The following is a 288358-nucleotide window of genomic DNA, read 5'->3' on the forward strand; positions in this document are numbered from 1 at the left end:
ACTCTTCGTTGCGGTGCGTGGGCTTCTCATTGCAGTGGCTTCTCTTGTTGTGGAGCACAGGCTCTAGGCGCGTGGGCTTCAGTAGCTGTGGCGCACGGGCTTCGTTGCTCCGCGGCATGTGGGATCTTCGCGGACCAGGGCTCGAACCCGCGTCCCCTGCACTGGCAGGCAGATTCTCAACCACTGCGCCACCAGGGAAGCCCAAGCTGTTTTTTTGTTTGTTTGTTTGTTTTTAGTGTAATGTTCAGTTTTTAATGTGATTAATACAAAAATTATTCATTTTCAGTTTTGTGCAACAAGGGAAGGCATACAACAGTCTGCTTCTGTTCTTGGGAAAGATGCTGTATTTCTTAAGACTGTAGAACAAAAACAGAAGTTTATATTTTTACTTTTTCTTGGAGGTAGAAGGACTTTCAGGGACCATCTAGACCAGATGAGAAAACTGGGTTCGTCCCTTAACCTTATCAAGTACTTTACCTCTCCAAGCCTCAATTTCCTCATGTCTTGGTTTTACTCCAGAGGATATTTACCATATATCACAGTCAGTCTTTTACTAGAAAGAGTAACCAGTTGAGTAGAATTTCCTTTGCGTATTCATGTATGTTCTGTTTTTGCTTCATTCCTTAGTTACTTAGGGAAAATTTCTCTCTCCTTCAACTCTCTTCTTTCTTCACTCTTTGACTCTCCTTATTTCTTTCTTTACCCCCTTTAAATTTGTTTACCAGTTTATTATAACGGATACAGATGAACAGCCAGGGCAAGGTCCGGAAGGGTCCTGAATGCAGGAGCTTCTGTCCCCAGGGGACCGGGGTGCCCCACCCTCCCCTCATGCGGATGTGTTCACCATCCTGGGAGCACCAAGATTGTTTTTAAGATCACTTGAAACTCTGGGTGATGGGAACCACGCTGGGGTAGGTTGTACTGGGCCCTACAACCTCACCTGGGCCCTCCTCTCAGCCCGGGAGGCCCCCAGCGCCCTTTGTTCAGGAAGCAGAAGTGCCGCAGTGATCTGCCGCGATGGAGTTTATCCTCTGCTGTGTAGGACGCTCTCAGAGAAGGGTCGATGGCAGCAGTGCTGCAGCACGAATGAAGTTTAGGAAGTGCTGAGCTGAAAAGGGCACGGATGGGGTAATTGAATCGGTGTCAGACACCTAATGGCTTCGAGAGACTTTTCTCCCTTATTTGGTAAGAAGAGCCCTTTCCCTCACATCCTCCGTAAAAGCTCACGGAGAAAAGGATGTTCAGCCAGCTATATATCAACCCTGTATATTGAGCAGGAGTTTTGTGAAACCATATGGAGGAGCACAGTTTTAAAGAAGGCTTTGGAGACTGTTAATAGCAGGCTGGGCAGGGCACAGGAAGAGGCAAATGAGTGTTTTCTACAAGATGCTGCCAGGTGATAAAATATTAAAACCAATACCAACACTCGCTCTTCAAGGAATGGTCTTAATGATACTGTCAGATATCTGGGCCCTGTGGTCAAATGGACAGTGAGCTTTGCGCTTGATCAAAAATAGCTTAATGGGCGCCATGAATGGTTGCCAAGAATGCTTAATGGAGGGCATCCCTGGTGGCGCAGTGGTTGAGAATCTGCCTGCCAATGCAGGGGACGTGGGTTCGAGCCCTGGTCTGGGAAGATCCCACATGCCGCGGAGCAACTAGGCCCGTGCGCCACAACTACTGAGCCTGCGCGTCTGGAGCCTGTGCTCCGCAACAAGAGAGGCCGCGATAGTGAGAGGCCTGCGCACCACGATGAAGAGTGGCCCCCGCTTGCCGCAGCTAGAGGAAGCCCTCGCACAGAAACGAAGACCCAACACAGCCAAAAATAAATAAATAAACATTAAAAATGCTAAAGATAAAACATTAAAAAAAAAGGAATGCTTAATGGGTGCCAGGCTCTGGGCTAAACTCTTACGTATGATCTCATTTAATCCTCACAACAATCCAGTGAGGGTGGCACTACTATTATCCACATTTTACAGATGAGGAAACTGAGCTTTGCCCAAGATCACACAGTTATGATGACGTGAAGCTCGGCTTGAAATCTAGCATTGGAATCCAAAGCCAGTGTTTCCTTTCTTTACTTCTTTGACAAAAAACTCTAGGGAAAACCAAATATATCCATATATGGTAAAAGATAGTACAAAAGAATTTACAATGAAAATTAATTCTGTCTCACCAGACCCCAGTCCACAGCAGCCACCATTACTGGTTTCTTGTGTTGCCTTCCAGCTGTATAGAATACACACACAGACGTGTACATGCTTGTGTGTCTAAATGTGTGTGTATACAAATGGTGGTGTGCTCTCCACACTACGTGCACCTGGCTTGATATGTCTTGGAAGTCTTTAGCGTCAGGACAGAGACACCTGCCTGGCTTTTAAATGGCTGAATAGTTCATAGTATGGATATATCGAAACTTAACCAGTCCACTCTTTAGGAACATTTAGGACTTCCTAGATTTTTCTTGGCCTTTCTAGATTTTTGCCATCAGTAACAATGTCTCAATAAGCATCCTCAGGCAAATGTCCCTGCACATATGTGAGAGCTTTTGATCACAAGAGCAAGATGACATCCAGGGACATTTGGGGTCACTCCCAGGTTGCTGAAGCAGAGATTGCACTTCTCTCATCTCCAGGGCGTTGGGGATGGCACCCAGGGGGCCATGCAGGCTCTTGGCTTTGGGACATCCCATCCATACTGCCCTCCAGTTTCGATAGTAACAGACTTCAGCACTGCCGGGTGCCCCAGTGACATTTCTGAATGAGAACAAGAATGCGGAGAGCAAAGGTTCCTCTCTCCAGCCACCATCTCATCCCATCCCCCTTGGGGCAGTAAAGGTCAATTGTTCTGCCTGCCACCCCAGGCAGGTGGAGACCTGTCACACCTAAGGAGGCATGGGCTGAAGTACAGAGAGGTGAAGAAGCTTACCCAAGGTCACACGGCATACATGTTGGGGAGGACCGTGGGATGGGGCCGTGTCTTCCATCTCCTCGTGCACTGCCCTCTCCACTGCCTCCTCATGTCTCAAGAAGGTCTGCTCGACAGAGGTTTGCCTCTTCTCTAGTTCGTACTAAGACTTGAGAAGATCCTGAAGCTCCTCCTGGGCTCAGGGGAGAGTGTGCAAGACTGATTAACAAGGGGGAAGGGGTCGTCTTCTCGTCACTTTTTGCCTTCCCTTCACTAGAATGAAGTTGGCTTTTTGTCTCATGTTGAAGTTTCTTATGTTAACTGCTGCTATATTTGTATCAGTCAGGACAGTCTTTGGTGGTAACAAACAAATCCAAAATTATATTGGCTGAATACCAAGATTTATTTTTTTCCTTATTCATTCACTTCCTGATCCAGGCCACTCCTCCATGTCAGCTGTTCATCTTGTAGTGACTCAGTGACCCCATCTGCTTTCACCTTGTAGCTTTCCACCTCAGTGGGTGGCCTCTATGATTGCCCTGGGGGGGATGTGTGCAGTGCTGGGGGGTTGTGTGGGGAGAATGCAGGAGGGTCACACTAAGAGATGACTCTTAAATGCCTCTCTAGGTCACTTCCGCTCAGCCCAATGGCCAGAAATAGGCACATGGCCACACCTAATTGCAAGAGACCAGGCAATAGTGGAGTGCCACATGGGTAACCCTGAGTACTATGCATCTCTGCCAAGGCCACAGGCTAGTGGGGCCAGGTGAATGTGGGCTGCATGAATAGGCCTGCGGTCATTATTGTTAATAATAGTAGACTTGGGGACCAATAGTAGCTTTTAGGTGCTACTCAATTGCTAGTTCTTCTGTAGAGGACTTTCATTTTTCTTAACCATCTTATTGCCAAATAAAACACACGTACAGAAAACCCCACACAACAAACGCAGAGCTGAACCTTAGAAAATTATTATTAGGCAAATATTCTTTTTTTTCTATATTAATTGAAATTTATTAGTATCAGGGTCAATTTTATGTCTTCAATATGGATTGTGTTTATTTCTGATTGTGGTACACTAGCACATTTTCAAGGCTTAATACAATTTCAGGTTGCTTTTTATATGACAATAAGCATAATGAAGATAATGTCATATTTTATGACACAAATACTTTTTTTAAGTCTTAATAATTTTTCAGTTGAAGTATAATTGATTTATAATGTGCTAATTTCTGCTGTAGTGACTCACACATATATATATTCTTTTTTTTTTAATATTCTTTTCCATTATGGTTTATCCCAGGAGATTGGATATAGTTCCCTGTGCTATAGAGTAGGACCTTGTTGTTTATCCATTCTAAATGTAATAGTTTGCATCTACTAACCTCAGTTTCCCAGTCCATCCCTCTCCCTCCCCCCAACCCCTTGGCAACCACAAGTCTGATCTGATCTCTATGTCTGTGAGTCTGTTTCTGTTTTGTAGATAGGTTCATTTGTGCCATATTTTAGATTCCACGTATTAGTGATATCGTATGGTATTTGTCTTTCCCTTTCTGACTCACTTCACTTAGTGTGATAATCTCTAGTTGCATCCATGTTGCTGCAAATGGCATTATTCCATTCTTTTTTTATGGCTGAGTAGTATTCCATTGTATGTATGTACCACATCTTCTTTTTTTTTATTTTAATTAATTAATTAATTAATTTGTTTTATTTTTGGCTGCATTGGATCTTCGTTGCTGCACGCGGGCTTTCTCTAGTTGTGGAGAGCGGGGGCTACTCTTTGTTGCGGTGTGCGGGCTTCTCATTGCAGAGGTTTCTCTTGTTGCAGAGCACAGGCTCTAGGCGCACGGGCTTCAGTAGTTGTGGCATGCAGGCTCAGTAGTTGTGGCTCGCGGGCTCTAGAGCACAAGCTCAGTAGTTGTGGCACACGTGCTTAGTTGCTCCGCGGCATGTGGGATCTTCCTGGACCAGGGCTTGAACCCGTGTCCCCTGCATTGGCAGGCGGATTCTCAACCACTGAGCCACCAAGGAAGCCCCACATCTTCTTTATCCATTCATCTATCTGTTAATGGACATTTAGGTTCCATGTTTTGGCTACTGTGAATAGTGCTGCTATGAACATAGGGGTGTAGGTATCTTTTTGAATTATAGTTTTGTCCAGGTATATGCCCAGGAGTGGGATTGCTGGATCATATGGCAGGTTCTATTTTCAGTTTTCTGAGGAACCTCCATATTGTTCTCCATAGTGGCTTTACCAACTTACATTCGCACCAACAGTGTAGGAGGGTTCCCTTTTCTCTACACCCGCTCTAGCATTTGTTATTTGTAGAATTTTTAATGATGGCCATTCTGACTGGTGTGAGGTGGTACCTCATTGTATTTTTGATTTGCATTTGTCTAATAATTAGTGATGTTGAGCATCTTTTCATGTGCCTACTGGCCATCTGTATGTCTTCTTTGGAGAAATGTCTATTAAGGTCTCTTGATAAGGCAAATACTCTTGAAACTGCCTCCCAACGCAAGAAACAGAACTTAACAATATAGCTAATTTAAAATTTTTTTAGACTAAGCACTCTGTTTCGCCAAACTTGAGTCTAACGCAGATTTGGAAAAGTGAAGTTTTGAATTTCAGAGGTACGATGCTCCGCTTTTACACTGAGGGCTGCCTAATCCTGACAATGAACTTGCAGTGAGCCTGTGACGGAGGGAGCAAGGAGGTCCTCCCTTCTCGTGGCGACTGTGAGGGCGGGGATGTGGGGTGCCTGGGCGTGCTGCTGCCAGACTCTCCCCGGGCGCCCTAACTGTGCCCTTGCTCCCGGGGCCAGCCTATTTCTTGTGGCCACAGTGCTCCCAGGCAGTGCATCCGTCCACAGAGGCCACCCCACCCACCGTGAGGCCCCTCCTCCAAACTGCAGCCTGGAGGCCAGCCTGACCTCGGGGACTCCCAGCTCTGGGCGGGAGTCCCAACGCCCCTGCCAAGGTATGTGTCAGCCTCAGAGCAGCACACCGTGTTTTGGTAACTCGCAAAGGCCGAATCCTAGAAAGACTGCGTGTTCCCGGCCACTGGCCGCCCAACCTTGGCGATGCTCGGCCCGCCTCCGGGGAGCCCATGCACCTGCCGAGAGGCAGCAAGGGCAGGGCGCCCCCATCTGGCCCTGTCAACATATATTTCTAGGCTCAAGTCAGACTCGGGAAAGTATGGCTTTCTCCCGTCCCCACACCCTGGCCCCCCTGCACCCATGAAGAAGCAGCTGACCCAGGTTTTGATAGAAAAAATGAGCATCTTCACAGTCAGATGAGAAGAGCAGAAGTAAACCTGTGCTGCCCTAATCTAGCTCAGACCCAACCCTCTTTCTGAGGAAGGGTCGAGCAACCTGCCTCCTCTCTCTTTTCAGAGCATTTGGAACAAACTTCCAAAATACCAGAGGCTGAGTGCAAACCTCCTTTGCTGTCATCAAGAGGAGTGATGAATCATGCAAAACACGCCGTTTCTCTCGTCCCAAAATGCTGCATATATACTTACATTTAGTGTCATTTTACATGTGCAAGGTAGTTTTTAAAAGAAATTCTTTTCTCTCTCTCTTTTTTCCAAACCAAAAACACCAGCTGTAAAACCCACTGCTTCCTTCCCCGCCAAGTCTGCAGCAGTAGGAGGTGGCGGAGGCAGACAGTCGGGGCCCCCTGTGCTCTGAGTCAGGCCTCCCTCTCGGTGACTCACTGCCTGCAGAACAAACTTAAAAGCTGGTGAATGGCACTTAGGGGCCCACAAGCATGCAGGGAGGCCTGAAATATTTGCAGAGGTGCACACTGCTCATAGGATGAAAGGCCACTATGTAAATATCTTGGCCCTATTGGGGCGAGGCATCTTCAAAGTGGCTTCTGCTTGTCGCATCAAGCCAGCAAGGAAGCAAAGACGTTCATTCAAAAGCAGCATGCAGGAACCACACCACAACTTCCTGGCCCCAGAGGGGAGACTCAGAAAAGGACCACAGCTGCGGGTCCCGTGTTTCTCCTCCACTGCACGCTGCACAGGATGATATTGTGATGGCCTACAATGTCAGCTTTCAGGCTGGGCAGACGTGATCAGTTTTGTCTCTTTTGGCAAGGAAAGGCTTTTTTGGAAGACGCTCAAAAGGCAACCATAGTTACTAATGGAGCATGGCGAGCTTGAGACAGAGGTAGTTATTACCCAGGCTTGACAAAAGAAGACAAAAACGCGAGATGGTTTTTGCATCAAGCCACAAATATTACTCCTAAAGACCCCCCCCAGGTGAGTGCAGAAGCAGACCAGACACACATGATACCCCTTGCAGCATCTCCCTAAGATTCCCAGAAAGTCCCACACAAATGTGAAACCTGGTAACAACCCTATGACCAAAGAGGAGGCTGGGAGCCAAACTCCAGGCAGATTTTTCACTAACCACGTTGTCCACTGGGATGCATTCAGAAGAACATTCTTGGATTTCACACCATTTGTGTTGCCCCCCTCTGAGCTAGAATGGGACAGACAGTCCCCAAGAAGGAAGGAAATAGTTTCGTTTTACTCAGTTCCTTCGTTGGCGACGATCTTCCACCTGGGCAGGCAGGAATTATCTTCGAGGTCAGACAGAGAGTAGTTTCATCCTCCTTTTCTGCCTCTCTCTAAATGACAAAGAGTACAGATCCCAGCATGCAACACAGTGTGTGAGAGAGAAGGATGGCTGAAGGTGTGCATCATCTTCAGAGGTTTAATTGCTAGAGAAAGCGCCATCAACAGTGGTAGAAAAGGGAAAGGTGCTGGGAGTGGCTGCTCAAAGGTCTGCAAACTACATTTGGTTTTCCAGCCTAATCAGAGATCCCAAGAGCTGAGCAGGGCAACCCCAGGCTGGCTCAGAGACACCCCAGACAATGCCCACCAGCATGAGCGTCTGAGCCAAGCAGGCTTCCATCCCCGAGAGGAAACAGCCAACACGCAAGTGGGAGGCTAAGGACCCTGCATTTACCTCATCTGATGGGCAAGACTGAGCCTGGGTAGAGGGGTACTTCTCCATGTGATGGAAAAGTATCAACAAGGGGCCAATGAAAAGACAGTAGAGCCTGAAGGAGAGAAAAGCTGTCCTCAAGACTTGGAAACAGCAGATCTCTCTGAACATGACTGTTCTTGATTTTTCTACAAGAAACAGAGGCTGATCTTAGATAACGGCTGTGCTGTGTCCTCTGAGAGATGCAAGAAGATATGGTCTCAATGGAACTGGCCGAAGAAGGAACTTAGAAGGAACAAAACAGTCTGAGATATAAGAAGAGATACAAAGAGAGCTGGCGAAAATAAGAAGATAATATAAAGTACCCAGAAGAGAAAAGCCAGAGTCAAAACTGCATTTGAAGAGAGAAAGGGCAGAACTGAGTAAGAAACAGCCTGTTGACCAAAGAGAGGAAGAGGTCACAAACTTTTTGTTCTCAGGATCCCTTTATACTCAAAAATTATTGAGGACCCCACAGAGCTTCAGTCTGAGTAGGGTACAGCTACTGATATGACTGCGTTAGAAACTAAAACTGAGAAATTTTTAAATGTTTATTAAAATTTTATTTTAAATAATAAGCCCTTTGCATGTTAACATAAATAACATTTTTAATGAAAAACAACTGCTTTCCAAATAAAAAAAATATTTTAGTGAGAAGAGAGTCACTGGCTTATATTTTGCACGTCTCTTTAATGTCTGACTAAATGAAAGAAAACTATATTCTCATAGCTTTTTAAAAATTGAGACATAATTGACATAACATTATACTAGTTTCAGGTGTACAACATGCTGATTCAGTATTTGTATGTACTGTGAAAGGATCACTACAGTAAGTCCATCACCACACAGTTAAATTTTTTTTTTTCTTGTGATGAGAACTTCTAACATTTACTTTCTTAGCAACTTTCAAATATACAATATAGATTATTAACTATAGTCACCAGGCTGTACATTATTCCCAGGACTTACTTTATTTTATAATTGGAAGTTTGTACCTTTTGACCCCCTTCACCCATTTCACCCACCCCACACTCCCTCCCTCTAGCAACCACCAATATGTTCTCTGTATTTATGAGTTCGTTTTTCTTCCTTTCAGAATCCACATAGAAGTGAAATTATACAGTATTCATCTTTCTCCGACTTATTTCACTTAGCATGATGCCCTCAACGTTCATCCATGTTGTCACAAATGGCAAGTTTTCTTTTTTATCATAATCGAGTAATATTCCAGTGTATGTGTGTGTGTCTTGGCTACTGTAAATAATGCTAGAATGAACATTGGGGTGCATTTGTCTTTTTGAGTTAGTGTTTTCATTTCCTTTGGATAAACACCCAGAAGTGGAATTGCTGGATCGTATGTTCTATTTTTAATTTTATGAGGAACCTCCACCATACTGTTTTCCATAGTGGCTGCGTCAATTTACATTTTCCCCAACAGTGCACGAGGGTTCCCTTTTCTCCATATCCTTGCCAACACTTGTTATTTCTTGTCTGATTGATAGTCATTCTAACGGGGGTTTGCAATCCCTGATGACTAGTTGATTTGCAATCCCTGATGACTAGTGATGTTGAGCACTTTTTCATGTACCTGTTGGCCATGTGTATGTCTTCTTTGGAAAAATGTCTATTCATTTCCTCTGCCCATTTTTTAATCAGATTGTTTGTGGTTTTGCTATTGAGTTGTATGAGTTCTTTATATATTTTGGATATTAACCCCTTATCAGATATATGCTTTGTAAGTATTTTCTCCCATTCCATAGATTTCCTGTTCATTTTGTTGATGGTTTCCTTTGCAGTGCAGAAGATTTTCAGTTTGATGTAGTCCCATTTATTTATTTTTGCTTTTGTTACCTTTGCTTTTGGTGTCAAATCCAAAAAGTCACCACCAAGACCAATGTCAAAGAACTTTTCACCGATGTTTTCTTCTAGGAGTTTTATGGTTTCATGACTCACATTCAAGTTTTTAGTCCATTTTGACGTTTGTGTATGGTGTGATAGTGGTCCAGCTTTTGCATGTGGCTATCCAGTTTTCCCACCACCATTTGTTAAAGAGACTGTTCTTTCCCCATTGTACACTCTTGGCTCCTTTTCAGTAAATACATTGACCATGTATGTGCAGGACTATTTTGGGGTTCTCTATTCTGTTCCATTGATCTATGTGTCTGACGTTATGCTGAAGCCATGCTGTTTTTATTACTGTAACATTGTAATACAGTTTGAAATCAGGGAGCCTCCAGTTTTGTTCTTCTTTCTCAAAATTGCTTTACCTATTCAGAGTCTTTTGTGGTTCTATACAAATTTCAGGATTGCTTGTTCCATTTCTGTGAAAAATGCCATTGGAATTTTGACAGGGATTTATTGGATCTGTAGATTGCTCTGGGTAGTATGGACATTTTAATAATATTAATTCTTCCAACCCATGAACACAGAATATCTTTCCATTTATTTGCATCTTCATCAATTTATTTCATCAATGTCTTATAGTTTTTAGTGTATAGGTCTTTCACCTACTTGGATAAATTTTATTCCTAGGCATTTTATTCTTTTTGGTGTGATTGTAAATGGGATTATTTTCTTGTCTTCCTAATAATTCATTATTAATGTCTAGAAATGCATCAGCCATTTGTATATTGATTTTGTATCCTGCAACTTTACTGAATTTATTAGTTTAACGGTTTTTTTTTTTTTTTTTGGTGGAGTCTTTATAAAGGGTTTTCTACATATATAATATCATGTCATCTGCAAGTAGAGACTGTCTTACTTCTTCCTTTCTGATTTGGATGCCTTTTATTTCTTTTTTCTCACCTAATTACTCTGCCTAGGGCTTCCAATACTATGTTGATTAAAACATACGGTGAGAGTGGGCATCCTTGTCTTGTTCCTGATCTTAGAGGAAAACCTCTCAGCTTCTCATCCTTGAGCATGATATTAGCTGTGGGCTTGTCATATATGGCCTTTATTATGTTGAGGTACTATCCTTTTAAACCCACCGTAATGAGATTTAAAAAAAAAATCTAAACGGATGTTGAATTGCGTCAAAAGCTTTTTCTGTATCATCCATAGAGATTATAATGATTTTTGTTCTTCATTTTGTTAATGTGCTGTATCACATTGATTGATTTGAAGATTTTGAACTGTTCTTCCATCTCTGGAATAAATCCCACTTGATCATGGTGTATGATTCTTGTAATTATTATTGAATTTGGTTTGCTAATATTTTGCAGAAAATTTTTGCACCTATGGTTATCAGGCTTATTGGCCTGGAATTTTCTTTTCTTGTGGTGTCCTTGTCTGGTTTTGTATTAGAGTACTGCTGGTCTTGTAAAATGAGTTTGTGTTTCCTCCTCTTTATTTATTTTTTGGAAGAACTGGAGAAGGATTGGTATTAATTTTTCTTTCTTTTTTTTTTTTTGCCACACAGCATGGCTTGTGGGATCTTAGTTCCCTGACTAGGGATTGAAGCCGGGCCATGGCACTGAAAGTGCCGAGTCCTAACCACTGGACCACCAGGGAATTCCTGATTCCATCTTGATAGGTTGTATGTTTCTAGAAATTTATCCATTTTTTCTAGGTTATCCAATTTTTTGGTGTATAATTGTTCACGGTAGTCTCTTAAGATCCTTCGTATTTCTGTGGTATCAGTTGTAATGTCTCCTCTTTCATTTCTTTTTCATCACCTTTTTTGACCAGGATTCTTTATTTATTTATTTATTTATTTATGGCTGTGTTGGGTCTTCATTTCTGTGCGAGGGCTTTCTCTAGATACAGCAAGTGGGGGCCACTCTTCATCGCGGTGCGCGGGCCTCTCATTATTGCAGCCTCTCTTGTTGTGGAGCACAGGCTCCAGACGCGCAGGCTCAGTAATTGTGGCTCACGGGCCTAGCTGCTCCGCGGCATGTGGGATCTTCCCAGACCAGGGCTCGAACCCGTGTCCCCTGCATTGGCAGGCAGATTCTCAACCACTGCGCCACCAGGGAAGCCCTTTCATTTCTGATTTTATTTATTTGAATCCTCTGTTTCTTGGTGAGTCTAGCTAAAGGTTTGGCAATTTTGTTTATCATTTTAAAGAACCAGATTTTAGTTTTCTTGATCTTGTCTATTGCCTTTTAAGTCTTTGTTTCATTTATTTCCACTCTGATCTTTGTTGTGTCCTTCCTTCTACTAACTTTGGGCTTCATTTGTTCTTCTCTTTGTAGTTTCTTGAAGTATAAAGTTAGGTTGTCTATTTGAGATATTTCTTGTTTCTTGAATTAAGCATTTATCACTATAAACTTCCCTCTTAGAACTGCTCTTTTTCCATTATTTCACTTTCAGTCTCTGTGTGTCCTTACATCAGAAGTGAGCTTCTTATAGGCAGTACATAAGATGGCTCTATAGAGACACATTATAAAAACAACTTGTTACATACAAGGGAACTACTATAAGACTATCGGCTGATTTTCAGCAGAAACTTTGCAGGCCAGAAGGCAATGGCATGATATATTCAAAGTGCTAAAAGAAAAAGACTTCCAACAAAGAATACTCTATGCCCAGAAAAGTTGTCCTTCAGAGTTGAAGGAGAGAGAAAGTTTTTCAGACAAGCAAAAGCTAAAGGAGTTCATCATCACTAAACCGGCACTACAAGAAATGTTAAAGGGACTGCTTTAAGTTGAAAAGAAAGGGCACTAATTAGTAACAGAAAAACATATGAAACTATAAATCTCAATGGTAAAGGTATATATGGTAAAATTTAGAATAATCGAATGTTGTAAAGGTGGTGGATTAATCACTTATAAAGCTAGTATGAAGGTTAAAAGACAAAAGTAGTAAAAATAACTATAACTACAATAATTAGTTAAGGGATACAGTAAAGTATGTAAAGATAAGGAGTAAAGTATGACAGGAAAAACATAAAATGAAGTGGGGGGAGATTAAAAATGTAGACCTTTAGAATGTGTTCAAACTTAAGTTGTAATCAACTTAAAACAGACTGTTATAAGTTGTTATATGTAAGCCTCATGGTAATCACAAAGCAAAACCCATGGTAGATATACAAAAGAGAAAGTAATCTAACCATACCACTAAAGAAAATTATCAAATCACAAAGGAAGAGAGCAAGAGAAGAAGAAAGGAACAGAGAAACTACAACACAGTCAGAAAATAATTAACAAAATGGCAATGTGTGTGTGTGTGTGTGTGTATAATTACTTTAAATGGAAATGGACTAAATGCTCCAATCGAAATGCATAGAATGGCTGAGGATGTATTTTCAAGTAAAAAACAAAAAAAAAAAAACCAGGTTTCAGAGCAGTATAGGTAGATGCATAGCTGTATTTTTGTTCCTCTCCAAAGAGAAAAGAAACACATGTACACATACACACACAAATGTATACACATACACACATCTGTGTATAAATGTATAGAAAAATCTGGAAGGACACACAGTGCTTACTTTGGGTGGGACAGAGGAGTGTTATGGGTTGAATTGTGTCTCTCCCAAATTCATACGGAGTCCTAATCTCTTTCCTCAGAATGTGAACTTATTTGGGGATAGGTCTTTACAGAGATCATCAAGTTAAAATTAGCCATTATAGTGGACCTTAATCCAGTATGACTGATATCCTTATAAACAGGGGAAATTTGGACACAGAGATACACAGAGAGAGAAGATGATGTGAACAGTCCTAGCAAACTAGTACAAGGAGACACTCCTTTTTATACTTCTGTGGTGTATGACATTTTTATGACTATGTATATTACTTTTATAATAATCAGAGCCCTCCCCCAAAACTGGGGAAAAAAAATAAGAGACAAGACACAATGAGAGGAAAAGGGTACAAGGCATGACTATCACGTAACTGGCTTTATTCCTCCTTTATAAATTTACAGAGCCTGTCTCCTTCTACTCTCCACCCTCTACCCCACCTCCGCCCTGGCCCCAACACTGCCCTTTAGGGGGTCAGCTTGCCTGGAAGGAACCGCTAACACTGGTGGCTGCTCTAGCTGAGGAGATGGCAGGGCCCTGATTTGCAAGGTCACAACTGGTATCTGGTGGTGCAAGATGTCACCAGGGTCCTCTCCCTTCATTCCACCCATCTGATTCGGGCCTAAACAAACAGACGAAGTGTGATATTTCTAACCAGCTAACCCCACAAATCAGAAAGCCCAACAGGCCTGCAATCAGAGTGCCTGCAAGCAGCCGGCACACTTTTACAAGCTCTGGCCCCTCGTTCACATGGATGGCACTGTGACAGCCTGTTTGAAAGTCACGCTCAAATAACAAACCACCCTGAATCCCTGGGAAACAGAACTCTTGTGACAACACTTTGTCCCCTGGGAAGATCTCCTGATTTTCTGGGGGGCGCCCACCGTTAAGGGTGAGTGGTAACTAGCAACGGGAGAGCAGCAGGGAGAAACAGAGGCCCAGGAGATGAGGCCACTGACTCACACCCCAAAGGCCACAGAAGCGGGGCTGGAGGTTGAGGAAGGCAGCTCTGCAAGGCAGGTTGTGTGCACTGGCTCCTGAGGAATCAGCCAGCCCTGTGCCCTTCTGCAGCCTCTCAAGGGCTGTGAAGGGATCTGGGAGGGCCAGCAAGGAAGCAAAACCTAATTTAGAATTGCGGAGAGGTTCAGAAAAAGAAATCTCAACACACATATTTTGTAGGTCTACATACTCACAAAATATCCACAATGGCTTCAGCCTCCTGTACTTCAAAAGATGCTGTCCTCTCCAGTTCTTGGTGTTTCCTAGGGTCCCAGAATAGAGGAGGAACTGAGGAAGGAAGGAGCATTTTGAAGCACCTCCTGAGTATTGCACTGTAACGATAGTGTGAATTGTAATCATTGAGCCTCACGACATGCTGAGGGTGGGTATTATCCCACTTGTTACACCCAGGGAAACTGAGGCGCAGAAGGGTGACATCACTTGCCCAAGGGCTAATGGCTAGTAACTATCTAGTAACGTGTTTCTCTACCCCTGCTTCCTCACCTGTGAAGTGGAAATGAACCCTCTACTCCGAAGAGGGTTGAAGGAGATGACGGATGTAGAGCCCAGCTCCTGGCTGAGCATGCAGGGCACCAGATGACAAATGAATCCTGTAGCAGCCCGATGGGCCAAGAGGGAGGACTGGGCAAGGCTCTTCCTGGTGCCCACTTTTCAAGCCCACAAACAGGGAGGGGGTGGACAGAGCTATCAGTGAGGCCCGGCAAGGACCTGGGCTCTGCAGTCAGTCATCTGGTTTGGTCCTTGCCTCATGTGACCACAGGTTACCTTAGTTACTTACCCCTTCTAAGCCTCAGTTCCTCAACTCCAAACAGGGATGACAGGAGGGACGTGCCTTGCGGGGTGGTGTGAGGGCAGATCTCGGGCCCCCTGAAGCTCTGGACGTGCCTTCGAAGTTCTCCTCTTTTTTTAAAAATCAGAGCAATTTATTCAGGATTGTCATAATCAGTAAATGAATATATACTGTCTCAGCAGATATTATTTTTCTACTTCACCAATTCTCCTTCAGAGCAATCCCTCTATTCCTTTACCATCAAACTTCTTGAAAACATGTTTTACATTTGATGTTTTGATTGACTCCATGTTGACTCTTCACCCCCTATTAACCTGGTTTGTGCCCCCCCCCTCGTCTAATGAAAGAGCTCTCATGGAGTTCTCTCATCATCTCTTAATTACCAATCTTCACGGCTTGTTTCTCTCCATTCACTTTCTAATTCCCAGCATCTCCTGTTGCTTTTCACCTTTGCCAGTGGTTTGGAAGAGTCACCCCTTCTGGGAAGAGTCAAGACTAATATGAAGGGACCCCTCTGCACATCTCTTTTTAAGGCCCCTACTTGGTTCTCTAAAGAAGCTGAAATTTTCTTTGTGACCCTTAAAGGACTCCACACTTTATTTCCTCCAAGGGATTGTCACTGTAACATTTGAGTATCCAAAGATCCCATTTGGAACTGAAAGTGGGCCAAATATCACTAAAATCCAACCGCTCTGAGGAGACCAAGGATCTTGCAGTTTTAACAATTGTGTTCTGTGAGAAACTATCTTCCAAACTCCACACACACACACACACACACACACACACACACAGGCATGGGGGAAGCCAGGCCGAGGAAGAGGGGGTGTTCCCTGGGCGGTGATACAGCATTCTTTTCACTTGAGGCATCCGAGCCCAAGGAGCTGCAGTCTCCCCTGGGGAATATGACATAACCAGAGGCGGGAAGGGCCTCAAAAACAGACCGGTGTCCACACATCCTCCTCGAAAGGAAACCCCTTTCCATCCTGTGTGCGAGAGCTCCCACGTCCGCAGAGGCTCGAACGCCACCCTGTCTCCAGACAAACATCCCAAAGCCAGCGATCTGATAGGATGTGTTTATATTTACATGGTACATTTTAAAGCAATGGCTACATTGGTCATACATATTAGAAACCATAAAAAAAAGTTAAGAACTAAAATGTACATCATACACTTGTATATATATTTTTTACACAGAGGTAAAAAGGCTTATTATAAAAAAATCAATACAACGGGGTTTTTAGTATACAGGTAAAGAATGAATTATGCTTCAGGCACTTTAATTTGTTAATGTGAGCAAATAGCTTGGTGGTTTTGGGGGGTGGGGGGCGAGGTTCGGGGAAAGCTTCCAAACAGAAAATCTTTTGGTTAATGTTTTGTTACCACAGATACAAAAATAAAATCTGAATAATTTCTCTTAGATGGTTGACATCAGTATGGCAAAGCTGACTGGGAAAATACTACACACCGTTCGGCTGCAGTGTGGCAAGTAGAGAGAGACGTATTTACATAAATGTCCCCATGGCTTTCCTTGTGCCTTCTTCACAAACCAAAAAGGATACGCGGAGTAAGATTCACTAGCGTTAACTCTTCAAAGGGGTGGAGAAGGACAAGGGGTAAAGGAAGATAGAAACAGATAATGACTAAACAGAGAGGGCAAACAAAAGCAGCTGGGAGAGGTGTATTCTTACTGCAATAAATAGGGACGCTTGAACTGAGGTCTAACAAAACATACATTAGTGTTGTGCTTTGTAGAGAGGAGACCTTGAGAAAGACCCTGAGAAAATGCCTCAGGACGGGGGAGAAGATGGTCTTTCGACAGCATTTGGAGGCTGGCTGAAGGTTTCTAGATGTTCTCCAGGCTGGGAAGTGGCTCTTTTCTTGCATTGCCAGATTAACAGCTCTCTGCTCCTTTCCCAAACTGGAAGACCCAAACCAGTCACTTCGACAAACGAAAACGTCTACCAACAAACTCATAAGCACACTGGGTATTTACATCGATGATCTGATAAAAGAAATGCAAAGGGCTCTCAGGTGAGCTGAAAACATTCCCAGGAAGGTAAGTGTGGCTAGCACTTTCTCAATATGATTGGCAGACTAGAAAAAAAGTCCCCTTCCTTGGAGACTGATGTCCTGTGTGCAACTGAGAAGGGATGGGGGGAGTGGGGAGAGAGGAATGAGGCCGTGTGCTCAGCTGGCAATAATCATAGGAAGATCACGGCGGGAAGAAGAGCCAGCGCTGACAAGCCTGTCCCCTATGGTCTCCACGGCGTTCTGATTGTACTATGCTAGGTACAGGTAACCACTCTTCACTTTTCTTCTTTCTGCAGTAACATTTGGCTATTCCTTGCAATATATTAGAAAAATACTCTTTTCCAGCTAATTAGAAGCCTCCTACGTGGCAAGGCGACAGGTGGACCCAGCCTGCTGACCTAACCATCCGTGCACCCAAAGTGGCAAGTTTGGGTTTGCAGGAGAAAGACACTTAGGCATCGGAAGGGTTTTTACATATGGCCTTGTTTTTTCCCAAGTGTAAACGAAGAATTTGGTGACGTGAAATTGAGTCCAAAATGAAAACAAAAACACAAACCCATGAACAAAATGCAACCCACCACTCTTCAAATTGATGACATTTAAAATTTCCCCCAGTTAATAGAAAATAGCCACTGGGGGGAAAAAAGCTCCCGTAAGTTTTATTTCCAACCTTTAGCGTTTCTCAACTGGACCGTGTTCGGGAGAACACTGGTTTGGTTTGAAGAGACTATTTGGTTTGCAAAAGAATGAGCAAAATTTCTTACTTCATTAGCGGTTTCTTCTGATATTGCTAAATTTTTACAAGTGGTGGTGACACAATTTTATAAAGTTCTCCTTTAGGGGTAACCAGGGAGGCTCGGAGAAACCTGGAATCCCCTTTCTAGCCCTGGTCTGAGAGGAGGCGATGCAGTTTAAAGAATTTTCCTGATTCTCGCAAGTTAATCTGAAGTTAAGGCTCAGCTCTCAGTCATTTTACGAGAGAATGTTTTGCATCAGTGAGTAACTGACCGACTTTTTTGGGGGGAGGGGTGTGGAGACAGAAGATGATGATGGGCTCAAGATAGAAACTGCAGCTTACATGGGAAGTTTGGCTTTAGAAAAGTTAAAGCGATCTCGTTTTGTGGTAGAAGTTTGTTAACTAGCTCACCTCCTATACATAATAACTGACTGCAGGTGAAAATACGTCTGGCAGGGTTTCATCATTCTGACGTTTCATTTCCACAGGAACCTGAGGAAGCAAGCTCGTTAGCCACAGGCAAGCTCAACCAAGAGAAAGATGGTCTTCGGAGCTCCTGGAAAAACCAACGACAAAACCCACCAAAGAATCAGCAGTTCCCACTGAAGGCGCCTTGGAACTGGAAGAGGTGGGCAGGAAGGACGTGAAATCAACACCTGTATGACGAGACAGTTAGCTTGAGTACAGATTGTTAATAATACATGAGCGTCTAGGCGGCGGTTCCTTGCCTTAGAACACTGTGTGTGCACGCGCCTGGGTGAGACTGATGCAGGGGCGCAGAGTTCACCAGGCAGGTTCCCCAGGCTGGAACGGCGCCTTGGGTACACCCGGGAGCGGGCAGAGATGAGAGGATGGAGAAGACAAGTCCCCCTGGGGCTGTGGATGGAGGGCGGTGGGGAGGGAAACCGAGTCACACAGCTGCTTTGTGCTTCCCGCCGCAGCACCTGCACATCACTCCGCAGTGGTAGCAGGCCCGCAGGGGCAGGTAACAGCACATACAGGGCGCCAAGAAAGACAAGGCGATAAGAGCCATCCACCGGAGGCAAAACTTCTCGTCGCTAGTATCGCACGAGCACGGGTCTGTATAGTCCCCCTCGGGGTCCGACATACAGTGATAGAGCATGCTGTCCGCACACCACATACAGCTCACGCGGCGGATGCAAGTTCTCACGGAGTCGGGCGCGTCCTGACAGTGGCCCCTCCGGTTCTCCTCGTGGTTGAACATGTCGCGGCAGTACTCGCACCGAGAGCGCTCCCCGTCCTCCTTCCGCCGCCGGGACTTGCCCCGGGAGGGCTGGGTCTTGATCACGCTGCCTCCGCGCCCTTTAGGGTCCTCGCCGAGGCCAAAGTCTGAGGAGTCCACGTAGGGGTAGTTGTAGTCGTGCTTGGGGACCTCGCCCTTGGCGAAGCGCACGTAGGAGTCCGCGTCCTCCGAGGGGTCCAGGTATTTGCCCCTCACCGGCGCGTGCCGGTAATCCTCGTAGCCCGTCATCCAGATCTTCTCCCGGGGGTTGATGCGCACGATCTCCTCGTCGTCGTCCGGGAAGCTCACCTGGCGGTAGGGCCTTGGCATCGGCTGCCCCAGGAAAAAGGAGGCGTTACTTCATAGCAGTGGCAAAACAAACCTCCAATATGCATCTTTCACCTTGGCAAAGGCATTGCTTTAAGGAACTGACCCATCCTGTAATGACTGAACAGCTTGTGGGTCAAAGATGTATTTCAAATTGCAAGTCCCAATCCCTTCCTGGGTCAGGAAGTCAATTTTATGGGTGGAGACCAGCATTTCCCCCCTTTTTGTTGCAGTATTACCATATAGGGGGGGAAGTATACACAGCGTAAGAATAAAGTGAATTTTCAGAAGCTGGACATGCCCAGATCAGAAAGCAGAACTTGAGGCCTCCCTAGAATATCCTCACCTCCCTTCTGTGACTCCCCCCCAACCCCTAAGGTAAGGAACAGTGACCCCTATCCTGATTTCTAACAGCTTAGATTAGTTTCACCTGTTTTTGTACGGCATGCTCTCTTTTCTAAGACTGGTTTCTTTTTTTTTCAGAGAAACAGAAGAACACTGGAGTGCACTGCATGTTACAAGGTAAGTACCCTTGTTATCTTTGTGTACATTACATGTGCCTACTGGGCCATGATATAAAACGCATGTCTCACTGTGGGTCATGTGCAAAACAGCAAACTATGAGGCTCACAAGTACCTTGTAATCTGTCTGGGAAGATAAGATGTTGAGATATGCAAAGGGTAAGAGTACAGGCTCCAGAGGCCAGCTGTGTTTGAATCCTGCCAGGATCTCACAGGTGGTGGAGCTGGAATCTGAGCCCGGGATGGCCCAACCCAGGGCCACACCCTCTAGCCTTCAAACCCAACCTGCATTCTCCCTTAGGGAGGAAGAGTCATCTCTGCAGGTTGTCCCGCTATAGTTTGCATCAGTGCCCTGTCCAGAGGAGCAGGTGCTGAATACATAGTTATTGAGTTGATGCAGGTAAGCCTGCCTTGCACAGGGCATCCCAGTTGTGGCAATGAGATTTTCCACCTTTGACGCCCTTTGAGCATGAAGGCTTTTTAAGGGATGAGGAGCATGGCTCTGAGCAAACCCACCGGAGTGGAATTCGGACCATGAAATTTACCAGCAAGTCGCTAAGCCTCAGACTTGGTTTCCCCTGACAATCAAACTGCATAGGGCTACTGAGAGAATGAAGAGAAAGAATCTATGCGGTGTCAGCACAGGGCCGGTCACACAGGATGTGCTTGGTACCTGTTGCCAATATTGTCATTATAATATTGTCCTAGAATTTATCACATGGCAATTAGCTTTACTCATCACTTCCCACCAGACTGTGAGCTCCTTGAGGGCAAGGGCCACATCTCACAGGCTTTGATTTGCCCTAATTCCTGCCAGATTCTTGATGTCAGAGTTTCCCCAACTTTGGAAAATCACAATCCTTCGTTATTTCAAAACAAATCTTGGGAGCTGACACAGACTTTGCTAACAATTTATTTTGCAAAGTAAGGAGAGTCAAAAAGTCAATTCCCATCTACTGCTACCATAATGTGATTTTAAAAAAGAACATTTTAATGACAAAAATATTAGGAAGCACACACCAGTAAAATGGATTTTGAAAAAAAGAGTCATATAAATCTATGTTATAAAACCTCAGTGCCTCGTGCTTTTTCTCTTTTCAAAGCAGACTGGTGGCCACATCACCCACATGGGCACCAGTCCACACCCCACAGTTTGAGAACCTGCTCTGAAAAACGGCCGCTTGGTAAATATTTGTTGAATTACTGAATTCCAGCTACAGCTCCCCAAGCAAGCCTGGGCCTGCAGCCCGCGATGCCAGGGTGCTCAAGCCAAGTGTACAGTATTCTGTGGTCCCAGTCGCAGTTCTGTGCTTTCACACAAAGCCAGGAGGCCCTTTGGACACAGGAACGCATAGTGTTAGCGTATGCTAACCCATAGTATGCTACCAGGAGGTAGCATAGTGTCCTACGTGAGCAGAGACCTGCATTTGAATCTTGTTCCAGCAGGGACTCTCTCTCCCTAAGCCTCAGCCTGCCCGTCCCTCAACTGGGGATGCGGAGGACCTGCCTGTGGGTGATTTGTGAGGATTAAAGGCGATAAAGCACATGAAGGGTTTGGCGAGGTGCCCGGCACACAGAAAACTCTGCGTTGAGGGCGAGTCGCCTGCACCACCTCCAATATGGGGGCGGAGGTACTAAGTAGGAGAAAAGAAGAGGCCTAGGCTCTGGCAGGTGGCTGAACGCCAGGGGAAGGAGGCCGTTCCAGGATCCGGAGCCGTCCACCCCACGACCTCCGAGGAACGAGACCGCCGCTCACCTGTTCGAGGTGATAGTGGTCCGTGGGGTATGGGTCGTGGAGGTGGCCCAGGGTGTAAATCCTCCGGTGCTCACAGGACGTGGGGGAGGAGACTGTGCGAGGAGGTTGCTCCCTCTTCTGAGACGAATTAGAAGAACTGTCCGTAGCTGTCTGTGTAGAAGGAGGCAGCCGTGAGTTAATTAAGAAAACAAAAACCAAACCCGCACAAAAACCTAACACACCGTCTACGCCCACTGGTGGCGTCCCGCTGGACTCCCCAGAATCTTGAGTTTATCCTGGCTATGGGAGGCCGGAGGACCCCTGAAGGGCCAGGTTGTTTAAACACGGCGGGCACAGAAACCCAGCCACAGACCCTGGAAAGCTGGGTTTGTTTTCTCAAACTGTGGGAGCAGTGACCGGCTTTGGCGAAGGGCTCACCGCACCAGGCCTCCTGCTGGTGCGCTCCAGCTGGGTCAAGAATGGTCACCTGTTTGTGGCCCTAGCTGCGAGGTCCTCGGGTAAGCAGAGGAGATGCAAACAAGCAACAATCAAACCCATGTGTTCCTTTGTGGGGCTAATCCCAGCCTGGGGACGTCTCAGAGATGAAGGATACCTCAGGGGTATCACGGGTACTGGCTTTCCAGGAAGAAATTTTGTAATCTTCGGCTCGGAGGCGAGCCTGGGGGTCACCATCTCTGGAGGGTGAGCGCAGAGCTGTTTTCCCGGTAGAGGCGACGAGTTCAGATTGGAGCCTCCATGATGGTGTCTTAGGAAGGTGATCAGCTATCAGAATGGCCTGTGGCTGTGGACAGAGCACAGGCCCTCTCGCCTCCCTGTATGCCCACCACCTAAGTGCTTCATGCTCCCCGGTGACCCCAGGTGATGGTCACTCTCCACACCCCTGGGGCCCAGGAGCCACATGCTCATAAAGGCTTTGTCAAGTACAGCTGGCAACTGCCTTTAAAACCAGGGCCCCTCAGAATTCTCACTACACCTTCTACTTCCTTAGAGTGATGGACACCCCCCCCTTTTTTTTTCTTTTTTTCGCAAATAAATGAAAAGATTTTCCTTGATATCTAGGTGTCATATTTCTGGTAAATATCTAGGAACTCCTCCTTGGCTGTTGCTTCTCACTCTTATATTCCCCTTATCATATTTGCTTATTTATCCCCTTTTATTTTCCTGTTTTTTGTTCGTGTCATAGATCCTCCAGAAAGCAAGGCAAAGTTAAAACAAATAGACTTATAAAAGTTATTCCCCCCCCCATTTATAAAGTAATAAATGCTCAGAAAAATGGGAGTACAAGTATCCAGGAAAAAGAAAAGACACCCATATTTCCATTATGCAGCACAACCGACGTTAATTTTTAAAACCTGGTGGACATGTGCAGCATGCCTTTGGAAACCCAACCCTCCTGGATTTTTCTTTGATTCTGTTTGTTTGGTTCATGTGATGCAGGGCTGATGCTGTTTCCAATCCCACAATCCAGTGACTAATTCAGATATGGACACACACACAGTCCTCCCTGAGGCAATACAGAGAGATTTCTGATGGAGAGGTCAGAAAAGATGCTGTCTGTCTCTATCTCTGAAGTTAAGAGCTAAGGGTCCTGTAAGCCTGGAATCCTGGTGAGGCGGCAGGGAAAGAAACTGTGTAAGGATGAAGTGAGGCAAAACCAAGGGAAGAAGGCCCCCGCAGACACCACTTGAGCTTCTGGATCCAGCCAAGCCTGAATCCTGATCCACCCTAAGATGTCCCAAAGATAAGAGCCAATTCCCTTTGATAATTTAACCCAGAATGCGTTGGGTTCGTCCCTTGGGTGCACCTTTCCCCCATTCCCGATTCCTTCTCTGTGGCAGCCTTCCACCTGCATCACATTCCTGGCCTCTCTCTCGCCTCACTCCTCTGCAGCAGGTGGAATGGAACAGGGTGTCCAGAGCCTGCTACTTCCCTCCTCTACCTCTTGGGAGCCACCCAACTGGCAAATTGCATGTGCTGGCAACCATTCTTGGGACTGTGCGGTCTACTTGGAGGTCGAGGGCCCACCCCACTGTGGGGAGGGTGTGGAGACCCAGCGCACGTGTGCCTGGTGGGGCAGGTCTGTCTAATCCTGGGGTCCATTCCTGGAATGTCCACTTCCCACAGGTGTAAGCCAGCACTAACATCATCACTAAAGAAAGGTCTCCTATCTTTTTTCCTCAGTTGGTTCAGAACTCAGATAGGAAAGAGTTGCTATTTACCCCTCAAATCCCAGTAACTGAAAGAGACCAGACTGATACACAAGAATTTTTACTTTCTTCCAAACTCTGGTCTGTCCTCCAACTCTCACCCACCCTTTCCTTATGTCTTTGGAGATCCTGCCTCCTCCTTTTAACACACCGGTGGCTGTAAGTTGACAGCACGACAAAGCAAACAACCCTTAACAGTCTCACATTATGTGAGGGCTTATGATGTGCCAGGCCCTGGCTACATGTGAACACCACTGCAGGCAAAATATCGTCTCCACATCACACACAGGAAAACAGAGACTCGGAGAAATTCGGGATCCTGCCGACCGGTGGCAGGCAACCACTGGCAGAGCTGGACTGAAATGCAGACCCTGCCTGCCAATCCCGGTGGGATCTCAACGCACCACGTCGCTGCTTTGCAAGCCCAGGAGAGCCCACGCCAGTGCCTGCTCTGTGTTAATCTTGGTGAGATTAATACGAGTACAACTTTTCCAAGTAAGACGGTGTGCCCTGACTCATACAAACCCAGGAGAAAAGGGGATGGCATCTCAGAATACAAAGGTTTCTACAGATCTCAATAAATACTTTCTGAATGAGTAGATAAGGGCCCTTCAGTATGATTCAAATCTCAAGGGTTAAACTCTTATCCAACACCCATGTGCCAGGCACGTCTTAGGTTAGAAGCTACCCTCGTATTAAACACTGTAATATGCACTCGCCATTTAGTTCTCGGAAACTCAGTCAACACATCCGTCACCTGTGTTAGTCACCTGAATCCACCCTGTTTTCTGTGACCTGTGTCCAGGTTAACAATGTAGGGAAAGTCATTCTGAGAAATGAGGCACACCTGGTATTTCCTAGTACTCCTCAGCCAATCAGACTCCCCCTCTGATGCTCCCATCTTTCCTCCCCAGCCCGGACCAGCCTATTCCCACTGTAAAGTGCAAAGTTTCCTGGACAATTTTCTGACAATTCAGAGAACGTGAGACTGAGAAAGGCCTTTCGAACTCTCCTAATCTGACGACAAATCTGTACAGAGGAGCGGGGGGCCGGAAGGCTGAGGTGTGCCCCCAGTTTACCGCCTCCTGCGGGGAGGTCCCAGCCCAGCCCACAGCCTCCCCGCACCCGCCTGCTCTGGGCTTAGAGCACGCAGGAGAGGTTCCATCAGAAGCTGAGGCTTCACATCTCTGCTATCAGATAAGTCTTATCAAGAGGCTCAAGTGACCTACCAACAGAAGGAATGTACTATCAGGGTATCTCCAAGAGAGGCGAGAGGAAAACCTTTCACTACACGTACCTCTGGGCTGGTGCCCCCTTCTCTGCTTGCGGAGAAAAGCAGCCACTAGGCCGTGCACATACGCACATCAACAAGCAAGATTCTAGAACATATCTCTGTTACTTGTGTGCACAAGCTAATGACACCCACCAACCTACCAATCCGAGAGCTTCACCTTCAACCTGGAAAGACTGGCTGCGTTTTCAACTCGCCTTGCTGGTGGGGCAAGGCAATCTCGGAAGTGCTGCAGGTTTGAGCTCAAGAAGAACAAAAGCAGAGGTCCTCTGTGCTTGGGGACCTCAGGCTCCTTAGCGGGGTGGCTTCAGCGGCAGGCTTCCTGAGTCAGAGAGAGCAGGCAGAGCCAGCCTTTGATGCCACCCACTGTGAACAAGGCCAGACACTGCCACTGTGGCACCGCCCACTTGTAGGAGGTCCCATGTGACGTGAAGCAGTGCACACAACCACTGTCGCCTGCAAATGTACCCACCAAAAAAACTTGCCTCTGGGTTTGGGTTCGACTCCAGCTCAATGTCAATGCCCCTGTTAACAAGACGTCCAATGGAGAAACCTGTAACCTAACACGAGGCACTGAACAACAGAAATGCGATGGAATGTTATAATGCTAAAAAACAGGGTCTCAGCCCAGGCAGACTGATTTGAATCAATTCTCTGCTAATTATAAGTTGTCTGATTTTGGTCAAGGTGACCTCTAACTCCAGTTTTCACATCTGCAAAATGGAGCAAATATTGTCCTCAGGGTTACTGCAAAAACGAAATGAGATTAAGCATTTCCATTTCCTAAACAGTTACTACTGATTATATAGAAAAGTTACTGATCCTGTGATCAGGTCCCCTTGCTTAACTCATAAAAATTTAAATGCTTTATCCAGTGATTCTCTGGACTTTTCTAAGCAAATCCTGTCACCCACAAAAGATAGTCTGGTCTCCTTTCCAATATTTGTACCTTCTTTTTCTTGCCTTACTACATTTTGCCAGGGTTTCCAGCATGATATGAAAAAACATAATGGCTCTGTTTGTCTTGAACCTAACTTTGGTGGGACTTCTAATGATTCTCTGTTATATATAATGTTTCCAGATAACTGGAGTGATTATAAAGTTCCCAAAGTTTTGGACTTTCCTGGTGGTGCAGTGGTTAAGAATCCCCCTGCCAATGCAGGGGACACGGGTTCAAGCCCTGGTCCAGGAAGATCCCACATGCCACAGAGCAACTAAGCCCGTGTGCCACAACTACTGAGCCTGCGCTCTAGAGCCTGCGAGCCACAACTACTGAGCCCTCATGCCACAACTACTGAAGCCCATGCGCCTAGAGCCCGTGCTCCGCAACAAGAGAAGCCACCACAATGAGAAGGACACGCTCCGCAACGAAGAGTAGCCCCTGCTCGCCACAACTAGAGAAAGCCTGCACGCAGCAACAAAGACCCAAAGCAGCCAAAAATAAATAAAATAAATAAATTTATAAAGTTCCAAAAAGTTTCCTTGTATTCTAGATTGCTAAGAGTTTTCACCAAAAGATGTTGGATGTAACCAGATGGTTTTTCTGTGTCTATTGAGATGATTACAGTCTTTCACCTTTGTTTCATTAATGTATGAATCAAACAGTTAAACTTTGCTAATCTAAACCATCTTTGCATGCCTGGGATATGGTCTACTCTACTGGTCTTTCATTACATTTGTTTTATAAATATTTGATGTGATTTGGTAATATTTTACTTTAAAACTTTACGTCTAGATTCATAAGTGAGTTTGGCCCCTGTTTTTCCTCTACTTGAGCTCTTCTTGCTTATTTTTGTAGCAGGGTTATGCTAGTCCTGTAAGCTGAGCTAGGCAGTGTTCTACCTTTTTCTATACTTGGAACAATATCTATAACATGGGAGTTCTTTTTAAAAAAAAATTGAAGTACAGTTGATTTACAATATTGTGTTAGTTTCAGGTGTACAGCAAAGTGACTCAGACACATACATTTTTTCAGATTCTTTTCCATTACAGGTTATTACGAGATATTGAATATGGTTCCTTGTGCTATATAGTACATCCTTGTTGCTTATCTATTTTATGTATGGGAGTTACGTTTTTTTTTTTGGGGAGTTACGTTTCTTAACCACCTAAATTTGGTCCCCCTTTTAAGGGGTATACCTTTGACTACATTTTCAAATTTTTCTGTGGTTATATTAAAACACGTATTTTGAGTAATAAGCTTTGCATGGCCTGGTCCTAAAGGCAGTAATCTGAGACAAGAGTTTAATAAGGAAGCACAGGAGGCTGAGAAAAGAAAGGGAAGGGAGGTGGAAGCAAGAGTCAGAGGGTACTAACATGAAAGAGTGGCCCCTCCAACCTTAATAAAATAGAGACACGACCAGCCTGATCGAGTCCACACTGGTAGGGAAAACACTGGAAGGCTGGCAACCAACCATTAATTTTCTTCTCCCTCTTGGGGATGGAGACAAATGGGACGGATGCCACCTCCAGAGAGGCAAGCAAACAAGTACAGCTGCTTGATCCTCTCTGTATCCCCAGGAGCACATGAGCTGATGTGAACATGCAGCTCGTACAGCCAAGCCTGATCCGAGCAGCCATTTCTGGAGAGTGATAGGCCTATGTGTTTTGAATAAGGCATAGAAAACAAAGTGAAGAAACTGTTTAAGGAGCTAACCTGCGCCATCCAGGAATCATACAGAAACGTTAAGCAAAAATAGCACTACTCGCAGGGAACTGGGAAACCTCGACTCCAGGCCAGGCTAGGCCACATGTCTTGGGCCAGTTGTTTAACCTCTGTGGGTCTCAGTGTCCTCAAGTGTAAAATAGGGAGTCGCCCTGGATGATCTCCAAGGTCTGTTTGAGTTCTAAAAGTTTTATGTGTAATCCTTCTGCCTTCCTCCTCAGAACATTACAGAGGAGTCTAAGGCTATTGCTTAGTTGATTCAAGAGCCACAGGATGTATGCCAACTATACCTCAATAAAAAATAAATAAGAAGTCATCACCATATAGGAAAAAAAGCTGCAGGATTAATTCAGGTTGATAAAAGTAGAATTCTGCCCTGTCTTGCGGATGCTGCGGAATATTTTTTTTCTTGGCTGCGCCCTGTGGCTTGCAGGATCTTAGTTCCCCGACCAGGGATCGAACCTGGGCCCCCTGCAGTGGCAGCGCGGAGGCCTAACCACTGGACCGCCAGGGAATTCCCGATGTTTTGAATTTTTAAAGACGGCTAGCTAGTAGTTATGACCCCAGTTTGTATTATTTTTACTGCAGTCTACCACCAAAATAGATTTCAGCCACTGATACAACCAAAGCAATATTCAATATTCTTCCTATTGCAGGGGCTTCCATTTTATTTTTTAAAAAAGCATGTATACACACGTGCATTTATATATAAGTATATAGCATTCTTCTCAGCCTCGGGCTGGGAGATGAGACTGATCTCATGGAAGTCTGGGCATCTTGTGCCTCTCAGAAGACAGTAAACTGTCCTGGGCGTCAGGAGACTACCGGCTCCGGTGGTTTGGCGCTGAACTGTTGTTTCTAACTCTTCGGCAAAGCAAGCCTTTCCCCTCAGTAGCTGTTAGACCGGCAGGCCTATGGCCAATCCTTTCCCCTTTGGTAAACAGGAACTTGTCCCCCATTCTGTCAACAGGTCACACTGGCTCACCTGTCCTCAGGGCCTACATTGGTTCCAGGTGTCCTCTTTCAAAGAGGCAAGCAGAGCAGGAAATCTTTTACAGCTCCAGCTAGCAGGCAGTGTGGGTCTAAGAGGCTGCTGGTTGGGGGAAAGGAGATGACTCTGTCCTAGACTCTAAGACATTATCCTGTCCAGGACCCGGAGGATAGATAAAGTGGGCGTTCTTCTACAGTGAAAAACAACAACAAAACCAAAATTCCCACACATTAAAAAAAAAACAAGTTTTGGGACTTCCCTGGTGGCGCAGTGGTTAAGAATCCGTCTGCCAATGCAGGCGACACGGGTTCGAGCCCTGGTCCGGGAAGATCCTACACGCCGCGGAGCAACTAAGCCCATGCGCCACAACTACTGAAGCCTGCGCACTCTATAGAGCCCGTGCTCCGCAACAAGAGAAGCCACCGCAATGAGAAGCCAGCACACTGCAACGACAAGTAGCCCCCGCTCACCACAACTAGAGGTAGCCCGCGTGCAGCAACAGACCCAACGCAGCCAAAAATAAAAATAAATAAATAAATTTATAGAAAAAAAAGTTTTATGTTTCTAAATTTTGAAATTAGGTGAAATTTTGACATGAAAGGAAAGGACTCTGATAAACCTGCAGCTTAGCTTCACTGGCAGGGCTGTGACCAGGAAGCGGGTTTCAGGTAACCTTGAACATGTACTCTGCATGAATTAATAAAATGGAAATAGTAGTATATTACTATCCACAGCTTAAAAAGATGAGATGATACATGTGTAAGTGAAGAAAGACACAAGTTGGTGGACTACCAAAATGCCTTTGGGCTTCCTGACATTGAGAGCATTTCAAAGCTTTTGTTTGAACCTCAGACATTTAATTGCTTTAATTTATCCACTGTAGGTATTACGTGTTGAATAAAAAGATCCTCCTCTTACTGTGCAATGTGAGCTTGATAATTACTGGCATTCAGAAGATAAAGCAGCTCCCACCCATCTTCTGAGAACTTCCATGCCACCCCATGCAGTGCTGGGTCTCAGCCAGCAGCATTTATGGGACGCTGCTCCCTGGTCTCATGCACAAAGCATAGCTGTCCTTCCCCCAAAACATTTTTGCTTGTCTTAACAAACCGCCATAGATTAGTTTCACTAGTCAAACTTTGTAGAGGTAATTTACATTTTCAACCTATTTTCTCTTTTACTTATTCTCTCCCTGCACCACTCTATCCCAATCCCTTAATTCCAAGGGTAAAGACCACAGAAACATTTTTGATCAACTGATCTTCTAAAATGAGACTGGGGCTCTCAGGCGGGCACAAGAGAACCCCATAGTGCCACTGAAGAAGTCAGTTGAGGTTTTAAGCCAATGTACTAGTTGAAAAGTCCATTATTTAGGCGGTTCTTTGGCAATGATGAGAATCTGGTATATTTCATATGCGAAATCTATTGAAACTTATTGAATAGATATTTCCTTTTCTTAAAGTTCTCTGAAAGGCAGCAAGCAGATTTGGGGTTTGCATTCGAGGCGAACAGTGTATGGAACGGAGCACAAGTTGCTTCACCTCTCTGAGCCTTGGGGACTTTATCTGCAGAAATGGAAGTGTCAATAAGTACCTCATGGTCAGTTGTGAGGACCAAATACAGTAACGTACATGAAAGTGCAGGGCACAGTGCCAGGGATAGCTCCACACCACAGTACCTTTCCTTCTCCTCCCCTTGGGCCAGCAAACAGAAACTCAAAGGAAATATTTCACCCTGGGAAGGTTCTGAGTCCAAAAGGATCTATGATCACAGCTAATTAATGGCAGAACCAAGTTCAGACTCCTGGCCTCTCCCCAACCTCCAAACTCTGCACAAACAGGAGTCACATGCCACTTTACCTTTTAAAAACATCCCCTTTCTTAGAAAATCAGTACACGAACCCCATTTATTACAAAACTGGTAGATTTGCCTTCAGTTTTAATGTGTGTTGGGGATGGATTAGGTGGAAAAAACTCTTCAAGAAAAGGAAAATGTTGTGGTATGCTGCAGTCTTCTGCTTCTATAAGTGAAAGCTTGATATTTACAGAATTCCACAAATTCATTTTTTTGTACTTAATCAAGAATGAAAATAACCACAACTTGCAAAAACTCAAAAGCTCACCTAGGACGAAACAAACTGCTGCTTCGTACTTTGGTTTCAACCACATATTCTAGCCACGCTTTAGAAAATATCTGAGGTGGATGGGAGGGGTTGGAGATGTCATTAGGAGCAACTGCTCTGAATAGCCAGAAAGTAATCAAATGCAGCTTGTGAGGAACAGGATATCAAGGGTTCAAGCATAGGGCACGAGGAAGAACCACGTTTTCCAGTCTGGACAAAAACATGGCTAAAATCTGACAATGCTGTAAAAGACATTTTTCCTACGTGAAGGAGGACTGCCTACCTAAACAATTAAAGGACGATGAAACACCACAACATAAACAAAAAAAGAAAAAAAAAAGAAAGGCTGGTTAACATCTTTATTGGAGTATAATTGCTTTACAATGGTGTGTTAGTTTCTGCTTTATAACAAAGTGAATCAGCTATACATATACATATATCCCAACCAACCTTTCTTAACTGGGTTCTAGGAGAGAATTCCGACCCACACAAAATGCTATGAATGACTCTTCTCGATTCTGCAAATGACGGTACACAGTTAGTGCTATTCTAGGTGCACAAGAGAGAAGTTAACTCGTTACATAGGATGGATGCTGTAAAGTGTGAGGGGTTCATTAGGAATCCCTATTGAGAAGTGCTGCCCAAATCCAGAAGCAATACTGAGGTGGGAGAATAAACCTTGGAGGTGGGAAAATAAATCAAAACCTTACAGGGACTTCCCTAGTGGTCCAGTGGCTAAGTCTATGCACTCCCAATGCAGGGGGCCCGGGTTCGATCCCTGGTCAGGGAACTAGATCCCACATGTCGCAACTAAGAGTTCACATGCCACAACTAAAGATCCCACGTGCTGCAACTAAGACCCAGCAGAGCCAAATAAATAAAAAAGAAAAAGAAAAAGAAAAAAAAACCTCATATAGGGCCGGCCTTCCTATTGCTATTCTGGGGACTTCTAGGCTGTAACACACACTCAGGCTCCAAGTCTGTCACATGAATGGGCCACATGGGGCACTGGTTACACATTTATCCTCTTATCTCTTCTCCCCTTTCCAACTTGGGTCCAGGAGAACCTAAAACATAACTCTTGCATAAGGTTGACATACAAAAAATAGAGCAGCTGAAATACCGTAAATATAATTATTCAACAAATGTAGAGCAAAACGGCAGTGGTGAATGGGATAAGCGAGGAGATGATGTTCATTGCTCCTCCACTATGAACTGGCTGTGTCATCTCAGGCAAGTCGCCCATCTGACTCCACGACTTGTGTCTATAAAATGAGGCAAGTCCTACTTTGTTTGCCAGAAGGAAGGAGGCTGGCTCAGCTGATGTGGAAAAAATCCCTTCCAATTCCAAGACCTAGAATTCTGAGGAGTTGGCACGTCTATAGCTATTCTCACCTCCTTGCAAGCCAAACATTTCCAGCTAACTCTTTTGTCAGGTCTCCTACCTTTAATGTGCCATTATTTCCACGGTAGACACACTGCTTCCTAACACTAGGCAGAAAAAAACAGCCGGAAGAAGAGCACGGAGAGCCACACAACTCAACGTCTGTTGCCTCTCTTCAATCTCTTTAAACCCCCAGATGGGGGAAATCAGGATTGCTGGATTCCTCCTCCTCCCTTGACCACCCCCCTCCCCGCCTTTTTGAGAAAACTCCCTCTCATTTTTTTCTTTCTTAAAAAAAAAAAAATCAATACATGTATATCATTTAATATCTCAAGTAGCGATCTCGCCCCTTCCCATCTCAGCTTCTCACTCCCCAGAGAAATAAACCTTCAATTCTTGTGGCTCTTTCTCCTTGTATTTCTCTCTCCATCTTTTTAATAGCATCTTGTTAATACTACTCTTTCCTGATTTGCAGCTTTGGATATTATTTAAGGCCTTCTTATTATGGAAGATGAAGACTTAGCTATTTTATACACCCCAAGTATCTTTCTATAAAGCAAATATTTCCCTAATCCCCCAGCTTTAGAGACAGAATCCAGCCACTCAGCACAATGACAGCTGAAGCACCGACAGCACTTGACCACAGATTCTCAACGAGCCTGCTCTGGAAGTACGTGTACCCTGCAGCTGCATTTTCCCAAGATCGTATTAAAATTCTCCTTGTCTAGCTACGAAGATGCTAATAACATCTGTAAATGATTTTAGAGCTCTGCAGCAGTAAATAAACCACCAGGTTTCAATGGATCTAATCCTACAAAATAGGAGCTTGGAAAATTGTTCATTAAATGACTATAAAACCCAGAGCCTCTCTAGTTCTATATAGTCCCTTTTACTCACTACCTCCCCATCCCCGATGACCCCCTTCCTTGTGGGCCCCAAACCCTCTGGGCCCAGAGTCTTCAACTGTAGGGCGCCAGGGGAATGTCAGTCCTAGGCTGGGGAGCAAAGCAGCTCGGCCTCTCCACGGAGCTATACTGTCCATCTCTCAAGTGCACGTGGGCCTCCTCCACAAGACACGCCAGAGCACGTGTCTCCCCCACAAGACAAAAGCACAACAGAGGGACAGACTCTCGAGGGTCCTTCCATTCTGTCCCTCTCAAGGCTCCCCGGCTCTGGGGAGAGAAATGATAAGCTGTCTGCCAGAGGCACGGATGAGAGTGGGCTGACTCTCAGCAGGGCCCCCAAATGCCCGCCACAGAACGCTAGCCTTTGTTGTCGTTGCTTTATACCCTCTGCATTACTCATCTTACAAATTTGTACCAAATGGCTCAGGCACTGGAATTCCCTCCCACATCCGTATTTAATGCCGGGCACGCCCTGGCCACCTAGGTACTTGCGTTCACCTGGACGGATCACGGTATCTGAGGTCTCCCAGGGAGCAGAGGAGACCGTGTGGGGTGGAAGGCAACAAGGAGCATGAACAGCCAAAGGCTTGGAGTGGGTGATGATGCTTGGAGCTCGTCTCCTAGTTGTAGAAGCGTCGGAAAACACAGCGAGAAAAATATGACATGAAGCTACGGAGATCCCTCAAAATCACCCACCTTTAGATGGTCCCCCAGGATAGCAATAAAGCCAATGAGTAAAATATGAAACCCTAGGATTGTTACATACTATATTGGGGTTCAGAGCACCCATTTATTGAGCACCTATACAGCAAAGCTTTATAAGGTTGTAGAGACTATAATGAGGACTGCTTCTAATTAGATGAAGAGTCATTCATTCAGCAGATAAAATAGGAAAACCAAAAAAAGCGGCAGGCTTTCAAGTAGCAAGAGAGAAATAAACAAGAGTCCTAGGAAAACCAAAAAAAGCGGCAGGCTTTCAAGTAGCAAGAGAGAAATAAACAAGAGTCCTATGGGATTTGAAAGAAGTAAGAACAATCATAATTGGTTCAGGGAGGAATACTAACACACATAGATGGATAAATAGCCCAAGACTCAGAAAATCAGAGCAGTGGCTAATCTGGAGTCTCTGATGGCGGCTCCATCAGAAAAGATGTGGACACGCACCAGGCTGGTGGCAGGAGAGGCGTGGCATGACTGCAGAGGCAATGGTGTTGGTGGCTGGCAAGATGCATGGGCAGAGTATGTGTGTAAGTGTCTGCACACGCGTGCACCCATGCTAAGCTGGATGCTAATTACCATCCTGAGAAGTCAGGGGGACAGGCTAGTTTAGGGGCTGAGAGTCAGGAAAGTATGAGACAGCCCATGCTTGGCGAGCACCCAAGCCTAACAACTTCTCCACGGTGGGTATGGGGGTGCCCCTTCCTCCACTTCATCCCCCAACGTGGAACGTGCATCCATATGTTGTCCAGTGTCCCATTTTCCTCCCGGTCCCAAGGAATCCCCTGAAACAGAGGGAAACCCCTGGTTCCAGCAGCAGAAACAAAAGATCTACTCCTGGTTCCTCAAGTTATGTCTCTAAAGGTTTTCTCCCACATACACTGTTCTCTTAGAAAATTCTCATTCTGGCTCGTCATAAGTTGTAAGAGGGTCTATCACCATTTATACTCTTTCTATAATAAATGAGTTCCAAGTTCTAAACATCTGTCTTACCAATAGAAGTTTTAGAACGCAACAAACCTTGGGAAGCTATAGGCTACACAGGAGTTAACGCAGCTGCTCTCTTCCATGGCTCCAGCTTTCAGAAATCTCCCTGATTTCTTAGGACAAAATGTCTCACGACAGGGAGCTCGTGAACAAACAGGAAACCTGGCGCATTAGCCCCTGACGACACTCCCATCCTTACATGGGATGTTGCTAATAGTCAATGGCTTAATGACTGGGCTTGTCTTGGGGAAGGGAGGTACTATTATTAATAGGTCCCTGTTTGTAAACAAGTGGAATGAAGGCAAGGATCATATACATCAGGGCCCACAGGGAATGCAATTAAGTCGCCCTCCTCCTGCAGTGAGTTTCCGAGTGTCTGGAAGCAGCGGGGCTGTTTCTATACTTCCTTCCAAGCATTCGGCCTTACCCTAGAGCAGCACATTGATTCCCTGTGGATTAAAGGACAAAACCAGGAGGGATGCTGGCTTCCATCATCAGCCTGTTCCCTCTTGCCCTCTCCTGCTTCCATAAATCACTTCTGGCAGGTAGCTGGGAAGCAGCTGCGAATGACAGTTTTGCTCTGGAGCACAGGAAGCCACCTTTTAACCCGCCTGCTGTTGTTTGTCTCTCAAAACGTGACAAAGGAACAGATGTAAGCAACATGCCAAATGTCGAGAGGATCTGCTTGGAGCGCTATAGGAAGCCTGCTCAGGGCCACATTACACCAGCCGCTCTGCGGAGGCACAACTGAGTTCATTTCCTGACATATCCCCCCCCCCGTTGCCCCCGTCCCAAGCACTCTCTACTCATGTCAGGTCGGGGTCTGCAATGCTCAGGCAACTCAGTACATGCATCCCTGCTGCCACCTTCGCTCCCCGCCTCGAAGCCCGTTCCCAACCCCTGTTCCAATGCCACCGAGGTCCGGTCCAGCCTCAGCTCCCAGGGGTCTTCTCTGACCCCCACACCGCTCCTTGTAAAAGGACCTTGGGCCAGAGCACCTTGGCTTCTAAGCTTCTCACAGGCCCATCTCATCGCTGTCCTGACCACCCAGTTACCTCCATGAGGGCTAGAGCTGGGTTCACACACCTCTGTCTTCCCAAAGTAGTGTTTTTCAAATTACTAGTTGCAGGATGAGTGGGTTGGGAATCAAGTTTAAAGGGTTGCAACTAATATTTAAAATATTAAATAAAAACACAGCTTATAAAAGATACTCTTGGGACAAATGAGGAATTATCGGGGAACTATCAGATGATATTATGAAATTCCCATTAATTTTCTTAGGCCCAGTAATGGTGTTGTATAGGAGAACGCCTTATTTTTACGCGATGCATGCTCAGGTATTTAGAGGCGACTTACTTTCAACTGGATCAGCAGAAAAATTATGTGTGCGCGCACGCGTGTGTAAGTTTACACACATGCACAGATAAAGTAAATGGGGCAAAATGTTACAACTGTTGACTCTAGGTGTTCACTGTACTATTCTTTAAATTTTCCTGTATGCTTGAAAAGTTTCATAATAAAAAGCAGAAGAAAATAAAAAGGAAGAGAAAAAAATCACAACGCAGGGCATGAAATACGATCTGGTTTGGGATGTCTATGGATGTGTGTCCTAGGTTACAATTTAAATGTATTTCTTCCTGTGGGTCAAGGCCGAGACTTTGAAATGCTGCCCTACAGCTCCTGACGGCACCAAGCCCACAGCAGGTGCACACTGAACTGTTTGTTTAATTAACTTCTAAAAGCACAGAATTTTAGTGAAGGGGCAAGCTGAGAAATCATTTTGTCTCCAGTTACATCCCATTAACTCAAGCTGTGTCAAAATATCCAAGCCGTTTCCTGCCTTAGCACACTTGGCCCTAACCTCAACTCGGCCTTCAGGACTCTCTTATCAGATGTTTAATTACTCATCAGGAAGGCTACTCCCCTGCCCCGCACCCACCACGCAAGGGAGGTTGGGGGAGCTGGTTATTAATGCAAGACTCTGAGAGTAGGGTGACCAGTTGTCCCAGTTCGCCTGGGATTGAAGTATGTATTTTGCTGGACTAGGGACTTCCGGTGCTAAAACTAGGACAGTCCCAGGCCAACCAGGACGGCTAGTCACCTTAAATATGAAGGAAGACTGGGAGAGCGCCCTGGGCAGCTCTAGGAGAGCTGATACTATGTGCCTTGTAGCATCACGGCAACATGAGGGACCAGGGAAAACCCGGGGCAGCAAAATTATGACAAGGCAGAGATCTCCCTGACAGCATCCCAACAGCAACAGCAAATACCAAATTGCCAAGTGTCTCTCACGCCCCTAAACAGAACCTCTCTCTGATTATTCACCAACTCCTCTGGAAAGCAAAGGAAGATGGGAACTTACTGTAAAAACGTCATCATCACCAAGCTCAGCCTCATTATGGATGGTGGAAGAAGATGTCGTTGAGCCTAAAAAGACACAAAAACCACAAAAAGGTGTTTCTAAAGAGGGTAAGTCAAAGCCAATCATTTAAAACAGTATATTTAAATAAACCACATCCTATGCCTTTCACATGTGAATCACCAGCAGAAATATGTTACCTGGGAATTAAATGCTTTTAATTTACCCTTCTTAATTGACTCTAGCCAGCATGTTCCCTAAATGAACTTTGCCTACTGTTGTTCCCAAATCAATCCCTCAAACTCCCTCACTGGCCACTGGAGAACAAGTACACAGAGAGGCACCACAGAGGCCATGCATCACGATAGGCCCCCACCAGTGACCCCCATGACCGCACTGTGTAGTGGGAAAAGCAATGGATGGAGAACTCCAGGTTGGACGGGCCACAATCTCACTGCATAACTGGACTTAGGGGTCAGGGCTTTTCATTTACTCACGAGGGGATTTGACTAAGTAGCTAGTATGGTTGCTTCCTGTGCTGAAATTCAGACACTGTACTCTAAACTCCAGATTGTGGGAGCCACCTTCTAAGCTGATACCTGGGCAAAGAGGTTTTCTCTTGCAATACTAGGGTATCAATGAGTTTTCTTCGTTTTTGCAGGCCAACATTTAGGCTCATGTCAGAAAACCCAGTTTATTCCATCAGGGAAAAAAATGGTCATTTAGGGTTCAATTGGTTTATTTGTTCAACAGTTTCTTCATTCTGGTAGGCAAATCACTATAACTTCCCCTTTTCCTTCCTAATACCACTCCGTAATGTGCGGATCAAATCAACTGACACTGTTAATGGCCAAAAGGAAAAACATACTTAAATTTGCATGTGATAGATCTACCAAAAGGGAAATTTAGTCTCTATCTTCTCCTTTTCTTCGTTACGTCTTACAAAATGTACATTTGGAAAATATTTTGCTATTACATGAAACTGAAATCAAAAGACTTGCTCAGAAAGGAATGAGAAACATTTACATTTCCAATGAGGGATCACAGGAGGAAAAACAAGTCCCACAATACCCTGTGTGCAATTCCTATTGATATCTGAGGATTTTTCTCTACTATTTGAATTACTCTAGTCAATCAACGTTTAAGGCAAGTTTGATAGAACAGAGCTAGGTAGAGTGTATACAGAGAAAAAAATTACAAGAGAATCAAATTTTGTGTGTAGCTTCAGTGACTAAGTACATGGACATACTGCTTCTGCCAATAATACAGGAGCTACTTTCTCTCCTAAACATTTAAAAGCTATGTTTAATAACAAGATTTTAAACATTTGCCACTTGTGTCAGATCTATGATGTGAACACTGGCTGTTACTCATTTTGGCCACCCTGGGATTGCAGTTCCCTGATTCGTGTTCCAGCCAGAATTGTCTCCCTGCTGATGTTAAGAGATTTTTCTTTTGAGATTTGCTTTTCTCTCTTCCCCCAAATCCGCAATGAAGAAAATGACTTCAGAACATATTTATTTCATATACAAATAAAACATATATTCTTTTGTGATTAATCTCCCCAAATTCTGAATTTGGCTTTACCATGCCTTGCTTAATATTCCTTTATTCACAGGGCCCTGGCTATGGAACCTTGAACCCTTTGATTTGAGAACTGAATGTGTCGAAGTGGAGAATTTGTGTGTTTGGACACTGTGGACTCTAGAAAAGCCCACGAGAACTCACTGCCCAAGAGCCTTCCAGGCCACGATTAAATGCAACACAGTGTTTACCAGCTGCTAACCCATGGACTAAGGAGTCACAGATCCCTTCGCCTTTTCAGTGGCAGACGTAAACCCTGGGCTCTCCTTACACAACAGTGGGAAGGCATGGAGATTTCTGGGCCCATTAGAATCTATTCTCCACCTCTGGACCAAATCTGACCAAAACAGTTTCTCAATAGTCAGGGAAAGGTAAAACACATCAAAAAGTCATTCACATGGAAGTCTAGAACTTGTCTTTTCAGAGCAGAGTCTAAAAACCAATTGGAATCACTCATTACTCTGAAACCCATCTCCTTTCCCCCTGCACTGTCACTTAAAGTTTTTTTCTCCTTGGATGTTCCTAAAGTTTCGGCCTCTACTGACCTGGCCCCCAACCCTCCTGCAAATAATCCACAAATATATGATGGCAGACAATTCAGATTAAAAAGAACCTGGAAACTTCCCATAGTCCCACTGAGAATGCAGCGATAAATTCAATACCTTCTATAAGGTCTTCGATTGCTTTCCTCACTCCCCTGTCAAAGGCTCGAGCATCAGCAGGGCTTTGGAAAGTAAGTCCAAACTTCCTATTGTCGACCTTCCAGTGATGAAAGGTTGGGTTGGCTTTGGTGTAGACCAAGTCCTTTCTCACATAGCATTCCAATACCACCTGAAGGATTGAAACACACAGGCGGGTTACTTGTTAAATCGTCATGATTGTGTCTGGTTACAAAAATCTAACTAGTAACCATCGTCCTTGGTGGCAACTAACGAAAACCCTCCCCTCTGCCTTCACGTATCTTTGAAGGCTTCTTGGAGGAAGGCTTTGTCTGCCTCTGTTGACCATCCACTCCTTGCTACCCCGCACCCTTGGTGGTCCTTGCTGTATTGCTGTACCCCTTAACCATGCTCTTCATGTCACTCATTTTCCTTCCTCCTGCCCCTGACTAGGGGGCACTAAGCTGAGGTCCAGTGTTGGGGCTTTGCTCTGTTCCAGGTTGACTGCTTCTGTATCAGGGGTCTCAATCTTCCTTCTCCTGTCCTAATGGGTGTCTCTCAGTGACCTCAATTCAACAAGCTGAGAAAATAACTAACTTGCTCTGAAAATTCTGCCCCTAGTAACTTCCCCTTATCTAGCAATGCCAACCCCTCTCTGTTCATTCTCTCTGGCTCAAATCTCCGTGGTTTTCTTTTGTCTCTTCGGCTTTCTTTATCCCCTGTATTATTATTCACCAAGTCCATTTCATTTTTCCTTCAACATCTTTTGTATCAACCCTGTTTCAATTGCTACTACCGTGATCTAGGTCTCTACCTAGATCTAGGTCTCTAACCTTTTATCTGGATTATTAGAACAATCTCCAAATTTCTAGCAATCTCGTCTCAGAACTGCCTTTTTACTAAGCTACGACTTTGAGCAGATTGTCTTAGACCTTTGACCTTTTTATCTCTAAAGCGGAAGTAACACCAACGTTATCAATGAACGTACACATGAACATGCTTTGAAAACACCAAACAGTAAGAAACCTAACAGGGTCATACACGCTTCCCAGTATATCGCATTATGTTTTACTCTTTTATTTACTTCAGTGTTTGTCACCTTCACAATTTAGTACTTGGTCTCATATTATTCTCTAACAGTTTCGTGTGCATTAGTCTTGTTCCCCTAACTAGACTGTAAAAGATCAAGATGTTTTATAAAATAACCCCCTCTGTGTGTAGAGTGCTATTGCTGGTAAAGATACCAGAGTTTAAGATTATAGAATAAAAGAGGTATTGCAATCATGTGAATGTAAACTCCAGTCTTTATTCATAGAAAGCTCCAAAATATTGACAATATTTATTTCTATGGTTTCATTATATATATATCAAAATGATTTTGCTAAGTTTTACTAGCTTTGATCTTGTTCTGGCAAAGTTCTACATTTAACAAAATGAGATCTTATTAATTTTTAACTAAGTGAAAGAATAAAGGCCTGCCTAAATTAATAAAAATTCCAATTAGAGAGAATATCTTTAAATGAGTACAACTTTCAAGAATACATCTAAGCAAACAGAAATCAAGCATTGCCTAATAAATGTTCCCTAACTTAATAGATGAGAATAATAGTCTAATTGGCATATCAAATAGCAGTCCCAAGCAGTTAACTTTATTCCACTGTATTGAAAGAAGACAACAGTCCCCTCGCACAGTTCTATTTATGATTAAATTGCTTACTATGGCCATTTTCCCCTAAGAATAGCACAATGATTAAATGTCAGCCCAGCCCCATTCCAAATTGGGGAAATCCAAATAACCAAGGCTTTAACTAACAAATGTTATCTATTTTAGAATTTAATAGTCTCAATGCAAAGTCTCAAAATAACCTTTTTTGTAAAAACAAAGACTTCTGGTTTTCTCCATATTTTTTGGGTGAAAAAAATTGTCTTTGGTTGACATTTTCTGAGTTTAAGATTATTCCAAAGGTACATCTTCCTAGAGAAGTGTAATAAGTTCTTAGAAAAGTAAAGTTCAGCCACCTAAATTATGTGAGGGGGAGGAGGCCAGATACCATTTCTTTGTTCTCGTAAACAAAATTACATCATTACCTATCTAAGTTTAATGACAAAAATGAAAACGTTCAAATGCTTTCATCTTCCTAACAGGTATAACCCCGCTAGTGAAGTTTTGGCATAATAGGTATCAATCTTCTAAAATGAAGTTTAGGCATTGACTTAAAAGTTGAGAAAGGCTTTTAAAAATAGCTTTTTAAATGAGATGCGTGGGGAGAAAAAACGTGATTATGTATTCTTGTTGGAGGTTTCAAAAAAATTGATACAAGAAATCCATATTGTAGAAGATTTAAGTAATTTAGGTGAGTCCATGAAGGTTCCATTCTTGCCCATCTCACCCTCCCTACCCTCAACACCTCTCCCTCTCCAGAACTGCCCACTGTAGGTATGGTAGACACAACTCCAGTTCCCTTCCTGCAGCTTCTTTACATACGCATGTAAGTTTGTGTGTGTGAGTCTGTTTAAATGTAGCCAAACCTATAAATTGGTCTTCAACTTGCCTTTTTCCCCAAAAACATGTCTCGGAGATATAGGAAGGTAAAAAGGATTCTGTTTAGTGGCTGCATAAATAATATTCCTCAGTATGGATATATTAAAATTATTCAGCCATTCTCCACACTAATGGGCATTTAAGTCATTTCTAATTGGTCACTTTTACATTGTCTAATGCTGGAATGAACATCCTTGAACATGTTCTCAAAGTTTGGTCTCTTGGGAGCCTTCCCTCTGCACCCCCAGGTCCTTTCAGGGGGTCCGGGATGGCAAAACTATTTTCATATATTAAGACATTTTTGCTTTTTCACTGTGTTGCCAGTTCTGCTAATGGTGCAAAAGGAACGGTGGGTAAAACTGCTGTGCTGAGGCATGAATCAAGGCCAGGCAGTGGCACCAAACAGTACCAAAGTCACCGGATTCACCACTGTCACATGGTCAAAGTAAAAAAAGGCCAGTCTTATGTAGGATTGTCCTTGATGAAGCAGTTAAAAATTATTATATCTTGACCTGTGAATACACATCTTTCATCTCGTGTGATGAAATGGGAAGTACACATAATTGGATTCTCATATCTGCTTCTGCATTTGATCTGCTGTAATACGTTGCTTTGGCTGAAGTATGGGAAGAAACTCTGGCTTTGCACAAATGCGTAGTTAGAAAAGGGAAGAGTATCCCTCACAGCCTTTTTACTTCTACTGCATGGGGAAGAATGACGATTGTCTCAAGTGAAAACGTGTGTAATTGCTGCAGTTGTGAGTTGAACTAACTACTTTCCTCATGGATCACCAGGTTTACTTGAAAGAACAGCCTACAGGTGAACTACGGTTATTCAGACTTGGGTACTTGGCAGACATTTTCTTGAAGATGAACACAGCGAGCCTGTCACCTCAAGGAAAACAAGGAGATATTTGTTGCCAATAATAAAATTTCAACTTTCAAGTGAAAATTAGAATTTTGGACAGCTTCCCAATACTTAAGACTTTTCTAATGAGATCAGTGGTGATATTAAGAAATGTGATTTTTGATATTGTAGAATTAAATGTATCAACATTTGGAAGATCTGTTTAACTCAGTAAACCATTATTTTCCAAATGACCAATGCATGACATTACAAAATCAGGAATGAGTAAAAGATCCATGCAAAGAGAAAGATAAACCAGTGGATTTTAATGTACTAGAGTGTAAAAAGGTCATTGATATGGTTTCAGAGTCCACATTTAAGAAACTACTACAAGCCAAGTTTTGGTGTAGCATCAAAGAAGTATATCTACGATGGTCTGAAAAGGCTATTAAAATATTTCTATGTTTTCCAACTACATATCTGTGTGAGGTTGGATTTTCTTCATATACTTCAATCAAAACATATGGCCACAGATTGAAAGCAAGAGTAGACATTAGAATCCAGCTATTTTCTATTAAGTCAGATATTAAAGAGATCTGCAAAAATGCAAAGCAATGCTATTCTTCTAATCATTTTTTTTCTGGAAAATAGTTATTTGCCTATTCTTGCCTGTAAAGAATGTCGTTTAAGCTAACACTACTGTTTAATTAAGATTTTTTAACAATTTCAGTTTTAATTTCTAGTATGGTAAATATTAGTAGCTATAAGCTACAAGATAAAAGCATTTTGGGGTCCTCAATACATTTTTAGAGTGTAAAGGGATTCTGAGACCAAAACTCTCCGATAACTGTAGCTATCCATAAAGCTCTGCAGTCTATTTCCATAGGATAGGGTTTAGATGTGGAACTGCCAAGTAAAAAGGAATACACATTTAAAATTAATATCCTGCCAAATTGCCTTTCAAAGAGCTTTGCCAGCTGTAACTCCCACCAAATGTGTGTGGGAGTGCTCACAGACTTGCACTGGAACGATCAACCTTTTAGATTTTGTGATTCACCTTCATAAGGTAGTTTCTCACAGGATTCATTTCAGAAGTAAAATCCTCTAATCCATCTAAAATAAGATTCAACTCAGAAATTTTTAGTTTACCTATAATTTCTCAGGAAAACTTGATTGTCTCCAACTCACAAAAAATTATCCAAATAACGACTTTGTGAATGGATATTTGGAACACAGACTTTTCCCGTAGAAACAATGGAAGTTAAGTTCACAGGCGTCAACACAGAAGTCAAGTAACAACAACAAAAACCAATGTGCTGAATTCTAGAACTGCACTCCATTGGAAAAACTACTGACAACAGTTTCTATCAGAAAAGGCTGGTTGTCCCGGCTGGAATACTGGGAACTCTGATACCATCCATTCTCTGTATTCCCCAAATGATCTCCACCCTCTCCTCCCCATTCCACCACTGAGGGGGAGGGGTGTCCTTCAACAACCCCACCGCATTTGCACAGCTTCCAGGAGGATTCATACCCTCCAGTGGCAGAAACGCTGCATTACGTAAGCTTGGAGGCCAAAGGAGGAGTCACCATATTGCCAAAAGTGTGTGTGGGGTGGTGTGTTAGGAGTCCAGGATTTACCAGAGTGTGAAACAGGCACAGTGAGGGATGGAAAGATGCAGAAGCACATCTGGGTGTATGGGTGTGTGATTTAACTACTAGTGGATATAATATATAAAAGTCCAGAAGTGTAGAGTCACAGAATGTAAGGGGGACAAGAGGAGGGAGAGGGTGATGGAGAAACATGACAGGGGAGGGGATGAGGCACACAATCCTTGTGCAATAGCAACACACAACAGAAGCTGGTCCACAGCCAGGACTGTCCTATTCCCATGCAGAGCTGGTATGAAGGGACCAGGTTTTGGCTTCACAATGAAATGGTTCCCAGGACTGGCTCTGCTAATGACTATGTGCCCCAGACTGAGGAAATGGATCACTTCTTGGAGAATTGAGGTTCCCCATCACAAAGTGTAGATAATATCAATAGTATCCTCCTCCTTCAGAATGTTGCAGGAATTTAACCGAGGTTATTTACATAAAGGGCATCAAACAAAATTGTAGAAGTTCACAATTACTATGGTCAAGTCGGTGGTACGATACAAGTTTATAAACGTATCTATAAAATGAAGGGGCTGAATTAGACAATCTAAAGGCTATTTCAGGTTGACATAGTCTATGACAAACCACAGAAATACCAGGAAAAAACAGACCTAAAAAGATGCAACCATTCAGGTACAATAATTTGCTAACACAAAAGTAGTAACAATAAAAATAAAAAGGGAAAAAGTGAAAAAAATTTTTCTAGCAAAATTTTTGTAGGAAAAGAACCCCAACTAAAATCAAAAAGGCAAGCAATAGATTATAAAAATATCTGCAAATATGCAGATGAAGATGAGTATCTTTATTATACTTGGAGGGCATACATATCAAGGAGAAAAATCAGGCCCCAAACGGTAAATATGCAAAGGACATTGACAGATAATTCACAGTTAAGACTGTTTAACAAACAGAAAAACATTTGATCTCGTTATTAATCAACAAGATACCACTGTTACTCTAATTAAATTGGTAAAGATTTAAAATATGTGACCCTCAGTGTGTTAAAGAAAATTCTCATATATGCTGGTAGCAGCTCTTTGTACAAGTATCAAAAGTCATAAAAATTTGACCCCTCAAATTATTCCAAGTAAATAATAAGTGTGGAAAATGCAGGTAGATAATACTGGGTGGGGGTAGTGGGAAGGGAAGGAATCTTAACATTGGACACTAAGGAGATCCTCAAATAAACAATGGAACGTCAACCTGATACCAGCAACATGGAAAATTTCTTATGAGAATATCTTATGAGATATAAAACTTTAGGGACTTCCCTGGTGGTCCAGTGGTTAAGACTCCGCGATTCCACTGCAGGGGGCAAGGGTTCGATCCCTGGTCGGGGAACTAAGATCCCACATGCCATGTGGCCCAAAAAAACATAACAAAACAAAACCACACCACACACACAGATATAAAACTGTTTACGAGCTCTGATTACAGCTAGGTAAAAATAAAAATACGCACAAAGGGGAAAAAAGCTATATCAAAGGGCTAGAGGTAGTTATGCACATGCGACTTTGGCTCAGTTTGGGGTCAGAGTGACAGGGTATCAAATACTGGTTCCCAGCCCCCAAGATGGGTCATCCAGAACAAGGAGTCTTTCTGAATCTTAGTTTCTTCAGTTATAGCTATACAGGCTACTGTAAGGATACAATGATACATCTTAATTAAAGGGCTAGCATTGTGCTCAGCCCTTAGGTAAACGCTGGATAAAAGGTAGTTATTTTACTTTTTCTTGTTAGTGTGGTTACATTGCCTTTATTGTGAATATCTTATAAACAAGAATGTTTTAATTATTTGACTATTATGTAAGGAATTTCTTGAATGGCCATGTTTCTTCAAATGAGCTATATTCTCCCTTTAAATTTTCATTCATTTCATTTTCAGAAATGAATCAAGTGGGAAGATACCATTTCTGTTAATCCATATATAACATTTAGAAGTTGTTCTGCCTTATTTTGTAACCTTTATAAACATTAAGAAGTGGTTGCAGAAGAAGATTAAGTTTGTATACTCAGCACATAAAACTCAACACATGCTGCTGTCAAGGGTCTCAAATGTACCACTGACTTATTCCTGTGGTGTCTTTGTATTCTCTCTGTTGAGATCCTGCATGATCCTGCACGTTTTGAATCAATGGTTGGCTCTGGAGTATACATTCCAGGATCGAATACAGATAGGAGCATGTTCTCCCAGATTCAAGGCCACCAATTAAAAATAGACAATTTTCCTTCGTATCATAGATTCCTTCATAACATAGAACTGGATATCCAGTCCCTCCATGAAACTACGTTATAAACTATCAACACCCCCATCTTTGTGAGATAATGATTACTCTCCAAAGTGCCTATTTTTAAGCATGTAGAATTATTACAGGAGTGTAATGCCGCTGCTTTTTGTTACTTTCTTTTCCCAAACATGTTTTATTCATTAGCTTATGAAATAGAAGCTGCAGTATTTTTGAGATAAACATTTATTTACAAGTAACAAGACGTCAGACGACACTTCCTCTTTGCATTCTATCTCTCACCATCCAAACCTTGATGGCATGCTCCATGAATAAACCCAATGTTTAAAAAAACTCTGACTTCACAGCTCACTACGATGTGATTCATAATAAAGAACATACTTTCGTTTCGAACATCTTGTTACAGTGACAGAAAGACAGCTTAATTAATCAAGACGCAAATAAGACAGCCAAATGCACGACTTCTAAGCATCTGAGTTATACGGTGTGTAGTAAAAAGTGACTTCACTGAAAAGCCAAGGTTAGGTTTTGCAATTTGGCGCCAGCCCCGTGAGTTCTAACTTTGGAAGCTTTTGCAAGAGTCTGAAGTCAGAGAAAGAAGGAAAAAAATACCTACAGGAAAAGGGCTATGATTTAATGTCAAGAAATCAGTCGTTGCTAATTTAACCCACGCGTTGCACGTCTGCCATTACCAGTTTGTCTTTCTGTCGTTCACCATGGATGAGAAAGCCGCTTCGTCCATTGCCTTCGGGGTGCATGACCTTACAGACCCCCACGCGACTGATCCCGCCTCCTTCCTGTGGGAACCATCCCCCGCTGGAGTCATCTCTGGTCATAACCACAGCCTTGACGCGCACAATATAGCTGTCACTAAAACGACAACAACAAGAAGAATGGGGCATGACAATGGTCTGGAGCTGGAGGACACGTTTCACAGTGCAAGGGGACCACAGCCAGCATTTTTGGGACTCATCAAAAGAAAATCTACGCCTGGCAGCGACCTTAAAAGATAGCCTGTATCAATGTTCAGGGAAAAACCCCAACTCTTAAACTCAGTATAAAAGTACGTTAAAAAAAAAAAAAAAAGACGCCCAGTCATTAAAAAATATTTGTGAATCTTTGAGGATGTATGCAAGCATAACATTCTCCAGTTTCTAGATGGACGTGTTAATAATAAAACGAATGAACTTCTATCTACAGTTTGGTATCTAGAAGTTCGGAAAGACGAATCTATTAACTTAAGAGGACATTATGGTTTCAACCATTAAAACTTGGTTTATAATGAATGACCAAGGCGTAACATTTTATAAGGCTAATAATCTTCTGATTTAGCGTTAAGTAGACGATAGTCCACTCCTAAATCACAAATTCACCGTGCGATCATTTATGTTTCAGTTCAAATACCCTTTACACATGTGTAGCCTTCTGTTTATGATTTTATTTTTTCCAGTCTAAACTTTGATTTCGCAATAAGTTCTTTTGCACATTGGCCAAAAATCCTCTTTCTCCTCCAGAGACCAACTCTAGCTTCTTTTCATTCTTCATCACTTTTCCGAAACTTATTTGGATTTTCGGCAAGGCCATTAAATTCTCACTTGCTGTTTTCTTTCTTGGAACAACATTGCTTTTTTTAATCCTTCAAACATACATCCCCATCTTCTACATGCCAGGCGCTGTACCAGATTCTAGGGAAACAAAGATGCAGAGTAACATAGAACCCTCTCTTTCTACGCACCCCAGGCCCAGTGCTCAGAGCCTAGCCGAGCAACCTGCGATCTGCCAAACACCACTCAGACTGTCCCTCTGCCCCACATCCTTCACCTCACTCACCCCCAAAGGCAAAGCCACCCAGGTTCCCTACCACCCCCTGCAGCTCACCCACTACTGTGACCCAGCTCCCCTCCCACTGTGCCCCTGGTACTCAAGGGCCAACATCCCCCTTTACTTCCTAAACCCTTCCTTTCACACTTGCTTTTATTGTGGTAAAATACACATAACGGAACATTTATTTTAGCCATTTTAAGTGTACCATTCCGTGGCATCAAGTACATTCACACTGTTCTGCGACCATCACCAGAACATCAACCATCCATTTCCAGAACTTTTTTCATCTTCCCAAACTGAAACGCTGTACCCTTCAACACTAACTCCCCACCCTACTCCTGGTCTCTATGAATTTGACTACTCCAGGTACCTCTTGTAAGTTCCGTTCACTTTCTTAACCTAAATGAAAACGCGCTCTGGCTGAGTCACGTGGCCCACCCGTGTGGCTGCCTTCTCTCTCCTACACCCCTCCCCCGCTCAGCCTAGATGGGGGGTAGGGTAGCCACCTCTACTGCAGGCTATCGGCACTCTTTCCAGTTCCTCTGAAGCTCACATGTCTGACCGTGCCCCCTTCCTCAGACCTCCGGTCACCTCTCCTCATTCCTTGAAGAGGTTAGCAAGTGCGCTTACTGTCCCTCCATCTCTTCACCATGACCCCTGGCATGATTCTTCGTAGTTTCATCATTCACCCAGAGGATCCTTCCAATTCTTTGACCTCTCAGTTTCTGGAACTCTTCTCCTTCAATGTCCTTGTCTCAGCCACCCAGGCCTAGGTCACTCTCTTGACCTTGTCAGTCTTAAGCATCCCGCTCTCCTGCCACCATCTCCCTATGGTGCAGCTCACACTCTCTAGATTCCAATAATTCTTCACCTCACCAGGGCCAACAGTCTATTGTGCCCTGTTCTCCACACCCTCATGGTCTCACTTCATTCTCTACCCAACTTAAGTTCCACGGTCTATCATGATACTCTTGCAGAAAACCTAAACATGTTTGCCTTCTCTTTCCTTACTGAAGTTGCCCGGTGAAACTCCAAACCCTGGTGAAATCCTACCATCTACTTAACTCCATGCCCTCACTCAGGCTGCTGCACATGGTCAGAGGGAAAGACCCCACTCTACTATGCTTGTAGGTCTACTTTTGAAGTCCTAACCACTAAACTCAAGTGGGTCTACCCAGCATCCTGCTACATTTCCCTGATCCATCCCCAAGAAGACTGTTTCATATGTCCTCCTGCCCCCTCCCTCTCAGATGATGGATGAGCATGCTTTAATTTCACTGAGAAAATAGACACACTCAGAAGAGACCCTGCACCGGCGCCCACTAGCACGCCTACTACTTGGTACCAGTATTTGCTGCCTCCCCTCCTTTAACTGTGCCTAAACGATCCATGATCTAAGCCAGGGCCAACGACTCCACTTAAATATTTTCCATGTGCTAACAGTGCCCCAATTCACATTTCCATACCCAGACCTCTTCCCTAAGCTTCAGATCAGTAAAACCAACTGCCTATGTGATTTCTCTGCTTTGGCATCTAGTAGGCACCTCAGTTAACATGTTTAAGACTGAACTCGTGATTCCCAACTGGCTCTTCCTTTGAAATATATCCAGAACACTTCTCTGACGATTGCAACAGCCTCCTAACTGGCCTCCTTACTTCCCATACCTGCCCAAATTTCTAAGAAAGTCGAAAGGTGAGTCAGACTAAGACATTCTATTCAAACTCTCCAAAAGCTTCTTATATTACTCCGAGTAAGAGTCAAAATCTAGTGCGTATCTTACTCTCCTCCTTGCTCATCCCACTTCAGTCCCATCATCCTTGATGGTCCTCCGCATTAAGCACCCTACCTCAGGGCCTTTGCACTCGCTATTGCCTTTGCTTCAAACCCCATTTCCCACTCTTCTTTCCACACACCAACTAGGCTCATTTCCTGAATTCATTCGGGTCTCTGTCCAGGGTTATTTCATTAGAGATTTCTCCATCCACTTTATATAAAGCAGCACCCTCCATCCCTCTTAAATCTTCTCACCGTGCTTTGTCTCTCTACATGCTACTAAATCAACATCTGCCCTGTTTGCCCACTTTTCCCAACCAGAATGTAAACTCCATGAGAGCAGGGACTTTGCCCTTTTTGTTTACTGCTATATCCTTAGAACCTAGAGTGATGTCTTTCATGTAGTAGGTCGTGGAATGAATGGGTTAAATAGACAATATTTGTAAACAGGTTTTAAAGCTAAGAAAATCTCTGAGAAAATATAAAGTGTTCAATACTCATTTGCTTATGAGCCACAACAGCTTAACTGGGATAGGCTAAAGATTTCCTTTTCATTAATAGGAAAATTGAATTTAAAAAGTCACATGGTTTCTATCATTAATCCATTCACCTCAGGATTCAACATGCATATTCCTTTAGATAAGAGCGATTAAGAACATTTTATAATATTTGTTTAGTTACATACACACAATTTGAGAATATACTCCCCCCACATTCCCCATTTATTCTAGAAAAACTAACGGTTCCCAGGATGTGTAATTCTCTAGTATGAAACACAGCTTTCTCAAATCGTTTGTGAATGTACTGTGGGTTCATCCCAACAGGAAATGGCCAAAGTGAATAACTGAAACTCAACACGCCTCTTGCTAAAACATGCTTTTACTTTTTTTTGTTGTGGCTGTGTGCTTTTCTCCTTTCCTTTGAAGGGATTAAGTAAACACGAAAAAAGGGAAGTTTGCATTACTTATGTTGGTGCCATAAACTTACTTCCAAAAAGTATTCATTTATTAGAGATTCAAACAAATACCCCAGCCCCTAGCTTCCAGACTACAGGGGCTGTTAACTTTGGCCTTTGCTTGTGGTCTGCAGCATCCTCTTTTCCTGCCCTGATTCCTTCAATGCCCGTTCCCGAGGGGAACTTCAACTGTTAAACTGGTGTAACTGATTAGGACCTGGTGTTGAGGGTGGGGAAAAGAAGCCCCCCATCTCCTCTGGCAGCAACCCCAATAGCCAGCATTAACTGAGGCAAGTGACTATTGAAAACAAGGCAGGGGGATAAAGTGTTGCACTAAAAGCTGCGAAGGGTGTCTGCATAATCCAGCTGCATGGCCGCAGGCCAACTGCTTCCTATCCGTGGTGTATTTACGTTATTCAGGCACTCACCCCGCCCAGAACAGAAAGGACGATGAACTCTACTACCAAAAAGGTATAAAGAAGGAAAAATCTCCCTTCCCACCTTCCCTCCCTCTTTCTGGAAAGAATGAAACAACATGCTTAAGCCAGATGCGGGGTTTGTCTGTGGGGTGCAGGATGAAGCAGGAAAGGCTAAAGCAGATGCGTTTCTTCATGTGCACAAGAAAAATGCTGCGGGTATGCTTTAGAAAATTCCCCCAAAACGCTATTGTCAACAACAACAATCACCTCATGCTTCTGAAAGTTTCAACTGTTAAACTGGTGTAACTGATTAGGACCTGGTGAAGTTCCAGGCGTGGGTCCAAACACAAACTGAATGGAGCCCTCCCTACTGTCTGAACCTGAGTTAAACTGACCCTAAGAATCAATGTCATTACAAATGGTGTTTGACCACCACCTGAACACCACTATATTCTTTATGTACATTTTGAGTAAAACTGGCTTTTTCAAATTGGGCTGGGGATCTGGCCAAACGTGGTTCCTTGAAGGACAAAGCTTTGCACTCCCCACATGGAGCCTTATTTGTAAAAACAGGACTTGCTGTCCTGCAATCACTCAACATGCAACAGAGGTCGGTGACGTCCCATGGCAGGATGGGGAGGGAAAGAACAATTTTAAAGCTAGATTTTTGTTTTGGGGTGCTGATTCCAAGGTGGCACAAGTAGTTTTGGATCTCAGGCCTTTATGTTCTAAGCTGTTCTCCCCAGATTCAAAGCAGGCCCTGTCTGGGCCACGTTACAGAAGTAAACAAAGGGATTGTAGGAAACAGTGATGAGGCAGCATTGTGTCTGTAAAGAATGTTCAAAGCCAGACAGGTCAGCACTGCCTTGACCTTCTCAGTAGCTGAAGAAGCCTCTTTTTGAGCTTCAGTTTCCTCATTTGCAAAAAACGAAGAAGAGTATACCGTGCTGGGATGTCCTGAGGGTTAAAAGCAGTAACTGAGGTCCAGTGCCTGATACAAAGAAGTCTGGTCAACTGTAGCCATCGTAATTATTTTTGCTGAAAGGCTGACTTTAATTACAAAAGCAGGTCCTTTAAAGACAAGCCTCCCTGGCCACTGAGGACTGAGTTTCCTGACTGCCTGCCTTTTTCAGCTGTCAGAGAACAGAGTGGCAGGGAGGCTCTTGTCGGGCCTTGGACAGCAGGAGAAAATCCAAAACGGACCTCCAGCAATGATTAATGCAAGGCAGATTTATAAAGAACAGGTCTGAGCCTACATTTCAGGCACACCTGTAGAGAAGCAGTCCATCTGCCATCTGGAAACTGGGGCTCTGCTCCTCCCCCTCCCCCACTGGCTTCAGAGACAGAGCCTGGAACTTTGACATCCCCCATAAATACTTCCCCCGCCCCCTCCTCAGCCAGCCCTTATCTGATTACAGGGCTCCTTTATCTCTCCATTATGCTAAACATTACATTCACTTCCTCCCAGCCCTCTTTTCCATCCTTCTCCACTTCACCAGACCTTGAGAGGGATTAGCCCAGATCGCCGCCTCTCAGGCTCCCTCTTGGTCCCAGCACAACCCGAGCCGCCAGCTGAGCCAAATATAACACCACGTCCTCCAGGGGGATGAGGGCCACTCTTCACTGTAATCACACCCCCGGCCCACCCCCAGTCTTCCTTGTGCCTATAGATTTAGAAAAGCTCTTTGATGTAATCGAATTGTTATGTATATATAAAGTATTACATGTATGTATAAAACATATGTGTGTGAAATATATGTGTCTTGTCATCTTTTTAAAAAGGATCAACAAAATATTTCAGCAGAATCAAATGAGTTGAGAAGCCAAAGAAATTGGTCATATTCTATTTAAAAGGGTGGTGGTTTCTTGAGTTTTATTAGGTATCAACTACTTAAGAACTTTCTTAAAGTAGGCTGCCCTGGTTTTAGAAATTTATATAATCCAAACTTTATAAAGTTTGGAAAGGAAAGCTGTACATAATGGAGTTTTTTTTAATGCATGGTGGAAACGTGGTTTTCAGCTCTGTACAAGCCCCTACAGGTAGAACACTAGCTCTGCCCGCTTATTGTCAAACAAAATTTGTATTGTTTGTATGGTTAGGCCATTACAGGCAACAGTGATAAGAAAAGCATCTAGAGATGCGAGACCCCGCAGGAGCCAATTCTGGGGAAGGCACCTGGCTCTCCTCTCAAATGCTAATGAGCAGCCACTACGAAGCAGAGAAGGACTTTTCTGAACATTAAGTGTTTGCTTCTTAAAGAGAACTGGCTTGCATGATATCAGAGTTGGGGGAGCTAAAAAGTGGGCTAAGATCACTCAAGAAAAAGGCTTCCCCACAGTTAACTTAACATCCATGAAATCAGCCATGAAGTACACTTGATGGAGAGTCGTCTTGGAAACCGCCCTACCCCCGTATCTGCTAGTAAGAGAATCCATGTACCTCGAACAGGTACTGACACCATAACTTTGAATGCATGGCACCAAGGCCCTCTGCCAGGGACCAGATTCACCCAGAGGAGAAAGCAGGCTCTTCATCCAATCTTCATAGTGTCCCTGCATTTCTGAGATGCTGCATCTTGCCCATGCAGAGTCATTCCCCCAGAGGATACAGCAGAGCTTTTATGTTTTTTATCTTTCTGATCAATTTATGCAGTTTTAAAATGGCATGTAATGAGTTTTCGGAATGGAACCCCAATATATAACATGGTACCTGGAAGGTGGTGTGTTCTTGCCTTGCAATGACTGGGGATGTAACCTTCATCCAGAAACCAACTGGGCGGAAAGCAGGGGTTCCTGCTTATATTGTGGAGTGTGAATAGGTTTTCCTCCTTTACTATGTACTGGGCTCGGAATCTGGGAGTGAAGATAACTAGAAAATGTTTTAGGAATCCCCACTTTATTATTATTTTTGGCCACGCCACACGGCTTGTGGGACCTTAGTTCCCCGACCAGGGACTGAACTCGGGCCCTTGGCAGTGAAAGCGCAGAGTCCTAATCACTGGACCGCCAGGGAATTCCCTAGGAATCCCCACTTTAATCCTGCATCACAGCTAGTAAGTTCTGCTGTCCTGCAAGGTCACTAGAGCCCTCCCTGTCCAAGTTCCACCCTGACCCAGAGGGGGAGGTATGGGGCGTGCTCATTCTCAACCTCACATGCCCCATATAAGCCCAGCATCTTTGTTGTTCATGCTACCTAGCTACCCTGAAGCATATAAATAGACCTACTCACCCACACACTATTTTATAGTGCATGTATTAAAAGGGGTTGTTTTCTCCATTACTACAAAGGACATTGCCAACATGACTGATATTTGAAATAGGAATGATTCTTAAATTTAATAACTTATAAATAATTCTTTAGAACCAATCCTAGGAAGTTGAAGTTTATTAGACATGGGCCTCTAGTACTTTTATTATCCTACTGAAACTTTAATACAAAAACTCTCCTTTAGAATAACCACTGCAAACTCGTTTTTATGAGCTAGTGTTTCCATGATTCAAAATAAATGCCCCTACCTTGTTTATAATATTATGTACAATACTTTCCTTTACATTACAATGTGCATTTTCCAATCTCCAAGTGCTACCTCACACTTTCAGGCCACAAGAGCCAGAGTAGCATGTACACCGAACATCATTCTCTGGCACGTGGGGCTGAAACACACACCCTGCAGACGTCCATGGGAATGGACACCCTGCCGGCTGTCCCAAGTGGAGGGTACTTGCTGTTCATGGGTCCTGTGACCCATAATGGCCAAGAAAAGGAAATGAAGTCAAGACACAAAGTAATAAAGATCAGGGCTGGAAGTTAAACATGTAAGCTTGACAGATGCTTAAGAGGCCTGTGAGGAAATAGTTGAGGAAATACCAGAGGCAATTAGGGGTCCTCTGACATCCCCACAGCCTGGAAACATTGACCAGCTAGCTCTCTGGTGAGCTAGAAAAACCTACAGCTGGCGAGGCAAGTCAGAGCTTCTCGTGGCCCCCGATCCCTCACCTCAGTGACAGTCCCAATTCCAAGGGCAAACCTTCACACGCTGAACGGGAGGTGGTGATACCCACAGCAGCGCCCAGGTACGCTGGAGGTTACCTTACAAAACACTGGTTTTGGGGTTTCCTTCTCAGCAAGGTTTACAAAGTTATATTAGAATCACTCCACTGTACTGTCTTTAAAACACAATTTAGGGCTTCCCTGGTGGCGCAGTGGTTAAGAATCCGCCTGCCAATGCAGGGGACACGGGTTCAAGCCCTGGTCCGGGAAGATCCCACGTGCCGCAGAGCAACTAAGCCCGTGCGCCACAACTACTGAGCCTGCACTCTAGAGCCCGCGAGCCACAACCACTGAGCCCACGTGCCACAACTACTGAAGCCCACACGCGTAGAGCCCATGCTCTGCCACAAGAGAAGCCACCGCAAAGAGAAGCCCGCGCACTGCAATGAAGAGTAGCCCCCGCTCGCCGCAGCTAGAGAAAGCCAGCTTGTAGCAACGAAGGCCTAATGCAGCGCCCCCCAAAAAATAATAATAAAAAAACCACAATTTAAAATTTAACCTCTAAGCTTTCCTCACCTGTAGTTTGAACAAGCATAAATCCTCCACAGGAAAAGAGTGATTCAGCTAGATTACACTTCTGTTGCTCTCGATTTTTTTTTTTTCCCTTTTGGAAAAGTCGTTTAACCAAAACCTTTTGATTTTACTTATTTAATATATCCAATGTCATAAGGATGGAGCTATAGTTCTTTTTTTTCTTCAACAAAAAAACCTTTCCTACCTACATTTAAGTTCAGAACTTAAATTCAGAAACCACAAGAATACTATTGATAAATATATAATATCCACAATGATGGATCACTTATAACTGGGGCACAATAAAGATAAAGGCATTAAGGCTGTTATGCTAATGTACAACCTAAAACCATAACACCGGGCAGTGTTAAACCTGGGCAATAAAGTGCTGGCTGAAGTAAATCTTAGCACCCGAAAAGCAATTTTAGAAGTTGTGTCTAAGATAGATTTTTTAATGACTCTTTGGCAACTCTCCCTGTGTCAATATAACTTTCCAGAGCAACTATCTCTTGAGGTGAGTAACGCACCCAGCTGGGAGAAGCAAGGCCCGGCTGAGGTCAAGCCTGGAGAGATGGGGCAGGACAGGCATGGTAGTTTATTGTACAGTTGGTGAAGAAAGGAATCATTTTTTCTTGAAATCTGAAGATTATTTGCTCTAATCTCTACTAATAGCAGAAATCCTAATTTCCCCATCCTGGGCATCCAGGGAACTGGAGATTCCTGGGCATATGGGCCCCTTAAATCCTAGGTGGGTTTCCTGGTTGACCGACCACTCCAGACCTCTGTATCCTTATTTGTCAAGTATCTCTACAGTGGATAATTACCTTAATAGCAGGCTCTGGAATGCATTTTAAATTATTTTTGAGTTTTAGGGGCTTCCCTGGTGGTGCAGTGGTTAAGAATCCGCCTGCCAATGCAGGGGACACGGGTTTGAGCCCTAGGCCGGGAAGATCCCACATGCCGTGGAGCAACTAAGCCCGTGCGCCACAACTACTGAGCCTGCGCTCTAGAGCCCGCGCGCCACAACTACTGAGCCCACGCGCCACAACAACTGAAGCCTGCGCGCCTAGAGCCCGTGCTCCGCAACAAGAGAAGCCACCGCAATAAGAAGCCTGTGTGCCACAAAGAAGAGTAGCCCCCGCTCAGCAACAAAAGACCCAACGCAGCCACACATAATAAATAAATAAATAAGTAAATAAATTTATTTTAAAAAATTATTTTTGAGTTTTAAAACACTGGCTCCAGGAAATTAACTCATACGACCCTCCACCACGAACAAAAATCCTTCGATTTGGAAGTAAATATAATACAATTAAAAACAAATTTTAATTTACAATCCCACTGAATTCAACAAAGTTAAAAAATTTTTTGGAAAAGATTTCTTTTTAAAAACCCAGCATCAAATGATTCTCTGCACTGCCTCAGATGAGGATTATGTTAGCACAAGGGGGATAATTCCATTTTAGACTCTTCCTTTCAAGGCAAATCTCCTTCACCAGGCAAGGCTGCCAGACCCACCTGGACGTGTCTGCATCCTGCCTCCACTCCTCGTTCCTTTTACCTGTACATGCAGGAACCATATCTGCTGCAGACAGTTACTGAAATAACAAATAAATATATCCATGTATCTGTGTTTTATTTTAATGTGAATTCTACCATAGCCTTATACACAGATTCTCTAACATGGTTAACATGGATACTTTAAGATCACCTAAAACATTTTAGGAAATCATAGTAAGATTTTATCACAACAGTTCATTAACATTAAAGGCAATCGACGGGAGATTTCTGAGTTATTCTCAAAAATCATCAAAACACGAACAACTTTGACATGAATAAGCCACTTCAAAAAATGAAATTTATCTTATTCAAACCAAAATAGAATGAATCTGCTTCTTACCAACTGAAATGTTTCTGTCCTAAAGGGTGAGTTTCAGGGTGAACACACAGTGCGAAGTGGGGACAGGAGTCCTGGTGGGCGAGAGGCCAAAGTCTGAATCTAGGTTTATGATTTTGCTTTTATTGTCTGCTGCTTTGCTGAGCCCAGAGTTCAGTGGGGTTCATAATTAATCAAGATCAAAGGATTACCAACTTGAAACAAACAAAATAACCCACTGCTAAAGAACCCTTTCTTCTCCTACATTTTTCTCCAAAAGCAATTAATTTTCTTTGACTTTCCCTCTGTTTTACACACCCTTCCAAAAATGGTATTTACGATCCACATTTAAACCCCCAAAGGCCAGCTAATGGAAATGTGAGATTACTAAACAAAATTAACTCTCACCACATTAAAGTACACATGTAATAGAAAAATTGGTGCTTCAAAACACAAATGGCAAAGGGAGTTGTTTAAAGTTAATAATCTCCAATTCAGGTCTTTAAATTGCAGCCCTTGAACTTCTGCGCCTGACTTTCTCAGAAATCTTCACTTTCTTAACAAATTAGAGAAAACAAAAAGAAAGAGGGTGCTTAATGATCACATGCTGAATTGATCCAGGAGAAGCACACCATATCTGCAACTTACTTTGAAATGCATAAAAAAAATAACAGGGTGTCTCGGATGGACCGAGGGATGGATGGATGGATAGATTATGTGGGTGATAAAGCAGTCAAAGTAAAATGCAAGTTTGCAGGCTAGAGCTGGTGGGTGTTGACTGTATACTTCTTTCAACTTTCCTGAACACTTGAAGATATAAAGAGAAAGAGAAAATTTATAGTGCTATATTCTAAATGGAGATCAACACTAAACCTAGAAGATGCTGATAAAGGTACTGAAAAGTCTGGTTACTTCTCCTCACGTGATCCAGGACACATATTCCATTTTTTACCTGTCACCTACCACCCTCCACTCCAAAGCAAACCATGGTCAAAAGGTTAGGAAACTACTTTATCAACCTATGTTAATACCAAATTCTAAAGCTATAAAATCCTTTACAAGCCAGTCTTTAATAAGACCTGTTCTCAAAAGGAGGTGATAATTTCACCCACAGGGAGGAAAGTCAGCATGTCCTGTTAGCGACAGGCTGACTGGATTATGATCCACTGGACACGGACACCCTTTCAGGAGGCAAGAATTACCAATTCATTTAATTCCTTTTCTTCTAGGATTCTGCCACCTCCCTCATCAGAGATGAAAAGCTTAACAAACAAATAAAGCACACGTGAAGCATCTGTTCTCCCTGAAGACTTCTGGACCTCTTCCTTTCCCAGGTAGAGACTAGAATAGAGGTAGGCCTGCACGGAGATCTTAGGTCTTCAATTATCACTAGTGAAGAGCCACACAAGTTAGTTACTCACTTTTTAAGCTAGAAAGAATCGTAGAAACTATCTACTCCAGACCCCTCACTCAGATGGAAGAATTAAAATCCAGACCGGAGAAGGGACTTGTTCAAGGTCACTGGCATTAGGGACAGATTAAGGACTAAGATCCAATCTCCAAACAACTCTCCCAGACTCCCCACACTTTGTTTTAAAGGGGTCCAGAAATGTGGCAAAGGTCTCATATCTCAGCTAGGTCATCCAGAGGATATAAGAGAGGTTATTTTCATGGGTCTCTTAAAATGTACCGGATGGACAACTGATTGCCAAAGGAATCAAAGAGCAACGAAGAAGTATCACTAACATAGCCGCGTGCAAAAATGGCAGAGCTGGGGGCGGGGCTGGGAAGTCCTCAGTTTGGCAAAGTTTCACACCAACGGAGGCAAATCCTCATTTTTGGATCCACAGGGTGTAGCTAGTGCCCTGCGTCAGCAGACTTGACCTCTGTGGCACAGTTCCTTCTCACTCCTGGCTGAGACACCCCAGACCCACTGAGCCCCAGTTTGTTCATGTATAAAATGAGGGAGAGGGGCCCAATGACCTTTGAGGTCCCTTTTCAACTTTGGCCTCTTTATAACTTTGTGTTAAAAAACACATGGCCATAAAGTCACGCCAGAGGACTTAGCAAAGATTCTACAAAAGCGTATCAGAAAACTTTCAGCAGTGAAATGCAACCGAAAACATCTTTCGAATTGAAGAAAAACTCTGAAACCACAAAGACCTGAAACCACGACAAACTAACAGATAGGCTCCCTCAGTGCAAGTGGTATTATGCAATTATAAAGCTCCCAGGAGCAAAGCTGGGCTATCAAAGTACTATGAAAAAGCAAGAAAATGATGAAAGTTGTGTTTTAATAAGATCCTTTGAACAAAATAGGTACAACCTAGCCATCCGGCTGGGATTACACACCCACAAATGCAAGATTCTCCTTAGCCACAATGGAGGAAAATGGCCAAGACATACTTATGGAGCAAATTCAGGCAAAGAAGAGAAGAGGAATTTGTCTCTTTTCTCCCAAACAGTTCATCCTATAAGCTTTATCATTTGACTCAAGACAGCCACTCCAGTACCAATCTTTACTACTTTCAGAGAGAAAGGGGGAAAATGTTAAGGAAAAGTAATGAAGCAATTGCTTAACTTAAAAATGGGGAGAGACATTTACTTGTAGACCTTTGATAAAGCAACTCTGTGTACTTCAGGTTTCCCATTGGGTCCAGGCTGCTTCAATGTCACAAATGAGCTCTGGTCAAAAAGTTTTCTTGTAAATCAGTTGTTTGAAACAAGAACGTAATTTCCCCACAGAACAACCTAAAATGGTGAGGAGCAGGACTCCCAGTTCAGTCCATGGAAGCCTAATCAATTCCTAAAATACTTGGATCACAGGTCTATTTCCAAATGGTTTTTACTGCCCGCTGACGATCTCCTTAACAGAAGCCTGCTTCCCTCCTCCGGTGGAACAGCTAGTTCCACTCGGCTCTGGCTGGGTTTTGCCACGAGTTTTCCTCCCTGGGTGTGGGGTGGAGGAGAAAGGGCAAGCAAGGAGAAGCTCTTAAACTCTTCACTTAGGCTGCATTTTGGGTCCCTGGAATCTGGCACTACTGGATCTTGAAGAGGGCAGAAAAGAGCCAGCCTGACGATCGCCTGCTAATAAGGTTGAGAAATCTTTACACCTACGCAAGCAAGCAGACAAACCAAACAGAAAGCACGTAAGGTACCCAAACTCACAATGACTGGTTTAAAGGCAGTGTGACAATGGTACCAGTACCAGCGCTTTAGGAATGCCAAACAAGTGTCCCTGGGGAAACTGTTCTTTTTTTTTTTTAAATAAATTTATTTATTTTATTTTTGGCTGCGTTGGGTCTTTGTTGCTGCACACGGGCTTTCTCTCTAGTTGTGGCGAGCGGGGGCTACTCTTCGTTGCGGTGCACGGGCTTCTCACTGCGGTGGCTTCTCTTGTTGTGGAGCACGGGCTCTAGGCGCGTGGGCTTCAGTAGTTGCAGTACATGGACTCAGTAGTTGTGGCTCGCGGGCTCTAGAGTGCGGGCTCAGTAGTTGTGGCGCATGGGCTTAGTTGCTCCGCAGCATGTGGGATCTTCCCGGACCAGGGCTCGAACCCGTGTCCCCTGCATTGGTAGGCAGATTCTTAACCACTGCGCCACCAGGGAAGCCCTGTTCTTTTCTTTTATGACGGCAATGACTGCTGGTGAGCAGTTAGAAAGGCAGCCACAAGGCAAGGCTCACAGGATCAACACACAGCAGCGACTCGACTAGTTCTTGATTTATACATAGAGGGACAGGACTTGACCTACGAGGGCAATTTCCTTCTGAGATATTACAAAACAGAGCCATTCTCTTGGTACACGTGCCTCCATTAACTTTCTTTCCTGCCATAAAAGAACTGGGGGGTAAGGAGAAAGTGTAGGCCAGCTAGCTACCAAGCTGGCTCACAGTTTCACACCATCTTCTTAAAATATTGTTTCATTTGTAGGAGAGTATTCTAGTTTGATCTCAGAAAGAACTTCCAAGGAACACGAGAGATAATTAGGAAGACTAATAGCCATTTGATTTTAAGACTCATGATCTTCACGGATAATTGAGAGCCTCGGAGGCTAATAAGCTGCTGAATATGGGCTTTCCTGGCTATCACCAACATGCTCGCTCCAGGGAGCCCGACCAAGCTTTTGGTCATGCATTCAGCGGTAGCTAAAGACCACTGCCTGAGGCAAGTCAATCCAGCAGCCAGGGCCAACTTCTCCTAGCAGAGAGCTTTATAGGCAAGGTGGCAGTCTGTGTGGCCCAAGAGATGCAATTGCACTACCATGAAGCCATGCTGTGGCTGCAGGCTGCCATCTAGTATCAGGAAGAAAGGATGAAAGGGCTTCTGTCTTAATGCCTGATCAAAAGGAACTACTCACAGCCCAGCTCATTCACCAGTGTGCTTCAGCAGCCTCTCAGGACTAAGCCCACCCCTAGGGAAGCCACAATCCCTGAAGGAAGCATCCTGGACTGAAAATTGCTCCATACCCAGCAAATTCCCACAGTGAGAAACTCGGTATATGAAAGCTCTTGTGTAAACTGAAAAGGCTAGATAAACACGGAGTGATTTGACATGATGGCACTTTTTCTTGCGTGTTTGCATATAGGGAATTAACCCTCACATTTATTGAAGGTCAACTCCTATTTCAAAAGGCAATTAATTTCACATCCACGTTCATTGAAGCATTACTCACAATAGCCAAGAGGTGGAAACTACCTAAATGTCCATCAGGGGATGATGAATAAAGAAAATACATACAACAGAATATTTTTCAGCTTTTAAAAAAGGAAGAAATCCTGTCATATGTTACAACATGGATGAACTTTAAGGACATTATGCTAAGTGAAATAAGCCAGTTACAAAAAGACAAACACTGCATGATTCCACTTTTAAATTCCATCATCTAAAGTAGTCAAACTCATAGAAACAGAAAGTAGAATGGTGGTTGTGAAGAGCTGGGGTAGGGGGATATGGGAGTTGTTTAATGGGTATAGTTTCAGTTTTTCAAGACGAAAAGGTTTCAGAGATGTGCTGTACAATAACGTACATATAGTTAACACTAATACACTGGACACTTAAAAATGGTTAAGATGGTAAATTTTATGCTATGTTTTTTGCTACACACACACAAAGTCAATTAATTTGAGAAATAAAAAGGGGCCACTTGAAATAGGTATACTCAAGAAGGACCCCAAATTCATAAATTTGGGACTTTGGCTAAAGAACATTTCTGTTGTCCTTAAGTAAACATTACCTCTATTTTAAAAAACCCACAAAACTCTCCTCTAATTATGAAAGTAGCATATGTCCATTGTGCAAACTACATACATTATAACCACGCTTTGATTTAAGAAATATTCTTCTATACTCTGAGGAACGATTAACAAACTGTAAGACCTTCTCACGGTAACTATAAAAGATTCTGTCACTTACAACTATAATTTATATAGTTATAAATGACAGAATCTCTAAAAATATTTTTTATGATTAGTACCTTTTTATTTCTTCTGTACCAACCTCAGTTTTTTAAATTATTTAAAACACACACACACACACACACTCACAAGGATTTTCTAATGGTTCCATTTCTTCAACATGGGGGCTAGCGATGTGTTTTTTTTAGTATTTTTCAAAGCAGAAAAAGGGGCTGTTTTATTTTTCTTTGGAATGAGTTCCTGCCAGATTTTGCACACTGCAGTTCTTTGGCAATGTGATGAGAACACATGCCCACCCACAGACACTAATTTTGCTCCTCACCCTTCCCAAGCAGCCTCTATGACACATGCTGTCTATACTCCATTTGATGGAATTCAAGAGGCCCAGTCAAACAGCAGGCCCCGCGGGGCCAGAGCAATGGCAGGCAACCCATCTCTTCCACTGGATGGGCACAAGGAATAAGTGTTTAAAAGAAAACCACAAAAGAGCCAAACCCAACTTGTACGCCTCCAATCTGAAAATCTTTACAACTCTATGAATTAACACTGAAAATGAAAAGTCATCTCTTGGGTTGAAATCTGGAAAGAGATAGTATCTTGCTGTGGTTCCTTGCACAGAGCTCTGTGAAGACAATGCAGCAAACTCCCCGAGCTGCACTCAAGAGGGTGCTCAAGGAAGGCAGCCTGTCCTGCAAGGCAGCAGCTTTCTAAGAGGGCTGAAGTGCCATCCTGGCACCAAGGCATTTGCTTCCTCTTTGGTGATTATCAGTCATGAAGAAATGCTGGTGATTAAGAATCCGCCTATGAATGGGCATGGCTTCCATAACTGTCCCTCATCTGTCCTAAGGCAATCTGGGCATAGATGACAATGCAAACAGGTTGTCAGCAAACTTATACCTGGAAGAATGCTCAGGACTAATAAGAGTCCATACTGGTTTGATAAGAGAGTGGTCATTCACCCCGTTCACATGTCCTTAAGAGCGGGGGTTGATGCCCTAAGGCTGTTCTGTACCTGTCTCTGGCTTTTCTGAGCCACATGAGAAAGTTGATATTCCCAGATAACAAGATTTATCTACAAGTGCTATTAATCCCACCCACTGTGTAGGCAGAGTGGCCATAAACCCCGGATGTGGGGAGGACAGTGTAACAGCAGAACAGTGGGCAAAGGACAACAGGCAACGGACAGGTCCAGCTCTCCCCCGGGGGCTACAGTTACAACCACGCATCCATAAATCATCCACCAAGTACAGAAGAACAGACTGCAAACTCACTGAACAGGTCTCTCTAAATACAAATAAGTATTTTTAAATGTTGATAGATAACCTACAGTATTTTGAAAGGATTACTGAATTCATTATAGCTTTGAGTCATTAGAATATAATTTTAGCCGATGCTAAAAAAGGGAGGGGTCTTCAAAACTCAAAGATTGGGAAAGACTGTCCTTGGTGTTTACTAATCTGTGCCACTAAAATATCCAGGACGCGCTAAGCTTTCAGAAGGCACCCTCCCTGACTGCCACTCCCCTCAAGGAAGAAGGGGAAAAAAAATCCTTTGTCCCAGGTTGTCGGTCTACTTGGCTCAGAAGACACGGCCACTGAAACTATCAAATGAATTTTTGAGTAGGGCAGTTCTTTCTTTGATATGAGAGCCATCCAAGAAAAGATAGATTCTGAAGAACCAGAAGGGAAGAGCTAAAAGTTGCTTCTACAAAGAACAATCAGTGGCTCCAGCTAATCCATGAATAAAAAGCCCAGGAGGAAACTGTTGCCTATAACGATGGATCCCCACTGAAGAGGGAATGAAAGCAAGGACAGGGCTGGGCCCGGATCACAGCATTTTAAAATTTGACACTACCCAGCGCAGAGCTCTGAACAAGGGCAGCGTCTCACTCAATATCTATCAATCGCTTCCAAGTTGAATGATGGGAGACCCACGGTACCGACTGCGCTCTGTATCCCCTCTCCCTCAAAAGGAAAAGAAAACCACGCGGTCACTCTGGACTGAGGCTCTTGGGGCTTAACATCCAAGGGGCTCCCAAAGGCTGCCACAACCCCAGCGGTGACTATCACCGCGGATGACAGAGATCAATATGCCCTGAGGGTGAAAAGTAACCAAAGCCGAAAGAAATCACGCTGCCCTGAAATAATGCGGACAGGACCTGAGTTAGTCTCGACTGCACCAATCACAGGAGACCAAGGCCTTTTCACAGACATAGAAAAACGCCAATAAATCAAGAACTTTATTTATTTATTTATTTATTTTTGGCTGTGTTGGGTCTTTGTTTCTGTGCGAGGGCTTTCTCTAGTCGTGGCAAGCGGGGGCCACTCTTCATCGTGGTGCGCGGGCCTCTCACTATCGCGGACTCTCTTGTTGCGGAGCACAGGCTGCAGACGCGCAGGCTCAGTAGTTGTGGCTCACGGGCCTAGCTGCTCCGCGGCATGTGGGATCCTCCCAGACCAGGGCTCGAACCCGTGTCCCCTGCATTGGCAGGCAGATTCTCAACCACTGCGCCACCAGGGAAGCCCAGAACTTTAAATGAAATGTTTTTATATACCTGCCTGTAATACTTTCTGTAGGCCTCAAGGAAAAAAAATATCAAAACCTAAGATTTTAGCGAAATCAGGGCAAATTAGCTCACCTCCCCTTAATTCACACTTATTTAGTCACATTATTTTTCTGATGACTTTTGACAAAACGAGCCCTGAGCCGAGTGTGGCATCCACCAAAGCTCCAAGAGAGCACTGTTCACTGTAAGATGGCAAAATTCAGGCTTTAGTTCAAGCTACATTTCTAAAGTAGCTTTTCTTCCATGACTTAAAAAAATAAATGTTAATGAGAAGGAATGAAAAGGACTCTCACTTTGAATCTGAAGTATTTATTTAATATCGCCAAGTGCTATTATTAAATATTCACTATATATGCATGTGTACACACACACATATAAAAATAAGCAGTACAGATGTGGGCAGGAAAATTCTTAGCAAAACTCCCACATATTTCAAATACTGTTCTTCCACATTATTGTCCTCTACCATAATTAGCATGTTACAGCCTAACAGGTGGCTTTCATTTATAGAATGCAAAATTAATGAAATTTGGAGATGGTCCTGTCTCCAAAAACAAATTGGCCATTCTAAAAATAGTGTACCCCTTAATCTACAAAACAAACAGAAACACACCAAACAAACTCATTTCATGCTGGCTCACCATATCATCGGAATTGCTGAATGCATTTTAATAAGTAAATTTAATACATTTACTGACAGTTTAGAATACACATACCTCAAGGAAAACAAGTCATTATTACGGGCTTTACAAGAAAGGGGAAGAGAAAAAAAGACTGCCTGTTTTTCCAGCTTGGTAGCCTCAGATCTGTTTAATGCTCTCTGAGTGACAACAAAATTTACCACCACAGACAGGGCCGCTCCACAAATGCTAAATCTTAGGCAAATTTGTGGGCAATTGTGTTACAGGTCCTGACCCAGCCATTTTGGACAGACAGACCAGAAAAGCATAAATAGCACTGCTATAAACTAACTATAGCATCTGTCCCTAACAAGTAGGATATAAAAAGTATTTTTAAAAAATATGAGGAGACGCTGAATGGACTGTCAACACTTGGAGGAATGTTTAATACACTCAAATAAACAAGATATGTGCCTTAACTAGCCAGGCATTGTTTAAATTTAGTGAGTGAAGAGAGGGTCAGACAGGCGACACAGCCTCCCAATTATGCAGAACAATCCTTCAGATCATGTGAAAGCTATAATTAAATGTTGTTACCAAATCTCCACCACCCCTTCTCCCACCTAGAAAAAGTTAATGCATGAATTCAGTATGAGCAAATTATGATTTGCAAAAAAATATTCACTTAGTAGGGGAATAAAGCTTTCCGGCATTAAGTCATCCATCTTGGAGGGGTAGGAAAAAGCACAATATTGAAAAAAAAAAATCCAACATAATAAATAAAATAGTTACCATTAGACCACCTCCTTAGTTCATCTCTGCTTATTCATTTTTTAAAAAAGTTTTAAGCTACCCCACTCCCCCCAAAAAGGTATACCACCTCTGCTGTTTCCTAGGCAGCATCTTTTAAACTCAGGGCTTAATAAAAGGGATGGGTTAACATCACTTCTATCTGAACATCTAAGGAGAAATCTGTTTCCAGAAAGGAACGTGAGTGGACAAGAGTTCTGCGTCAATCAAAAGACCAGTGGTTACCTATCTGTCCTCGCACGTGGGTGCACACATCCACACACACATGCTTCAGTTCTGCACAATCAGAATAATTTTTTCCCCTTCCCTTAAAAAATGTTAAAAGCAAACACCAGAAAGGTTAGGCAGAGGAGAACCACAAGGAAATGAAGTTCATATAAACAGTAAGCACATACCTGGCGGGCGATGCCATTTCCTCTACATTGTAGAGCCCAAGTGCTGGGTATTAGCATTATTACTACTATAGAGCTTCCGATAAAAATGGATCGGCTCTTGCGGGCCTGACAACCAGCTGGCTGCTTGAGAAGTGGTTTCCCCCATATATGATTCAGTCTCCTTGACAAATATACTGCATCGCACTGGATGAGTCATCTGAGGGTTAGTCCGCACTTTATAGGCCTGTTGTGTCATTACTCACATTCAACATCCTGCTTCTCAAAAGTGGAAGCTGGAAGTCTGACAGCTGACAGATGCTTTTTCCAATTAAAATGTTGTTTTAAAAAAAATTCCTGTAAGTTATGATGATCAGTCGTTGATGATACTGTGAAATGCACGGGGAGCAAATGGCATGGCTCAATACCCCAGATTACAGTCTATAGAACCACAAAGGCAAGTTGTTTACCCACCCCCATCCCCAAATAATTTTGTTCAGAGTTGAAAGCAAGGACCCTCCCTCCTCTTTTAAACTATCAGTGAAATCAGCATGTCGATTCTTATGTTGTAAGGTTACCTAGTTGCAGGAGCTTTGTTTAAAAAAAAAAAAATACACATCAAAATTTTGTCCCTGGAATAATTCTGTTAGGTGGGATAGTGGCATTGGGTTTATAAAATGTCTACTTTTAAGAAAAAGTACGCTAGGGATGACATGCTATAATATCTGGGATTTGTTATGAAATATTTTTGCCCCAACAAGGGGAAGTTTAAAGAAATGTGACAAAATCTTGATAACTGTTGCATCTGTGTAGTGATATATGGGAACTGGCTATATTATTCCCTCTTCGTTTGAGTAGCTTCGACAGTTTTCACAACAAAATATTTTTAAAAATTAAAAGAAAAAATTCAGTCCTATGGTCTAATCGTACCGACACAAGGCAATTTTCTAGTTAGGTGGGAACTCACCATAAGTGTGAATGGGGGCATCATTCACACAGGGCAACCAAGCGGCCCCGGGGGTGTGGGGGAGTGCCAGCTGGAAGGTACGATACATGTGTCCCGAGGCCACCGTGAGGGTGCACCCACCCCCTGGACCAATCAATGCCTGGTGCCCTATCCTCCCAAGACTGTCTGTTGGTTGTTCCACAGGCTTTCTTTGAGGACTTCGCTCGTGAGCTCAATGTTGACATCACGAGGGATGAGTGACTCTTTCCAGCTTCCTTATATGGTTTTGGAAAGGTTCCATGGGAGATTATAGAAGTCCCATCCAAGTCCTCTCACACCAACAAACCTCACGTTCGCACGACTTGCTTTATGCTCAAATTGGATTACTTAAACCACCTGAAGGAGGAAGACAGCTTTGATTTTATGGCCAAGAGAAACCCCATATATGGAAGCTCCAATGTATGTTAAAGGAAATCATTGTTGAAACTAGATGTTTAAAAAGCCATCTGTGTTGGTAGGTGTGTTCTCAAAGTGTGACAAGTCATCACAGGACACTGGAAATACAGAGGTCCTACGAAAGCCTAGGGCCTCGGGACTGCTCCCTTTAGGGCTGACACCGAAGGAAAGGAGGAAGGGTCAGGTTGAGACTCCCACCTCAGCCACCAGCCTCAAAGGACTGGGCAAAGAGGGCTGCAAACTGGCTGCAAACGGTTGTGATGGCCCTCACACCACATCAAGTGACCCTCACGAATCCAGATTGTTCAGGACTGTGTGGGCCGGAACTGAAGCCTTCCTTGGTTTTGACAGATTCTTTCCTCAATCGGACTGTAAGCTACAGGCTTATCAAAATGTCCCCTCGAAATTTAAAAATAACCTTCCACACACTTGCAAAGTTTAACTGACCTTAATGCAACAGGTAGAAATGGGAGGAATTAATGAACTTCTAGCCTAATTTGAGTTTCTGTATTTAAGAAATAAATCCATACTTCATTAAAGAACTGTATAACTCATATTTCACTAATTAAAAATACAAGAGTAGGGACTTCCCTGGTGGTGCAGTGGTTAAGACTCCGCACTCCCAATGCAGGGGGGCCCCGGGTTCAATCCCTGGTCAGGGAACTAGATCCCACATGCCACAACCAGGAGTTCGCATGCCACAACTAAGAAGCCAGTGAGCCGCAACTAAGGAGGCTGCGAGCTGCAACCAAGACCTGGTGCAACCAAATAAATAAATATTTTTTAAAAAATACAAGAGTAATAGCGATAATAATGTACATACACACAGAGAAAAGGAATGAGAATATGGCAAATACGGGAAAATGTTAACAAATGGGGAATTGGATATAGAGGAGTCCTTCACACTATTCATTTCTCACTTACAGAAAAGTTGCAAGTTTCAAAATAAACACAGAAACACAAGAAAATACACAATCCCTGTTACAAAAACAGAGAAAAAAGATTTTTATGGATTTAATAACCACCATAGTTTTGCTGCTGCTACCCTCGCTCATTTAAAAAAAAAAAAATCTTAGACCATAAGGAAATTTAGCAAAATGTACACGTTAGGAAAGCCTCTGGGTTAGGGTTTCTCAAAGGGTGTTCATTGCAAACAATTTTATAAGAGGCTCCAAAAGCAAAACCAAACCAAAACCCCCGGAACAAACATTTTGGGAAAACAGCATACTCCATCCTTGAGAATGCCGTTTGTTTAGTGTTGCATTTCACAAGCTCGTCTGGCCACAGCAACCCCTCAGCCATTACCATCCCTATGAGCTGAAGAAAGCACTTTGGGAACTACTGCTGTAGGTAATGGGTTAGGGAATGCTTTTTTCCCTGATCTTTTACTCTAAGTTTTCTTCAGAACACACCTCACTTATTATAAGAACAAAAGACACGCAGACTTGGTTTCTGCCATTTGTAATGGAGATTTCTATTTGGCTGACTTGCACACTGACGACCACCGGCAGTCTCCCCTGACCACGCTACAATGGCCTCGCCACCATCAGTGCCAGGCGAGGACCCTTGCACCTGTGCACAGCAGGCTGCCAGCTCATGCTGGTGTTGGTGTTTCCGTTAAGAGCGGGTAGGCCCTGGCTGAGGCCATCCAGAAGAGCTGCCCGGGCCCAGCTCCACCTCGCCAGCCTCAGAGCACTGGGTCTTGGAACCTGAATATCAGCCTGGAGGTCTCTGGCTTCTGAATTCCCTAGGCCTTTAAATATTCATCTCCCAGCACTGATCCTTGGGTGTTAAGAAGCAGAACTCCCTGGGAAGCACAGCAGAACATGGCTTCCAATTTCTTACAACTCGCTAAAGGACTCTTATTTTTTTCATTCTTGCCATGTATTAATTTATACAAGAGTTTTCAGCAACTATCTGTTTGCATGTATTTTGGGGGGGGGAAGGGTGGCTAAAGTCCAAATACTGGTTAATGTCAAGATCTAAAAGCATAAAAGCAAACGTGAATGCCAATGATGTAGGTACCGTAGGCTGTGCTGTGTAGTGGTAAAGAGCTTGAGCCTGTTCCCTGGTGGCGCAGTGGTTGGGAGTCTGCCTGCCAATGCAGGGGACACGGGTTCGAGCCCTGGTCTGGGAGGATCCCACATGCCGCGGAGCAGCTGGGCCTGCGGGCCACAACTACTGAGCTTGCGCGTCTGGAGCCTGTGCTCCGCAACAAGAGAGGCCGCGATAGTGAGAGGCCCGCGCACCGCGATGAAGAGTGGCCCCCGCTTGCCGCAACTGGGGAGGGCCCTCGCACAGAAATGGGGACCCAACACAGCCAAAAATGAATAAATAAATTAAATAAATTAAAAAAAAAAAAAAAAAAGAGCTTGAGCCTGGAGTTAAGCTATCTTGGTTCAAAATCCAGCCTGGCCCTTAGCTATGTTATGTGACTTCTCTAAGCCTTTGCTTCTTTGTCTGTAAAATGGGTATAATACTATTAATAACCTCAGAGAATTGTTCTGAATGGGATAAATGTGATCATTCACAATAAGTACTTAGCATAGGGCCTGGCCACATACAGAGCACTCATTAATTTATGCAAACAACAGCCATGAGGATGTTTGCAAGTTTTATGAATTTAGACTGTCAGGGGTGGGCAAATCACGGCCAGCCACCACACTGGTCTATGGCCTATCGTCTGTGGCCACTTTAGAGCTACGAACGCAGAGTTGAGCAATTGTGACAGAAACCATATGGTCCCCAAAGGTGAAAATATTTACTATCCAGACCTTTACAGAAAAAGCTTTTCGACCCCTGGTGATTAACGTCTGGGTGGATAAAGAACCAGGTCTTTTCCCTATAGAAGTTTTGGTCATTGCTCCCTTATTCTGCTTAATATCTCAATTTAGAATCAGATACACAAGCATTATTTATGGTGATTTGGTCCACATGAGCTGTGTAGCTCATGCTTTCCTTACAATGCAAAACACACACCACAGTGCTCTGTCTCAGGGCGGGTGGGGAAATCTACAGAGTCTGAGGTTGCCTGTTGGTCTTTCCGCCTCCCCTCCTTCCTGACCTCCCCTATTTCAGAGTCCAGTGACCGCAGCTGATGTGATTCCACAGCTGTAATTTCCCTCCCCCAAGTCACATCTGTGCATTGTCGAAACCACATGTGTCCCCAGAGCCTCAAGCAAGAGGTGAAAGATGATCTGGAAGAGGCATTTAGGAAACTGAGCAAAAAGAAATGAAGGATGCTTTCAAGAGGGCTGGACAGCCATGGGCAGGATTCATACAGCACAAGGGGCCTTCAGAAACAACGGCTGCTGCAACACTGCCCCTGCCAGCAGGAGTCCTGTAAGGAGACTGGGGGCCAACCCAGAAAAATGAAGAACACGCCTCAAAGGCAGGTCCCAAGACTCATCCCCGCATCCAATCGTGCTGCCTATTTTCTTTGGCAGGAACGCTTGTTTATTTGGGGAAAATAAACCCACAGTATTAATGGATAATGCAGGTGAAGGGACTCCTGGGACTGGTCTCTGGGAGAGGAAATTTGAACAAAAGAAACCATTCTAACTGCCTTCAGTTAGTTCTCTTATCAAAAAAAAAAAAAGTCTTAGCCAGCTGTTCGGACAGAGATGAAATCTGGGGTGTACTTAGACACCCAGTTTTTCTGGTGGTCACTTGCCTTCCTGGCATACATCAACATCTTTGTGATGTCAATCCAATAGAAAACCGCCTGTGTTAAATACTAAAGTGAAGGATGAGCGCGGGACTACAGCTGGTCAAGAAAGAGGAGGGGGGCTTCCCTGGTGGCGCAGTGGTTGAGAGTCTGCCTGCCAATGCAGGGGACACGGGTTCGAGCCCTGGTCTGGGAAGATCCCACATGCCACGGAGCAGCTCGGCCCTTGAGCCACAATTACTGAGCCCGCGCGTCTGGAGCCTGTGCTCCGCAACAAGAGAGGCCGCGATAATGAGAGGCCCGCGCACCGCGATGAAGAGTGGCCCCGCTTGCCACAACTAGAGAAAGCCCTTGCACAGAAACGAAGACCCAACACAGCCATAAAAATAAATTAATTAATTAATAAAATAACCTTATAAAAAAAAAAAAAGAGGAGGGAAGCAGAGGATTTCAGAGATGGCACGCAGAGTGACAAATCGCACTTGAAGCCAAGTCAGTTTTCAGCTGTGTTCCTTAAAGTGTAACTGTCTAGCAAAGGGGTAAAGTAAGGCTTTCTCCAAAGCTCACGGTTAATTTGGGGATGTTCAGCTCGGCCAGAGCCAGAAGACCTGCGATGATTAAATGCATATGAGCTGTTAAGCTAAGCAGATCTTTTTTTTTTTGTAAATAATAGTCCCTATGATATGAGGACCTTTCAGAGCTGGGCTTGTGGATTCAGCCAGGTTTCTTTAGGGAAAGGCAACGGGAACTCACATTTACCCGGTGCCCATTTGGTGTGGGGTACTCTGTATGGCTATATTAATGCACCCACAAATTTTGTTCCTGGCCTGTGTGGAGGAAAACGGGAATGAGCTACTAGGTCGATTTAGGCTAGATAGTCTGAATTTTTCAGCACAGGATGTTACACAAACAAGACTGATAAAAGAGGAAGAAGGAGTCTGAAATACATCAGAAATATGGGAATGTCACCCTGGGAAATTACAGAAGGAACCATGGACTTGATTAGCAAGGGATAGGTAAGAGCATTCAGGGTTCTGGGTCTATGGCTGAGCTGCAGGCCAGGCGTCCATCAGATCACTTTTTGCTTCCAGCCTGGAAAGCAAACAGGGCAACAGGGCCTGGCCTCAGAAACCTGGGCTGCAGACAGAAACCAAACCTACATCTAGGGGTGGAACTTTAAGCTCAAGGGATGAGGTTGCCTCAAGACCTGGAAAGACACTCTTTCTCTCTGTCTCTGTCCCCATACACACACATAGGGAGTGCCTAAGGGGTGACTCTTTATGTACTTATTAACATCTGCCAGGCTGAACAGCGAGGTCTTTGCTTGAAATCTGCTCAAGGTTGGACGGCTTATTCCTCAAGGTACACTCGTTATCACGAGGATCACGGCACAGACTGAGCATACTAGACCCAAATCTGCCACCAGCCTAGCTCAGTCCAATCTGTTGTCTTCCTAACCTCAGGCCAGAATTAGACCCGAAGCCACTCAAATGCTGTATAATTGCAGGGCCAGTCTTCAGAAGAGGAATCTACTGCTCATCTTGATTGCTGTTGGTCACTAAAAACATATGCAAGACAATGGTAGTCACCTCTATTTGTCAGATGGCTCTACAGGTATTCAGCTGTGGAAATAGAAATCTCTTCTGAGAACTCCCAAAAGTACTCTTTAATCATCTGCCTACGTATACAGCACACATGACTGGGGTTAGAAATCCTGCAAATTTATTCTGTTGGGAGGCAGTAGGTTGGGCTTGGCTTCACCACTAGCTATGTAACCTCGGGCTGCAGAGTCCCTTCTTTGTGCCTCAATTTCCTTGTCTAGAAAACGCAGGGCTTAAACTAGTTCAGTCCTTGAAGCTCCAAAATTGTACAAAGAATGGATTGATAACAGCTAAACGAGAAAACTGCCCAGTAATGCAAGCAGACAGAGGAGAGAGAGGAGGGGAAGGAAAGCTGGGCAGTGCTGGTGGATCAAGACTCAGGGTCTGTGGGGGCAGAGCTATGTTCCCGACCCTGGATCTAAGAGGCCAGCTTAAACTAACCCACCCGCTTAGAAGGATGCAGATCTCGCAGCTTGCCCAGCTTGCCCTCTCAGCAAGCCCTTGCTGCCCTCAAGGGCAATAGCAAGGTCTCAGCCTGAAAGTCCGAGGGTGGGAGCGCCAGCAGGTGCCCCCAGAATGGGGCCCTGGGCCAAGAGGAGCTCTCCTGACGGTGCAGCCCTGAGGTCACATGGCAGCCACTGGCCAGGGCCGCTCTGTCCCCTCCCACTCCCCATCTTACTTGTATTTTAACCAGGAAAAAATGTGATAGGACATGGATAGCCTAGGCAGTGGATAAATACCTCAGAAGTCCTCTTGCAGTAAGTGTCTGTATATGTTGTGGTTATTTTCTATCTTACATGTTCTCAAATGTTTATATTTCAATAAACCTCTACTTCTTCTCTCTCTCTCTCTCTCTCTCTCTCACACACACACACACACAAAGGATGAGGATCTCATGCCAAAGCTGGAACTGACTTTTCCTTACAAACAACATTAGTCAACAATAGCAGCTAATGTCAACATTAGCCATGGTTGTATTATAGGCAGGTGCTGAGCCTTACAATCTCACAGGACTTTTAATTACAGACAGAAACTAGAGATAGGGGAACAGTCTAGCACACCCTCTTCTCCGTCTTCATGGCTATCAGCACCACAATGACAGCATTTTGCTATGATTTGCAAGTTACCTTTGCCATTGGACTTGAGATTCTTAAGAAAAGTGTTTTTTTACTTTTGTAGCTCAGCGTCTGGCAAATGGTAAACCCTTGGTAGATTGAGTTTCTTCCATTCATTCAACAGATGCAGGTTAACCTTTATTGGCTTACATAGGGGGTGGAGATTAACTGCTATTGTTGACTAATGTTGTTTGTAAGGAAAAGTCAATTCAAGCTTTGGCATGAGATCCACATCCTTTTAAATGTGTGGGTTAGATTAAATTTAATGTATTCTTTGCCACTATCTGAATCCTATTAAAAAATAATTGGGAAATAATATTTCCCCATTTTTCTATTTATTCATTTCTGATTAAAAAAAAAACAAAACAAAAGATATTGCATGTAGGGCTTAGCCAGATTGTTTTCTTCCTTCTTTTAGTTCAGCACCCCCTAGCGGCAAGTAAATGATTTACGGGTTTAGCACCTTATGGACCTTAACTATTAACTAAAAACCAGAAGAGCAGCCTAGAATTCTAAAATGAACCTTAGAAATATCTACTTCTACACCAACCACATTTGACAGATGAGGAAACTAAGACCATCGGCCAAGTTTCTTGTTCAAATTCAGTTGTAGCAGCCAGAAAGAACTGGGCCTAAAACTTCTGACACTAAGTCCATTGTTCTTCACTGAGAATTACCTACCTAGCTAAAACCAAAATCATCCCTAAATTCTGTCACATTGTTAACTTCTGGTTTCGGAAAAGAAATCAGAGATGATTCCAAAACAAGAAAAGTAGATGACGGTGTCCAGAATGTGTACCTGCACTAGAATTCTCAAGTACCAGGTTAAATAAATCATCAGAAGGGTAACCAAAGTTACTCACTATTCTGAAAAGTGTTTCTGACTTTGCCATCAACATTTAAGTTCTATCAGAAATTTAAAAAATGGGCCAGTGAAGCCGAGTTAGGGCTTGCCAGTCAATACATTGCAAACTATCAGATAAAGATTACAGATCACTGCCATAGGCACCAACTTCTTGAGTTCTATGTAGGGAAGGCATAGGTGGTGAACATACAACTTGCTTCAAGTGTCTCCCTTTCTCAGGAACCAAATATTTATCATCTACTACAGGGACAGAGGAGGGCTTACTCACTTTCTTCACTTAGTTGCCATTTAAAAGGACAGACTTCAAGTTTTATTAAAATAAGTATCAGATGGCTAAGAGGGAACAGTGAGGGGGAAGGGACAATGAACGCGGGTCCCACCTATTTTATAGATGAAAAACCAAAGAGTAAGCCCCAAATGCACAAACTGGAATAAAATATAAAAGGTACATTTGTGGCAGAGCAAGAATAGGTCTTCAGTGTCCTTGAATTTCATCTTTCAGAGTGCTTTTAAACAAGGCTTGTTCCTTCGTGTTCTTTGTTTGAAGTCTCCCCAAAGATTCTCTCTGCCCCTCCTTCTCCACTCAAGGGGGAGAAAACTGTTCCATGGACTTCATTTGTTTGTTTCCTGTGAGCCCCAAGGAATTACCTGATACTGAGAATATGCTGGATGTGAAGAGCAAGTCTTAACATCAGAACATTCCGTGCTACTAGGGTGGGACCAGTTCAGCTCAGAGGGATTTTGTTACCACTCAAAAGAAGCTGAAAATAAATACAAACATAGACAATATGGCGCACAGGATGCCATTGCATAAGCAAAAGATTGCACAGAGGGACTAGAATGGGAAAGGAAGCCATGCCCACCCTCCCCAGCTCCACCCACCACGCCTCCTCCTCATAAGACGGCAGCTAAATGTGCAGGAGGACACAGGCAGCCCACCTTCCCTGTCCCCTGCAGTTCAACTTTGGATCTCAGGATGAGGAAGGGGAAAAGCCTATGGGCTGCAGAATAGCACCAAATATTTATAATCTACTACTGAGCAAGGCATCACGGGAAGAACATGGCACACGTTCCCTGGGCTGGCCAGAGCCTCACTGGTCCATTTCACAACAGACCTGGCATGTTTAAGTACAGGTAATCAGTGGTCAGAAGCTTGTAAAACAGATTAGCTGGGGCATAACAAGTAATCAATTTATCTGTACAATGTAAGTATAGATGTATTTATCCCTTTTAATTCAGTTAATTGTTCTGCTTAGGTAACACATTCATGATTCATAAACCAAAATATAAAAAGGTATACTCCCATCCCATCCCATCTGTCCTGTTTCTTCTCCCACCCGACAAGCCAGCAGTAACCACCTTTTAAAAGTTGTGTAGGGCTTCCCTGGTGGCGCAGTAGTTGAGAATCTGCCTGCTAATGCAGGGGACACGGGTTCGAGCCCTGGTCTGGGAAGATCCCACATGCCGCGGAGAAACTAGGCCCGTGAGCCACAACTACTGAGCCTGCGCGTCTGGAGCCTGTGCTCCGCAACGGGAGAGGCCGCGACGGTGAGAGGCCCGCGCACCGCGATGAAGAGTGGCCCCCGCTTGCCGCAACTAGAGAAAGCCCTCACACAGAAACGAAGACCCAACACAGCCAAAAAAAAAAAAAAAAAAAAAAAAAAAAAAAAGTTGTGTGTCCTTCCGGGGTTTATGCAAATACATTTATTCTCACCACTTCTCACAAAAAAGGTATCATGTCAGTCACATGTTCTGGACCTTGCTTTTTATCCCTTGGAGGTCTTTCCATATGGGAACATAGACAACTAATTCATTCCCTTCTTACATCTGTACAATATCCGACTATAAGGATGTACCATGGTTTATTTAACCAGTCCCTTATTAATGAACATTTAGGCTCTTCTAAACCCTTTGCCATTGAAAACAATCCTGTGATGAACAACTTTATATATTAGAGTTGCTTTTATATATTAAGATGTTTACTTACTGCTCTGTAACTACCTGATCGTGGTACAGAGATAGAAGGAAGAAAATCTTACAACTACAAATCCATCTGAAATCTTGACTTCGGAAAAAAATCATATTTTGGAAGTATATAAAAGGAGATTTTGATGTGGTATGATACATATGGAGTAGGCACTCCATCGACATTTGCAGAAGGAGTGAGACAGAATTCAATTATTATTTAAGTTCTGACCCCTCAGAATTATTATTATTCAATTATTATTTAATGATAATTCAATTATCATTCTTCTCCTTCTCATCCCCCAAAAGCCTCAGCACCCATCCATCCTAGGGGCCATGCAGGCATCTGCGCCTTTAAGAAATTCAAACAGCATTCTATCTCATAGACGTCGTGCTGAAGCGGTGACTATGAGGTGTCTAGTGCTGCCTCAGAGGGCACAAGGTAACCCTATCTGTCGCTGGTCATCATCTGAACCTAAACTCAGAGGTCCAGCTGGAGGTGAAGGCACACAGAGCCAGCTGCACCCCTGGGGAGGCAGGGCTGAGCTGTAGGCTGCTCCCCGCATCAGAGCCTCAGTCCCAGGTGAACCCCCAGAAGTAAACAGCTAATAGGACCCCTCAGCAGAGCCCAGAGAGGGCCCAAGAGGCAGTCCTAGCCCTTCCCAGCCACCGCCTCCAGCACAGGAGCAGGAAATTGTAAGCTGTCCACGGAGCTGACTCATAATTCTCTTTTCACAAGCATCCTGAAGGTTCTATTCTAAGTTTACCAAAGGGAACATGCCTTCAGGCAGAAGCAGAGCAGCACAGAAGTGGCTGCGGCCCCACCTCGATGAGCATTTCCTCTGTGACAGGTCAAGGTCCCACCAGAAGGGCTAAGAAAAGTACGGAGGAGACCAAATGCCATTTACACCTCCTTGCAGAGGTCCACGTGCATCATTACCTGTGTTTGTACACAACGATGGCTTAATTACCCCAGGGTTAAAGCCAAACATTAAAAATGAATTATACTTGTTTGGACCCGAATTGGAACAAACCAAATGTATAAAAGCATTTTTTAAAACAAATGGGAAAAAAACTGAACATGGATTTGTTATTAGATGAGATTACATAATTACTGTTAATTTTCTTAGGTGTGATGATGGTATTGTGGTTATATTTTTTAAGTCATTTCTTAGAGATACATATTGAAGTATTCATGGATGAAAGGATGCATGGGATTTGCTTTAAAATACTACAACCCACCCCATCTCTCCAAAAAAGTGTGTGGTGAATGACTGCTCAGTGGTGAGGACATGGGTTCCATTATACTGTCCTCTTTTTTTTTAATATAAATTTATTTATTTGTTTTTATTTTTGGCTGCATTGGGTCTTTGTTGGAGCACATGGGCTTTCTCTAGTTGTGGCGAGCAGGGGCTACTCTTCGTTGCGGTGCGCGGCTTCTCATTGTGGTGGCTTCTCTTGTTGCGGAGCACCGGCTCTAGGCGCACGGGCTTCAGTAGTTGTGGCTCGCGGGCTCTAGAGCGCGGGCTCAGTAGTTGTGGCGCACGGGCTTAGTTGCTCTGTGGCATGTGGGATCTTCCTGGACCAGGGCTCGAACCTGTGTCGCCTGCATTGGCAGGCGGATTCTTAACCACTGCGCCACCAGGGAAGTCCTATACTGCCCTCTTTACCTTTGAGAATATGTAAAATGTTTCATAAGACAACACGTTGTTTTAATAGCTATATGCCACTGAGACCTCACTACTGAGGAGAACAGGCAGTTCAACCCCTAGGACGGACACCTGGGCCCCAGATGATAGAGTTAGTGACCTCACGAAAGCAAGTCAACCCAGTAAGTAACTGCACCAGAAGATTTTTCTTCCTGTCAAGTAAGACACTGGTTCTCAAACTTGGCTGCACATTGGAATCACCTGGGAGTTCTGTGTGTGTGTGTTTTCAAATTGGTGCCTAACCTAATTGTTTGAGGGCATGGTCTGGATTTCCAGATTTTTCAAAGTTCCAGGTAATTCTAATGGACAGCAAAGTTTGAGAATCAGTGCTCCAGAAACCTAAAAGCGTGGTTCCGGAAAAAGTCAGGGGCAAGTGCGAGAGGACAGTGGAAGCTAGACACCTTCTGCTCGAGTCTACCTGCAACCTCCTTAGTCTACTCAGCTGTCGGTCCAGGGCCCCCAAGTCTGGGGTCCAGGCCAAGCTTCCCTCAATTACTGGTGCAATTAAGGAGGACACTAGAGCTATACAGTACAACCAGGGACTTGACAAATAGATGAAAGCCAGAAGCTGGGCCTACTTTAAATCCAAACAAGAGATGATCTATTATCAATATCAGGCTTGAAGTTCACATGACTGTCCACCTTCACTCACCTGGGCATTAATTAAGTGCCAATGTGCGTCCTGCTGAGGCCACACTGTGTTTACCCCAGAAAAGCTCCTGTTCTAAGAGGAGACGGTGGGTCTTAGGCAGCTTAATGGGTTAGAGCTGCTGGGCAATGGACCCCTAACAGCTGACCTTATTCAAAGCAGAGAGGAAGTGGCAATTCTCCTCTTGGGAGTATGAGCCTCACCTCACAGAGGGACTGGGGAAATTTTCCTGCGACAGGTGGCATATTCTGATGTACAACTGTGGGTCTCTGCCCACATTTCTGTGGCAGTGGGGTTAATTCTGGTGTCATTCTCAGGGCCCTGGGAGAGGTGGAGAGCTTGCATCTGTCAAAGCTCCTCATAGATGGAACCCCTCTGACCCTCTCTCACCACCACCCTGAAGTGTTATTGTGTTCTCACTTTACACAGGACAGAAACGAGGCCCAGGCAATGCTATGACGCCATAGTCAACCTGGCAATAGAGAGCAGAGCTGGAGTTCGACCAAACAAATTCCACAGCCACGTCCTCCAAGATAAACTGAACGTGGCACGTCTCACACCCACCCATAGAAAATAATCCAAAGGTTACTGGTGGCCCAGCCTTCCTGGATGAACCTATTAGTCATCATGAGCATCTTCAGACACCAAACCCTTGAACTTTCTTCCATCATTCCATGGGGACACGCGTTTGTCCTCCACCCCTGGTGAGCCCCAGCTGAGTGCCGCTCTCCAGCCACTCAGAAGTCCATGGAATCCGGAAGGAGGGAGGAGTCCTTCTCACATGCCCAGCTTTAAAGTCCTGGCGGAGGACAGCAAGCTGAGGGCCCTTCGCTAGACATACACACACTCCCACCTTCAGATTTGAATTCTGTGCATCACAAGGGGTAAACACACCCGGAATACAAGTCAACCCAGGGCCAAAGCCAGATTTTGGCCTCTACTCCTTGGATGCAGGAAACCTCCTGCTATGAGCTTCATCAGCAGCTACACAAGTGGCAAATGAAAGGCCAACTCAGCTGGTACTTAATCCAGTAGGTGTACATAAGACTAATTTTTACTCCCGAAACACAACCTTATAGGTCTTAGTACTGCCCACTTACCGTCAAACCCCTGCCTTTAAAGTTTTGGTCCTAGGAGACTCTGTTAATGTTTCAAAGATGCTGTCCCAAGTCAAAGCTGCCTGGAACCCTTCTTCTGGAACTGCCTTCAAGGCTAGTCTTTTTATTTTATTTTATTTTATTTATTTATTTATTTGCTGCATTGGGTCTTTGTTGCTGCGCATGGGCTTTCTCTAGTTGTGGTGAGCGAGGGCTACTCTTCATTGTGGTGCGCAGGCTTCTCACTGCGGTGGCTTCTCTTGTTGCGGAGCACGGGCTCTAGGCTCACGGGCTTCAGTAGTTGTGGCTCGCGGGCTCAGTAGTTGTAGCTTGCGGGCTCTAGAGCGCAGGCTTCGTAGTTGTGGCGCACGGGCTTAGTTGCTCTGCGGCATGTGGGATCTTCCCGGACCAGGGCTTGAACCCACGTCCCCTGCATTGGCAGGCGGATTCTTAACCACTGCGCCACCAGGGAAGACCAAGGCTAGTCTTATAATAAAATGAGTCTGCCATTAAAAATTAAAAAAAAAAAAAATCAATCCTTACTTTTTAGTTAAGCACCATTTCTTAACTTATAGTGGAACCATCACCAAAGCTTATTCTCGACTTATTCATCAGACTTAGCTCTGATGAACTTAAGGCCATTTCCAAACTTAAAATCTACCTTTACAATAGAAATACTTAACATCACCATCTTTTCTTCTTCTGAAGAGTTCCAAAAAGGCTCCTGAAAATGTTTCAAGCAAATGGCTAGGAGATGGAGATGGGCATGGAGGTGCCTGAGATCACAGCTTTGAAAGATACACTCAAGTACCAAGGTGTACGGACTCAGATACAAAGGTACATGCGCTGATACGTGTGTCTTAAAACAACAAAAAACGCAAGCCACATGATATCTTATGATACATTTTTTATGTGACTATAATCCATCATGCAGCATTAAATGGCATTAATAATAATCATAATGAAATGTTAGCTGACATTGACCTAACATGTGCCAAGGACACTATGCCTTCTGTGTCCTCGTGAAATCTCACAGCAGTTATCTGAGGCAGGGCCTATGAGTATCCCCATTTTATAGGTGGGGAAACTGCCACCCAGAGAACGGAGAACCCGGCCTATGAACCCATTGGGTGGCAGAACCAAAAGAGCAGTCAGACTCCGGGGCATACAGCTCTCAACCCCTGGGCTCATTTCCAAACCTCACCCGGTGAACCAGCCACTGGTGGAGCTGCCTTTTCTGCACCAATACAACAGCAGCAGAGCACCCTGGTGATGCAAATGGAACATCTTTCAAGTCGACCCTGGACCTTCCACCACAAAAACACATGGGGAGAAGGTTGTGTAGCACACAGCATTTCAAAAGCCAGGTGAGAGGGTGTCCCCCCAGCAAAGCTCAGAAGCACCCACAGTATTCAATTCTTAGCTCGGCTGGTTCAGCAAACCAGGACTGAACCCTCCCCTGATGTCCTGTCCCAGCCTGCACCGTCAATGTTTCGATAACAAACTAATGCTTGTGCAGAATGGAGCAATACGTCCATGGGCTGGTCTGGCAGTGCTGAGTGACAGCCTATGGTTAAACACTAGGACCTGGAGTCGCACAGTCCAAGCTGCACTCCCCGCCCCATCGACTTCCAGCTATGAGTCCTTGGACAACTTATTTCATCTTTCTAAAGTGCATTTTCTCCATCCGTAGAATGGAGAAACAATGGCGCCTACTCTGGGGTATCTCAAAGTTTGCGATGCCAATTAACTGTACGTGTAATAAAGCACATTGCACAGAGCAAGAAATTTAAAAAATGCTATTTCTTATGTCAATTATTCCAGCAAAGCTTAAGTATACAACAGACAGCTATGTGGACAAAAGATGTCAAAATTACGGAGTGCCTTGATGCAGTGTTGTCCTGCTGGCTGATGACAGATCTCCCCCGCCGCCACCCCACCGGTCAGCGTAGGTGCCCAAGCAGAGAAATTTGACTGTGTCATATCCTTTGGCAAATGATAACTATACAGTCCATCAGGTTCTTCCTGGACCTCTGAAGTCAACATGAAACTCCTTGTAACAGGGAATTACTTGGGGTTTTCAAACACCAGTTGGAATTTCCCCCCTTTTTTCCTGAAAGGCCAACCTGACATTAGGAGGTCGGTTGTGGTCCTGTACTTCTCAAAGCAGGGCTTTCTTAAGCTTCACATCCACTTTGCGTTTTCCCAAGATATGTTTACACTTGAATAACCACTCCAAAGGCGGTGGAGGGGTGGGGGGTGACGGACCTGGGGACTGGTCTCAAATAGTGGCTTCCCAGGCCCATCTGGATAGTTCCTGAGTTGGCAGCTACTGGAGCCTGACCTGGGGCAGAAGAACAATCTAAACAAGAGAAAAAAGCAAAACAATAAGCCCCCTGAACACCACCACCCCTGCATGTCCCAAGCTGACTGAGGGGAAGAGTTCTGAATTGGGGGGTGGGGTGGGGGGGGAAGAGGCTAAGGAAAAAAAAAATTCAGCCAGGAGGGGTACTTTTGAAAGGAGTTTTAAAAATTCCTGCTGCTGCTTATTAAGTTATTAACCCTCTGCCTGGAAGTAGGCTGTCCCACCCACTGCCCTGAGCAGTCTATGGTTAGGGCTGGGTCACCCCTCTGCCAGGCCACCAGGCAGAGGGGCCTCTGTGACCTGTATTCGCCTCGAAGCCACAACTGGCAGCTGACCTCACAGCACTGTCCTACAGAAATGTAACGTGAGCCCCACATGCAATTTAAGTTTTTCTAGTAGTCACGTTAAAAAGTAATAAAACCCAGGCAAAAGTAATTAGAATAATATTGAATAATATAGTTGACATAATCCAGTATATTTAAAATATCTTGGATAATATTTTTAATCAAGATGAAAGAATTATTAAGGAGATATTTTACATTCTTTTTCTTGGTACTAAGGCTTCAAAGCCCAACGTGTATTTTACACTTACAGCCCATCTCAGTTCATACTAGCCTCATCTCAAGTGCACAACAGCCCAGGTGGCTAGTGGCTAAGGTATTGGACAGTGCGGGTCTAGAGCAGTGGGCCATTCCCAATCTGGTTGCCTGAACTGCCAAGGGCGAGGGGTGGCGCCCTGTGCAAAACATGACATGCCAACCCCACCTCGGAAGGGCTCGGGGAGAGGCAGCTGGCAGCCTTCCAGGTTCTGCTGCGGCACAAGCCGCCACCCACACAGCCCAGTCCCCGGCGCCTCTCTGTAAGAGTCATACAAGAAGGCTTACATTTAAAATACACCCACCGGGGCTTCCCTGGTGGCACAGTGGTTAAGAATCTGCCTGCCAATGCAGGGGACACGGGTTCGATCCCTGGTCCGGGAAGATCCCACATGCCGCGGAGCAACTAAGCCCGTGTGCCACAACTACTGAGCCTGCTCTCTAGAACGTGCGAGCCACAACTACTGAGCCCGTGTGCCACAACTACTGAACCCTGTGCTCTCGAGCCCATGAGCCACAACTACTGAGCCCGCGTGCCGCAACTACTGAAGCCTGCTCTCTAGAACCCGAGAGCCACAACTACTGTGCCCGTGTGCCACAACTACTGAAGCCTGCGCTCTAGAGCCCGCGAGCCACAACTACTGCGTCTGTGTGCCACAACTACTGAAGCCTGCTCTCTAGAACCCGCGTGCCACAACTACTGAAGCCCACACGCCTAGAGCCCGTGCTCCGCAACAAGAGAAGCCACCGCAATGAGAAGCCCGCGCACGGCAACGAAGAGTAGCCCCTGCTCGCCGCAACCAGAGAAAAGCCCGCACGCAGCAATGAAGACCCAACACAGCCAGAAACAATAAATAAATAAAATAAAATAATAAAATAAATAAACTTATTTTGAAAAAAATAAAAATATAATAAAATATACCCACCGGCATGCTAGCTTGGGATTGGTAAAGCACAAAAAGTAGGAGACCAAAAAAAGTCTTCCAGAGGCAGGTGGACTCACTGGGCCGAGGAGTAAGGTGCCCACTCCTACTGAGCCATGCTGGTCTATTTGTCTATTGGGTCTGAACTTGGTCCCAAGCTTCAACGTGGCTCTTTTTCTTTGTGCACAGTCATGAGCACCATGTATACCTCGTGTGCGAAAGGAAGCGGGAAGCTGTAAGATGCAAGAACAAATTATGGTCCTGTGAAGGGTATTTTGAACTCTTCAAGGGGGGCGGAGACATTTCTGGAGCTATTATTCCCCTGTGGATATTCAGTAGGGCATTTAAAATGTCCTCACATAGAGCCCTCTGCAGCTGTCACTTTGTCTCCCTAGGGCTCTGGTCAGAAAGAGACCACCTTTAACCTGGTGGAGGTGGGCTGAGCACACCCATCAAAACCCACTGCAGCTCCCAATCACAGGGCTTCCCGTGTGCTGGGATAAGCTATTTTGCTTCAGCCTTACTTGCTGGGGTGCCTAAATCGAAATCCTTCAAAGGAAAACCCTGACACATCAGTATGGAAAAGTTCTCTTATCATTTGGAAAATATAATTTAGGGCTTGGTAGATAAACATGTACAGGAAATACTTCTATAGAGGTCTTGATCCTCTGAAGATTAATAACCCACGGAACTGGAGACCAGCCTCAAACTTGGAGGAAATAGGCAAGTTATAAAAACAGGAAGAACGGGAAGTTTATTTTTGGATGAATATTTGTTCTAGTGAAGCTCTCGATCCTGACAAAAACCTTGATCTGCAGGTCATTTGCTGCAGCGGAGCAGCTGCAGTCCGTGTTTCCACAAGCTGTCCCACCAGAGATTTCCGGGTCTTTCTGGAAAGGGCCTCGCCCCACTCCTGCAAAACATCTGCCTTGCTGCCACTGTTCAGGGCCTCCTTCCTCCCACATTCCTGCCGGTGAGTGGACTCTCCAGCCCAGCTAGAAAGCTCAGGCATCGCCACCAGCCCTCTATGCCTTTGTCCCCAGGGCCCGAAGCCGGCCCATCTCCCCCAGGTGCATGACCGGTAGCTCTTGGCTTCTGCTACGTCCGTTCCTGCATGATTTGATCAGCCTTCCTCCACAGACTGCCAGCCTCCCTGGCCTCACCAGCCTTTCCACTTCTCCTTCTACGACCCCCGTCACCACACCTTCCATGGCTCCCCACTGCTTCGAGAAGAAAAGCCAAATCTTCTCCTGTTTGATAGACAGAGCTCTACACAACCTGGTCCAACCCATCTTTACAGCCCTATCTCAATATATGCAGGACTGGCTCTGTGATTTGCAGGGCCCCGTGCAAAAGGAAAATAATCTGTGGGGCACTTTGTTCAAAAATTATTAAGAATTTCAGAATGACAAGAGCAGAGCATTAAACCAAGTGTGGTGGGGACCTTCTAAGCCGAGGCCCCATGTGAAGGCATTGGCTGCACACCCACGAGGCAGGCCCCTACCATGCGCCTCCCTCAGACCGACCCCAGAGGGCAGTGGGCGCTGCCACCACTAAGAACCCTTCTCACCTTGCCTTACCTCGCCTCACCCTCACTGAAACTCACCCCTCCCCTCAAAGACTTCAAGACAAGGAAATGGGCCTCCATCCTCTCAGGTAACCCATTCAGATGCCCCTTCCACTGAGTTCTCTGGTCCTGGTTGATAGTACGGTTTAATTTACCTGTCTCTCCTCCACACACCTTAATTAGACCAAGAGTCCCAGGGCTCTGGGTTCATTGCTTAGTCATTTCTGTGCCCTTCCCTTCCACCTTTCCAGAACAAAACTTGGTACACATTACATCTCTATAAATTTGTACTAAATGGCCACTAGGAATATTGCTCTCTACCTCTAACGGCCACTTACAAAGCCTCCTATGACCTTGCCAAGTAACTGGTAAAAGGAAAATTTTAAAAAATTCCCCAAAGATCTTGCTTTTGCGCAAGAGATGCCCAGGTCCTCCGGAGACAGAATCACACGAGTTTGAGGGCGTCCGAACAGGAACTTCCATTAACCACCATTATGAAACCTACTGGCCAGACACCAAAGCTGCACATGTTGACTTTGGCAGTTGCTTCACAGGTGGCTCAGCTGGCGCAGTGGCAGAAATCTCACCACCTTCCTGGCTGCTGCCAGTACCATGGGGAGCGTGGCAGAGGGATGGGAAACAGGAGTGCCAGCATCACCTTTCACCTTACCCTGCCCGGCACAGGGGTGGGTAGAGCCCGAGGGGGAAGAGGGGGAGCCATGTGTAATTTAATGCCCTATCGCTGCCATTGGGAAGTAGGTTCAAGACAAGAACCTTGGGTTCTCACCTAGAAACTTTAAATGATTTCTCATTTCCCTTGACATGAAGACCTTCTCAGGGAAAATGCTTATGAGCCCTTAAGTTCCTTTCGAGCAAAGAAGCAGAATGAGGTAGGGACTAGGGAGCAGGAGAGTGGAACACTGCTCACCACTACTCCTTAAATGTAGACCCGCTCTTTTATTCTTCGAGAAGAAGAATATTGGAAATCCCAAATACCTTTCTAGACATTCAGGCAAAGTTGATTTTTCCAGCATTTGTCAACTGATTGTTCTCATGGGAGATGGTGAGGCCAAGAAAGGCGGGGATATTGTGCCAGAAAGCACAGGTATTAACTTCGTGTACCCTCTGGTATTAGAAGATCTTCGAGGAACCTCCTCCCCCGCAGTAGGTCGTTCAGTAACAGTAACCATAGTAACAGTAGCAGCTATCATTGAGCAGGTTAATCACGGGGTGAGGGCTGGACCAGTTGTTCTCAGTCACATCTCTCCTGGCATTGGGACCATCTGTACCTTCCTTGTTTACTGGTTGCCCTACTTACTGTGTAGCTCCCTCTTAAGAATGTAAGGTCACGTCTGATCACCCAAGACCCAGAACAGCACTGCCAGCCTAGTAAGGTCAACGTCATCATGGATTTGTCAAGAAGATAACTCCACCCTTACGGCCTGGTTCCCATTTTAGAGAGGAAGAGAAATCAAGGCTCAGGGTGTCTGAGGAAGGACGTTTCAGGTTTTGGCTCTTCAGCTGTCACTCTGTGGGTTTAGAGCACTTTGTTGTTTCAGAAGTCCTGGGCCTCGCATCCTTTACAATGTCCCCTGGAGAGACCCGCTTTCGCTGCCACGTCTCACCTAGCAAACATTTCCCACGTATAGCTTTTTTTTTTTTTTAATATTTTCTTAAATTAATGAATTTATTTATTTTTGGCTGCATTGGGTTTTCGTTGCTGCGCACCAGCTTTCTCTAGTTGTAGCGAGCGGGGGCTTCTCTTGTTGTGGAGCACGGGCTCTAGACCGCAGACTCAGTAGTTGTGGCACGAGGGCTCAGTAGTTGTGGCTCGCGGGCTCTAGAGCACAGGCTCAGTAGTTGTGGTGCATGGGCTTAGCTGCTCTGCGGCATGAGGGATCTTCCCGGACCAGGGTTCGAACCCGTGTCCTCTACATTGGCAGGCGGATTCTTAACCACTGTGCCACAAGGGAAGTTCCCACGTATGACTCTTTAACAGGTACTTTTTTTTTTTTTTTAAGTTGAAGCTGGTTTTACTGTTATAGAAGAATACTTCGATTATGAATACAAATTCAGCAAACAGTCTGAGTATCTAAAACCCCAAGGTAGGGGCTGGGGGCTCTCGCACTGTGACAGGGTGATTTTGCGGGGAGTACCCTAAAAGGCTTCTGTGGGGTGGGTTATGTGTTCGGGGCTCAGTCGGTGCTGGTTCCCCCAGCGGTCATCACAGAACACAGGCGACACGAGCTCCAAATGGCTGCCAGACAATCGCCTCCTTAGTCTGTGCTCGAGGCCCTTGGTTGTACTTTCTGCATAAGGAATACAGATACCATTCTCCAGCTATGACCGTGGAAAAGGGAGTGGGAACTCCCTCCAACAGAGGCTTCTGAGTTTCTTATCTAATAATTTATAACCCTGATCAATTAGTTTTTGCACAAAATAATGGCAAGCACACTCAGGTCTCAGTTTACTGAATGGACAGCAACAGCTAAACAAACTCAATTCTGATACTAGTAAGTGAAAAATAATACAAAACTTTCAAACATACCGGGTAAATGCTTCCAAATTATATTTCAAGTAAACAGGACTTAAGCAGGAAAGGTTCGGTAACTGTGCACATGTAAACTCCAGAGTGAAGATACTGTAGCATTTGGTTAAACAAAATCAGAAATATTAAAGTAATTAGCCCTATGCAACACAGAAGGCAGAGCTGTTTCCAATTCAGATCTGTCTAGACTATTAACTAAAAATGCAAAATTTAACCTAAACATATAAGTTTATGCAAAAAGGGAACTTATAAACACTGAAAAACTAGGGAGAGCAAATATCTAGAAGCCACCGTGAGTTAGCAATGAGGCTCATGTCAAGGCCAGGTTTAGTGCATTAGCCGGCCTTACCCAGGAGCTGTGTTTAGGCCCGTACTTCAGTACAACGTTTGGAGGGGAGAGGTTTAACCTGAGTCAATCCAGAGCTTATGAAACTCTGAATCTGAGCCCTCGAGGCAAGGATCGCGTGTCTCCCATTAAGGGCAGGGCCAGAGACATTATCAGTGCCTGACAAAGGAGATGGGTGAGGTAATGGCAGCCCAGGGCGCTGTCTGGGCAGCCTGCCCCACCTGCCCGCCCGCGCAGCGCCTGCCTCCCAGCTAAGGTCTCCACTCCCATCCATCCTGGGCGGTGCTCAGATTAGCCAAGGTCCATGCCATGGGCTTGTGACTCCGTTGCTGGAGATTTCTTGAGCCCAAAGAGTATAATGAGGCCCCTCACTGTCTTCCTTGGTGAGGATGACTGGGAGGGCCTGGTCCGCTCACGTGGGGTTTACTGTGTGCTCTTAGGGGCTGTTATCAATGTCATAGGAAGTCCCTCGGTCCCCTCCACAGGCTCTACCAGCGCCAGTGGGAGGTGAGGAGGTGGTAAGAAAGCAATTCTTCCCCCAAACACACACACACACACACACACACACACCCCCCCCCACACACTCTCTCTCTCTCTCTCTGCAGTTGTGTTCTTGGTCGTTTCCTAGGTACCCAAAGCAAAACCCAAACTCTGAGTGTGTGGTCCAATATTATAAATTTATATATTTTTAATATTAGGTATTTAGAATACATGATTATATTATAAATTTAATTATATGATCTTCCTCAGTCTAGCTCACAACCCACCTTCCCCCCAGTCTCCTTGGCTGGGAGGCTGAGAGGTAAATTGCTGTCCTGGGCAGCCACACAAGCCACCAATTCAACCAGTCTCCATAGGCAGTGAAGGCGACTCATCTGGGGGAGCTGCCGCTGGTTGGGGAGGGGTGCATGGGATCCTGCATTTCTAACAGCTCCGCAGGGACGCTGGCCCTGTGCAGGGAGCTGTAGGCACCAGGCATCTGGAAATCCTGACTGGCCCAGCCCGTCCCCTCGCTCTCGCTTCTCAGGCCCCCACCCCTCTTTCCTCTGAAGGGTGAAAAGGCCCTTTGATTCACAGCTCTGCCCCAGTGTCAGGAATCCACCTGGCAACTCTCCCCTGTTCTCACCCCAGCAGATGCTTCATCCCCCTTCCAGACAGGCAGCAATGCAAAGATATATTAGTCTTTTTTTCTTTTTCTTTTTCCCCAAAGGGAACATCTTGCCTTGGGAAGCATAGTCTTTCCCCTGAACATTAAAAATCCTGAAGACGCTCTACTTTTACAATTAAGAATAATTTTGCTACATTACTTCCCTCTTACCCCCTAAAAAAGTGTGTTATGGGGAAGGAGGGTGACATATACTTTTGAACTTTTTGGAAGGAAGAGGATAAGGAAACACACAGATTCTTTGAAAATATAACACACGAGGTCCACATTTAAACTTTGTTTTCGCCTAAACATTACAGTCAGCATAAAGAAGTTAAGAACCTAAAACATTTTGTTATTTGTCAAATAACAGATTTCTAAGATTTGAAAGCAAAAAAAAATCCCTCCCCCCAACAAACACCTAAAAAGAAATGTAGATTTTGTGCTCCAACCTCAGGGGTGAGGAATGCCAGTGCCCTCTCATTGTTCCATTAATGTGGCAAAACAAACAATTAACAAGAAATTCTGGCAGAGTTCTCAGCAAGGTACAAGTTCAGACAAGGGCTGAAGGCATTTCTTTTTGGTGCAGAAATGGAGCTGCTCTAACTTAAATGAGGGTTAGGAAGCTCTTTGCCATGCACAGATTTTGAAGGAGCTGGAAATTCTGCAGGAGTAAAACTGCATTGTAAGTTAAAAAAAAAACCTGAAGTACATTTTTAATATCTGGAAAGTAAAGAAAGTTTGTTGAAGCAATGTTTAAAGCAAGTAAGCAAAAAGAATGGGACTTCCCTGGTGGCGCAGTGGTTGGGAATCCGCCTGCCAATGCAGGGCACACGGGTTCGATCCCTGGTCCGGGAGGACCCCACATGCCGAGGAGAAACTGAGCCCGTGGGCCACAACTACTGAGCCTGCGCTCTAGAGCCCGCAAGCCACAACTACTGAGCCCGTGCACCACAACTACTGAAGCCTGTGCACCCTAGAGCCCACACGCCACAACTACTGAAGCCCGCGTGCTCTAGGGCCCGCGTGCTTCAACTGCTGAGCCCACGTGCTACAACTACTGAAGCCCGCGCGCCTAGAGCCCGTGCTCCGCAACAAGAGAAGCCACCACAATGAGAAGCCCACGCACCGCAGTGAAGAGTAGCCCCCACTCGCTAAAACTAGAGAAAGCCCGCACGCAGCAACGAAGACCCAAATGCAGCCAAAAAAAAAAGAATAATAAATACTACCTGTGATCCACCACCTAGAGTTCACCACTGCCGATAAAGCAACCTGCGATCACAGGGGTCTTAGCTGGACAAAGCTGAGGATGGATACCTTGATATATACATCACCCCCTCCCCATGCTTGGACTCATCTGGAAATCTGCAGAGTCCAGAACCATCATGAAAGATTCCAACACCTACAGAAATGTCTGATGGTCTGGGGAGAAGAGCCAAAACCACCTTCAGAGAGGATGACTGGTAAGGCAATCTTAACAAAATAAAGGAAAAGGAGAAGTGTTTCCAGAAATAACCAAAGCTGCACCTGGACCCAGCCCTTTGCCACAAGATCGTGCGGCAAAACTGAAAGAACTCTATCACCAGAGGCCAGCGACTCTGCTATGGAAATCCCCACCTCAGGCTCCGGATGGGGGGAAGGTGTTTCCTCTGTTGGATGTCAAAGGCAGTCCTGGCCATGGCAGGGGCTGGAGTGAAGCAGCACTAAGTCAAACATGGCCAACTCAGCAGCCTGCTATAGCCAGTAATAATGTAATTGTCAAGAGGGGCAGCAACGGGAGTGGCTGGAGTGGGGGAACTGTAGAGATGCCGGTGGTGGTTTACAGCCCAGACTCTGGATCCAGACTGCCTAAGTTCAAATCCAGACTCTGTCAAGAGCTAGGGGCACCTGGGTAAATTAATCTCTCTATGCCTCTGTAAAGGGGGATGTGATAGCAGTACTTCTTTCATAGGGTTGGTTGATTAAAGAGTGTTAGCCATCAAATGCATGTAGACCAATACTGGCCACATGTGAGCATCATTTAAGTTATTGGGTATTTATTTTTTCCTATGCTTTCTAAAATAAATCCTATTAATTGTATCACTAGAAACTCTATTGCTTGATTCCTCCCCAGGCCCCATCAGCTTGTCACTTGTCCTTTATCTTTGGCTCTTCCTGCCAAATGGCACAAACTCATCTCAATATGTACTCGTATATACTAGAGTGACCAACTGTCCAGGGTAGGACTTTCAGTGCTAAAACTAGGGCAGTGCCGGGCAAACTGGAATGGTTAGTCACCTTAATATACACATAAAAGTATAAGTAAGAAAACAAGAGTCATGCCTGTAACACCACAGCTCAGAGATGACCACAACCAGTACTTAACAGGCTCGTGTAGTTCCTTCCGGTCCTTTTGCTATGCATGTTTCAGGCAAAATTTGGATCATGATATGTAGATACAGAGTTCCGTATCCTGTTTTCACCCAATGCTGTATTCTCCATATTATTAGTAATTCCTTGAAAGTACTGTTTTCTGAGGCTGCGTGCTATCTGGTCATACGGATGTTCCACGTGGCTTACCCACTCTCCTAGGCTCTCTTATCGACATTTTCAACTCACATAACTTTAAACACCACTGCCCATAAGTGGGTTTTCACCTGATTACTATCTTTAAATTTCTAGAAGAGGGCTTTTGGATAAAGATGAACTTAAAAAAAAAAAAAGTACTGATATTATATATCACCGAATTGCTTTCCAGAAAGGGTACACTAAATTCTACTCCCAACAACAGTACATGAAAATGCCCCCTCACTAAAGCCATACCAGCATTAAAAAATACTTTTCTATTTGATAATTAATAACAGTTGAAAAAATGCTATTGTTTCATTTGCATTAGTTTACTAATTGGGGGAATAACTGCTGTAAAACTGCTATTATGTTTTTGCTGCATTTCTTTAATAATTTGTGGGGTTGACTATTTTGTTCCATGTTTAGCCAACTATATTGTTCTCTTTTAACCAGTTAGCTTGGCATTTTTTAAAGTATTAAGTTGTCTATTTTTCTACTGGTTTCCTTAGTGTCTCTTTTTGTAATTTCCTGAACTCTTCAGAGTTTTATATTAACTCTATATATCACAAGTGAGGCAAACTTTTTTTTGCAATTTTGTCTGTTAAATTATCTGTGCTATCATACAAACAGAAGTGATATCAGTGATTTCCTCTGTAATTTCTTCCAGTACGTCTATGTGTGGGCAATCCTTCTTTTCTTAGAGATGAGTTAAACATCTACCTATGGGTTCTTCTAGTTTATTTTTTAAATATTTATTTCATAGTTTTGAAATAAAATGTGAGGTGAGGCTCTACATTCGAAGGAAATCATAAAACCCATGGTACAATGGAGTTAGGCTGAAATGAGGAAATTGTTAAGAAATTAAATCTGCAGGATACAAACTGGAGATTTGCATGAGATCTACTCTCAGTAATGAATCAGCTCATTAAAAAGCAGTACTCAGGCATATACCCAGAGAAAACCATAATTCAAAAAGATACATGCACCCCAATGTTCACAGCAGCTCTATTTACAATAGCCAGGACATGGAAGCAACCTAAATGTCCATCAACAGAGGAATGGATAAAGAAGATGTGGTACATATATACAATGGACTATTACTCAGCCACAAAAAGGAATGAAATTGGATCATTTGTAGAAACATGGATGGAACTAGAGACTTTCACACAGAGTGAAGTAAGTCAGAAAGAGAAAAACAAATATCATATTAACGCATATATGTGGAATCTAGAAAAATGGTATAGATGATCCTATCTGCAAAGCAGAAATAGAGACACAGATGCAGAGAACAAATGTATGGATACCAAGGGGTGAAGGGGAGGGTGGGAGGAATTGGGAGACTGGGATTGACACATGTATACTATTGATACTGTATATAAAATAGATAACTAATGAGAACCTACTGTATAGCACAGGGAAGTATACTTAATACACTGTGGTGACCTGAATGGGAAGGAAGTCCAAAAGGGAGGGGATATATGTATATGTCTGGCTGATTCATTTTGCTGTGCAGTAGAAACTAACACAACTTTGTAAAGCAACTATACTCCAATAAAAATTAATTAAAAAGAAAAAAAAAAAAAGCAGTACTCGACAATGAACAGGATCAAGCAGAACGTGCCAGGCACACTCAATCCTCCCCCTTCGCCAGTCCTAGTCTTCCTAAGTGTTGTTTTAGTGGATTGTCAGGAGTTGAGGGGAAAAGATGAGGGATGAAAGCAGAGGGCAGTACAATGACAAGGGCAGGCTGGGGGTCCCTCAGGCCCTTCTGGCCCCAGAACCCAAAGAATGAGAGATTCTGCCTGCCACTAAGTAACAGGAAATAAGGAACTTGTTAGGAGTTTAAAACAGATCTCTCCTTTGCAAAAGGCAAAAGATCACGGAACTAGCTATTGTTCTTATACAAATTCATTGCTACAGAGATCAAAACAAGGCAGCATCATGTTATTCAAAATAATGCTGAGTATAGCATCCAACCACCTCTTAGCCGCCTGCACAGAGATGCAGTACTATTGTGGGAAGCACACTATGTGGGGAATGTGTACCTCTCCCCAGCCTGCCCTTCCACCTGGATCTCCAACCCCAAATCCAGAGCTGAAGAGTGCGGTTTTACTGAATACCTAGTTGTTGAATAATCATAGTTTTTTTCCTTCGTAATAATCATAATAAAGGAATTTACCAAATATGAAAAGAGATCTTTTGGTGTCTCCTGATCTGTGGCTCCCTTCTCCAAACAATCATCTCAAATATCCTCTTGTACTGCGGAGCATACGGACTATTCTTTTTGGAGAAGTCATTCGTTCATTTATTCATTCATTCAATAATTGTTATCGCCGACTGACAGGCTACTCGTGATAATGGGAGCAGAAAGCCATGGTGCAGTCAGAGACATCTGGGTTCCAGATCCCAGCTCCCGCACTTGCCACCTGGGGGATCTTGATAAGCTACTTACCTCTGAACCTGGGCTCCTCATCTCGAAAATGGGTTTAAAACCACACAAGTAAAGGTTACTGTGAGGACTACTAAAAGTGTGTGAGAAGTACAAGAAGGAAAGAAAATTGTAAAATGGCAATCAATAGTGGCTGCTACCTGGGGAAAAAAATAAAAAGCTTTCCCTGTGTCACATGCATCTGTGGATCAAGATGTCTCCTCCGATGTAAATTTTTTAAAGTCCAGCAAACAATTTAAATTCTCATTTCCTCTCAGGTAGCTAATCTGCTAGAAACAGATCAACCACAGTTCCACAACTAAGCAATTACACATCCTTAGGTTCGGAAAGATGATTCCGCAGATGAACCCCTGCTTTTAAAAATTCACAGGCGTTCTGGCAAAGTGTGCTGCTTTTAGAGGCTGGTCATGGATGGGAGGTGACTGCTGGCAGCCTGCACAGGCTTCTGTCTGTCAGGAAGCCGCTGTGAATGGACACGAACAGGGCTTAATGGACCTTCTGTTGCAAAGCAGCTTCAATAAACCCCCAAACTGAGGATTACCTTTGAGCCAAATCTGACTGCAGACCACACACTATCTGAAGACTGATTTCTTATCAATATGTTTCACGGACATTCAACAAACATTCACCTGACCCACTTGAACTTGCAGAAAGAGGCACACTCCCCTGGTGTTTACTGAACCCGCATGGGGGCAGGGCTCCTTCCTCTGTGCCTTCTGTCCATTTCTGATACCAGGCTTGCTAGGAGCCCTGAGCTGTCTTTCTTATTATCTCAATATCCCCGTACATCAAGCCCAGTTCTGAGCACGGTGAGGCTCGAAGAAGGTGGAAGGTAGATATTCAAGACTGGCCAGCAGTTTTTTTTCCCTTTTATATGAAGTAAAAAAAAAAGAAAAAAAAATTTTTTTTTAAACCTCTACATGTTCACATGATGCTACTTCCATGTCTTATTTTAGGTTAAGTTTATGCCAATCCGAGTGATGTTTACTCATTTTCTAAACGAGGAAAACGTGACTGCTCTCGTTGGGCTTGACTCTAGCCACAAGGGTCATGAGTACAGAGCTGTCCGGTCATCAGGACTTGCCACATCTGGCAATTTCCCTCTATCACCAGCTTCCCCCAGAGGGGTCCGGCCCACTGGCCGCCCATCCAGTACCCTGGCTCGACTTCCCTCATTCCACCCCAGGTTCTTCTCCGGCCTGGGATCTAAGTGTCCAGCATTGCTTGGTCTGCGGCCCCGCCCCCTCCTCCCCACGCTCTTCTCTCACCAGCTTTAACCCTCTGCGGAGGATTCCGTCCGTCACCGAGCGCAGCCCTCCGCCCCACTTGCGGCAGAACCTCGCATCCCGACCCTTCCTTCAAGTCTGGGGGGTGAAAGGAAGCCGACCAGTGCCCTCTCCCGCGCACTCCCCAGGGCTCCCTCCAACACCTGCACCCCGCAAGACGGAAGTCGGAAACCTCTGCCACTGGACTCGCACCCCCTTTAGCTGCGCCCCAATTCTCCCACATCCGAGCTTCCTGTCTTCCAGTCCGTGCATCACCAGCCGTCTCTCATGGGCTCCCGCAGTGGCCTGATCTCTCCGCCTCTGACCTCAAGTCCCAGTTCCACTTGGAGCAAGTCACTTAGCCTCTCTAAACTTTCACTCAGTTTCCCTGTCGGTATAAGGGGGCATGGATAGCACCATCACATAGGGCTGTTATGAGGATTGAAAGACGTTAGGGGTGTCAGGCACCTAGTGATGAACTCGAATTTTTTGCCTTACAGTTGGAAGCCCTGCTGTGGTCCCCTCACACCCCGTGAAAAACCTTCCATTGCTCCCTGAGATTTACAGAGTAATTAGCTCCTCAATCAAGGTTCTTTCTTCCATCTGCCCCAAACCACTTTTTCTAAACCTTACCTTTCAAACTACTCCTTTTCCCCTCAAATGTCTTTTGTTGTGGCCAATACCTGGTCTGTCTTAAGAGGTCAACAGTTTGAGATTTGGAATCAGACTGTCTTGGGTTCAAATTTCCACTCTAACCTCTTATGAGCTCCCTTGGGCAAGTTATTGAAGTGGTCCAGGCCTTAGTTTTGTTAGCAGGAAAGAAGCTGCTAGGAGGATTACATGGGATAACGAGGCTGATGCCTCAGCCAAGCGCCTGGGGTACAGTGAGCACTCAATAAGCACTGATTACTCTTCTTCAGAGTAGAAGAAGTGATCAGAAGTAACTCTTCTCCATCCTCTCGCTTTGTAGTCTGAATACTTGCTAAATACTTCGGCCTAAAACACCTCCCTCTCTGCACGGCTAAGCCTGTCCCGCAAGGCTCAACCCAAATGGCACCTTCTCCACGACGGGTTTACCTGAAACTCAGCCATCTAACTAATCACCTTCCCCTTCTAAATCCCTGCAGCACGTGGCCCTACTCTTGGGCACTTGCCCCACTGCAAGATGTCCTGGACTTGACTGACGACATTTATGGACAGGCCCCATGTCTGATTCATCCCTGTGTTAGCCACACAGTCCTGGATAGGGCAGAACACTGGTAAATATTTGCTGAGTGAAAGAACAAATTTTTGGAGGAAAGGCAAGAGGGAGTTCCAAGCTTTGAAGACTAAGGACCCAGCACCGCAGTGTAACTGAGCGACGGGACGGAGACGGATTTGTCCCGGGACACACCGGAGAAGTAAAGAATGTTTTATTCCAAAGGAGCACTGAAGCCAAACTACACAAAGTAAAGTGAAGTCAGCCTCCTCCTGTCTACTCCAAGTGAAGCCTGGCTGCCTCTCCAGAGCCAAGAGTGGCCGCCATTTTAAACAAATAAGTCACGCTGCCTCTGGGCATAAACAGCCCTCCAGGCTTCAATCCTGAGGGGAGGGACTCTTGCAGATCCTGTGCTTGAAAAATTAGATCTTTGATCCCAAGAGGCTATTCTAAACTTCTAACCAGGCCTGTCTGCTTAGCAGTTCACTCCTTAAAAGCCTGTGTTGGTAGCAAGTACAGCTGCATTCTTAATCACTTACACCCCACAACCAACTAAAGATAGCTTGAGGAGGTCTGCCATATGCCAAATTCTTCTTTTAAATAAGAACACAAGAACCGTTCATGCAAGAAAAATTCAGTCATGGCTGTAAGAAAAGGAAAAAGGAAAAACACTTGGCTTTTCTTTGTTTTGAATGAAATACTGAAGTAGAAAAATTTTGATAGCGAAACAGATGCACACTATATCCTGACACCCCATTCACCAGGCTTGTATGATTTACACGGCCCGGCCTCTGAGATCCTTACCCCAACACTAATGAAAATCCTGAAGATGACCCAGGCCTGCCGGAAATCAGCCAACAGCAGCGCCAAATGATAAACCCAGCCCTCAGTGCCACCATCTTGAACAAATAAGCCATTATTAACTCTTCTCTTTGGTAACTGGGTTGGGTTGTGGCTTAGGACATCTTTCTTTTCCTTTTTACCCAAACCGTACCAATCTATCAAGGCAAAATTGAATTCCTTTCTCTTCTGCGAAGCTTCTCTTAACTGCCTAAAAACCAAGATAAATCTCCCCTTTCCCCTCATCAAATTCCTATAATGTTTTTGGCCCTTTGCTCATAATACAAGGTAACATGTAATTATATTTAATTCACAGACTCTGGCCTTTCTGACTAGATTGCAAACTTCTTGAAGACAGCAGTCTTAGCTAGACTTCTTTAGACATGTCATTTCCTCCAAAGCACTTGACAGGGCTATGTGCAGCCTTGTAGAGAATATGCAGGTGTGAATACTTCTCCAGTGAAACCACTGATGCACAACCCTTCTGCCATAAATTTTAGTGATTACCACTGGCTTCCTCAGGCTTAGCTCTCTTATATCACCTTCCACAATTCCACTCCTCACTCCTCCTGAAGTAGTTATATGACATTTTAATTAAATCAAGATTTGGTGGGGCTTCCTTGGTGGCGCAGTGGTTAAGAATCCGCCTGCCAATGCAAGGGACACGGGTTCAAGCCCTGGTCCGGGAAGATCCCACATGCCGCGGAGCAACTAAGCCTGTGTGCCACAACTACTGAAGCCCGCGCACCCTAGAGCCCGTGCTCTGCAAGAGAAAGCCACTGCAATGAGAAGCCTGTGCACCGCAACGAAGAGTAGTCCCTGCTTACCACAACTAGAGAAAGCCCGCACGCAGCAACGAAGACCCAACACAGCCAAAAATAAATAAAATTAATTAATTAAAAAAAAAAATTTGGTGGCACACTGGTATGATTAGATAAATATTTAAAGTGGATCTTATAAAATGTGATGGCTATATTTTCTTTCTTATAAGCTTGTTTTATTCCTACATTAAAAACAACCTTCTTTTAAAATGTTTGCTTACTTTTCAGTGTACCAATTATTATTTTATCTATAACCTGGGCCAGAGCTGAAAAGCATTTTTTCAATACGATCAAAAGCAGTTTTGCTCCCAATGCCATCCCTCCTGAGACCATCCATCCTACACCACCCCCATGTGTTCTCAGGGCCTACATGTGTGGCTACATGGCTGGGGCTTCTTCCCTTCATTTCTGTTCTGTGCTGGATTCCTGGATTTCATGGTGTTCTCTTTCTTTCTCCCATGCTCTGATGGAATGTTCTCTCACTCCCTGTTTTTGGTTCAGTACTGCATCTGGAACCCTAGCCTTCAGGATTCTGTAGCAGAAACTGCCATCTATCCCACCCCCAACTTTGCACCACCCACCCAGCAGGCAGTTTGGTTTCAGCTTTCTCTGCTAAGCCAACATTCACACACTGGCGTTCCATCTTGCAAAATTTGGTTGCTATCTCTCTGGGAGGTTTCTGGGTTCATTCTGTTTTCATTCCTTACTGTCATTTTATTAGAGTTTTGGGAGGAAGCGGAGATATATACACTTGTTCAGTTTACTGTGTTTAACCAGAAATCAAGGACTGAATGTTTACAAACAGAATTACAAGGTCAGTCACCATGTCTTGTACCATTTTTTTCCCTTCTAGCATCAAGTACAAAGACTTTATAAGTAGTGAGAGCTCAAGAAGTATTTGCCAATAACGGTGGGTCAATAATTTAATTAAATAAATGCTAACAATTAGACCACTCACAAATTATAAATGGTAAAGCAATCAGAATATTAAAACATACAAATATCTGTGCATTTTTCTTAGGTAATTCTAAAGGCACTTGGGTTTCATAGAAACTCGAACACAACTAGAGTACCTCACTTTCCGACATACAGTAGAAATGGCTTCTTTACGATACAAAACAAAGCAAAAAATCTTTAGGAATAATATGTTTATTTTGTTATTTTAGTTTTTGTCCAAACAGTCGTGAATAAATACCAACTGCTGGCAGAACTCTAAAGTTCTTTGTATTCCAGATAAAGTCATTCATTTATTCAACAAATACTTAAGATTATACTGTGTCCTGGTACTTTCTAGGTGGCACTAGTGTATACTAGAGAAAAGAGAAACGTGGTTTCTGCTTACATACAGGGAGACCGACCATGAACATATAAATCAACAGACCGTGGTACATCCTACACAGATTTAAAGTTGGACCACTGAGTGAATGGTGGTGTCATTTGTCAAGACAGGGAAGGGTAGGTGAGTGGGCTGCCCACCCAGGCAGGTCTGCAGAGAAAGGGGAGAAGGGGGGTACTCCAGCACCTAAGGAGGTGAAGCCTTAGTAAACACATAGTAATTCCCATCAGAGTTCACTATGCAATCACAGCGTCTTAAGACAAAGTAGATGTTAAATGCACACCTATATTACTGCCTGAATTAGGGCAATGTAATTCTGCAAAGCAGCTGCATCTGAAGACATTCTGACAATTCAGAAATTATTAAATCAATAGGCATGGTACAGATACACAAAGAATCATAATTAAGGTCTTTACTTTGCAAGATGGCAGAAGGTTTGCTTCAGTATTAACCAAAAAAGGGTTAGACCGTGATGAGCACATTTGGTCAAACTGAGAAACAAATGAATCTACCACGTTGGGACATTTTACACTTCTGCCAAAGAATTCATTGGCACAATCCTTACTTTTAGCCAACACTGAACCCAGTAACATTTGATTTACATCCAAAATCCCAAATACATTCCCAAAAGCCAAATATAAAGCATCAGACTTCACTCAAGGTCCACAGTGAATCCTGAAATGTCCAAGCTTTTTCGAGGAGCAGCTATACTTGGCAGTACATGTGCAAACCAAACAATGGCCCTCCTAAGGAAACAACTATTTCCAGAAGGGATTAAGTATAGAAAAGTCAACATTTAGAATATGATATACTAGACATCTTTAGAACACAAAGAGAAACCTCAAAAAACTAAAGACAAATTAAAGCCTTGCTACTCAAAGTGTGGTCCACAGAGCAGCCAGCAGCAGCATCAGGAAAACTTAACAGAAATGCAGGCTCTCAGCCCCTGGGCCCAGCCCTGCTGAATGGGAAGTTGCAAGTTAGCAAGACGCCCCAGGTGACTCACACCCACATGAAAGCCCTGGTCTAGGAGGCCTGGACCTCAGGGCATTTGCTGGTGCTGTGCTGGTGACAGCAATAATCAGGTGAATAGAACATTTAAACACTTCACTCCAGAAGCAGCAGCATAGTCAGTTTTCAAAAAAGGAACATTCATGCTAATTATATTCCCCGTAATTGTTCTAAGGATTGTGCGTAGGCAGGCAACCATGTAAAGTTAAAATCTGTAATCACATATACTCACAAAGTTAATCACATATATTAAATATATTAATGAACTACATGGGAACTAGGTAAGCACAAGTATATACAACGTGTCTTTCACCAAACCAAGTTGTTTTAAAAGTTTCTCTCTTCTCTTTATTAGACAGCTAAACAGTCTCAATAATGACAGTTTTCTTGGGGAGTTTTCTTGAGGAACACATATAAATTTAACACAGATACTTATTCCTACTGGACCCCATTCATTCATTTGGCAGATACTGCTTGCACTCCTATTATACCAGGCACTGAACACAGCAATGAACAAAACAGGCAAACGTCCTGCTCTCCTGGAACTAAACTGTATTGTGCACAGACAGAGTGGACCTGGGGTCTCTGGGAGCTGGAGAGTCAACACCCCGCCCCCCACAAGTCTGGGACACGAGATCTGGGGGAAGCCACTGAGCAGGCAAAGGGTACAGGTGTGGGTCTACAAAACCGCATGTCTGCGTCTTACAAATGCAGGCATGGCTCAGTCATCCCATGCACAGGTCCCCAGCTTGGACATCATCCTTTCCCTTCTGTCAAATAAATCCCTCCCTGCCCCACAACTGGCCCAGCAAACCATCCTTGGGCAGACCTCACTTTCATTCCCCACTTCTCTCCCGTCTTTGGTGCAGTATGGACGCAGTGTTATAAACATGATTAGAAACAATAATGGTGATGACAATAGCAGCTTGCTAACATTTACTACATGCTTTCTTCTGTGCCAGGTGTGTCCCTACATCAGCCCATTTTCCAGAAGAGAAAACTAAAGGCTTGGAGTTTATGTAACTGCTCTAGGTCACCTGACTAACAAATGGCAGAATCAGGGCTCAAACTGCCTTCTTATAGCACTTTCCAGCTTGGTGGAGAAAAGTACAGAATCGACATAAAAATGTAGATAGAGAAAGCTGTTTTTCAGGGAGTTACTGAAATATCCTTTTCATCTTTCCTTTTATCACTCCAATAGCAGTTAACAAGCGCCAGTGCCATCAATTCTGTTTTTCCTCTTGCTTAGTTCTTCTTTTATTCTGACTCCAAATACTCCCGAGTTAAAATGTTTAACAGTGATTTTTTTCCCCCTTCATCACAGCTTTGTTACAAGTGCAAAGTAACTGTGAATGACTGTCCAAAGGAGCAGGAGGAAAACCCCCCAATTAAGTCCAATACACACACCTGAACTTAATAGGCCTTCAAAACCCCCAAGCGAATGATCAGCCCCGCAGGGCTCCTGAGAACACAAAGGCGATTTTGTGGGAGGAATGCTGCCTGGCAATCTTCTGTGCTTCCACCTCATTTTATAACAATGTTCAGACATTTGGTTTGAGCAAGTATAGTAATTACATTTCTCACTTTGAACTAATTTAAGCAGCTACATCTGAGCCCCTCCACAAGTCCTCAGACTCATCCGCCCTCCTCCTCCTCCCCAGAGCACTCCTGTCTGAGAAGACCCAGCGCCTTTTTGCCCAGGGACTGCCCCCACTTCCCTGCAGGCACTCTTTTAAATTCAAAACTAATTCTTCGAAAAAGCTGACCGCCTGCAATGGGCAGCACCCCCCAACCACACACACACCCTTTCTTCCTGGCACTCATCTGAATGATCCCCGTGGGGAAAGAAGACCACCAAGCCAACCAGACCTCCCTGCTAGCCAGCTGTGTCACCTGGGGCTCCACTCCCCAGGCCTCGGTGTCCTCATCTGTTAAATGGTGCTTCCAGCCTAGATGTTGTTGATGGACACTCTCTGGAGCTGATGACGCAGCCCTCAGGTTAGAGGAGCAACCACCCGGAGGTCGCAGGGCCCTCCAGAGCCGGGGCAAAATGCCCAGGGCCGCAAACACCATCCCAGAGGCAGTAAATCCCGCAGCCTGTGCCCCCCAGAGAAAAAGCAAGAAAGCAGGTTTCCTAACCCTCTTCACCCAAACCTCCACCCACACACTTTCCAATCCTCCCACCTCCTTCTTAGAATTCACTCTCCATGGCGGGCAAGAATAATGAATCAAAATGTTAAAAACACAGAAAGCGACACCAGTGCCCATCCCCTCTCCTTCCCCCCAGTCGAACAGCCTAGTTGTGAGAGGTGGGACCCACATTTGTCTCAAAGACGTCAAGGAGCTTTTAGAGAGAATGTGACAGGGGGCTCAGTGGTGGAGGAAATGAAGTCGGTCACTACACTCTCTGTGGGCCATGCCTGAGATGTCCTGCCTGTTTATCTCTGGGGAGGATCTTTTTCATTGAGGAGGTCAGGGGCAGGTGGCAACACAGACTTCAGGCTGCTTGACAAACCAGCCCTCCTGGCTGCAGGTTCGAGACAGGCCAGAAATAGTTAACATCAAGTTCTCCTTCGCTGGGAGCAAACCTGTTCCACCAGAGTGGCCAGATAAAGGGAGCCGCCACTTCCTTAGAGATAAGATCCACCTTTCCTGAGAGCTCAGACCTGCGGGCGAGGCAGCACCCTCCACTCACATGGGCTTCTGCTCTAAGTCACTGGACACTACTCGGGGCAGTAGAAAGTTTAGTCTCTTCCTCAAATGGGGCATTCAGCAACTTTACTCATGGCTAAACGTCCCACGACAGAAAGTCTCGGACCTCACAGCTAATGTGAATAATGAAAAACTCCCAAATCACAATGACTTAACAAGGACTTGAGGGTGTGTGTGTGTGTGTGTGTGTGTGTGTGTGTGTGTGTGTGTGTGTGTGTTGGGAGAGGGTGATGAATGCCTATGCCTGAATTCAAGGGAAACACCTTATGCAGTGGAAACCCATCAAATGACAATCTTTAGAGACATTTAAATTGTCCTCATCAAGTAAAGATTCAGTGAGAGTGGCCTTGAATCTGTTGCTGTGTTGGCCACAGATGCAGGAGAAAAGTTGGTAAATCAAAGGTGTGGGTACACGACCTTTCTCTCTGCTCCAGGCTTGGGGGGATGCTGCTTATTTCAAGCAATCTTGTGCCGAGTCTTTGTGTACACTGACTGTCACACACACCCAAGTTCACGTGCTCTGCAAACCTAGATTTTGGTGTCTGGTTTGCTTAAATCAAAAGATCAACTTGTATTTGGATCACGTTGTCCTCTTACCTGTGAGGACACTGTATCTGCTGAAGCTTCACCTTGGGAGCACAGGTAACTTCCCAGAACTCCATTTGGAGGACAGTTCTCCCTTTGGCTCTTGGGAGTGTCTTAAAATACTGCTACTAACACAAAAGGGTGTGACACCCTAGTAATAATTCTACTCTCCAGAAGAAACAATAAAAATATCAAAAGCTGGGAAGTCAGAGGACTAAAAGGGCAGAAAAAAAAGAATGTTATCAGAATGTTTATGACATAGCCTGCGTGTGAAGGGTAACTCCAAAATATGCCACCAGGCCAGGCCTCTGTTCCTCCTCTTTCCTATTTCTTTCCCAGAGTCCCCTCTGGCACCCTGCACAGTCACAGATCCTTGGCAGAGTCTAGAATCTTGGTATTCAATGAACCAAATGGGTGAGGGGCTCTAGACGCCCCACGTCCATTCACTTGACATAGACAGGATTTATCGGTCTGTTTTCAGCTCGAGAGAGAGTTCTTTGCAAATCCAGTCTCTTGGGCCCCTCTCCTCTCTTGCTGGTTCCATCTTTCAGGCTGCTTATCAGAGGGGCATGATCTGTCCCTTCTGTCTACACCTCAGGCCCCCCTCAACAAGGCTCTTAAGTTGAGACTGCTTTCCAGATGCCAGAAACATTCACCTGGCTCAAACATGACGGGTACTGCAGCAAGCACCTTCACTGCTGGGTCTAAATGAATCCTCACAAGCCTCATAAAATTAGTCCCATTTGACAGATGAGGAAGCCAAAGTCTAGGAAGATAAATATACAATACAAAAGACAGGGTCCAAATCTGAAATCAGCTCCCCTGCCTCTGAGGCGGAGACTGTATTTATGATGCCACAGTGATTCCTATAGGAATTCCCTGTACCTCACCTTCTCTGAACTGGTGGTAGACCTCCAGGCAAATTGCTCAGCCAGACCCAAAGCCCCCTTCCAAAATCCCAGTCTCCAGTCCCAGGAATCTGTCAGGTTTTCTGGAGTTTTTCTTCTTCTTCTTTTTTTAAACATTTATCTTGTTTGCTCACATTATAGGCTTTTCCTTTTTTTTTTTTTTAAATTTCTGGCTGCGTTGAGTCTTCGTTGCTGAGCACGGGCTTTCTTTAGTTGCGGCGAGCAGGGGCTACTCTTCGTTGTGCTGCGCGGGCTTCTCATTGCGGTGGCTTCTCTTGTTGCGGAGCACAGGCTCTCTGTGTGCAGGCTTCAGTAGTTGTGGCACGCAGGCTCAGTAGTTGTGGCGCATGGGCTTAGTTGTTGCGCAGGATGTGGGATCTTCCCGGACCAGGGATTGAACCCATGTTCCCTGCATTGGCAGGCAGATTCCTAACCACTGTGCCACCAGGGAAGTCCCTCTGGAGTTTTTCTTCAGCCCGTAAGTATTGCCCTGATACTGGCTTTTGTCATAACCCTCATCCTTTAATCCAAACCCTACGCAGTTAACAGTGGATATCTCAAAATCACAGATGCCAATTACAGAGCACCTCTTTGTGGACCCAAAGTTTTATGTACATACATCATCTGACTTAATACTTACAAGAGCCCAGAAAAATAGATATTATGGTCCCTCTTTTACATGTGAGGTTTTGAATGGTTCAGGTGATTTATCCCTGGTTACATGGCTAATAAGCAGCAGAGAGGAGTTGACACCAGGCCTGCCTTAGTCTAGAGGGGTACTGTCTAATACAGGAGGCACCTGGGGCTACTGAACACCTGAAACACAGCTGGTCCAAATGAGATGCCCTACAAGTGTAACGTACACACTGCCTTTCAAAGGTGTAGTACCAAAAATGCAAAATATCTCATTAACAATTTTTAATATCAATTACATATTGAAATGATGATTTAGATATGTTGAATTAAAATATATTAAAATTAATCTCACCGTTTCTATTTACTTAAAAAAGAAACAAAACAAAAACACTGCTACCAGAACATTTTCAATTACTTATGTGGCTCCTGTGGTATTTGCATTGGACAGCACTGGTCTAAATTCTACGGTCTTTACTAAAAAGCCCTACTACCTCCCTACAAGAACGCGGCGCTTAGCAATGTACCTTGCACACTATTTAAAAAAGAATAAAGCCACCTTGACAGCCTCACTTATAGTAACAAGAATTTTGTTTCCTGATGAAGACTTTAAGAATAATTTTTAACGCCAAAAAACAAGCATAACTTCACATGCAGATACCAAAGAGTATGCAAGCAGCCTAGATGGGGTTGTCCCTCATCTCTGCGGCGCTAGGATCCTCAGCACACTCTTGGCATTTGATCATACCTTCTTCTCAGGCAGTCTCCTTTTTATCGCTAGTTGTACTCACCATCCTGGTTCTTAACCTTGACAGACAAAAATGGTTCCCAAATCAAACCAAAAGAGGACCTAGCTTTTTGCTCCTAAGGAAGAGACTTTCACAGATGAGAAGTTAGGCGAAAGATGTCAGGCACAGGGTCTACAGTAAGAACCAGAAGGAATTAGGGCCCATACCTTTCCCTGGAGTGTGTCTCAGTGCAGTGCGCCCGGCCGGCTGGCTGGCTTCTGGATGGGATCCTGGCCGGTGCAGCAGGACCTGAGGCTGCTTGCTCCCCCTGCCTTCACGATGGAAGGCCTACCAGCTGAAGCTCTTGACCTACTGCAACTGCTACCCGTAAGTGTTCGTTCTCTCTTAGGGCTTTCCGCTCTTATGTTATAATCATCACCATCAGCTGTAGCAGATACTCTTTTTCAACTGATTGCTTTCCATGTACCAGGCACTGCGCTGCGCACACAACCCAGGTTATGTCGTTTAATCCTCCAGCAAGTCTTTGAGGAATTACTCTTTGCAAACAAGGAAATCACAGCTCTGGACCTAGGCAAGACTTATCCAACAGCAGGCTCTGAAAGCAACACTGAGGGAGACTGGGTCTCTCTGCCCTTCTTCCGTAGCATTCCTAGGATTATCCCCGCTGTTTGCAGTGGGGAGGGTGATTTAGTCAGTTGCAAAACTGCTAACATGGCACCATTTAATAGTTACTTCAATTACTTGCTTTTAAACAGCACTCTCACATGATGACCTGTCAAATGGCACTTTACCTGTGTGCTACACCGGGCCACAATATGCATAGGCTAAGCAAAGTTAACCAGCATGAAGGGACTTGTAAAACTAAACTACAGTTAGGGATGGAGTGGCGGCCTGAACAGGTCACTTCCTTGCCTTAAGCGGCTTCTATCTTGGTGCTAATTGACTTTGAGTTAAGAGCCTTCCATACAAATCGAGGGAAGCTGACCTTTGGAGCACCGGTGACTTGTTGGGTAAATATGTCTTTATGGACTTCATAAAATGCAGATTGTGTAAACACACACTCAGGAAGTATTAAAAGCACTGGGTGGCTGGAGTAAAGGCACAAAGGTGGCCTTTAAGATTCCTGAGTACTCAGTAGTTGGATGGTTCAGAAAACGAACATCGAGGATGTAATTACAATTTAGGAAATAGATCTCAAACTCTGGCTTTCAGGCAGAGGAATCACTTGGGGAGCTTTTCAAAAATACAGATTCTCTGGGCCACACGCCCAGAGAGGCTGATCCAGGAGGTCTGGGTGGCCGCTGACATCCGTATTTTAACAAGCCCTCTAGACTACCCATGCTGAGTAGGTGGCCCAGGACTAGCTTCAAGAAACTATGATTTCAGTGCTATAAGCAGCTCACTCACCTTCTCACCAGGTCTTCCACGCTGCTACCAAAGAATACCACCCCACGAACACAAAAGACTAGAGTCCTTCATTCAGAAGTGGAGAGAGCTTTTGGAGCAGCAGGGAACTCCCTTCCTCCCCCTGCCCAGCACTGCAAGAGCCAATAACTGATGCCCAGCAAGTACTCAGGCTGGCACCAGGAGAGCCTTCTTTATGCCTCTGAAAGGGAGAGAGAGCTACTCCTCTAGAGCCCAGAGCGGCTGAAAGCAGCACAGAAAATCAAGGGTACAGCCTCAGCAGGGGCAGCACGCATTTTCCACGCAAACAGCCTGGTGCCCCTGCACTGACCACGGCGCCCCGCTACCCCAGACTACATGGCGAGGTCACCATCCACAGCATATACGAGTCTGGGGCATCTGGAAAAGCACTTCCAGTTCTGGACCCCTATTTTACAGGAGACTCGGCTGAACGTGAACACTGATAAGGAGACCGGGATGGTGTCTGGGCAGCGGAAGCTGCCGTCGTGTATCAGCGGGGCGGTCAGAACGGAAGAGAACCGGCTGTCGCGGCCGCAGAGGACAGTAGTTCCATAGAGGGACTTGCTGACAGTCAGGGCCACATACCCGAGTCACCCCGGGCACGAGGGCTCCTTATCTCAGAAGTGTCAGAGCAGAAGCTGGAGGGCCATCCGGGGCGGCAGAACAGCGCATACTTCCCAGCTCCCTGAATTGGTAGGATCTGCAGATCCCGTGTTTCCATCCCTGAGGTGGGGTGGGGATTCGGGGGGTGCTTTCACATGAACAAATGTGCCCCCGACCACGAGTAACCCTTTCCCCAAAGCTTATCACAGTGGTTCATGACAGCATTTGCTTTTTCTACTGGACACGGAGACTGCGAAATTAAGTATCAAACGTGCTGACTTGAGTACTCCCAAGGCCAGAAAGTGTCAAATCTATAAACAGTTTATGAAGGAGTATAGATTTTCAACAGCCAAAATGAGTACTTGCGGGTAAGAGTGAGTGTGTAGTTTTTTTGAAAAATTCACAAAAGCTATAGAAGAAGTTGCTAATCTTCCCACTCGAGGTGTGTGCCACCTCAGAACCTCTAACGATCCAATTTCCACCAATAGGCTACTAGTAAAACGACTTAAAGAGGGAAACGGCAAGTCTTATGAAAAGAAACAAAAAAAAGGCCTAACCTTTTCAAAAGACAAGTTGTTTTTCTCACAGGCATGGCCTCAGCACACGTTCATTCTCATGTGTTTGTTTAAATTAAGTGATTCTTAATTTCACCTGCCAGGTTATGAGTCCTCCCACTTCCAAACAGAGGAAAGGCGGAAGGGCCCAGACACTTCTTTGGTTTTTACACTTTTTTGCATTATCATCCCAAATGGTTTCACCATCGAGGCTCTGGATGTAAAAGTGCTTGCCCAAGGCTGCTTCGTTGGTCACTATTGTGCCAGCCTGCCCTCAACCCTGGTCTCCCTGCCTGGGAAGGGCCCATCACCCACACCACCTACAACCAAGACCAGCTCTGCTGTTAGCTCTCCTACAAAGCTGTTTGGACCTTTAAAGCTTTCTCAGAGGCTCCAACCCCTTGTCAAGACACACTAGTCTAGAAAGAAACACACACACTCAGTCAACTGGAGGAACCTTTAGGAGATACACAACTTTGGGCACCATTGGCCTCATCTCAAGGTCCATCTTGCCTCCAGCTTCTTGAGGGAGCTCTTTTGGAGGGAGGGGCAGAAGAGGGAGCAAAGGGGACTAGGCATAGATTGACAGGAAGCTGGAAATCTACAAATGAGGATGTGAAATAGGAGATTTGGTGTCTGAGGCCTGTGGACCCAGGCAGTTGTGTTCAGGCTGCCATTTTTCTGCAAAGAAGTCTTTGAGATCTTATGAAGTCCTTAGTTGACTTGGTCCCATTTTAAAAAAATCTGTTATAGTTGTAGCAAAATATACACAACATAAGATTTACCATTTTAACCATTTTTAAGTGTATGGTTCAATGGCATTAAGTACATTCATATTATTGTGCAAGACTCCCATTTTCAAGTGCACCCTTCACATTTTCTCCTAAGATATTAAAACACTTTTTCAGCCTTTCCCTCATTTGCATGCGGTGTCACACTTCTGGGTGACAAGCTACAATCTTAAAATCTGGCATCAGTTTTTGTTAGAGACATCAGTTTTAAGTCAATGTATTTTCATTTCTAGGTAAAAGCATATGATTCTATAGCTGTTTTCCTTTAAATTCAAACAGATGCTGGTCCCACATTAACAAAGGTTTGTCAGAAATCAAATTCCAGGGACTTCCCTGGTGGTGCAGTGGTTAGGAATCCACCTGCTAATGCAGGGGACATGGGTTCAATCCCTGGTCCGGGAAGATTCCACATGTTGTGGAGCAACTAAGCCCGTGCGCCACAACTACTGAGCCTGAGCTCTAGAGCCTGTGAGCCACAACTACTGAAGCCCACGCACCTAGAGCCCGTGTTCCATAACAAGACAAGCCACTGCAGTGAGAAGCCCGCGCACCACAACGAAGAGTAGCCCCACCTCACCATAACTAGAGAAAGCCCGCGCGCAGTAACGAAGACTCAACGCAGCCAAAAAAAAAAATCAAATTCAAGAACTATTCTTGATTCCTTAAACTAACTGGCCTGAATCCCCCCCCAAAAGAGACAAAATAAAAAAAACTCTTATATTTACTACTTTATTAAAATAGCTAAATTCGTATCCCAAAAGCATCTGTGTTACATCACTAAGGAAAACTTCTGAAAAAAATTATTAGGGATTTTAAAGTTTCAGTCAAACCTTTTAAAAAATTAATAAAAAACAGTCGTGAGGCTCTTTGGTGGGGCTAATGGCAGACACCAGGAGGGCTCATGCCAAGGAATACTACCCAGAACTTCTGCTGCCACTGTCCTTGTCCCCACGGTGAGCCACAGCCACCCCCCGCTTCTGCAGGAGACGCTCCAACACTAGCGCTTAGCAGTCAACCCTTGTGTTCTTAGTCCCGATACATGGATTTGAAGCCCAGTTCTACCAGTTGGCTGTGTGAAGTTGGACAGAGTGTTAGGACATTCACAGAAAGATAGACAAGATGAAAAGGCAGAGGGCTATGTACCAGATGAAGGAACAAGATAAAACCCCAGAAAAACAACTAAATGAAGTGGAGATAGGCAACCTTCCAGAAAAAGAATTCAGAATAATGATAGTGAAGATGATCCAGGACCTCGGATTAAGAATGGAGCCAAAGATCGAGAAGACGCAAGAAATGTTTAACAAAGACCTAGAAGAATTAAAGAACAAACAAACAGAGATGAACAATACAAAAACTGAAATGAAAAATACACTAGAAGGAATCAATAGCAGAATAACTGAGGCAGAAGAACGGATAAGTGACCTGGAAGACAGAATGGTGGAATTCACTGCTGCGGAACAGAATAAAGAAAAAAGAATGAAAAGAAATGAAGACAGCCTAAGAGACCTCTGGGACAACATTAAACGTAACAACATTCGCATTATAGGGGTCCCAGAAGGACAAGAGAGAGAGAAAGGACCCAAGAAAATATATGAAGAGATTATAGTCGAAAACTTCCCTAACGTGAGAAAGGAAATAGCCACCCAAGTCCAGGAAGCACAGAGAGTCCCATACGGGATAAACCCAAGGAGAAACATGCCAAGACACATAGTAATCAAATTAGCAAAAATTAAAGACAAAGAAAAATTATTGAAAGCAGCAAGGGAAAAACGACAAATAACATACAAGGGAACTCCCATAAAGTTAACAGCTGATTTCTCAGCAGAAACTCTACAAGCCAGAAGGGAGTGGCATGATATACTTAAAGTGATGAAAGGGAAGAACCTACAGCCAAGGTTACTCTACTCAGCAAGGATCTCATTCAGATTCGATGGAGAAATCAAAAGCTTTACAGACAAGCAAAAGCTAAGAGAATTCAGCACCACCAAACCAGCTCTAAAACAAATGCTAAAGGACCTTCTCTAAGTGGGAAACACAAGAGAAGAAAAGGACCTACAAAAACAAACCCGAAACAATTAAGAAAATGGTAACAGGAACATACATATCGATAATTACCTTAAACGTGAATGGATTAAATGCTCCAACCAAAAGACACAGGCTTGCTGAATGGATACAAAAACAAAACCCATATATATGCTGTCTACAGAGACCCACTTCAGACCTAGGGACACATACGGACTGAAAGTGAGGGGATGGAAAAAGATATTCCATGCAAATGGAAATCAAAAGAAACCTGGAGTAGCAATACTCATATCAGATAAAATAGACTTTAAGATAAAGAATGTTACAAGAGACAAGGAAGGACACTACATAATGATCAAGGGATCAATCCAAGAAGAAGATATAACAATTATAAATATATATGCTCCCAACATAGGAGCACCTCAATACATAAGGCAATTGCTAACAGCTATAAAAGAGGAAATCGACAGTAACACAATCATAGTGGGGGACTTTAACTCCTCACTTACACCAATGGACAGATCATCCAAACAGAAAATTACTAAGGAAACACAAGCTTTAAATGACACAATAGACCAGATAGATTTAATTGATATTTATAGGACATTCCATCCAAAAACAGCAGGTTACACTTTCTTCTCAAGTGCGCACAGAACATTCTCCAGGATAGATCACATCTTGGGTCACAAATCAAGTAAATTTAAGAAAATTGAAATCATATCAAGCATCTTTTCTGACCACAACGCTATGATATTAGAAATGAATTACAGGGAAAAAAACATAAAAAACACAAACACATGGAGGCTAAACAATAAGTTACTAAATAACCAAGAGATCACTAAAGAAATCAAAGAGGAAATCAAAAAATACCTAGAGACAAATGACAATGAAAACACGATGATCCAAAACCTATGGGATGCGGCAAAAGCAGTTCTAAGAGGGAAGTTTATAGCTATACAAACCTACCTCAAGAAACAAGAAAAATCTCAAACAATCTAACCTTACACCTAAAGTAACTAGAGAAAGAAGAACAAACAAAACCCAAAGTTAGTAGAAGGAAAGAAATCATAAAGATCAGAGCAGAAATAAATGAAATAGAAACAAAGAAAACAATAGCAAAGATCAATAAAACTAAAAGCTGGTTCTTTAAGAAGATAAACAAAACTGAAAAACCATTAGCCAGACTCATCAAGAAAAAGAGGGAGAGGACTCAAATCAATAAAGTTAGAAATGAAAGAGGAGAAGTTACAACAGACACCACAGAAAAACAAAGCATCCTAAGAGACTACTAAGCAACTCTATGCCAATAAAATGGACAACCTGGAAGAAATGGACAAATTCTCAGAAAGGTATAACCTTCCAAGACTGAACCAGGAAGAAACAGAAAATATGAACAGACCAATCACAAGTAATGAAATTGAAACTGTGATTAAAAATCTTCCAACAAACAGAAGTCCAGGACCAGATCGCTTCACAGGTGAATTCTATCAAACATTTAGAGAAGAGCTAACACCCATCCTTCTCAAACTCTTCCAAAAAATTGCAGAGGAAGGAACACTCCCAAACTCATTCTATGAGGCCACCATCACCCTGATACCAAAACCGGACAAAGATACTGCAAAAAAAGAAAATTACAGACCAATATCACTGATGAATATAGATGCAAAAATTCTCAACAAAATACTAGCAGACAGAATCTAACAACACATTAAAAGGATCATACACCATAATCAAGTGGGATTTATCCCAGGAATGCAAGGATTCTTCAATATATGCAAATCAATCAATGTGATACACCATATTAACAAATTGAAGAATAAAAACCATATGATCATCTGAATAGATGCAGAAACAGCTTTTGACAAAATTCAACACCCATTTATGATAAAAACTCTCCAGAAAGTGGGCATAGAGGGAACCTACCTCAACATAATAAAGGCCATATATGACAAACCCACAGCAAACATCATTCTCAATGGTGAAAAACTGAAAGCATTTCCTCTAAGATCAGGAACAAGACAAGGATGTCCACTCTCACCACTATTATTCAACATAGTTTTGGGAGTCCTAGCCACAGCAATCAGAGAAGAAAAAGAAATAAAAGGAATCCAAATTGGAAAAGAAGTAAAACTGTCACTGTTTGCAGAGGACATGATACTATACATAGAGAATCCTAAAGATGCCACCAGAAAACTACTAGAGCTAATCAATGAATTTGGTAAAGTTGCAGGATACAAAATTAATGCACAGAAATCTCTTACATTCCTATACACTAATGATGAAAAATCTGAAAGAGAAATTAAGGAAACACTCCCATTTACCATTGCAACAAAAAGAATAAAATACCTAGGAATAAACCTACCTAGGGAGACAAAAGACCTGTATGCAGAAAACTATAAGACACTGATGAAAGAAATTAAAGATGATACAAACAGTTGGAGAGACATACCATGTTCTTGGATTGGAAGAATCAATATTGTCAAAATGACTATACTACCCAAAGCAATCTACAGATTCAATGCAATCCCTATCAAATTACCAATGGCATTTTTTACAGAACTAGAACAAAAAGTCTTAAAATTTGTATGGAGACACAAAAGACCCCGAATAGCCAAAGCAGTCTTGAGGGAAAAAAACGGAGCTGAAGGAATCAGACTCCCTGACTTCAGACTATACTACAAAGCTACAGTAATCAAGACACTATGGTACTGGCACAAAAACAGAGATATAGATCAATGGAACAGGATAGAAAGCCCAGAGATAAACCCAAGCACTGATGGTCAACTAATCTATGACAAAAGAGGCAAGGATATACAATGGAGAAAAGACAGTCTCTTCAATAAGTAGTGCTGGGAAAACTGGACAGGTACATGTAAAAGAATGAAATTAGAACACTCCCTAACACCATATACAAAAATAAACTCAAAATGGATTAAAGACCTAAATGTAAGACCAGACACTATAAAACTCTTAGAGGAAAACATAGGAAGAACACTCTGACATAAATCACAGCGAGATCTTTTTTGATTCACCTCCTAGAGTAATGGAAATAAAAACAAAAATAAACAAATGGGACCTAATGAAACTTCAAAGCTTTCGCAAAGCAAAGGAAACTACAAACAAGACGAAAAGACAACCCTCAGAATGGGAGAAAATATTTGCAAACGAATCATCGGACAAAGGATTAATCTCCAAAATATATAGACAGCTCATGCAGCTCAATATTAAAAAAACAAACAACCCAATCCAAGAATGGGCAGAAGAGCTAAATAGACATTTCTCCAAAGAAGGCATACAGATGGCCAGGAAGCACATGAAAAGCTGCTCAACATCACTAATTATTAGAGAAATGCAAATCAAAACTACAGTGAGGTATCACCTCACACCAGTTAGAATGGGCATCATCAGAAAATCTACAGACAAAAAATGCTGGAGAGGGTGTGGAGAAAAGGGAACCCTCTTGCACTGTTGGTGAGAATGTAAATTGATACAGCCACTATGGAGAACAGTATGGAGGCTCCTTAAAACACTAAAAATAGAATTAGCATATGACCCAGCAATCCCTCTACTGGGCATATACCCAGAGAAAACCATAATTCAAAAAGACACATGCACCCCAATGTTCACTGCAGCACTATTTACAATAGCCAGGTCATGGAAGCAACCTAAATGCCCATTGACAGACAAATGGATAAAGAAGATGTGGTACATATATACAATGGAATATTACTCAGCCATAAAAAGGAACGAAATTGGGTCATTTGTAGAGACATGGATGAATCTAGAGACTGTCATACAGAGTGAAGTCAGAAAGAGAAAAACAAATATTGTATATTAACGCGTATATGTGGAACCTAGAAAAATGGTACAGATGAACTGGTTTGAAGGACAGAAATTGAGACACAGATGTAGAGAACAAACATATGGACACCAAGGGGGGAAAGCAGTGGTGGTGGGGGGGTGGTGGTGGTGGTGTGATGATTTGGGAGATTGGGATTGACATGTATACACTTATGTGTGTAAAATGGATAACTAATAAGAACCTGCTGTATAAAAAAATTAAATTAAATTAACAAAAAAAAAGGAACCAATGCAGAGAAAAAAAAGTCATAATTTTGGACAGGTGTAGGTGATTTTTTGATGTGCTTTAGAATGTTTCTTTATTAAATAAAAGGCCTCTTGGGTCAACAATTAGAATTTATTTTGTATTGTCTCTTATGATCTCACTTTACATGTAACATCAATTTGGTATCTTCATCCCTAAGAGATTATTTGTTACTAACTTTAATGAGATGGAACCAAGAAGAAAAAGCGGGAAGGGGAAGAGCAAGTCCCCTTCCCTGATATGGATGTGTATGACCTTTTGAATCCCCTCCTGTATGACAGATGACTCAGGATAAATTAAGGGGCAGTGATAGGGGAATTCTTTTTTTGTTTGAGCTACAACTGACATATAACATTAGTTTCAGGTGTACAACATGATTCGCTATTTGTATATACTGCAAAATGACCACCACAATAAAGTCTAGTTAACACCCATCACCCAGGGGGATCTTTAAAAAGAGTGAGTAATGCTCCTTGGATGGTGCCATCTTGGTTGGTCACAACCCTCTAGGTTTGGTGGTATTCCCCTCTTCGAAACCCTGATTAGTCTAAGATACAGTAGAATCTCCTAGATTTTTCGAAATACTGACACAGGGTGTGAGGGTGAAATTCTAATTCAGTTGGTCTAGGGAGGAGAAAGGTGAGAGTGGAAAGATGGACAGGGGTTGTGTCCTAGCAAAGCATGGCAAACCAACCCGGATATGCTCCACCTGGGGCCCCTTGATATACTGATAAATTGCCCTTATTAGGACAGTCAGGGGAGGAGTTCTAGTTCAGGCTGCATGCCACGGGTGGGGGCTGGACCACAGCTGTCTATTCTCCTGGTCACTGTTGTACTGCTAGATGCGGAACACGAGGAATGTGAAAGGAGGGATCTGCAGGTAAACCATTTATAACCAAACCACCTTGGCCGTTGGGATGATCCAGAAGCACTGGGACGTGGAACCTGAAATCCCACTGTGCAATCTTTAGGCTCATAAGGGATCCTTTGCTCTATGAGTAAGAAGGATGCCCAGCTGATGGAGATTAAAAGGGGGGGGTGTAGAACCCCAAGAGAAGGAAATTTTTAGGTACACATTTTCCATCCTACACAAGCAGTATGAACCTTGTTATCCAAGAGGAGTCCTGACTGAGAACTATAGTTCCAAAGCAGGATTGGGAAACGGATCAAGTCTCACCACGGTAAGGTGAGACTGTCTGCTGGACCGTGGGCTCTTGGGGATAGTGTGTCTTGGTTTAGGGATTGTTTTTATTCTTCCTCAAGCCTAGGTTTCAACACAGCCACCACACTTAGTAGCTATGTGGTTTGGTACACGGGATAATCCCAACTCTATCTGGAGTTAACCTGTGGGGCAGCGGCCTTACAAAAATGAAAGTAAAATGATACCATAAAAAATATTCATTATATGACCAGCTGGTCAACTCTTCCCTCCCTCTCTTTGCTGTAACAGCACCTGTTGGCTTAGAAATGTTCGGAGTTCTCACACTAGTGCGCCAAAACCGCCACCCTTCCCATGCTGGCATCCACCGACCTCCCACCTCCCCTCACCCCCCGAAACCTGCATATCAGATATTACTTCCTGCTGTCTATGACCACACCGCCTTGGCAGTTAACATCAAAAGCAAACACATGAAGAGAAGAGAAGGCACTGGAGCTGGGGAGGAAAGACAAGCGTAGGTAATGTTTCATAGACTTTTTTGCTAGCGCCCAGGTGCAAAAACCTTGGGGTCACATGTATGTCAACTTCTCATCTAAGGGCTCATCTTTTCTCCCCCAGGATGGAGAGCTGAGGGTAGCCCTCCTCTGCTTCCACTCCCTACCCTCCTGTTCCTGAAACACACATGAGGAAGCCATCCCTGGGGACCCCTAGCTGCCACCCAAAGGTGAGCCACACAGGAACAGCATCTGGCAGCTCACCTATTCTCAACTTGTGCAGGGGCTGACCGAGGCTGACGCTCTGTTCAATGTTGATGGCTCCTCATCAACACGGGCTACGTTTATCTAAATTGAACAGGTTTCCACCATCTTTTTCCTGTCTCTGGAGGGTTCAACAGCTCAGGGTAACAATTGTCATGAATGTTTAACACAGCACCCAAAATAGGACTGGAACCAAGGCCAGATGACATCTGCTTGCTTATATATCCCAAGCCACCAACTAGCTGTGTGACCCTGGGTTCGTCCCTCGACCTCTCTGGATTGCAATTTTTCCGTAAAAGAAGGGAGCTGGCATTGTCCTAAGATACCCTCCAGTTTTATAATTTTATGGTCAAGTTGCAACCATTTTACTTCATTGAGAAAGGGCAGTGGATTCTCCACTTCACAAGGGCAATTTCAATTGAGTGGTGCTGTGTTCCTGCAGAAGTAACAATGCGAAAAGCAAACAAAAAACAAAAACCCTCACCCGGTTTATTACTAGCCTGTAAGTTTGATCTACAAAGTAAGCTGGTTAATTTTGTTTTGAATTTCAGAATCCCCCTATCTTCCAATAAACGTAATGACAACCTCTTTGGAACAAAGGTTCCCACAGCAGGGCCTACTGCATTTCATTAGAGCCAGAAGGAAAGCCCTGCCCAGATACAGGTTCTTAGTGGCCTCCCTGACTCCAGCCTAGTCTGCAGTCTCCAACTAGTTGGAATTTACCAACATATCATTTTATCATTTCTTTGCTTCAAAACTTTAAACAGCTCCATTCCACCTAAGGAACGAAAGCTCAAATACGTATTTTGTTCGCCTGGCATGCAATAACCATTCAAATTTAGCCTCGCCCAACTGGAACAGCTCTTTTTCTGAGCTCCCCCAGCATAAACCCAGAGGTGGAGTTTCCTCGTCTGTGGAAGAAACCTTTGGACATAAGATGCCTCCTCTCCAACCTGCCTGACCCACCCCTCTCCCACACCATCACCACCACCACCACCATCTTTATCTGAGTCCTCTAAAACTCAAGTCCCACCCGGTCGAAAGTGGACTCTCCCCTGGCTATTGCAGTAAGAAGTACTTGAATTTCTTCTTTGTATTTCTCTCTATTTTTAAAAAGAATATTATACTTATAAATAAGAACAAAAGTTTTCTTAAAACAAGAACTCTCCTTACAATACTTGGAACTACAAGAGTTCTTCCACATTATGTTACTATCCAATCCCTTTATTTTAGAGATGAGAAAGCCAAGTCCAGAGAAGCAGCTCGGCATCTTGACGAAGGTCACAAGGCAGCTTAGTGGCAAAGAAGTGATGGGAACCTAAGTTTCCTGACTCCCAGAACTTACTGTACATGGCAACCTGGTACCATCTTCTCTGCTACTTGGTATCCATTCAAAAGCTTGTAGTGTTGGGTATATCCTCTTTTCCACAATAGAGAGTGGTGTGCTGCCCAGCACAGGTGTTCAGTAAATGCAGGAAGGGAAAGGGGGAAGAGCTGGACGACAGAAGACACACTCCCCCAGGACCCCCTTCTTAGGAGAAGACCCAACTTTGTGCCAAGTCTCTGTGGGGGGATGTCCTGACTCATTTTCAACTCCTCCCATCCACCTCCAACCAATGCCCTCTGCTTTCCTTCAGACCTTCCAACCTATCCCCAAACGGCCCGGAGCATAAACACACCCTTTGCATACGCATCCCCTACAGAATGACCACACTTGTGTCCTTACATCCAGAATGAGGGTCCCAACTTTCTAAGTATTCAAAGGCAGAAAATTCAGGGATCGGCCCTCCTCCCCAGGGATTATAGCTGTATTTTTAAATAACTGTGAATTGAGAAAAATATAACAAACATCCACCGTGAACTCAGTACAGTAGTATTTTATTGAGGTTGTATTTGATTATTCTATAAATGTAGCTACATACATTGAAAGAGTAATACATGTACATGGCTGATGTTATGTACATATTCGCTTCACAAGCCAACACTTGAAGTGCTTATGGGTCCCCAGTCACTTGTTGGGCAACTGCTGGGTGGTGGCATCAGTTCAAGACTTCGGGGGGGGGGGTACCTAAATGCTGGGGAGGGACCTTAAGTCTCTTATCACCTTCCTCTGAAAGAAAAATATGACAGGCCAACGAGGGTCCACAATCAGCTCATTTCAGATTTCTCACTCCATCTACCTTCTTGTTGGAGTTATTACTTATCACAGGCGTTGGTATCTTTAGTACTTCTTTTTGGGGGAAACAAAGGGTCTTACTTCAGTCCTCTGGTCTATTCTTGGCTTTCCCAGCAATGCTGCCTCAGGTAGAAAGCCACTTTCCGATTCATATTCCGGTCTCTTCCCCACCTCTCCCCAGGAATTATCTCTAAAGAGTAAGTGCTGACAAGTGATTGATGATTTGCATTTTAACCCTATTCAAATTTGGGTAAATGGTTTAATATGCATGCTAATATTCTATCATTATTCCAATTAAGGAAACTATTATGTTAAAGTGTTTAATCAGGAGAATTAGGGAGAACTCCAGACACCTAAAATTAACCTCTAATAGTCTTGACATTCATTTCATTTAAGTGCAATTTGCCAAGCTATAAGCAACTCCCTGCCTAAGACTTCTGCTTAGGCACTGGGGATTCCTGATAAGACCTAAAAGCAATTCATTTCCTAACGAGATTGCTGTCTAAAAGAATAAACTAAAAGGGCTACAATTTAAATACAATCAGGTCCCCAAGCAGTCACATTCCAGAAGACTTAAACATCATCATCTTGATCCCCAGGAACAACAATGCTATTCGCATCAGAAACAACACAACCACTTCCTCTTTCTCTGACCTTCTCAGTTTAATTACTTCCTGTGATTTCTTCTAGGGCTGAGTGTGCCTGCTTCCCAGGGCGGCTGGCTTTCCATAGGAGACTGATTTGTCTGGAAGGTGCAGAATGCCAGCTGACAGACATTACACACAAGGCGCTGGGACTTCCTATTTCTCTTTTAGTGATGGATCTCTTGGGCCGCCTGGCATTCACCAAGAACTTTTTTTAAGCCATAAGAAGAAGAAAAAATTCTTCCAGCACCTTCACATCTAAAATCAAGCTATACCTCAAAGCTGGAAGTCCTGCCAAGAATGGGGAAGGGCAGGCCCTTGATAATATCTCGCCGCCGTGGAAGCACCACACCTTCTTGTCCAATGAGCTTCTTCAATAGCTTCCAAATGCCAAGTATGTGAGGTCACCTTTGAAGACACAAACCTGGCAGCCGGGAGCTCACCATCATCACAGCCACAGACAGGCTCTTGCTACTCAAAGGTCCCTGGATCTCCAGTACCAAGCAGCATCGGGAAGTTTGTTTAAAATGCAGAATCTCTGGCCTTACTGAATCAGAATCCTCATTTTAGAAGATTCTCAGGTGATTCCTATGCACATTCAAGTTTAATCCTCCTCTCAAAACAGCTAGGCTAAAAAGCAGGTCCAGGAGAATAGCGTGCTTTGTTAGCCATCCTGCTCACACACACTCCATCAAGGGCAAGGTGGCTGGTTCTCTTTCCAAAAGAGGTCTCCATGGAACTGCTCTTTGTGTCAGTACAGGAAAGGCCACCTCAGCGGGCACTGGTGCCCTACTCCACAGAGCTGAACAGGAATGCAAGGAAGAAATGTCATCTCATAGTTCCGAGGCATTTCCAGGATTCTAAACGAGTTCTAATCTCATTCGCTCAATGGTAATATAAATCAAGCTGTACACGCGATAGTTTCTTTGCAAAAACTGAGGCTCTGTGAGGTCATGACACGTAATGTTGTTCTACAGACATGGGATCTGAAGTCAAAGACTATGGGTAAAAATAACAAATCCTGCTCTGTGACCTCAGACAAGATACTTAACCTGGCTGAATCTTTTCTTTGCCTGCAGCTGTGGACCCTTTTGGCTCTTGGACATAGTCCATCCACGTGTGAGTGCGTGAGTTTATGTACACACAACACACGAGCGCACACACACTCCCCCTAAAAATGACTCGAAGAACTTGTTAGGGGATTCTAGGAAGGGCATGTAGCTCCTCTAATGTTCTGGAGGAAGAGTTCCCTCCAACCCAAATCTGGGAATCCCGATGCTTGCAGCTCGAGGGGGAACCCTGCAGAGGAAGAGGAGGGGAAACACCTCTGGCAGCCGGTCAGTCCATGATCCAGACAACACTGGCCTCACACCCCTAAGGCACATGGAAGTGCCTAGCACGCTAGAACGTAAGCTCCCCGAGGGCAGAGGGTGCTTCTGAGTCACAGCTCAGGTCCTGCCTGGCAGGTAAGGTGTCTGGAACACTGGGTGCAGTAAGTGAATGGCACGCCACAGCTAGTCGCTCCCTTTCCTCCAGCCTCACCCCCACTGCTATTTATTTTAGCCAATAAATAATTTATACATGGCTTTGCAATTAGGATCCAAGTATGCTCTAAAGTCAAGTTCTTTAGATTCAGAGAATACGACACTCCAAATGGACACCTGTAATCTGGCAAATCTACTAATTTTCCTTAGTGTAAAAGACATCTAAGAACGGATGGTATGGGCCTCAAAGCTGGTTTGCAGACAGCAAACTCCTCATCTGAAACCTGTTCACCCACAGATTAGTGAGAAGGCCACCATTAAGCCTTCAGGACCAGAAGTAACACTGAGGCAGGGCACACCATCCTGGCACAGCAGACTTGTTTTGGAATTTGGAGCGTGAGAAAAATCCCAGATATCATTTAAACTATTAAGCAAAGGAAAGAAATTTAATGACTATGTTAAGACTATATTCACACTTATCCAGCTTCAAAAGGTCTGTAAAAATGAGTAAAATTATTGGGACGCTGATGATTAAATTAAACCTCTGGTCCAGCATCCACTTTATTCCTTGGCTGGAAATATAAAACGCGAACACCAACATGGCACGCAAGTAGACAAAACAAGCCATAAGCCAGCTTACTCCTAAAAAACTCTCAGCCTCACCCATTTCCACCAAGCCTACTGACTCGTGTTTTACAGACAATTTGAACGCTGTTGGTAATATGATTTCTAGACCACAGACAGGGATGGCAAGAGAGTCAACTATATGCTACTATAGGTAAGTACACTGACTGTAAGAGTCAGTAGAGGGAAAAGGCAGAGTGTGACCCCAAAGCCCATGTTTCTTCCACTACCATCATGACAACCTGCCCCTCGCAGTAGTTCTGAAAAAAACAAAAACAAACAAACAACAAAACTCAAAGTCTTTTTGGATGTGGGTACAATGTGAATTGTCATTTAATTTTTTATATAAGGTAAAACTATTTTTCAATTAATGAACATTTATGTTAGCCAATCAATAAATGTTTGCAGAAAGCCTACTATGGCCTCAGCACTCTGCCAGGCTATGGGTATACAGGTCAATAAGCTATTATTCCCACACCGGGAAGGGCAGATGGGCCAAGCTTCTGGGTGCATTCTCAGTTAGGGTGGGATGCAAATATTACAAAATAAACAGTGCTTATCTGAAAAATCAATACGGGAGGCCAGAGCCAAAGCAATGAGAAAAAGAAATAAGAGGAATAAACAATGAAAATGAAACACAAAGATGAACTAGGAAAGACAATTTAAAAAACTTAGCCTGAGGGGCTTCTCTGGTGGCACAGTGGTTAAGAATCAGCCTGCCAATGCAGGGCACACGGGTTCGAGCCCTGGTCCAGGAAGATCCCACATGCCGCGGAGCAACTAAGCCCGTGCGCCACAACTACTGAGCCCGCGAGCCACCACTACTGAAGCCTGCACACCTAGAGCCCGTGCTCCACAACAAGAGAAGCCACCGCAATGAGAAGCCCGCGCACTACAACGAAGAGCGCCCCCGCTCGCCGCAGTTAGAGAAAGCCCGTGCGCAGCAACTAAGACCCAACGCAGCCAAAAATAATAAATAATAAAAAAATAAAATAAAAAACTTAGCCTAATTAAGTTTTAAGCGTTTATGAATGACCACAGGGAATAAATCTAAGAATGGAAACAACGAGATCTGAAAAATCTTTATTTCAGTACAAAGAGGAGGAGCCAAAGCCATACATTTTGAAGCTGCCGGTGTTGTTTATATCTCTTCACTCACAACTGCTAAATGCCAGGGTGAAGTCAAAATCCATTTCTCCTTAGTGCAAGTCAACACAGAAATTTTGTTTTCAAGTAAATCTTCAACTACCCTTTGAAAGTAGCATAAATAACATAAACAGGATTTGCTGTCATGTGTGCCATATGCCCCCTGTGAACATATTGTTGACAAAGATTACCTGAGAAATAAGTAGTTACAAAACAGTTGGTTCTTAATTTAGTCAACTCCTATGCCAGTTAATATCAAATATTTTACTAAGATCCAGGCCTGACTTCCTTTCCCTGACAGGGAACACCAAGCTGTGGTAACAATCTTCCATGCCTACTAGGGCAAGCACACAGAAAACGCATTTCACAGAGCACGGTGTGCACCAGTGCAAAACATTCCTTCTACTCCAGTGACTAAAAGCCCTAGACAATGCCTTAAAAAATCATCAGTGTTCTAGCCTTAAATATTGATCAAAAAGAAACATTTACAAGAATAGTTAATGAGTTTATCAATATGACTGGGTCTTTAAAAAAAAATCAGCCCAATTTACTTAAGAGAAAACAAGCCAAAACTGAACACAAAAACTTCCTGCTCTGCCTCTATTATCATCTTGTTCAGTTTCTGAGGATTTTGCTGTTAGATTGTGTATTTGTGTTCATCTCCATAATATAGGAACTCTGCCAATAGTGGAGTTCATCAGCACAGCTGTCTCCGACTTCAAGTGTTAAGACTCCATCAGAACCCTATAGCTACTGCAAATTGTTAATACTGTGATTTCTGCAGAGATTCTCCTGCAGAGGCAGAAACACAGGCCCTGGCTTATTGCGTTTAAGATGTTCTACTTCCCAGTTCTCACAATAGTGATTGGAATCAAAATGGTTTTGAGTTGTCAATCACAGATCACCACCACCAGATAGTTTTGTACCCAATTTCCACAAGACATGCCAGGGGCTTTAGGTGAACACGGAGTGTCTCAGAAGGAGGCTTATACACAACCTAAGTTAACCAAATATGACAACTGTAATTATTGCATTAGTCAGCAGGGACAAAACAGCATTTTAAAATAATCAAATCCATTTTTTAATTTAACAGATCTTTATTAAAAGCAACCACAATGTGCCCAATGGTATTGGGACAACAGTTAGAAAACTAGGCAGTTAAGAGGTAACCCTAAATCCCAAAAGCTCATGTTCTGGGACAGAATCTAGCTGGGTATAAGTCCAACTCTAAATGGTGATAACTGTCATACAGTGTGGGAGGGAAATGCTATAAAGAGCCCACGGTTTTGACTTAGGGAGTCGGGGTGGGGAAAGTCTAGGAGGACCTCATAAGAGGAATGACTCAGAGCTGGCTGGCGAGGGGAATGAGCAGAATTTCACTTGTTGGAGAAGGAAAGGAAGAAAGATGACTCCGGAATAAACAGCACAAGGAAGGAGATCGTTGAGCAGAATAGTATTGGTACTGATACTGATCCACTTTTTAACATGTTTTTGGTTAAAGGGACTGGAAAAAAGGTAGCATTTGTTAAGATCCCTGTGGAAACAAACCCAGCAGATGGAGGTTAGTCCAGGCCCACCACCTAACAAGACATACAGCCTTGCAGTAGGCACTTAACTTTATACAATGACAGTGTCTTTATACAGTGACAATGTCCTGGCTTATAAGCTTGTTAAGGTCTTTCCAAGTTTTTTGTTTTGTTTTGCTTTCAAGATTTTCTGAGGAAGAGACCAAGATTCCAATTCTGCATAATCAACTCTGTTTTCAACATTTAAGGATTCTATTCAGGTAGAGTAGAAACACACCCCTTTTTTTTTAAGGCTAATGCATAGAGAATGGATCAATACTTGTAACGAGTCTAATTACCACAACTCTTATTTCAATGACTGTAGAGCGAACATTCCAGTTTAAATAATCAACTCTGAATTCACACTCCTCCCATTATCTTAAGGTGTATCACAGAATGCTCAAGCCCAAGTTTATTTAAATTCACTTTAATTCAGTATGTGCTTCATAGCATTTTCAGGGAAGATAAGGGAAATGAAAAAAATTATGGCAATGACAGACTGTCACCAATTCAGAAGAATTAGGGACAGCGTGACTGTCAGAAACAGTGTGAGCTCTGAAGTCAGAATGACTAAGGCTGACCACCCTCTCCCCTTTTGAGACAGTACCTCATGGTGCTTTAAAAACACAGTCCTTCCTGAGCCAGGCTGCTGGGGTTACTTAACCTCTCTCGGCCTTGATTTCCTCACCTATAAATGGAGGTAATAAAACCATCTACTGCATAGAATTGTTGAGAAGACTAAATGAGTAAAGTGCTATAAAAGATATTTGCTCTCTTCAGCTTCCTCATCAGTTAAATGGGGTAACACCTCCTTCACACGGTTATTTGAAAGTGAGCCTGTAAGAAACCTATCTCAGTGCCCAGCACAGAGCTGACACCAGACACCTGTGTTATTCCTAGTGTGGGCTGCAAGCTTTACACAGGCTGGCTCGTTTAATTCCCACGGCAACTCCACGAAATCAGTAATATTTATTCCCATTTTATTCACTCAGATAAAAGCAAAGTGAGATACATTAAGTAACTTGCCTTAGATCAGAAAGAGACCAAATGGCTAAGCCTTGAGCCATAAGTATGTTACAAATGCATTTAAAGTGGGATCTTCAGCCCTTGGCTGAACTAACCAGTTAGAAAGACATTTTTCAGTCAGTTGAGACTGAGAGTTAAAGACATCAGGGATTTATTCCTAATTTTGTAAAGTGTGATCATGGTATTGTGGTTTCACGGGATAGTATGCTCGTCTTTTGGAAAGTAAGCTCAAGTAATTGGATATGAGAGTTCTAATGTCTAATTTCTTTGAAATGGTTCAGCAAAAATATTAAAGCCTTTTTTTAAAAAAATGGGAAATCTTCCAACATTAGGGAAAATATGAGTGAGGGCAGAGCCACAAATCCATTCTCAGCAAGATGTGTGTTGCAGAGAAGAGTTCATGAACAAAATAGAAAGCTGAACGGTAGCCAGGTGTCTCCTGAGTTACAGCTGCTTAAGAAGGGTTTCTTCATTTTGTCTGCAAATTTCCAAGTCATTTATAACCATGATCAAATGATTTAAGAATACAGACGGAATGCATATGATTTAAAAAAAAATTTTCCACTCCCTGTATACAAAAGACCGCTTTAAATAATTTATTGATGTTGTTTAATTTTTCAATTATTAAAAAAAGATCTGTGGAGTTGTAAATCTTAACACGCATTTCTATCTGGAGTGGGATCAAAAGAGGATCAGGGTATTTTCTATATGGAAGCTGTTGTTTAGGACCATCAGCGAAAAGAGCATTCCTGAATTTATGAGCATATATTTATTAGAGAGCAGTTTTATTTTTTTCTTTTCTTTGTTGGCCGCGCTGCACGGCTTGCAGGATCTTAGTTCCCCCACCAGAGACTGAACCCGGGCCACAGCAGTGAAAGTACAGAGTCCTAACAACTGGACTGCCAGGGAATTCCCTAGGGAGGAGTTTTAAATTGACATGGAAAAGAACATTAGAAGACAAAACTTATTATTTTTTAAAAATTAAGCATGATTTTACCAGTTGCAAGACTGAGTTATTGTATTCTGATGCTAAATGTAACGTATTTAAACACCTGTATTGTGTAATAAAAACCTTAAATATATGCGAACTATCAGGAAAATCTATTTTACCTAAGGCACAAATATATCTCTCAAGTCTCCAGTTTGATGTCACTTCCTTATAAGTAACACACCTTGTCTACTTCCGAAAGATTATCTGAGGGGCCTCAAACATAAAACCATTAGAAAATAGGAAACTGTAATGAATATAGAGGAGCAGTAAATAAATCTAGCGAAAACCTAAGCTAATATGGCTACCATAATCAAGCAAAAATTTTAGCTGAGCTTCCAGAAAGTGGTAGCAAAAACAAAAAAAAAAACAAAAAAGCAATCACAGCTAGCTCTGTAACTCAGAGAAAAACCTTCTTCCTGGCACCAACGTTTAAAAGGAATTTTTCAGAGGGATCATTACATAAGAACGTTGAACAATATAATGGACAGAGTCCACAAATGGCAGTTTACAGCCCAAACAGCCCATTTTCTTACCAGGCATTTCTTGTCTCATGACAAGGTCATTACATTAAAAGAAATCCCGAGAAGGCCATTTCTGCAGTGGGCTAAGGTGCCACAGCTTTCTGATTCTCTAACTGAAACCAGAACCTGTCCTCAAATATCCATTGTCTCAATTGGGCTTCTGACAGCAGTGGGGGCAGCCGGTTCCACGCTGAACTGCTCAGAAAGCCTGGAAGAGAGAGATTTATTTCTTGCTGGTGATTCCACCTGAAATCCCTTTGCTTTGGATACCAGATGGGGTAGGATGTAAAGCCGACCTGCTGCCCTGAAAAGGGAGCGGCCAGGCCAGTATCCCCAAGGGATGGAGCCAAGGAACCCAATCTAGGGTGGTGAACCAATCTCCAACAATCCCAGAGCATGGCAACCGTCCCTCCCTGCTACTATCGCTAACTGTGTGTGCAGGGACAAACAAGGACCCATAAAAATACCTGTTTATTAGTCAAGTCCAAAAAGGGGCAAGGCGCAGCAGCATATTCCTCCCCCTGCCCCATATTTCAGCCCTAAAAGGGCAACATTTTACGATTTCAAGATACAGTCTATGAAGGCAAAGCAAAAGGTCTAAAATAGAAAGGCCAGCAGATGTGGTGGGGCAGCGGACACGCACACCAGGCGGGATCGTCTCCAGCTACGGACGCGTGTCCGGTAGACCAGGAGTTACTGCAGTCAAAGCTCCCTGGGGACCCACAGAAAGGAAATTCCCTTTCCCAAACACCAACCCTCCCAACACCCCCTCCCGCCCAGCCTGGTGACAGCAGACGCCAAAGGATAAAGGGGCATTAAAAAAAAAAAAAAAGTGAGTAGATTCTTAGAGCACAGCATTCTGTCACCTGCTGCATAGCCCTCAACGCCGGCCAGCCCTGAGTCACTTCCCCTCTCTGCCCCGGGTCTCAATGCTCGCGGGGGCAAAAGACCCGGGGCCTCGGGCGGGGGCTACCCGCAGCCCCCACGCCCCTGCACACACGCGCGGGGCCTCCCTCCAGGCAAGTCCCGGCGGCTGCAGACCCGCTCTCTGCGCCCCAGCCAAAAAGCCCCAGCCGGCGCCGCCACTACCTTGGCTAATGGCAGCTCTGAATGAAAGGAGCCCAGGCAGGCTCCGGATTTATGAATGTGCAGGGGAGGAGGGGAGGGATATCATGTGACAATAAAGGAGACCGTCTTATTCACAAAAAAAAAAAAAAAAAAAAGTGGCTGGCGGCGGGCACAGCCACTGAGCAGAGGCGGCCGCCGCGGTGCGGTGACCGCTTGGACCCAAAGCCGACGACCTCAGGCACGGGGCCGGGCGGCCCTGATTCTATTGCACCCGCGATCGGAAACGCCTCGGGCGCGGGTGGGAGAAAGCCAAACCGGACTCGGCGACCGTGGAGCCGGAGGGAGCTGCACCTTGGCCCGGGGCTGGAGAAAGACACGGGTCCCGCGGGAGGCGGCGTGTCCGCCGGAGAGACCCTCCAGCGAAGCGCCCCGAGCATTGTTCCCCTCGGGCCCGCGGGCCGGGCACGCACGCGTGTGCACGCGCACACGCACAGATAAACACACACACACAGATACATACACACACGTGTCCGCAGCGCGCTGCCCCGCACGCTCCCGCACGCTCCCGCCCGCCCCCGCCGCACGACCTCTGATCCGCCCAGCGAGCAGCCCAGACCCCGCGGGACGCCTGTGCTGGGCCCGCCGGCGCGTGCACACACACTCACACGCGCCGCGGGACCCCTGGGCGGCTCCAGCACTCCGGCCCGCGCGGGGACCCGGGCGCACGCAGACCCCCGCGCAGCCCGCGCCCAGTCCTCCCTGTGCTCCGCCGTGTTTTTTATGAATGAAAATGTGGTATGCAAATGAGAGCGATTCAGGAAAACGACATGGCGGAGCCTCGGCCCCAGTGGGCTCCCGAAGGGACCGCGGGGCGAGCGGCGGTTGGGAGAGCCACAAAGTCACCGTGTAAAAACCCACAGACCCCGGGAAGCCGGAGCGGGGGTGTCAGGTCTTCCGCTCCCGCCGCCGAGGATCCCGGCGGGAGGGGTGTTTGTGAGTCCCCGGACAGGGAACGGGGACCGCCCCGAGGTCACCCGCGCGCCCTTGGCCCCCGTAGCGGCCACCAGCCCGCCGACCCAAGGCGCGCCCCCGCTGGCCCGCAGCAGTTTTCGCCCCCTCCTCACTTCAACAAGCGGGAAATCTCGCGTCCCAAACCCCACAGGCCAGCGAGTCGCTGCACCCCACGCCAAGTTCACCCAACCAGCGTCCCCGCCCGCGTCCTCAGCCCCGGCCCCCACGCTGCCCCCACGCTGCCCCCGCGGGGCACCCTCGTCCCACCCCGCGGCCAAACTTACTCGTCCGGGTGTGTTTCTTCGGTCATTTTCCTGTTCACCTAGACGCCTGTCCCGCGGCGGGCAGCTTTGCTCCCTTCATCTTCCTGTCTGCTCACCCCCCTTCTTCACATCTCCGGAGATCGCCTGATTTGGTTGGGGGGAGCTGCTAGAGATGAAGGGGACGCCGCAGAAGGCAGAAGGGGAAGCAGGGCGACCGGAGCGCGGGGTGAGGTCTGGGGGAAGGGGTGCACAGGCAAGCTTCGGGGGGGAGTGAGCGCCGCAGCGCCGAGGGGCGAGGCGGGCGGGGGCTCCGGGGGCTCGGGGGCGGGCGGAGAGGAGAGATTTGGGCAGGGGACAGCGATGGGGGAGAGGAGGAGAAAAACAAGCGCGCCGTGGAGCAGCGGGGACCGCTGAGAGCAGGAGGAGAGGGCCGGCCGCGGGTGGGGGCTTGGTCCGGGGTTGCCCCCGGAGAACCGGGCCAATCACGGTTCCGGGGAGCGCTCGGCGGTCGGGGGAGGTGCGCCTGGAAGGCGGTGCAGGGCGCCCGGTCCGAGCCCCATCTCTCGACTCCGCCGATTTACTCCATATTGGATTCTCACCGCCGCCAACAGGAGGAGGAAGTAGGGCGGAAGCGATGACGTCTTCCCAGCGGCCAGAGGTGGTGGAGTGCAAAAAGCTTCCTACTTGCGACCGAAAAAAAAAAAGGAGAAAAAAAAAAAAAAAACTTTGTTCCGTCTACTGAGCATGCCCGGCTTCCTTTCCCCACCCCCCCACCCCCCTCCTGGCTTCCACTCCCGGAGGAGCCCCGGAGCGGAGTTACTTGCGCCGCGTCTAACTCCGGATCCTCCTTCGTTAGCGCTCCGGGTTTTAAGATGCCCGAGAGGAGGGAGGAGGCGGCAGCCGCAGACTCGCACACATCTGGCTCCCGGTTGGTTCCCTCCCTCCTTCCAAACCCCTGGATTAAAAATCGGAAGGGGGGGAGGGGGGAGGGGAAGGGGGAAGACGCAGAGCTCAGAGGAGGGCCGGAGGGGTGCTTGCGATCAGAAGACCAGCTATCCCCGACCGTGGGGCGGGAGGGTGGGGGCGGCACAGGTGCCTTTGCCAAGATTCTGAATGTCAGAGGCTTTTCAGTTTCACGTGAATCTTATGATCTTTTTTTTTCTTAGTAGGGGAATGGGCAATTTTAAGGAAACATTATTTGTACATTGAAAAAAAGAAATCCAACACAACCCAGCAACGTTTGCATTCCAGTAGAAATGAAAGACTTTCCCAGGTTAAAAGGTAAACCCAAATATGTTTTTTAAATTATTCAGTAAATCTCTGTCAAGTTGGTGGAGGATGGCCCTTGTCCCATGCCCCTGAACGCCACAATTCCTGGCCCAGAGGTTGCCGGCTGCATGGGCTTTGGCACAGTGAGATGGGGAGATGGAGAGCTCCTCGAGCCCTGCTCCCCCTCCACCTCCCCTTTGTTTTTAAATTATGTTTCCTGCCTTGGCCTGGGACCATGGGCCTGGATGGGTCTGCACTTTCTAAAACAGCACTGTCTAGGCAATGGGCAGGCAACCTAAACAACTGTAACAGGATCTTTGCTTGGCTTGATGCTCTGCTGTTGCAGTCTTGAAATTCTTTACGGTGTTTGAACAAGGGGCTTCACGTTGTTACTCTGCAGTGGGTCCCACAAATTCCATAGCTATTGGATATTTCCTTCTGGGGTCTTGCTAGGGAGCAAGAGATGCAGTCTCTGCCCCTTCCTGATCTCCCAGTGCAGTACTTTTCTATCCTCCTGAATGTGCCAAGACACTACACAGAGATTTTTAACTTAATAGCAACCACTGAACAAATTAAGAGAAGATTATATGCCTCAAATGTAGTATACCTAAAGTGTACATGTATGCATTTGGACAGCCACAAGCACTCCGAAGATAGAATTTCACCTTGAGTGAAGGAAAAGCTAGTGGTTTACCCTAGGCTTCGTGTTTACGATAACCATGATCTTTGTGGATATGGATTGGGTTCCACCCGCCCTTGATGCTGAGTGCTGGTGTGTGGTGGTGAAAAGGGCACTAGACAGGGGAGGAACACCTGGGCTCTGGTTTTCTCCTAGCAGCCCTGAGACCCTGAGTGAGGCTTTTAGCAATTCTTCAGTTTCTTTATAAAACAAAGATAACAAGGCCACGCTTGTCCTTCTATTTTTGAGGCCGTTGAGGGTCTACGAGAAAGCACTGAACAAAGCAAGACCTCGTTGTTGTCTAAATCCGCATAAGGCTAAGGCATCTACCCAGTTCTCACCTTTGTCCATTGTTGCTTTTCTCAACAGTGTTTGAAAGAGTTCCCACTCATTCATTCCTGAACTTCCAGGAACATGGACATTTGTCCATGTCAAAATTGTCCACCCAATGGGCATCTCTTCGGCGCCACCCTCCAGTTTCAGAGTACTCAAATGGCAAGGTGGCAGGTGAGGTGATTATTAATTTCTGCAGGTAGGCAAGCTGATTCTGTGTTATCACAACTCATTCATCCAGCTCCCTGCTAATAGCAGTGAATGACTGGCCCAACGCAGGGACCAGGCAGCCGGAGGAGCAAAAGAAAACATTCCAAGGTCCAGGAGTCACCAGGTCCCAAATTGGTTGTCCTGCTGCCAGACTCCAGCAGGTCCTTAAGTTCTCTGAGCCTCGGGTTCAGTGTCTGTAGTGTCAGGATAATTCCCACAACCTAGAGTCACTGGGAGGATTAAATGGCTATAACGTGAAGGCACTGTGTTAAGCACTCTGCAAATAGGAGATTAATGGCAACCATTTCTTCCCTCTAGCCAGTGGATTACCAAATGCTCCCCCGTCCACTCCTGGTCCTCTATGTTCCTCTAAAGAAAACCTTGCAATTCTCTTCTGCCTTCTTCATTACCCAAAAGGGGCCTTTTGATGAAAACGTTCCTAGCACGTCACCTCTTGGTCCCCCCCATCAATTGCTAACTGTGACTCCGGCAGCTCCAAAAATAAATGGCGGTAGTGGGCGAATAACTTAGATGTTTTTTGATCTGACTATCAGGGTGTTATCAAAGTCTACTGGATTGTTTCCAGAATAGGGGGTATCACGGATTCAGGGCTTTAATTTAATGACATTGCTGAAAGAGCTAAATACCCGCATCCCGGTCTCTCCCACACAACCAGTGAAACAAGGGGCAGGCAAATCAAACCAAGGGTGTCTCGTACAGCGTCAAAAGTAATATTGATCTGCTCACAACTTCACGCTAACCCAGCGGAGCCCCCAACAGGACCCCCACCTACCCGCCTCTCAACCGGAGTCCGGAGCCGGGGATCACCCCCTCCCAAATCCTCCTCGCCAGCCGCCTGGAAAGCCTGGAGCCCGGAACCAGAGAGACCCTCGGCGGCCGCCGGACGGGCATGCTCAGTAGACCCGCAGGTCTCCTTTAAGTCGGAAGCCGGCCGCGGCCCCCGCCCCCTCCCGCCCCGCAAGGGCGCGGGGAGAAGCGGACATTTTCTCCTTTTCAGCAATCTGCTCTTTCTTGTCCTTCGCCCCCGCTCTGCGTCCTCCCACTTCTCGCCCGTCGGGGTCCGGTAGGGCGGGGAGTGTAGATCTCCCCGGGGTGGGCTGGTGATAATCAGTCCCCTTCCCCTCCCGGGGGTGTGGGGGCGTGGGATAGGGGGTGATTGGGGGAGGACTCCACTGTGCTCTAAGGTTTGTGCTGCCCGGCCGCGGCCCGCAGGAGCCCCCCTACTGCCGCGGCGCCCCCCGCTCCCCGCCCCGCGAGGCGGGCGCAGCTGCGTCCCGCCTGTCCTCACCTCACCCCCATTCTGCCCCTTAGGTATTTCTCAATGACCAGCGCTCGGAGGACACTTCCGACCCGGGAGGGAGCGGGTAGCATTAGCTCCCGCTTTATCAGTTCCTTCCGGCCTGCTGGGAGCCCAGCCCTGCGCTCAGTTTGGCCGCGCCCGGGTGCTTTTATTATTGTTTAAATAAGCAGTCGTGTGTGCCAGGGTGTGCCAAGCGACTTTGCAGCCTGGCTGCCTCCCCCCAGACCCGCCGGCCGGAATGGAAACCCAAGCTCTCTCGTAATGAAGGGGATGATGCAAACTTAGAAACTGACCTGGCACCCGGGAATGGTGCCCCACCCCCACCCTTGGCGCGCGGCGTCCCAGTCCGGGCATGAATGGCTGGAGCCCGATTGCATAATCGGCGCGGTATATATAGCCGGCGGGCAGGCTGCTGACGCGCTCCTGCGTCCTGTTATCGTGAATACTTCATCGCCGATGGCGTTGGCTCCCGGGTCATTTTCCCTTTCAGCTGTAAGGCTGGGATTTTAAATAGCAGAGATGAAAGGCTCTTGTCCCTGCCTCCCTCCTCCCTTGAGTTCATGTATTATGAATGAAACCTCGCTGCTTCCTGAAATCCCTCCTTCAGGTAGGAGAGAGGCTCAAAGTCAAGGGTCGAGGCAGCGGTCCACCGAACCTCGTGTGTGTGTGTGTGTGTGTGTGTGTGTGTGTGTGTGCGCGCGCTCGCATCCGGGAGAGAGAGAGAGCAAGAGGTGATTGACAGGACTGGGCAACCTTCTTGTTGAGAAAACGTAACCGCTTAGGGTTTGCCCCTGGAGTTTCAGTTTACAACTCTACAGCCTCAGTTTATGAGTAGATTACGCAAAGGGTCTTTTCGGCTGTGGCTGCTCGCTCTCCCTCAGAAAGCCTCGCTTCTGTAGAAGTGCTGTTTCATTCGGAGGAGCTGGTTCCCTTTCCCCTCGGAGGCAGCAAACATCCCCGACTGTAAAAGCCCTGGGGACATTTGAGGTCTGGGAGAAAAGCAGTGCAACGGGTGTTTAGCCATTCTCTTGTTCTAGAACTCTTCTTAGAAGCTTCAGCTATGTCCAAAGATGAGGAAGTATAAAAACTTATTCTTTCCAACTGTATTTCACAAATATGGGGTCATTTTAAAGACGACAGTATGCAGAGGGGTTTTTTACCCCTTAAACACCAAGTTTCAACTTATTTTCTCAAAATAAAATGACTGGTTCTTCATAAATGCATTTCTGGCATGTGAAAGGCAGTGGTCTGGTCATTATTTTTCAAACTGGAGGCCCATTCCTCCAACCTGCATTTAAAGTGCCAGGTGCTTTGTGAGGCTATGGGGATACAGTGGTCAATGAACCTCCTGCCCTCTAGGGTTTCAGTCAGGTGGGGCAACAGTCCCGTAAAGAAAGCATTAGGACAATGGCATAACTGCTCTAAAACATGGGGTAAGCAGGAGAAAAAACAGAGGTCAGGGAAAGGAAGGCTGCCCAGAGGAAGGGGTGTTTGAGCCAGATCTTGAAGGAAGGCGAGAGGGCGTAGATAACTGACCCAAAGGCCCGAAGGTGTGACAGTGTGGGGAGCCAGGGTCCCAGAGAGGCCGAGGAGAAGGGCAGGTCAGGGAGGCAGCAGAGACCATGCTAAAGGAGGTTAGACTCTCTTGAAGTCTTGGAACCTTTTGCAGCAGGTTCACAGCTGAGCTTTGTCCAGTCCCAGCTATTTTCAGGGGCCACTATAGTTATGCAAATATAAGGTAAGTGGGCATCCATTGTTTGGGGGTTTGCAAACTGATAGCCCCTGGGTCAGATAAGGCCCCAGATAAATTTTGTTTTGCCTGATTTTTAAAGAAATCAAGCTAACAGTTTGAAATCAGAATATTTCACATAAAAATCAAGATTTTTAGCTCCTCCTGAAAAACCTCCAAAGATGTGGGGATGGTGAGTGCCAAATTCTTGCTTGGTAACAGTTGATTGCAGCAGAGTGGTTGTTGCAGAGTCTGTCGGGCTTCTGGCTCCTGTAGGCATTTGAGTTTTTGACCTCAGACATAAAAGAATCCTTTATGACTGGATCACCGCCCCACTCTGAGACCCCAGGTAGGCAGAGCTTGGCACTAGGTACACAGCATTTTAAATGAGGAGCCTCTGGCCTCTTGGGAGGAAAGACACCAATCTTCAATCTCCTACCCCAAGACTCTCTATTATAAATTAGGCCAAACAAGGTGGTTTAGAATGGGCTCAGTCATAGCCCAGTGGCAGGGAAGCAATGAGGCCCCTAAAATAACAACGCTTATCCGCTGCTCAGGCTCTGTTTCTGGGGAACTCAACCTAAGATCTCTGCCAACAGGGCAGGTGAGGTTCAAGTGATCTACTGGAAAACTCCCCAAATGGGATCATGTTTGTACCCTAAATTTATGGAGCAGCTTATATAAGTTACATAACCATTTTAAGCAGGGAATGCTAGACTCAGACTTACATTATTAATAGATTACTCCAGGCATGGAGGAGGGTTTGCAGGAAGCAAAGCAAAGACTGGTTAGGGAGAAATTTTCTTCTTCCACGACAGAAATAACAATGCATGACAAAGCACAGTGGCATTAGCCATGGAGAGGGAAAACTAATTCCAAAGACACAGATGGGATGGAAATGACTTGGCTTTATGATCTATTAGATATGGAGACTAATGGAGAGGTCTGGGATAACTTCCAAGTTTTTGACTTGGGAAATTGGATGGATCTTAGTGCCTTTGACATGATTAGGGTAACAGGAGGAGGGCTTGATCACCAATAGATAGTTGCTACCACTCAACTCTGAGACCCACAAAATAGGTCAGGGATTGAGGGATACAGGGAGGCCAGAACATAGGAAAGCAGAACCTAGAGATGGAGATGGAGGGACAGTTCCCTGAGGACATCAGTTGAACAACTGGATTCAACCTTTCCTGAAGCTTGAGGATGATCTGGACTTTTTAGATCAAGTTGGGCTTCTGTCACTTATAGCCAAAAAAATTCTAACTACCAAAATAGAAAGCCATATTTAGGATAGTGAAAAAGATTGAGAGGAGCTAAGGAATGGAACATAAGGGAATTTTAGAATGTATGTTTGCTGTTTGCAGTTTAACATAGGGACATCTGGGGTCAGTGCCAGGGAATTTCATAGAGATTCTGATTTAATAGAACAAATTTCTCCCAGGAAGTTAGTCAACATTTTATGAGTTGTACCAACCTCTCTTTTTGGCCTTAGCATCCCATTGTCACCACCTTATTTCACATCTCCAGCTCCCTTCTCACTCTTAATATCATGCCTCATTTTTACTACCTTTATTCCCCAGCCCCTTTCTTCTGTAAAGCTCATAACTGAGAAAGGATGCTTGATAATATAAGAGAATATGAACTTTTAGAATTGGAAGAAAATTAAAGATCATATGTTTGTGGCAACCAAACATTTTACCCAAGCTTTTTGGAATGGGTAAAAGGAAAAGAGGAAAACAAAACTCAGTAAGATATGGTCCCTGTATCAGTTAGCTTTTGCTGTATAACAAACCACCACAAGGGACTTCCCTGGTGGTCCAGCGGTAAAGACTCTGTGCTTCAACTGCAGGGGGCTCAGGTCTGATCCTTGGTCAAGGAACTAAGATCCCACATGCTGTGTGGCCAAAAGACAAACAAACAAACAAACAAAAGAAAACACAAAACTTTGTGGCTTAAAACAATAAACATTTTATTATCTCTCATGCGTGTCTGGTCTTTAGACCAGGTGACTGTTCTGGCCTCAGCCAGCTCAGCTGGGGCTGGATGATCTAGGATGGTCTCTTATGTATCTGGTGATTGGCAGGCTGACTGGTCTAGCCTGAGCTGGACTAGCTCATCTCTGCTTCATGTGATCTGTTATCTTCCAGCAGACCTGCCCAGATTAGATCACATGGCAGTGGTGGCGGGGTTCCCAGATCAGCAAGAGGGCAAACCCCAAAGTACATGCATTTTTCAAGCCTCTGCTTGCATCACATTTGTTTATACTATCTCATTAGCCAGAGAAGTCACACAGCCAACGCAGAGTCAAAAGTCAAGAAGCAGGGAATTAGACTCTCCTTCTTGACCAGAAGAGGAGCAGAGTCACGTGGCAAGGGATGTACATACAAGGATGAGAGGAATTTGTAACCATTTTAATAGTCTACTTCAAATTTCACAATTAGAGAAGGATATTTGTAATAATATACATTGATCACATATATAAGTGCTGTATATTTATACAAATATATGATAAATATATTAGAAAATATACTCTAAGCATATATCTATATCATATATTTTAATATAAGTATTATATGTTTATATATAGGTATACTATTTATGTATAGGAGTACTATTGATAGAATTAACTTCTGCCTTTACAGTCACTGATTTATGGCCAAAGTAACTAAAACTGCTTAATGTTTAATAGATTTGTTCATGCTATAAAACTCTTCTCAATAATTTAGTGAGTAAACTTATTTCAAACTTATTATGCTTCCCCTTCTTTCTTAGCATGAAAATCCTGTCTCTGGTATGCCTTACTTCTTAAAATAGGTATATTCCTAAAGAGATCTAGGCAATTGAAATGTTTGTTAAAAAAACAAAGCACATATAAAAAACACTAGGAAAACTTAACTATTTAAGATTGCTATAGATTGAATAATTTGGAAAAGCAAATAATCATCCCTTAATTTGTTCATTATATTAACTCAGATTTTATATATCATTTTGGAATTAAAGCAAGGCTCACTCGTATGCTTTTTTGATGGTAGCAGAGGTGGTGCTTTTGATGGGGGAAATGATGGTGGAGATGTTGAGAAGTAGTGGTGAAGGTAATAGCAGGGATGGGGTGGAAGTGATGGTGTGGTGATAGTGGTGGAGGTGATTATGGTGATTATGGAAATAATGGTGGTGGAAAGATCTGAAATAGAAACTTTCAGTTTGCTGCAAGAGTTTCCCTGTGGTCCTCTTACCAGATCCCAGATATACAGACAGCTGGGCAAAGGCATTGAAGAAAGGACCAGAAAAACAGTAAGTCAGAGAAGAGAAGCAGATAAAATGTAGGATGAGACACCCTGTAGGCCAGGCAATTTCCCATGATGCCAGGAGGGGCAACCAAGTACTCTTCTTCCAGGCCTCAGTCGGGTATCACTTGCTTTGCTCCAGGGAGGCTTCTCTCCCCTCACCTTAGTTGGGCTAGGTGCTCCTCCCATGTGTACCCTCTTCTTCTGTCCTAACGCTCTTTACACCTTTTGTAATTTGATATCTGCCTATCTATATTCCCTCCCAAGCTCACTGAGAGCAGAGACCATGTCTTTGTCTCTCTTACTGAATAGAGAGTCACTCTGACACATAGTGGGTACCCTGTAATACTTACTGAGTAAATGAATGACAAGTCACCATGGTTTGCCTTCTTTCTTTCCCTCTAAAAGTGCATTTTGCTCCATGGCATCAGAGAAAGTGCCCTTCTGATGACTTCTTGCGTGTTGCTGGCCCAGCTTTCTGATTTCAGATACGGGCTGGGAAGGTCCCCAGTTGAACAGTAATATAAAATCTTGGAGTACTAGAGTTCAAAGGACATTAAAGGACCACCTGTTTTAAGATGAGGAAACTGGGGACAAGATAAGCCAAGTGACTCCGTTAAGATGACACAGATAGTCAGGGTCACATCCAGAACCGTACCTCAGGAACTCAAAGTCCAAATTCCATAACTAACGTGCCTTTGTTGGAATAATACCAGATGCACCCTTGGCGCTTATTTCTAGTTACGGTGATAGGACGCACTGTTGTGTATCGATGTTGAAGCTCGTTCATGAAGGAGAAAATGAAGACTTGCTTTTGGCTTTCCAAAGACTACTCAGGCAGCCATATATATATAAAATATATACGTAGGCCACGCCGCGGGCCTTGTGGGATCTTAGTTCCCTGTCCAGGGATTGTACCCGGGCCGTGGCAGTGAAAGGTGAAAGCCTGGAATCCTAACCACTAGGCCATCAGGGAACTCCCAGGGAGCTATATGTTTTTTTCTTGCATTATGGCTCCCATTAAATTCTACTGCACACCGCTGTTCTAGGGCAATGATGGTAAGCCCTTTCTCTAGTTCTTGGTTTAGTGGTGGCTATGGTTTTTTCTTTTGACTGAGCATTGTTTTTTTCCTTGTTTCTCCTTACACTGAACTGTCACAGGGTGACCAATAAAATGCAAGGAGATGTCTGCTAGGGAAATACTGGAAAAAATTTGAATCCCTGAACAAAAGAGAGATATGGGGTGAGAGGGGGTGCTCCCGTCTCCCCCCGCCCCCCCGCTCCTGCCCTCAGAAGTTCTTGTGTGAGACCGTGATGTTCAGCACTACCAGGAGAAGAATGCCAAGAAAATCAAAGGAGAGCTGACTGAGAATCCTGGAATTGCTGAGCTACTGAGTCGACCAGACTTGCAACCCACCTACCTCTGGACTTCAGGTTATGCGAAATAGCACATCTTTATTGTTTAAGCCCCTTTTTACCAGTGTCTTGTTACTTGCGGTCAAACTAAGTGATTCACACTGTATTCATTCGTTGTATGCACAGAACTCCCTGTTTTAAGGAAATCCCAGTGTTTCAACAGCAGGTGTCTGGTTGGTTTGCCACTTGCAGAAGAGGACTAACCAACAGAGTTAACTTCTAGACACATCTCTTTGAGATGTCATCTGCTAACATTTGTAGGCTAAGAAATTTTTGTTGCTATTCATGTAACAACCAAACACTGACAATCTAAAAAACATAAAAACCTCTAGCTTATAAGCACACAGGTCGTATGCTCGTAATATGTGGTTAAAACTCAATGGTTTTGTTCCATTGTTATTTGTGATTATAAGAGTAAGCCCTTGGACTGCCCTGTTGGTCCAGTGGTTGAGACTCTGCGCTTCCACTGTGTTTGTGGGGGGGGGGGATGGCATGAGTTTGATCCCTGGTCAGGGAACTAGGATCCCACATGCTGGGCAGCGTGGCCAGAAAAAAAAAAATTTTAAATGCAAAAAAGTATAGCAAGGAAAATAATATCCCAGTAATCCCACCTCCCAGGTATAACCCCTGATAATATTCTGAATGTGTATCTTTATAGACTTTTCCTCTATGTGTAGTGTATATTTTACTAAAATATAGTGTATATTTTAATAAAAATAAGATCATACTAAACATACTCTTTTGTAGACTCTTTAAAAAGACCTCAGTAATAATATGCATGTGTTCAGAATCCTAAATGTCTCATACACGTTTTCCAGAAAGCAGCTATGAGTTGATATCATTCTCTTTAGTCTTAATGTACATATGTATAGATGTAAAAATAGTTGGCAAATAGTTGACAGCTGGCAAAATAGCTTCATATAAATTATTTTATTCTTTCGAGCCCCTGCTGTAACCCATCTAAACTAGTACCTTAGCATTTATAACAAATATTGAACCTATTTGAACTAGCCTTTTTCACCAACTAAATCATAAATTCCTGGAGGGGATAGGGAAAGCAATGACCAAATTAACTAAGTTCTAAACACATATCTATATCTATCAGAATGTATAGTGCATGCAAAGTACTCAGTACATGTTTATAGAATGAACAAAAATGCCTGTACTGTTTTTGTTTTGCGATTACAATAAATATTCTGTAGGCAAGTTTACATCGCTGTTTGCATTGAAATTCTCATTTTACACCAGTTAAGATGACACAATGATTAACATCACAAAAGAAACAAACATTGGACTTCCCTGGTGACACAGTGGTTAAGAATCCACCTGCCAATGCAGGGGACACGGGTTTGATCCCTGGTCTGGGAAGATCTCACATGCTGCAGAGCAACTAAGCCTGGGCACCACAACTACTGAGCCCACACACCACAACTACTGAAGCCCGCACGCTCTAGGGCCTGTGTGCTGCAACTACTGAGCTTGAGTGCTACAACCACTGAAGCCCGCGCGCAAAGAGCCCGTGCTCTGCAACAAGAGAAGCCACGGCAATGAGAAGCCCGCGCCCTGCAACAAAGAGTAGCCCCCACCTGCTCGCCGCAGCTAGAGAAAGCATGCGCACAGCAACAAAGACCCAATGCAGCAAAAAATAAATAAATAAAACAAAAATAATAATAATAATAAGAGTTGTGTTTAAAAGAGAAAAAAGAAACAAACATTACTTTATTATCACCAACATCATCGTAAATCTTTTAATGGTCCAGACTTGAAGATTCTGCCTGAAGTCTGTCTTCTAGTTCTGGACTCGAATTTTAACCATGGATGTTTTACCCAACACCAGACAGCTTAGAGTTGAGCAGAAAAGCCATCAGATACCCCAATATATCAAACCTGATATTTTTGGTTAGCAGATTTTTAAAAATTCAGGTTTAGTCATTTCTGACTAAATGTGTTCATTTTTATCTCAGTACTTGCTGTCCCATAGCTGTATAATCTCTACTTTCCTATTTCTTCTTCCTCATTTCCACTCCCTCCTAAACCTACCATAGCCTAGCTTTTGTCCTCACCACTTCACATAAGCTGCTCCGAGGTTAGGTCACTTTATCTGATTGCTAAATCTGACGATCTTCCTTCAATATTGATTTGTCACCTAACCCTGCTGACCACTTCCACCTTCTTGAAAATCCTCCTCCAGCAGCTTCCACAACCCCAACTTCTTGTTCCTCTTTACCTCTCTGTTTATTCATTTATTCAGCAAAAAATTTTACTGAGTACCTGTGTTAAGTGTTATTGTAAGAGTGTGCAATAATGTTAATAATGCTGGCATCTTCTGAGAGCTTTCCAAGGGCCAGGCAATGTTTTTAAATTTTAAACACTTTACATATATGAACTCAATCTCACCAGAGCAGGGGCTAAAACCTTTTTCTAAACAATAAATATTTTCTTAAAGGTAAATAGTTTTGGCTCTGCAGGCCCTGTGATCTATGTCACAACCACTGATCTCAACCACTATGGCATGGAAGTGGCCACAGACAATACATAAATGAATGGGTGTGGCTATGCTCCCATAAAATTTTGTTTACAAAACAGGTGGCTCAATTTGGCACAAGGGCTATAGTTTGCCAATCCCTGCTCTAAAATCTAATATAAGTTCTGCTGTGGCAGGAATTTTTTTCTGTTTTGATGTATAATAGATAGGAACTATTTGGTGAATGAATACTCTCCTTCTAAGAGAGGAACTACATATTTTAATCTCCATTTTACAAATAAGGACACTGAAGCACTGAGGTTAAATAACTTGCCCAAAGTCACCAACTGGTATGTGACAAATCCAGGATCTGAACCCACACAAGTCTGACGTCAGAGCCTGTGCTCTTAATCACCGGCTCCAGAGCCGTGGCATGGAGGAGAAGGTCGGCAGCTATTCCCACGGGAGAGCAGAGAAGTTATTTTAGCTGGACCTTGAAGAGTGAAGAAGAATTCACCAGGAAGAAGTGAAGAGGGAAGGGAGAGGCTTTGCATGCTAGGATGTAGAAACTGCAAGTACACACAAATGCCTGACACAAAATGGCATTATGAGCAAACTGGCAGCCAAGGAAGAAATTTGCTTAGGGAATGCATTCACTTTTCAGTAACTCACATGTCTGGACACAGGGTGTAAGGTGGAAGGTGGTGCAGATGTGGCTAAAGAAGTATGCTGAGGGCCCTTGTGTGAACGAATTTGGATTTTAACTTGGAGGCAGATGGGCTACAGAAGTGTTTTGAGCCTGGGGAAGAATGACCGTATTTGCATTTTAGATCCATTTTTTAAATTACATTTTATTTTAAAATTAGATGATACATGAATATTGTACAGCAAACAAAAGCTGAAAAGGTCTTCCTCTTGCCCATCTCCAGCCTTTCAGTTCGCTGTCCCAGAGGCACCCACAGAGTCCAGTTAGAAAGAAGACTTCCTCTGTAGTTGGAAGGATGGATTGGGTTGTTGGAGTGAACTGGATGTTTTATTAATTAAATTAATTTAATTAGTAAAGTTATTAGTAAATTGATTTAATTTTTCTCTTTAGGGTGGATGATAATGAAAAAAGGTTGAGGAAGACTGACCTACACTTTTTTTTTTTTTTTAAAGAGCTATTCTTTTTTTTTTTTATTAATTTATTTATTTATGGCTGTGTTGGGTCTTCGTTTCTGTGCGAGGGCTTTCTCTAGTTGCGGCGAGCGGGGGCCACTCTTCATCGCAGTGCGCGGGCCTCTCACTATCGCGGCCTCTCTTGCTGCGGAGCACAGGCTCCAGACGCGCAGGCTCAGCAGTTGTGGCTCACGGGCCTAGTTGCTCCGCGGCATGTGGGATCCTCCCAGACCAGGGCTCGAACCCGTGTCCCCTGCACTAGCAGGCAGATTCTCAACCACTGCACCACCAGGAAAGCCCTGACCTACGCTTTTATAAATAGTTCCTCTATTAAATCCTCTTCAAATGACTCAAGTTGTATGCATCTATTTCTGCCCATGTGCCAAACTGATAATGGATAGTGAGGCGAGGATGGAGGATGGTTATCCACATGGTACATGATCATAGAAAAAAGGCAATGTAACATCTTGGTAGTAAGCACTGCCTGCTGGGATTAGAATCCTGGCCCTGCTGTGTGACTTTAGGGGATAATAATGGTACCTATCTCCTAGAGGTCGTGAGGATCTCACTCTCTGTGTGTTAGCTATTGTTCCAAGAGTCAGATGATAAGAGCTTCAAAGGAAGGGGTGGGGGTTTTGCCAGAGGGTGGAAGAATAAAGGTTTAGAAGTCAGACGGAGGAATATGGAGTGTGCCAACACCACTTCCCATACCCATGGGTGTGGGAAAATGAGTAGTATCCTTTCTAGAATTCAACAAAGGAAGAAAGTTCCTTAGGGAATACATTCACTTTGCTGTTAAGTCAAGGAAGGGGCTAAAAGGTTAAAGGTGAAAAGAAGTTTATTTACAATTGAATGGAGGTTCTGGGGCCTAGAGGAAAAGGCCTGAGAAAGGAGAGGGCACAAGGTGGAAAGAAAGCCCAGAGCAGGATGGCAGATTGGAGATTAGGGTAAGGGAGAAGAGACCCAGCTGGAGGCAGGGCCACTGCATATGACAACTCTGGGCTGAGCAGGGCAGGGAGTGGACAACTATGGTCATATCTAACCAGCTGCCTATTTTTGTAAAGCCCACGAGCTAAAAATGGTTTCTACATTTTAAAAATTGCACTTGCCAATAATGCACGAAACTGATATGAAATTCAATGTCAGTATTTATAAACAAAGTTTTATTGGATCACAGCCATGCCGATTCATGTACCTATTGTCTGTGGCTGCCTTCACACTTCAGTGGCAGAGTTGGGTAGTTGCAGCAAAGACTGAATGGCACACACAAGCTGAAAGTATTTACTATCTGGCCCTTTATAGAAAAACTTTGCCGGCCCCTGCTCTGGTAGGTCATTCATAGTCAACAATATGAATGGCAACGCTGGAGTTGTGCAACACAGGGCCCTGGCCCTAGGAGTACTCATTTTGGATGGTGGTAAAGGATGACAGTGAGGAAATGCATGGATGGAATTACATGGCCTCGAGGCTCTTTTTGGAATGTGGGCACAAAGTTGTTTTGTTAGAACAAAGCAAGAACAAAGTTGTTTTGCTAGAATCCACGTTGTCCGCCTGGATTCAAGCCACCAGCTCTTGGATGGTGAGGGGCTAGGTGTGGTAGACACAACTGGTTGCCCACACAATCTCCATTTCTCCTCTTGCTCCTTACGAACAGAAGCCTGATTTTATCAAGGTGTTAATGTGCCCTTTTAAAAACAATCCTCTCAAATAAGAAAAGTGCTCAAAGAATGATGGGAACATGTCAAAAGACACAGAAGTCAGCTTATAAAGGGGCTCCTAAAGGCTAATCTGCAACAATTTGAGCATCAAAATATGTAAAGAGGGTTGTTGATTTTAACTCATTGAATAGACTGGGAATCCATGAGTTCAGACTGAAAAACAGATGGAGGAAGAAGAAAAGTTCTTCTATAGGGTAAAAAGAAAAATAATAAACTATAGAATGAATGACAGAATTAGAAAATCACTATTTTGCAATCACCTTTTTATTCTGTCAGGTAAGAGCATCAGTGAATGCTAAAATTAACAGGTGAAAATTTGACGAGAAACATGACGTTGATATAGTCGCCAAGCATCTCCCCCACATTCTTATTAATTTAATTTCAAAGGGTAAAATAGTAACTTTGTAGTAGGGAAATCTGACCAATACCACCTTACCACCTTAACCAAGTGATCACAGTTAATATCAAGATTATGTGCCCCCTGATATGATGCCCCGAGAAGGACACCACATCACTTCTGTAGGATTCTGGTCACAAATATGTAACCAGAATCATGAAAAAACATCAGACAGACCCAAATAAGGCATGTTGTACAAGTAACTGGCCTGTGGTCTTCAAAAATGTCAATGACATGAAAGATAAAGAGAGTTTGAGGAACTTTCTAGTTTGAAGTAAACTAAAGCAACATGACAACAAAATGCAATGTGTGATTCTGGGTTGGTTCCTGGACTAGAAAATATATTTTTCTTTGTGATAAAGCACATGAGGGGGACAATTGGCAAAAGCTGTAGATTAAATAATAGCATTGTATCAATGTTAATATTCTGATTTTGATCATTGTATTATGGTTATGTGAGAGAAGACTCTTACTTTAAGGAAGCATATCCTGAAGTATGTAGGAGTAAATATGCATGAGACGGAGAAAATGATAAAGTAAATGTGGTGAATGTTAATATTTGGAAATATGGGGTGAAGGGTATACAGGAGTCCTTTGTACTATTTTTGCAAATTTTCTATCAGTTTGAAATTATTTCCAAACAAAAAGTTAAAAAAACAAAAACACATCATCTCCCCCAGGCACCCATGGGGTGAGATATTCGTATCCCCAATCCTGGCCAATGAGTTGTAGTTTTTAGCCTAATGGGTAAGGCTTTTCAGAAAACAATTATTTTTCTGATAAAAAGGGGGAGGCTTGGCAAATGACTCTTGCCCTTTGCCCTTCCCCTTCTTTCTGCTTGGAACACAGGCTTAATGCCTGAGGTTGAGCAGCCATTTTAGAACCATGAGGACAAAAGGATCTGGAAGGAGTGTGAGTCTTGATGGCTTCATTAAGCCCTGCCTGGACTGCCTTCTAGATGAGAAAGTCAGGTTTCTATTACATGCAGCCAAATGCAATTCCAACTGAGCTAGAACATCTAAGGCTCCCAGTGGTGTTTAAAGTTTAAAACAGTCTTTTTCATAGGCAATTGCTTCTAACTGTCCCATAAATGTTGATGTTCGCTAAGTTTGGGTCCTTAGCCTTCTCTCTCTGTGTGGTCTCCTTGGGTTACCTCATCCACTCCTACTTACCATTTAAACTCTGATCACTCTCAAGTTACTATTTTCTAATTGCTGGGTATTTTCTCCTAAATTGCAGACCACATATCCAGCTCCCTACTGGAAACCTATGCCTATGGTCCACAGTCACTTCAACAGTTAGAAATCTGAATTCTGTTTTCAGACACACACACACACACACACACACACACACACACACACACACACACACTAAGGATTCTTTCTCTATGCCTCTCTCTCTTTCTCTTCTTCCAACCACCATCCAAATACTTTCCCAAGTCAGAAACTTAGGAGTCATCCTCTCCTCCTCCTATTTTCTCACCCCTGACATACAATTAGTCATCAGGTCTTGATGACTCTATTTCCTAAATAGTTTCTGAATCCATTTCCTCCTCTTCATTCTCATTATCTGGATAGACGCCTCATCATCTCTCACTGGTATTTTTTCATTAATCTTCTAAACAATCTCAGTGCCTCTATCCTTTGCTCCCCTAACATACTGCTGTCTGTTATCTTTCTAAAATGTAAATATGATCACTGTGCTTTCCTATTTAAAAAATTCCTGTCAATTAACTGCTTATGGTAATAGCTTCCCCCCCTCCCCTATTCCTAGTACAGTATGACAATGCTCACAGATTAACTTCCCTCTCTTGGCTGTCCTTCAGCGCCACATCTCAGAAGGACTGTTGACTGCCCTGGCTGGTTTGTTATATTCTTAGAAGGCAACTTTTCCTCGGTTCCAATAAACCAGTGGTCTTCCCTTGCTCCAATGCTCGATTACTCGCAGCAAGTTGTACCTCACTTTATTCCATGTCAGATGACCTACATCGTTCTTTTATCTCTAGCAAAAATAGATTTTATGTATTGATTGAAATGAAATGTTGGAGCCACATGTGCGATGGTGAGAGTTGAGCATTGCCTGAATCCAATGAATGTCATTCATATAGATGATATTTTAATCTGTATATGGTGGCCCAGGTAGGTGAGCTCTAGGGATGTGTGTAACGCAACCTGGCTCTGCACTGTGGGTCTCCTGTTGCGTTGACTGTTTTTGAGTTAAGCAAGCCTCTGGTCCTGGGACCGATTCCTCCATTTCCTGAAGCCAGCTTCTGGGACTTGGGTGGGACGTGAGAGTCAGTAACAGAGCTGGAAACGAGGTTACTCAGCTTGGGAGGTGCCAGCCATGAGCCTTGTCCTTTAATAACCTTTCCTGCTCTGTTCCTAGAAAAGTACTTTTTTTTTTCAAAACCCAGATCAAATGGACCCATTTAAGCCTTCCCTCACCCAGGCAGATTTAGACATTCCTCTTAGGAGCTCCCATGGTACTCACCACTCTATAATGCGATTATGTATTTGCATGCTCATTTCCCTGCTTCTGGTTTCCAGCATCTGAACACAAATCTTATTCCTTTTAGTATGTCCCCCAATGAGTGTATGTTCCCTAAGTAAAGCCTGATGTGTGGGAAATAATCAAAAAGTGTGTGTTGACTGATTAAATGAATGGATGTTTCTTCTAGGTTCCAAGCGGAGTATAAAGGAGAGAGCTGGGACCTGGGTACCACTGCCAGTTAGTTCTTCCACTAACTAGCTTTGTGATGACGATCTCCCAACAGATCCTTCCCCTCATCAATGAAGTGGAGACAATAACACCCATCTTGGAAGAGTTGTTTTGAAAATTAAAAGGATGACTGATTATTCATTCAGTTGTAGGGATGTACTAAATTCCTTTCATGAACCAGGTGCTGTGTTAGGCACCAGAGGTATAACATTGTCTTTTCCTCATAAAGGTTTGCAATCTAGTGAGAAAGACAGATAATTAAACAAAAATCTACAATAAAATATAGTGAGAATTATAATAGGGGAAGAACAGGATACAAGGGGAAAATAGAACAGGGATTATAATCTAGTCTAGGCATTAGGAAAGACCTCTCCAAACGGTGTAAAACATTGGTAAAGTACTATACTCATGTCAGGTAGGATATTATTGCGATAGATGAGATTGCCTTTGAATTCATAGGAGGCAGGCATCACATTGTGAAGTAAGGCTTCCTGGAAAATGTGGAACTTTGAGCTGGACCTGACTTCCTCTGATGTTGCTGACCAATCTTTATCAGAAGGTCATGCCCTTTGAATCCTATTTCCAGGATCAAGGATGGATTTGCCTTTATCAGTCCACACTCCAACTTGCCTTGTGGCTCTGAGAACCAAGCCCTCCTGTTAAAGAAGAATATAAACCACAGAGATGGGGAATGCTACAGGAACATTAGAGGGGCCGGTGATGTTTGCAGGCCAGGCAGCGATGTAGCACTCTTGACTTCTGCCTGCAAATGCATCCAGAATTCGACTGCCTCAGACCACCTCCTCTGTAACCGTCTGGTCCAGGCCACCATCATCTGTCACTGGGATGACTGTAAAAGATTCCAACATGGTCTTCCTGTTTTTACCCTTGCCCTCCTACAATCTGCCTCCACACATATTCCAGCTCTAAAGTTTTTTGTTCCTTCCTTTGGGCACATTAACTTGAAGAAGACCAGCTGTTTGCAAGGAAAGGCGGGCTTGGATGAAAGAATGTGGAAGGAATTATGCTCACCTGCAGGATGAGGAAATGCAGGTAAGTGGTGCCTGCCTACTTCACAGCGGGAACCTGTGGTAGGTAAATAAACAAGACCAAATAAGCCTTCTGATGTTGCGTTTGTATTAAAGCGTTTTTAGATAAGCCCCTGCTCCTTTACCCTTTCCCAGACTCCCCTCCTCCACATTTCCCACACATTCCCTGAGTTGCTTCCTGGCTGCAAACATCCCATCTCTCTGCCCCCTCATCTCCTTCTTTTCCTGACTCACCCTTCAACAGTCTTTCCCAGCAATGCCTGAATATCCTCTTGTCTATCAAAGCCAGCTCCAAACAGTCATCATAATGTCCCAGACTCAAGGAGGGAGCAGGGGAGCCATCACCCCATGGTCAGCTCCTGAGGGTGCCGAATAAAAATGCTAGACACTCAGTGTGGGTTTGCAGTGAGGACAGTTGACCTGACCCAGGGATTCAGACAGGACCACATCTTCCAAGGATGATCTGCTTCAGATCTTGGCGTTTTTTTCAAATGCCAGCAAGGTAAGGAATGAAGACACCTTCTATTCCAACACCTTTATTTTTCTTCCCCCAATTTCTACTCTGAATTTTTAAAAACTTAAAGTTGAAAGAAAGAGCAATGAAATTGCTAGATTCTTCACCTAGGTTAACAGTTGTTAACATTTGCTGTCTTTTTCTATCCTCCTCTTTTTTCTTTTCATGCTTGAGATTATCTATTCCTTATCTATCTATCTATCATCCAATGTTGGGGAGGAAAAATTTTTCCTCTACTCTTCTTGGTGCTTTGGCTGGTCTAATAATCAAATTAACATAAGAAAGATTAACTGGAGGAAAACAAATTTAATTACATACATATGGGGCCCCCATAAGAATCTGAGACCCAAGGGCAAGGGGGACAGTGAGACTTATATGCCCTCCTGAGCTAAGGAATGGGGCTTCAAAGGTGAGGGTAAGTCACAAGACAATAAGAAGAGCAGATGCTTGGTAATTAGGTGGCTGCCCTGCCAAACAGATAGGTCATTCAGATGAAAGTTATCTCTGGTAATAGCTCCCTCTCAGAGCCAGGCCCCCTATCTAAATTCTTTTAGGTAGTTAAGGGGTAGGTAAAAAGTTCTTCCTGAGTCTTTTGGGCTTCCTTTGGGCACATTAACTTGAAGCTCAAGTTAACTGAGCTTCAAGTTAACTCAAAATAATTCACATGCCGAAGTGGTACATTTTGGGGAGGCCTGCTCTGAACCCCTTCACTATCTACACACACACATACATGGTGAACCTTTTGAAATTAAATTGCAGACAACTTGATACTTCACCCCAAATAACTTCATCATGCATTTCCTAAGGGAAAAGACATTTTCCTATACAACTCAATCTCAATATCACATCCACAAAATCTAACATTAGTGAAATAGTATTATCTGAAATACAGTCCAAAGTTTTCCAATTGTTCCAGGAATGTCTTTTAAAGTCCTCCCCACTCCACCGCCCCAATCCAATCAAGGATCAAGTGTTGCATTGTTTTGCATTTGGTTGTCATGCCTCTTTGGTTTTCTTTCATTTAGTACAGTCTCCTCACCTGTTGTTCTTGTTTGTCTTTCACAACATTGACATTTTGAAAGAGTCCAGACCAGTTGTCCTGTTGAATGGCTCCAACCTGGACTTGCCAGATTGTTTCCTTGTTATCAGGCGCTCTGGATAAACATTTTTTGGCAAGAATATAACATGGGACATTTTGGGGATTTCCCTCTGCAAGTCATCAGGAGGTATGCATCAATTTACCCATTATTGGTGATGCTAATTTTGACTGCTTGGTTCAGGTGGTGTCCATCAGATTTCTCTATTGTAAAGGTACTTTTTACCCTTTGTCATTAATGAGGAATAAAAGAGAGGTAATACTTTGAGAGCAGGAAATATCCTGTTCCCCCAAAATCTTTTACCCAATGGTTTAGCAACTATTGGTGATTTTGCTCAAAGCATTTATTATTACATCAGTGGTTGCAAAATGGTAATTTTCTGATTACATCCTTCCTTCTATATCATTTATTTGTTGAAAAATAGCATCCCATCCCACCTTTTAAAAAAGTTTAACTCTGAATTCTAGATTCCTTTTTTTGTTTTGTTCAATGTTATAGTCCTCTATTATCACTGTTTTTTAATGTTCATATTTGGTCAGTAGAGCCATCACCTTTAATATTTGATTATTTATATTGACTTCTAAGATTATTATTCCAGGGCAAACAGTTGTTTTCTGGAGCTTTTTTTTTTTTTTTGGAGTAAGTTTTGGGATTCGATTTTGGACCAGAAATTTGAAAGTCTAACTGGGATTATATGTTCTGAGATGTGTAGCCATTTGAAGAATTTCTAGTTGGCTTAAAGCACATGTGCTCATGAAATATGAATCAGAAAAAAAAAAGAAACTAATTTATTTAGAAGGAGAAGATGAAGTTATAGAGGTATCTCCAGAAACCACCATTTTCATTACACCTCGAAGTTATCTGATATTAGAGAATATTTTCTTTTAATCTAAAACCTTCCAGGGCAATGCCAGGCTTATGAGAGGCAATATGCGTCATCAAAACAGGGCTTTGTAGCTATACATAACTGGTTCAAATCCCAGGTCTTTCCCAGCTGTGTGACTATGGACAAATTACTTCACCTTTCTCGCCTCTTGTTTCCTAAGGTAGGTAATGAGACTACATGTATCCCGTGCTTTTTGAAAGTTTGCTTTATGCCCCTTCGCTTTTACGAAAGACCTGCGTTAGTACCTGTTTTCTATAACCGCAAGACATCCGAAGAGGTTTTTCACTTTTCAAAAAAAAGGCGGAAAGTGAAAAAAGGCGTTCAGCGTTGGTTTTGCGTGAGCCATCATAGAGACAGCGCACCCCAAGCAGCCACAGTGAAACCACCAAGCTCCTTCCCTGGGAACTACACTCAGCATCTCAACATCCAGCTGCCATAGTTTTTAACTATGTCTGTGAGCATCTGTATTTCATCTCAATTTATGTTGTGCATCCATTAGCAAGATGTGTCGTAAGGTAGTTGCTTCTTTGCTTTACGCCGTTTCAGCATGTGAAAAGTTTCATAGGAACACTCTCCTTTCGGATAGCGGGGGAAACCTGTACTGTTAACCGTGCTCTAAAGATTTTGTCATGATTAAAAATAATGTAGCTTTAGTGCTTGTCAAGTAGTAGGAACTCAGGGCAAGTCGTTCCTTTCAAAAGAGAAGTAGAGAAGGGAACTAAGTTGGGTTGCATGAATAGCTAAAAGCCTGTGTTGTAATAGCTAAACAAATGTAAATCAGTTGGCTGCGCCGAAGTGGAGATGCTCTAAAACCATTTCCTCTGCTCACGGAAGCTTGTAGCAAATGCATCTCACATACTGGAATATACGCTCCATGGAGCAGGGATTTCCATCTGTTTTATTCACTGTTTTGTCCCCAGTATCTAAAACATAGTAGGTGGCTCATTAGATATCTTTTGAATGAAGGAATAAATGAATGACTGAATCAATATAGCTTACCAGATAAAATAGACACCCACTTCTTATGTAACTCATAAGGGTCAGCCTCTACCCTCCTCCCCCTTTTCTAGAGTTGGATTCCTATGACATAAAGTGGTGTTGTCAGCTTGCTACTGCCACAGTTATGCTGTCTAACTAATTATCCTGAAGCTCAGTTGCTTAAAACAACAATCCTTTATTCTCATGCTCATAGGTCTACAGGTTGGCTTGACTAAGTAAGCTAGGCTGGCTGTTGGCTCTGAGATCCAAGCACCAGGTTGGATTCAACTATGTTTCATGTGTCTCTCATCCTCCTTGGACCAGTGGCTACCTGGGGCATGTGATCTGTTCCCTATATCTCCTTCTGGGGCCCAAGATGTAGAATATGGGTGTTCGTGTGGGCATGGTCTCTCTAAGCTGAGTTGACTTTTAGGTTTTCCCATCATTCTGACAATTTCGGCAGGTGATTTTTGGATTTACTAGATGCAGACATATATACACGCTTCACATTCCACTTTTCAAGGCAAGCATGAATTCTCAGAGGTAGTTTGAGCTCCTAGGATTAAGAAAGGAGCCATGCACCTCTGAATGGATGCTTTCTTACCTTCTGAACTTTCTGGAAGGGATTTGACTAAATTCTTAGCCGAGAGCTCTTGTTCTCAGTTTTGAGGGGTGTAAGAGCAGGGAGCAGTTTAACAAATCATGGCAGGATGAAGAAGAAACAATGTGATTACAACAAACCCTGAGAGTGCTCCTTCAGCTGCCCCCATCCCAACCCCAGCTTCCTCATGCCACCCGCATCCATGTCTTACAAAAGATGGCTTTACAGGGAAAGCCGTCAAAGAGGAGATCCTGCAACCCATCTCTACATCCCCAACCTACCATCTTTCACACATCCCCACCCACCTCAGCTTTCTTTTCTATGGCTCAATTCCCCTTTCTGTAAAGTTTTCAAGTCTTTGTGAGTATTTTTCTTTTGTTCTTGGAAGGAATCTTGGGGGAGTATTTAGTGCATCTTCCACACGTTACAGATGAGGAAACTGAGGTCCAGAGAAGGCAGGTATCACACTAAGCCTAGAATCCCAGCCTCCCATTTCCCTTAGCAATCTTTCCTTTGTGTGGTATTGCTTCTCCTCTGCTTGAACTGAACAAAAAGAAGACTTTAGAAGAGCTCTGCTCTGTACAAAGTGGGATACAAATGCTAGGTATCAGTGTTGTGATGAGCTGCAGGAAATGGCTTTTACTTCCTTTTCAAATTCATCTTGACTAAAAGAGAAGGGCATCTGTAGGTCATATAATCACCCCCCTCCTTTTTTTCTGGTGGCAATAACCCAAGCAAAAACGCATTTCTTTTGGCACATACTTTACCCTTGTTAAAAGGCAGGGGGCCTTCTCCCCCACTTCGGAGCTGGGCTCCTGTAGCTCCAAACAAAGCAGATTGTCTTCCTTCCCCGTAAGCATGAGGCCACCTGGTGAGCGGGCACTTGGCTTGGGCTTGGGGAAGAAAGCAACCACCCAGGGAACCCCCCTTGTCTACAGCTGTGCTTGAAATGCCATCAACAATGATAATAACTGGGACTTCGCTGGTGGCACAGTGGTTAAGGCTCCGCACTCCCAAAGCAGGGGGCCCGGGTTTGATCCCCCCGGTCAGGGAACTAGATCCCACATGCATGCCGCAACTATGAGTTCATATGCCACAACTAAGGAGCCCGAGTGCTGCAACTAAGGAACTGGCGAGCCTCAACTAAGAGGAGCCTGCCTGCCACAACTAAGACCTGGTGCAACCAAAAAAAAAAAAAACAACACAATGATAATAACTAATATTTATTGAGTACTTACTACGTGCCAGGTACTATTCTAAGAATGTCATGTGTATTAATTCATTTAGCTACAAACCATCCCATGAGATATGGTTCTATTAATATTAAACCCTTTTAGGGACAAGGACAACTAGGTGTAGAAAGGTTAAGTAACTTGCATAAGGTCCCTCACTGGTAATTAGGGGTAGAAGCACGATCTGAAACCAGTTCTCTGTTTTGTGGCTTAACTTTACCTACTGCGCATTTCAGTTTAGTTGTTCAAGATGACCAGCTTTGGCTTTTTTCAGAGGCTTACAGGAGTGGCTATGGCAGACTCAAGCTCTCTGATGTTTCGAGCTACAAATATGTGAACCGAAGTCCAGTCGATTTGCATTTCTGGATTTAGGAGCAGATATTATTTATGAACTAACTGACCGACTAACAGGGAGGCCCCAATGGAAGCAGGATGAAAGCAGAGCCAGGCTTTGCATGCAGTTACCGCGGGGCCTAACTCTTCTTTCAGAAAATATCTCTCTGGAAGGGAGGCCTCAAACTGTGGATCCCCGTCGTGGCATTGAAAAGGCAGCAGACAACCCTCCTTTTCTAGGCACCTCCCCAAATAACTCTCAACAGGATATGGCTTGTTATATTAGTTCTGTAATTTTATTTTCCAAATGATGCTTATCTTTGAAGCTTGGCTGGGGAAGCTACAGCTAAGATTAAATGGGGTTCAATGTTTTATGACAATACTTCCTTAGATTTACACATGACTTTAAAAAAATGTGTATGTTTTCATCTCTTAAAACCTGTGACAAAATACTGGATCATCTTCCATCCTGTCATTCATTTTCTACATTTGATATAAGTACTGAGCACCTCTTATTGTCAAGCCCTTCACTGGAGCTGGGAAAGACACACTGAGCAGTAACCAACCAGCCTTCAATCTCAAGGAACTCATAGCCTAATGGGGAGGCGGATGTGAATCCAAGGATCTCATAAGTAAGTGTACAATGCAGCCGTGAGATGGGCTAAGGAGGCCAGGGTCTGGTGCTAGGAGAATGTGCATTGGAGCAACTTGGTATAGTTCTGGGAGGTCAGGGAAGGAATGCTTAAGCCAAGAGAGGGGGACTAGCATGTGCAAATGCCCTGGACTATGTCTAGTATCAAGGACTCCGCCAGTGAGGCTGAGCAGAGCCAGGGAGGTGAGGGCAGTGGCAGAGGCCACTGGAGAGGTAACAAGTGCCAGATCACATGGCGTTTACAAAATGTAGTACCCAGGCTCCACCCACAAAGATTCTGATTCAGCTGGAGGAGGGACTAGATACAGGTTTTCCTTTCTTTCTTTTTTTCTTTTTAGGTTCCTTCAGGTAAAGCAGCCAGGGTTGACAATCATTAGCCTAGGGTTATTTGAGCCTTAATCTAAGGGCCATGGGAAGCTACTAAATTGTTGACAGCAGGGGATGACATGATTCAGATATACATCTTAAGCCCCTAGGATACCTGTACATACATACACCCAGTGAAGAAAAAAGGAAGCCTTAGAAGTATATATTTAAATAGCTTTCAACTTTACAAAAGAGACTTTTTCTTAAGATGAAAAAATAGAGACAACAATAGATGTGTATTTTTTTCCTAAAGCTACTTAGGTATTTGTTAGAATCTCTGGCTTTAGACATTTGAATTCAAATAGAGTGATGCAAATTTCCAAGTCTTTGAAAAATTTTCCATCTGTCCTCAGAAAACTCTCCTCCTAAGTCATGGAAGCTCCTTCCTTTAAAGTGAAAACCTTATACTCACCTAGGCTCTCTATATTTTTAAAGAATGTTTCCATAAAAGAACCACGGGTCACAGAAATTATTCTGATTTGAATACTTTTGCTGCAGTAGGGAATTTGTGATATTAGAATTTGTGTGATACCTTTCCAAATAACTTGCCTTCCAAATAAATCAGTTTGTTGATATTGAAAGTGTTTCCATAATAATATTTCATCTGATTCTTCTGTTGTGTGGAAATTGAGGAACAAAGACATTAAAGTCTCTTTCAAGGTCAGAAAGAAGTGAATAGCCCAGCCAGAACTAAGCCTGAGTTTCTGACTTCTATCTTCATGGCCGTTTTTTTCCCTCCTGCAAAAACTGGGAAATGTGATCTCATAAATCAGGACTTTTCAGAAGATTCTGGTCATGTGATTATAATAATTGTAACATACTCTTCCCTTTTGTAGCTCCAGACATTAACTGAATTAAGCCTCATAACTCCACTTCAAGAGGAGAATTATTTCCATTTCACCTTTGTTCACCCAGGTTCTCTGTCTTCCCCATTAGATAGTCAGGTCCATGAGGGGAGGTCCCATGTCTGTCTTATTCACCAATGTACCCTCTCTGCCAGATACCTAGCATATAAGTAGGCAGTCAATAAAAATGTGTTAGCTTGGAAATTCTTTGAGGACAAGAGCTACAGTTGTTCTCTTTAATTTGTCTCATACTCCCATATGTGGCCTCTGGGACTGAGTAAATTCTTAACTAACTAGTTAGCCTGCTGAATTAACCCAAACTTTGAAAAGATTAGGTTGTCACCATCTCTTCTATTTTTAGGGTGATCAACCATCCTCATTTGCTCAGGACCATCCCACTTTTAGCACTGAAAAGTCCTGCATTCAAGGAAGCCTTTTAATCCCAACAAGACCAGGACACCTGGTCACCCTAATTAGACACAGAACATAAGATTTTTCACCTGTAAGAAAGTACCTTTTGGGCTTCCCTGGTGGTACAGTGGTTAAGAATCCGCCTGCCAATGCAGGGGACGTGGGTTCGAGCCCTGGTCCGGGAAGATCCCACATGCCGCGGAGCAACTAGGCCCATGCGTCACAACTACTGAGCCTGTGCTCTAGAGCCCGCGAGCCACAACTGCTGAAGCCCACGCGTCACAACTACTGAAGCCCGCGCACCGCAACGAAGGGTAGCCCCTGTTTGCCGCAACTAGAGAAAGCCCGTGTGCAGCAACGAAGACCCAACACAGCCAAAAATAATAAATAAATAAATTTATTTAAAAAAAAAAAAAAAGAAAGTACCTTTCGACCCAGTGGTTCTCCAAGTGTGATTCCCTGGACCATCAGTTCTAGCATCTCCTTCAAATCTGTAGGAAATAGGCAAATTTTGAGGCCCCTCTGTCCTTCTGAATCCAAAATTACAGGGGTGGGCCCAGCAATCCGAATTTATAAGCTCTCCAGGTAATTTGGATGCCACATAAAGTCCAAATCACTGTCAACCTGAGTATTGTTTGATCAAACAGGAAGTATAAATAGATAGAGCCTGAAAGCAGCCCACTAAGACAATGCCAGTCTGTCCTTCTTTGGCTTTAACTTTCTTTGGTTGCTTTAAATCCTCTAATTCTGGCTAAGCTCTCTTTCCATTGAAGTGGTAAAGAAGGCGTGGGTGGGTGCCTCTTGATGCACCCTGTGGCTTCATAACTTGGAAGCCTTGGTTTACAATATGGTGGCTTCCAAGCAACACCGGTTTCAGTGGCAGCCTCATGTCTCTCTTCTTGGGCTCAGTGGGTAGAGCAAATGAAAGAAATTTTTTTCCATATATAAGTGAGCAAGAATATGCCATGTATAGGTCCAGGAACCAGAAGATAATAGTAATACTTCAGAAGAGTGTCTTTTAGAAAGAATATGTTCACGATTTTCTCTCTTGTTTATATCACCAGATTTTCAGAAACACGAAAGACAGGGCCAGACCTGACGTCCACTTCCACATCCTCCAGTTATTCAAATTCTTGAAACATAATGAATCCAAAGTCAGTCACCCAGGCATTTTGCTGGGCTCTGTAACATTAGACACTTTAGATAGGATTCCTAGGTACACAGATACCACAAACTCCCTAGGGAGATAAGTAGGAACAAAAGGCACTGGAATGGTTTATCCTTTTTCCAGATAAGGAAACTGAGTGGTTAAGTGACTTCCTTGGATGACTTCAGAAGAGGCATCAGAGCTGGGAAGAGAAGTCAGGGACTTCAGGCCTCTGCACACAGCTGAGGTCATTCGGGCTTATAGGCATTCATCTTTAAAGACCTGAAGATGGGGAACTTTTCTGAATGACTTATCAGACAGATGGCGTGATGGCTTCCAGCCATGGAACTCACTTACTCTGGATAGCTGTCAAGGATAAAAGTTCTATTTTCAGGTCTCACCATGAAGTGTTTTTTGTTGTTGTTGTTTTTAAACTTTTTTCCTAACATGGCTCCTAACTGGTTTGGTTGGTGTGGAGAATGGCATTCATCTACTTCTCTCTGGGGTGTTAGACTATGCAGGGGTAAAAGTATGGGCACCAGGCCAGAACACAAACTTGTGGACAGTGCCAGCCAAAACCAATTTCTGACTCACCAAGAAAGGATGTGCTGGGATCCCTTAAGATGCCAGGGCATTTTTCTAGGGCAATGTCTTGACCAAATGACCTTGCAAATCTACCTCCTTCCCGTCTCCATTTTCTCACCCTGTTGTCACTCCATTAACTAGGGATGAATAAAATATCCTCTCAAGTTGATCTCCAAATTTAAATAAACTAAACATATGATATCTATGTTATCATATTGACAGCAGTGAACATTTCATTTGGATTTCATAGGACAGATATAGGTGATGTTACATACTAATAACTAGAATGTGAGCTGCTTGAGGGTCTTTCTCTGAGTCCTCCTTGTAGACCTAACACCTTGCTCATAGTAAAAGCTCACTAAGTGTTATTCCTGGAATGTTGTGTAAAAGCATTTGGAAAACTATGAAGCACTCTAATATCTCTCTACAAGTGCTCATATGTACCCATATCTCTATACCAATCTGGACTACCTACATCAGTATCTCTACTGTTTCCTCCTTTCTCACTCTTTATATATATATCATGCATGCTTCGTACACACATTCCTCAACCTATAGAGCTTTGCCAGTTATTTCTCAGTCCCTCCTTATGGCAGCCCAAGGAGGATGTACCAGGCTGTAGTGCCTGGCAATTCCCAGCTTGCTCAGGAGCTCACTCCCTCCAGCCCTCTTCCCCTCCCCTTTCTCACCAAATAGAGCACATTTCCACATTACCAGCTTGGCCTAGTCAGTGCTTAAAAAAAAATAATCAAAAACTTTAAAATGCTTTTCAGTGGTTCCAAAACAATAAAGTCAGTTAAAAGGAACAGCAGTGGTGCTATTGCATTAGGTGGCAATGATCTGAAGTATAATGAACACAAAACTTTCATAGCATTAAGAGAGTGATTATTTTATTGACATGATTCCTCTTCAAACTTATGTTTCAAATGGAGTTTAAGTATTGATAAAATTAACCTTATTGTTAAGACTCAAATCCAGCTTCTATTGTCTCTGTAGCAGTTTGTAAATGGATCATGAATGGGCCAGATTTTTTGCAAGCGTTTGGCATATAACCACATGAAAAACTAGCAGATATATAACTAGCCTCACGTTTGTATTTCTACCATCCCGGATAATCATTTAATCAGTCATCTCTCACATCAATATCAGTGCCCTGACGAGGAACTCAGTTCTTAGGCTCCAGAACTTGGAAGGCATTGACCTCAGTGTTATGAAGGTGTGGGAGCCAGGAAGGTAGGTCTGAGAAGGATGGCGGGTGGCTCCTGGTTCAGGCCTCATCTACCCTGGCTTACCGCCCCTTGCCTCCAGAGATACAAGGCCACCGTCATGAGGCACTTTGAGAGTTGTGGGAAATGAACCACAACCAGTAACCTGGGGGAGACAGAGCAGGACAGACAGGTGGGCCTGGAATCTTTAAGACACTTAAAAGTGTCAGCTGGGGGCTTCCCTGGTGGCGCAGTGGTTAAGAATCCGCCTGCCAATGCTGGGGACATGGGTTTGAGCCCTGGTCCGGGAAGATCCCACATGCCGCGGAGCAACTAAGCCCGTGCACCACAACTACTAAGCCTGCGAGCCACAACTACTGAAGCCAGTGCACCTAGAGGCCATACTCCGAAACAAGAGAAGCCACCGCAATGAGAAGCCCACACACCGCAACGAAGAGTAGCCCCCACTCGCCGCAACTAGAGAAAGCCCGCGCGCAGCAGCCAAGACCCAACACAGGCAAAAAAAAACCCAAAAAACAAAAACAAAGGAAGAAATGCTGAAAGGTACTCTTCATCCTAGTTCTCTGCAAGGCTACTGATAGATCATACCACTCAAGAGTTGGAAAATCAGATGGTTTTACCAGCCTCAGCAGTGGATTTCAGAATGGAGGTGGAGGCAAGGAAAAAGCACCAGGAGTGGTGAATGCCTGCTGTGTGCCAGGCACTGTATTGGGCACTTTGCCTCCATAATAATCTCATGGGGTCAACCACTCAGTGTGGTTGCTGTTACTCTCCCATTTTGCAGATGAGGAAACCATGGGTTAGAGGGCAGAGGGTCTACAGCAGAGTTTCCCAATTGGTCTACTGCAATTGGTGCTGAGCTATCGATCCTCTCAGACCCCGTGGTGCCAGGATGGAGCCTGAGGGACCTGGAACACCCTGCCAGTCAACTCCTGAGGAGAACACAACCTCCTTCTCATGCCCCGCCAGTTCACTGCAGGATGCCCTGGCCACAGGACAGGCCCTTGGTGAGCTTGGATTCAGGGCAGACCCTGCTCCTCTGTCCTCTGACTCTCACAGCTCCAGAGGGCTGGGGCAGGACTTACAGGTGCGACCTCGAGAGCCTGCTTGTGGCCAAAGGCACAGAGAGTCCGGAGATGGAAAGTTTTCAGGATTAAGGCTGAGGCTGAGGTGCTAAACTGGTAAAAATTTCTCAGGTAACTTTGGGGAAAACAGATACCTTTCTTGTAAGAAAACAGAAGTTCTCTATTTGTGCACCACAATCTTAGGGTACAACTAAGAGAAAGAGGAGGGGAAGAGGACTCTGGGCCATCCCAACTCCCTGAAGCTACCGTCAGCAAGGTCGGAAGGTGGCCCGACTTTGTCCTTGGTGAGCAGTGGCAGAGCCAGAGAGTTATGGCCCATATTTTCATAGTCTCTTGATTGGATGATTGGAGCTCCTGTGTTTTGTCTGCTGGCTGAGTAGTTTGGTGTCTGCACAAGGCTCAAATGCTGTAGCCAGACTCCAGGAGAGTCAATGGCTACATATGTGGAGAGAAAATTTGAGTAACCGGAATGACTTTCAGTTGTTGAGAGCACTGATTTTTTTTTTTTTTTAATTGCACTTATAGTTTCTAAGACCACAAATAGCCTTGGACTATAGAGCACAGGTTAGTTCTTTAGGCAAGTCTTGATGTATTCTGCCCTCTAAAAGGGCCAGTCCCTACCTCAGTTAATATATTAGGAGCTTCTGGTTCAAGCCAAAGATTTCCACTGATGTGACTTCAGGACAATTGCTGCTTCTATTCATTCCCATGGGAAAGGCAACTTTCAGAGAGAGAGTCTCATGTCTCCACAAAGGTTTTGGGAGATAACCTGGGGAGTTCTGCAGCCTCTCTTTTTTTGTTCTGAGTGTGATTTGCTGGCAACTTCTCTCTTTCCCTAGAGACCTTTGTTCTCAGAACCTTCCACCAGCTCATGTTGCGGGGAAATAAGGCATTTTCCAGGGAGACTAATCATTCCTCGAATTTGTAGAGGGCTATCTAGTCTTTAGTATTACAGAGAACATTAAAAATATCGTAGGCTGCTCCTGCTTTTATAAATGAAGAATTGAAGCCTAGGGAGGTTAAATGATTATCCAAAATGTCACAGCCAGCAAGAGGCAGGGCCAATGATGATAAATCCAGGGTCCTTGTCAGGACACTAGACTAATCTCTTTATGGGTAGGGGATTCAGGCTCCATGAAGTCCATGGAGGGAAGCTCTTATTAAGTTTGTCCAGTATGTTACTTCTCTCCTATCTTGGTATATAGGATCGGGGTTGGGAGACAAGCACACACTCAAATGAGAGAGTGGGAGAGTAGCCAAAGCTCCCAAGTCCTCTCCTTAGGTGGGGTTTAGAAGACTGTGGAAGGGTGCCCCCTTCCCCATCTTTCTCCTAATTCAGAAACTAGGTCAAGAAACCAAAGCTAACAGAATTAACGTAAAATAGATTAGCTCTTTCATTGGCCTAAGTAGTCTAGCTTCAGAAATCTTTGGGAAAGATGATACCCAGGAGACTAAGATACTTATGCAATTAAAATATAAAGAATATAAAGATTGTGCCTGAATGACCTGACTCTTTCTGAGGTTACACTTAGCTGAAGGGCAGCCGTATGTACCAGGTCTGGGAAAAGAAGATTGCAAGGGCTGTAAGGCTCTTGTTTTGACCCATATGTATAGGCCATAGCACTGGCACTGGTTACACAGATATACCCTAGAGAAGAGTGGAGAGAATTTGACAGCCTCCCATGAATTCATTCTGAAAGGATTTACTTGACAGGTACCGTGTGCCAAGGGTGGGTATGCAGATCTGAAGCCTGCCTGGCCCTGTCTCTGTGAGTTCTCAGTGCAGCAGAGAGATGAGAATACGGGCTGGAGGGCAGCTGGGGGCAGACACCATCAGCTCAGTCTGGGTTGAGGGTGATTAGGGCCGCCCCCTGAGGCAAGGCAGCTGTGATCTCATTATATCTGCAGCCACCAAGTGCTGACATGGTCTCAGAGGGATCACCCCATGCTAGCTAACTGATCCCCTTATGGATTCGTCCTTCCCTGTAAATGGCTTTCAGATTTCTAAAGAAATTCAGTTGGGTGGCAGGAGTCAGTAGACTTTACCCTCACAGCCACTCCCATGCTCATAATTCAAGACGCTGCTTCAGGAATCTCATTTTCACAGCCAAATGTCAGCAGATCCAGTCTGATATCTGAAGATGAATTTGAAATCAATGGCAGTATATTTCCCAATCTTGGAAGTGTGGTTTCAGGCATTGTTGACTAAAAGGCGTTGCTTAAAGCAATCTCCATCCAAAATCTCTTTAATAAGAAAAACATTTCACATTTATCGATCACTAACTTTGTGACACGCTGTATGTGCATTAGCTCATTGAATCCTCCCAACAACCCATGGGTGGGTCCTATTATTATCCCCAATTTATGGCTGAGTAACTGAAGCTGAGAGTAAATGATTAGCCCAAGAGCACACAAGGGGGAAGTGGCTTGGTGGGGATTTGTAACTCCTAAGCCCATGCTTTGAGTCCAAGCAGCTTAATCACCACATTAAACTGAATCTTTATTTGAAATAATGCAATACAAGGGCAATTTTCTGCTTCAGGCCTTTTGAAGAAGTGGGAGGGACTTCTTAGTCTTAGAGAAGTGGATAGTTCGAGCAAATTATGTTTACCACAATATTTCCTATATATCCTTTTATACTTCGAAGATGACAATTATAAAGACTCTTTCATATGACCTTAATGAGGGGAGGGCACTCATCCCTAACACCAAGGAGAGAGAAGCCACAGGCTAAACATCTCTGCATGGTGCTGGCAGCAGTGAAATGGAGAACCGTTTCCCCATCTGTGCAGGGGGAGGGGTAATAGCACCTCCCCATAAGGGTTACTGTCAGGTTTAAGTGAGATGATGTCTGTAAATTTTCTAGCACTGTGCTCAATAATTAACTCTAATTTATTACTCAAGGTTTTAGGGGGGAAAGATAAGTAATTTGACTAAGTAATCATAAGTATATTTTTATTAAAATAAATGGGCATGCAGGGGACTAGAACGAAAACATTGCGTATATTTAAAAAGATATAGATCAAATATGGACTTCCCTGGTGGCACAGTGGTTAAGAATCCGCCTGCCTATGTAGGGGACACGGGTTCGAGCCCTGGTCCAGGAAGATCCCACATGCCGCGGAGCAACTAAGTCCGTGTGCCACAACTACTGAGCCTGCGCTCTAGAGCCCACGAGCCGCAACTACTGAAGCCAGCGCGCATAGAGGCCGTGCTCCGAAACAAGAGAAGCCACTGCAATGAGAAGCCCACGCACCGCAACGAAGACCGCGACTAGAGAAAGCCCGCGCGCAGCAACAAAGACCCAATGCAGCCAAAAATAAATAAATAAATAAAAGATATAGATCAAATATCAAAGAAATGTGATGCCAGTTATCGGGCCTCTTCAGGATCTGCCTCAGAAGTCTATCTGTTTGTCCTATTTCAATGAAAATGGCTATGTTGCCAGGCCTTAAAAAGTCCTTTCCTCCTTAATGCTTCCAGCACCTAGAAAAGGGGCCCATTGTGACTTCCCTTGATATGTAAATGAAGCCTCTGAGACCCGAGCACCTAAAGTTGCCCATTTCAAGTTTGTTCTTTTCCCCCAAACTCCCTTTGTGTCTACTGAACCCCGGGAAGGCTGTGGGGAGTGTCTGTCTTCCAGATACCATCAAGAAAGGGAGCCCAGTGGGGACGCGGGATGCTTTCTGGGATGCTTTCTATGAAGCATCGAAGCATCGCAAGCCTGAGGAATCTTGATAACTTCCTCCTGTGTTTGCCTGTCTCCTTTCTGTCTCCCTTTAGAGATTAGCAGTAAAACCCATCCCATCCACCACTCTTGCGAAGGAGGCTGACCTAATACCATTATTTCCTTTTTTCATCTCTGAGGCCCAGAGAGGTTGTACTATTCCTCACAATCATACAAAAAGTTCGGAGGTGACCTAGAGGTTCAAGCACACGTCTTCCAATGTCTATTCTTGTGCACTTGCCACACTGGACCACTTGCATCTCAACAAGTGCCCTTCTGGAAATTGTGGTTAAGAGACCTGGACTCAAAGCTAGAGAGATGGGTGCTTGAATCCCAGCTCCACCTCTTACTGGTGAAGCTTGAGGGGCTGTGGAACATTTCATGACCCTATTACAGCTTTAGACCCCACCCACGCCTGTACATGGAGGGATTAAATGAAATGATCTCTTTAAAGGCTGAGCACAGGGCCTGGCAGAGAGTAAAGCCTCAAAAGATGTTAGCTGTTCATAAAAGCTGTTCTTTCTTAGAAGTAATTCAAAGAAGTACATTTAGAAATTTAGGGGGAGGAACCTGCCAGTTTTTCGGGTTCACATCCAGGCAATGACGGCCTTTTTACCTCATTCAGAAGTTGCACGGGATCGTCTATATTCAGTGCTATCCCCATGTAAAGGTTGACATGTTTCTGTAACATATGAGGTCCTGGTAAACATTTAGCATTAACACTTGGGTTGAAGGGGCTGGGATTCTTGATATACCTTTAAAACCAGTGGTGGCGGGGGGGGGGGGACATTTTCACCAGAGAAAAGGGAAATTGGCTATATGGCAGCTTTGAGCCTTGCTGAGTGAGATACCTATGTTGAAGAATGAATTACTAGAGTCAGTCATGGTGTGGGGTTCGACACACGGGTCATCTCACTGAAGAAGAACTAGTTTGTAGGGAGGTAGTTTGTTTACTTGGTGGATCCAAAGGAGCAGAACCTCATTCCTTGCTTACCGTTCCTGGGAAAGATGCTCAGCCCAGGGATCTAGGAGGAGATTTTTAAAGAAAAAAAATACTCAGTGATGCTTGTTAAAGATGGTGAGGCAGACTTTATTCAGGACCATCACGATAGTTATAGGGACCACTGCAATGGGATTTTATAGTGGCGGAGAGAGATTGGGCTCAACTCAGAATACAGCATGGGCAAATGGGAATTTATAGCCAAGGAGCAGGATGGAGGTCAGGGATGAAATATTACTAAGAGGAAACATCAAGGGTAAGGGGGATTCTGGCTAAATTGACCTCACAGGATTCTTGCTGAAGACAGACCAGGGTGACCAGACATCACTTGGGGATGGTGGAAGATGATGAAACTGATCGGATATCAAGGGTGGGGGTGTTCTGGTTAAACTGACTTAGTGGGGTTCTTGCCCAAACTGGATTTTACAAGGAAGTGCACAGATCAGGATCCTGACTAAAGTTTTGTGGGCTTTTTTTCACCTTTTTTTTTGGCTGCGTTGGGTCTTCGTTGCTGCACGCGGGGTTTCTCCAGTTGCAGTGAGCAGGGGCTACTCTTCCTTGCGGTGCGCAGGCTTCTCATTGCGGTGGCTTCTCTTCTTGCAGAGCACGGGCTCTAGGCGCGCGGGCTTCAGTAGTTGTGGCACATGGGCTCAGTAGTTGTGGCTCACGGGCTCTAGAGCACAGGCTCAGTAGTTGTGGCGCACGGGCTTAGCTGCTCCGCGGCATGTGGGATCTTCCCAGACCAGGGATGGAACCCGTGTCCCCTGCATTGGCAGGTGGATTCTTAACCACTGAGCCACCAGGGAAGCCCCTGACTAAAGTTTTGTCAAGCACAGAATCTTTGTCAAGCCTGTATCTTTGACATTCCCCAGTGCCGGCCAGCTACTGGGCTTCCTGGATGCCTCTAACCGTTGTTTGCAAAGGAAGTCATTGTTTTGGAAAGAATATTGGACAGGTTTACAAACACCCAGATATGGGTGGGGGAGGAGAAGCATCCCGTACAGTAAGGAATCCTTGTCTCACTGAGAGAGTTTACAGTCCAGGAGTAAAGGAAACCCAGTAAAGAGAAAAATCCATGCTTGGCTAAAGGGGCAGCTTGTATCTGACCGCAAGAAGCCCGGAACGTGACCTGGATTTCCTCGAGGAGCCTGAAAGCAGTTCCTGCCCATTATCTCCTTTGTTATGAAACCCTCTAGGGAAAGAAGGGGTTGTTTTTTCATCAGCCCCCAAAACCCTTACAAGGATGAGACTCTGTGCCCGGAGATGGCAGGTGCCCAGGCTCAGGTGCACTGAGGATACAGGGAGGCTGCCTTGCATCCCTAGCCCACTGGGCTTTCCTCTTAACAGTGGAACAGATGGACAGAACACCACCTGGTTTCTACTAATCACATTTATTGTCCAAGAGATGAGTGATGAGCTCTAGTTATAAGAAGTTGATTTGGGAGAAAGCCTAGGATGGAGGATCCCAGTTTAACTCTTTCTGACCAGCACAAGCTTAACAGGATGCAAAGATCCTACCCTGTCTTCCCCCCTCCCCCTTTCCTGCTGACTATTTGGGGGAAGAAGTCTACAAAGCCGGATTATTTTTAGCCTTTGAGGCGAGGCTGATCCACCCCTTCCCTCGCCCCTTCCTTTGAAATGCAGTCCTTTTCTCTCCCGAGCCTGTCCTTGAGCAAAGAGAGCTCAAAGCTGCCCCATCTGCAGGATGCTGCGGCCACAGGCCCCGGGAGTGTGAAGGTACAGCTGACCTGCCGGTAGGAAGCATTTAAAGGCATTGAAGTACCAATACTTCCGGCTGTCAGGATTTAAGTCATCAATTTGTTCATCCAACCTGTATAGGCAGCATCCCGTAGAACATTCGGAGGGGAGAGAGACAGAAAGTGACGGAGAGACAGAGAGGAGAAAGAGAGAGACAAAGAATCAGCATCAGGGTATTATTTCCAAGGAAGGATTGATTACTCAGGTAAACACAGAAATACCCTTTCTATGATAAAAAAAAAAATGCCCCACACCACAGTTTCAGTTACCTAAAAAAGAAGGAAGTATGTCTTTAAAAATATTAACAAGAAATATTTCAAACATATGAAGAAGTGTAGAGTATATTGTAATTCATGAGTATGAACTCCTAACATCCTGACTTACCATTTAGGGCTATTGACATTTTTAAAAATTTTAAGGAATAAAACATTATAAATATCAATTGAAGCCCTTTTGTGCTCACCCCTCAATTCTCTACCCCATCTGAGGGGCTGTGTATCTCTCTAGTCCATCACAAGTATTTTCTAAGTAGTAAAAGAAAAGGAAACTTGTAAATTAGCCACTACCATTAAAAACATTCCTTTAACTTCCTTCTCTTCTTTAGGTCAGCAACGCCATCCTCTTCACCAGCACCATTAGGTTCCGGAATGGGTTTGGCCTTAACAATGGCAGTTGAGAAAGCCAGGACCCCAAGGAGTGAGGTGTTTGTAGCTGACCCTGTGCACACACAGGGGCGGAAGCTGGGAAGGAGTGGTGTGACTCTCCCTTGCAACCCAGCACCCCCGGCACAGACCCTAGCACAGAAGAGCTGCTGGATGCCACCTTGTTGCGTGATTGCCTCTGTTAGTGAACGAATGAGCACTCGAATCCTGCCCACAGTGCAGTCCAGGCCCTGAACTTCATCCTAATAAATGATTCACCCTAATCAATCCTAATCAATGAAAACCTATTTAGAGGGGATTCATCTTGTTACCTAATGTAATGGATGCGCCACCTGGGAAGTTGGTTGGAACTCAAAGCCAGGTTTCAGTAATACCAAGTTCTAATGCAACCCAGATTGCTTCCCAGAGTTCTCAAAGGATGGCATCAATTTCTCCCCAGGAATCCAGGCTGGGCAGAGGGCAGGTGGTGGGAGGCCTGGGGTGGAAGAGTACAGGGCTGAGAGCTATCAGGACCCAGTGGGGAGGGACTTCACGCTGTGATTCTTGGCTGGATGGTCATCGGGAAATCTGATGCTGAGTGGGTGTCAGGCACTGTGTTTATTCACTGAATCCTTGTAACAAACCCATGAAGCAGGAGCTATTGAACTGTCATGTATAGATGAGGAAACCGAGACCCAGAAAGCCTAAGTAACTTGTCCAAGGTCACACAAAAGGAAGTGGTGGAGCTGAGGTTTTTCCCAGGCTGGGGACTCCACAATTCATGCCTTTTTTTAAGTTGGGGTATAATATACATAGAGTAAAATTTACCCTTTTTAGTGATATACAATTCTATGAGCTTTGACAAATGCATACAGTTGTAAAACCACCACCACAATCAATGTATAGAGCAGTTCCATCACCCCCAAAAATCCCCTGGTACCCCTTTGTAGTCAATCCATTCACCAGCAGCCCTGGGCATCCAGGAATCTGTTTTCTGTCTATTTTGCCTTTTCCAGAATAAATGGAACCATACAGCCCTTTGAGACTGGCTCCTTTCACTTAACAAAGTGCATGTGAGATTCCTTCTTCTGTTGCTACATACATCTGTTGTTTGTTCCTTTTTTCTTTTTTTTTTTTTTGTTGAGTACTATTACAGTGTATGGATGTACCACAGTTGGTTTCCATTCACTAGTTGAAGGATACTTGGGTGGTGCCCAGTTTGGGGGATTATGAATAAAGATGCATCAACATTTGTGTACAGGTTTTCATGTGAATGGAAAAACTCCTAGGTATTTACCCATTTCTTTTGGGTAAATACCTAGGAGTGGGATTTGCATAGCCCACGATTCTAGCCAGACTCCAAGATGCTATGAGACTGAATATCCAGGACCCTGGAGATGTTACAGCCCCTGTTGCAGGGGTGAAGGCAGGGAAAAAAGATTTTCTTTTGATTCACACACTTCCAAAAACCTCAGAAACAATTTTTTTGTTTACCCTTTTTAATATAGAAAAAATGATAATGTTATAATCACAACAAAGTTTTAAGATTAAAATGTGATTTTTGATCTGTGACAAGTGTGAAAAACTAAACACCACTCTTTTTTTGTTTTCTTCACTATTTGTAATCTTAGTTCTCACACCCCAGACAAAACTCAGCCTTTTCTCCCCACGACATATACATTTCTAGTTGTTTCCTTTATTGCTTTGAAAGCCATTATGGTCAGACCCAGGCATTAAACAGAAAGTGTAGATGAGGTTTTCCTTCCCTCCTCTCTTGAGAATTCTGCTCTTTCCTCTCAGGTTTATTTTAACTCTACTTCTATTCTACCCCACTTCTCCAGCCCCCTTCCTTATTCTCACCCATCATCTGCTTTGGAAGAGGGAACTAGATTCTCAAACGGAAGCCTCCTGACTATATTTGGTTAAAATCTCTCTATCGAGTTGAGGACACTTAGACATCAGGCAAACCGTGTCACCCCACTTTGTGTCCTGATGTGTGTATGTAAGAGGTGTGTGAAACATCCCACCTCTAATGAAACTGTTCTTCCCATTTTTACATGGTGAGTCAGTAGTAGCCCTCCCACAAGATGGGTTCTAGTGAATTGACAAAATGAAACAGGACTTGGTGAAAAGAATTCACTTGCCATGCCTCCCCATGTAGGTAGAGGGATCATTTTCCTCCTTCTTTGGGCTGGATGTGCTGAGAACCTGTCTCAGAGTTAATGCCTCACTGGTTACAGCAGAAACGTTCACATTCGAGACACACGTAAGCAAGGATGGAGGAAACCCTCACAGCTGTGCCCTGTGGAGCTGTTTTCAGGAGTCAGGTGATATCTTTTGAGGTTGCTGAGTGTCTTAGCCTGGGTTCTTCCAAAAGCAGAACTTGATAGGAATGTTTATATGTGAGCTGTCTATTTGAGAGTGAAACAGAGAAGGCGGGAGAGCCAACAAAGGGATGAGTTATTGAATTGGCTGCTTCCTGAGAAGCTTTGTGAAATGCAGCACAGGAACATCCGGGGGTGGGGGAAGAGGGGGTGGGAGAAGCATGTGTCTTTCTGCTCTCACGCCCTAGTGGGCAACGGTTGCCCCATGGACATCAATACCTCCCACCCTCGCCTGGTCTTTGGCAGAGTGTGGGGAAATCCAGGACACAATCCCCGCATAGACCCCGTAGGCTGCCTAATGTCACTCCAACCACTGCGGGGGTTGGTTGAGCCTCCGGCTCTTGCTGAGTAAACAGCAAAGCTATTTGGAACTTCCTGGGACTGAGATCCAGCCTTTGTCTTCCTATCACCCTGGCTGTAAAGCTCTAGTTTCCCCAGTGAGCTGGCAAGAAAGGTGGCTGTGGAGTTTCTATTTGCGAGAGGCCTGAAGGCAGCCATCTGGCTGGGACCTGAGGGTAGGTCTTGAAGCTGTGTTTACATAGCAGACATTGTTTTTACTTAGACTGTATGTTTATCGGGAGATGACTGAAGGATAGTGGGAGCTCTTAGCTCTGCGCACAGCCACCAAGGTGAGGTCCTTTGAGTGAGTTCTGACCATGTTCGAGAGCCTTCGATGCTTTTCGTAGCCAGCCTCTTCACAGAACCGTGCAGAGTGCTTGGCTATTCCGTTTCCGTCCAGTGTGTCAATCTGGCCTGCCCACTCCCTCACTGGGGAGAAGGTGAGGGCAAGCAAAGGAGAAATCCTCCCCCAGCACAGGAACCGTTAAATGAGGTCTGTTGCCAAGCCTTCAGGGAAATATCTTCAACCCCCAAAGTTGGTGACTCCCAGGTTCCAGGCTGTGTGATCCAAGCACAGCAGTGAGAACTGGTGGTCATGCAGTGTCCTCTGGTGCCAAGTTTTCGGAGCTGGCAGCTGTGGCGGGCACATGCGTCATCATCCTCAATCATCCCTCAGACCTGAAGGAAAGGTGACCTCTTTAATATGTGATCTGTATTCCTTTATGCATGTCTTGGCTTGAAAAGCAGTTTTGAATTACCATGTGTCTAATATCGTCTGGGATTGTCTCTTCAACCTTGGTTTTGCTCCTGGCAAACATCTCCTTTTCCTTCCCAATTAGCTTTGACTCGAGGAAGGGGCAGGGCAGAATAATGAAGAGAATCGTCTAGATTCCTTTGCTCTGTGGTTTTACTCACCCGTCTGTCCCCTTTCATTCTCCCTCCCTGTCCCTGCTTCTGGCCACCAAGTTGTCCCCATCCTTTAAGCCCCACTTCCTCCAGTTGTCTGTGGTCTGTCCACTCCAGTTCCCAAAGGTCACCTTCTCCTCCAAAAACAGCACTTTTCTGATCAACTCACTTGGTGATGCATCACTTCTGCCCGATGACAACTCTGGTCTTGTAATTTATCTTTTCAGGTACTCGTGCCTTATCTTTATCGTCCCCCCCCAACCCCCATAGATCACACACTCCTTAAATTTGTATTCACCACAGGGCCTGGTCCAGAGTCTTAGACACAGTAGGGATCAATAAATGCTCCTCAAATCAATAAATGAGTAGAAAAAAGACTTGTGAAAATTTGGGTAAGGACACACTAATGGCTTTATCTCTGCTGGGTCTTAAACATGTTAGAGAAATTGACTGGTCTTGGGCCCTATCTCCAGCATCCAAATAATGATCACTTCATACCAATGCTTGTTGAGTTTGTTTGCTAACATCTTCCTTCCTTCCATAAATATTTATTGAATACCATTTCTGCCAGCAGTCATCAACAGTATAGGCTTCAGAGAGAGACCACCTTGGTTCGAATCCTGGCTCTGCTTCTTATAGGCTGTGTGACCTTCGAAAAGTGACTTAAGCTCTCTGAGCTTCATTTCCCTCATTTGTAAAATGGGAATAATAATAGTGGTGGCCTCTAAGGGTTGTTTTGCAGGTGCAATGAGGTAATGCGTAGACAGCATTTGGCAGGGACCAAATGGTAAGTGCTCAGAGGACTGTGATATGGGGCCTGTCTTTAAGGAGCTCACTATCCAACAGGGAACAACTGTGTGTCTTAAGCTGGGCGCCCAGAGGCTGACCTAGAGACATGGATTTGAGTGCAAGTAGTTTATTTGGGAAGTGAGCCCAGGAAGCACGGGGAAGGGAGTGGGGAAGTGAGAAAATACAGGATACTTTAATAAGCAGGTTACCACTGCGGGCATCTGGAGCTCAGGTCGTCCTGGGACCTCTGGGAGATGGCAGAAAGCACAGCTCTGAGTTGTCCCCGCCTCCTCCCAAGGGCAGGAAAGTTGGAGTGTTTTACACCATTTCCTATTACTCATTGCTTGAGGGTTGCTCCCAATGGCTTACCTCCCTAATGCTTTCAGACTGCTCTCCACTGGCAGTCAAAGAAAGCTCTCAGGCCAGGAGTGAAAGGTGCCTGTGGAAGACAGCCTGGGCTCAGGGTCCTCGTCCCTAGTGGACCACGTACCGGGGGACTATGGGTGGGGCATCGACCATGAAAGCACTTGTTATGAGTTACTCCTGTCGTTCATAAGAGCTGGTGGAGAAAGATAATAAACCTCCTTGAAGCTGTCCAAGGTAAGGTTTAGGTATGATGCCAACACCTCTGAAGAGTACCTTGCTGCCTCTACAAGGAATTTGTTGTGATGGGGCGACACTCAAATCTCAGTATCTGTCACACACTTCCAGCACTGAGGTTCAGCTCTGGAAATGCAGGGACTGCTGCCTGAACTCCAGAGAAGGGTTCAGCCCTCCTCCGAAAGAGCCTGTGACCCTGCACTGTTAGCAGTGCACAGCGGGGCAGGAAAGCGCAATCTCGCTGGTTCAGAATGGAGACTGCTGTTTCCGGCACCTCCTACAGTTTTCAACTTGAGAGAGCAGAGGGAAAGGGAAAAGATCTGCAAAAAGCACAGCAAATTAGGGCAAAAGGTGTTGCAGTTTTGCCTTTATACCTTCCTCACTAGGGTCTGTCTTTCCCCTGCCATGATATTCTGCAGAACCTATGGTTCAAAGGAAATGGGGTTGTGAGTAGAGCCAGAGAGAATTCAAGAAGTATTCCTTAAGTAACGGGGGGGTTCAGTAGGCCCATTGGGAGCTCACAGCAAGTCTAATTTATAGGCATAGCCAGACTAGGAGCTGTGAGACAGGGTGACTTAAAGGTGTTTGTAGGGCACCCTCAGGTTCACAATTCCTTGCACCCCATACTCACTCTCACATCTGATCCATCCTGGTCCGTTTAAAGCTGTAATAGCAATTTCATGCCTGTGGTGGTGATTGTTTCTTATTCATCATTGCCTCTATCAGGGTGTGTCCTGGGTTGAGTTGTGTACCCCCCAAAATTCATGTCCACCCAGAACTTCAGAATATGATCTTATTTGGAATTTGCAGATGTAATAAAGCAAGATGAGGTCATGCAAAATAAGAGTGAGCCTAATCCAATATGACTAGTGTCCTATAAGAAGAAGGCAACTTGGACACAGAGATATAGATACACAGGGAAAAGGCCATGGGAAAGCAGAGGCAGAGATTGGAGTGGTGAAGCTCCAAGCCAAGGAATGTCAAGGGTTGCTGGCAACCATTTGACACTAGGAAGAGGGAGCTGTCAGAGGGAGCGTGGCTCTGCAGACAACTTGATTTCCGACATGTAGCCCCCAGAACTGTAAGACAATAAATTTTTGTTGTTTTAAGGCACCCAGTTTGTGGCACTTTGTTATGGCAGCCTTAGGAAACTACTACAGAGTATAAGCCAACTGAGGGCAGTGATAATGTATTACCCACCTGTGCCTCCTGGCAGTGTTTAGTTCAAGCCATGTTGGTTGACTCAAGATGTTAAAGGGAACTTTTTGAGGGTTATACATTACTGGAATGTATGGCTCTTTATAGCCTGACTACTGTCACAGCTGCAGAAGTTAGGGTATCAGATGCTGAGACGGGGCCCGGGGTGTGGGGCACTGGGCAGTTGCCTCCTGGGAGGACTGGACAGTACTAGGGAAGGGAGTTGAGAGGGAGCCAAGACTACCTTCACCTCCTTCCCAATTTTGCCGAGAGCTGGCCTGATTTCAGGGCCCTTGCATCAAATTACGTGGGTTCAAAAAGGCTCAGACACTCCTTCTGGGAGGAGGACAAATCCTCAAGAATCCAAGGTCCTGACTGCGGATTCCTGCAGCCAGACTCCAGAGGACTGGGTATCACCGGGGGTAGGGAGAGGGGTGATGCTTTGGGGTTGAGGTCAGTTTAGCAAATAGCCCGTTGTTCTCTTTCACACTTTGTGAAAGAGGATCAGAAGTTCACTGCATGGCTCTAAGTTCCTGGCAGCACTGTTTAGAATAGCAAGATTTTGGAAATGACCCAAACGTCTGACAATTGATGATTGGTTAGATAAAGTATGGTTTAGCCAGACATTGGAATTCTATTCTGCCATTAAAAATGATGTCATGGATGATTGTTTATTGATATGATAAAAGGATATCATATATGAAAAACACATACATACACGTAATATTTTACATATCATACATGTATGATACATGTATGCAGGTATAGGAAAAGATCCATGAGAAAATAAGACCATGGTTATAACAGGGGTTTTCTCTGGCAGGTGAGATTATGGATGATTTCTCCTCTGCAATGGGCACATATTTGTGATATAAAACTAAAGTTGTTTTTAGTTTTGAAAAATGCTCCTGCAGTATTCCACAGGTTGAGCCATGAGAGTCCCCCTCGTCCCCTGTCAGAACTTATGTTTCTGCATTTCTTTGCCCAGGCTTGGGCCCTCTCTCAATGAGTCAACTGAGAGCCGTGACAGAGCTGCACAGAGAAAACCTCATTGCCGGGGCAGGTGGGAGGTCTGGCCGGGAGCTCCTGGCAGCCCCTTGAGAGTCACCCCTTAGGTGCTGCAGGACCTGAGGTCACCTGCGATGGTCCCTCCACATCGTGCAGGGCAGCGGCGGCTTCCCTGACCTCGACTTCCCCGGACCATCTAACTTCGTTTCGGCCTCTCACTCTATTTAATATTGTCTTCCTTGAAATCCTAAGCCCCACACCTTGTCTCTAAATACAGATTTTAAAAAGTTACAATATTCCACTCCAGTCCAACTCAGCCAGCATTTATTATTTTTTTCTTTTTCTTTTTTTTTGGCCACGCCGTGCGGTATGCAGGATCTTAGCTCCCCGACCAGGGATCGAACCCATGCTCCCTTCAGTGGACGCTCGGAGTCTTAACCACTGGGCCGCCAGGGAAGTCCCAGCCAGCATTTATTTTACTGCTTACTTTGTGCCAGGTGTGGAGTTAAGCTGCTGGGGAGAGCAATGATCACCAAGACAAGGGTCTACCCTGGAGGAGGGACCATGACTGACGGAGCACTGAGGTGCCAGGCACTTTGCTGAGGACCTCATACACAGTCTCACTTTTAATTTGATCTATACAACAACGCTCTGGGTTTTTATGGTACAGATGAAAAATTAAGGGTTTGGAGATTGCTCAGTATGTGTTTAAATAGCAAGATAGGAATTTAAATCCAGTTCTATCTGACTCTAACTAACTTGGAGTCCCCAGAAGTGTCCACTATACAGTGCTTAGTTAGCCATATATCATAGTTTACTCAGCTAGAGTCAGCCCTTCATATCTGCAGGTTTTGCATCAATGGATTCAACCAACTATGGGTCAAAAATATTTTTTTAAAAATTCCAGAAAGTTCCAAAAAGCAAAACTTGAATTTGCCACACACATTGCAACTATTTACATAGATTTACCCTGCATTTACTACTATGTATATAGCATTTGCATTGTATTAAGTAGTATAAGTAATTTAGGGATGATTTAAAGTATACAGGAGGATATGAGTAGGTTATATGCAAATACTGTGCCATTTTATATAGGGCTCTTGAGCATCCATGGATTTTGGTGTCTTGAGGTGGGGGGGCCCTGTAACCACTCTCCTGTGGATACTAGAGGGACAACTGTATTCCTTATTTGAACAACTGTATACTTTTAAGTATTTCCACTATTATAAGGAGACACTGCTATAATCTTGTACATGTACATAGCTTTTGCTGACCTTTAAAAAAAATTTACATATCCACACACATTATGTGTGTGTGAGAAAAAAGACTGAAAGTAAATACACTAAACATTTAATAACAATTACATGTGGGGAGTGCGAATGGTCATGGGAGGCACAGGGAAAATAACTTCCACTTTAAAAAATACTTTATTTTTTAGAGTAGTTTTAAATTAATAGCAAAACTGAAGGGAAGATGCAGATATTGCCTATACGTCCCCTCCCCCATACCTCCAGCCACTCTCACTATCAACATCTCCCACCAGAGGGGTACGTTCGTTACAGTCAATGAACCTACACTGACACATGGTTATCACCCAGAGTCCATAGTTGACATTAGGGTTCACTCTAAATGTTGCACATTCTATGGGTTTTGACAAGTGTATAATGACATATATCCAGCATTACAGTATCACACAGAGTACCTTCACTGCCCTGAAAATCCTCTGTGCTCTCTCTATTCATCCTTCCCTCTCTACAACCCCTGGCAACCACTGATCTTTTTACTACCTCCATAGTTTTGCCTTTTCTAGAATGTCATAGAGTTGGAATCACATAGTATGCAGCCTTTTTTTTTTTTTTTTAATTTTTATTTATTTATTTATGGCTGTGTTGGTTCTTCGTTTCTCTGCGAGGGCTTTCTCTAGTTGCAGCAAGTGTGGGCCACTCTTCATCGCGGTGCGCGGGCCTCTCATTATCGCGGCCTCTCTTGTTGCGGAGCACAGGCTCCAGACGCGCAGGCTCAGTAATTGTGGCTCACGGGCCTAGTTGCTCCGCGGCATGTGGGATCTTCCCAGACCAGGGCTCGAACCCGTGTCCCCTGCATTGGCAGGCGGATTCTCAACCACTGCGCTACCAGGGAAGCCCAGTATGCAGCCTTTTTGATTGGCTTCTTTCACTTAGTAATTTGCATTTAAATTCCTCCATGTCTTTTCATGGCTTGATAGCTCATTTCCTTTTATTACTGAGTAATATTCCATTGTCTGGATGTACCACAGTTTATCCATTCACCTGCTGAAGGACATCTTGGTTGCTTCCAATTGTGGCAATTATGAATAAAACTGCTATAAACATCTGTGTACAGGGTTTTGTGTGGACATAAGTTTTCAACTCATCTGGATAAATACCAAGGAATGCGAAATTGCAGGATTGTACGGTAAGACTATAACTTTGTAAGAAACTGCCAAACTGTCTTCTGAAGTGGCTGTACCATTTTGCATTCCCTCCAGCAATGAATGACGGTTACTTCAGATCCCTGGATGCTGTTAGCATTTTGGACTTGGCCATTCTAATAGGTATGTAGTGATATCTCATTGCTGTTTTAATCTGCAAATCCCTAATGACATATGATATTGAGCATCCTTTCATATGCTTATTTTCCATCTATAAATCTTTGGTGAGGTGTCTGTTCAGGTCTTTGGCTCAGTGTTTAATCAGGTTGCTCATTTTTTTATTGTTGAGTTGTAAGTGTTCTTTGTATATTTTGGATATCAGTCCTCTGTTAGAGGGCTTTTGCAAATATTTTCTCTCAGTCCGTGGCTTATGTTCTCATTCTCTTGAGAATTTTCACTTCTTACTTTACACATTTCAGTATTGTTTGATTTTTTTTTTCTCAAAGGGCAGGCAGTGCTTTTTGTGATAAAAAAGTTTCTTTTTTTTTTTTTAAACATTGCCTTTCAATGCATTACAAATAAACTAGGATTTATCAGTAATACAACTGCTTTGAGGAGGATTCCTAGACAAACTAAAAGATTTCCCCTAACCAGAGAGCTTACTCTCTCTGGCCTTGCAAAGAAGAGAGAGCAGTAAGCATGGTGAATATCTCCCACTGGAGGTAACGAACTTTTTAATAGCTTGTGTGTGGTTATGACTATGTCATATATTTCAGAGTTTAATGACATGTTATACATTTATATGTCTGATAGAAGCTTGGATAAACAGGAGAGTCTCTGCCTCCCTGAAAATAAATCCTAATGAATTGGATTGCCTTTGGCTAAAAGAAAAAACTGGAGACAGCTGTCTCAGCTAGAGAGAACAAAGAGATAGTTTAAAAAAGAGAGCACCCTAGAGGCCAGAAAAAGACACTTGACAGAAGATAGACCTCTTCAGCTGATGGACTTCTGTGGTCCTTATAGGAAGAGGATCCACGTTTATGGTCAAAGGCCTTGGGTCCCAGACCAGCTCCAGCATAAACTGACTTTGTGACTTGAACAAGATGCTAAGCTTTTTTTGAGCCCTCCTTTCCTTATTTTGGAAAATGCAGGTGATCATAATAGTAACGATCTCACAAGGTTGTTTATGAGAATTAAATGATGCTTCACTTTCAAAGCGCTTTAGAAAGAAAGAAGTGCTTGTTCTGACCTGCTATCCCAGTATTCCTTGGGTATTTCGACAAATTGTGTTTGAATGCCTACTATGTGCGACCACTGGACATATCAAGGACCATAATGCTTGGCATTTAACCTCAAGAACCTGTCAGGCAATATGAAAAGTCAGACATGTGAAAGGATCACCTGACTACTGTTGCACTGGAACTTATACCGGATAATTTGCCATTTGAACAGAGGGTCATCTGTGTTGTTCATGATTACGGGAATGTTCTTTGTGTCTTCCAAAGTAGATTGCAGGCTCCTTGAAGGCAGGGCCATGGCTTATTTTTCCTCCTACAGCAAACATATATAGTGTTGAGGAGTCACACCTATTACCATGCACGGAGGGCTCTCTCTTGACTAGGCTCTGTGTTGAGGTCTTTCAGATATATTTTTAGATAGATCGTATGTGATCTTTAAAACAACCCTATGAGGTAAGTAATATGGTTATTTCAATTTTGCAGGGAGAGAACAGAGGCACAGAGCAGTTAAAGAACTGTCATGCGGCCTCTCAGCTGTTGAGTGGTGGAGTTGGAATTTGAACATTGATTTATCTACCTTCACAGCCCGTATTCGTAACTGCTGTGCTGAAACTTGTTAACTGGTTGTTAAATTCATCTTAGGGCTTGAAGCAGAGAACTTGGTGTTGAGTTTAAGAGGAGGCAAGAGGTGAAGTACTGGAGAGCCCAGAGCCCTGAGAGGGAGCCTTTGGTTTCTTGTCATGGCCCTGGGGCTGGCTGGGGCGGGGGGCAGTGGCGGGAGGGGGCAGTGGGGGGAGGGGATGTTCCTGCCGTCGGGCATTGCATGCATTTTCCTGGTCCTGCACCATGAGAACCGTGAGTATTTTCTCTCATTTGGCAACAACCAATTAAAGATCTCCATGGGTTCCCACACAAGGAAGGACAGGTCAGTCAGGACGAGGAGCCAGTGTGCTAAGAGAGGGGCATCCAGAGTAGGCATCCAGGGCCCAGACGGATCTAGGGCTGGGGGTAATCTGGGCTGCTGCTTACACAAGGACCCAGTGATGGAGAGGAAATGAAAGCAGGAGCTGGAAAGGGGAGATGCTGGGAGAAACGGTGAGGCAGACTGGGGGACAAATGGACCTTGTATTGAAAGGTTCTGGTCTTCATTGTTTTTGCTCTTTTTAGTGAATGTAATGATCTCTATCAGTCAGAATCCAGGAAACAGATAGCCCCTGGAGAGGGATGGTCCACAGAAGGGAGAAATGCTACCACCTGGGGCCGGAAGCAGCAAGGGGACAAGAGCAGACACCGGGACCCCTGAGAACTTTAGCTGTGGGACATGTCCCTTGACAGGAGCTGTGGCCTTGGGTAGAGGAACATAGCTCCTGCCAACCTGCAGCTTAGCAGGAAGTGACCGAGGGGAATAAACACCCCAGCTCCTCTCTTTTGCACCCTCTGGTTTCGGGCCTCTCATATAGGTTTCACCCAACCAGATGCCAGAGGGCCAGCTCATGTATTTATAGCAGTCAGCAGTTTGAACACGGAGCAGAGAAAGGAGGTGGAGGGCCACATGGAGAACACCCAGTGCCTGTATGCACAGAAGCAAGTAGAAGCTGCTCTAAAAATAACCAAGAGACTCTCAACAGGGAAGTATCTAAGTGAACAGTGACACGTCCACTCTAGGGAACACAATGTAGCAGTTGCAAGGATGGAAGAGATTAATAAGTATTGGCGTGGGTGGATCTCGGAGACGTATCGTTGAATGATGAAGCAGATTGCAGAAAGATGCCTAGAGTAGGATGGTGTGTTTGTACACACACACACGCACACACACACACGCTGCTGTAAGTCTGTTAAATGCTCCAAGTCTACTGTCTATTATGGTGTGTGGTGTATATGTATATGTACATGTGTGTAAGGTCTGGAATGATAATAGTGGTTTGCACTGGGGAGGTGGGAGGAGGCAGTCAAAGGGGATGAGAGTCCAAGGGGACTTTAGCTGTGGTAGACACCAGTGGTTGCCTAATAGCAGCCATTTCCCACCCTCTTCCATCCTTTCATACTAACAATTCAAATTTTGTTCAAGTATCAAAGGGCAGCACTGTACTCAGGGAAGGTAGATCCAGGCATGGCTGATCTAAGCCAAGTACACTTAGACTGGTTGTCTTTGCCTGTGATGTTTTTTAGGAGTAACCATGCGACCTAGTCCACTGTTTACTTCTAGAAGTATTTTTTTGCTCTAATAACAAGGAGAGTATAGTGGATGAAGAGCTCTGCCTCTGTACCTCCTTTCTGTCTTAGGGTGATGTTGTTTGAAAATGTGATGCATGGAGCTATGGCAACCATCTTATGACCATGAGGGAGAGGCCAGGAGAATGGTAGAGTTCAGTCCAGCATCCTGACATCTCACTGTTCCAAAGCAAATATTCTTCTTCTTCAAACTTCTTGTGACCTGAGATATTTAAATGTCTTTATTGCTTAAACCACTGTTAGGCAGGCATTCTGATACAATTAAATACATCCTAACCAATGCAGTAGCTTAATCTGAAATAGCTTAAGTATTTTCTCAGGAGAATTTATTCCTGTGCTACTGGTGTAATTAAACATGTGTTTGTGAAGCCCCCTCAGGTGCTTATGCTTCTTCTCCAGAATGGATCTGGTTCATCTTCTGCTGGCTCCCTGGGGCTCTCTCTACCCTTCAGGGTCCTTGTTTGCCTCTGCCTCTGGGCTGCTTTGATTGACGATACAGGTGGACAAGACTTTTGGAATAAACCCTCTATCCCTCCTGAAGCTGCTCCATCCCCTGCATCCCCCACTCTCTGGGGCTGCCCTTCCCACAGCACTCTCTGCAGGGCAGGGAGGCTGCCATGTGGTAACCAAAGACGTCTGGGGAGACTGGAAAGGTACAGAGTGGGAGAGGCCATTAAGTCCAGGCTTAAAGCCAGGAGCTGCATATCTGGGTGAGATTCCTTTGTTCTGCGCCTGGGCCTGGCATATGAATATTATAAAGAAGCTCATTCTGGTTTATCCAGGGAAGTCCTGTGGCTCCTTCGATGTCTGAGGGAGCTTTTAAATCACCAGCACTCACTGCCTCTACTGGAGGTCTGGATTTTAAGCCCACAGAGATGAGGTATGTGAAAACATCTTGAAGAGGAGCATGAGTGGCTTGGGCAGATTTGCGTCGGTGGAAGGTCACTCTGGAGGCCGAAAACTGTTGGCGGGCCCTTCTGATAGGTTGAGGGAAAGGAGCTGAGGTTTCAGTTGGGGCCCAGGGAAGGGGTGCAGGGGAGGAAACCGGTGTGAGTTCCCCCCTTTCTTTCATCGTGGGCGATGCTCAACATATGGTGACAAGGCATGTTTTCTGCCTTCTTCAAAGCAAGGGTAGAGATCTTTTGGATGCTGTATTCAGGGGTGTTGAATTCAGGGAGCTCTCTCTAAGGGTTTCCTTTGTGGCGTTTGGCAGTCAGTCCTACATTAATCATTGCGTTCGTGGCAGGAGGGCTCGGCAGGGGGATGGGAAAACAGGACATTTGTTTTGCAAAAGCTGAGTTGTTCCTTTGCACCCCCCGACTGTGAGTGGTGGTACCTCCTTCCTCCCTGCCTCTCCACCTGCCCTCTTCCTGTTCGCTGCATTCAAGGTCGCAGGAAAGGGATACCTGTAGACTCTGGTGAGAGGTGAGGTTCGGAGGGAGAGGATAAGAAAAAGCAAACTTTCGCCTCAGATGCCCGGCTGCTTTATTATGCATGCTTCCCTCTTTCTCACTGTTTTTTGGAAAGGCTGAAAATAAACACTTTTGTAATACTGACTTGTAATTCACACTTTCCTGACAAGTTATTCAAACTGCAGCCACAGCCCGCTCAAAGAGGGATTTGACGCAAGCTTTTTTCAGCAGGCACTTTCTAATTCAGAATGTTCTAGCACAGCTGATCTTGCTACTTCTAAACTAGTTGAGGGGCCGTGGAGGGCATCTGGGAGCCCTGGACCAGAACACCACCAGCGAATCCACCACAAATTCAGACTTTTGAAATTGCTGGTCCTCGGGGACACTGTTCAACTCACTTTTCAAGGCATGTTGTGGAATCGTTGAAAACCTCACAAATGTATTATAACTCAAGACGCTGATTCTACAGACCAGAAAAGTGATCCCCTGCTAAAATGAGCAGATTGGTTAGTGGAGGAACAGGAATAAAACCCCAAGCTCTGGACCCCCAGTCCATGTGCTTATAGTAAGCCACGCTTTATTTTTAATTTCTTGGACTTCGTTTCTTTCATTTAAGTTTTTATTATGGAAAGTTTCAAACATACACAAAAGGAGAGAGGCAAGTATAATGAATGCCCAGGTACCCGTCAGTGAGTTGCAGTAACCATTCATGGTCTGATGTTCTTGTTTGATCTGATCCATTACATCCCCCTTTGCAACCAGACATCATGTCATTTGATCCATTAATACAGCCGTGTGTATCTGTAACAGAAAGCTTTTAAAAAATAACATAACCACAGTACCATTATCACACCCGCAAAATGAACAACATCTCAGCGTCATAATGTGTAGCCCGAATTCAGTATTCTCCAATTGTGTCATACAGGTCTATTTGCAGCTTGTTTAAATCAGGATCCAAACAGGGTCCACACATTGCATTTGTTGATTTTTTTAAAAAGGGCTTTTGCACTGTAACAGTCTCCCCTTCCATACCTTCCCCAGGCCTTATGTTTGTTGAAAAAACTGGGTCATCTCTCCTTTCGAATTTCCCACATTCTGCATTCGGATTGTATCCTGCTGGTGCCCTTTAACATATTTCTCCATCCCATTTCCTGGAAGTTGGTGCTTCGACGTAGAGCAGTGGTTCTCACCTGGGGGAGATCGCCGCACTCCCCCACCCCCATTTGGTAGTGTGTAGAGACATACTGATTGTCACAACGCCGTGGTAGTGCTATTTGCATCGAGTGGGTAGAGGCTAGGGAAACTGCTAAACATCCTATACACACAAGAAAGAATTATGTGTCCCCAAATGTGAATTTTGAGAAACCTGAGACTTGATTAGATTCCAGTTCTTTTTCTTTTTTAGGGGGGAGGCAAGGATATTTCCCAGGTGGTGCTGCACACTTCCTGTGGCATCATAGGAGGAAGACACCCTGTCTCGTGTTAAGGTGACGCTAATGTCCATCAGTGGGTTCAGGAGGTGTCAGCCCAACACGTCCATTATCAAATTAGAGACACTGAGATATTTGGAGGGTAAGAGAGAGCCCTCTTAATAGCTGAAAACCTTGCATGTCTTTGGCAAACAGGGACATGTGGCCATCCTATCCATTGACTTTCCAAGAGCTTTATTCAGCTTTAACTGAATTTCTTTCACTCCCCACCCCCCCACCCAATTTTTATAAAAGTTACAGGGGCACATAATTTAAAGACTCACCTGATTCTCCTAGACTTGTTGCTACCGCAATTTTCTCATCCCTCCCCATTTTCTCTTCCCAAGAGGCAACCACCTCCAATTTTTTCAGCTGGTTCTTTTAATATTTATCTTTGCATAACCTAATAGGCTTATATTGCTACTTCTTGGGCAGTTTAAATTTGGGACATTTTCTAACGACTTCTCCCTAAAGACCGTGATCATTTCTCTATTTTTTCAATAATGCTCCCCAGCTCCCTGTTCAAGCACCTTTTCTGTCCCTTTATGTTCTCATACTAGTTAAATTCTAATCTGAGTTGTCTGCTCATGTTAAAGAACGGGATATTATAAAGCCAATTAGAAGCTCTTATCTCGCGAGTGAGACTTGTTGATTGCGGACTTCACGGTAGGGTTATCTGGCTATGCTGTTTCTTTAGGGAATCCCCAGTGTCAGAATGTTTAAATCTTTCTTCTTGGGCCAATAGGATTGCCCAGAGAAGAGTTTTCCAGTCTTCTGCCTGGAGGAGATAGGCCCGACTGCCAGGGTTCCAGGAGCCAAGCGGGGCTAGAGGGCTGTGAGTCTCAGTGTTCAGTATGTAGACTTTCATGCTTTTGTCGTAATTCCCTTGCCATCAACTGTGCCTGCTGTCCTTCAGTCCACGGACCCTCTGTTATCTTCCTCCAGAAAATAACCCGAGTCTAACGGCAGGATTATGGAAGAGCAGTTGCCCAGCTGTACAGAGTTGGGGAAGGAACCTAAGGATCAAACTATTATATATATTTTTAAACAGCTTTATTGAGGTATAATAGATGTAACATAAATAGCACTTATTTATAATGTACAATTTGGGTTTTTGTTTGTTTGTTTTTGCTTTTGTTTTTGGCCACACTGAGTGGCTCAGTGAGATCATAGTTTCCCCGACCAGGAATTGAACCTACACCCTCTGCAGTGAAAGAAAGGAGTCCTAACCACTGGACCGTCAGGGATTCCCTACAATGTACAATTTAATAAATACGTATATACCTATGAATGTACACACCTGTGAAATCATCACCACAGTCAAGATAACGAGCATGTTAACTACCACCACAGTTTCCTCTCTATCCCTAGGCAGCTACTGATTTGCTGTCACTATAGATCAGTTTGCATTTTCTAAAATTTTATATAAATGTAATCATACATTATGTGCTCTTTCGGGGGAAGGGTTCTGGCTTTTTTTTTCCACTCAGTATAATTATTCTGAGATTCATCCATGTCGTTGAGGGTATCTATAGTTCATTTCTTTTATTGCTAACTGGTACCTCATTGTATCAATAGGTCACAATTTATTCACTTGTTGATGGACATTTGGATTGTTTCTAGGTTTTGGTTATTACAAATAAAGTTGTTATGAACATTCATAGGCAAGTTACTGTGTATACATAGTTTTTCATTTTTCTTGGGTTAACACCTAGGAGTGTTTCCCAAAGTGGCTGTATCTGTTACATTCCCACCAGCAATGGATGAGAAAATTCCAGTTGCTCAACATACTTGTCAGCACATGATTTGGTCATTTAAATTTTAGACATTGTAGTAAGTGTGTACTCATATCTCACTCTGGTTTTAATTTGCATTTCTGAATGGCTAATTATGCTGAGCACCTTTGCATATGCTTATTTGCCATGTGTATATCCTCTTTGGTGAACTGTCTGTTCAAATCTCTTGCCCATTTAAGATCTCTTTGCATAGTTTGGATGCAAATCCTTTATCAAATATGTGACTTGCACATATATATATATATTCCCACTCTGTAGCTTGTCTTTTCATTCTCTTAACAATGTTTTTCAAAGAGCAAATGTTCTTAATTTTGATGAAATCCAATTTATCTATTTTTTTCTTTTATTCATTGATCTTTTGATGTTGTACCTAAGAAATCTTTGCTTAATCTAAGGTCACAAAGACCTTCTCCTGTTTTCTTCTAGAAGTTTTATACTTTTAGGTTTTAAATTTAGGTCTGTGATCCATTTTGAGTTAATTTTTAAAATATGGTGTGAGGTATGGATCAAACTTCTGGTTTTTGTATATGGATATCCAATCACTGCAGCACCATTTGTCAAATAGACTATGCTTTCCCATCAAATTGCCTTTGCACTTTTGCAAGGATTTATTTCTGTATTCTCCATTCTAACCCATTATTCTATTTGTTTATCTTGAATTCAGTACCACATTGTCTTGATTATTGTAGCTTTATAATAAGTCTTGAAGTTGGGTAGTGTAAGTCCTCTACTTTTATTCTTCTTTTTCAAAATTGAATTGGCTATTTTAGGTCCTTTTCATTTCCAAATGGATTCTAGAATCAGCTTGTCAATGTGAAAATTAACAATGTAATGTATAATGTAAAAAGCTCACTGGGATTTTGGCTGAAATTGTATTGCAGCTATAGATCAAATTGCAGAAAATTTACATTTTAGCAACATTGAGCATTCCAACCCAAGGAAACAGTACTTTTATTTTATATATATATATATATATATTTTTTTTTTAAATATTGTTTATTTCTCTCTGCAATGTTTTTAAGTTTTCATTATACAAGATTTACATATCTTTTGTCAGATTTATCCCTAAGTATTTCATATTTTTAAATGCTATTGAATATTTTAAATTCTATTTCCTATAATTTGTTGCTGGTATATAGTAATGTACTTTGATTTTTTTACATTATTACTCTTATATACTGAAACTTTACAAAACTCATTTATTAATTCTAGTAGTTTTTTTGTAGGTTGCATAGGATTTTCTACATAGATAATCACATCATCTGTGAATAAAGACACTTTTACTTCTTCTTTTCCAATCTGGATGACTTTGTTTCTTTGTCTTGCCTATTGCAGTGGCTAGAGCCTTCAGTTCAATGTTGGATATATGTGATGAGAACAGACATCCTTTCCTCATTCTGATGTTAGGGGGAAAGCAATCAGTCTTTCACCACTAAGTATGATGTTGGCTGTAGGTTTTCCTAGATATTCTTTATCAGGTTGCAGAAGTTCCCAAATGTTCTTACTTTGTTGAAGGTTTTTATCAGGAAAGTTAGATTTTTAAAATTCTTTTTTGTATCTATTGAGGTGTCACATGGTTTTTCTTTTTTAATTTGTTGACATAGTGAATTAAATTTATTGATTTTCAAATGTTAAATCAGCCTTATAATCCTGGGATAATACCTACTTGGTTATTTGTTTTAAGAAATTTACATCTACAAATGTCTAATCACTATGTTGTACACCTGAAACTAATATAATATTGTATGTCAATTATACCTCAATTTAAAAAACAGAAATTTGCATTTATGTTCATGAGGAGTATTGATGTATAGCTTTCTTTCCATGCAATGCCTTTGTCTGGTTTGGTATCATTGAATACTGCCCTCATAGGACTCCTTACCTCCTCGTTAATTTTCTGGAAGAGTCTGTATAGAATTAGTATTATTTCCTTAAGTTTTTGGTATTATTATTTTTATTTCCTTTCTTATCTTTACTTTCAGTTTCATTTGCTCTTCTTTTTCTGGTTTCTTAAGTTGGAAGGAAGGTCATTGATTTGAGACTTTCTTCTTTTTTATTTTTCCTAACTTAAGTGTTTAGTGCTATAGATTTCCCTCTAAGTTCTGCTTTAGTTGTACCCACAAATTTTGATATATTGTGTTTTCATTTTCTTTCAGTTCAAATACTTTCTAATTACTCTTTTGATTTCTTCTTTGACTCATGAGTTAAGAACTGTGTTATTTTGTTTTCAAACATTTGGGAGTTTTGAGATATATTTTTCTTATTGATTTCTGTTGTAATTTACTTTTGGTCTCAGAACATACTTTGTACGACTTGAGTCCTTTTAAATTTATTGAGACTTGTTTTATGGCCCAGAATAGGGACTATTTTGGTAAATGATCTGTGTGCATGAAAGAATAATGTGTGTTCTGGCCAATTTGGGGGTGGAAATAAAAACTATCTCAAGATAGTAAGCTGGGGCAATCATGGAGCTCATGTTTATTTTCTGTCTCTCAGGGATGGCTGTACTTTGTTGCCTAATATCCAATGTCTTGAGAACAATTGTTTCATATATTTTGTCTATTTTATAAATTGTGTCTGGTGAGGGAGTAAAACTGGTCCCTGCTGCTCCATCTTGGCCTAAGTGGAAGTCTCCTTCAACTGCTTTTAATCTGTATTCTTATTAGTCTTACCTTAACCTTCCACTTCTAGAAGTACCTGATTCTGACAATTCTTGAGCCTTTGGGTGTTCTAATATGTTAGTCGTGCTGTTTCTTGGCTTTCCTTACCACTGGCTCTGGAATCTAACAACTATTCTAGGATAGTTACTAAAGCAGAGCTGGGACTACACAGGGGACACTGAAATTAGACGATCATGGCTGAGCCTGTCACTTTCTCATGTGTCTACACTGCCTGGGGCAGGGCCTCAAACTCAAATACGAACAAGAGACCTATAGGGAGGGGAAATGAATGCAGAGCACTGGTGCTAGATAATGGGGAGGGGTGGGCACTGACATAACTCATCTTGTTTAGACAACCCTGCTCCAGTGTCCCATGGCCATGCAAAAAAGAAAGTCTAGTGTCGTCAGACCTTTCAAGAATTCAGAGATGCTGGAAATTTAAAACTTTATGCAAAATTTCTTCTTTTAAAAATCTTGACAAATGATCCAAAATTTTTAAATGTTGTGGTTCAAATGAAAATCCAACTACGGACTATCTCCGCCCCACTGGGCTGCCAGTTTGGCACCGTTGGATTTTCCTTCTTTGTGTGTTCTTGCTCCATTATGCAGGCAACTTTCCCTACTTCTCATGTGTCTCTACTCCCCAAACATTGGCTCACACAGGATGCTGGTTTGCTATGTCCCTCACTTTACCCACATTCCACATGACCTTTCAGTTCAAGTGCCTGGTACCATGTAACTGACTCAGTAACACAATATTTCAACTTCAGATTCCCAGAAGGGATAATCTGATTGTCTAGCTTTGGTCTTATCAACTGTGGTTGGAGAGGGTCAATTAGGACCATATTACTGGCCGCTGGGGACTAAGGGTGGGGTAGGGCTCTATGGATGGTGAGGAAAAAAATCAGTTTTCTATGGACACCCACTGAATCATGTGATGGAAGAGCTGGAAATGACCTTAGAAAAGACAGTCAGGCCTCATCATATTACATATGAAGGCCCTGGTGCTCAGAGAAGTGAAGTGGCTTCTCCAAGTTCAAAGATTTCATTAGTTAATAGTAAGGCTAGGTCTGGGATGTAGTTGCCTAGCCAAGTTTTCTTTCTTCTGTGTTCCATGACAGCAGGAAATATATCAGTATCCTTAATGCAATGCTTGATGCAGAGTAGATATTCAGTGAATGTTTGTTGAATAAAATGATGTACTGAGTTGTTTTCTGTAATGTTAGCATACTTTCTTTATAAGTTAGGATAAGGTTTAGCTAGCTACATATAACAGAAAATCCTCAAAACAATGACTCATACACAATAAAGGTTTATGGAGCTCTCATGTGAAAGAAATCTGGAGCTGGGATGCACCTTTAGGATGTCAACAATAACTCTATCTCCTGATTTCTGTTTTGTCATCCTTAGTGCATAGCTCCCATCCTAAAATTTGTCTTAAGGTACTAGAGCTCTAGCCATACACTTGAATTTCAAGATGGAAGAATATAGAATTGGTCCATGGCAAAAAAGTTTCCTGGAAGTTCCACTCAACTTCTGCTTAAATCTCATAGTTTGAAACTTAGACAGGTGGCCACACTTAGTTCCAAGGGAAGCTAGGAAAAGGAAGTTGGAGTATTGTCTTCTTGACTAAATTAAGGTTTTGTTAGAGAAGTAGGACGGAATGGATATTTGGTTGGCAGCTAGCAGTGCCTGTCAGAATTGAAAAGAGTTAATAGTTGATTGAAATATGTTTCCTGTGCTTTTGATATACACAATAACCAGAACAAAAATATGAAGGCCTTTGAAGATAATTATCAGAAGAGATGCAAACAGAAAAAATGCTGGTTTGGTTTAGATAATATTCTAAAGTTCTGGTTCAATCGTTTTAGAAAACATTGGTTCAATTATAGTTCATACGAGTTTAATAGGATTTTATTGGTTTTCATAGAAATCTTTTTGGGTGAGTCCACAATTTAGAAAAAATAATGTTTGGTTTCGGTTCCGTACAGGGTTTCACAAATTGGTGTGATCTCTTCCAATTTTTGGTTCATAGCTTGGGCCACCTCCAGTTCCTAGTTATGATGTATCCACAGTAGGAATTTTGCAACTACAGTTTAGAATAGCAGACATAGGCCAGAGAACTGATTTCTACATAGGCAGGAGGTTATTAGTCCTGCTTTTCTTATGTAGGAACTAATAATCCTATTGGCTTTGAATGATTCTAAATTTATCTCTGTGATTTAGCATGGCTGAAGGTTCCACTTGTGAAAGATGTGCCAAAATGAACACATTAGCTATTTCATCCTTGCTCTATAATTTAAAACTTCTCTGTTCTTACTCCTAAGTTTTGCATTTCCATGGTTTGAGATTTTTTACCATGTTAGTCCTAGAACACTATTCTGGACTTTGCTTTGTATGGTGTCTCAGAAAATACACTTAAAATTAGAAATTGCAAGTTCAATTTTTTAAAATAGGGACTAGAGAGATACTGTACATTTCAGAAGCAGAACATGTGCTGAGAGTGATGGAACTCCTGCTAAAGGGAAGCCAGGGCCTCGAAGGAAATGTGGCTCGACCTTGCCACACAGTATAACATTTTAATGAAAAATTGGAGATCTGAGTTCATATGAAATATCTCAACTTTTACATATCAGCCACTAATTTAAAAAATTAAAATCAATACATGGGTCACTATTGTGCAGGCCAAACAATACATGTTGTCAGGTCAGATTCTTGGGCTGCTGGTTTTCAAGGTCTGATGTAAATGCTCCACGTTTCTCCATGTCCCTCTTGTTCTCTGCTATGCTTTACTTGATGGTTTTGCACTTATTATTTTGAGTAATGATGTTGATAAGATATTTGACAGTGGCTTCCTACTTTCGTTGGTGTCATAACATTGCCTAAGATTCAAACTTGTCTAGGAAAGAATAACTCATTGAGAGGAGATGTTAACGAAGCTGGAATTCAGTTCTTTGGGTATGACCACATGCTTCTCATAGCCATTGGCCATCCTTATGAAAGTCATCTGGTCACTTTGCACATACAACCATTGGTCATAAAGTAGCCAAGGCAAGAGGGTGCAAATGGTGCCTTACGACCCATCTCACAAAATCAATCAAGTAGCAGATTTGCGTGTTTATGTGCTACTCATTTATTTTCCAAAATGCATTCAGTGAGTGCCAAGTGTGTGCTAGGCCTGGGGAGGAATGGCAAGTGGAGTGTAGAGTGGTGTGTGCCTTTCTCTGGGCTTTGCTTATGTGTTTTTAAGGGAATTAAGGAGAAGTAAAGGGAAGGAGGCCTTTGCTCTCTGGCGGTAAACTGTGAGGATGGGAGACGTGAAGCTGTCATCGGGGGAAAACTGGTCCGAGTATGTGAAGCCAACATGCTCAGAGCAGCATCATCTCTCACTTGGATAGGAACTAGCTTCCTGACTTGTCTCCCTGCTCTACCCTTGTGTGCACCGACAGTCTACTTGGAATACAGGAACTGGGCTGATCTTTCAAACCCAAAGTCTGATGTCGCTCCTTTGCCCCAAACTCTGCTTTGGGTCCCCATCTCACACAGGGTAAAAACTGAAGTCTTCACCCTGGCGCATATGGGCTCCCACATGAGCTGGCCCCGTTTGCCTCGCTGTCTGCATCTCCCACGGTAATCACCCTCCCTCACTCTAATCCAGCTGTTCCTCCAAAATGCCTGGCAGGACCTTTTCACTGGCTGTTCCCTGTGCCCAGGAAACTCTTCCTATAGACACTTTCAAGGCTAGTGCTTACTACTCCTCCAAATCATGCTCAAATCTCACCTTCTTGTGGAGGCTTTGTTAGTCAATATGCTTGCCTAACTTGACCCAGAATTCTTAATCTTATCTATATAGACATCATCAGGGTCTTGACAAAATTCTGTCTTTTATTAAGACATATCCTAAATACTTCTATAGCATGACCCTGCTCTACCAGTCTAATCAGTCTAGCAAAAAAGACAATAAGGCTATCTGGGCCTTAGGTTGGGCTGGATGAAATTTAAGGCTGCTTCCTTTGTGAAGACTAACCAGAACAATTCTTAATTTTACTCAAATTCATTGGATATATGCCACCAAATCCTATAAATCTGTGACATAAAAATAACAACATTAATAGTAACAGTTGCCATTATTATATAATTAATATACAATATTATTATGATTATGATTATGATAGCTAACACCAATATAGTATTTTTAATGTGCCAGGGTACCAGGCACTGTTATATGTACTTTATGTATATTCACTTATATACAATCCTCACAATAGCCTTATGAAGTTGATATTATTATCCCATGTATTAGTAAGAAAACTGAGACAGAGATATTAAATAACTACCCAAGTTCCCACAACTAATAAGTCACAGAGTCACAATTTAAATCAGTCATTAGGATTCAGAGTCCACGGTATTTTTCTTTTCATATGATAGAGAACCCACCTCAAACTGCTTTGAGCTAAGAGTGGAATTTATTCCCTCCTGTAACTGGCCAGTCCCTGGGTGAGGACTTCATCCTGGCTTGGTTCTGTCCAACGGCTCAAATCATCAGGATTTGGTGCTCCTTCTTCTTGCCTCGGCTTCAATCCCAGGCAGCTTCTCTCTACATAGTGATCCCAGCACCGCTAGGCCCACATCATCAGCTTCAAGTTCAGAAGAGAGAAAATTTATTTCCACTGGTTCCAACACAAGTCTCAGGACTGAGTCTCAGTGGGTAATGGACTCATAACTGAGCAGTGGTACTGGGAGAGAATATGCTGATTGGCCAGATCTTGGTCTTGTGCCAACCTGTTCAATGCTGGTGGGTTCACCAGAACCACATAGGCCGAGAGTGGTGAGGAGCCCTCCCACGAAAGACGAATGGGTGCTGCTACAAGCAGGGGGATGGATAGCAAGCAAGGAAAAATATTGGATGACTACTATAGGTAGGTACTGTGCTTTGTTTGTTTGCTTATTTTTTATTGTTGCTTTTGTTTTCACACATGAGGAATCTGAGGTTCATAGAGACTGAATAATTTGCCCAAAACGGTAGACGTAAGGAGTGGCAGACCAGGATTTGGATTCCAAAGTTGTGCCATGCTGCCATAAAGATACTCTGGATATGTTTAGAATGGCAGGTGGAGGGTGGTATTTGCCTGGCTCCCTGTCCAATCACTTCTCCTTCCTGCCTTGGAGCTTGGCCCTGAGTGGCTCCAACACCATGACCACTAGGAATGGTCTTGTCAAAAAAAGGCCTTAAAGGGTGACTGCAGTGGGCGGGGGGTTGGAGCTTCCTTGATATGGCAAACTCAGCGACCTAGAGAAGCCTTGCTTCTGTGGGCTAATCTGACTAATTTTAGGCTGCTGATTAGCCTTTGGGAATTATTTTTCACCCCAGAAATTTCCCAGTTTTATTTATACAGGGTGACTTAGCCTTTTCACAGACCACATCATTTCCTTATTTTTAGATCTGTTTTAAAAAAAACCACCAGTCCCCAAAGCCTCCCAAAAAGCAGCAATGGGAGCTGAGGCATAGCCCAGGGCTGAGTGTCTACACCTTCAAAGACAAGGAGGGTCTGGAGGCTAGAAGCCTTCCTCCATTCTTTTTTCCTTCCTCTCTCCCTCTACCCTTCCTTCCTCCCTCCCTACCTCTCTTCCTTCCTTCCTTCCTTCTTTCCTTCCTTCCCTCCCTCCTTCCTTCCTTCCATCTTAAAAACCCTCCATTCTTAATTTGTTTGGCTTATACTTATTAACAGTTACTAAACATATATTAGAAGTCAAAAATTTTATGAAGAGTTTAAAAGAAGACAGGATGTTTTTGGAAAGATGTCTATAATTTACTTCCAAAAAGTTCAGCATCGACAGAGGAACTTGAGCTTGTGCTATTTGGTTTAAGCTCCGTCTCCACGGGTAGCAGCTCCAAGCAAGAACACACATTCCGGGACCAGCTTCATTCTATTCAGGAAGTTCAGGCAGCTGCTACAAGAACTAACTAACACTATTCAATCTTGATCAATACCTTATGCTTCGCTAGTAAGCATAGTGAATGTCAGAAAGGGGTTTTATTGGTGAAACTAGTAGTTAGTGCTTGCATAATGAAAGTGGTCTCCCAGTTTGATGAAACTGAATATATTCGAGATGTGGGGATGGGCTGAAATGTTTCAAAGCCACTTGGATAAACAGGGTAGAAGAATCTAGCAAGGCCTGTAGCCTGCACTCTTAGGGCAGGCAACAGACACAGGATCCCTAAATGATTCCATATCCAGCCACTGGTTTAGGAGAATGCTACCTGTGCGGGTAATAGCATCTTGTTTCTGGAATGTTGTCCTGAGTCTCAGATAAATCTTTCATATGAGGTGGTGGTCAAAGCACTTCAAAGGGTAGAGAGCTTACACTACATGGGGCTTATAGAACAGCCTTTATAAACAGCTTTGTGTTTGCTTGTTAATAAGCTGCTTTTTAGTAAATGTTTGCATATGTGGCAGCATTTGGCTTGAGGTTTCCCATCAATGTAACAGGGCTGGGAGGGTGTGGGGAAGCAGCTAATCCTCACCGACCTCCAACTTCTTCAGTGGCTACGTTTTCAACAAAAAGAACCAAACGGGCGTAGGTCAGTTTTCAATAACTCCCTCCCTTCAGAGAATCTGCAGTTTTAGCTAGAAAAATTAACAATTGGAACAACAGTTGGAAGAAAAAAAACACAACTCAAAAAAGGATACCCCACATTTCATACAAGGCACAAGCAGGAACAGGAGGGCTTCAGAAAGGGCAGGAAAAAGTGAGCAGGATTCTTTTGTTTCCTTGTTTTTCTTTATTTTTGTCAGTTTTATTGAGGTAGAGTTTACATAACACAAAATTCACCAGTGTCAAGGGCACAATTTTTTAAAAAATGTTTAAATTTTATTTATTTTTTATACAGCAGGTTCTTATTAGTCATCCATTTTATATGCATCAGTGTATACATGTCAATCCCAATCTCCCAATTCATCACACCACCATCCCCACCCCCCCACGCTTTCCCCCCTTGGTGTCCATACGTTTGTTCTCTACATCTGTGTCTCTATTTCTGAAGGGCACCATTTGATGAGTTTTGATAAATGTATGTGAGGAATCAGCTTGGCTGGGTGGCTGCCATCTTGCTAGCATGGGTGGGGCTGGGAGGGTAAGAGAGGCAGTGAGGCTCTGGAGTTAGAGGTGGCTCCCTTATCAGGTCAGTTCTTTAGCTGGGTTCTGGGCGTTGCTCTAGGAAGCTCAGCCTAAAGCCCATTTCTCCACCCTCACAGTGATTTTGTGAGTTTAGCTGGAGTGGTTTCCAACATACCTAACAAGTGGTACAGCGGGGCACTGACTCACCTGAGCGGATGCTGTGACCAGTCAGAATGGAAGTCGCTGTGAGCAGCCAGTAAGACTGCGGATGCACGTGGATGAATATCAACCTGAGGGCAACCAATGTCCTTTCAAAAGTCCCTTTCTCCTTACGACATTTTTTGCCTAAAACCGAGAACCCTGACTTGGAGAAAACCAGTCTTTAATGAGAGAGAAGCATAAAGTCAGTTTACAGAGAGCAGGGAAAGGGAGCAGAATCCATTGCAAGGGAGCCAAGGTGTTGGTTTCTATCATCCCCAAGTCCCAACCATATCTCTGTTCTTCCACAGGTTTGTTGTTCTGTGAGATTCCCCTGCATCCTTCCCACGTCCCCCTCTTTGACTTAAATTGATTGAATTGTTTCTGACCCTTGCTAAACTAAACATCCTAAATTAAACAACTGAGAGCTTTGATGACTTCTTGATAGATGCCCCTTTGTACAGGCAAACAACAGAAGTGTGGTTAGATCTTGTGAGTTCCAAAGAGGAATGAATAACACTGATTCCACATGGTCTTCATGAAAAGTAGTATGCTCCTGTATCCTTCTAAAATGGTATTTTTGAACTTAGTTTCCTCTTTCTATTGTGGAAGGGATACCCCAAAGGCCTATTTCACCCCTTTCTCATCCTTCTCTCCCTTATATGGGGGATCCTGCCTCTGTCAACAAGGGACAGAACAACAGAAAATAAGTGTAAGTGGAAAGAGAAGAGATTTTGTTTGGCTATGACGGCAAATTTTATAACATGGTGGCTCAGAGGAAGAAGGCTATGTACTTCAGTGCCCTTGAGAACTTAAAAAACTCACTCTGCATAGGAGACTCTCCTATATTTCTTCCTTTAAAGAGATAGAAAATTAATAAATTAAATAAGTAAAAAAATAATTGGGGCACAGTAGGTGCTGTTAAATGATGATTGATTTAATAATGGAGCACACATTGGTCAGACGCTATGAAATGGCTTAGAGTCAGACCCTGAAGGAAGGATTTGAGTGCAAGTAAATTATTTAGGAGATGATTCTAGGAAACAACTATAGGAAAGTGAGGAAGTAAAATGGGAAGGGAAGGCAGCCAAGAAAGGGCACTTTATCAAGCAAGTTAGCAGAATGTGTAAATGGAGCTAAATTGCATTCAGGAACTTTGGAGGCCAGTGTAGAAAACACACCTCCTACATATGCTATTCAAGAGGTGAGGGAGCTGGGGTATTTATACACCAACTCCTGTCAGTAGTTAGTTGAGGGCTGCTGCTGGTGGTGAGTGTTAAGGAACTGGTAGAGCAGTCTCCAGCAGACAGAAGAAGCCCTGAGGCAAAGAGATGCAGGTTGCAGCTGGAAGTTGGTCAGTTGCCTTGGAATGAAGGGAGAGGGGAAATAAGAGTGACATTGACAGCTTCTGCTAGAGCACACTCATGACACCTTCCCCTGTCTGCATGCCTATGTGAGGCACCACTTCCATAATAAAAGCATTACATGGCAGTGACATGTTTGCATGAAGGTAGATTCAAATTGATTTGGGGTTTAAGATCAATGGGAGAAAAAAATGAATTCTTTGTATAATTTTTACTTAAAGCCCATCTCTTCTGTTTGACTGCAAGCATTATGAGGGCAGAGGCTGTGTCTTTATTTAATTACTGTTTTATCCTCAGACTCTAGCATGGTGTCTGGCACATAGGAGAAACTCAATAACACATTTTTAAATTGAAGTATAGTTGATTTATGATTCAGATGTAATAATACATTTTTACTGAATGAATATTGCATAACTAGAAACAATGTGCAGTATTGCTAGATGTGCAAAATTTGGGAAAATCTGAATGTGTACAACATAAAAAAATATATCTTTACAGCTCCCAAAATGTCATTATTAGTTTAAGAATATATTACTCTATGACGAGTAAGTAGATTTGCTTATAAAATTATTAATTGGTATATTTGGAGACCTAAAGACTTTGTAAAACATTGGAGAATTTTTTTCTCTTTTTCAACTTAAAAAAGTCTAAGGAGGGAGAAAGAAAGAGTTGATTTTTCAGCTGTTTGTTTTCTTTTCCCTCCCAACACTCTGAGGCTTCTATGTGCTATTAAAATGGGGCCAAGAATCGCTGGCTTGAATTCCATTTTTCCTTGGAGACAGAAGTTCCCCCCTTAGCCTCCAGGGTCTTTCCAGTCTGCAGCTTCTTCAAACATGGGCTGACCAACCAGAAATGATCTTTTTTGTTGAACAACTTCAGGCACATGTGCTATTTCATGGAGGGGTAATTTTTGAAAGAAAGGCTACGCAGTTTCCATTTGTAAGAGAGGAGCATATTTTCAGAAGCTACTATGAGAGGGAGGGTAATCTTTGTACTCCCATGGAGAGCCTTCAATCTGGGTTTTTATGGGAAACCTCATTTATTTTCTCCCTCCCCCCTACCCCTCTCCCTTCCTCCCTCCCCCCTCCCTCCCCCTCCTCCCTCCCTCCTTCCGTCCCTCCTTCCTTCCTTCCTTCTTTCCTTCCTTCCTTCCTTCTGCAGCTAGTTTTCTCTGTTCTTTGGTTAAACATTTTTATTGGATGGATTTTACATTGGGGAGGGACAAGTATTTTTTGTTGAAAGAACATCTCAGGCTACTGGAATCCAGTTGGACCCAGGGAATAAAACTGGGGAATTGAATTTCCTCAAACTGCATAGACACTTTACTACCCCTGTTTCATGTACTTCGAAAGGTGGCCCATTCATGTATGAAGCCACAGAGAGAGTTGAGCTAATTATTAAGTGAGGTATTCTAGGCAAGAATAAGGAGCTGGAGCTTATATTAAAGCAGGCACTATAAACGCCCCCTCTTCTCCAACAAGAGTCAACAATGTGTTAATTAAACCCCTCTCTTCTATCTGGATGCTGTTTAAAAAATCCTCTTGTCCATTGGAAACAATGGTTAGAATGATTATGTAGTTCATGGAGATGGGGAGAAGTGTTTAGAATTTTTAAAAAAATGTTTCATATGGTGGAGGAAAAGCTGAACAATAAAATATTGTAACATTTATACCCACCAACCCTATGGTTATGGGTGCAACCGTACATAATTATATCTCATTTTCATTTCTTTTATTTTTCAAGAGCTCAGAGATTTTCCTTGCAGCTAAAAACAGGACAGGACATTTCATTGATAATAGGGGGAGAGTGGAGGGAAGTATAATAGAGTTGTCTTGTTAGTGGGCAATCGGGATATAGGCTTTGGTCCATGACAGCTGAACATAAAACCAACCCTCAAAACTATCTGAAGATTTTGTCTAAGAAAACCCAATGCTATGTACCCCTTAGTTATTTATAGAGAAACACAATTAAGTTCTATCAACCTGAACATGTAAATAAAAATTAAAACCCAGCAAAAAGAGAGAAAAAGCATTCTCTTCTTAGTCTGTCCATTTGGCCCTCCCCAGTGGAAACTCAAACTCCTTTTTCAACCCTATTTACAGCTTTTCTCCCACATAAAGTTATTTCTCAAGCAGACTTTCTCCCCACATCTATGTATTAACTGAGGAATACTGCTAGTCTTGAACTTTAGAATGATATCATGCAAATGTTATGTTTTGATTTGTTAATATGTTTGAATCCATGTGACATATATACTCTCAAAAAGTCAGCATATTTCTAATCTAATTTTATACACAAGTCTACAACTGTTCTCATTAAAGAGCTGTGGAATAATCTGACTTCAAAAGGAAAGAGGAATGATGGTAGCTGGGCAGAGATAATATCTATCCTCTCATTTTTTACATAGAAATAGAATTCTCAGCTGAGTGTATGCTGCCCTGCTAAAGACTACTACAGGACCATTTGTCCTGCAGCTGGGATGCAGACTAGGTTCTGTGCTCGGGGTGAGCAGAAGTGATGTGTCCACCTCCCTGGTCATGCCTTTAAAGGGAGGGAGCTTACCTTGAACCTCCCCAGCCTCTATCCTGCCACTAGTGACAGAAGCATGGACATTACCATGAGACATCCTAGACTTGGAGATAAAGAGTATGCCTCTTGATGGAGAGCAACCCAATAAAAGGAGCCTGGGTCCCAAACCTTGGTGCTGTGATGCTAGCCCTAGATCATTTACATTCAGAGCGTTATGTAAAAGGGAAATTACATTCTGTCTTGTTTAAACTATGATGGTTTTCAGTCTCTTTTGAAGCTGCCAAGCTTGTATCTTAATTAATACAGCACTGAAACTTCCTAGTCAAGGAGGTAAATTACAGAAATTTTACTTTGATTATCTGGACAGATCAAGCCACAGAGACATTTTTCAAAAGTTGCTTCAGATTCTTATCCTTTGTGAGAATACTCTTATCAGTACTTGGGGGGCTAAACTGAACCCTGAACTTAGGAAGTTAAACTACCTCTGTGGGAGCCACGGATGTTGGATGAGAGCAAGATAAACAAGCTACTAGAACTATAGGACTTGCCTATAGCCTGATCAAATGAACTGATGCATCTAAAGAAAGAGTAGTCCTCAAAGCAGGGTTGGTCAGCCATGGAAGAGAAATGCCAGTGGTGTCATCCTTGCTTTGCACAGGGGAGAGGAATTTCGCTAATCTCTCTTAGAGTATTTCTGGCCTCACAGCAATGCAGGAATGGAAGGGAAAGGGACTGCCAGTCTCCATGGCAAGGCAGTGCTGAGTGAGTGAGCAAACCACATCAGGCTTTTCTCGGGCTGAGCCATAAAACTTTTGATTCATCACATCACCTTTGCTCTGATGCTTGTTCACCAAGTCATCTTCTCCTGCAATTTGGTTTCACACCTGGATCTCCTACAAAGAAGGTGCTAATCATAGAGATTTTCAGTGTTTGTGGTCTTTGTGACATGGATGGCTCACGGCAAATTAAAAAAGTAGCTGCAGGTTAGGATTTGGCTTCCCAAATAGCTAGCATAGAGAGTGAATAATGAAGATCATGCTGACATGGGTGATCTGGGCCCATGTGTAATAACTATGTATTTGCATTCTGGTGTCTGCCTTAGGTTTGGGTGCATTTCAGTAGGACGAGACCATCTTTCAGCCCAGCTGACCCCTCAGTAAGTCTCTTTAATAGATGAAAAATCTTCTTTGTGATCCTGTCCTTAGGTACTAGGGAGCACTTGGACCGATGGCCAGTAACTTTTTTTTTATTGAGCTATAGTTGATCTACAATATTGTATTAGTTTCAGGTGTATAGCAAAGAGATGGGTCAGTAACTTTTTACCCCTAATGAGTGAAACATTTGATGGTCAAGTCCACCCCATGCATGTTCCCTGAGTTGTATCCAACTCTAGCACACTGGTCCTTACCCTGTGCCTTCTTCTTTTTCCACTCAGAATAGCATATTAGAAGGTAAGAATGCTTTTCATACAGAGGAAAATCCTAATCCTCTCTAGTTTGTAATGAAAAGGGTCAGTCTTTGCAAAGCACATATTCCTTCTGCCATGCTTTGTCTCAGTGGACTCACAGCCCAGTGGGGAGAGGCTGTAGTTATAAACTTTGAAGGACCTAATTCTACACTGGCCTGCTCTTTCTCTGCTGAGGGCCAGGGACAGTGCCAGATTTGATGAAGAATAACATTCTGGCTCTTTCTGAGAGTATGCTGAAGTACTCAGTCTTTTGTCTGAGTCCCCTTTACATTGAGATAAAAATTTTAGCATTTGCCCTTAGCTTTTTACCCTAATTTGCAATTTTAATATTACCTGTGATTAGTTCTGTAAAAAGTTTTCATTTTCTAGTCTAAAGTAAATAGTTTTATTTTGGAGAATAGAAAGCTATGTATTTTCAGCTTGAAATAAATGAGAATGATGAGTTGGGAGTTTGGTTTAATGAAAAGAGCAATCAGATTTTTTAGCTGCATTCTCAATAAAGTACTTTGTCTTTCTGAGACTTAATTTCATCATCTATTAAAAGGGTATTTTTACAGAATTGTTGGGAAGATTAAATATTGTTTGTAAATTGCCAGCCAGGGCCTGGGACAGAAGGCATCAACAGAGGATGCCCCTCTTCACCTCTCTGTCTGATGGGGGTGCCCAGAGCCGCGCAAGGTTCAGCTACTCAGCTTGGGTTGTATTTAATCCCCAGGAAGCCCCATCTGCAGGTGACGCTCTAGGCTGGGCTGTGGGAATTGCTGGTGGTGGTGGTAGGAATAGAGCTGGGGGAGCAAAGTGTGCATTTGTGCACGTGTGTGTGTTGGTCAAAATTTAGGGATTTTGACGGAAGGAACAGACTTAAGTTCTGGTTTTCACTTGCTCTCGTACAACATCCTTGTGCTATCTGAGACTTGGGTTCTGTGATGATAAATTGGCACAGTCCTTAGTGCTTTTAAGAGAGATGGAGTGGGATTCGTTGACAAGAAGTCATAGCTGATGGGGGAAGGTAGGGGAATGATCACTTGGGCCAATAGTGAGAGAAGCTCTGGGAAGGTCCCCGTGTCCCTAAATGTCCCTAAGTGCTTCTTCTCGTATACTAATCTGAAATACCTGAAACACCACAGGATAGTTTTTTCTTCTGTTTGGGGTCCATCCTTTCTCTCCTTCCTCCCTCCCTCCCTCCCTCCCTTCCTTCTTTCCCTTCTTCCTTCCTTCCCTCCTTCCTTCCTTCCTGGTTTTTTTTTTGCGTTAACTACACATCCAGGTGGTTCACCCTGGCCAACTTGCTTGTAACCTTGTTTGAGTCACTTTATCCCTCTGGGCCTCTTAAAATTATGTACCTATCTAATTAATCTCCTCCAGCACCAGGCAGCTCCACTATTCTGAATGTAAAAGATTGTTGCCAACCTGGATGTTGGCTTCTGGATGGGCATCTTCAGGAAATTTCCCCACAGTTCGAGAAAGCGTCCTGTGGATTTTAGACTCAAGCTGATGAAAGCATCATCCCTGGGACTGTCCTGAGAGTCCTGCCAAACTGTAGGACCTGAGGGGATGAGAGGAGCAAGTGAGAAACATGATTTTTATGTCCCTATTGGTTTTAGGCAGTGTGGGAATTGGAATCAGGAGTTCTGGTTTTATGGCCCAGACTGATTAGCTGGGTGAACTCGACATTTCTGTGCTTTACTTTCTTCCTCTGTTAAGTGGGGCGAATTGTACTTGACTGGCTATAGTTGAGGAGAGCCCGTGTTCACTCACTCACTCACCAAATATCTTTTGAGCACTGGTTATTATGTCTGGGCATCATTCTCAGAAATGAGGATATGATGGTGACTGAAATAGACAAGGCTCTCACATCCCTATAATCTAGTGGGGAAGACAGACAGAAAACTAACTAAAAAATGAGATAATTTTGGATTGTGATAGCCTCCCCGAAGACACTGTGGGCATCAGAGTAAGTGAAAGCAGTGTGCAATCAGTGCGTATTTGTGGCACTCCCACCCATAGCTTCTTCTGGTCACTGTCTTTGCTGTGTTCCTGGCTTTGGAAATGTCTTCTTTACTTTTGTACTGATTCACTGGAGCAGCATAGGGGATGCCACAGAGACGGCACGTCTTCGTTTCTGGGTTAATTCATTCCTTTGTGGTCCCATCATTGAACTTCCCCATGTGTATCTTTTTCCCCATCCAGTAACACATCCCTCCTGGCTTGGGGATGTATAACCCATATTCTGGAGTCTTATTAAGGGTGATGGGTTATTGTCATAGCAACTGCCTTTAAGACTTAACAGTCAGTTCCTGTAAAAGCATCTCCCTGACTTTTCAGGCTGTAGTCCATTCTTCTTTCTCCTCCAATACCAGAGCTGATCTAATATCCCCACTTCTAATCTTCAAGAGGGAGAAACTCCTGACTTTCAAGGAAGTCTGGCCCCCACAGGTTTCAAGTCTTTACAAAAAAATACAAGCAAGAGCAAACACAAAGGGGGTCCTTGCCAGGATAGTGGAAGGTGCTACCTGGGGCCTGTGTGAGAAGCCTTCCTTCACTCTTGCCACTCACTGATCTTTCCAGACCTCCCGGGGAATTATGCAGAGGGCTCTTGTGGCGAGTTCTCCGTCTGCATTTGGTAGTGTTAGTTTTTAAGTTTTGCAGTTCTTTGGATCCTGATGCTAGATTCAAAGCCCAGATTTATAAGGTCAGGGGAATCAAAGAAGACTAGTGACTTACACTTTCATGTGTCTCAGCCCTTGCCAGTTGGCAGTTTCTGGACCAACTTGTAACCACTTTCCTGGAGCCAGTGCAGGTAAAGGAAAGGAGCTTAGCAAACAGGGAAGGGGCAGGAGGCAGCCTGCCTGAGCCTAAGCTGGAGCCCAGGCCTGTGATGTGGTCAGGCTGCTGTGTGCCCAGCTTGGCAGGCCCTGCCAACACTGGGCTGACAGCCCAGGGCACACACTGCCGGCGTCTGGGAGAGCTCCTGGGTCCCCTGCAGGGTGAGGCTGGCTGGGTCTCTGCTCCCAGTGCCACCATGGGGGCTGTGCTCTGCGAGGTGGAAGCAGCCAGGGAAGGAAAAGCAGCAGTGTGTTGGTAAAAGCCCTGTAAATACGTGCTTGGCTCTGTGACTTCAGGGGCGCCTCTCCTGCTGGCAAGGATGGGCTTCTGTTTTTAAAGATCTTTGGGAGAAGATATATCTACTTCTCTAATCCTTCTTCTTTAATCTTCAAACTGTAGGTCATGACCCATAAGTGGAGCGTGGAATCAATCTAGTAGACTACAAACAACATAGAACAGGAAGGAGAAAAGAAAAGATATTATTGAATTAATGTTACTTTTTTAGGTGCCGTATGGGATTGTGGATGTGTGAGGGCATGCCTTTACTCTTAGGAGATGCATGCTTGACTATTTAGGTGTTAAGTGTCATGATGTCTGTAATTTACTTTCAAAGAGTTCAACCAAAAAATATGTTTGTGTGTGCATGAACATGTATTGAGAGAAAGATAATGTAATATGGCAAAATGTTAACTGTTGGTAGGTCTGGGTCATTGGTTCTAAATGGGAGTGATTTTGCCCCCCAGGGGACATTTGGCAATGTCTGGAGACAATTCTGGTTGTTACAACTGGGGGTGTGTGTAGGGGATGCTAATGGTATCTAGTGTTTAGAGGCCAGGGATGCTGCTAAACATCCTACAATGCACAGAACAGCCCCCTACCGCAAAGAATTATCCGACCCCAACTGTCATTTTTGCTGAGGTTGAGAAACCCTGCTTTAAGTGAAGAGTGTTTTTTTTTTTTATTTTTTATTTTTTTTAATTTATTTTATTTATTTATTTTTGGCTGCTTTGGGTCTTTGTTGCTGCGCGCGGGCTTTCTCTAGTTGTGGAGAGTGGTGGCTACTCTTGCTGCGGAGCACGGGCTCTAGGCGCGCGGGCTTCAGTAGTTGTGGCTCGCGGGCTCTAGAGCGCAGGCTCAGTAGTTGTGGTGCAGGGGCTTAGTTGCTCTGTGGCATGTGGGATCTTCCCGGACCAGGGCTCGAACCCGTGTCCCCTGCATTGGCAGGCGGATTCTTAACCACTGCGCCACCAGGGAAGCCCGTGAAGAGTGTTTTGTATCATTCTTTCAACTTTCTGTAGGTTTGAAAACTTTCACAAGTAAATAAATGAAACAAAATAGACGAATGAAGAAGTGAAAGTCTCAGAGTACATGCCATGTTGCACGGAGTAAAGGTAATTATTGTTTGGTAAAGCTTGTTTTATTTCAGTCCTATATCTGTTTGTGTGATCTGGGTTGCAAAAGAAAAGTAGGGGGATTGTCTCCGGTGTTTGAAAAAACACTGCTTAATTCCTATCTTTCTGGTGCACTTGATGCTGGAGAGATGGGGAAACTTGTCAAACTCTGCCCACTTTCAATGATACGGTAATCTTACTACACATTGTTTTGTGTTTATAACGTGTCAGGCACTGTGCTAAACAGTTTCTGTGCATGATCATACTTAGTCTTCACAAGAACCCTTGTGCAGTGCATATTATTCCTATCCTTATTTTACAAACAAACTGAAGCTCAGAGATTAAATTGATGGCCCAAGGGCACACAGGTGTTAAGTGGCAGAACAGAGACAGTCTCTTAGACTCCAAAATCCAGACTCTGCCATTCTGTCTCTAACCCTCTCGAACCTTCTAAACTCACCATCGCTTGGTTTGGGAGTGAGCGGAGCCTTCTTCTGGAAGATGGAATGGGGGTGTCAGCAAGCAGCCACACCCTTTGCTCTCTTGCAGTTCATCTTCTGGAGTCAGCGCAGTGAGTCTGAGCGCTGCTTTTGGACCTGAAGAAAGATGGTGCTCATCTTGAAGTGGTGGAAATTTGACCTGAAAAGAATCTTTAGGGCTGCATGGCAAAAAGACAACAAGTGATCATTAAAATATTTGACTCAAATCCCAACCTGACAGTCAACCCTGAATACAGATTTCTAAGAAGCCCAGCATGCTGTGTTTAAGGGGCAAAAACAAGGTGTTCACACCCCTCCTTCCACTGGGACAATTTCTAGAGTGTTAATGAAGCTTCAAAGAGTTGACTGAGGTCTTTAATCGTGACCCCAACCTGGTGTGATCAGCGTACAGATGCCCCCAGGCCCCAAGTAAATGTGGGTTCTCAAGTCTTAGGACAAGAGAGGACCAAGTCCAGTTTCTAGAGGAGACTTCACTGACTTCCGATCAAGATGCCCTCTTGGCTAAAGGCCACATCCAGTTTCTAACCTTTAACTAGAAACCTTCGGTCATCTAGGACTGTCTGGCTCTCACTTCCTACTTTTAACTGACCACCTATTCCTGGCAATTCTAATGAGCTGCTGTCTCCATTGTCACTGCCTTGACTTGGATCCCAATCACATTTCACCTGGAGTCCAGGTCCTGGACCACTGTAATAGTCTACCTGCAGATTTGAGCATTGCCCACACAGAAGCCTAGTGATCTTTAGAAAATATCTATTTTAACTCATTACTCTCCTACACAAAAATTCCCAATTCCCTTTTCATTACTGAATAAAGTCCTCATTTCATGGTATGGGATCTACTGCCTTTTAAAATTCTCTCCTATATTTCCACGCTCATCTACCTCTTCCCACCATGTTGCCTCTGCATCAGCTTGCAACTCCCTGGATAGGTCATTCTTTCTTTTAGGTCCACGCCTTTGCACTTCTTCCTTCTCTACGTCTAGTGCTTCTCCCCAGTGATCCTGCCTGGCAAACTCCTACTGAATTTCGCTGAATCTAAGACATAATTGAGTACAAGACCCACCACTATTTTGTACCAATAAAAAGAAAAAAAAGATGCTAATTAAGTGATCTCATTTTTTAAAATCACTTAGGGTTTTTTAATGCTTATTAAAAGAACTCTCTTAGACATCCTTTTAAAAATCATATATAACTCATACATTCATAAGAAGAATCATATAGGTGTAATAAATTGATTGAAGTATTCCTAAAACTTGTTTGCATTCAGTCTGCCTCTTCTTTATAACTTTCTTTTTCTTTGTTAACCACTACAGTCAACATTTTTATTGGTGACTTGGATGGAGAGGTATGTTGATCAATTATCTGGATGACACAAAGCTGGGAAGGAGGGCTGATATAGTAGATATTGAAAATTACTAAACGAGAATGATGAGCCTAAACTGAGATTAAAATTTAACAAGAAAAAACGTAAAACTTTAAACAGTGATTCTCTGGGGTTTCTGTGTCAAAATCTCATATTTTGGGGAGTGAGCTTCACACCGACCCTCTGAGAAGGGGGTGATGGTTAGGACAGACAAATCGACAGGCCTGGTTACCTCAGTCAGGCATCAACAAACAAAGTATAGCCAGATAAGTGGACACAAGAAATGAAAATTGTAAATGTCACCTAGTCAGGAGGCCCTGAGCTTGGTCATCTACGCAACTGAGAGGAATTTCTGCAGCAGCTTCCCTGGAAAGATTTTCCTTGGAGAGGTGCTAGCAGTTCAGCCCATGGTTGATGCCTGGGAGATTAACTTTTTGCAGTTTACGAAACAGAGGCTAACCTGCTGTTTGTGGACCCTGGGGCCTGGCAACACTCCTTCCTATTATTTAGCATGTTTTAAAGCATCAAGCTATAAAAAGTCCCCAGAGAAGATTTATCACCCACAGATAACTTCAAATAGATAGCTCTCATCTAAGTTAAGTTACTTATTAAAAAAGCTTTTATCTTCAGGTGTTTTGGGGAGCTGAGTGATTTGGTCTCCTTGGCGAGCATCGTGCATTCTCACCTTAGCTCTTAGTTTGGTAGGGAGCTCACTGCGGGTGGATGCACCACCTGGAACCAGGGAACTCTGCTGTTTTAATGCTGGGAAGGGGAAGCTCCACTCCACAGCTGTAAGGACATTCCAGAGGCAGGCTGTGAGGACCCTTTGAAGAGGGAACGATGGGGAGTTGGTCCTCTGCTTCTGGAAGGAAGACCTGGGACCAGTCCTTTGCAAGCCTGCTTTATTAATTAATTAATTAATTTATTTATTTATTTATTTACTTTTGGCTGCATTGGGTCTTTGTTGCTGCGTGCGGGCTTTCTCTAGTTGCGGAGAGCGGGGGCTCCTCTTCATTGCGGTGCGTAGGCCTCTCATTGCGGTGGCTTCTCTTGTTGCAGAGCACGGGCTCTAGGAGCGCAGGCTTCAGTAGCTGCAGCACACGGGCTCAGTAGTTGTGGCTCGCGGGCTCTAGAGCACAGGCTCAGTAGTTGTGGCTCGCGGGCTCTAGAGCACAGGCTCAGTAGTTGTGGTGCACGGGCTTAGTTGCTCCGCGGCATGTGGGATCTTCCCCGACCAGGGCTCGAACCTGTGTCTCCTGCATTGGCTGGTGGATTCTTAACCCCTGCGCCACCAGGGAAGCCCCAGCAAGGCTGTTTTTTGTCCCTGTCACACTTACTGCCCTGTCCTCCCGGCCTTTAGGCTCTGGTGTGCAGCCCTGCTGTGGTCATTCGGGATGAGGTAAAAGGAGTCTTCTGAGGGCCGGATGCTCTGCCTTCAGCACCAGTTGGGGGTGCTCTACCAGGTAGGGGTTCTATTGGTCCGGGCAACTGTGGTCAACCCAGAATTTTAGAGTTTCACCACAACAGAGAGTTGGCATCCACCTCTACCCCTCCAGTTGCTATCTTGGGATGTTAGTAATGATTATCTTATATTTTATTAATTTTACAACTTTCCCCTTTCAATCTTAAATCACCTGTAATAAAAAGGATTATCACATATAGACTGTGTGCACAGAACTCTTGATTGAAGGTTGAGTCATTACATGGTTTTGTGTGTAGATGGGGAAGAGACTTACAGTGGGTTTGTTTTTCCTCCACTTTTTAATTTATTGTGGTAATATATATAACATAAAATTTACCATTTTAACCATTTATAAGTGTGCAATTCAGTGACATTAAGTACATTCATATTGTCGTGCAACCATCACCACTATCCATCTCCAGAATATTTCCAATCTTTGCAAACTTTTTCCCCACTTTAAAAAAAATTGAGCTATAATTCACACACTGTAAAATTCACCCCTTTTCAAGTGAACAATTCAGTGGTTTTTAGTTTACTCACAAGGCTGTGCCACCATCGCTGCTATCTAATTGCAGAATATTTTAATCTCTGATCACTTTTTAATTCTGCTTTTCCACACGGCAACATCCTCTCTGCCATCAGGTGCCTTCGAGATGTCACATGTCTTAAGAGGGCTCCACTCTTGTCTCTGGAATTTTCTCCCAAGCTACCGACACCTAATCTGCAAGTTTTGATGCCGACGCTTTCCTAATTGTGCCTGATGGTGTTAGAAAGTGAAACTGTGATATGATTACCCACCTACCTGGCCACCAGCGAAAGTATGACACATACTGATTTAGAGATGTTACAATGTGAAAAAATGCGGTTTTAGAATTGGTGAATGCGATATTTATCTTTCCAGTTTCAACCCCAAAGTTGCCACGTTTCCCGTGACTCAATCCCTGACTCAATTCTCTGAGTGGCGTCATTTGCACTGCTCCGAACTCCAGGCTTTGGACAAAACCCTGTTATTCCCCCTATTGTATCTGCATTATCTATACTTTTTTACATATTGTCTCACTCCCTAGACCAATAACCCCTATTTATGAACCCCTATTTAAGTAACCTTGCTACTTGGACCAGTAGAATCGGCAACCCTGGGAGCCTGCTAGAGAGGCTGAGTCTGGGGCCTCATCCCAGACCTCTGGAATCAAAGTTTGCATTTTAATACAAAGCCCAAGTGATTCAGATTCACATAGGACTTTGAGGAACACGTGTCTAAAGCACTTGTGGCTGTGGCACTAGCAGTTGCTGTTATAGAATTTGTTAAGCACAGATGCTAAGGAGATGTATATCTATTGAGTACCTACTGTGTGCCACTAGGTTTTTCACTTCCAAGCCACAGTACTTGAGGGTTGGACACTTACTTTGCTTATAGATCATTCATTTATTCAACTCTAATTTAGTGATCAGTATGTGCCAGGCACTAGAAATATAAAGGTGGACAAAATAGTTACTATGAGGTTGCAATAGCAGCACAGTGCCCTGCACACAGTAGGTGCTCAGTGAATGTTACCAAGGTGGCTGATCCCAGTAGGTTGGTGTGGGTCCCTTATCCCGGTAGCCTGGATGTGAGCAGTGGATGGGGTGGAACCTGTTATGTGGACCCTAGGTTGAAGGCGGGTAACGCAGTATATAAAAGGTCATGATTATTACTGATATTGAACAAGAAGAAGTACCACATAGCAACCCAGAAACATGGACATTGGAACTAATTATGAAACAGGAACCAAATAAGCTGTATTCTTTGGCCAGCATGCTCAAGAAGTTGGCATTTTTTGGTTTGTTTATTTGTTCACCTAAGTCCAGGGGTGTGAAGACTATGGCCCATAATCCAAGTCTAGCCCTCTATTTGTTTGTAAATGAAGTTTTATTGGAAAATAACCATGCTTATTGGTTTACGGCTTTATATTATTTACGGCTGTAGTGCTTTATTTACACTACAGTGACGGAGCTGAATAGTTGCAACAGAGATGGTCCACAAAGCTGAAAATATTTACTATCCGACCCTTTACAAAAAATGTTTGCTGACCCCTGACCTAGTCTTCCACTTTAGCTACAATTAAAAAAAAAGTTTTCAATTACTTTAAAAAGTATATTTAGATAGAAAAAAGTCTACAATGATACAACAAAGTTATTTGTGATTTCCTGTGGGGAATTGGATTTGGAGGAATTAGGGAAATGGAACACTTAATTGTTTCCTTAATATGCTTTAATACTTTTTGAATTTTTAATGATCTGATTCTATTACTTTTATTCTTAAAAAGACTCTTTTGCTATATTAAGCTATTTTTGTTAAAGTATTTTCATTACATTAAACATAAATGGGTATTTTTAATTACAAAAGTAATTACATATACATATGTAATTTACATATGTAAATTTACATGTGTATTTACATATATGTATACATATTTATTTTAAATATTCTAGAGAATACAGAGAGGCAAAAAGTAAATTAAAATTATCCATAATTATACCAGCCAGCGATTTTGTTACTGTTCTTATTTTGGTGCATATTCTCCAGTCATTTGTTTGAATATGTTACAATCTTCTAGACTTTTGTCTGAGTGTATATGAGTGCATGTGAGTGTATATATGTGTATATACACACACATTTAATGTACTCATTACCTTTTGTAAATTATTTTTAAAAATTTAATTATATTGTGAAAATTTTGCTGGGTTGTTAAATAGTCATCTACCCAACATTTTAAATGGTTGCATAATATTATATCCTATAGAGAGATATATGATGATGTGTTTTACCAATTCCCTGTTGTAGGAAATTTACATTACTTCCAGTTTTTTACTCTTATAAACAGAGCTATGGTGAACATTATTGTAGATAAATCTTTGCAGATATCCATTATGACTTTTATAGGATAAGTTGAATTGCTGGATGAAAGTGTGTGCAAGAGCTATGATTCTCACTCCAATCTGATTCAGAAGTGTGAATTTTTCCCAACATCAAGCAATTCTCTAACACCAGCTGGGTGTCCTACAATTCAACTCAATTCTGACGCTATCTACCCAGAGATACTCAGATCTCACAGGTTACAAGACTGCTCCCACTTCAGATGCCAATCTCGAGTCCAGGTTGTCACCTGTGCTTCTGATTTACAGGCTGTAAATCACAGGTTTCCACAAACATCTCCTTTGGTTCAATTAATTTGCTAGAGTGATTCACAGAACTCAGAGAAACATTTTACTTACTAGGTTACCAGATTATTATAAAAGGATATAACTCAGGAACAACCAGATTGAAGAGATGCATAGAGCAAGGTTTTGGAGCTTCCATGCTCTCCCAATACCTCCAGGAGATGACCAACTCAGAAGGTCTGAATCCTGTCCTTTTGGGTTTTTATGGAGGACTCATTACCTAGTCAAGATTGATTAGATCATTGGCCATTGGTGATTGAACTCAATCTCCAGCCTCTTTCCCCTCTCAGAAGGTCAGAGTGTGGGACTGAAAGCTCCAATCCTCTAATCACAGGGTTGGTTCCCCAGGTAATCAGCCTCGGTCCTTAGATAACCTAGAGGCTTTCCAAAGGTCATCTCATTAACATAACAAAAGACATCATGATCTGTCTCAGTACTTAGGAAATTACAAGGATTTTAGCAGCTCTGTGCCAGGAACTGACCGAAGACCAAATATATACATTTCATTATAAATCACAATATCAAATAAGCTTTTTTTTCCCTCCCTACCCCAACAGTTATTAGCTGAGAAAACTTCATGAAATTGATTAGTAACTATGAATCTTTTAATTCCTAATTTGTAAAATGAAGAAAAGAAAACCAGTACAGCATATGTTTCAAGGATGTAATGAAATATAGGGAATAAAATGTCTGACACAGTGCCCAGAACAAAAGCACAGTTTAGTGGTAATGATGAAAAGAAAAAGCTGATAGAACTTATTTAAAGGTAGGGATGGAAAAGAACAAAATTCTTTTGTTCTATTCTAAGATAGATTCCAGCTCTTCAATAAACATGTTACACATTTAAACATTTTTATTAACGAAAAACTCAATTTCTAAATTATTTATTCTTTTTTGAATTTTATTTTATTTATTTATTTTTTATACAGCAGGTTCTTACTAGTTACCTATTTTATACATATTAGTGTATACATGTCAATCCCAATCTCGCAATTCATCCCACCACCACCCCCACCCTCCCCTTTCCCCCCTTGGTGTCCATACATTTGTTCTCTACATCTGTGTCTCTATTTCTGCCTTGCAAACCGGTTCACCTGTACCATTTTTCTTATAAATTTATTTATTTATAGCTGTGTTTGGTCTTCGTTTCTGTGCGAGGGCTTTCTCTAGTTGTGGCAAGCGGGGGCCACTCTTCATTGCGGTGCGCGGGCCTCTCACTATCGCGGCCTCTCTTGTTGCAGAGCACAGGCTCCAGACGCGCAGGCTCAGTAATTGTGGCTCACAGGCCCAGCTGCTCTGCGGCATATGGAATCTTCCCAGACCAGGGCTCGAACCCGTGTCCCCTGCATTGGCAGGCAGACTCTCAACCACTGCGACACCAGGGAAGCCCCGTGTACCATTTTTCTAGATTCCACATATATGCGTTAATATACGATATTTGTTTTTTCTCTTTCTGACTTACTTCACTCTGTGTGACAGTCTGTAATTCCATCCACGTCGCTGCAAATGAACCAGTTTCGTTCCTTTTTTTAAAAATAAATTTATTTATTTTTATTTTTAAAATTTATTTTTGGCTGCATTGGGTCTTTGTTGCTGCACACGGGATTTCTCTAGCTGCGGCGAGAGGGGGCTACTCTTCGTGGCGGTGCACAGGCTTCTCATTGCGGTGGCTTCTCTTGTTGTGGAGCACGGGCTCTAGCCACGTGGGCTTCAGTAGTTGTGACACGTGGACTCAGTAGTTGTGGCTCGCGGGCTGTAGAGTGCAGGCTCAATAGTTGTGGCGCATGGACTTAGTTGCTCCGCGGCATCTGGGATCTTCCGGGACCAGGGCTCGAACACGTGTCCCTTGCATTGGTAGGAGGATTCTTAATCTCTGCACCACCAGGGAAGTCCCTTTGTCTTTAATTTTTGTCAATTTGATTACTATGTGTCTTGGTGTGTTTCTCCCTGGGTTTATCCTGCCTGGGACTCGCTGTGCTTCCTGGACTTGGGTGGCTATTTCCTTTCCCATGTTTGGGAATTTTTCAACCATAATGCCTTCAAATATTTTCTCGGGTGCTTTCTCTCTCTCTTCTCCTTCTGGGACCCATATAATGCAAATGTTGGTGTGTTTAATGTTGTCCCAGAATTCTCTTAGGCTGTCTTCAGTTCTTTTCATTCTTTTTTCTTTATTCTGTTCCACAGCAATGAATTCCACCATTCTGTCTTCCAGGTCACTTATCCGTTCTTCTGCCTCAGTTATTCTGCTATTGATTCCTTCTAGTGTATTTTTCATTTCAGTTATTGTATTGTTCATCTCTGTTTGTTCTTTAATTCTTCTAGGTGTTTGTTCTTTAATTCTTCTAGGTCTTTGTTAAACATTTCTTGCATCTTCTCGATCTTTGCCTCCATTCTTTTTCCGAGGTCCTGGATCATCTTCACTATCGTTATTCTGAATTCTTTTTCTGGAAGGTTGCCTATCTCCACTTCATTTAGTTGTTTTTCTGGGGTTTTATCTTGTTCCTTCATCTGGTTCATAGTCCTCTGTCTTTTCATTTTGTCTGTCTTTCTGTGAATGTGGCTTTCTTTCCACAGGCTGCAGTATTATAGTTCTTCTTGCTTCTGCTCACAATATCACATAAGCTTTTAAAGTTTTTTGTTTTTTTTATTTTTTTGGTTACTTGTTAATAAGATTGTGCCAATTTAAATTCTCATCAGTAGTGTCTGAAAATGCCTGCTTCCTAGAACCTCCTACTAGGTCTTATCAAAATTAATAATAATAGTACTTTTGCCACTTTCACTCATGTTTTCCTGTTTCTTAGCTGACAGGGCTTCTCTTCCTATTCACAATGTAACCTTCACCCCACATTTCAGACCACTCAAGTCTTTAACTACTAATACTTGGCAGTGCTAGCAATCAGCATCAACCCCAGCTGGACGTCCAGCCTCAGTTCTGGACGTCAGCCCAACCGTGTACGTGCCCTGTTCTCCCACCTCGCTCAAACATGTGTTAACTGTGAGTTTGGTGGCGTCATAGGACCTGCCGTGTACTAGATCACACACCAGAGAAAAGCAAAAGCTTTATTTTGTGGGTGACCTCTCCTTCCTTCCCTCCTCGGCCAACATTCTTTCAAGAATAGTATAAACGTTCTGCCTCCACTCCCAATCCCATGAGGTTCTGCTGTAATGGAGGAGTAGTCAGGAACGTCCAGCTGCCTGATCCAGGGACTTCCTTTCAGGTCTTATCCTTCTCCTCTTTGGAGATTTCAATACTTGACTCTCCTTCTTGGAAGGTGTCTTGTCCACAACCTGCAGTTAGCTGTTCAATACTCAAGTCTCCTTTGCTGGCTCTTCTTCCTTTGAACTCCTTTTAAATATTCATATTCCTGAGGTTCCAGCTCTCCTTAGTTCTTGTCTCTTTTTGTTCATGCTTCATGCTTACAACCCTCTAAGGCTATGATCTGCAGACGGTTTACCTGCTCTAACACTTCCTTGGTCACTTTCAAACCAACCTGTCTAAAACGTAACTCACCCTCCTGTCTCCTCACCAGAACCAGTTCTTCCTCTCCTGTTTCCTTTCTCTCTGAACAGAATCACTATCTACCAATTGCTCAACTTAGAAACCTCAGAGGCATTTCTTTTTCTGCTCTCTGCCTCGCCCGTCAACATCCAAAATGTCATCAGACCCTGCTGGTTTTCTGTATGAATGTTCATTTGTGAGGGCCATCTAGAACCGAAATACAACCTCCTCATCCTTGACTCAATGATCACAGCAATTTTCTATCCCATTTTCTGCTTCCTGATCCTCCCAGGCAGATTCTACCTTTCGTGTTGCTCCTGCAGCAGCCATCTTCCTACAATACAAATGTGATTGAGTTCTTCCTCCACGAAAAGAATCTCTTAATGACTTCTCATAGATGACAAAAGCCTTCATAATCTGGCCCCTGCCTTCCTTTTCTGGCTTACAAACTGCAGGTATTCCTGCCCAGCAGCCAGTTCTCGTTCCCAGCAGGTCACCCTCTGGGTCTCAGTTTGCCCTGTGCCCCTGCCCAGGATGCCCTGACATAGCCCCTCTGCACCCTGGAGACCTTGCCTCACCTTTCCCCAGCATCACTCACTTCCTGCTCTTTGGCCCTTGGCACTTCCATCCTTCCTCTGGTAAAGCAGTTATCATGTTGCTATTCCAGTTAATCCTATGCCTTCCCCTCCTCCCCTGCCAGATGATGAGTTCAGCGTGGACCAGAACTTGGCTTATTCATCTCTGTCTCTCCAGGGCTTTGCACAGGGCCAGGCACAGAGGAGTCACTCCTCGAATGTTTGTTCCTTTAATAACCTCACCAAGCTTGCTTGGTAAGTGATATTTTAACATTATATATATATATATATATATATATATATAATATACATATAATGTATATATATTATATATATATATATAATATACATATAATGTATATATATTATATATATATATATATATATATATATATATATATATATCTGAATCACTTTGCGGTATACCTGAAACTAACACAATATTGTAAATCAACTACACTTCAGTTTAAAAAATCCTGCAGATGTTAGGTTCTAACTATCTATAGCCAAGGTAATATCCTATCAGTGATCAACTTCCATATTGATCTAAATTCTTGTTGTTGTTCATCGGATCCACATCTTATCTGTATCAGGAGATGGAGGTGTGCTCCCTGAAGTTGGTGTTTTCTGTAGTTCCATCACAGATTCAGACTGGGTCTGCTGTTGGAGGACGGAGGGAATGAAAAGTGCCCAGTGAACTGAGAAGGCATCTTGAGGCTGAAAAACAAGGCAGGCAGCTCCATATAACCAATGGATCAGTTTATTATAGGGTGACTTACAGGGTGGGGTTGGGCTGATGATGATCCAGAAGAGTTCGCAGCTGCATTCCCCACCTCCGAGGGGCCATGGGGACAATTTTATAGTTAACCTAGGGGGTGGGGGTGCGTGCTTGGAAACAGGACGTGTATTCTTAAGTCAAGATTTATGAACGGGTAACTAGTCTCGTGGGTGCTGGGAATAGGTCAGCAAAAGTTTTCATCATTGTTTGGAGACTAATAGAGCACAGAGGCCACCTGGACCTAATGATCATTAAACAGTATCTATTAACTACAAAGCCCTAGATGACAGAGAAGAGATTTAGTACAGCCCTAGGTGGGGTCAGTAGAAGGACAGGAGGAACTGAATGGGCCCACGATGGCGTCAGTTATGCTAATAGCCATACACCTCCTGAAAGTTACATGCTTGTTTTCATCTCCAAACAGGAAATAAAAAGGCACATGAAAACGAAACAAACAGAGGGAACCAACATTTGTAGTAACTCCTTCACCAAGTGCTTTGGGATTTTAGTCTGTTCCTACTAGTTTCTAGAAAGGCATTTGCTTGGGCTGACTGTGCCTAGGGCTATTGCATGGGTGCTAAGCGGGTTGACAGTCCTGCCTGGCAGCAGGTGGGTATTGCTGGGAAGGGTACTTTCCCTCTCTGAGCCTTGGTGTCCTCACCTATAAAACGGAAACAATGACCCTGCGTTATAGGGTTGTTGTACAGGCTGAAGGATGAAATGCTTTAGAGCATGCTCGGGGCCTGGCATGTAGTAACCACCAAATACACAGCTGCTCACGGGTATAACTCACTGTAGACACCTGGAAGTCAGCGAGCCAGAATGTTCCTGCTCCAGGCAGGCCTAACCCTTGGCCAGTACTGCTGCTTTACCCCAACGCAAGAGGTGGTTTCCTGGAGGCTACCTGGAGTTGGGCAGGTGTGAGGTGCTTCGTCATGAGCAGGGAAGGCCCTCTTGCTTTAAATTCAGTGACCAGGGAAGAAGTTTTTAGTGGTTTAGGGGTTCTCTGAACCCTCTGAAACTGTATTGGTCAATTTTGTGCAAAAGTGTATTTTTCTGGGGAAAGAGGCTTTGGCTTTTATCAGCTTGTCAGAAGGGTCTGTGATCTTAAAAATGTTAAGAACCACTGGCTTGGAGTCCTACCAACCTGGGACATACGGGAACATACTTGTTACTCTGATCTCCTAGGGCCTGACGGAAACAGTGCTGAGAGCTGGAACCAGTCCCAGCCCTGACCCACCGCCAGCCTGCAGCGCAGCAGGCATTCTTCTCCAGACGGAAGAATGAGATCCCTCGTCAAGACTGATGTGTGAAGTGATGTGGCTTTGTGGTGGCAGAGGCCCTCGCTACAGGCCCTGTTCTACCCAGGACTGTCAGTCCTCACACTCAGACAGGAGCTATAAGGCCTGTAGGAGGCTGTGGCAGCCCCTGGAACGATGCTTCTGGGCGCCTGTGTGGGTGCATCTGCCCGGATCCCGGGTGGTGGATGTCGGCACCAGCTGCTGGGGGTGGGAGGCGCAGTCTGTAATCCAGGAACTTTATAAAAGAGACATCTCCCGTGATTCTCATGTAAATGGCAGACAAGCCTTGGTCTTATCGCAGGGCTCTAACCACCTCCTTTTAAAGCAAGCCAGCAGCTACAGGAGCTCCCTACTTGTCGCAACAAAGGTGACCTGTCCTGGAGGAACATCTTCCAGGCATGATGGCAGGCTCGTAGGTGGAGGTGCTTTTCCCCGCATCTCATGCTGGGAGGTTCTGCAGAGAGTTTCCCCCTTCCTGCCTCTGGCCTTGCAGGGGCATTCAGAATACAGAAACATCCCACCTCTGAGTTTTCCTCAGAGGCTGAACGTGTGTCCACTGGCAATCAGGTGTGTTAAGACTGCCTGACTCCCTGTTTTGTTTTAACACCCTGGGTTCAGTGGGATGGGACGGTGTCTGGGGGTGTCCTTGGCTGAACAAACTTCCCGATGGAAATGCGTTTATTCAGAAGTAGATGGATGCTTCCTTTGACAGTATCTTTGTACTTAGAGACAATTCTACTCTAAGTCACTCAGCTTTCCCTCCAGGTGAATGGAAGTCCTTTATGTTCTTGGCTGAAGGAGAAAAAGACGATGTTGTGAGATCTCAGCTCAGGCTTGTCTTCATGCATATATTACATTCAGGTTTTTACAATGAATGTTTGATTTTTCCAGGGAGGAATATTTATTTCCAAATCCACCAAATGCTTCTCGAGGCAGCCTCCACACAGATTTTAATTGCTAAACCCACTTATTCTGACTCAGTGTGTGTTTGGTAAAATGTCTGGAGATACAAAAAGTGGGGAGACAAGTGAGCTGGGCCCAGATGGCTCTCTATGACTAACAGAATGTCCACCCATAGCTGGGAGATGAGAAGCCTTGTGGCGTGTCCTAGGTGGGTGGCTTTCTCATAACTCTTATTTAAAGCTGTGCCCTAGTGTACTAAAATTATAATTTGTGAATAAGCATTGAATTAGAGTCACTGGGCTGAGCTGACTCACTGTCGGTAACTGGGACAGGGTCTGAGGGATGTCTTCGTGTCGCAGTCAGCTCCGGGGAGAGGAGAAAAGCAGAGAATGCTTGATGGGAACCTGCCCATCGGCTTTCCTGAGTGTCATTTCTGCAGACCTGCATCACTCGTTTTCCTCTCCACTCCTTCCCTCTATCCCTTTAGAAGAAGAATAGGGCTATGTTGCAGTAATCCTCACTGGGTCATCCAATGGATCTCAATGGAAATGACTGAAAATCAGGGTTTTGGGCTTTGAGATCACATACCCTCCATTCGCTTGCTAGGATGGCCCTTGCCACAGGAGGTGGGGCAGGGGACACACAAAAATCTGGAAAGTGGCTTCAGGGCCAGATTTGGACATAGCCTAAAATTCTCACCATTTTAAGTCATGGCTTTGAGGTCTTGGGAGGAGTAGGGGATCTCTCCGAGGTGGTCTGGGACATTGTGCTGGGCTCTGTGTTTCTGGCAGGTGGGAGCAGGCTGGTTGGGGGAGCTGAAGTTCAAGGGCTCAGGAGCTTATTGTAGCAGCTTTTTTACAGGGGCCCCTTGTTGTGGTCTCCTTGTGCCATCTTGGGTATTTATGTTGTAAGATGCTCAATATGTCATATGACTGATTCCAAGTGGTTCCTATTGAAATGTTCCAGTGACAAATGAAGGATGGTGGGGGTGAGTGTGGGTGAGGAAGCCACTGACATCTATTTCCAATAACAATTTAAATTTGAATTCAATCATATTAATTGATCAGCATTTTGAAAAACAGAGAACAAAGTGCTGAGCTCATAGATTTCAGGAAGCATAGTTTTCATAGAAACAGGGTAGAGAAATCCCAGAACACAGGGCCCTGGAAGAACGATGGGGTAGTGGGATTCCCAATTGGGGGTAACATTTGGCAATGGCTGCAGACACTTTTAGTTGTCACAGCTGAGAGGGGAGGTACCACTGGCATGTCATGAGATCTAAGGACCCTCCAGTGCATAGACAGTCACAATAAGGAACGATCTGGTCCAACAGGTCAATAGCACCACTGTTGAGAAACCCTGTTGGAAATGGATCTCAAAGCACGGCAATTGCATGAATGCCTCTTGCATTTTACATGTAATAATCACCAAACATTTTGGGAGCATCATCTGTGTGCCAGACACAGTGGTTGGCTAAGAGGGAGGTCAAAGGATGAATAAGACAATTAGAGAGACAACAGGATGGTTGGGCTCATGTCTCTCCTCTCCTAGATGAAAGCTCTCACCGAGAGGGTGCACCTCTCGGACTTTCACAGCACCCACTACGGTGCCTAATGATCTATGTTCTTAACATACACTCATATCCATTTGGGAGTGGGGACAGACGAGGCGTACTTCCGCTTTGGGGCCTGTGCTATGATTCATCCCGAGACTTCTGTTGGCCTAGGTTGCTGTCCCAAAGGCCTCCTGGTTTCTCACACGTGCAGCTTCCCACGCCAAAAGGCAGACTTGTTTTAGTAACTGAGATGGACTCAGATGTGACTGAGTCTGGAGCTCACCCTCTTGCTCAATCACGATTATTCATGGCTGACTGCAGATTTCTGCAGAAAAGTCCCCACAGCCAGCCTCAGGAAGCCCTGTTCAGAGGGGAGTTCTTATGTCAGTTCTTATGGTGTCCTGGCAAGGCAGCTTTGGAGAAGGAGGAAAGTCGTCTGGGTGGCTCACAATCCTGTCATTCTAACCCCCCTTGATTGCACGTTGAGCCACAAGAGCTCAGTGGAGTGGGAATGTTTGTTTCACATAAGGAATTCGGACTTGAGGGAGATGAAAAAGTCAGAAGATATGAACTCTACCCAAGACACAGGATTTGAAGGCTACCTGTGCCAGCCCAACCGCACCCCAGACCACCTAGGGATAGGTCCCCATTTCTGCTCCAATGGAACAAGATCGCTGGGGCAATTCCTTTGCTGATGTCTCTTTACCATCACACATTTATATTCTTCATATTCTGTGCCAAAGAGCCCAGAAGATGCTGTAGAGTTATTGCGAGGGGTCTGTGACTTGTGCAACAAGCCTTGATGTCGATCATATATATAATATTTCACACACGAATGTTCTACTCTTTTTCAAATGTGTGTAAGTGCTGCTCTGATTAAACTACGGGGATTAATCGAGGTGCTGAATTCAGAGCGAATTGTTATTCCCCTGCCACTCCTGTCTCAAACCATTAAGCAGTTTTCAGTCTGTCTCCTAGCTCGCTCCCATCCCTTCCCATTTCCACCTCTTCAATCAGGAACCGGATCTGGTCAATGACTCCTTCATAAATCTCACCTATGTGTCCTTCCTTCCCCACAGTTGTCACCAAAGTCTGCCTTTCTTCACTCCACCGCTGCAAGATGCAAGATGCAAGGTTTCACCACCTGGTCTGTCTCCGAGGCCCTATTCCAGATTATTTAGCACTCTGCCACCACATAAATCTTCCTACTGGTCTATACAATTCCTCGGCCTAAAAATACTTAGGCCTTCTGGTCTCCTTAACCGGGTGTTCACAATGCCTCACAGGGTGGCATTAAGAACCACCTCTGCGACACAAAATGTCACCTTATCATTTACACTCCCTAATATTTTAAAAATAACTTAAACAATAAGATCGCCATGTCCCATTAAAATACCATAGTTTAGGGACTTCCCTGGCGGTCCATGGGTTAAAACTCCGCACTCCCATTGCAGGGGGCATGGGTTTGATCCCTGGTCGGGGAACTAAGATCCCGCATGGTGCACGGTGCAGCCAATAAAATAAGATAAAATACCATAATTTATAATTACCATGTAGAATTGTTTTATTATTTTATCGTACCTTTCAGAATAAAAATGTTCAATAAATATGTGCAATGGAATTATGGACTGCAATGAACAGAAAGCTTTTTTTTCATTTTCCCCAGGTCTCAATTTTTTTCAAGAACAAGTGGTCACCACTTACTTATTCCTTGAATTAAGTTGCCCCCAATCCTAGTGTTCTACAGAGTGCTGTGCACCAGAAAGTTCAGGAACTGCAGGCTTAGTTTACCAGCCCCAGGTCTGTAATTTCACCTTCACTCTGCTTGGACGAGGGTGAGTGGAGAACCTTGTCCAAACAGGACCTGCTGGCTCCCTCTGGTGGACAGCAGGGAGAAAATACGCGGGAAGAAAAGTTGCTCTAGGTATTGGCAAATACTGTCGTATTGAAAGGGCCCCAAGAAACCTGATCTGCAAAATATGTTGAGACGGAGTTGTATTTTGCTGTGTATTGCGAAACGGATTTGGAAACCATTGGGGGGTGGAGAATAAATAACTGGAAAGTGCGGATAATTAAAATACCAAATTTTGGCCGATGGTTTCAGTGCTTGCCTTTCCACCAGGGCAATTTACTAGGAACAAACCGTCTGAGGATCTCTTTCTCTTCTCATGGTGGGAAGAGGAGCAGAACGATCCAGAAGAGGGCCATGGTGAAGCTTCCTGCTCCTGGCAGGGATTTGAACCCAGGCGTGCCGGGGCAGCCTCACGGGGTCCTGGGGCTGCCTGGGCGTCGGCACAGGACACTGCATCTCTGGTGTCCTTCCTGCCGGTGGTTTCTCCTGACTGCCGTCAGCCCGCCCTCGAGGACGCTCAGCCTGGCCCGGTCACTCCCTGGTCCACACGTTGGCCCTTCATGCCTTCCCCTTCTTCCTACTAGAAATGGGGGTGCAGAGGACAGGGCCCATGGGAGGGGTTCCTCCCTGGGAAAAGGGTGGGGACAGAATGGGCATGATGAGCATGTCTGATATAGCCTGTTGTGCGTGAGATACACCAAGTGTTTGGCACGTTCTGCTTCTATGGCCGTGCCACGTGGTCCTTGATTTGGATGACGGAGAGACAGCAACATTTGAACACACCTGACTGGTAGGACACTGGACAAGTCCCTGCTAGTGGCACCCGTCTTTATCTGGCCAAATCTGGCCTGCCTTCCTGGTCTTATTATAGGGCTCGTTTATTCCAGGAAGCCGTCCTTGAAGTCCCCCAAGGCAGGGGGAGGTGATTCTCCCATGTGACCCCCAGCCCACCGGCTGCACCCAGATTATTGAGCTGATCACTCTGTACTTGGCCAGTTTACTCGGCTGCCGCCGCCATCAGGCACCCTGACTCTGGCAGCAACTGTGCCTTACTCCCCTCTGCATGCCCAGGGCCTAGCGCCCTGCCTGGTACACTGTGAGGGGTGTCAGGGAAGGCTTCGCATACCATAGAACTTCTGGGCTGTGTCTTCAAGAATAAAAAGGGATCCCATGTGCCGCAACTAAGAGCCGGTGCAGACAAATACATAAATAAATATTTTTAAAAAATTTTAAGAATAAGAAGGGATCTTCTAAGGAGATAGAGCATTCTAGAGAGAAGTGACGACATGAGCACGGAGAGTGCCATCATTAGATGAGGGAAAGATGGGCTCCTGAACTGTGCACTGCACGTCAGAGGACCCTCTGGCCCTCCTTCAGCGCCTCCCCTCCCCCAAGGGGTGAGAAGACCACAAGACAAGGGGACATGCTCATGCAAAGGCCGCACCCCTCAGACGATGCTCTGGGTTCTGCGAGCCCACAGTTCCCTGCTCAATGGCCCTGAGCCTGCTTCCAGGGCCTGGGTTCCTCCTCCCAGGGTCAGCTGCTGCTGATGCACCGACTTCCATGCCCAAGAGGCAGCTGTTTGAGGGTATATGGATAGAGCCTGGATGCTGGTATTGGACTGTCTGCACACATGCATGAGAAGCCTTTGGGGTGCAGGACAAATCCGAGGTGGTTGGCAAAAGGGCAGGCTGTGGGCTGGGGGTCCAGGGCTGGCTTTCCCCACATGCCACATTCTTGGGTGCTAAACCCCAAGAAGTTTGATGATTCTAAAAGCAAACTTGGTCCCCCTTGTCATTATGAAGGCATTTGTCAAGGTAGGAGGAAAAAATATTTTAACCACTAGAATGGCTATAATAAAAAAGATGGACAAAAACAAGTGCTGGCCAGGATGTGGAGAAATTGGAATTTTTGTATACTGCTGGTCGGATGTAAAAGGATGCAGCTGCTATGGAAAGTTAAACATAGAGTTACTGTACGACCCAGCAATTCCACTCCTATATCCAGGAGAACTGAAAACATATGTCCCCATGAAAACTTGTACATGAATATTTATAGCAGCATTATTCATAATAGCCAAAAAGTAGAAGCGATGGAAATGTCCATCAACTAATGCATGGATAAATAAAATGTGCTATATCCACACAGTGGAATATTATGCAGCTGTAGAAAGGAATGAAGCACTGATACATACTACAACATTGATGAACCTTGAAAACAGTATGCTATGTGTAAAAAACTGGTCACAAAAAGGTCACATAGGTGTATGAATCCATTCATATGAAATGTGCAGAATGGGTAACTCCATGGGGGCAGAAAGATTAGTGGTTGCCAGGGGCTGGAGAAGGAAGGAATGGGTAGTGACTCTTAATGGGTATTGAAATGTCCTGGAAGTAGATAGTGGCTACGGCTGTACAACTCTGAGAACATAATAAAAACCATTGAATTGTACACTTTAAAATGGTGGATTTTATAATATGTGAATCATATCTCAATTTACGTATGTGTGTACTTATATATTTTAAGGATTTTATTTTATCTTTAATTTTATTGGAGTATAATTGCTTTACAATGTTGTCTTAGTCTCTGCTATACAATGAAGTGAATCAGCTATATGTATACATATATCCCCTCCCTCTTGGACCTCCCCCCTGCATCCCACCCATCTAGGTCGTCACAGAGCACCGAGCTGAGCTCCCTGTGCTATACAGCAGGTTCCCACTAGCTATATATTTTACACATGGTAGTGTATTTATGTCAAACCTAATCTCCCAATTTGTCCCACTCTCCCCTTCCCCTGTGTCCACATGTCCATTCTCTACATCTACGTCTTTATTCCTGCCCTACAGATAGGTTTATCTGTGCCATTTTTCTAGATTCCCCATACATGCATTATTGTACGATATATATTTTTCTCTTTCTGGCTTACTTCACTCTTTATGACAGTCTCTAGGGCCATCCACATCTCTACAAATGACCCAATTTCATTCCTTTTTATGGCTGAGTAATATTCCATTGTATATATGTGCCACATCTTCTTTATCCATTCATCCGTCAGTGGGCATTTAGGTTGGTTCCATGTCCTGGTTATTGTAAATAGTGCTGCAATGAACATTGGGGTACATGTGTCCATTTGAATTATGGTTTTCTCAAGGTATATGCCCAGTAGTCAGATTGATGGGTCATATGGTAGTTCAACTTTCAGTTTTTTAAGGAACCTCCTTCTCCATAGTGGCTGTATCAATTTACATTCCCACCAACAGTGCAAGAGGGTTCTCTTTTCTCCACACCCTCTCCAGCATTTATTGTTTGTAGATTTTTTGATGATGGCCATTCTGACCGGTGTGAGGTGATACCTCATTGTAGTTTTGATTTACATTTCTCTAATAATTAGTGATATTGAGCATCTTTTCATGTGCCTCTTTGCCATCTGTATTTCTTCTTTAGTGAAATGTCTATTTAGGTCTTCTGCACATTTTTTAATTGGGTTGTTTTTTGATATTGAGCACCATGAGCTGTTTGTATACTTTGGAGATTAATCCTTTGTCTGTTGCTTCATTTGCAAATATTTTCTTCCATTCTGAGGGTTGTCTTTTCATCTTGTTTATGGTTTCCTTTGCTGTGCAAAAGCTTTTAAGTTTAATTAGGTCCCATTTGTTTATTTTTGTTTTTATTTTCATTAGTCTAGGAGGTGGGTCAAAAAAGATCTTGCTGCGCTTCCCTGGTGGCGCAGTGGTTGAGAATCTGCCTGCCAATGCAGGGGACACGGGTTCGAGCCCTGGTCTGGGAGGATCCCACATGCCGCGGAGCGACTAAGCCCGTGAGCCACAATTACTGAGCCTGCGCGTCTGGAGCCTGTGCTCCGCAACAAGAGAGGCCGCGATAGTGAGAGGCCCGTGCACCGCGATGAAGAGTGGCCCCCGCTTGCCACAACTAGAGAAAGCCCTCGCACAGAAATGAAGACCCAACACAGCCATAAAAAAAATTAAAAAAATTAAAAAAAAAAAAAAGGTCTTGCTGTGATTTATGTCAAAGAGTGTTTTTCCTATGTTTTCCTCTAAGAGTTTTATAGTGTCTGGTCTTACATTTAGGTCTTTAATCCATTTTGAGTTTATTTTTGTGTATGGTGTTAGGGAGTGTTCTAATTTCATTCTTTTACATGTAGCTGTCCAGTTTTCTCAACACCACTTATTGAAGAGGCTGTCTTTTCTCCATTGTATATTCTTACCTCCTTTATCAAAGATAAGGTGACCATATGTGCGTGGGTTTATCTCTAGGCTTTCTATCCTGTTCCATTGATCTATATCTCTGTTTTTGTGCCAGTACTATAGTGTCTTGATTACTGTAGCTTTGTAGTATAATCTGAAGTCAGGGAGCCTGATTCCTCCAGCTCTGTTTTTCTTTCTCAAGTTTGCTTTGGCTATTCGGGGTCTTTTATGTTTCCATACAAATTATAAAATTTTTTGTTCTAGTTCTGTAAAAAATGCCATTGGTAATTTGATAGGGATTGCATTGAATCTGTAGATTGCTTTGGGTAGTATAGTCATTTTCACAATATTGATTCTTCTAATCCAAGAACACGGTATATTTCTCCATCTGTTTATGTCATTTTTGATTTCTTTCATCAGTGTCTTATAGTTTTCTGCATACAGGTTTTTTGCCTCCTTAGGTAGGTTTATTCCTAGGTATTTTATTCTTTTTGTTGTGATGGTAAATGGGATTGTGTCCTTAATTTCTCTTTCTGATTTTTGTTGTTAGTGTATAGGAGTGCAAGAGATTTCTGTGCATTAATTTTGTATCCTGCAACCTTGCCAAATTCATTGATTAGTTCTAATAGTTTTCTGGTGGCATCTTTGGGATTTTCTATGTATAGTATCATGTCATCTGCAAACAGTGACAGTTTTATTTCTTCTTTTCCAATTTGTATTCCTTTTATTTCTTTTTCTTCTCTGATTGCCATGGCTAGGACTTCCAAAACTATGTTGAATAATAGTGGTGAGAGTGGACATCCTTGTCTTGTTCCTGATCTTAGTGGAAATGATTTCAATTTTTCACCATTGAGAATGATGTTTGCTGTGGGTTTGTCATATATGGCCTTTACTTTGTTGAGGTAGGTTCCCTCTATGCCCATTTTCTGGAGAGTTTTCATCATAATTTGAATTTTGTCAAAAGCTTTTTCTGCATCTATTGAGATAGTTATATGGTTTTTATTCCTTAATTTGTTAATATGGTGTATCACACTGATTGATTTGTGTATATTGAGGAACCCTTGTATTCCTGGGATAAATCCCACTTGATCATGGTGTATGATCCTTTTAATGTGTTGTTGGTTTCTGTTTGCTGGTATTTTGTTGAGGATTTTTGAATCTATGTTCATCAGTGATATTGCTCTGTAATTTTCTTTTTTCGTGATATCTTTGTCTGGTTTTGGTATCAGGGTGATGGTTGCCTTGTAGAACGAATTTGGGAGTGTTCCTCCCTCTGAAATTTTTTGGAAGAGTTTGAGAAGCAAAGGTGTTAGCTCTTCTCTAAATGTTTGATAGAATTCGCCTGTGAAGCCATCTGGTCCTGGACTTTAGTTTGTTGGTAGATTTTTAATTACAGTTTCAATTTCATTACTTGTGGTAGGTCTGTTTATATTTTCTAATTCTTCCTGGTTCAGTCTTGGAAAATTGTACCTTTCCAAGAATTTGTCCATTTCTTTGTGGTTGTCCATTTTATTGGCATATAGTTGTTTGTAGCAGTCTCTTATAATCCTTTGTGTTTCTGAGGTGTCAGTTTTGATTTCTCCTTTTTCATTTCTAATTTTATTGATTTGTGTCCTCTCCCTTTTTTTCTTGCTGAGTCTAGCTAAAGGTTTATCAATTTTGTTCATCTTCTCAAAGAACTAACTTTTAGTTTTATTGATCTTTGCTATTTTCTTCTTTTCTATTTCATTTATTTCTGCTCTGATCGTTATGATTTCTTTCCCTCTACTGACTTTGGGTTTTCTTTGTTCTTCTTTCTCTAGTTGCTTTAGGTGTAAGGTTAGATTGTTTATTTGAGATTTTTCTTGTTTCTTGAGGTGAGATTGAATTGCTATAAACTTCCCTCTTAGAACTGCTTTTGCTGTGTCCCATTGATTTTGGGTCACCGTGTTTTCATTGTCATTTGTTTCTATGTATTTTTAAAATTTCTTCTTTGATTTCTTCAGTGATCTCTTGGTTATTTAGTAGTGCACTGTTTAGCCTCCATGTATTTGTGTTTTCTACAGTATTTTTCCTGTAATTGATTTCTAATCTCATAGCGTTGTGGTCGGAAAAGATGCTTGATATGATTTCAATTTTCTTAAATTTAGCGAGGCTTGATTTGTGACCCAACATGTAATCTATCTTGGAGAATGTTCCGTGTGCACTTGGGAAGAAAGTGTATTCTGCCACTTTCAGGTGGAATGTCCTATAAATATCAATTAAATCCGTCTGATATATTGTGTCATTTAAAGCTTGTGTTTCCTTATTTATTTTCTGTTTGGATGATCTGTCCATTGGTGTAAGTGGGGTGTTAAAGTCCCCCACTATTATTGTGTTACTGTCGATTTCCCCTTTTATGGTTGTTAGCATTTGCCTTATGTATTGAGGTGCTCCTATGTTGGGTGCATAAATATTTATAATTGTTATATCTTCTTCTTGGATTGATCCCTTGATCATTATGTAGTATCCTTCGTTATCTCTTGTAACATTCTTTATTTTAAAGTCTATTTTATCTGACATGAGTATTGCTACTCCAGCTTTCTTTTGACTTCTGTTTGCATGGAATATTTTTTCCATTCCTTCACTTTCAGTCTGTATGTGTCCCTAGGTCTGAAGTGGGTCTCTTGTAGACAGCATATACATGGGTCTTGTTTTTGTATCCATTCAGCCAGCCTGTGTCTTTTGGTTGGAGCACTTAATTCATTTACATTCAAGGTTATTATCTATATGCATGTTCCTATTACCATTTTCTTAATTGATTTGGGTTTGTTTTTGTGGGTCTTTTTCTTCTGTTGTGTTTCCCGCCTAGAGAAGTTCTTTCAGTATTTGTTGTAAAGCTGGTTTGGTGGTGCTGAATTCTCTTAGCTTTTGCTTGTCTGTAAAGCTTTTGATTTCTCTGTTGAATCTGAATGAGATCCTTGCTGGGTAGAGTAATCTTGGTTGTAGGTTTTTCTCTTTCATCACTTTAAGTATATCCTGCCACTCCCTTCTGGTCTGCAGAGTTTCTGCTGAAAAGTCAGCTGATAACCTTATGGGGATTCCTTTATATGTTATTTTTTGCTTTTCCCTTGCTGCTTTTAATATTTTTCCTTTGAATTTAATTTTTGTTAGTTTGATTAATATGTGTCTTGGTGTGTTTCTCCTAGGATTTATCCTGTATGGGACTCTCTGCATTTCCTGGACTTGGTTGACTATTTCCTCTCCCATGTTAGGGAAGTTTTCCACTATAGTCTCTTCAAATTTCTTCTCAGACCCTTTCTTTTTCTCTTCTTCTGGGACCCCTATAATTTGAATGTTGGTGCGTTTAGTGTTGTCCCAGAAGTCTCTGAAATTGTCTTCAATTCTTTTCATTCTTTTTTCTTTATTCTGCTCCTTGGCAGTTATTTCCAGTGTTCTGTCTTCCAGCTCACTTATTCATTCTTCTGCCTCAGTTATTCTGGTACTAATTCCTTCTAGTGTATTTTTCATTCAGTTACTGTGTTGTTCATCTCATTTGTTTGTTCTTTAGTTCTTCTAGATCTTTGTTAAACATTTCTTGTATTTTCTCAATCTGTGCCTCCATTCTATTTCTGAGATTCTGGATCATGTTTACCATCATTACTTTGAATTCTTTTTCAGGTAGGTTGCCTATTTTCTCTTCATTTATTTGGTCTTGTAGGCTTTTACCTTCTTCTTTATGTGACCTATTTTTGGCATCTCATTTTTTTGTTTTTTGATGGGTAGGATTGTGTTCCTGTCTTACTGGTTGTTTGGCCTGAGGTTTCCGGCACTGGAGTTTGTAGGCTGTGGGGTAGAGCTTGGTCTTGGTGCTGAGATGAGGATCTCCAGGAGACCTCACTCCAATGAATATTCCCTGGGGTCTGAGGTTCTCTGTTAGTCCAGTGGTTCAGACTCAGAGCTCCCACTGCAGGAGCTCAGGCCTGACCCCCTGCTCATGAACCAAGATCCTGCAAGCCACGTGGGACAGCAAAGAAAGGAGCAGAACAATAACAAAAGAATAAAAAATAAAATGAGATTAGAAAAGTAACAGATATGTTCGGAAAAAAAAAAAAATATATAGATGAAACAACAACCGGAAGGTAAAACAGAACTACAATAGCAAAAAATAGGAGAAACAGAAAAGGAAAGCCAGAAAAGGCCTTGCCTGTGGGGGGCAAGATTTAGGCAGGGATGGGGTTTAGGTGGTGGGCAGGGCCTATGCTTAGGACCCATAGGGCCAGAAAAGGCCCTGGGGAGGTAGGGGGTTGGGCTTAGGCTCAATGCAGCAGGAGGAGCCCAGGAGTGCCTCTGGCCTTTGAAGGCGGAGGGCCAGGTCCCGGACCCCAGCAGGCTCTGTGGGCCTGCGTGGGCAGGAGAAATGCTAGGCGCATTCCCCTGATCCTCTGTTACTGGAGGGTCCCTCCCCATTGGCCTCTGCTCGTCTTCCTCCCTCCTCCCTCCTTCCCACACCTCTAGGGCCCACTTGGCCGGAGGGGGCCTCGGAGGGTGCAGGACCCGGCCAGGGAGCCCAGCAGTCTTGGCCCGATTGGGCAGGGAAATGTTAGCTGCCCTCTCCCCCACCCTCCAAGCCCCTGAGGGTCCCTTCAGGCGTGGGAACCCCTCCCCTCTCCCAGCCACTCCTCAGGGGCACTGGTCCTGTCTGGCCTCCACTTCTCCCCCCTCACTCCCCCCCACATCCTACCCAGTCGCTCGGGGGTTCCTCCCGTCTCCTTGGACGTCGAGGTCCCCCACCAAAGTTCAGCAGGTGCCGTAGTTGTGGGGAGACGTGAACTCTGTGTCCTCCCACGCCGCCATCTTGACTCCATCCCCTCCCTCACTCTATTTTAAGGATTTTAAAAATATATATTTTATTTATAAAATTTTATTTTTTAAAATTCTATTTTATTTTTTAAAATTTTATTTTTATAAAATTTTATTTTTTTTGCCACACCGCATGGCTTGTGGGGTCTTAGTTCCCTGACCAGAGATTGAACCTGGGCCCTGAGCAGTGAAAGCACGGAGTCCTAACCACTGGACTGCCAGGGAATTCCCCCCAATTATATCTCAATTTTAAAAAAAGAAAATATTTATTGGACAGCATGTTAGCTTGATTGAGAAATTTCAATATTTAGACACATGGTACGTGGGCGTCTGTTGGTACTCTTACCTCAGGGCCCTGCAAATGCTACCTGGGAGCCTGAACATGGAGGTATGAAACAGCTGCAGATGCTTTGTCAATGTCAAGTTTTCCAGTGCACCTGGAGTGTAACATTTGTGGTGGAGAGTGGGAGGAAATGGGGCTGGAGCACAGACAGGGCCAGGTTGTGGAGGGGTTATAAACCATGAGGGTAGCTCAGACTTTAATGGGGGAGGTCGCAGTTGCAGGTAGGCATTGAGAATCTTAGACTAGATTTTGCATTTTCTGATAAACCACTCTGGCAGCTGATCGGAGGACAGATTTGAGGGTGACAGGACAGGCCTCAGAGAGGGCCGTCAGCTATTATACTAGTCCAGGAGCGAGCTGGTGCAGGCATGAACTAAGGCAGAGACAGTAGAAATGTGGCAAAGGGAGAGGGCAGGTAAGAGGAGTATTTAGCTGACCAACTTAGTGGGATTTGGGTAGTAGTTGGGTATGGGAATAAGAAGGTGGGGGAAGAGTCAAGGGTGACTTGATATGGCAGATGGGCAGATTGGGGCATGCAGAGAAAGATGACCTGCTGAGCCTGAAGTGGGACTAAGGAAATGACCAGTAGATAAGAAGAGGTCAAGCCTGGTGTGAGGGTCCTGAGCGTCTGATAGGTCAAGCCACACGAGTGGATGAAATCTCCTGGGTTTAAGGGGAAGGATGACGGTTGGTGCCTTGGGAGACACCAACATCATCTAGACTAAGAAAGGAGAGAACCAGCCAGCCACAGAAACCACAGAGGGAGAGCAGTCCAAGCAGGACAATCAAGGAGGACCAGCACGTGGCACGGATTTAGCAACAACGATGATGATAACCTTTGTCAGCAACTTCAGCGGGATGGTGGACAAGGCACCAGCGGCTGAGGAACAAGTGTGAGGCGGGGAAGAGGAGGCAGAGAGCAAGACGACTGTGAATGACAAGGCGGAAGGATGGGGTCAGGGGAGGGCTTTTTCTAGAGGAGAAAGGCAATGGTTAAATCATTATCTTTTTATTTATTTCTTTGCTAGTTTTAATGAAAATGTTCCAGGTAAGCGGAACAAAAATCAAACGCTATAGCAAATTTATAAAGCGAAAAGCAAAATTCCATACCTTTCATTTCTGACCCTTCAGTCCCTCTCTCTAAAGGTAACTATTATGATCAACTTCATATATCTTCCTGAAAAAGACATTTGCACAAATGGAATTCTCCTCTTTAAGGATGAGAGAGATTTGACTGAGTTTAAATACTGAAGGGAAAGGACCATATAGAGAAAACAGTGAAGACAGAGTACTGATGAGAGGTAACTGGAAGCTGGCGATCACTCCAGGGTGGGAATGCAATCCAGAGGCAGGGGAAGAAGATCTTGGCCCGGCATGCAGAGATGCACGTGTTTTGCAGAGAGGGAGGGAGGGGCAGAGAACAGGGCTGGTGGAAGGGAGGAAGCGAGAGAGCTCAAAGGGCAGGAGACCACGGTTTTCAATGTGACAAGTGGAGCCATTCACGGGGTGGCACAGGTCTGGGTGAGGCTGTGAGCGTGGGTGGATGGAGTGGAGGTGAAAGTCCAGAGGGCTGAAGAGCTTTGAGCCTGGGGTGTTGGATGGAATGAGGTTAGGTGGATGTTGGGTTGCTTAGAATGATGGCAGGTGCTAGTTCTCAGTGGAGGCAGGTATGGCTTAGAACCAGGAAAGCTGGCCATGGTCGATGTTGGAGTGTCAGAGGAGGAGAAGCTTGGCCGAGGGTGGAATGTGGATATCTTGGAAGCAGCAACGGTGAACAGGAAGCACATTGGCTCTGTCTCCTTGCATTGGGTCTGGGGAGGGTGGGAGAAGTGGAGGGTGGACAGCACATTCAGCAGAAAGTCTGGGAAGCAGAAGAGGGTGTCTACCTGGGAGCAAGGGCTCCAGAGTGTTCCTGGAGGGGGAAGGGACGGGGGAAACTGGGCGGTTGTCAGTGGTGCAAGGGACCAGCCGGCGGAGGCACCATGAATAAATGGGAAGACGTTGGCAGGGCTGGATAGGATGGGAGAGGAATGTGGGTGAAGCAACAGGCCTCAGTGTTCCCATCTCTATGGTCTTGGCAGGGCCTAAATGGAGTAGCTGCTGAGTGTTCAGCCACATGGTGTGCTCATTGGTGGGAGTCAGTCACATCTGGGTTTGAAGACCCACTGGGTGTCGTATTAGTTTGCCAGGGTTGCAGTAACAAAGTCTCATAGACCACAAAGCTTAAACAACAGAAATGTATTGGGGGCTAGAAGTCCGAGATCAAGGTGTCGGTAGTGTTGGTTCCTTCTGAGGACTATGAGGGAAGGATCTGTTCCAGGCCTTTCTCCTTGGCTTATCGATGGCCATCTTCTCCCTGTCTCTTCACATGGCCTCTATATATATCTGTCTCCAAATCTCCCCTTTTTATAAGGACACCAGTCATATTGGATTAGGGCACACCCCAGTGACCTCATTTTAACTTGATTGCCTCTGTAAAGATCCTATCTCCAAATAAGAGCACATTCTGAGCTACTAGAAGTTAGATTTTCAACATAGGAATGGCGGGGGGTTGGCACAATTCAACCCATAACAGTATCCTTGGGCAAGGCACACGGCCATTCTCAGCATCAGCTGCTCTATTAACTGGTGACCACAGCAGTACTGACTTGCTGTACTGACTTGTTGTGAGGATGAAATTTGAGTGTGTCTGGCTCATTTTATTTAATTAATTAATTAATTTATGGCCATGCGGCATGCGGTATCTTAGTTCCCTGACCAGGGATCGAACCCATGCCCCCTGCAGTGGAAGCACGGAGTCTTAACCACTGGACTGGTCTGGCTCATTTTAAATGTTTGAAACAAATTGTCATCACCATCCCCATCACCACCATCCCCAGCCCCGTCTCCATCCCGATGGGATCGTCATCACCAGGACCTCCTCACTTGTTTTGCAGGCTAGCAAACAGTCAAACCAGTGAGTTCTTTCTCATTCATTCTCCTCCTGAATCTAGCATCTCAAGCAGGGAGCTTGATGCAGAGACCCAGGGCTCTACAAGGAATGGCCGCAGGGCGAAGCTCTTTTCCTCCATGATTTGCATACATGGAATCAGTTTTAAAATGAGCCCTAGATTCAGCTTTGGAATCACAAAAGGACAACATCCTGCCTGAGGCTGGGTGGTGAGGACAATCCTAGCACTTCAATCTGGGGGGGTGGGGAGGAACAAAGAGGGCATGTCAACTTTATGATGTGTCACCGGCCTTTAGGTGCTGCTACTGGGGAAGGATCTCAGTCTCTGTCCTGTCGCTCTGAACCCTTGCTCCACCTCCTGGGCCCCGAGGAGGTGTCATGCCACTCACTCCCAAACCGGAGGTCGGGAAAGATTTCAGATTTTGTGAGAAAGGCAGATTCAGCTGGAGGCACCTGGGGCTGACTTGGATTATGCTGTGAGCTCATCTGGAAAAGGGCTTTCCTAGGAAAGCAGACATCCTCCTGCAGGTTGTAGGAACCCTTTTTACCAGTAGTTCTCAAAATGTTGTCCCTGAACCAGCAACACCAGGGTAGCCAAACTTTTCTACGAAGAGCCAGAGGGTCCATATTGTAGGCTTTGGGGGCCAAGAGGACACAGACAGTCTCTGCCACAACGACTCACCTCTGCGGTTGCAGTGTGCATGCAGCCACCGACAACTCATGAACGAAGGCGGCCGTGTTCCCAGGCTGGACAAACCAGGAGGAAGCTGCATTTGGCCCCCGGGCTGTAGTTTGTCTCCCTGGCTCAGTGTAGTTATTGAGAGCACTCGCTTTCTCTCTTAACAGTATCCCGGTTTGTACAGTATATTTTGTAGTTTCCTCGCCTGGGGGTCTGGGCTGGGCAGCTGTGTATTTGTCACACTCAGCGGACATTTGTACCACTTTAGAAGTGGAGAAAGAATGAAAGTCAAGGAGGGAAATCTTCACACTCAACTACTCTCCTTTTCAGTGCTCTCTCCTCCCTCTCCTCCTCCCTATTGTGGGTTTGGGACTTTGAAGACCATGTTCAAAGAAAGGACGGTGGCTTGGAGGCAGCTGACGGTTTAGATTCTCTTGCCTGTTTAGGTCTTCCCTTCTGGAGAGCAGGAGCCTGGGGTCCCACCAGCACCCGAGCTGGGCCAAAACCAGCGTAGCCAGACGTAATACAACCTTTCCAGGACAAATAATTGCAAGCAAGTTAAGAGAAGATACATATTCTTTTCCCCCCATTAATGAACATTTTGGAAATTAGAGGAAAACGTGTAAGAATTTGTCAGTCTCTGGACCCTACACATTAATCCCAGGAGACTGAAAACAAGGTGTCTTATCTTGAAATGGCCATGGCCTCTTTATGCCCTGGGTGCAGCCTCTACCCATAAGCATTAGGACAGGGCCACAGCCCATTGCTTACAGAGATGACACACAATTAAAGCCGGCTGGGAGTGTTAAAGTCATAGCCACAGCTGAGATGAAGGGCCTTTGACAGTAGCCGCAATTTGGGGAGACAGCGGGAGTGGGGGACTGTGGAGGGCACATGCCCAGCTGCAAAGCAGCAGCCATTTTTCTAGCCAGAAAGTGAACCCAAAGGTGCCAGAGAGCTGATTTCTCAAGAGAAGTGATGATCTGGAGTTTTTTTAAAGTATAGTTGATATATATATATAAATATATATTCTTTTCAGATTCTTTTCCATTATGGTTTATTACAGGATATTGATTATAGTTCCCTGTGCTATACAGTAGGTCCTTGTTGTTTATCTATTTTATATATAGTAGTTTGTATCTACTAATCCCAAACTCCTAATTTATCCCTTCCCCCCCTTTCCCCTTTGGTAACCATAAATTTGGTTTCCATGCCTGTGAGTCTGTTTCTGTTTTGTAAATAAGTTCATTTGTATCATTTTTTAGATTCCACATATAAGTGATATCATATGGTATTTGTCTTTCTCTGTCTGACTTACTTCAATAAGTATAATACTTTGTAGGTCCATCCATGTTGCCGCAAATGTCAACATTTCATTCTTTTTTTCTGGCTGAGTAATATATATGTATATATATCTCACATCCTCTTAAGCCAATCTTTTGTTGATGGGCACTTGCTTTGCCTCCATGTCTTGGCTGTTGGTAAATAGTGCTGCTATGAACACTGGGGTGCATGTATCTTTTCAAATTAGAGTTTTCTCTGGTAAAACCTCTTGGTCTTTAATGTTGGCAACTGTTTCAAATTTTAAAAGCCCTGCATGAACCAATACCACATCAGACAGACCAAATGCATCTGTGAGTCACATTCACCCAGTGGCCTCTCTACTCAGCCTCCTTGGCAAGGACTGCTCAGGCCAAGAGCTGGCTTCTCCAGTCAGACAGACGGACAGTCAGACAGACAGACCAACCCTTTGGGTCTTGTTTCCCCTGGTTGCCCAACAGAAGGCTGATGTTGCCATTGTGACCCAAGCCAGTACTTTGACTTAAAGCCTTGGGAACTAGTGTGTGGACGGGGATACAGGGGCTCCAAACTTGAGCTTGATCTGAAATTGGTAACTTTTAGTCATTGCATCCAGCATCACAAAAATGTCAAAAAATGACATCTCTGGCTGCTCCAGTTTCCTCTTTTTTCTTGGGCTTTCATTCCAGTTCCTGCTGGTCCTCAGGTCTCCAACCTGTTTTCTATGTCCTCGTGACAACCGGATGATAGCAGCTGATAAACCCTAAGAGTTTTCCTTTTCTTGGATGTTCGCTTTTGACTGGAGGGCCCTCTAAGACCAAAAATCATTAAAGAAGTTTAGGGCTGAGGGTGCATGTTTTCTGTACAGAAAGGGGCCAGGGTCACGCTGGATGCTGCTTCCGCAATCACTGCATTTGGCCACAGCACACTTCACCTACATCCAACAAACATCTTGAACCTTGTAGGCTCTCTCCCACAGGCTTCTCAATCTCCAGGGATCCGGCCTCACCAGCTGTCACCTTGACAAGCGGGAGGGCAGGGGCAGCAGGGGCAGCTCCCAGATCTGCTTTAATTGCTCCTACCTTCCTGCTCCTGTGGGGGAGCGCATGTCCCTCGGTCCCTGTGATGCTGTGCAGCACTGTGAATCTCATTCCCTTCCCTCCACCGTCCAGATGGCCCTGGGATTATCAGTTAGCGAATCTTGAGCTTTCAAAGACATCCACGATGCCTTCGGTGCAGTTCACTGGGCTTGGAGCTGGGAGGGCAGTAGGCAGGGCAGGAAAGAGGGAAAATGGGAAAGTGTAGGAAAAATGGGGCGTGAGAGGTTGTATGTCCCAGGTCTCCGGTGAGACAAGTGGGACAGGCCGCCAAGTGAGAGTCCTTGGCTTTGCGCAGGAAAAAATTCAAGAGTGGGCCATGGTAAAGTGAAAGCAGATTTATTTAGGGAGATACACTCTATAGACAGAGTATGGACTGTCTGAGAAGGTGAGAAGCTGCTCCAGGGCATAGCGTCCTCTCAGAAAGTGAGAGTGGTCCCGAAATACCAGGTTGTTAGTTTTTATGGGCTGGGTAATTTCATATGCTAATGAGTAGGAGGAATATTCTAACGTCTTGGATAAGGGGAGGGGATTTCCAGGAATTGGGCCACCGCCCACTTTTCGACCTTATATGGTCAGCCTCGGAACTGTCATGGCGCTGGTGGGCGTGTTGTTCAGCTAATGTATTACAATGAGCGTATAATGAGGCTCAAGGTCTACAGGAAGTCGAATCTCCCATCATCTTGGGCCTAGTAGGTTCTGACCAGTTTTTGTCGTATCCTGTTCTTCTCAATTAGTGGTTGTGCTCTGCCCGCTTGTTTCCTGTCTCAGAAGAGCAGAAAATGGTAAAAACCTGCTTCTGTGATTCCTCAGCTTCTCTGAAACCTGCTTGGCTTGTGCTGAAGCTCAGAAGAAAATTTCTCGGTGGAACTTTTCCCAGGGTGCGTTTCACTTGCCGCGAAAACGCTCCGTGGAGCGTGTGCATGTGCGTATGTGTGTGTGTGAGCTGCTGGGAGGAGGTGTTGAACTGTTTTTGGTTTTGTGAAAGCTACTTGGTTTCTTCGTGTGCTCCTTACAGCATGTGGCAGCATGAAGTTCAAGTGAGCTCGCCGCGGCGTTGGTGCTTCGGAAACAGCGAGGGGATCACTGTCACGGGATTTTTGGACAGCAATTTAAATACATTCCTGCCAGGAGAAACTTGGTTGAATTTCTCTTTTGCTGGTGGTGGTGGTAGTGGTGGAGTGCCCTGAAGCTATTTTAGTTTGGTTTCAGTGTGACTTCCCTGATAAAGCCAGCTTCCTCCCAGGGCTGCTTGTGCCTAGGGGTTTTGGGGCCCATGGAAGTTCCACCGACAGGCTGGCGTGTTGAGTCCTGGGCTGGGCATGTGACTCCAGCTAGGGTTTGGGACTGAGGGGAAGCAAGTCCTGAGCTTGTTGGGGTCAGTGATCAGGTCCTTGAAAGCTGTGTGAGGGTCAGGATTTGGAGGAGAAGTGGGTTTGGGATTTGGAGGTGGACGTTCCTGCCCCAGATGTCCCTCCTTGGTGGCCTCGCTCACCTGCTCTGGATTCCTAAATGGTTTCTCTTCCACACAAAAGCGAATGCACATGTGGCAGATTGGTTTTAAAGACAGAGACCAGGGCTGAACTGACTGCAGGCTCTGTGATGGGACCTGGGCTTCTGCAGCTCTTTCCCCCGAGGCCCTGGATGGCTAGGCCTATCCTCTGTGCCTGGGGTTACGTGCTGCTCAGTGACACCGAGGGGGCACAGGAAAGGGGGTGCCAGACTTCACGGTTTTGCTGACTTTCTCATTTTAACTAATTTAAATGTAAATAGCCACATGCATCTCGTGGCTGTCATATTGGAGGGCTCAGCTCCCAAGCCTCCTCTTGGGGGGTGTTCAATGGACAGGAGTGATTTCACAGACAGAAGAGCATGTGTGCGGGGCGTGCTAACTGTCAGATGAATCATGCCTTCAGGGTGAGCGTCATAACAGCCCAACAGAGAGAGTCTCCGGAAGGCTCCTAAAGGGTGACCTTGGTGGTGAGGTTTTCAAACACCCTGACATACAGCTGTGGTGTTTTTTTACTTCCTCTGTGTGTGTGGGGAGGGCTTTTGGCTACCCTTACACCACCTGTCTTCTGCAGCCAGCTCTCCCACAGCCGTAAATCTTACTGTTCCAGAACAGTCCTAGTTTACTGTCTTGTCTTAGAAGAGTTTGGGGGATGGGGGTGGGAATGGAGGGGAGAAAGGAAGTTTTCCTTTTCATTATACCCTCTGCTCTGGTTTGAAATTTCCAGTGTGTACATGCGTAACTTTTATCTAAATAAATACATAAAATGATGATAGATCCCCTTGTCTCAAGCCTTCATGGCATTAATATTGGCATGGAAAAGTGCTTGGGATATTTTGTTATGTGAAGAAAAGCAGGTCACAAAACCATATGGCTCCTTTTTGGAGGACACACATATACGCAGTGAGAGAAGTCTTGATGGATAGGGTCTAAGTGCTGCTTTGGTTAGTGGGATTTTGGATGATTTTAAGTAATTTTTTTGTATTGTATTTCCTGATGCTTCTTCAGTGAACATGCATCACTTGCGTTGTAAAAATAATAATGAGAACATAATTTACTACCACAGCAATCACAACAGAACTTTGTTCCTGGTTCAAGAAATGGGGTTAAATAATCAAATGAATACTTGAATGCTAAGTGTATATGGGCTATTTAGAAAACTTTAAATTAAAATAGAATAATAGGCATGGCATTTGGAAAGGAGACAAAAAAAAAATGCAACTCTCTCTTCGTAGTTACTATGTGACAGATCTATGAACTGTGGATGTCTGGGAAACTATTCTTTTGCAGTTAATCAACTGGATTTTTTTTTTTCCAATGCAAATAAGCTTTATTACAGTTGAGAATTCTTGATAAAAACTGACATCAGTTTTACATTAATTCTCACAAAGTTTCCATTGGTGGTTTATTCAATCCCTGTTATTACTGATGTACAAGTTTTTGTCTGTTATTTGGTGTACATAAATATCCAGAGGTTACCATTTACTTCAGATGTATACGTATTCTATGTAACATGTCTCCTATTATTCTGTTAGGATTCCATTCCTTTTTTTTTTTTTAATTGAAGTATAGTTGATTTACAATGTTGGGTTAGTTTCAGATGTACAGCAGAGTGATTCAGTTATACATATATATATGTATATATACATATATATATATATACTTTTTCAGATTCTTTTCCATTATAGGTTATTACAAGAAATTGAATTTAGTTCCCTGTGCTATACAGTAGAACCTTGTTGCTTATCAACTGGATTGGTTTTGGTTTTGATTTCTTGCTGTTATTGGTTGAATTGTGTCCCCTCAAAATCTGTATGTCGAAGCGCTAAGCCCTAGTACCTCAGAATGTGAGTGTATGTGGAGATAGGGCTTTTAAAAAGGTAATTAAAGTAAAATGAGGTCGTATGGGTAGGCCCTAATTGAATATGACTGGTGTCCTTATAAGCAGAGGAGATTAGGACATAGACAGCACAGACAGAAGGATGACCACGTGAGGAAACAGCAAGAAGGTGGCCATCTGCCAGTCAAGGAGAGACACCTCAGAAGAAACCAATCCTTCTGATACTTGATCTTGGACTTTTAGCTTCCAGAATTGTGAGAAAATAAATTTCTGTTATTTCAGCCACCCAGTCTGTGATATTTCATGATGACAGCCCTAGGAAGCTAATATACTTGGGTTTTATGTGACTTGTTTTATTCAGGCCAAAGAGAAATTGAAGAATAATTTTTACTGGGCTCTTACTTGGGCCTGAAATCTGGCAGAAAAATCTCATCAATGTGGGAGTTTAGTCATTGACTACTTGAGGGCTGTTTCTCTTCAAACCTTTGGGGACAGCGACATCTAGTGGTCCTTTCTTTTAGATACCCCTCTCCGTGGTTCTCAGTCTGGCTGCACATAGGAATCACCTGAGGAGATTTAAAAAATCCCGATGCCCAGGTGGCACCACAAATGATACCAGAATCTCTGGGAGTGGGACCCAGGCAGCAGTATTTTTTAAAGCTTCCCACATTAATCCAAAGTGCAGCCAAGGTTGAGAACCAGAGCTTTCAGTGGGTTCCCCTGCTAAGTGGTGAGAACACAGTTCAATGAAAATAATTCTGGGTAGTAAAAATGTGAGCTCATATCATGATGTAATTTCTCACAATATGAAAATGTTTGTTAATTTATGTACTTGTATATTGTTCCTCTGCCTCCAAATAAGGTAAACTATACAAGGGATAGGGGGCACCATGGTCTGGTTCACCTTTGGGTCCCATGAGTCTGCAGCAGTGCTGGGCAGAGTCTGGGCTCATAATAGCTCTTGTGAAATGAATGAACAAAAATATAGCCTGATCTCTGGCTGTGTCGATTGTAAATATGATACCCATGTGATGGAAAACAGCAGTCTCACTTCACAGTTTAGAACATGTTATATTGGGTTCAGTTCAAAGTGACTCAGTGGAATATTATAGGAAGACATCTCTTGGTCTGTCATATAACATATAGATTGATTTCTTGGAGTCTTTTCCACCTCTGATACTAGGAAAGGATTTTCTGAGGTTTAATTCCATGGCAAGTTCTCAATGTCTACTAAGTGTTTTAGTTAAAAAGAACTGTGAAAACTATTATCTTTTCCTCTGTGCCCCCCTCCCATTGCCTTTAGGCTTAGAAGGTTCTCTATTATTTCAAAATCGTTAAATGCTTATTTAAAAGTTTTCTAGTTTTTAAATTGTTTCTTTTTTATTGGCTTAACATATCTGAAATTAACTTTTTGCATATGATTCATAGTGAATATATAAAGATTTTCTTAAATCCAAGAGGTAATCTTGCCCACATGATTTGTGAATACACCATCCCTTTTCCTGATTTGTGATGCTTCCTTTATCCTGAATTAGTCCTTTTATATACGAATGTGAAAGATGTTAGATTGAGGCTTTTCCTGGTAAAGTGAGTGGGAGATAAATCTGCATTGTCTTCAAAGGAAGTCCTTGGGAACCTGCTTCTTGACCATTGGACGTCCTTAAAAAACAGTCAGAAAGGAGAGAAAGAAAAAAAGAAGACTGTGTGAAGAGATTTCTTTGGAGAGAACTGTTACTGTGTTCTGGGCCCCCAGCCTCCCTCTTTGGGGAGAGGTGGAGGTGCTTCCTTCTAACCGCCAGCTTGAGACACTGGGAGAACTTTGAAAAGTGCTTCCCATGGAGGAGACACAGAGGATCAGTGCCAACTCAAGGTAGAGTGTGGCCACCTACCTGGAAACCTAAGGGGCCAGGGGAGGCTATTTGTCCCCATACCCCAAGGTTGTATAGGGCACAGGATGTGTGAGTGTGTCTCAAGGACTAGATAGGGAGCTGGCTGGAAAGGAAAGAAGCGGTGGGCTTGTTGTGGTTTAAAACACATTCACAAAGTTTTTACTACTTCTCCTTCTGAGAGATGATGCTTAATTCCCCTCTGCTTGAGTGTGGGCTGGACTTTGTGACTTGCTTCTAATGAGTATAGAATATGGTGGAAGTAAAAGTGTGAGACCTTCAAGACTAGGTCATAAAAGGAGTTGTGGCTTCCTCCTTGCTCTCTCTCTAGGGTCACTGGCTCTGGGGGAAGCCAGCTGCCATATTGTGAAGATGCTCAATCAGCCCTGTGGTTGGGCTGTCAGATAAAATACAGGATGCTCAGTTACATTTGAATTTCAGAGAAAAAATGAATACTTTTTTAGTTTAAGTATTTCCCAAATATTACAATGACTGCATACTTGATTTGGAGTTGAGACTTTATGTGGGATTTATAGTGACTTAAGATTGTCTTTGACCTATGAGTGGGCAAAAATACTGGTGGCATTTTCCTCTGAGAAAGGAGGTGATACCTTTCTAAGTAAAACTTGAAGGGATGGTGGGAGACAACAGTGATGTTGTTTTTATTGCTGTAATCCAGGCATCTTGCTTGTTCAGTATACTGATTGCATTATGACTGATTTGAGGGTTTTCTTGATTGTTAGGGCTCCCTCTTAAAATGCTCCCTATTAAAATGCTGTGTCTTAATTAGGGCCTTTTTGTTGGTTGCAAATAACAGAACCCTCCTCAAACCAGCTTAAACAGAAAAGAGAATTTACTGTAAGGATACATAAGGTGGCTCTGCTAGTAGGCATTCAATATTTTGGTGTTCTCTCACACATTCAGTACCCTGGGATGTGGTAGGTCTTGGTACATACTTGATATATAAATAAATCAATGAGCCAATGAAAGACCCCACTCAGATATTTGAGCCAGCCAGAGGCAGTGTCTCTTTCTCCCAGGCAGGAGTTGTATCAATACAGGTTTATTTTCACCACTCCATTCCTTTTCACCACTCGCCAGTAAAATGCTGCAGCAAAATCACCCACTATATATACAGTGGAATATTATTCAGCCTTAAAAAAGAAGGAAATTCTGTCACATGCTACAACATAGATTATCGAGGACATTATGTTAAATGAAATAAGTCAGTTACCAAAAGACAAATACTGTATGATTCCACTTATGCGAGGTTATCTGAAGTAGTCAGACTCTTAGAAACAGAAGGTAGAATGATGGTTACTAAGGGCTGTGGGAGGGGGAAAGAGGGAGATGCTGCTCTATGTGTATAGAGTTTCAGTTTTCACTAATGCACTGCACACTTAAAATGGCTAAAATGGTACATTTTATGTTCTGTATTTTTAACACAATAAAGAAAAAGGTAATTAGTGGGAATTAAAAAAAATTGTCCATGTGGGTTACACCTTCAGAGACTTAGCTGGATTTAGGAGGCAGGGCTCAGGTGGCTTCTCTCTTGCATTGTTTTGTGCTGATTTATGAGAATCTTACCTACTTGTCTCAGAAGGTAACCTTGTTATCAAATTCTGAGACTCCCCATCGGGTCCCCCATACTGTCTGAACCTCCAGCCCAGCATGGCACTTGGCCGGCCCTGTCCTGCTTCTCCCAGGCTGACATGGAAGGAAGGGTAGATACCCGGAGCCCGGATCACAGCCTGGGATCCAGGGCTTTGGTCCTTAGGCAGCGGGCAGACCCTGAAACAGCAGGAACCAAGGTTCCGCTTAGTGGTGTAAATGGTCGCGGTGGGTTTTCTGCATTCTTCTGCAGAGCCTCCTGCTTTTTAATGATGAGACTCCCAAGTTGTGTTCCTGTCCCTTTATACAGAGCTGTGTCACTCAGTGCCTTCTGTCAATGCCCACCTGAGCCACAGGCAAATGACTCTCTCCAGCTCTGCAAGGGGCCTTCACACCTAGTTTCTCGCCCCTCCTGCCTTCTCTGGCTCCCCTCTGAGTCTGCCTCTTCCCTGGGCCTGCCAGCCAGCCAGTTAGCACCTTTGCAGGACAGAAGGCAAGGTCTTAGGAGCCATGCTGGAGAACAAAGGAGGCTGATGCCCTCCCTGCCCTGTCTCCCTTCTCCTCTCCCCGCAGGATTCTCCCCTTTTCTGACAAACCCATCTCAGAGCTGGCTGTGCAACATCCAGGAAGAGTAACCACGCCCCCTTTCTCCTGCTGTCTGCTCCCCGCTTCCTGGGAGGACCCTGTGTTAGGTATGTTTGTTTTTCAGGCAATGTTTAATGTCACATCCCCACACTTCCCTCCTGACTCTAATTTCATATTACTTTTATAACCAAGGGAAATTAGCCTTGAAGATGTGACTATAAGCTTGGGGGGAAAAAAAGAACTTAAAAAATCATGAGAGTAGAAAGTGTTCATTGTAAGAATAGTTAGGAAATAGAGATAAGGGAGAGGGAGAAAAATAAACACCAACCATAAAAGTGTGCCACCCAGAGATATTCCGAGATCAGCCTGGTCTGCCAAGAACAAGAGCCTGAGAGGAAGCAGGAGCCAGGGACTGGGGACCAAAGCAGGGTGGGGACAGCCAAGAGAAGGATGCGCGTTGGCTCTGGCCACTGCTAAGGGCACCTGGGAGCTTGAGCCACTCTGACTGCTCGAGAGGCCTGGGGTGTAGGAAGTCCATACGGGGACGTTTGTCTGGGAGAAGGGAGGAGAGGCACTTATCCACTGGCTTTCATCTCCCACTGTTGGGACATTTGCTCTATGGGCAAATCACCTTGCCTGTACTTCTGGGTCATGCATGCATGAACACTGAGTGAGAACATCAGTGCAAAAACAGAGAAGGAGGACCTTCTCCTGAGTTTGGGCCTGAGTTTGGTGCTGTAGGGACTGGTCTGAGTGGACTAAGAGACAGGTGAGGCCAAGAAAATCTGAAGTGGCACACAAGAGGCATCTGGTATACCTACCATTTCCTTTAGGCGTCCAGCAGTTACTCTGAGCCAGGTGCAGTGCAAAGTGTTTTACACAGATTATCTAATTTCATCCTCCTGTAACCCTAGGAGGAAGTCCTGTTATTATCCTGACTTTAGAGGTTAGAAAGTTGAGGTTCAGAAAGGCTAAGTTTGCTCAGATGACCAGTTAAAAAGTGGCAGATCTAAGATCCAAGCCCAAGCTGTCTAAATCTGGTCCCACTCATTTTCCGCCTTTATAATCAGTGCATGCTGATCAGCTGGGCTTGCCTAGCATCTGATCTGGCTTCAGGTGGGTTGGATTGAGTGATTCTCTGTCTGTCTCTCTATTTAGCCTTCTGTGATGTCCGCTGCATTTCAAGTCAGCCAAAAACCCCCAAAGCCATGTGCTTTCCTGCCCATGTTCGGGGGACAGAGATAGAAGGGTTTCCACCTGACATTCCAAGTTGTCCCCTGATTGGCCCAGCCCAGGTGGCCTGCTTACTCATGAGCTGTGATGAGGGGAATGGGATGAGTCAAGGTTGGAGTGGGATCCACTTTCCCTAAATAATGAGCAGAGAAGCAACGGATCCTTGATAATCTGGGCTTGGTTAGGAAGGGGAAGTGGAGGATGGATGCTGGGTAGGCACCCTTTGACCATTTGGACATTCTTTCCTCAGACTTTCAATTTTGAGCAGACCATGCATGAGTGGAAGGAACAGTTGGAAGGGTCATTGAAGAGGTGGTGTGCTGGCCCAAACTCCCTCCTGGGACTCCCTTGTTGAACGTCCTACCTTCTGACCTCCCCTAAGCCTGGTTCTCTGGTCTTCTGTCTAATCTAGAAACAATCCTCTCCTCCCTCCCTGATACTTATTCTTTTAATAAAGTCCTCTTTGCCTCAGTTCATCGGATAAGGTTTTACTGCTTTTCACCCAGAGCCCTGACTGAATGATGTCAAGGCTCTGAGGACACCCAATAAATTCCACCCTACCTCCCCACTTGGGTCCAGAACAATCAGAAATATGGCCAAGAGTATAAGCAGAGGCCAGGACGTCTTATTTATTGCAGATAAATGAAAAGTTGGAGCTGTAATTTAGTGTGAGAGCCACATGGGGCTACAAACTGAACCCCAGAATTGGACAGATGTAGCCAACCAGGCACAGATGGCAGTGGACTGGGTGAGACTCCTGGCTCAGCAGGCAGTGGAGACTGTGTGCTCACTGCAGCCAGATCACTCCCAGGAGTAAGAAGGGAGAGCAAGCCAAGTAGACCTCTGTTATTCTTCTCAGACTTACCAACCAGATAAATCACTCCTCTTCCCTGGAGATGGAATGAGTTAAAGGGAATGGAGAGAGACCAGGAGATTTTACTGATAGTCCCTCCTCAAGGAAACCTGCAGTGGAGAAGAGGTATTCTCTCCTAACAGAGATGTAGTGTCTCCCGGTTATTTCTACCCATCCATCCACCCATCCACCTGTTTACCCATCCACTCATCCATTCATCCATCTACCCATCTACCTGTCCACCCATCCACTCATCCATCCATCCACCTACCCATCTATCCATCCATCCATCCATCCACCCCACCCCCATTCATCCATTTATCCACCCACTTCCTCATTCATCTACACCCCCATCCACCCAGCTCCCATCCACCCACCTTCCATCCATCCATCCATCCATCCATCCATCCACCCACTCCCTCATCCATCCACTCACCTGTTCATCTATCCACCCCCACCCACCCTCATCCACCCACCCTCATCCACCCACCCTCCATCCAACCATCCATCCATTTACCCATCCACTCCTCCATTCATCTATCCATCCATCCACCTGCCCCCTCATTCATCTATCTATCTATCTATCTATCTATCTATCTCACAAAAATGGACTCATACTGTTTATCCTATTTGTACTTCCTTTCCTCCTCTAACAATATGTCATGAATATTACTCTATATCAATAGAGTAATTGTCACATTTCTTTAAGTAGCTACCTGGTATTCCATTGTTTGATTTATCATAATTTATTAAATAATTTCCAATTTTGAATATTTAGGCACTTTCCAAATTTTCACCATTAAAAATTATGTCCATGTCTTTGATTACATCCCTGATGTTTTCCTTAGAATATATTCATATATTATTAATTACTATATAATTTTGAGATTATTAATTTTTGAAGTGATTATTCAGTCAAAAGAAATGCATATTTTAAGGGTTTTAATGTACTTCCTGAATTTCTTTGCAGAAACATTGTGTTAAATTATATTTTTACCAGTAACATGTGAGAAAATCTCTGCCCATTTAAAAAAATCTTATCTGATGGGAAAAACTTATTGCTTTAATTTGCACTTCTTGATTAATAAAGTTGACTATTATTTATGTATTCATGTATTTATCATTCATTTTCCTACTTTTATCTCTTTTACTTTTATGGTACTGTTTCTTTAAAAAAAATTTTTTTTTGGCTGCATTGGGTCTTCGTTGCTGCATGCAGGCTTATTCTAGTTGTGACGAGTGGGTACTACTCTTCGTTTGCAGTGCGCGGGCTCTAGGGCTTTCATTGCGGTGGCTTCTCTTGTTGTGGAACACAGGCTCTAGGCTCATGGGCTTCAGTAGTTGCAGCATGTGGGCTCAGTAGTTTCAGCACGTGGGCTCTAGAGCGCAGGCTCAGTAGTTGTGGTGCATGGGCTTAGTTGCTCTGCGGCATGTGGGATCTTCCTGGACCAGGGCTCAAACCCATGTCCCCTGCACTGGCAGGGGGATTCTTAACCACTGCACCACCAGGGTAGTCCCTCTTTTTCTTATTGAGTAAACAGGTCTATGTATGTTAAGGACATTAACCTATTGCTTGTCAAATATGTTGCAAGTATATACAAGTATACACTTGCGGTGTATATTTGAATTTTATTTGATATCTTTGACCTTAAAATGAACTTGCACATGGCCTAGAAGTTTTCTCCTTTATAATTCTCATCTTTGATATTGTGTCTGTGGGGTCTATAGTTTTAAAATTAATTAATTAATTTTTTTATTTAAAAATTTTTTATTAATTTTTATTTTTTGGCCAAGCCGCACAGCTTGTGGGACTTTAGTTCCCTGACCAGGGCTTGAACCCAGGCCCTCGGCAGTGAGAGTGCAGAGTCCTAGAGTCCTAACCACTGCACGGAAGGGGAATGCCCTATAGTTTTTTTAAAAGAGGATATCAAATCTCTACGAAGCTCTAAATATGGGGCAATATGCTTTGTCTGAATACATTGTACCTTTGCCCATCAAATAATTTCTCTTCCAGAGCTTTCATAAACATTTTTGTTTTCCTTTAGGAAAGCATCCTTGAAATCTACAAGTTAGCACTGTCAGTTAACACTGACTGTATAAACACTGTTTGCACAATTCTCCCTCTCAGTTTTCTATATTCTTGATTTAAAACTGATCATCAACTGAGGATGTAATAAGGAGTTTAAACATTAATTTTCCAATAAGGTATTAAGTCAAGCACCCTACACTCAGGCAGTTTATAAATTCATTCGTTTAACTGCATAAAGCAACAGATTCTCTGACCCCTGCTCAGGGGGAGAATTATGGGTTCAGATCCCAAGCTAGAAATTGCTGGGGCTATCATGAAGCTATTTTCTCCTTTTGCTAACAATTATCAGCACTTCCCACACAGAGATCAGTGGGAACCAGGCACTGGAAAGAGGACAGTGGACACCTTGCTGAGGCTAATATTTTCTCACAACTATTTCGATTAACTCCAGTGATCCTGTAAATTAGTTACTATATTGTCATTGAGGCCTTCGAACTGGATCCTATGAAATATCCTTGGGATTTTTTCACTGTCCTTTAGTTTCTATTATGTCTACAGTTCTCAAAGATGGTTATTGTAAAAGGATATCCTGTGGGGATGTCTCTGCCCTCCTCATTAAGTTCCAGAGATGCCACCAGACATGTCTTGGTGTCCCTGAAGTCCCCAGGTTCCCCAAAGGCAGGGGTGTCGTTTCAAAAGAGGCCAGGGATGCGTGTTTTTCTTTTCTTTCGGGGGTTTCCAAATAGCCATCTCAGAAAGATCCCGTGGGTAGTCTACTTTTATATAAGCCTTCCTTGCAAGCTTCCTTGGAGGAAGTTCACATTTACTTTTATACTTACTTTTAAGGAAGTTGTTCTATTTCCAGGTCTTGATATAATGCACTTTACATCTTACATATCAGAGCCCTCTGTGGCATTTCCAGGCTTGACTGGAAATCTGGACTTTTTCTCTTAATTGCTTAATAAACAACACAGCTCCACTGATAAGTGCATCAGAGCCACAGAACTGAGGACTGGAAAGGGATCTTCAGGGTTATCTTGGGCAGCTCTGCGGGGAGGGGATGGAGTGGACACCTATAAGGACCATGAGGCTCCAAGTCCAGGTAGAGGCTATAGTAAGACCTGGGGCTTGGGGAGGTGATGATATGTACAGTCTGCAGTGGTCTGTGTGTGTGTGTGTGTGTGTGTGTGTGTTGGGTGAGTGTTACAGTGGTAGGTGTCTAGAGTATTCAGTGTATTAGGTTCGTATTGCGGCTGTAGCAAATAACCTCAAACTTAGTGTCTTAGCACAACACAAATTTCTTCTCTTACAGTTATGGAAGTCAGAAGTCCTAAAATCAAGCTTTTGACAGTTCTGGAGATCAGAAGTTTAAAATCAAGGTGTCAGCTGGGCTGTGTTCTTTCTGGAGGATCTAGGGAAGAAGCTGTTTCCTAGCCTTTTCATGCTTCTAGAAGCTTGAAATGAATTGGCATGAATTCAAGCATGAATTGGCTTGTAGCCTCCCTCCATCTTCAAAGCTGGCAGAATAGCATCTTCAAATCTCTCTGATTCTCTGACCTCTGCTTCTGTCATCACATCTTCTCTGACTCTGATACTCCTGCTTTCCTCTTATAAAGATCCTTGTGACTACACTGAGCCCACCCGGATAATCCGGACACTTAACTATCACATCTGCAAAGTCTCTTGCTATGTAAGGTTACATAAGCATAGGTTCTAACACAGTTACAGGGATTAGGATGTGGTCATCTTTGGGGGCCGTTATGCTGTCTTCCACATTCAGTGTGACAGATTTTCTCCACCTTTTGCTTTATTGCAAAGATCCTTGGAGAAATGAGGATGATGATGATGTCACGTGATGATTTATAACACCTTCCATGAGATGGTGATATACCGTTTATAAAACACTTATGACTTATTTCAATTTCACTGAATTTCAACTAAAGTGTAGTTGGAAGAGCACTAGGACTTTGAATCAAGAGCTCTGATTTCATCACTTGACATCCGTATGACCTTCAGACAATTTATTTAAGTTGTCTCAGCATTGAGGCTCAGTATTCCCATCTGTAAATTGGGGGAATGTTGTGATCAGTGGGAAAAATTAGATAGATTCTGGGCAAATTGAGAATCTTGGAGTGTCTTGTGGGAGAATTTCGTTTGGGACGATGCTTTCCAACTCTTCACAGTCTAGGATGAATTTACAAACTTGTCCAGAAAGTTTTCGTTCTGTTTCTCACTCTCTATTTGTATTAGTTCCGACTGTCTGAAAAGCAGACACCAAGATGGGGTTAGACGTTCATGAGATTTATTGGAGAAAATGCTTGTGGGGGGGAAATGGGGAGGGAGTGGAGGCGGTTGGGAGAGCCATCAGGCACAGTGCAGATCTGACCCCCGAGGAGCAAAGAGCCAGGTGGTGGGAGCTGGGTGTTGCTGGAGGAAGAGAGTCATTTAGGGTGAGATGGGTTGGAATCTTATTGTTGAGGGCCTTGAACTGGAGCATCAGTTATCAGAACTGGTTATTGGCAGAGCAGTAACTCAATCCCAGCTGTCTTTTAGAAGATTGTCCTAGGAGAGAGAGGACGGTGGGTTAGAATGAGAGAGAACACAGCCAGGACACCATCTAGGGGCTGCTGTAACCTTCCTTGAGTGGATAGTGTTAAGGGTCTGGACCAGGCTAGTGGCAATGAGAATGGAAAGGAAAGAATAGCCATGTGTAATTATTCATCCCAAAGAAATAAATTTCTTTATTCCTCCCTGCCAAATATCAATAGAACCATCTGACTGTGTTAGATCAGTTTTGATTGTTGAGTGACCAGGAGATGTTTAACATGCGGTTAAATGACTATTGTGAGGAATGGTGTTTATTTTGCAAATATTGACCCCATCCCAATGTCAGCTGATCTGCACCAACTCCAGTCAGCACCCCATTCCTCTCCTTCCTCTCCTCCCTTCCTTTCCCCTCCCCTCCCCTCCTTTCCCCTCCCCTCCTTTCCCCTCCCCTCCTTTCCCCTCCCCTCCTTTCCCCTCCCCTCCTTTCCCCTCCCCTCTCCTATTTCTTTCCCATCAGACCTAAGAACTCAATGTAATTTATGTTAGGAACAGGAATGGTCTGGGCATTCTCCCATTCTTTGATAGCAGATAACTCATCAACGGTGAGTTATGTTGACTTGCATCTTTTTGAATTTATCATAACATCTGAAGTTCCTGATGATTTATTAAAACAAAAAGCCGGGAGGAGTGAAGGAAATGTAGGTTTAAAAGTTGATCACTCTTGCTGCTGATTTGACTTGAGGATGTTTGACCTTGAATACACTTGTTTGTGAGAAGTGTCCTTAGGCAAAACTGATGGCCTGATGGTGACTTAAAATAAACAGCATGGGGGTCTTGACAGGTGGATAAAATGTAGCAACAGAGTGCACCTGGGAGTCCAGGCAGATGTCTATTGTATGCTGTCATCAGTTTTTTTTTTTTAAATTTAATTTTATTTATTTATTTATTATTTATGGTTGTGTTGGATCTTCGTTTCTGTGCGAGGGCTTTCTCTAGTTGCGGCAAGTGGGGGCCACTCTTCATCGCAGTGCGTGGGCCTCTCACTATCGTGGCCTCTCTTGTTGCGGAGCACAGGCTCCAGACGCGCAGGCTCAGTAATTGTGGCTCACGGGCCTAGTTGCTCCGCGGCATGCGGGATCTTCCCAGACCAGGGCTCGAACCCATGTCGCCTGCATTGGCAGGCAGATTCTCAACCACCGCGCCACCAGGGAAGCCCCCTGTCATCAGTTTTGGAGCCTGTTTTGCATGCTCCAGAACCTCTAGTTGCTGGGCCGAGTTTCAAAGTAGGATTCTAGTCATTGGGCTGGAAAAATCTGGGTGAGGCCTCATTCTAGGGAGAATTCACATCACTAAGAGAGGGTGCAGGAGGAGTGAACAAAGTATAGGCCAGGAGCTGAGGTTCAAGGTCAGAGCTACAATAGGAGTGCTGGTGAGGGTCCCCCATGTTGGACTCTTGAGTTTCTTGTGTCTGAGTTTAGGCTTTGACTGGGATACTGAGACAGGACTAGCCCTGCAGGTGGGGGATCAAGGACTCCAGTGGGGAGGAAAAAGATGGGAGCTAGTCAGGAGCAGGGTCACCCAGGTCGGGGATTCTCACAACATGGCAGGAAACAGAGAAGTTAATCTCAGACTGAAGCAAGAATCAGAACCACCTGGAAGGCTTGTTAAAACACAGATCACAGGGCCCACCCCCCGAGTTTTTGATTCAATAGGGCTGGCCTGGGGTCCAAGAATTTGCATTTCTAACATGATCCCAGGTGATGCTGATGCTGTGTCCTGGGCCCACACTTTGAGTGCAGTGTTTCTCCCTCTTTACTGTACATTTCAATCACCTGGGGAGTTTTTAAAACTATGGATGCCTGTGTCCTACCTTCAGAGATTCTGATTTAATTGGTCTGTCATCTCTGGACTTTAAAATCACTGCTTTAGACTCTGATAGACTCTGACCACACGGTTTTTTAAACAAAATTTTCTCTAAAATTTACTTATAGTAAAATTCATTCTTTTTGATGTTCAGTTCAATGAGTTTTGACAAATGTGTAGTCATATAACCACCATCACAATCAAGCTATGGTCCTATCACTCCTTGAATTCCTTCATGCTGTCCCTTTGAAGTCAACTCCTGTCTCACCCTTAACGCCTGGCAATCGATGATCTCTTCTTTGACTCTGCAATTTTGCCTTTTCCAGGATGTCTAAATCTAAATGGAATCATATAGTAAGTTGCCTTTTGAGTCTGGCTTCTTTCACGTGGCATAGTGCATTTGAGATTCATTCATAGTTTGTTCCTTTTTACTGCTGAGTAGTAGTCTACTGTATAGATATACCACAGTTTGTTTGAATATACAAGCTAAAGGATATTAGGGTTGTTTATAGTTTTTGGTAATTATGAGTAAAGCTTCTATAAACTTTCATGTACAGATTTTTGTTTGACCGTAAGTGTTCATTTCTCTAGAAATGGGATTTCTGAGTATGTATATGTTTAATTTTATAAGTAACTGCCAAACTGATTTCCAAAATGGCTGTACCATTTATGCATTCCTGCCAGAAATGTATGAGGGTTCCATGGCTCCAAATCCTTGCTAGTACTTGGTATTGCCAGATTATGGGGGAGGGGAACATTCTAATAGGTGTATAGTATCTTATTGTGGTTTTAGTTTGCATGTCCCTAATGAACGATGATGTTGGGCACACTTGCATCTGCTATGTGCTATCCAAGTATCTTTGATCTATTTTTTCCTTTAATCCTATAAGTTTTTGGTACATGTATTTTGATGCTCTGTTGTTAGGTACATAAACATTTAGAATTTTTATGTCTTCTTAGAAAATTGACCCTCTTATCATTATGTCATGTCTTCTCTTTGTCTTTGGTAAATGTCCTTGTTCTGAAGTCTACTTTTTCTGATATTAATATAGCCATTCCAGCTTTTTAAAAATTAATATTTGCATGGTATATATTGACCCATCATTTTAACTTTAACACATCTATATAATTACATTTAAATAAGTTTTTGTTATATAGCATATTGTTGGGTCTTTAAAAAAAACCCAGTCTGACAATCTTTATCTTTTTTTTTTTTTAACATTTTATTGGAGTATAATTGCTTTACAATGGTGTGTTAGTTTTTGCTGTATAACAAAGTGAATCAGCTATACATGTACATGCATCCCCATATCTCCTCCCTCTTGCGTCTCCCTTCCACCCTCCTTATCCCACCCCACTAGTTGGACACAAAGCACTGAGCTGATCTCCCTGTGCTACGCAGCTGCTTCCCACTAGCTATCTATTTTACATTTGGTAGTGTATATATGTCCATGCCACGCTCTCACTTCGTCTCAGCTTACCCTTCCCCCTCCCCGTGTCCTCAAGTCCATTCTCTATGTCTGCGTCTTTATTCCTGTCCTGCCCCTAGGTTCTTCAGAACCTTTTTTTTTTTTTTTAGACTCCATATATATGTGTTAGCATACGGTATTCTTTTTTTATAATTTAATATTTATTTATTTGTTTTTTAAAATTTTTGGCTGTATTGAGTCTTTGTTGCTGTGTGGGCTTTCTTTAATAGTGAGTGGGGGCTACTCTACATTACGGTGTGCGGGCTTCTCATTGTCATGGCTTCTCTTGTTGCACAGCACGGGCTCTAGGCGTGCGGACTTCAGTAGTTGTGGCATGCGGGCTCTAGAGCGCAGACTCAGTAGTTGTGGCTCATGGACTTAGTTGCTCTGCGGCACGTGGGATCGTCCCGGGCCAGGGATCGAACCCATGTCCCCTGAATTGGCACGCGGATTCTTAACCACTGTGCCACCAGGGAAGCCCCTAGCATATGGTATTTATTTTTCTCTTTCTGACTTACTTCACTCTGTATGACAGTCTTTAGGTCCATCCATCTCACTACAAATAACTCAATTTCGTTTCTTTTTATGGCTGAGTAATATTCCATTGTATATATGTGTCACATCTTCTTTATCCATTCATGTGTTGATGGACACTTAGGTTGCTTCCATGACCTGGCTATTGTAAATAGAGCTGCAATGAACATTGTGGTACATGACTCTTTTTGAATTATGGTTTTCTCAGGGTATATGCCCAGTAGTGGGATTGCTGGGTCGTATGGTAGTTCTATTTTTAGTTTTTTAAGGAACCTCCATACTGTTCACCATAGTGGCTGTATCAATTTACATTCCCACCAACAGTGCAAGAGCGTTCCCTTTTCCCCACACCCTCTCCAGCATTTATTGTTCGTAGACTTTCTGATGATGGCCATTCTGACCGGTGTGAGGTGACACCTCATTGTAGGTTTGATTTGCATTTCTCTAATGATTAGTGATGTTGAGCATCCTTTCATGTGTTTTTTGGCAATCTGTATATCTTCTTTGGAGAAATGTCTATTTAGGTCTTCTGCCTATTTTTGGATTAGGTTGTTTCTTTTTTTGATATTGAGCTGCATGAGCTGCTTGTAAATTTTAGAGATTAATCCTTTGTCAATTGCTTCATTTACAAATATTTTCTCCCATTCTGAGGGTTGTCTTTTCATCTTGTTTATGGTTTCCTTTGCTGTGCAAAAGCTTTTAAGTTTCATTAGGTCCCGTTTGTTTATTTTTGTTTTTATTTCCATTTCTCTAGGAGGTGGGTCAAAAAGGATTTTGCTGTGATTTATGTCATAGAGTGTTCTGCCTATGTTTTCCTCTAAGAGTTTTATAGTGTCTGGCCTTACATTTAGGTCTTTAATCCATTTTGAGTTTATTTTTGTGTATGGTGTTAGGGAGTGTTCTAATTTCATTCTTTTACATGGAGCTGTCCAGTTTTCACAGCACCACTTATTGAAGAGGCTGTCTTTTCTCCATTGTATATTCTTGCCTCCTTTATCAAAGATAAGGTGACCATATGTGTGTGGGTTTATCTCTGGGCTTTCTATCCTGTTCCATTGATCTATATTTCTGTTTTTGTGCCATTACCATACTGTCTTGATTACTGTAGCTTTGTAGTATAGTCTGAAATCAGGGTGCCTGATTCCTCCAGCTCCATTTTTCATTCTCAAGATTGCTTTGGCTCTTCGGGGTCTTTTGTGTTTCCATAAAAACTGTGAAATTTTTGGTTCTAGTTCTGTGAAAAATGCCATTGGTAGTTTGATAAGGATTGTATTGAATCTGTAGATTACTTTGGGTAGCAGAGTCATTTTCACAATGTTGATTCTTCCAATCCAAGAACATGGTATATCTCTCCATCTGTTTGTATCATTTTTAATTTCTTTCATCAGTGTCTTATAGTTTTCTGCATACAGGTCTTTTGTCTCCTTAGGTAGGTTTATTCCTAGGTATTTTATTCTTTTGTTGCAATGGTAAATGGGAGTGTTTCCTTAATTTCTCTTTCAGATTTTTCATCATTAGTGTATAGGCATGCAAGAGATTTCTGTGCATTAATTTTGTATCCTGGTACTTTACCAAATTCATTGATTAGCTCTAGTAGTTTTCTGGTAACGTCTTTAGGATTCTCTATGTATAGTATCATGTCATCTGCAAACAGTGACAGTTTTACTTCTTCTTTTCTGATTTGGATTCCTTTTATTTCTTTTTCTTCTCTAATTGCTGTGGCTAAAACTTCCAAAACTGTGTTGAATAAGGGTGGTGATAGTGGGCAACCTTGTTTTGTTCCTGATCTTAGTGGAAATGGTTTCAGTTTTTCACCATTGAGAATGGTGTTGGCTGTGGGTTTGTCGTATATGGCCTTTATTATGTTGAGGTAAGATCCCTCTATGCCTGCTTTCTGGAGGGTTTTTTATCATAAATGGGTGTTGAATTTTGTCGAAAGCTTTTTCTACATCTATTGAGATGATCATATGGTTTTTCTCCTTCAATTTGTTAATATGGTTTATCACATTGATTATTAGCGTATATTGAAGAATCCTTGCATTCCTGGGATAAACCCCACTTGATCATGGTGTATGATCCTGTTAATGTGCTGTTGGTTTCTGTTTGCTAGTATTTTGTTGAGGAGTTTTGCATCTATATTCATCAGTGATATTGGCCTGTAGTTTTCTTTTTTTGTGGCATCTTTGTCTGGTTTTGGTATCAGGGTGATGGTGGCCTCGTAGAATGAGTTTGGGAGTGTTCCTCCCTCTGCTATATTTTGGAAGAGTTTGAGAAGGATAGGTGTTAGCTCTTCTCTAAATGTTTGATAGAATTCGCTTGTGAAGCCATCTGGTCCTGGGCTTTTGTTTGTTGGAAGATTTTTAATCACAGTTTCCATTTCAGTGCTTGTGATTTGTCTGTTTATATTTTCTGTTTCTTCCTGGTTCAGTCTCAGAAGGTTGTGCTTTTCTAAGAATTTGTCCATTTCTTCCAGGTTGTCCATTTTATTGGCATATAGTTGCTTGTAGTAATCTCTCATGATCCTTTGTATTTCTACAGTGTCAGTTGTTACTTCTCCTTTTTCATTTCTAATTCTATTGCTTTGAGTCTTCTCCCTTTTTTTCTTGATGAGTCTGGCTAATGGTTTATCAATTTTGTTTATCTTCTCAAAGAACCAGCTTTTAGTTTTATTGATCTTTGCTATTGTTTCCTTCATTTCTTTTTCATTTATTTGTGATCTGAACTTTATGATTTCTTTCCTTCTACTAACTTTGGGGTTTTTTGTTCTTTTTTCTCTAATTGCTTTAGGTGTAAGGTTAGGTTGTTTATTTGAGATTTTTTTGTTTCTTGAGGTAAGATTGTATTGTTATAAACTTCCCTCTTAGGACTGCTTTGGCTTCATCCCATAGATTTTGGGTCATCTTGTTTTTATTGTAATTTGTTTCTAGGTATTTTTGAATTTCCTGTTTGATTTCTTCAGTGATCTGTTGGTTATTTAATATTGTATTGTTTAGCCTCCATGTGTTTGTATTTTTTACAGATTTTTTCCTGTAATTGATTTCTAGTTTCATAGTGTTGTTAATTTTCTTAAATTTACCAAGGCTTGATTTGTGACCTAAGATATGATCTATCCTGAAAAATGTTCCATGAGCACTTGAGAAGAAAGTGTAATCTGCTGTTCTTGAATATAATGTCCTATAAATATCAATTAAGTCCATCTTGTTTAATGTATCATTTAAAGCTTGTGTTTCCTTATTTATTTTCATTTTGGATGATCTGTCCATTGGTGAAAGTGGGGTGTCAAAGTCCCCTACTATGATTGTGTTACTGTCGATTTCCCCTTTTATGGCTGTTTGCATTTTCCTTATGTATTGAGGTGCATAAATATTTATAATTGTTGGGTGCCTAAATATTTACAATTTTTATATCTTCTTCTTGGATTAATCCCTTGATCATTATAGAGTGTCCTTCTTTGTCTCTTGTAATAGTCTTTATTTTAAAGTCTATTTTGTCTGGTATGAGAATTGCTTCTCCAGATTTCTTTTGATTTCCATTTGCATGGAATATCTTTTTCCATCACCTCACTTTCAGTCTGTATGTGGCCCTATTCTGAAGTCAGTCTCTTGTAGACAGCATATGTACGGGTCTTGTTTTTGTATCCATTCAGCCAGTCTATGTCTTTTGGTTGGAGCATTTAATCCATTTACATTTAAGGTAGTTATCAGTATGTATGTTCCTATTACCATTTTCTTAATTGTTTTGGTTTTGTTATTGTATGTCTTTTCCTTCTCTTGTGTTTCCTGCCTAGAGAAGTTACTTTAGCATTTGTTGGAAAGCTGATTTGGTGGTGCTGAATTCTCTTAGCTTTTGCTTGTCTGTAAAGCTTTTGATTTCTCTGTTGAATCTGAATGAGATCCTTGCTGGGTAGAGTAATCTTGGTTGTAGGTTTTTCCCTTTCATCACTTTAAATATGTACCTACCACTCCCTTCTGGCTTGCAGAGTTTCTGCTGAAAGATCAGCTGTTAATCTTATTGGGATTCCCTTGTATGTTAATTGTTGCTTTTCCCTTGCTGCTTTTAATATTTTTTCTTTGTATTTACTTTTTGATAGTTTGATTAATATGTGTCTTGGTGTGTTTGTCCTTGGATTTATCCTGTATGGGACTCTCTGTGCTTCCTGGACTTGATTGACTATTTCCTTTCCCATATTAGGGAAGTTTTCAACTATAATCTCTTCAAATATTTTCTCAGTCCCCTTTTTTTTTCTCTTCTTCTTCTGGGACTCCTATAATTCGAATGTTGGTGAGTTTAATGTTGTCCCAGAAGTCTCTGAGAGTGTCCTCAGTTCTTTTCATTCTTTTTTCTTTTTTCTGCTCTGCGGTAGTTATTTCCACTATTTTATCTTCCAGGTTACTTATCCGTTCTTCTGCCTCCATTATTGTTATTCTGCTATTGATTCCTTCTAGAGAATTTTTAATTTCATTTATTGTGTTGTTCATCATTGTTTGTTTGCTCTTTAGTTCTTTAGGTCCTTGTTAAACGTTTCTTGTATTTTCTCCATTCTATTTCCAAGATTTTGGATCATATTTACTGTCATTACTCTGAATTCTTTTTCAGGTAGACTGCCTATTGCCTCTTCATTTGTTAGGTCTCGTGGGTTTTTACCTTGCTCCTTCATCTGCTGTGTATTTCTCTGTCTTCTCATTTTGCTTAACTTACTGTTTTGGGGTGTCCATTTCACAGTCAGCAGGTTCGTAGTTCCCATTGTTTTTGGTGTCTGCTCCCAGTGGGTAAGGTTGGTTCAGTGGGTTGTGTAGGCTTCCTGGTGGAGGGGATTGGTGCCTGTGTTCTGGTGGATGAGGCTGGATCTTGTCTTTCTGGTGGGCAGGACCACATCCGGTGGTGTGTTTTGGAGTGTCTGTGACTTATGATTTTAGGCAGCCTCTCTGCTAATGGGTGGGTTTGTGTTCCTGCCTTGCTGGTTGTTTGGCATAGGGTGTCCAGCACTGTAGCTTGCTGGTCGTTGAGTGGAGCTGGGTCTTAGCGTTGAGATGGAGATCTCTGGGAGATCTTTCATCGTTTGATATTACATGGGGCCGGGAGGTCTCTGGTGGACCAATGTCCTGAACTTGGCTCTCCCACCTCAGAGGCTCAGACCTGACACCCGGCCAGAGCACCAAGACCCTGTCAGCCACATGGCTCAGAAGAAAAGGGAGAAAAAGAAAGAAAGACAGAAAGAAAAAATAAATAAAGTTATTAAAATGGAAAAAAATTATTAAAAAAAGTAATAAAAAAGAAAGAGAGAAGAAAAAAGAGAGCAACCAAACCAAAAAACAAATCCACCAATGATAACAAGCGCTAAAAACTATACTAAAAACAAAACAAAACAACACAAAACAAAACAAAACAAAACAAAATGGACAGTCAGAACCCTAGGACAAATGGCAAAAGCAAAGCCTTTGGGAAGTCTGAGGTCTTCTGCCAGCATTCAGTAGGTGTTTTGTAGGAGTTTTTCCACATGTAGATGTAGTTTTGATGTATTTGTGGGGAGGAAGGTGATCTCCACGTCTTACTCCTCTGCCGTCTTGAAGGCGCTCCCCCCCCAATCTTTATCTTTTAATTGGCATGTTTAAACCATTTATGTTTTAAATGGTTGGTTTAAATTAATAATCTTCTTCTTTGTTTTTTGTTTGTCTCCTTCGTTTTTTGTTCCCTTTACCCTCTTACCTTAATGTTATAGTTGTCATGTTTATTATATCTACATACATTGAAAACTACCAGGCAGTGTTATAATTTTTGCAGTCAATAGTCATAAATATTTTAATGAATTTAAGAGGAAAAAATAGTGTGTCATATTTACTCTTATAAGTAAATATAAGCTTTTCTTTTATTTGTGTAGTTCCAAGATTCTTCCAGTATCACTTCTCTTCAGCCTTTTTTGTTCCTGATGACAATTCTTTTCTTTTAATACTTTAAAGGTGTTGTCCACTGTTTTCTAGCATCCCCTGTTTCTGGGGAGAAATCTGTAGCCACTTGTTTCTAAATCTGTTGATTTTCCTCTGGCCGTTTTCAAGCTATTTTTCTTTGTTTTTATTTTTTTCAGCAGTTTGATTATGTTGCTGATTATTTTTTTCCTTTGAGTTTATCAAATTAGGGGTTCATCTTAGCTTCTTGAATTTGTAAATTTATGTTTTGCCAAATTTGGAAACATTTTAGCCATTATTTATTAACAGTTTTTTTTCTGCATCAGTCTTTTTCTCCTTTCCTTCTGTCCTGTACTTTCTCCACTGTAGTGAATATCAGACATTTTGATGTTGTTAGGCAGGTTCCTGAGACTTTGTTCATTTTTTTTTTTCCAATCTTGTTTCCTCTCTGTTCTCCAGACTAGATAATTTCTACTGATGTATCTAAAAGTTCACTGACTCTTTCCTATGTCTCATCTCCATTCTGCTATTAAACCCATCCAGTGAATTTTTTTACTTCGTATATTGTGTTTTTCAGATCTAAAATTTCTACTTAGTTCTTTTAAATAAAAATATCTTGTTTCTCTGCTGAGAATGTCTATTTTTTTTTAGTAATTTTTTTTTGGCTACGCTGGGTCTCAGTTGCGGCACATGGGATCTTCATTGTGGCATGCGGGATCTTTAGCTGTGGCATGTGGGCTCTTAGTTGTGGCATGAGCATGTCTATTTTTTATTCATTTCCATAACATTTATCTTTACAGTTTGGTTACAGAGCATAGTTATAGTAGCTACCTAAAAGTCATTATCTGATCATTCCAGCACCAGAGTCAAGTTGGGGCTGGCATCTACTGATTGTCTTTTCCCTTGAGAATTCATCAGATTTTCCTATTTTTATCATGTCAAGCAGTTTTGGATTTTATCCTGGATATTTTGAATATTATGTTGCATGACTTTGAGTCCTCTGGAGGATGTTGATTACTTTTGTTTGTTTTAGTGGGCAATCAGCCCCATTATGTTCAGACTGAGTGTTCTGGCCCACATTCTGTGGGTAATGAATTCCCTATCAGTCCAATTTTCATTGGACTATGCTTTTTGGGTCTTCCCTGTACATGCACCATTTAGGGATTAGTCTGGGGCTTGGCCAGGATTCAAAGCCTTTGGTATGCTTCTTTGGGTCTGTTCCACGCACGTTCAGCTCAGAATTGTATTATTTCAGACATAGAATTAGAGGATCCATTTCTCCAACTCTCTGTTCTCTGTGATTGCATGCACACTCTTCAGCTTCCAGGCCTCCTCTTCCCTGTTGTTCTGGCCAGAAAAATGGGTTTCTGTCACAGTTAACTGATTCCCCTATTCTCTCATGCAGCTCTGCACAACTGTGCTGTCCTTAGGTTCCAAGTAGTGAGAGAAAACAGAGAGAGAAAATAACAGGGATCCCTCCACACACTTTGTACCTCAGGGATCTCTTTTCCTCTGGTTTTAGGTTTTAGGTGTCTGTGCAGTGGAGCTAAAAAACTGGGACTGGCCTTAGGTCAGGCCTGGAAGAGAAAAAAAAAAAAAAAGGTTATTTCTCTCACACTCTCAGGCTCACTGGGATCTTTTTTCTCATTCCTCTGGCTAGAAAATGAAGGTTTCTCTTGGAATTTTGCTATTCATGCTTGCTTCACAGTTCCACAACTTGGACCCCATTGGGTCAAAGCTGGATGATAAAGAAGGAATCCCACCCCTCCTCCCCCAAGAAACTCATTGCCATACTGATCTTCTTAGCATTTTTTCTTTTTTTAAATTTATTTTTTGTTGATGTATAGTTGGTTTACAATGTTGTATTAGTTTCTGGTGTACAGCAAAGTGATTCAGTTATATGTATATATATATATTCTTTTTCATATTCTTTTCCATTATGGTTTATTATAGGATATTGTATGTCGTTCCCTGTGCTATACAGTAGGACCTTGTTGTTTATCCATTCTGTGTATAATAGTTTGCACCTGTTAATCCCAAACTCCCAATCCATCCCTCCCTCACCACCACCCCTCCCCCTTGGCAACCACAAATCTGTTTTCTATGTGAGTCTGTTTCTGTTTTGTAAGTAAGTTCGTTTGTGTCATATTTTAGATTCCATATATAAGTGATATCATATGGTATTTGTTTTTCTCTGTCTGACTTACTTCAATTAGTATGTTTATATCTAGGTCCATCTATGTTGCTGCAAATGGCATTATTTCATTCCTTTTTATGGCTGAGTAATATTCCATTGTGTGTGTGTGTATATATATATGTGTGTGTGTGTGTGTGTGTGTATATATATATATATGCCATCTGCTTTATCCATTCATCTGTCAGTGGACATTTAGGTTTCTTCCATGTCTTGGTTATTGTAAATAGCGCTGCTATAAACATAGGGCTGCATGTATATTTTCAAACTGTAGTTTTTTTTTTTTTTTTTTAAAACATCTTTATTGAAGTATAATTGCTTTACAATGGTGTGCTAGCTTCTGCTTTACAACAAAGTGAATCAGTTACACATATACATATGTTGCCGTATCTCTTCCCTCTTGCATCTCCCTCCCTCCCACCCTCCCTATCCCACCCCTCTAGGTGGTCACAAAGCACCGAGCTGATCTCCCTGTGCTATGCGGCTGCTTCCCACTAGTTATCTATTTTACATTTGGTAGTGTATATATGTCCATGACACTCTCTCACCCTGTCACATCTCACCCCTCCCCCTCCCCATATCCTCAAGTCCATTCTCTAGTAGGTCTGTGTCTTTATTCCCATCTTGCCACTAGGTTCTTCATGACCTCTTTTTTTTTTTTTTCCCTTAGATTCCATATATATGTGTTAGCATACTGTATTTGTTTTTCTCTTTCTGACTTACTTCACTCTGTATGACAGACTCTAACTCCATCCACCTCATTACAAACACCTCCATTTCATTTCTTTTTATGGCTGAGTAATATTCCATTGTATATATGTGCCACATCTTCTTTATCCATTCATCCGATGATGGACACCTAGGTTGCTTCCATGTCCTGGCTATTGTAAACAGAGCTGCAATGAATATTTTGGTACATGACTCTTTCTGAATTATGGTTTTCTCAGGGTATATGCCCAGTAGTGGGATTGCTGGGTCATATGGTAGTTCTATTTTTAGTTTTTTAAGGAACCTCCATACTGTTCTCCATAGTGGCTGTATCAATTTACATTCCCACCAACAGTGCAAGAGTGTTCCCTTTTCTCCACACCCTCTCCAGCATTTATTGTTTCTAGATTTTTTGATGATGGCCATTCTGACCGGTGTGAGATGATACCTTATTGTAGTTTTGATTTGCATTTCTCTAATGATTAATGATGTTGAGCATTCTTTCATGTGTCTGTTGGCAATCTGTATCTCTTCTTTGGAGAAATGTCTATTTAGGTCTTCTGCCCATTTTTGGATTGGGTTGTTTGTTTTTTTGTTATTGAGCTGCATGAGCTGCTTGTAAATCTTGGAGATTAATCCTTTGTCCGTTGCTTCATTTGCAAATATTTTCTCCCATTCTGAGGGTTGTCTTTTGGTCTTGTTTATGGTTTCCTTTGCTGTGCAAAAGCTTTTAAGTTTCATTAGGTCCCATTTGTTTATTTGTGTTTTTATTTCCATTTCTCTAGGACCTGGGTCAAAAAGGATCTTGCTGTGACTTATGTCATACAGTGTTCTGCCTATGTTTTCCTCTAAGAGTTTGATAGTGTCTGGCCTTACACTTAGGTCTTTAATCCATTTTGAGTTTATTTTTGTGTATGGTGTTAGGGAGTGTTCTAATTTCATACTTTTACATGTACCTGTCCAATTTTCCCAGCACCACTTATTGAAGAGGCTGTCTTTTCTCCACTGTATATGCTTGCCTCCTTTATCAAAGATAAGGTGACCATATGTGCGTGGGCTTATCTCTGGGCTTTCTATCCTGTTCCATTGATCTATATTTCTGTTTTTGTGCCAGTACCAAACTGTCTTGATTACTGTAGCTTTGTAATATAGTCTGAAGTCAGGGAGCCTGATTCCTCCAGCTCCATTTTTCGTTCTCAAGATTGCTTTGGCTATTCGGGGTCTTTTGTGTTTCCATACAAATTGTGAAATTTTTTGTTCTAGTTCTGTGAAAAATGCCAGTGGTAGTTTGATAGGGATTGCATTGAATCTGTAGATTGCTTTGGGTAGCAGAGTCATTTTCACAATGTTTATTCTTCCAATCCAAGAACATGGTATATCTCTCCATCTATTTGTATCATCTTTAATTTCTTTCATCAGTGTCCTATAATTTTCTGCATACAGGTCTTTTGTCTCCTTAGGTAGGTTTATTCCTAGGTATTTTATTCTTTTTGTTGCAATGGTAAACGGGAGTGTTTTCTTAATTTCACTTTCAGATTTTTCATCATTAGTATACAGGAATGCAAGAGATTTCTGTGCATTAATTTTGTATCCTGCTACTTTACCAAATTCATTGATTAGCTCTAGTAGTTTTCTGGTAGCATCTTTTGGATTCTCTATGTATAGTATCATGTCATCTGCAAACAGTGACAGCTTTACTTCTTCTTTTCCGATTTGGATTCCTTTTATTTCTTTTTCGTCTCTGATTGCTGTGGCTAACACTTCCAAAACTATGTTGAATAATAGTGGTGAGAGTGGGCAACCTTGTCTTGTTCCTGATCTTAGTGGAAATGGTTTCAGTTTTTCACCATTGAGGACAATGTTGGCTGTGGGTTTGTCATATACGGCCTTTATTATGTTGAGGAAAGTTCCCTCTATGCCTACTTTCTGCAGGACTTTTATCATAAATGGGTGTTGAATTTTGTCGAAAGCTTTCTCTGCATCTATTGAGATGATCATATGGTTTTTCTCCTTCAATTTGTTAATATGATGTATCACGTTGATTGATTTGCGTATATTGAAGAATCCTTGCATTCCTGGAATAAACCCCACTTGATCATGGTGTATGATCCTTTTAATGTGCTGTTGGATTCTGTTTGCTAGTATTTTGTTGAGGATTTTTGCATCTATGTTCATCAGTGATATTGGCCTGTAGTTTTCTTTCTTTGTGACATCTTTGCCTGGTTTTGGTATCAGGGTGATGGTGGCCTCGTAGAATGAGTTGGGGAGTGTTCCTCCCTCTGCAATATTTTGGAAGAGTTTGAGAAGGATAGGTGTTAGCTCTTCTCTAAATGTTTGATAGAATTCGCCTGTGAAGCCATCTGGCCCTGGGCTTTTGTGTGTTGGAAGATTTTTAATCACAGTTTCAATTTCAGTGCTTGTGATTGGTCTGTTCATATTTTCTATTTCTTCCTGGTTCAGTCTCGGCAGGTTGTGCATTTCTAAGAATCTGTCCATTTCTTCCAGGTTGTCCATTTTATTAGCATAGAGTTGCTTGTAGTAATCTCTTATGATCGTTTGTATTTCTGCAGTGTCAGTGGTTACTTCTCCTTTTTCATTTCTAATTCTATTAATTTGAGTCTTCTCCTTTTTTCTCTTGATGAGTCTGGCTAATGGTTTATCAATTTTGTTTATCTTCTCAAAGAACCAGCTTTTAGTTTCATTGATTTTTGCTATTGTTTCCTTCATTTCTTTTCTATTTATTTCTGATCTGATCTTTATGATTTCTTTCCTTCTGCTAGCTTTGGGGTTTTTTTGTTCTTCTTTCTCTAATTGCTTTAGGTGCAAGGTTAGGTTGTTTATTTGAGATGTTTCCTGTTTCTTGATGTAGGCTTGTATTGCTATAAACTTCCCTCTTAGAACTGCTTTTGCTGCATCCCATAGGTTTTGGATCGTCGTGTCCTCCATTGTCATTTGTTTCTAGGTATTTTTTGATTTCCCCCTTTGATTTCTTCAGTGATCACTTCGTTATTAAGTAGTGTATTGTGTAGCCTCCATGTGTTTGTATTTTTTACAGATCTTTTCCTGTAATTGATATCTAGTCTCATAGCGTTGTGGTCGAAAAGATACTTGATACGATTTCAATTTTTTTAAATTTACCAAGGCTTGATTTGTGACCCAAGATATGATCTATCCTGGAGAATGTTCCATGAGCACTTGAGAAAAATGTGTATTCTGTTGTTTTTGGGTGGAATGTCCTATAAATATCAATTAAGTCCATCTTGTTTAATGTATCATTTAAAGCTTGTGTTTCCTTATTTATTTCATTTTGGATGATCTGTCCATTGGTGAAAGTGGGGTGTTAAAGTCCCCTACTATGATTGTGTTACTGTCGATTTCCCCTTTTATGGCTGTTAGTATTTGCCTATGTATTGAGGTGCTCCTATGTTGGGTGCATAAATATTTACAATTGTTATACCTTCCTCTTGGATCGATCCCTTGATCATTATATAGTGTCCGTCTTTGTCTCTTGTAATTGTCTTATTTTAAAGTCTATTTTGTCTGATATGAGAATTGCTACTCCAGCTTTCTTTTGATTTCCATTTGCATGGAATATCTTTTTCCATCCCCTCACTTTCAGTCTGTATGTGTCTCTAGGTCTGAAGTGGGTCTCTTGTAGACAGCATATATATGGGTCTTGTTTTTGTATCCATTCAGCCAGTCTGTGTCTTTTGGTGGGGAGCATTTAATCCCATTTACATTTAAGGTAATTATCGATATGTATGTTCCTATTCCCATTTTCTTAAATGTTTTGGGTTTGTTATTGTAGGTGTTTTCCTTCTCTTGTGTTTCTTGCCTAGAGAAGTTCCTTGAGCATTTGTTGTAAAGCTGGTTTGGTAGTGCTGAACTCTCTCAGCTTTTGCTTGTCTGTAAAGGTTTTAATTTCTCCATCAAATCTGAATGAGATCCTTGCTGGGTAGAGTAATCTTGGTTGTAGGTTTTTCTCCTTCATCACTTTAAGTATATCCTGCCACTCCCTTCTGGGCTTGCAGCGTTTCTGCTGAAAGATCAGCTGTTAACCTTATGGGATGCCCTTGTGTGTTATCTGTTGTTTTTCCCTTGCTGCTTTTAATATGTTTTCTTTATATTTAATTTTTGATAGTTTGATTAATATGTGTCTTGGTGTGTTTCTCCTTGGATTTATCCTGTATGGGACTCTCTGTGCTTCCAGGACTTGATTAACTATTTCCTTTCCCATATTAGGGAAGTTTTCAACTATAATCTCTTCAAATATTTCTCAGTCCCTTTCTTTTTCTCTTCTCTTCTGGGACCCCTATAATTCGAATGTTGGTGCGTTTAATGTTGTCCCAGAGGTCTCTGAGACTGTCCTCAGTTCTTTTCATTCTTTTTTCTTTATTCTGGTCTGCAGTAGTTATTTCCACCATTTTATCTTCCAGGTCACTTATCCGTCTTCTGCCTCAGTTATTCTGCTATTGATCCCATCTAGAGTATTTTTAATTTCATTTATTGTGCTTGTCATCGTTTCTTGGTTCCTCTTTAGTTCTTCTACGTCCTTGTTAAATGTTCTTGCATTTTGTCTATTCTATTTCCAAGACTTTGGATCATCCTTACTATCATTATTCTGAATTCTTTTCAGGTAGACTACCTATTTCCTCTTCATTTGTTAGGTCTGGTGGTGTTTTGACCCTGCTCCTTCATCTGCTGTGTGTTTTTCTGTCTTCTCATTTTGCTTATCTTACTGTGTTTGGGGTCTCCTTTTCACAGGCTGCAGGTTCGTAGTTCCCGTTGTTTTTGGTATCTGACCCAGTGGCTAAGGTTGGTTCAGTGGGTTGTGTAGGTTTCCTGGTGGAGGGAACTAGTGCCTGTGTTCTGGTGGATGAGGCTGGATGTTGTCTTTCTGGTGGGTTCGTCCACGTCTGGTGGTTGTTTTTGGGGTGTCTGTGGCCTTATTATGATTTAGGCAGCCTCTCTGTTAATGGATGGGGCTGTGTTCCTCTCTTGCTAGTTGTTTGGCATAGGGTGGTCCAGCACTGTAGCTTGCTGGTCGTTGAGTGAAGCTGGGTCTTGATGTTGAGATGGAGATCTGTGAGAGATTTTCGCCGTTTGGTATTACGTGGAGCTGGGAGGTCTCTTGTGGACCAGTGTCCTGAAGTTGGCTCTCCCACCTCAGAGGCACAGCCCTGATGCCTGGCTGGAGCACCAAGAGCCTTTCATCCACACGGCTCAGAATAAAAGGGAGAAAAAATGGAAAGAAAGAAAAAAGAGGATAAAGTAAAATAAAATAAAGCAATTATAATAAAAAATAAGAAAAAAAATTATTAAGAGTAAATTTATTAAGAAAAATTTTTTTTAATTTTTAAAAATAGATTTATTAATTTTTTATACTAAAAATAAGAAAAAAATTATTTAGAAAAATTTATTAAGAAAAAAAATTTTTTAATTTTTTAAAATAACAAATATGAAAAAACTTATTAAAAATTTTTTTAAAAATAGAAAATAAGGAAAAAATTATTAAGAAAACATTTATTAGGGAAAAAAAAAAATTTTTTAAGCAAAAAAAAAAAAAAAAAACGGACGGACCCTAACCCTAGGGACTAACGGTGAGAGCAAGCTATACAGCAAAATCTCACCCAGAAGCATACACATCTACACTCACAAAAAAAGGAAAGGGGAAAAGTTAATATATCCTGCTCCCAAAGTCCATCTCCTAAATTTGGGATGATTCTTCGTTGTCTATTCAGGTATTCAACAGATGCAGGCACATCAAGTTGTTTGTGGAGCTTTAATCCGCTGCTTCTGAGGCTGCTGGGAGAGATTTCCCTTTCTCTTCTTTGTTCGTACAGCTCCCGGGGTTCAGCTTTGGATTTGGACCCGCCTCTGCATGTAGGTCGCCTGAGGGCGTCTGTTCCCCGCCCAGACAGAACGGGGTTAAAGGAGCAGCTGATTCGGGGGCTCTGGCTCAGTCAGGCCGGGGGGAGGGAGCGGTACGGAGGAGGCGGGGCGAGCCTGCGGCGGCAGAAGCCGGCGTGACGTTGCAGCAGCCTGAGGCGCGCCGTGCGCTCTCCCGGGGAAGTTGTCCCCGGATTACGGGAGCCTGGCCGTGGCGGGCTGCACAGGCTCCCGGGAGGGGCGGTGTGGAGAATGACCTGTGCTCGCCCACAGGCTGTTTGGTGGCGGCAGCAGCAGCCTTAGCGTCTCATGCCCGTCTCTGGGGTCCGCGCTGATAGCCGCGGCTCGCGCCCGTCTCTGGAGTTCGTTTAAGTGGCGCTCTGAATCCCCTCTCCTTGCACGCCGCGAAACAAAGAGGCAAGAAAAAGTCTCCTGCCTCTTCGGCAGCTGCAGACTTTTTCTCGTGCACCCTCCCGGCTAGTTGTGGTGCGCTAGACCCTTCAGGCTGTGTTCACGCAGCCAACCCCAGTCCTCTCCCTGGGATCCGACCGAAGCCCGCGCCTCAGCTCCCAGCCCCCGCCCGCCCCGGCGGGTGAGCAGACAAGCCTCTCGGGCTGGTGAGTGCTGCTTGGCGCCGAGCCTCTGTGCGGGAATCTCTCCGTTTTTCCCTCTGCGTCCCTGTTGCTGTGGGATCCGCGCTGATAGCCGCGGCTCGCACCCGTCTCTGGAGCTCGTTTAGGCGGCGCTCTGAATCCCCTCTCCTTGCGCGCCGCGAAACAAAGAGGCAAGAAAAATTCTCTTGCCTCTTTGGCAGCTGCAGTCTTTTTCCCGGACTCCCTCCCGGCTAGCACCGAAGCCCGAGCCCCAGCTCCCAGGCCCCGCCCGCCCCGGCGGCTGAGCAGACAAGCCTCTCGGGCTGGTGAGTGCTGGTCGGCACCGCTCCTCTGTGCGGGAATCTCCGCTTTGCCCTCCGCACCACTGTGTCTGCGCTCTCCTCCGTGGCTCCGAAGCTTCCCCCCTCTGCTACCCGCAGTCTCTGCCCACGAAGGGGCTTCCTAGTGTGTGGAAACCTTTCCTCCTTCACAGCTCCCTCCCACTGGTGCAGGTCCCGTCCCTATTCTTTTGTCTCTGTTATTTCTTTTTTCTTTTGCCCTACCCAAGTACGTGGGGATTTTCTTGCCTTTTGGGAGGTCTGACGTCTTCTGCCAGCGTTCAGTGGGTGTTCTGTAGGAGCAGTTCCACGTGTAGATGTATTTCTCATGTATCTGTGGGGAGGAAGGTGATCTCCGCGTCTTACTCTTCTGCCATCTTGCCCCTCCCCCAAACTGTAGTTTTGTCCAGATATATGCCCAGGAGTGGGATTGCTGGGTCATATGGTAGTTCTATTTTTAGTTTCTTGAGGAACCTCCATACTGTTTTCCATAATGGCTGCGCCAATTTACATTCCTACCAACAGTTTAGGAGGGTTCCCAGATCTTCCTAAAGTTTTGACTTCCATCTCTGATCTGCCTACTTTTTGGATACTTCGGGTAGGTGTTTTTTGTTTTCTACGCAGAATTTTACATCGCAGTTAGTGGAAGAATTAGCCCATGATGTATTTACTCCATCTTGACTGACACTGGAAGTCACCATACGTTTTTGATTCGATGACCTACTTAATCTGTTTTTTCCCCCCTCTTTAATCCAAGGAGAAAGGGGCTTCTCCTTCAAAGGCGGTGGCTGTTTTTTTCCCCAGCTTTATTTAGATCTAATGGACATATATTGTTGTGTAAGTTTAACATGATGATTTGATACACTTATATTTTGTGAAATGATTACCACAGTAGGGTTAGTTAACACCTCTATCACCTTGCATAGTTACCATTCTTTTTTTGTGGTGAGAACATTTAAGATCTACTCTCTTAACAGCTTTAAAGTATATAATATAGTACAGTTAACTATAATCACCATGCTGTACATTAGATCCTCAGAACTTATTCATCTTATTAAGTGGAAGTTTGTTCCCTTTGACTATCTCCCCATTTCCCCCACCTCCCAGCCCTTGGCAACCACCATTCTACTCTCTGTTTCTATGAGTTTAGCTTTTTAAAATTCCACGTATGAGTGATATCATACAGTATTTGTCTTTCTCTGACTTATTTCACTTAGCGTAACGCCTTTAAGTTTCATCCGTGTTGTCACAAACGGCAAGATTTCCTTCTTTCCCATGACTGAGTAATATTTCATTGTATCTGTGTACCACATCTTCTTTGTCCATTCATCCATTGATGGACACTAGGGTTGTGTCCATATCTTGGCTATCGTGAATAATGCTGCAATGAATATGGGAGTGCAGATATCTCTTTGAGATCCTGATTTCATTTCCTTTGGATATATATCCAGGAGTGGGATTGCTGAATAATATGGTAGTTCTATTTTTAATTTTTTAAGGAATCTTCCTACTGTTTTCCATAGTGGCTGTACCAATTTACATTTCCATCAGCAGTGCAACAGGGTTCCCTTTTTTCCACATCCTAGCCAACACTTGTTATCTCTTTTCCTTTTGGTAATAGCCATTCTAACAGGTGTGAGGTAACATCTCATTGGGGGTTTGATTTGCATTTCCTTGATGATTAATGATTGTTAAGCACCTTTTCATGTACCTGTTGGCCATTTGTATGTCTTCTTTGGAAAAATGTCTATTCAGTTCTTCTGTGCATTAAAAAAAAATCAGATTGTTTATGTTTTGACTATTGAGGAATTGTATGAATTTCTTATAAATTTTTTGGATATTCACCCCTTATCAGATGTATGACTTGCAAATATTTTCTCCCATTCAGTATGTTGCCTTTTCATTTTGTTGATTGTTTCTTTTGCTGTGCAGAAGCTTTTTGGTTTGATGTGATCCAACTTATTTATTTTTGCTTTTGTTGCTTGTGTTTTGGTGTCATATCTAAAAAAATGTTGCCAAGATTAATGTCAAGAAGTTTTTACCTATGTTTCCTTCTAGGAGTTTTATAGTTTCAGGTCTTATGTTTAAGTATTTAATCCATTTTGAGTTAAGTTTTGTGAGTGGTGTAAAACAGGGGTCCAGCTTCTTTCTTTGCATGTGATTATCCAGTTTTCCCAGCACCATTTAATGGACTATCCTTTCACCACTGGATATTCTTGGCTCCCTTGTCAAATATTAGTTGACCACATATGTGAGGGTTTATTTCTGGGCTCCTAATTCTGTGTCATTTGTCTATGTGTCTATTTTTATGCCTATACCATACCGTTTTGTTTACTATAGCTTGGTAATATAGTTTGAAATCAGAATGTGTGATGCCTCCATCTCTGTTCTTCTTTCTCAGGATTGTTTTGGCTATTCAGTGTCTTTTGTGGTTTCATACAAATTTTTAGAATTGTATTTTTTCTATTTCTGTGAAAAATACCACTGGAATGTTGATAGGAATAACAATAAATCTATAGCTGGCTTTGGGTAGTATGAACATTTTAGCAACATTAATTCCTGTGATCCATGAACACAGGATATCTTTCCATTTATTTTTGTCTTCTTCAATTTCTTCTATCAAAGTTTTATAGTTTTCATTGTACACATCTTTCACTTCCTTGAGATATAAGGTTACATTGTTTACTTGAACTCTGTTTTTTCTTAATTATAGGCATTTAGCACCATGAACTTCCCTCTTAGAACTGCTTTTGCTGTTTCCCTAAGTTTTGGTATATTGTATTGTATTTCCATTTTTGATTGTTTCAACATTTTAAAAATTTATTTCCCTTTTGATTTCTTCTTTGACCCATTTGTTGTTTAGGAGTATGTTGTTTAGTTTCCACATATTTGTGAATCTTCTAGTTTTATTTCTGTTACTGATTTCTAGTTTCATACCACTGAGGTCAGAAAATCTACTTGGCATGATTTCAGTCTTCTTAAATTTGCTAAGACTTGTATTGTATCATATGATCTATCCTGGAGAATGCTTTGTGTGTGCTTCAGGAGAATGTGTGTATTCTGCTGCTGTTGGATGGGATGTTCTATATATGTCTGTTAGGTCCATTTAGTCTAAAGTATAGTGCAAGTCCAACATTTCCTTATTGATTTTCTGACTGCATGATCTATCTATTATTGAAAACTGGGTATTGAAGTCCCCACTATTATTGTATTTTTGTCTATTTCTCCCATCAGATCTATTAGCATTTGCTTAATACATTTAGGTGCTCTCATGTTGTGCGCACACACACACACACACACACACACACACATATATATGATTGTTATAGCTTTTTAATGAATTGACCCCTTTATCACTACATAATGACCTTCTTTGTCTGTTGTTACAGTTTTTTGCTTAAGGTCTACTTCGTCTGAGAGAAAATAGTTTCCCCTGCTCTCTTTGGTTTCCACTTGCATGGAATGTCTTTTTCTATCCCACTGAGTCTATGTGTGTCCTTAAGGTTGAAGAGAGTCTCTTGTAGGCAGCATATAGTTGGGTCTTTTATTTTTTAATCTAGTTATGGCTATTTTCATTCATCTTAGATGGTCTGGCTCTTCCATCATTGCCCCCCGCCTCTCACAGCTTCCTTTATTGAAAAAGCTTTGTTTGAGTCTTCTTGAGGCTTGGCAGTAAACTGCTAAACCCAATTCTCTACTGTGTTTCCTCCACAGAATCTGTGACTCAAAACTGGACGTAGATTCTAGATTCTCTTCCCCTTGGGTAAATTCCAGGTCTTTCTAAGGCAGCCATTATCACCATGTGTATGTGTGTGTGTGTGTGTAGTGTCTTGATTTCAATGTCTAGCTCTCTAATAAGAAACCTTCAAATCAACTAGTTATAAGGGCACCCAAAGTCCTTTATATAAATAGGATACCCCATTAGTTCCTGAGGTGGGAATGCAGGAGTGGCCTCAGGATGACCTTGTTATATGGATTGCATAGTTATATGGATTACATCATATAGAGTTTTATCTTGCATTTTCCCACTGTCATTGCTTGTAAATGGTCTTGTTTGGATTGGTTTGCTTATCTCTGTTTGTGTGGATCATAATCTTCCAAGAGGATGTGGAATTTTTATTACAGTGTTGTTTTAGAATCCATGTGGGTGAGGGTGCTCTGAATAGATCTCACTGTGAAAGTGACAAGAAGTGAATGGATTTCCATTAGTATTCTCTTTCATTCTGGGAGTCCCTATGAACTGTGGTGGAGAGAGAAGTGTGGGGGGACTGTTACAAGCTCAGAGAGGAACCATTTCAACTCCCTATTTGACTGGCCTTTGCTGGCAGCTCTGCCATTGGCTATTCCCCAAGAGAGGGAAGTTTCTATTCAGGAAGGAGGAAACAGGTATGGAAGAATTTCCTTTTTATTGTTCCTGAGCCTACAGCTCAAAGAGAGGAGCATTTGTATGCTGGTCACAGGCCTAGGCAGATGGCAACTTTCTAAGTCACCTGTTTTGCAGCTGTTTGCACCCCCTATGGAGGCCAGAATGGATGTGAGTAGATATAAAACATTCCACAAACTCTGTTTAGGATGTTAGTAAGTAGCCAAGTAGAATATTTTTTTAAACAAAGTTAGTGCCCAGGGATATTTTTATATATGTCACATTTTGCCCAATGTGCATGTATTAATCTTGTAGTTGAAAGGGTGAATTGATATTAACCTGATATGGTGCCATACTCTGAGTTCCCTAGGCCTGTTTTCCATCTGGAGTGAAATCAAGAAGATTAGGACAACACGAGCCCTGATCCTTTTTTTTTTTCTTTTTTTTTTGTTGTTCTGTATCTTGTAAAAGACAAAACCCTTGTATTTTGGGGTGATGTCATTTTCTTTTTGGTAGAAGAGTATGAGATTAGTATTTGTCCCTCACCTTTAAGTCTGGCTTTTGATTTAATTATCCTGTAGAAGTAATCTTTTAGTAGGATGTTCTATCATAGCTTTAATGCCATTTCTGATTTTGCCTGTGTGGACAGGGCCTGAGTCTCCTCCAAATGTTCAATTAAAATGACTTACGAGAACAAAGTGGGGGAAATGGGATTGGATATCATACCAAAGCCATTTGTGCTATCAAATAATGACGTCTCTTTTCTAGAAACACATAATTATATTTGGAATTCATGATAACATTCTCCTGTATTTCAAAATCCAGACCACAAACAGATAAAATATCAGAGGAAAGAAGATGCTTTTGATGTGTCAGAATTCATTTATATTCCAACTTGTAATGCTTTGTCTTATGTATGTGAATGAGCATTTATCAAAACATAAGAAGGTTATTATTCAATATTCCATTCTGAACATTTGTCCAAATGCAGTTTAATGTGCCCTATTAACATGAAGAATGTTGGGAGAGGATCCCAAATAGACTTCAGAGGCGATTAGAAGAGTAAATTAGGCTTTGTTCCTAAATATTTAAAAAATATTTAAGTTTTAAAAGTAATACATGAACAGATACTTAATGTAAAAAAGCAAACAATGCATTCTTTAATACTTAATAGCTTTGGGTCAAAAATCTCTCTTCTGTAAGAAATTTTGGAATCTATCTTTTCATGGCTAATACCTTTAAGTGAGCATTTTTTATAATTTTTCAGCTGCCCATTAAAATATGTAATTTATTATTTAGGATTCTCTTGAAAATATTTTGCATTTTGGCTTGCTCTCTTTAGTAAGAGGGAGATTTATAATGCAGCCTTCTGAAGTGTAGCACTTATTTTCTGCCCATTAAGTTGTCTGTTTTTATGCTTTGCCTTGTTGAATCAATCATTGTGGTGCTTTATTGCTATTTTCACATGTGTCTTATTTTCTCAGCTAAATTGTAAGCTCCTTGAGTACTGTAAGTCTACATCCTGTATTTTCTGTGTTTTGTATTATTCGAAGAGTATTATACACAGTAGGTGCTCAATAAATACTTTTCTTTATTAGAAGAACAGATTAGCATTGGATTGGTTCAAATCTGCTACATAGGGACATAGCCCCAAATATTGCTTTTGGGCACAGATGGTGGTGGTAGAAGTCTTTGCTCTCGGTTCATTTGTGGTTTGGCAATTTCTTCAGGAAGAATTTAAAAATTCTGTTTAATTGAAAATGCTAATTTGCATTTTCAATTCAAGATCTCATTTTACAAAGATTTTATTTGGAGAAGAGAAACTAAATCAGGGTATTTAGATTTGAATAAGGATGTGAAAGATTAAGTTGCTATTTCTTTTATAGTCGTTCACCTCTCCCATCCTCTCTTATATGCATATGGTCATTTATGCAGGATAGTTTCACCATTTTCCCTTCTTCTGACGACAGGCACTGATTCCTAGGGAAAAATCGATGGCAGATTGGCTGACCACATCGTCAGAGTACTTTATTTGTAGCCCGGACACTCCTCAGTTATCCTCAGGCATTCATCTATTCGTTCTGCCAACAAGTCTGTATTGATCACTTATTAAATGGCAGGAGTTGTACAGGCCTAGAATTACAGTGGGGACAAGACAAACATATGCTGCCCCTCAGGGACTTGTACTGTTGGGCTCTGTCAAGATCTTAAATAAACTCCTTTGTAGAGAGGATATGAACTGCTTTAAGCCTGGTGGTATCAGAGGAAAAATTAGACATCTGTGGACTGATTCACAGAGTAATTGTTTTGCTCTTCACTTGACTTACACAGACTTAATTCAGGTTATATAAAGAAATATAAAATCAAGTTGGCTTTTCCATTCGAAGGAGAAAAATGCTTTAATGTTATTAAAAATAAATTCTAATAAATATGGGAAATTACATATAAATTATAACCCCACACGAGAGTTTCTTGTGAAGAATTACAGTCCCTTACAATTAACCTACCAAAAAAACTATTCACATTTTCCCCCCTTTTTCAGTAGAAGATGACACTGTGTTGAGGGTGTCCTGTGAAATGAGGACGACAGGGACATCTGACTTCGTTAGAAACAGAAGAAAATGTGACCGCAATTTCAAGGACGATCCAATATAGCTTGGCAACAGCGCTTGATAACTCTCCTGCTGAGTTTTTTTTGGTAACACAAATGGAGAAAACAATGAAGATGAAATTTCCAGGAAATAACCCAATCAGGTATTGCTTAATGGAGTCTACTGTCATTAAAATCCAATTCAATTCATTTGGAGAGTGAAATATCACAATTGCAACTACACCATAATGGCTTTTGGAAGATGGAATTTGTATAAACTGGGTTAATCCCTTGATCACCAATTCAAATAAAAATAGATAAAACATGAGGAGGCTGGCAGGGGTAAAGGACTTGGAATAGCAATGATGATGCCAGAAGGTGTCTTTCCTGCCAAAGGGAATTGGCATAGGGACAGTCTCTGAGTCCAAATGCTGGAAATCACAAGTTTGTATAGACCAAAGACAGATTGTCCACGTCCAGCCAGGGAGCAGGAGCTCTGCTGGCCCAGCCAGATCACAAGTGAACTGCCTCTCTGACCTGCACACCTGGCCTCGTGCAGAAATTTGCATTTTTTTACATTTAGAGTCTTGCTTTCTGTTAGCCCGCAAGAAGTTTAATGGCTTGTCGTGAACAAGTTATATCTTTGGAGAACACAGCAGAGACAGAGTCTCTCTGAGGGATGAGCTACTCCGTGTTTGTGGAAGAGGCTGTTTCCATGAAGTAGTTAGGGAATTGTTCAGTGAATTCTGACTTTATACCCAGAAATGGCACCCTGCAGGTCTGAAAGAGATAAGAGCCACCACAAGGTCCCAGTAGACTTCCAGGGCATAACTTCTATTCAAAGACTTGGTTAGCAGTATTGCACTCGGCAACCTTAATTACGAGGCTGTTACCTTGGACTTGAAATACGTTGACAATCCATAATAATTAGCAGGAATTGCGATGAAATTGGCAAATTTTTCTAAGACACTACGAGCAAAATGGGATTTCAAAGGCATGTTTACAGTACTTTTGATGACAAACCTTCAATTACCTCACACACCAAAAAATTGGCATGGCATTTACAATTTTTGGGGGGTATTCAGTAAAAAAGACCCTACAAGAATCTCTATTAGACTGTACTTGATTGCCTGTACATTGGGTAGGATGCTTTTGACTGCAAGTTACAGAAAGCCCGGGTCAGAATCATTTAAACAATATGGATAATTTGTCATCTCACATGACAAGAAGACCTGACAGAGGGTTCCACAACCAGCACTTCAGAAACATCACCAAGGTCTCACATTCTTTCCATTTTGCCCTTATCAATGAGCTTGATACCTTCTTGTGGTACCAAGATGACTGCGAGAGTTGTGGCATCAAAATAGTTCAAAATAGTTTCCGTCCAGCTCTGTCTAGCAGAAGAAAAGGAAACTCTTATTACTGAGGAAACTCTTCTAGAGACCTCTCAGTAGACTTTCTGTGCCAACTCATTGGCTAAGAGTGGATCACACTCCCTTCCTAAATTGGGCAGTAGTGAGGTGAATAGGCTTGTGAACTGACTACTTAGAGCTACAGACTAATCAGGATTTACTTCCAGGTCAAGTTGGGGAGAGGTGGCTCTCTAAACAAAAATCTCACACACACATACATATGTGCATGGCTATCCAGCAATAGCCAACTGCCGAAGTGCGTGCTCTCCAGAAGCAGATGCTCAGACAAGGTTTGGGGTATAAGATGTTATTAGGGTTCAATTCCTGTGAAGAGAAGGGGAAGGAAGCAGGACTGGGCAGAGGAAGAAGCTGAACTGTGATGCAGGTCTGAAGAAGCTTTGGCCGAGTGAGTGGAGAGTTTTGGAGCAAATGTTGCCCAGGAGTAGCCTGCATCGGGTTGACACGACCTGGCCTTTATACCCATCTGATCACTCCCCAGGTGTGGCCTGCTGGGCGAGGCAGCTCTACAGCTGAGGCAGACCTGGAAGAGTGTACTCTCCACTCTGGGCAGAAGGTTCTTCCCTGCAGGGGACGTGGGTGGTGCACCCCCAGGTGTATCACACCCACCAGTGTGCGTAACTGCATAAACATGAAAAAAAATATAACCACATTTCTTTAAAATGATTCTGTAGTCTCTTCTGGCCACTACTCAACACTGTCCTTCTTTCTCTGTTCCCAGTCTCAGTTGTTCCAGAGCTGCAGGGTTTTACTGAATATGGTCACCACGTGTGGATCATAGATGTTTACAGCTCAAACAGCTCTTGGGGCTCACCTGTTCAATTGGAGAACCCCATGAATTGGGTTAAATAAGGAAGCTGAAGTGCAAATGAGATCTGGGACTGAACCTGAAAACGTGCATGTCATAGGCATTCAATGAATATTCCTTGAATAGAATTACTCCAGGTCACAGACTGAGGATTAGAATCTTGTTCTCCTGACTTCTCATCCAAGGTTTTTCTCTGTGAACGTATGCTTTCTTGTGTGTGTGTGTGTGTGTGTGTGTAGACAGGGGATTGTGGGGAGAGATAGAGAGACAGAAAGAGAAATAGTTCAAAATGTTTCAATCAGGCAGTCAGGGATTTTATGTTTTATGTGTAGGAGAAGTCAGGCAAATCAGAATGATTTCATTTGGAAAACTGGAGGCAGCTTTATCTGGCATTCAAATAGGATTTATTTTATGGACAAATAGGTTTTTGTTTTATGTTTTAAGGTCAGAAACTCAAACTTGGGTGGGACAGTAGCTTCTAAACTCAGCCAGTTATTGCCATGGGGCAACACAGGCCAAGAGGGCCTGCTTTCTCAAGAGAAGCTGGAAGTCTGGATTTTTAGGTGGTATTTCCAAAATTTCTAATGTTGATTCAGTAATTTAAAAATATGGTATTTGCCAACTTTAAGCATGTTAGTTTCAAATTCAAATCCTGTGGTTCTCAGCCAGGGGCAATTTTGCACACTCTCCCTCTGCAGAGATATTTGGCCTTACCTGGATTCATTTTTGTTTGTCACAGTGGAGTAAGAAATGCTACTGCGTCCCAGCATCCAGAGGCCTGGGATGCTGCTAAGCATCCTACAATGCACAGGACATTCTCCACAGCAAAGAACTGTCTGGTCCAAAGTATCAATAGTGCTGAGGTTGAGAAACTCAACCTGTGCTTTAGTTACATGTTAAAGGGAAAAGACAGAAACTGTCTCTTTTTCACTGGGACATCCTGCTTGAAAGATGGCAGTTGGGACCTGCCCAAGAACAAAGAGGTAAAATTTCAGGGGTTCAAAAATCAATGCCTTTTAAAATGGTTACTGATCTGCAAATGCTCAAAATCACTAATCACCAGATAAATGCAAATCAAAACTATAGTAGATTCTCCTCACAACCATTAGGATGGCTACTATTAAAAAACCCAGAAAATAACAAGTTGCAGGTTTGTGGAGAAGTTGGAATCCTTGTGTACTGTTGATGGGACTGTGAAATAGTGTAGCTGCTGTGGAAAATATTATGGCAGTTTTTCAAAAAATTAAAAATACAACTAGCATAAGATCTGGAAATTCTACTTCTCGGTATATATCGAAAAGAATTTTAGATCTCCTGAAGATATATTTGCATACCCTTGTTCATAACACCATTATTCACAATAGTCAAAAAGTGGAAGCAACCCAGGTGTCCACTGATGGATGAACGAATACAGAAAATGTGGTTTATACCTATAGTGGAATACCATGCAGCCTTAAAAATGAAGGAAATTCTGTCACATGCTACAACACAGACGAACCTCGAGTATGTTACTCTAAGTAAAATAAACCAGGGACAGAAGGACAAATACAGTATGATTCCACTTATATTAAAGTATCTAAAGTAGTCAAATTCATAGACATAAGGAGTAGAAAGGTGATTACCAGGGGATGGGGGGAGAGGGCAAAGGGGAGTCATTGTTTAATGGCTGTAGAGTTTCAGTTCTGCAAGACGAAAAAGTTCTGGAGATCTATTTTACAATAATGTAGATATACTTAACACTACTGAACTGTACACCTAAAAATGGTTAAGGTGGTAAATTTTGTGATATGTGTTGTTTACCACAATTAAAAAAAAAAGGGTGATTGAGCTGAAAAATAGTCCACCAATAAATTCTAATCTCATTGTATTTGAAATCAGTTATGCCAAGGCATTTTTGAAAAACAAACAAAAACAACAACCAAAAAATCAACCCAAACCACATTTTTCTCTGCATTTGAGGAGAGAAACATCTAAAGAGTTAGTCCTGTGGCTGTGTGACAGGTGGTCAGAATTGTAAGTGTTGTGCATCAGGCCTTCTATCCTCCCAGACCCCTCAGGGCCCGGTGTTCTGATGAGTAATGTGATCGGATCATTAAGGAGTCTCCTGCCCTGAACAGGTGGTGGGATGAGTCCTCCTTTCTGTTGGAAATGAAAACTGTCACCGTTGTGCCTTCTCCCCCACTCCATGGTGAATGACACTGACTCTGTTCTCCAAAACTTCCAGAATTCAGTTTCTGATATGAAAACAAAGATTTAAAAATTCTGAAGTTTCTTTCTCTCTAAAAAAAAAAAAAATCTCTGCTATGTGTTTAAAATACCGATTCTGAAATCAATTACATTTTTCATTTTGGGCTGTAGACAGTGAGTTTAGAAGGCCATCTCTGTTGCCCGGAGTGAGGTGAGAGGAGAGTGGGATGGGTGGAGTATCTCAAAACACCATCCCAATACTCATGTTGCCTTCTCTGCCCTACTGCAAGCTCGAGGGCAGGGTCTATGTCTTCATCTTGTGCCACCACGCTTGGTTGACACAATAGGAGCTTACTAAGAATGTATCTGAATCAAGGAAGGAATGAAGCAGTGGGCGATTTGACCTCTTTGTTTCTTCTCACCTATAAAGCAGGGTTAACAGTCTTAGGGCTGACCTAAGCTGTTTTCCTCCATTCCCTTTGGGTGACCCATTCCCTTCCCCTGTTAAAAATTGCTCTCAGGGAAGGCCCACCTGTGGTTTTGCCCCACATTACGCACTGGTCAGTGGGTTATCTTTCCAAAGTCTATTTGCTTCTTAAGCCTTGTCTGTGCTGTGAAATGGAAGAGCTGTCTTTGTGAGAAGGATTTTCAGGTGCAATTTGTTGGGAGGGACTTTCTGAGGCAGTTGGTCCCTTCCTGGGCCCCCAGCTCCACTGAGTACATAATCTGCTTTGCTTACACTGAAGGCTGGCCCTGATAATCCCTGCTTCACCTCATCACCAGGCTGTCAGGAGGATAAAGTGGGATGATGGATGGAGGAGTATTTTGAAAAGTTAAAAGCGCCTCACAATTGTGAATTGTTATTGTTATTAATCCACAGTGTCAGAGAGACACTCCTCTTGAAAAGAGTCCCATCCCCGAGGAGACTCGGGGCAATTTGGAAGGAGGTATCACTCATTGGTTTCTTGTTCTTAGAGCAAAAAAATTGCCCCCAGTGCACACAGAGTGAATAGGATGAAAAGTTGTTCTTAAAAGCAGCATGGATAAAGGGCTCCCCTCTCCCCTTTCAAAGCCTCTAAAAGTTGTAAACTTTGTTTTGGCAGGTTCATTGCCAAATGACAGGGAGCCAGTAGCCTTACTTTTCCCTCTCTGTTCCTACATCTCTTTCTTTACCCTCTCACCCCCCTCAATTATTTTAAAACAAGTCTCAGCTTGGAGCTGATCGTCAGCTTCTGGAAAGCTGAATTGGTGCCTAAGTATTTGGCTGGGCTGCGCGAGGGGAGAAGGGCTTGCTGCTGCAGGAAGAGGACAGGGCTGCAAGCTGGGGAAAGGCTGGGGAACCGAGAGGGGACAGGGGGCTTTAGTCCAAGTTTGCGTCCTCACTCTCTGGCCTGTGCTTCTGTATTCTGCTCACAGGTCGACTGGGAGAGGGTGGTGGCCTGGGGGGAGTGTTTGAGGCAGTCAGGTCCTGGGTCTGATGAGGATTCTGACTGTTGGTCAGAGTTCTTTAAATCTGAGGCCATTTGCTGGAAAATAAATCACGAAATGGGAGAGAGGTGGTCGGTGGGTATTTATGGTGGTGACTTGTCTTATACAAGGAGCTGTTTCCACTAGTACTCTTTTCAGGTGGGAGTGGGAAAGCCCTGCTGCCTTTCCCTCATCACTGGCTGTTTTCACCCTTTTCCTGGGAAAGGCTGGGGTTTTGGTGAGAGGCCATGTATTGGCCGGAGTTCCTGGGGCCGGGTTGGGCAGCACAGGGAGAAGCTGTGCGTTGAGATGCCATCCTCTGCCCTTACTGAGGTGAGCACATTGAACCCCACTGTTCCTTGAGAGCAGCCCCGAAGGTGAAGGGCCTCCCCTCGCAGCTGCTTGGGGTGTGGGCAGGCCAGGAAGCATGGCTATTTTTCCGTGTGGGGTATAGGAGAAACTGTCTTCTGTCCTCTAGAACCCTCAAGGTCTCGTCTGAGCATGCCCAGAATATGGCTTCTTTTCTCTCGTTCTTCCCGCTGAGTGAAAAACCCTTCCTCCATCCAAATTCAACTCACCCCCATCTCCACCAGGGCTCTGCTCAAATCCCACCTCCTCCTATACTTTTAGACCAGTCTTCTCATTACATCCCAAACACCCAGAACCCTGTTTATACCCATCACATGAGT

At 43.5% G+C, this 288358-nt stretch overlaps 1 protein-coding gene and 1 long non-coding RNA gene across 2 annotated transcripts; one reads left to right on the plus strand and one right to left on the minus strand.

The window, feature by feature from the left end:
• Positions 1–16243: 16243 nt before the first annotated feature.
• On the minus strand, positions 16244–133385 carry SPRED2 (sprouty related EVH1 domain containing 2). The gene is made up of 6 exons (XM_061211139.1): positions 132727–133385; positions 47655–47832; positions 39674–39842; positions 37431–37495; positions 21800–21949; positions 16244–19527 (listed from the first exon to the last, which is right to left on the minus strand). The coding sequence occupies exons 1-6, from the start codon at positions 132750–132752 to the stop codon at positions 18862–18864; spliced, it is 1254 nt and encodes a 417-aa protein (XP_061067122.1). The 5' UTR covers positions 132753–133385; the 3' UTR covers positions 16244–18861.
• Positions 133386–136711: 3326 nt separating this feature from the next.
• LOC133074591 (uncharacterized) lies at positions 136712–143184 on the plus strand. Its single transcript, XR_009697205.1, has 3 exons — positions 136712–137124; positions 141486–141540; positions 142695–143184. It is a non-coding gene; the product is annotated as an uncharacterized LOC133074591 (long non-coding RNA).
• Positions 143185–288358: the final 145174 nt, after the last annotated feature.

The sequence above is a fragment of the Eubalaena glacialis genome, chromosome 14 (assembly GCF_028564815.1).
Source record: "Eubalaena glacialis isolate mEubGla1 chromosome 14, mEubGla1.1.hap2.+ XY, whole genome shotgun sequence".
Classification (NCBI taxonomy): domain Eukaryota; kingdom Metazoa; phylum Chordata; class Mammalia; order Artiodactyla; family Balaenidae; genus Eubalaena; species Eubalaena glacialis.

What these genes read in the sequence shown, in the direction of transcription:
- SPRED2 (XM_061211139.1), bottom strand. Translation starts at nt 132,752, where the DNA reads ATGACCGAAGAAACACACCCGGACGA. An exon ending in AACGACAGAAAGACAAACTG is followed by an intron (nt 39,843 to 47,654) that starts GTAATGGCAGAC and finishes TCAATCCTTCAG; the next exon opens with GTGGTATTGGAATGCTATGT. An exon ending in GTGATGATGACGTTTTTACA is followed by an intron (nt 21,950 to 37,430) that starts GTAAGTTCCCAT and finishes CCTTCTACACAG; the next exon opens with ACAGCTACGGACAGTTCTTC.